The sequence below is a fragment of the Anolis carolinensis genome, chromosome 3 (genome assembly GCF_035594765.1).
Source record: "Anolis carolinensis isolate JA03-04 chromosome 3, rAnoCar3.1.pri, whole genome shotgun sequence".
Classification (NCBI taxonomy): domain Eukaryota; kingdom Metazoa; phylum Chordata; class Lepidosauria; order Squamata; family Dactyloidae; genus Anolis; species Anolis carolinensis.
The window spans coordinates 128,013,317-128,301,674 of NC_085843.1; the positions used below are offsets into that span (position 1 = coordinate 128,013,317).

Here is a 288,358-nt window from a genome sequence, read left to right on the forward strand (position 1 = left end):
TTTCATGGCAGGAGCAAGGATTTAAACTTTTGTCTCCAGAGTCAAAGTCCAACACTCAGTCATGCGGATTCATACCTTAACTTTAATTATCACAATGAAAGTAGTGCTCAATACATTGTTATTGTCACAGTGGTCAGGGAAAACCCCACAACTCACTTACTTGAAACTGAAGTTGGAGATTTAAGAAATGTTATCTCCCCTTTACATTTTTTTTTCAAAAAACTTGGCATTTTAGTAGCTGTTTTTATTGAATACTTATTCATGGTGCTACAGCAATTTGAATGTTGGTTGCATGATGCAGAACTTAATTAGATACTAAGTAAGCGGTTCATTAAATAAATCTTATCCTAATTGTTCTGGGAAATGCCAGGCGTAAACATTGTGTTTCCAAATGCAGGGCTCTAGTTGTGGTGGAAAGAGAAAGAGTGCTTCAGTTCAATTTGGATCCATGCAATTAGGAATAAAGATGTCTGATTTTGTGGGTGTCATTCCTGCAAGGCAAAATTTTATTACTTGGATTTCCATTTGGAAAATCATTATATCTAGATCTGCTGAATTATGACCCTACCATGAAATAATATTGTGGAAACACTAAGTTAAATTTGGGAGGGAGTCCAAGTGTTTTCAGCCATAATTGTATTCATCTGCTACAATAGCTGGAGTTGGATAACATCACATCATTGGGCAATAGCTCCTCAAAAAGATATAAGCTGGGAGCCACAGCAGAATCAACAACCCCCCAAAAATGTACATTGTGAATATATAATGATGGTTCTATTCACTAACAAGCAGCTTTTTAATTATACATGGGCTTCCACAAACACGTTAGTTCAGAGAGCCTTCAATTCACCAAGGCCTCTTTTCCTCCACTCAGGGCTCCCGGTTCGAAGCAGTTTTGATGCTATCGAAACAGCTGTGCAATTTCATATGTGGCCGTGGATAGTTTTAATGGTTGCATAAAATGAAGAAAAGAAGTGAAGGATTATTGCCCTGCCAGTTTCACATGGTGCAACAAGCCAAGCTCAGCTTCTGTGAGCACACCAGATAGAGTCCACTACAACTGGCACCTGCCAGTTACCAAAAATTTCTGGCAGTTGTTTCACTGACAGGAAACAACTGAGTGATGGTATTAAAGGACAGAACAGGAACCATTCAGAAGCCCAATGTGTGGAGAAAAGAGATGACTGCTTCTTGCTTGATCCAAGAGCAGAACTAAATCAAAGAACATAAATGACAAGGGAACAGGTTGCGAGGATCAAGAAGCTTGGTAAGAGTAGAAGTTGTTCGATAGTTGCATAGGGAGTAATGGCATCTCCTTCCCTGGAGATGTTCCAACAGAGATGGTATTGTCATCTACAGGGATGCTTTTATTCATCCTTCATAGCAGAGTAGGCACTGAAGTGGGGCTTGGGTAGGTAAAACCCAAAGGTCTCTTCCAATTCTAGGAAGAAAAAGGATATGTGCTAAGAGAAAAACATGTGTTGGGTCCCATGCCAAGAGAAAGGCAGGATATGAATTAAAATAAATGAACACATAAAATGAGTGGGTCAAAAGAGAAAAAAGACCTGAGCAGGAGTGTCCAAACTCTGTTCTTTCTGGTTCAGTAGGCTCTCTCTTGGCTGAAGGAATCCTCACACAATTACTTGGGATCCATAATGTATTGATGGAGTATACATACCCAGGTTGTGATGCAAAAAAATCTAAGAAAGAAATAAAGTAAAATGTGAAAAATCCTCCATAATGATTTCCTCTCCTTTATATAGCAACTGGCCAACCTACCTCAGAACTTGGGGGAGGGGATGCTTTTTGGGCCAAGTTTATAGCATTTTTATTATTTATTTGTTTGCCTTATTTTTACCCCGCCTTTCTCTACCTTGAAGGGGACTAAAGGTGGCTTACATATGGCAAACATTAGATGCCTTAAAATACATACAAACAGAGACTTAAAATCAATTAAATTTAAAATTAATACATATTAAATATATACTACATACACTAGCCAGTGTATGACCATAGTCCATACTAGCCTGGAGATTCTTGGAGTTGTGAACCAAAAAAACTGATTTTTCAAGACGTGTTATTTTTCATGAATTAAGACTAAAATAAACAAGGACTGAATAACTGGCTTCAGAACCAGAAGCTGAAAATGAATCAGCAGTGTAATGCGGCAGTGTAAAAAGCCAACATGACTCTAAATCGAGAGACATAATAGTACCACTCTTCTGCTTTGGTTAGATTTCTGGACACAATTCAAGAAGGATATTGTCAATATATACAGGAAGGGTGATTAAAATAGTACAAGACTTAGAAACCATGCTCTATCAGGAGTAGCTTATGCAGTGGCATATGATTTGCCTTTTTTGAGGCTAAGAGATAACATGATAGACATGTTTAAATATCTGAAAGTCTGCCATATTGAAGATGTAGCCAGTTTGTTTTCTGTTGCTCCAAAGGCTAGAACACAGAGCAATATAGCCAAACAATAGGAAGAGAGATTTCATCTAAACACTAGGAAGAACTTCCTGAATGTAAGAGTCATTCAACAGTGGAATATACTGTCTCAGAGTGTGATAGCATCTCCTTCTCAGGACATTTTTAAGCAGAGGCAGGATTGCTGTATGTTGAGAGTACTTTGGTTGTGCATTCCTGCATGACAGAGGATTAGACTGGATAGCCCTTGTGGTCAATTTTATTTTTAAGTTGACATGTTGTATATATTGGCATTTTAGTTATGTTGTAATCATTCTAATTTATAAGTTGTTCTAAGACCCCACTTGGGGGATATGTGGGGTATAAATACAGAAAATAATAATCATAATAATCACAATCATCATAATAAGGAGAAGATTTACAATACTCATATTATAGAATTTAAAGATCAATAATCATGGAACAAGATTATTTTTCTTCAGGAGCACTTTCACATTCTCCATATACAATGAAAATGGGAATTTCTAGACAGATGAATCCAAAAACCTCTTAAGCACTGCAAAATTCTGCTTTTTCCTCCACAGCAGACAGACCTCCCGATCCCCATTCCCCCACCAATGAATAGCAGGTATTGTAGGCTATACTTCAGAGGAAAGTACTGGCAAAAACCAGCTCTCAATACTCCTTGCCTTTAAAAAACCTGATGAAATTCATGGGAATGCCATAAGTCGACCGGAAACTTGAAGACACATACATGCCCACAAGAAAAAGTTTGGAAACAGTGGGAAAACATGGCTTATAAAAATGCCACCTATACTTCAAACAAAATGCTATGAATGAGTCAGTGCAATCTCACCATAAAGGCATAATCTGGAAGTACACTTTATACTTAAACAAGCACCAAAATGCACATTAGAAGGCACAAAATTAGACTTCTTAATATCAATTTATCCAATAACAAATAAGAGTAAAAGGAGTCAGGAGAAGGACTATTTGGATGACAAAATGTAAGTGGTGTTTGCCTTTTCTCTTGATTTCTTCCATACCAAAAAGTGTAAATGTTTCATCCGGGTAAAATAAACCTTTGCTCTTCCCAAGGTTTTTGATCATATAGAGACATCATCTCACCTCAGGGAAAAAATGGTTGTAGAAGGTCAACCACAAGTAAGCACAGACTTAAGGTCTTTATAGGAATGCTGAGATATTAAACCAGAAATTGGGAAGAAGAGGCACTGGTGAAAATAAGGAGAGGAGAATTTCTAAAAGGAAGTCTATAGTGGCTCTTTTTAATATCTTTCCTTGGCCCGGTTTCCTCTGCACAACCCTACCAAGCAAGCTTTCGACATGCCCATCACTACAGTCTCCTGTGTGCATTGTTTCAGTAGCACTCCAAGAGAGCTGCTTTTAAATGTTTATATTTTATTCAGAAAGCTTAATTGGGAGGTTTTTACAGCTCCTGATTAAACAGCATATAACAAAAGGAAAAGTTAAAAACTGCTGGCAAATTGCTGCTGGCAAAAGAGCAATTCAAGCAGCCAGCCCCAAACAAAAAGAAAACACATAACCAAGAGGAGGGGGAGACTAATAAACTTTTGACATTCACTGCACTTTGGATACATATGTCTTTTTCCTTTGTTTAATTTTATTGACTTACATATCTACTAAAGGTCTGCTTTTTTATAGACTGGCATTCAAAGCAGTTCCTCTCTATCCCAGCAGAAGGGGGGGGGGGGAAACTTTAATATAAAACCAGTTTCAATAAAATAGGTAAATAATTGCTGACTGCAGACAAAGGTTTATTGTGGAATCACAGTGGATCATTCATTAAAATGTTATAGGCTGGTAGTCGTCTGTGTGATATTGTCATCCATTTGTAATCTCCCCTTGTTACCTTACTATTGCTTCTGCCTTCATTTCCTTTTTACTGGGGAGTGTCCAAGTGTTCTGAGATGGACAAAGGCCCTTTCACTTGACACTATTTGACCATTGTGGTGCCACTTTAACTGCTTATTTCATTTTGTTTATAATTTGATTAATCTCTAGAGGAGCTGTCCAGCAGAGAATTCTAGACCCTTCCTTCAACTCCAAATCTCAGAAATCCATTTGATGTTGGCAAGACAGTTAAAGTGGAATCATAACAGTATATGTCATGTGAAATGCCCCAAAGGTTCACAAAATCTCATGTATAGATGCTGTTAGCACTATGCTTCCATCTTGTTTTAAAGACGTGTGGTATTGACATAGGCAGTAACATATTTGAAATAGCTCAACATGCACTTCATTTAAACCATGTGGTCAGTCTCATTTTTATCACACATTTGGTTTTTAATCACCCTTTAAAATAGTACAAGGGTGCTTTGCTTTCCACACTTTTACCAGTTGGGAAGATAATAGTAATAATAATAATAATCATCATCATCATCATCATCATCATCATCTTTATTTATATCCCATCACCATCTCCCCAAAGGGACTCAGAACGGCTTACAAGGCACTCCAAGGTGCAGATATGACATAAAATAGGTAAAAATGGTAGAAAACTATAAAACAAGTCACATAAAATTATAACAACCCCCGTCGACACATATAGCATAAAATCAGAATAATACAATTTTAAAACAACTGCTGTCAATTCACAAAATGCCAAGTGTCAGCTTCATATGGGCTCATTCAGCCTACTCAAGGTCAAAGGCCTGTCTGAACATCCATGTTTTTAGGTTGGAATGAAAGGATTAAAGGGTGGGGGCTAATCTAACCTCTTTTGGGAGGGTACTCCAGAGGCAGGGGGCCATGACAGAGAATGCCCTCCCTGTGGTCTTTCAATCCCATTTCTTTTTGCTATTAAGCAGCCTGAGAAGGAATGGTGTGAAATGGTGTCTACCAACTTCTGCAGGTCCACAGCCTTCTTAGCTTATATTACTATAATACAGTGGGCCCTCAGTATCCACTGGGGTTTAGTTCCAAGATTCCCCATGGGCACAACATCTCTGATTGCATAAGATCATGGCATAGTAAAATGGTGTTTGTTGGATGTTGCAGATGTAAATAAATAGAAACTTTACCACAGCTTCTGAACCAAAGTTTACCCTGCAGTGTAATAATGTGCCACTCAGGTCTGTGAAATAAGTAACAGTAACTTTACTTTAGTTCAATAGGTCAAACAGAGCAACAATATATAAAGTAGTCTTTCTGGCTTCTTACAGAGAATAGAGAGGATAAACAGTCCTTTTAAAACACTCTTTAAATATGCCTCATTGCCTTATAAATGATCAGGCTTCAGAGAGTCAGCAGCCATTAATTCCATAGCTGTTACCTTTTTGCTCTCTGAGATAAAAATGCCAGCTCAAACCATTTCTCTCAGCAGCAAGCCAGAGACAGTAGTCAATCAGAATGTTGGCTCCTGGCACAGTTAGCCAATCAGCTGCTGACACATGTCTTTCCAGTCAACCCATTACATCGTGTTGCCTTTTACAAATCCCCACAGTGTTCCTTGTATAACATGGTGAACAATGTTATTGTTTTAATATTTTCTCAATTTACATAGCACCTCAAGCTGAACCTCCTAATGGAAATCTTAAGGTGCATGCTACCAGGCTCAGAACTATCCTTGTATTGAGAACAGACAATAAAAACAGCTACTACTTGCACTGCCAATTGCTAACCAAGGCAAAGTGCCATGCTTATGAATTGTGGTTAAATATGGGATACCTCAGAATGTAGAGTTACAAAATGTCTATATCTCTAAGACAATTATGCCAAAACAGAATCACAAGTTGAAGAAGAAGTACTGGTGGGAAATATCAAGAAGTGCTAAAATTATAGAATTTTAAACCCTAAGACAAATACTGTCAACATATATAGGGCAATATATACTAAAGGCAGTGAACAGTCAAACAAGAAACATTGCCTACTTAGTGTGGTTGTGAGTCTGAAGAATGGCTGAACAATGCACTTAACATAAATTGGGGTGCATAGATACAGTAAATATGAGTGATGAATCTGCTTAGATATAGGAATTCCACATATACAATTATCTTGCCTTGTGTAGGGGAGGAGATATCAGAGCCATCTATTTGGGATAATATAGCAAAGATGAATGCAAGTGAAAGGAAAAGGAGAGAATTGCTGCAAAAAAGAAGCAGTCTCTATGTGTGAGAGAGAAATGGCCAATGATGGGATTGCCATCAGGAACATATCAACGGTGAAGCACCATTTTAATAGAGCAAGGTCTTATTAAGATGAAGTGTTGGTGGATGAAGGACATATTTGTATGTCAGGCTTACTTCAAAGGACCAGTCTGAACGCAGATCAAAGACAGCTGCTCTCAAACACAATCTTTATTGAAGAATACATGACTTTGGAAAAGTCGAGAATGACCTAATGTTTACATACATCTAATTTTATCACTTCTGATGCAACGTAATATCACACGCAAATATCATCATCAAACCCCACCTTCTGGATCACATTTCCACCAAGGTTTCTATCCCCCCCACACTACAGCAATTATAATTGTTTATACTTTCACCCCTGAGTTCCCAGGCTCATTTTATCTTCTCCCGCCAGGTGCTCGCATGTTTATGTTATGAAGTCAGATTCAGGGCTTGGAAATTCAGCCCTGGGATCTGGCTGCATGACATGGCGCCCCCGTTTTCTTCGTCCTCCTCTTCGGTTCTTCTTTCACCATAGTCCTGAAACAAATCAAACAATAACTCTATGGGTCCATTTTGTCTAAAGTCCCCATATATTTTTTCAGCAAGCTGCGATGGAAGACTGGGTGTATTTTCCCTAAACTTCTTGGCAATGCCAATTGGAAAGTCACTTCATTGATAACACCCTGTATTCTGAATGGTCCAATATATTTGGGGCCCAGTTTTCTTGAAGGTAACCCCAATTTGATGTTTTGGGTACTTAACCACACTAGATCTCCTTTATCTAATTTATCGCCTTCCACCCTCTTTCTGTCTGCGAACGTTTTATACTTTTTGTGTGCTTCTTTTAACGATGCAGTCACTTGATTCCAACATTCCATCATTTGCGTTTTCCATTTCCCTGCCTCTGTTCCTTCATTTTCTGTCCACCTCGGCAATTGGGGTAAAGGTTGTATTTCATACCCGTAAACTACTTCAAAGGGGGTTTTGTTTGTTGCTGAATGTATAGTTGAATTAAAGGCTAGTTCCGCAAACGCCAACCACCTAGACCAGTCATTTTGTCTCATGTTAGAGTACATTCGAAGGAACTGCCCAAGCGTTTGCTGAGTACGTTCTACCGCCCCGTTTGTCATGGGGTGAAAAGCAGAACTTAAACTCCTTTCTGCTCCTAGCATTTCCAAGAATTTTTCCCAAAATTTTGCTGTGAATTGTACTCCTCTGTCACTGACTACTCTACTTGGACATCCATGTAATTTGTAAATATGGTTTATGTACAATTCAGCTAGTTTCTCAGCCGATGGTAGCTTCGTCAGTGCTATAAAGTGGGCCTGTTTAGAAAACAGGTCTAATACTGTCCAAATATAACGATGTCCTTTGCTGACTGGCAGTTCTCCCACAAAGTCCATAGCTACACATTCCCAAGGCCTGGTAGGTTCCGCTACTGTCTGTAACAATCCCATAGGCTTCCCTCCTCCCGATTTATTTCTGGCACAATCATCACATTGGACAACATGATTCTTTATGTCCTTCCTCATTCCTGGCCACCAACAATGTTTTGCTATTGCCTTTGTTGTTTTGGTAATTCCTGTATGACCAGCGCTCTGGTTGTTGTGAAAACGATGCAGAATCTTAATCCTTAATATTGCTGGGATATACAGTTTCTTGTTTACAAACCAAAATCCCCCCTTCTGGTCCCCCTTTTCTGCGTTGGACGCGATCCATTGATCTCCTTTATAAGACTGTTTTAGTTCATTTCCCCAGTTATCTTCCCCGCCGAGTTCGACAAAAGCCGTGTCCTCCTTTTGGGTTTGTGCTCTTGTCCTGACAGCTAAGCCCCATTGTTTGTCAGAGAATATTGTCCCCTCCTTTGCTGTGGTTAGGCCTTCGTGTTGAGGCATGCGTGAAAGAGCATCTGCCAAGACATTCTGTTTCCCTTGAAAAAACTTTAATTGGAAATCGAATCTGCTGAAGTATTGCGCCCATCTGATTTGTTTGGGGGACAATTTTCTAGGAGACTTTAAATACTGGAGATTCTTATGGTCAGACCAAATCTCGAATGGGATTCCGCTTCCTTCGAGGAAGTGTCGCCAGCATTCTAAGGCTTTTAATATGGCTAATGCCTCTTTTTCCCATATTGGCCAACTTTTTTCAGTTTCGCTGAACTTCCGTGACAAATATCCACAGGGTTTTAAGTTCCCATTTTGATCCTTTTGCAATAGCACTGCCCCGTACGCACAGTCTGAGGCATCGCAATGGATTATGAAAGGGCTCCTGATATCAGGGTGTTTTAAGATGGGTCCTTCAGTGAAGCATTCTTTTAAGGTCTCGAATGCCTTTTGGCATTCTGGCGTCCAACTCAGTTTGGCGCCGGGAGCTTTCACTTTTGCTGTCTCCCCTTTCCCTTTTGTTTTTAAAAGTTCTGTAAGGGGTGCGGTTATTTGTGCAAAGCCTTTTATGAAGGGTCTGTAAAAATTTGCAAACCCCAGAAATGATTGTAATTGCCTCCTTGTTTGGGGCACTCCCCATTCTTTCACATCTGCTACTTTAGCTGGATCCATAGCTAACCCTTCTGGAGACATCCGATATCCCAGAAAGTCAATTTGAGTTTTATTAAATTCACATTTGGACAGTTTTGCGTACAGCTTTGCTTCTCTTAGTCTCTGCAAAACTTCCCGGACCAATTTTACGTGCTTTTCCTTATCTTCAGAAATGATCAAGATATCATCAAGGAATATGAACACCCCTCTGTACAATAACGGGTGTAGTATTTCATTTATAAGCTGCATAAAGCAGCCGCTTCCATTTTTTAACCCGAAAGGCAAAATTTCGTATTCAAAATGGCCGAATGCGCAGGAAAATGCGGTTTTCCAAGTATCCTCCGGTTTGATCCTTAATTTATGATACGCTTCAATTAAATCCAGTTTAGTAAATATGCTCCCTTTCTTCAATACGGTAATTAAATCCTTGACTAAGGGCATAGGGTATTTATTGTCCTTGGTAATTGCGTTTAAATTTCGATAATCAATGCACAATCTTAGGGAATTGTCTTTCTTTCTCCTAAATAACACTGGAGCCCCGAGAGGAGAATTAGATGGCTTAATGAAGCCTCGAGCCAGGTTTTTATCAATGTATTTTCTCAATTCCTCCTTCTCTTGCACAGACATGGGATACACTTTTGGTTTTGGTAAGTCTGCTCCTGGGGTTATTTCAATCCCTACTTCTATATTTCTTTTGGGAGGCAATTTACTGGCCACTTTCTGATTGAAAACATCCGCAAAGTCTCTGTATTCAGGTGGCAATAGCTGTGGGTCTATTTCCCCTGCTTCGTCTTCCTCGTCCTCCTCTTCTGCAATTTTGCTTATCTCCCATTGCATCTGCTGTTCTTTAAATGCTAAGCTTTTTCCTCTCCAATCTACTTCAGGATTTGCTTGTTCGAGCCATGGTATCCCCAATATTACATGGTATGTGGCAATAGGGGCTATCACAAAGGATATTCTTCCTCCCCATTTGCCTATTTTGCATGGAACTCCCCGTAATTCCTTTGTAGATACTTCCCCAGCAGCGACTGATCCATCTAGCTGCGAAAATGCAATTGGGGAGTCAAGTGCCATCTGCTGGCATTTCAGCGCTCCTGCTAATTCTGGGGTTATAATGTTCCTAGAACACCCGCAGTCTACAAACGCCTTGCAGGTGGCCCGATTTTCTAGCCCCGAGAGGCAAATTGGTACTACTATCATGCGTTTGTCCCGACTCACCAATCTTTCCGAAGATTCTGGGGCCTGCACCTCCTCCTCCGCACGCCTCCCGGTTGCTGGCTTGGGTTTTGGGGCTTTTGGCGGCTCCCCCTTCCGGGCCCAGCATTCCGCTGCTCGGTGGCCCGTCTTCCCACATACAAAGCATCCCGGTTTAGGTTTGTTGTCGTCTCCTCTGGAGGGAATCCCCGGCCTCCCTCCGGGTCTTTCTTGCTTCCTCGTTTCTCCTCGACCTCTCGCCACCGGTCTTTGCTGGCCGCTGCTGCTCCTGAAGCGCTTTACTTGGGCCAGGGTAGATTCGACGCGCCCCGCTAGTTGAATCCATCCCTGGAGCGTCTCGGGGTCGTCTCTGTGCGCTGCCCAGCTGAAAATCTCGGGGCGTAGTCCCTCTTTAAATAGTTCCACTTTGGTTACTTCAGACCACTCCGGTACCCTTTCCGCGAGGTGGAGGAATTCCTCTGCGTACTCGGGCACCGTTTTGTCCCTCTGTTTTATTCCTTTCAGCTGGTCTCGAGCCCTCAATTGCTCTAGCCGGTCTCTGAACCGGTTTTCCAGTGCGGCGAGGAAGCGGGGCACTGACCTCAGGCATGGGTCGCGTCTGGCATGCAATGCACATACCAGCTGGCCGCTCCTCGCTTTAGTGTGTTGCCGATGGCTCGAACCCTGCTTGCTTCGGAGGGAAATGTGTGTGCGTTGTCTTCCATGTATCCTCTAATGCTAATTAGAAAAAAGTTCAGTTCATCTGATTCCCCTCCGTATTCCAGCTTGAGATCTTCCCTTCTAGGCATCCATTCTGCAGCCCTTTGATGTTGTCTGGGCGGCATGGGGAAGGGTTGCATCAGGTTTCCTCGGGCGGCTCCTTGGAACACGCCGCGCCCCACTCCGGTGGTCATTCTGCGTGGCTCCTGGAAGTCTGCCGCCGCTGTCGGCCCTTCCGCCCATCCGCATACTGGCCTAGCTGTAGCCCCCTCATCTCGCCTTTCCTCGTCGTACGGCACATCCTCCTCCTCTTCCTGGACCCCCCGCTCCTCTCCGCCTTCGTCTGCGAATCCACTGGACCCGATCCCTGGCCCCAGTGGCCTTTCCACCCCGACGCCCATTCGGGGGGTTGGGAGCTCTGTTGGAGACGGCGGCCTCAGGGTCCCCAGGGCTCGCTGACGCTCCACTTCTCGCGCCATGCTGTCCCGGAACTGCAGCTCCTGCCAGTATTCCTCATCTCCCTCGTCCCTTGCCGCCACGGGACTCTGCGTTGACGCCCGCTGGCCCCTCTGGCTCCAATCTCCTTCTTTGCTTGGTTCTCTCTCGGCGCCATATCGGCTGGCCTCCTTCTGGAGATTCTCTTCCAATAATGGCACCAATCTCCCCACGGTTTCCGACAGCCTGGATAAATTAGTTTCCAGGATGGATAACCGCAGGGCCACGGTCTCCGGCATACTTCCTCCAGATCCCCAACTGGTTTCTGCAGCCGCAGAGACGCCTCTTCCGAGCCTGGGAATTCTCTGGGTCACGCCGTTCGGCTTGGGGTACCCCGTAGAGGAAGCTATGGCTTGCAGCGTCTCTTCTCTCTTCGGCCGGGCCCCTTGCAAAGGCCTCTCTGCCTCATTTGGGCTTTGATCTTCTCCCTCGCTCATTATCACTTCACTGCGAATTCCGCAGGAGGGTGAGAAATGGGATTCTCGACTTTAATGTCAGGCTTACTTCAAAGGACCAGTCTGAACGCAGATCAAAGACAGCTGCTCTCAAACACAATCTTTATTGAAGAATACATGACTTTGGAAAAGTCGAGAATGACCTAATGTTTACATACATCTAATTTTATCACTTCTGATGCAACGTAATATCACACGCAAATATCATCATCAAACCCCACCTTCTGGATCACATTTCCACCAAGGTTTCTATCCCCCCCACACTACAGCAATTATAATTGTTTATACTTTCACCCCTGAGTTCCCAGGCTCATTTTATCTTCTCCCGCCAGGTGCTCGCATGTTTATGTTATGAAGTCAGATTCAGGGCTTGGAAATTCAGCCCTGGGATCTGGCTGCATGACATTTGTAGATGTTTTCATGAAGCTGTTTCTCAGAGATCATAAAGAAGACGTATGAGAAATGACTCATGTGGACATGTCATCGAAAAGAGATGTTGGAAGTAGAAACGTGTACAATATGCTTGCCTAAGTAATTGTGTGCCTGCAGAAGACAACTGAGTATTCTTTCTTTGCCTTGTCTGTTCTGTTGCTTCACCACCAATAGATTGATATTCTTGAGGACTGGTTTCGTTTGTCACATCCTCCTCTTAGTCATGTATCCTATGGGAGCAAGTCACATCTTACTCTTTATCTCTAAACACAGTTAACAAGTAAACTTTTTTTCCACCAGAGATATCTTTTTCAGATGTCTGATGATTTTAAATCAAAGAGGCTTTAATACAGAATCGAGTGCTACGGATTCCATATGAAACTGAATTTGATAATTCACTTGAACTGCAAACCTGTACTTTTTGCCCAAGAATGAGCCTCACTCAGCCCAGTAGATATTACTCTTGATTAGCTATGTAGGGAATTGCAACATTGCCTTAGATAAAAATGTGTTTGAATTCAATAGAGAGATTAATTTGCATTTTCCTACCATTTATAGTAGCCACTGCAGATAGTTGGATAAGAGGCTTTAAAATGAAGGTTTATGAACCACCAAAGAGCTCTAAAAACACTGGAGTTTCATCTCCCCAAAATCATCAAATAATAATTAGATAATGCCACTAATGAATTCTGTTTACTATACCTGAAATTGCCCCCCTAAGGAAAAAAAAATAGGAACATAACTGAGAAATTATTTCCAGTTACACAGAATTCATTCTAATAAGATATAGGTTTTAGGTTGTCCCTTCAGTTCAAGTATTACATGTACTTGTCAAGATGGATGCCAATATATTCCTTCTAGCATAAGACAGAGCATGCTGGAGAAGGTAGATCTTTAGTCTAATCTAGCATGGCCCTCCAGATGTGCTGCGTTTGTGAGAGATACAGCTAGTGTCTGTGTGTGTGTGCGCGCGCGTGTGTATGTGTGTGTGTATGTGTATATATATATATATATATTTGCCACAATTTCTACAGGGTATCCCAGAAGTCATCATACATAGGAAAAATGGGAAATTGTTGCTAAATGTACTTTTATTAATAAAATACATGTTAATAAATAAAATATAATATAAAATATAATGTGAATTTGTTTTTTCCCTATATAGAAAGACTTTTGGGAGACCCTATATAATACAGGTAGATCTCAAAAACAGAATAGCCGGCATTCATCTCTTGAGACCACCATAGCACCATAAGGTAAAACTTCTCCAAACATCTCTCCTCCTTCCTGGCAGTAAAAAATAACAAAAATAACAAGCAATTTCCTGCCTTTTCCTGATAGTCAAAATCTGCTTGTCTGAGCTGACTGCCTTACAGTACCTAATTGGCCAACTTGAGCACCCCATGTTGAATCAAAGTAAAGTTCATTGGACCCAACATATTGCCTTCCACGTCAGTACAACAGGTCCTCCTATTGACAGAATTATTGCTGTTGCTCCACTAAGTCCCATGGTAACAGGAGCACTCATACACCAAGGTCTCTCCACTTTCAGTGGAGCTGCCACAATGCTCTCAGTAGTAGCCACAGTCAGGAGAAGAGATGACTGAGAGGTGATACGATAGTTATCTCAGACTGTCGTACTTTGGTCTGATCATGAGCCGACTCACTGGAAAAAAAACCCAGTGCTTGGTAAAGCAGAGGGCAGTGGGGAAAGAGTAAGACTACATTCCAGATGGATAGACTCAGCAGAGAAAGCCATGGTGCTGAGTCTGCAATATCTGAGCAATACTGTTGAGGACAAGATGATTTGTAGGTCTCTCATTTATAGAATTACTGTGAGTCAAAGTTGACATGAAAGTTGCTAACTACAACAAATAATATGAGTTAGAGCAAACCTGATCCCTAATTTATTCAAATTACAAGGAAAGGGATAGATTACCAGGGGTTGGGTTGGATGCTTTTGGAATCCTTTCAATATGAGTGGGGAGCTTCCACAATTACATCTGCCTTTTCAAATAAAAGGGAAAATGCAGTTACAGCTGCGTCCTTTAGTTGTTTCCCAAAACTTTAACTAAATTCAATGTGCCTTGAGTTTGCACACATGCTATAGTGAAATATGGATGGCCTTAAACTAATTGCTAAGCATTTATACCTTCTCAAAAGTTCAGGAGTGCATTAGAGAGCAACCTTCCCTTTGTACTAAACTGCTGAAGTACATGCTTACTGGAAGTAATTGTTTCTTGAGATGATAAAGTGAAGTATTTTTGGAGGAAGCTTAAAATAAAACTCTTTAATTAGTAACCATTATCTCTCAAATAAAAGATTCATTGGTACTAAGTCTTTAAGTCAAACTAAAGAATGCATTTGCTCCCTACTGGGCCTCCAAATGTAAAGTTTAAAATGGAAATTAATGTAGTTTGTTCATTCATGAGAAGTCACACTCCTGTTGCTAGTTTAGATGGTGTTCTTTTTTATATAAATACAACATCCTTATTTTTAGGTACTATCCATGTCTTATGTGCTTCTCCTGAACAATTTATGTCTAGCTATTTTTAATATGGGAAATCCACATGATGCATGTATGCTTCATGTTCACATATATAGGCCATTGGCAGAGACAGTTTCCATGGGAGAATCTCCTGAATTACAATGACTTAGTTCCTCAGGTAAATTAACATAAGGGCATCCATAGAAAGGCAGGTTCCATGTTGTCTTTTCTCACTACAGCTCTCTATGTCCTACCTCAAGTACCTCCAGTGAATTGAAAGGCTCTCCTGAAAATGTGGGATGGAAGAGTTGATGGGAAGCGGGGAAATAATTCAAATCAGACTAGAATTTAACTTGCATGGGTCTTCTGTCCCCTCTTGCACTTGCATCCCACTCCTTGTGGTTCAGAGCATTTCCTCAATTCTCCAAAGAAACATTTTCAAGGGTGCAGATAGCTCTGGGAGTAATAATAATAATAACAATAACTACTACTACTACTACTACTACTACTACTACTACTTATTCTTCTATCCCTCCTCCATTTCCCCGAAGGAACTCGGGGCAGCTAACAGAGGGCAAAGCCTGAGAACAATAAACAAAATAAATAGATAAAACAGCATATTCAAATAAGGAAACACAATAAAATCAGTCAGTCATTGATACAGTACATATACAATAACTGTAAAAACCAATTAAAACATAAAATGATTAGATAAAAGTTTTCCTTCTGTGAAAATTTTATATTTATTTTAGGACCATTATCAGAGATACTTTTCCCATTCCAGTTTTTCCCATAGCCACAAGAATTCATCTAGATCAAGTGCAGTAAACAGGAATAACACTGTACAGAGGTAAAGACACACACATGCAATCATGTTATCTATGCATGGCATCATAACGTCTTTGCTTTAGGGCTAACCTACCATTAAGCAGAATACAACAACCACCTCAAGCAACAGAAATGAATCATAAGGGCCAAACATATCATAAGACAATTCTAGAGATTGCACGTATACCTCAAAGAATACACAACCAACTGAAACTTCATTTTGGCAATAGTGTAATATCTTCACAGGATCCTGACTGATAATTAGAAAGCATAAGGAATTTGTACAATTTTTGAGACAGTACATTAGTTTCATGGGACCAGGACAGGTTTCTATTCTTACCACAAGAACCTGCCATCTCAAATAGGTTGCATGTGTAGACTTTGCATGCTTTTTGCGAGTTGCTCCATATCACAAGGAACTCAGTATCTACCTTTTGCATTATAATTGTTTCCATTTTTCATAGGTGGGGCAGCCGAGGTCAAGAGTGTGGACATTCCAGTATAGAGAAGGTAAATGATGGGGTTGAATTTGAGCCTATAAGTCAATAGTCCAAGTTCAGCACTCTGTGGACCATTAATAGCTTTAGGCAAAGAAAGCAGTAACACATGGAAAGTTATTGTACCTAAAGCACCTACATTAACTAGGTGTGCTGGATATAAATCAGATAACTGCCATGCCGCATAGGGATTACAATAGAAAAGAGCAGATACACACAAGAAAGGCAATGAAATGGAAAACAGAGGATCAGAGAAGAACCAGAGCTAAGTCTCATATACACCTTATTGGGAATAGACCAATCTTCCTTCATTTGAGTTCTTAGTGATGTGTAGATGAGCAGGAAGTATGTAAACCTTTTCAAATGTTGTTTTTGTGGCAAGAACAAATATTTTTTCTTTCTCTGTTGTGAGAATGTCCGAGAAATCTACACAGTTTGAGGATTATTTGCAGTTTAGAGTTTATTCTGTGAAAAATGAATGTGTGGGTTTTGTGTGTGCAGAAAACAGTCTTTTCTACACAGAAATGTGGTTTTCTGCATAGGGAAATACTTTATGTGCAACCCAATACTTTAGAACACATCCACATTTTCAGACAGAATAAATCCCAAACTACAAAAATACTCAACAATCACAGTTTTCCCATTGGGAATACAAATATTCTTTCTTCCTCAAACATGGTCTAGGAGCCAGTGACTCAGGCCAAATCGTTCTATACCTAGTCTGTCCAATGTTCTCCTTTGGGTCATTTTCCTTTGACAAAGAATGTGCTCTTTGGTTATCACTTGTGGAGAGATACTATGATGCTTTCAATAGATAAAATCTAGAAAGGGATAGATTTAAAAAGAACAGTGTTAGGAAGGACAAAGGGATCATTATTTATACAAGTATGAATTTGGTCTTGATCAATTTAAATAATCAACAATAGAAGATTCGAAGCCTTCAGTTTACATATATATTCTGAGAATCCTTGTTTAAAAAATCCAGCAACACTGGTCTATTTGGACTATAATTTTAAAGAAAAATATGGCAAACATAAACACACTTAACATTAATGTTCCGTGTAAGAATAATAGCAGATTAATTACTTTTGGACAGCAAAAGGGCAGATGAAATCTCAGTTCACCTTCCTGATATAGTTTTGACATTTGCCCTTGAATAAAGAGATTTTTTCCCCTAAAGCGATATATGGTGTGAGAGAATACATTTCATTTTACTAATTTTTGCCTATTTTTTAAGGCTTTTTCTAATGCCGTTGAGGGTTTTAAGTTACAGAAGGATAGATTTCAATTTAACGTTAGAAAAGACTTCTCACCAATGAGAGTGGTTTGGCAATGGAACCAATTGCCTAGAAAGGTGAAGGGGGTCTCCTTTTCTCCTTCAAAAAGTCTGGATAACTACCTGCTGAAGATGCTCTCACTGATGTTCCTGCACTGATCTGGATGTTGGAGTTGGTGGTCCACAAGGCCCCTTCCAACTCTAGGATTTTATTTATTTTATTAATTTTGATGCATTGTTTCACTTTTTTCAGTGATTTACTATAACCACAAATACGCAATGGACAGTTTAAAAATACTCTTCATTTTTTTTACAAGGAACAATGTATGCACACCACCAGTCTGGACAGGAACCAACACATATGGAGTCAGGTGGGTTTTTAAACCTTTTACCCAAGCTGCTTCTTATTTCAAAATTCACTCTTTCCATTTGGGAGATAAAAAGAGAAACTCATCTGAGCCTCCTTTTCAGCTGCCATGTCTTAGGGATGCAGACTTGGAATAAGATTTGCAGGGAATTGAGAAACTAATTGAGAAGCTGCAAGTTGCTTCTGATGTGAGACAATTGGCCATCTGCAAGGACGTTGTTTAAGGGACGCCTGGATGTTTGATGTTTTACCATCTTGTGGGAGGCTTCTCCCATGTCCCCGCATAGGGAGCTAGAGCTGACAGACGGGAGCCTGCTTGTATATAATGCATCCCGTGTAATTTTTTTTTTCTCAGATGTGAATGTGAGTACTGTTGGAGTTTAACCCCACATTGCTCAAGTAGTTAGAAGTAGTTAGTTAGCTCTAAAATAGGCTGAGGGAAATTCCTTCCCCCATCTCGTGAATGACAGTTTGAATGTATCTATTTCTTCTCTTCTCTGTTTCTGCTCTCATTCTGATTAGTTGTGTATAATGGATACTTTTCTATTGCAAGCTTTTACTTCTGACTTCTACTTTTCATTTGAGTGAATTCTGTATGCATTGAGATATCTCTCTGCTTGTGTGTGTCAGAGAGCTGTAGTGTCTTGGAGTTTTTTCCCTCTCTTTGAAACCCTAGAAGAGATGGAGTTATAAAGTAGCTAGGAACTAGTTATTTACTATTAAGAATTGCAGTTATTTTTATTGTAAATAAACCTTTTGTAGTCTTAAAGATAGAACTCTGAGTGTTTGCCTCCTAAGCTCTAAATTCTTTACAGTTGGTTCTCAACCTGTGGGTCCCCAGGTGTTTTGGTCTACAACTCCCAGAAATCCCAGCCAGTTTACCAGCTGTTATGATTTCTGGAAAGGCCAAAACATCTGGGGACCCACAGATTGAGAACCACTGCTTTACAGCCACTTGGCACTTCACACTCTGCTTGCTGTGAGCTGAATGCTCAACCATAAGTATCTTGATTGCTTATTTTTGGATGCTCTGCTGTATATTTTGGGTAGTTTTCCCTGACAAGACAGAAATCCTAACAAGTAAAACTCATCTTTCAGCAGGACCAGAAGTACATGAGACTTATTCCAATGTTGTCTAAGAATAGCAGAATTCTTAATTTGGTAGATGTAATAACAAACAATCCACGAAGGATCTAACTTGAAACTTTGTCTATGTCACTATGTTGGTCTCAGACAAATCAAGGACATTTCAACATATGTGGCTGAAATCTCACTGCAGAAAGAATGGGCTACCAAGACCTATAAGGTTGTTTTTGGGGTTTTTTTTGTTTTTTTTTTGTTTGTTTTTTACAAAAAATCATTAAAATGTGGTTCTAGCTAATGCTGAAAATTGAAAGCCAATTATAAGTGAATGACTAATTGCAATTTTTAAAAATGCTTGCTTTTCCTTGTACTGCTTTCCATCCCTCCTCCCAAAATATCACACAGAGGGTTTCATATTTCCCTGAAAAAGAAAACTGCCAAATAGCTGATGGTTGCCAGTCTTTTAAAAATACGACTTATGCTTCCCAAAGCTTTGATTACTAAAATGCAAAGCAATAATTAGATAGAGGTAATCTACATCAATACTATAAAATTGCAAAGAACAATATCCCAGGTAATTGGTCTTGACCAATGTAAATAATGTCCGTCCCTTTTATTTACCTTTAGTTTCCTCCCATAAAGAGCCTACTGGGCTGGAGGAAGTAAGAGCCTAGCAAAAAACTGAATCCCCATCTATCAGTATTAATCTCACACTTTACTGAGGCGCCATCCATTTATCTTGCCGACACAAATTAGAAATTCAAGAGTTTTAACAAATGAGCCTGCAAATGTAAACTTATTAGGCCATATATTTTTACTACACACTGTGCAGTGCCCTCCACAAAGCTGTCCCTTCAGAGAGTGTTTTTCTATTTTGTGTTATTGATGGCAGCTAACTAATCACATTTTTAATGTTGTCTTTGGGGAGGGCTGTTTGAGTGCATGGGCAAACTAAACTACCCAGAATAAATCTACCTTATTAAATGGTTGAAATTATGTGTCTTTTACGATAAAGAAACTCTCGAGCATTGTTACATTTGCTAACCTGCTTCTTCTCCCCCCAGAAATCAAAGAGACTTGGATTAATTAAAATAATACATCAAAACTGGGGATTGTACCAAATGTGTCTGGGTATGAGGGAACAGACAAGAAAAATTGGTTAATTGGTCTCTTTATCCCTATTCACATGCCATCTCCATTGAAACAGGATAGCCTTTAAAGAAAGTCTTAAAGCTAAGCAAACTGAATCCAAAAAGGAGCCAAAGCACAGAGGTTTTGGATCCTACAATAGATTGACCTATTTTTGTGTTAACTAATGCCTGATTATTTCTCTTAATTACTGTAACCAAGGACTAAATCAAGGGTTAGAACTGTGTGAGCCGAACTCCTAGCCTGCTTCATCATGCAGTATTATGGTGATGGCTGCTGGGAGCTGAAATCCCAACAATATCTTCAGGGTTTCCCAATTACCATACCTGGCAAAAATCAAACTTCTAGGCCCATATAGAGCTGACCCACTGAATGGACCCACCATCGAATTATCCAGATGGATGTAACTAAATTAGATTGAGCCTTAAAGATTAGACAAAAAATGCCAGTTTAACCTTAAAACCACATGTTGGAGCACTTGTTCAAATGTATAGTTAGATCACAGCTTTGAAATTGATTTAATAGGTTTATTTATTTCTCCAAGATATTTTCCAGTTACACCAAACTATAATCCTCATTATTCTCAACCATGGGCATACTACCTGGGGATGATAGGGTTGCAGTCTATCATATTTGAAAAATGCCAATTGGAGAAGGCTTGGGTCAATCATAACCCTTCAGCATCCCTTGATTTAAATCAATTTTCCCATGATCTATTCATTTCTCTACTCCTTCTTTCACCTCTTACTTTCCTTTGATCAACCATACGTGGAGGAAGAAATCAGCTTTTATGACACTGCTGAAGGCATGGCACCAGGTTGGCAAAAACAATGGGAAAGGGGACCATCTATTTAATACATACATATTCTTTTCAGTTTGGGCGCTCAAGAACCAAGGTAGCATATTACCCTATTGAATTTTAAGTTATTTTCTTGTCATTTTGTTATAAATATACTATGTACAATATGTACTAGTGATCTGCTAATGATTTGCATTTCTGAATGAGTTCTAGAGGAACCATCCGGCTGTCTAAGCAGCCTGACCAATGACATCTGTTTTGTATGATCTCATTATTCTTAACGTTGAACAAATGCTGTAATTATTCTAGGAGCTTTTATGACTTTGTGGAAGAGCTTGTTAAATCATTTTAACCAATGATCTGTAGAAACGCTAATTACCATTTTATGACTCCCTTCCCAGCAGCAAATACAAACATGAACAAAATTGAAATTTTCATCATTATAGATCAATGTGATGTTTTTTCAAAAACATTGGTCAAGAAAAACAGGACTAAGGTAGTCAAATGTAAGCACTTGAGCTTAAAGTGGTTTATCTCAAATTCTTAACAGGGAGATCCGAAGGGGGAATTTCACAAAAGGTACCTTAATGGATTACTCTTCTCAGAATTCCCAGTGGCCAAAACGTTGAAGCTCTGGCATTCCACCAGGCTACTATCACCCAGAAATCCCACCCCACAAAAATGTATTTATTTTGTGTCAAAAGCATTGCATAAATAAGTATAAACCTGATAAAATAGAGGGAGCACAAGCAACTCAATAATTTTAGAACAAAACGGGCAACAGTAACTGCATTTGTCCATAGCTTTAAACAATTCTTCCTCTGTGCAGGAGGCAGGATATTGTGGACAAGCATACAGATGCGGAATTGTTTGTTCTGCTCCACAGTCACACATGGTGGAGGATTCTTCTAGGTAGTGCCATTTTGCCAGGTTGTCTTTTGATCTGCCCACTCCACCTTTGAGTCTGTTCAGGGACTTCCAAGTAGCCCATAACTGGTTTGCCCCTGGGGGCAGATTCTCGTGGGGGGGGGGGGCAACCACTTAAGATTTTCTGGTTTTGCTGCCCAGAGGAATACTCTTGCTGTTGCTGGAGGAACATTTAGAGGAGTGGTGGTTCTCATGAAGCTATTCCTTGATTTGAATCTACTGGGAGGAGGCTGATAGCCATGCAGTGGATGGCTTTCAGTGTTCAACCTTATTTCTGTCCCAGTTAGCAGCAACTTCCCATTGCACATCAGGAAAAGCAATGCCAGCTAGCGTATAGTTATCAACAGGTGTAGGTCTGAGACATCCTGTGATTATTCTGAATGTTGCATTCCGTGCTATATTCACCTGCTTTACATGGACAGACTTGTGCCAAACAGGGCAGACATACTCAGCAGTTGAGTAAGACAAGGCCAGTTATTATACTCCCAACTCAAGAACAGGAAATATAATGTTGGTGGACAGGAAAAGAGATTTAAAGATGGGCTCAAAGCCAACCTTAAAAACTGTGACATAGACACTGACAACTGGGAAGCCCTGGCCCTTGAGCACTCTCATTGGAGGTCAGCTGTTACCAACAGTGCTGCGTAAGAGGCACGAATGGAGGGCTTAAAGGAGAAATGTGCCAAGAAGAAGGCATGCCAAGCCAACCTCGACAGAGACCTCCTTCCATCTGGAAACCGGTGTCTTCAGTGCGGAAGAACATGCGGGTCAAGAATAGGTCTCCACAGCCAGCTACGTACCCACCGACAAGCCACTACACTTGGAGGACCATCATCCTCGAGCTACAAGGATGATCCTCGAGCTACAAGAACCATCATCCTCGAGCTTTTTGTTAGCCCCAAAGAAGGACTGTCTCTATTGACCCTACCCAACTCTCCAAAGGGAGAACCCACCCATGTGCAAAGTGGGGACCTTGTGTTTTAAACTACTTCAGAGTCCCAAACCACTTTAATTCAGCCTTGTACACACAGTCTCATGTATTCTGTCTCTCACTAGCTATCTCAAACCCAAAGCCCTTCCTCCTCTAATGGAGGCCAGAAGTGTGTATATTTTGGCTTTATGATCCTAGGGCAATTGGTAATTTCAGCTACATTTGCTTTTTCACATGTTGGAGTGGTGGACAGAAGCAACTTCTCTACAGCTGTTCTTTAAGTGGTGATAGGATAAGCTCATGGGGTCATGAATAATTTTCCTGGGAGATGGGGTCTTCATTTCTCATTGACCCATGCTGCCATGGATGATAGTACATTTTGCTTCAGGCACCCAACCATCTTGGGCTGGCCCTACAATGATCTAAAGTCAAAAAGAAAAAAATCTTATTGTTTCTCATTCACATCTGATCTCTTGGGATAAGCTTCTACAAAAAGTGTTACAGTAAGAAATTATAACTAGGGGTTGTGTAAGGAAGAGGGTAAGGATGCCCTGCCCCTAAATTCCCCAAGTTAGCAGAAATCCAACTTCTTGCGGGGGAATAGATTTCCAACAAGAGATGCATGTCTGTCACAAATCAAAGCACACAGGAGTAGATGCTTGCTAGTTTCAATAGACAGAGAGAGAGCAAGCACTGGGGAAAGAGGTTATTTGCCCAGGTAGGCAAGGGAAAATGAGAAAAATCCCTGCACAATACACAGAGGTACTAATGGAAGCAGTAGAGAGGACTGCTGTTAATCAAATGTCAATAGATGTCTAATAGGAGGATAAGAAGAAGCTGTACATTTGAGACCATGGGGAACTGCACAAAACAGTTTCCCACTAATATTTGTTCAAAAATTAAATGGATCGTTAGACTTTGCACATATTTTATGTCAGCTTTGTCCAAACATTCCATGAAGCAATTTCCAAACCTGGGCAAGAAAAAAAGAATACTAGAGAATTCTCTATAAGTGCATTCAGATCATGATTATTTACAATCTCAGGAAGCATTAAAATGAAGTGAAAAACTAATGTAAACTGTCTAAATTATCTTATTATTGTACTTGTGAGGCAATATACTTAAGTGTTAAAATTTCAGATCAGTCATTAACTTAGTACCGCTGGAGTGTTATTTGATTTCTACAATTAATTGTACTGTTAACAATAGTGAAAATTACAATATTCTCACATCAAAATCAAACTAAGTCCTGAAAAAAATAAATAGGAGATATCAAACAAGGTCTGCCCAAATAGAAGCTGTTCAATATCATAGAGTACAGTACGCTTTGGTAGGGTTTGGTTCCAGGACACTTTCACAAACATACAGACACATGTTGATACCAAAATTTGTGGCTGCTCAAGTCCCATTATATACAATGGTGTAGTAAAACAGTGTCACTTTAAAAAATGGTTTGATTTTTGGGAGAAATATATATATATATATTTGCAAGTTGTGGATGGTGGAATCCATGAAAGTAGAATCCATGGATACAGAGGGCTGTTTGTATAAAGAAAAACAGTTGATGCCTATCCACATACAATTCCTTATAACCTGCTCTTTTAACAAAAATCACATACAGAAACATTGGATTTCTCTTCCTTTCCACATTATGAAATCACATGGATTAGTTATATATGTTTTTAGTTTAAATTTGCATGAAGTTTCATTGAAAGAGTTTAATCATTGTGGATTCTGAAACAATCGACCACAGACCAATACTATTTTAAACAGTACTAAACTGAATGTATTGTATGTCATCCAAAGATCCTCAGATATAAGGATATAAATATTTAAATACAGTAAACATAAATTTTAAAGAAATATATTTTTCAGTATGAATTTTAAGTCAACTGTTAAAATAACGACACATTCGAAATCAGGTGAGGTATTCACACACCTAGATCACACTTCTATAGCTGCTTTTGATAAGTTGCTGTTAGGTTTTTGCCAACTTTTATATATTTATAAAACATTAGATCAGTTCAAAGTACTGCAAGAGCTTTTATTCACAATAGAACCCTCTAATTAAGGGGAGATCCATTTACATGGGATACATGTAATATTAGAAAGCCACAAACAGGAACAATTCATGTAACCTGGGGCCTCACATACAGATGCCTATATTATGCATTTGTTACTTCTAGCACTGTAGAGGGATGCAAAATGGAACAGGTAGGGCTAGTTTAAACATGAAATTTTCTTTAAGATTCAGGTGTCTGTACATGTGGCCACATCCTAACATCATCATCTAAGAAGCGATAGTGTGGTTGTGTTCTGAAGAACCAGTTGAAAAAGTTCTTCACCTCCTATTTTTAATGCACTCATAAATAGCATTCCTGGAACCTTCTGAGGAACACAGTCTCAGATGGACGGAGGATCCTCCATCTTTCTTTGAGTCAAGAAAAAGGTTGCACAACTATTTCTTGTCATATGTGATACACCGACTGGTGAAATCCTCAGAAATTTAAGGTATTTTGAAGGGAGTTTGCTTACTGGTTTGCAATGGAGAATTAGAATGAAGAACTGGTGGAATAGAGAAAGCAGTCTTTGGCTAATTCCCTCATGTCACCCCAACCACTCAAATGTGGCTGGATGGGTCTTTGTCTTTTTCCAAGGTTTTTTAAAATTCGATTTTAATCACCTGCATGGGATAGGAATACAGTAAAACTGATAAAGCCAGTAAGACAAATAAGCAAAAGGTTAGAAATTAATTCCCTCACCTAAAATGCTATTAAAAAAAAGAACAAGATATTTTTGAGACAACCAGAAATATTAAAATGTTTTATATCTATATGGAAATAAAATTTCTCAGAATATTAATCTATAATTCCAGGCTGTTTGTTTAAATATGCACTGAATGTAATTAGTAACTTTAGTGATACATTCTGGCACTTTCATCAAGGGCACATAGAATGAGAGGGAGGAAATAGCAATCACACCCAGCTCACAAATGGAAAAAAATCAATTTAGGGGGAAGTGACTGCAGTTGTCTTACCAGGTTTTTAATTATGTGTTTGTTTGCCAAGGCGGCCTAATTTAGTCAAGTAGATGAGGCAACATTAAAAGCTGGTAGGAGAGGTAAGTAATCCCCAGGGTGGGCAGCTTGTGCAGACAGTTTAAAAAGGTACCCGTACAGTCACATGAAGCCGTGGAGAATTTGAGAAGGGGGTCTGCATGATAAACAGCGAAAAGGCAGCAAATCAAATTTTTCACAATTAGTTGAACAACAACTGTGACAGGTTCAGCGCTTAACGTTTTCATTTGTGTGCTCAAATTTGGTTATCTGTCCTCTTTTATGCAAATGTGATGTGACAGGAGAAGCTGAGAGCACTCAAGCAGGCCGATCACTCACAACAGGAGCCGGAGCCACACAGCTGAGAGGCCTGGATTAAATGGACTGAGAGCTGATAGAGAAGTGACAAGGAGGAGCGGAGCAAATCTCAAGAAATGATTTAAAACTTCCCCGGGATGAGGCGAGGAACCCACGGTTATAACCTTTAACGCCACTCCCCGATATCCCTAAGCAGAAAGACACAACTCAAATGTATACCAATTCTTTGTATACTTCATTAATCCTGATGCGTTTGTCCTCAATTAGGAAGTGCAAAACATGCATGATGAAAATTCTAATAATTGGGTTATGCATCCCCTTAAGTTTCACTTTTGTTTTACTCTGTTATTGTATAGGCATTTTATTGGATACTGTCGTGTGCCGTTTTTGTATTTAATGTTGTTTTACTGTAATTGTTTGGGTTTGGCCCCATGATAGACACCCCGAGTCCCTTCGGGGAAATGGAGACGGGATACAAAAATAAAGTTATTATTATTTTGTGGAAGAATGCTTGGGGAGAGAAAGAGGAAATAGTGTGAACAAAGAAAAAAGGTGCTATCTCAAGTGTTATTACACTACATGTATAAAGCAATTCACATTATACTTAATATATTTTTCCATGTATACTTTCAGTAATAGAAATGGTTCAAGCAATAAAAACAATTGGTCAATAAATGTTATGACACATCAGAGAAAGCAATGATTATTGTGCCTGATTAAAGTGGAAAGTGCAACCCGATTCTAAAACTCTGTTCCAAAACTGTGCATTGGATTTTGTTAAATACTGTAATGAAAGAAAAGTTCTCAAAAAAAAATAAGGTGTAGATAGCATGACAGAAGATTAAGTGGATAAACTTTTTATAGTGGATTTCATCCATCTGTTGGCAACAAATACCTATTTGTAAATGTAAATCAAAGGGGAAGTTGTAGCTGGGTCATCTCCATCTTGATCAGATAGTGAATATAGTCATGCCACATTAGATAGGTAAGAGGTTGCCTACACAGATGCCAAAAAAATGTACTCTCTTCTTCCAGTGCTGTAGAAATGCATGATGTACAACCAATTTCACAGTGGAAATGCTTCTTTTGGGTGTTAATGGCATTTTTGGGAAACCCACTTTTTGTCTTAAGTTTTAGGAAAAACTATTTTTTACACCTGTCAGGGTCTGGGTGGAATTGGACAGATTGGTGAATCCAGCAAGTTTGTTGTGTATCACCATTTGTGTGTGTGTGTGTGTGTGTTCCATTCAGTGCAGATTAACAAAGGCTAGCAGGGGTTCTGAAATGGAGGCAGCCCTTTCAAAAACAACAGATATAGTATATATATATGGATGAGAGGTGATCAATGATCATGGCAGGAAGAGTCCCAAAGTGGTTTAAGTTGTGTCAGCATTTCTCTACTTCAATGTGACTGTGTGAGCAGGTGAATGTGACTGTTATCAAATGCATAACTGAGCTAATAAATTCACATACCCACTTTCTACCTCCCATATTTATTCACCTTCCCATTTAAATTAGAAGAATGGTTGATGGCTGATGAGGGGGATGCGGATGCATATACCACCTCTGTCTTTCCCATCCAATCACCTTCCCACCCAAATGAGCAGCTGAGTGTGGGATGTGCCCTCAGTCCATCTTTCTCTGCCTGATCTCACCTCCTCCCCAATCAGGAGGGTGTGCACATTTTCTGGCCCTCTCACTCTCTCAGGTGGAGATCTGCATACATATATTACTGATGTTTTCAAAAAATGTTGACACAAGGTAAACTCCTTTCCCGCCATGAATGTTGGCCATCTGCTATTTCCTAAGGTCGGAGCAATATTTTGGGTCAATTTACGTCCGTGCATAAGTGACCCAGAATTTTGAGGTCAATTTTGTGGCACATTATTTTCGATTTATAGAAAAGTATATATAGTAGATACTTCAACATATTTTCCTAGGATTTACATGCCACCTTTGGAGGCTCCCACTTCTCTAGGAATAAATCCCATTGAACTCAAGGAAACCTATGAGTAGGTACGTAGAAATCTGTACTGTTATTTCAACTGCTCCACCATCTGTGAGAAGATCTTCACTACTTCACTACTACTACAGTTTGGGAAAACGTGGTTCTAAAAGTTACATTCAGAGATTAGACATAATAGAGCACCAAGTCTGAATAGATTACAAAAGGGACAAATAAACCCTTGAAAATCATTAATCTACTGCCAGAAAAAACCAAGCCTAAAGACGGCCTATCTAGTCCTTATCCAAGTACATACATACTCTCAAAGATGATTATCTTCAGGTCTTCATAAGATCAAGTTCGAATGAACATTAAAATTTAGAAAAAATTTAGCTGCTGGGGAGAAAAAATAAACTGCTAATACATAAATCATTTTATACGAATTGAGAAAAGTATTCCACAAAACAATTCTACAGATCATGAATGAATAATCTTGGTTCCAGTAGTTTTTGGAAACTCAATGCTACCAGCTAAGAAGAATCTGAAGATGGAAGGAAAAACCTACTTGGTTTTTAGAGAAGACTGCACAAAACCTGAACAGAGTGAACAACCCTGAGAAAATTCTGACATAACAAAAAGTTACAGACAGCACCAAAGTAAGTAATTAAATATATTTATTATAAAAATAAGAAATCAATTTTAAGCATTTTGTATAAAAACCAAAATTACACATTCCATTTTTAAGACAGAATTAGGTAAGGATCATCTCAATATAAGCATTACATAAGTAGGGTCATCAATGCATTCACAATGCATTGTGAAATAATCTCTAATTGCCCTTTTGAGCACACAAGGAATTTGGAAAAAAAGGACTTTCAAAATTAAAAACTTTTTGTATTTGGAGACTTAAAGCAAGGAACAATTTCATAACTAGTGGAGAAGAAACATCTCGTATTTTGTAAGAAGCAATTTATTGGATTCTAGTATTACAATTAAGTCTGTGTAGGAAGACAGAAGGAATTATCAATCAGAGATAGTAATAGTCACAGTTAAGCATAAAGTGCTGTTTCCCTGGCACATTAAGCCCTCCTTCTTTCATATATTTGCTTTGGATAAGGAAGTCTTATAATGGCAACCTAAATAGGGAATAGCCTCTCTAAGGTACTTGAGGTAGAATGCCATGAAACCATGGCTCCATCATACCAAGTTATCTCATTCAACTGCATTCCTCAAATATTAGCTAGCATGACCTCCGGAATCCACAGGCACAAGAAAAGGTGAAACCCTATCTCCCCTTAAAATGGGATATGATGGAAAGGACTATAAAAGCACAGACTGAACCTAATGGTGTGATTCAAAATGAGGAGAACCAAGAAAAAATGTCTCAGCAAAAAATCAGAACTAATCTGATACCAGTGTGTAAGGCAGCAGCACTGAGCTCATCTGTAAATTATAGTCTCGCTCAATAACCTTTGCCTCCTCTATGACATGTTTACATAGAAAGAGTGTACATGTTATTTTATACAAAAATTTAGATTTGAACAAAATTCAAAATTTTATCAACAAAAGATCGAAGTAGGAAGCCTTATTATAAGAAGGGGAAATTATACATATTTATTTTCCTTTCAGCCAAAACATGACAAAGAATGCTAGCTCAAAGGGATCCAGTGTACTACGTGGACATACATAAATGAATAACAGCATATGAGCTATTGCACAGAAAACATGTAACTGTGGCAAAATTCCTTCCCTTCCCTCTTCAGTCCTTCATGCCACCTAAAAACCAGTGTCAAATGATTTCCCAAACATGCAGGGACAGTCTTACGGATACCCAAGGGGCGACAGCAGTTGTCTGTCCTCTTGATAAAACTGAATTCCCTTGTTGTCAGTGAAAACGCATCACTGAAAATTGCCTTTTGCAACTGCTTGCTTGCACCTCTCCCCTGAACTCCACTCATAATATCAAGACATTTAATATCAGTAATTCTTCAAGTCAGAGCCAGAGTGGGTGCTCACTTCCGTATCAGCTGGGAGTCATCCTTCATGTTCAGAAGAACAGAATCAATCTTGATATGTAGAAGGTTTGAGTTTCAAAAATAGTGCTATTAGCTGTGCAACTGTATGACAGCAACACCTAGAGATGGAAAACCAGCAATACAGATTTAATAGATCCGATTAGGAAAAGATGTTTATGTAATCCAACACAAAAGAGAAACGGATATTAAAGGAATGCATCTTAAACCAGGCAAATAATCCCAACACATAAGCATAAGAATCAGCAGCATAAACCTACCAATTCACTGATATTTCCCAATATGTAAACTCTTTACAAACTGACCAATCACAATTCTATTGAATAAAGATAGGGGGGGGGGGGAATCAGTACAAGAGCAGATGCCCCGGCCCTGATGAGATCAAAACCCTTAAATTTGCCCTACAATTTTTCAAATGTTTATAGGGTATCTTTTTCTAGGCAAATAATCTTGTTCTATTTAAAGTAATGCCCTCTTCTAGCATTTGGAAAAAATAGTATTATGTACAGTCACTATTGTTCTATTTATTAATTCAATATTAATCATTTTATTAATGTATTTTAAAATAAAATAAATAATAGACATATTATAATATAAATTAATGTATAATTGTTATCAAAACTTCAGGAAAATGTACAGAACTCATTATAACAATTAAAATTAGTATATTAAAAACACAGTAAACTGGCCATATTAAAATCATCAACTCAAATTTGAATTTGTAACAAAACACGTATCAAGTTTTACGCCTGTCATAGTGGACAGGAAAGGATATTCCAAAGATGAGGCACCCCAACAGAGCAGTCCACTTGTCATCTGATAAAGCTAAGAAATCAGTACTTGCATTTTGCTAATAATTTTGCATATTGTTTTTTGGAAAATATATGGCTACTTAGACTGTTTTGATTGAAGCATGGAGAAGTCTGAACAAGTCCCACTGGGAAGATCTATTATTTTAAGTTACAGTGCATCCTCCACCCTTTATACATGTTGTTGCTGAAGGACACAATAGTGACACCAAGGAGAGGGACAAATTAGTTAAGTTTGATTGAGACTGGATTGAACTCTCAAATTTTCCTCTTCTTCAGGGAACTGCAATTTCTTCTCTTTTCTTAATTTGAGAATGTCTTACAAACCAGGAGTTTGAACTGTAGCTTTAGATAAAGCAGGGAAGAAATTACAACACAAATATAAGTTGGGACATCAAAAGGCCTAGTCTCATTCACTGTATCCAAATAGCTGAACCCAATAATTTGACTTCTGTTTGAACAAAGAAGAGAACTGGACATGCTCCTTCAGTATCCAGTCCAACTGCACTCTGTTAACATTTGGAAAATAAAAGCCATGTATATTAAAATCGATTACAGAGAAATCACTTATACAATATGCAAATAAGACTAACTTGTTTTTTGTGAACCAAACATTTATGAAACAATATTAGGTTTAATCTGCTTTATAGCCATTGCCTAAAGAGAAATGAAATATTGGAGCCCTATCTAGCCACCCTTTCTGTCCCTCAGCTTCAGAGGCTTAAAAAGTTGGTGATTATTAATTTTATCATCAATAGATGAGACGCAAAATGTAGACATAAATTAATGAACCAATACAAATTATACGAGGCATTATTTTAAGATATTTAATTACACCTTTGTTTGTTATAATAAAAATATACCTAAATATATTTAATGTGCACTAGCAGTGACACAGAAAAAGAGGTCAATTAAATCAAATTCAGTGCAAATGTTAAGTTAAAAGCAATGAGGGTTATATAATGTGTCAAAGATATAACAAGATAATGCAAACAATACATGAATCTATTAGGATATGTTAAGGGAAACATAAGAAGAGAAAACAAGATTACTCCTGTGATCTGTGGGATGTCTATTATTAGTGCAAACAAGAATACTTCATCTACCACCTGTTGGGTTATAGAAGAGGAAAATTTGGAACATGATGGTTATAAGTAAAACCATTACTTATAACTATCAGTGGGAAGTAAAGGAGTAATTCAACAGGCACAAAAAGAATTGGCTCATTTATCCAATATTGATATTGATACATATAGCAGGAGAGCTGGCAACAACTTTGATGTGTTAAAATTACTATGCTTTGTAAAATTAAATTGTTTTGTTGTTTTTTCTAGTCAGTATGATTTCAGCCAACGTTAATGACATCCTATCTTGGAAAAACACAAATAGCTGCCACCAACAGAAGGATAAATTTAAACTGGAGATACAGATAGATTAAAAAATGAATGATGTAAGAACTATGACAAGCTGAATAAATGAGGAGAAAAAAATAAAGAGAAGGAAAAGGATGGGATGAGAATTATGAAGAACCAATTGCCTAAACTTTCTAAAGCATTATTATTCCCAAGTATGATTCCTGGAACAATTAAAGACGTTTTCCAGTATTTTAACACACTGAAAAATGTTTTCGTATGTGGTGTTGAAGAGGAAAGTTTTATGTATAGTATTAAAAGAAAATACTAATTCAAAAACTCTTTAAAACGGCCAAGTGTCAAATACTAAAGTACATGGCATACATTTTAATGCATCCTTTAGATTTCTAGGAAGAATGGCCATGTTTACCTGTTGGAGAAGAAAAAATACCACATATTACCACATATCAGCAACTCAACAATTTATTACAGTATAAACTATTGTGGACTGGAGCACATTTCACCGGATGTGTGGAATATTGTTTAATTTGCATCCTTTTTTATAAGTTGAAAGGTAACATTTTAAAATTTATTTTAGACCATCTGCATAACCCTCCAATATATTTGCAGAGGGGGTTGTTTCAGAATTTGAGGTGATTGCAAAATAAGCTTTATACGGACATCAAGAATGTATTAAAGCTTTTAGTATGACTTACACTGTAAGAAATGGAGAAATAATCCAGATATATGGAGTGACTGGCTAGTTATGAAAATAAGACTCGTGATTATTGGCAGCTTATAGGAAGAAATGGCAAAATTCCACCTAGAAAAACAGAATAGAAAACTGCACAGCTCTACTCTCTCTCTGTCTGTAGCTATTCCCCTTTCCAACCATGTTGTATCTGTGTGATGGGCTATCTTCAGTCACTAAATGTATGAAGGACAAATGATGCAGTATAGGTGTAGATAATAGACCTTCCTATTGGGAATTAATAAAGAGTGCCCTCTGTGCCTTCCAGATCATGACACCATAACCAACTATAGATTTTCCAGAGAGCAAAACAGCAATTGGCAATGTTACGAATTTCTGTTAGCAAAATGCATTACAATCAATTTGTTTCAATTCTTTCAAAGCTAAGCAGAACGAAACTTTAAACTTTACATGGAAAGTTTTTACATGCAGGTTTTGTAACGATGTAGATAGTATTTTTCACAGAGATATATAAGCAGTCATTCATTAGATTAGGCCAACAAGAAAAGGAATTAATTGAAGATGAGTTGGTAAATGAAAAGGAAATGAATTTTGTTCCATTCATGTAGACAGAGCGCCACCTAGCCCTCAACTGAAAAAGTGTACATATAGTTAACTTTAAAGTATTTCATTTTTCAGATTTGCATGAACAGTATTGGTTTTGTTAAAAGGAGAAAGACCTACATAGGAAGGATAGGAAGGAAAAGCATTACTTTGAAACATTTTACTATCAAAATACACCTGCAAATCAAACACAATAACAAAACAGTGCCATTCAAAATTATCACCACTAGATTAATCTCTCATCTCTATGAATCATGAACAAATTGGGTTTGAAATGTTTTGATTTTTAAAGTTTATAACTGTTCACTCCACACTATGTTATGCCTCTGATGGAACAGCTCTGTCATTATTTAAATCTAAACTTGCACTGTTTCTGGTCACTCTATAAATGGTTGTCATTTTCAATAAAACCAGTTTGAATCTTCTCACATTTACTGTGATCAACTCAAGAGTAACAAAAATATATAGAAAAAGGGGTGTTTGGCTGCTGTGCACCCTCAAGCCATTTCAGACTTTGACAACTAAGCAAGCTTTACTTGGCAAGATTGGTCTGATTTGCCATTGCCTTCTTCTGAGGCTTAAAAAGTTTGATTTGCACAAGGTCACCCACTGATTTGCCATGACTGAGCAGGGATTCAACCCTTCTGTCTCTCAAAGGCCTACTTAAATTGGTTCTTTGAAAATTGATTCTTATCTTTTTTGTTCCAATGATTGCTAAGTTTGGCTTAAGTAGCCTTCTGTCCATTATAGGGAAGCGTACCAGGAAGACAGAGCCAGATACTCTCTAAATATTGAAGTAAAGCAAACCAAGGAGCTCACTACATGGTAATTATACTTTCTTCCTTTCAGTGTGAGCAGTTTTTTACTATACTGAGTAATATGCAATTCTAAAGACTTTATCAGACAGTCTTTGAGCTCCATTTCCATGTGCAGAGTCCCACAGAGGCCATTATAGGACGTTAGGGCACTTCTGGTGGGACTACGTGGTGCATGGAAACAGTGCCCAAAAACCATCTTCAGGAGTTGGGTGTTACCTGACTTCAAACTGGAGAAAGCGGGGAGAAAATGGGAAAAGGTACAGAAAAGACATGGGATGGCTAGTCACCCCAGAAAACAGGGGAACATTACGGAATGAAGTATCACAGTTCCCTCTGCTTTTCCCCTACCTGTTTGATGAAGATCTTAGGTATGCCGTGCTTCAGAGAACTAACAAGAACTGACCCATGGGTATTGCAATTGCCTTAAAACTGCTTTATCTCCCTCCCATCCCCATCAGTTTTGTGAAAATTGATATGGCAGATTCCTTCTTCAATTGATTATCTGAACATTTTGGAGGGAAATAAAACATACCGTGAGAGAAAGTTAAAACAGAAAGTTAACAAAGAACTGCCTGAAATAAAATGTGACGTTGCAAAAAAAAAAAAAAAACCTTAAAAAATGCCAAAAGGAACTCAGACAATACTTTTTAACCACTTTCGGCTGGTTTGCCAACCATAACATTATCTAGACAAACTGGACCTGTCTTGGTTCATTGTGTCCTAGGAACTACTAAATTAGACCATGGCAGATAACTTTACTGGCTGCCTATTGTAATAAAAACTGAACTTTTATTTATGACTTCATTTATTTATTGTATTACTTCCTGTTATTTTATTACAAGAAATATAAATGGTGTTTTTTTTTAACCTTTAAGGAGTTCTATTGTTTCAGGATATCTAAAAAAAACTGCTTTCTCAGCTGATTATTGCTAACATTGTATTTTTCTGTAAGTAAATGAACTGAGGTGAAAAGTGGCTTATAGCATGAGGAAAAATGAGAATTAAGAAAGAACCGGAAATGAACGTATGCCACAGCACAGACTTGAATAGGGTACATAACCTCATGAAATATAATGAGAAAAGCAGGAAGTGTAAAATTAAAATATTTCTGAACCCCAGGAAGGCTTTTTCTCAGAATCACAAGACACCCTTGTGGCTGCTTATTTCTTTTTAAAATAGAACAATCATCTTATTTTGACTAAATATTTAATCCAGGATCCAATTGAATGAACCTTTGTTACAATATTTTAAAAGTTTGAATGTAGAGAAATACTTATTTTTTTGGATAAAAGCTATGTCTTATGGCTTGAGATTATTCAAAGGGTAAATAAATCCAAATTCACATGAAATTCAATCACAGTTGAAAACTTCACTGTATCCTGACAGAACCTGTAGGGAAGTCACATAGCCACATTTGTTCCCAATCAACTAATCTGTAGCCAATAACCAATTACAGTCGCTTTCCTACATTCATTGGTTTCCTTTTCTTGTGTTTGGTTATTTTCAAGTTTGTAGTTGCAGCTTAGCTTGACCATCTTGCAACACCCACTCCTGCTGTCTCTCTATTGCTGCTCTGCCAACAGCATCAACACCTCACCCCATCCTCCACTTCCCACCTCAAAGTCTAATAATTATTATTATTACTTTATACCCTGCTTTTTCTCTTCAAAAAAGAGACTCAAAGCGGCTTACAAAAAAACTGATACAATAAAATTTAAAAGCCCCAAAAACATACGAACATTAAAATAGAATTAAATATTAATGGTACAGTAGAGTCTCACTTATCCAAGCTTCTGGATAACCCAAGCCATTTTTGTAGTCAATGTTTTCAATATATCATGGTATTTTGGTGCTAAATTCGTAAATACAGTAATTACAACATAACAATACTGCGTATCGAACTACTTTTTCTGTCAAATTTGTTGTATAACATGAAGCTTTGGTGCTTAATTTGTAAAATCATAACCTAATTTGATGTTGAATAGGCTTTTCCTTAAGCCCTCCTTATTATCCAAGATATTTGCTTATCCAAGCTTCTGCCGGCCCGTTTAGCTTGGATAAGTGAGACTCTACTGTATTAAAATAACCAACATTTGTGCTTTGTAATACGGTGTTTTATTAGGTTAAATCCTTTTGGCCTTACTATTTCCTGTTAATTATTTTCTGACAATATTTAAGCATAATTTTGGTATTTTTAATATTTACATAGAGTTGTCAGCATTTTACATCTGTAATGCTGGAGCTCTGACATATCCAAGTTAACTGATTGGCAAAGAGATCGGCAAAAAGAAGCTGCTTCACAAACTGCTCAATCGATACTATGATATTTGCTGCTGCATAGTTATTACTAGGGTTGCAAGTTTACGCTGATTTAAACAGGAATTTGATATTTAACTTTTATATTTAATCACTGGATAGCAAGCAAAATATAATGATCCCTTGCCAAGTGACTTTCAAATCAAGTAAATGCAGATATTAAACTATTTCAAACTGGAACCTTTGAACTGGAACCTAAATTTCAAACTCCATCTAGTATGGAAGAAATGTGAATTACATTAGAGTCTTGCTTATCCAACCTTCGCTCATTCAATGTTCTGTATTATCCATCACAGTCTGCCTCCCACCCGAATTCACAGCTGTTTCTCTATGCAGCAACGCGCAGTGGGCTTCTCTGAGCGCCCGCCGGGAGAGGCGGGATGCGGCCAGCGCAGACTTTTCCTGTTGGGCACAGCGTCCAGCCTGCAAGGAGGGATTAAGGAAAATAGGCTTTTCCTCGATCCCTCATTATCCATCATTTTGGTTATCTGACGTTCTGCTGGCCCGTTTATGTTGGATAAGCGAGACTCTACTGTAAAAAGAACTCCTGAAGTTATCCCTACCTCCCACTTAATGAAGCAATGTTCTCAACATTAGTAAAGAAAGTGTTTGGAATAAGATTTTGTGCTAACTTTGTTATTACTTAAGAGGTCACAGATAAAATGAGATGATTCCATTCTTTTTAAAAACTTAAATGTTTAACTTAGCATTACATTGCAGACTTGAGAGAACGCTATTCTCAGAATAGAAACGTCAGAAATTTGGAGCATTTGATAAAGGCAAGTAGGGGAGACATACTTCTTTTGTGACCTTCCTTAAATTAATCTATAAGATTCCAAGCCACCGTGGCGATGCCAATGTATAAAAGAGGCAAGTTAGCTATGTCTCTGTCTCGTTATACATTTACCAAAGTGACACTGTACTAGACATGTTCCTTGCCCTACATATGATCATGGATTATCCTTCCAATATTACTTTACATTTAGTTATTTGAGCAACTTTTTGGAAAAGTTACATGCTTAGTAAACCAACATGTCTAATTAATATTGAAGGGTGCCTTCATATATAATTTTCTAGAGGCAAAGCACAGAAATATAAATTACATTCTTGCAGCACAACATGGTTTTCCAATCCCCAGATGATGTGGACAGAGTAAATACGGTAGGCTGAAGTGATGACCAAGTCACATTTCCAGGAGAGTCTCAAAATACTAGATAATCTTTGCAGCTGAATACACCAGTCTTTGGGGGGGCTACCTGGAAAAAAAAGAGAAACATTTCAAAACTATTTTGCATTCCTTTACAGCTGTTGGCAACATAATGCAACAAGTGTCTTGCAAAAACAACTAGAATTCTGTCAGAAACCAAAACACAGGGCAAATTCTAACTATTTGTCATTATGTAATATTTTACCATCCATCCTGTTTTTTTTACATCTAATGAGGCACAGAATTGTGATAAAGATGTCCTGTTTTTTTGGCAGGACTCATAACTGGCTTTCCCCATGACTCCATACAAATTAGTCTATATGAAACAGGTGTAATCATGGACACATGCAATAAAATTAGTAAACATAAGATCTGTAAGAGCACAAGTTTATGCTTCAGATTTCTAGCACTAATAATCTAGCATGCACTTTAGTCTTTTTTGACAATTACTGAAAGCTGAACAATTAAAGCTTATTAATTTACTTAACAGCTTTTTCAGAACCATGTGATCAATATGAACTTGGGCTTATTTGATAGAAACTAAAATCTAAAAATTTAACAAAGCATCTTCTTTCTAACCATCTACTACACCAATTATTACAATTAAAAGAATCTTATTACACTTACTGCCAAACTTTCTTAAAACAAAAGAACATATAGTATTTCAAAGGAAGTCTTCCTAAGGCATGATGGGGACCATTTCTGTTTAATTTTCATTCTTTAACAGGTGAAGATCAAGCATTATACAAAGAGTTTGAAATGAGGGGGAAAGCATCAATTCTGAATTTAATTATTCTAAATTAAATTGAATCATAATTTAAAAGAAAACATAGCGTAAATGGACCATTCTAAGAAAAGGCTTTGGAACACACTCTAAGCTCTGGAATTTCAGTGTGCTGAGAGTTCATAGTAGGAATTTATTAAGGTTAAGCTCAATTGTAGAGTTTCTTGTATTCTCTGAACCTGTTGTGAATTTCAGCACATCTTCCCCAACCCCAAGGGGTAACTTCCTTACAATGAGGAAATTACCCCGGATTCCTGATACCTTCCCCAAAGAAACCAAGCAGAAAAGCTATTTTGGCTCAAATTTACATTGGCTGGGAAAAAGCACCCAAAGCAAAATGTATTACTTTTGTACTGCTGCTTATGTTTAAAAAGCTATACATGACAAGCAGACAAGTGCCAGAATTCACTAAGGCAGTTATAAATGCATTTATGTAGAGCAGTGGTTCTCAACCTGTGGATCCCCAGGTTTTTGGCCTACAACTCCCGGAAATCCCTGCCAGTTTACCAGCTGTTAGGATTTCTGGGAGTTGAAGGCCAAAACATCTGGGAACACACAAAGTCATGTATTCATGATTGGCTCCTATTCACAATCTCTATGTGTTCACTAGTTTGGTGAAACCTAGAGATCCCTAAGTTCCCCCAATATCCTTTTACCAGACAGCAGTCACTGTGAGCAATAACTGTGCATTCCCCTTTTGATCAAGGAACAGCCGACTGATATTCCCAATACATGAGTGTGCTCCACATAAGGAGGAATTACAACAGGAACTCTGCATCTGACTGTCATACCAAAGGTCACTCACAGGAGGGAGATCAGAATGTCAATAAGCTGCATCTGAATTAAGGGGGAAATACTCTTGTTTGTACTCTCCTATGATGGACAGCTTTATTTACCTCTTTGTATAATGTGTATAACCTTTAAGTGGTTAATAATATATTAAATCAAATATACGTATACCTACCAGTCATCTTACTTCACTTTATTTCTTAAACGTGAACCTTCACCACACAATGAGCAAGTCCTCTTCAGTTCCCAAAATATGAGATACTATCTCATCATTGAAAGCCAGAACTCTCTCTGAAAGTCACATTCTGGCATGGAGCAGAATTTGAAATTTTCTAGTATGCTTTCAAATATTTTGAGCACATAATATATACTAAGCCAATTGCTTTAATTATTTCTTTTTGATGAAGTGTTTTAGCTCATGAAGAAAGAAAAATAACCATAGTGATTCAGCTCTTTTTTTGAGTATGGGGGGGGTGGGGATCACCACTTGGAATGGTCTCTCAATTCTTTTTTTTTTCTTTTTTAGTTGTTTTTTTTTCTCTGTCATGGGCCATAATATTCATTATTGCTTTTTTCTTTTTTTTTTCCAAGACCATTCCATTACTTTATTTTTTAAACATCTTAAGGTGATAAGGAGATATATGCAAAGCAGTTGTACACTGTATCATTAAAACTTATACGTAAAATACGTACACAAATCCAACAAAAGGCTAGTACATAGTAAAGCCTAAGCATACTACTATGCAATATTATGAATACATAACTTTAGAGACTTCCGTTTAGTACTGTAATCTATCATTTCTGAAAACATTCACAAAGATCTTAAATGCAAATTTCCATTCTGTATTTGGAATAAAACAAAAATTAACCTTATAACCACTCGTGGTCATTTTGTTGTGTGATCAACCCCTTAATTTACAAAGAACCCAAAGAATTTGGTACTGCTTCTGTATAATAAAAACATTGCATATGTTCCTATTGTGATGTTGTAAGCAATCATTTACTGAAATGTAAATGCAACTTCAACATCAATCACACAAATATAGGATCAATCAGCTCCATGTGTCTTATCTGAAACCCATCGCTTTTACTGAAATGCTTTGTAGTACAAATATGCAAAAGTACATTAGGAAATGCTAATGCAACATAGATACAGTCCTAGCACTGTTAATAGTCAGTTGAATCATCTTCTCCAAGAGCGAGATTCATTGTCGTCGTCATCTTCATCATCATCTTGAAGCAAGGAGTCATCCACCAATGATTCTTCCTGAAACTACAAAGGAAATACTATCAAGACACTGGAGGAGGAACACACTCTCCTTAGAAAAAGAAGTGGAGGCAGTTAGGTTATTGTGCATAAACTGCTAGCTACTGGCAAAATACAAGATTTATGAATATCAAAATGTTTTATATATCAGTCATCAACAATATTTATTTCGTTCTCTGTAAAGGTACCAAAAGGAGATATATACCTTATGTTGAAATTCAATTTATTTCAATAGCTTTTGATGCGGCAAACTATATAATTCAAATGTGAAAAGTCACCTTAATAGCTTGGATTTATTATTCAATTGGCCGAATCATAGTTGCTTTTCTAGATAAAAAACAAAGACCAATGTCTAAAATCATGACAATGGCCTGGATGTATTCCTAAATTAGAAAGTGGGCATGTTATGAACAGGAGCTCCTTTGAATCAAACCAATTTTGAATCTGCATTTTCTTCATCATGTAGCCAAACCATTGTAGATTTCTGGCTTATTCGTAACTACAAATCAGGAAATGTGGCTTGAAACAAACTCTAACAAGTCAGTGAGACAAACAATCCATGTGTTTTGTTATTGGCATGACTGAACAGAGTTTGTTGTAATCCACAATCCTGTATCTGTATGCAACAATAAACCAAGTACAGTAGAGTCTCCTTTATCCAACATAAAAGGGCCGGCAGAACGTTGGATAAGCGAATATGTTGGATAATAAGGAGAGATTAAGAAAAAGCCTATTAAACATCAAAATAGATTATGATTTTACAAATTAAGCACCAAAACATCATGTTATACAACAAATTTGACAAAAGTAGTTCATTACACATTAATGTTATGTAGTAATTACTGTATTTACGAATTTAGCACCAAAATATCACAATGCATTGAAAATATTGACTATAAAAATGTGTTGGATAATCCAGAACATTGGATAAGTGAGTGTGGGATAAGTGAGACTCTACTGTACTAGGAAAAGTGAAATTTTAAACTCAGGAAGAATTCTCTTCCTCCCTCCACTGAAATAAGAAAGAGAAATTGTATGAGCCCAACACTTTCCCAAGCTTGACAAGGAATCCTGGGTTCGTATTACATGCAAATACGCCCAGTGCCTATATTTAACCACTTTTTTAAAGCATTGGATCAAGCTAAAGCATTGTGTCCTTTCTCTCATTTTGGCTCAAATAAAAGGAAGAAATGAACAACGTTGGCTTTCATTTTCAATCAGCTACAGCTTACTGCTATGTGTGTGTCTGAACAAACTGTGGTTCATCTCTAAACCAGAGGTAGGAATTGTGTGATACATAGGCTAGGTATGTCCCTTCCAGGGTTTTACAAAATTTTACAAAAAAACCACCTTTAACTTTACTTTACTTTAAATCCCAGTCCCACTCCGAAATCTACAGCCAAATCCCAGTCACAACATTTTTGGTCTTTCATGGGGCTGAACTCAGTTCCTGCATATTCTGTATAACCCTGTATAGGGTTGAAACAACCCTACTTCAAATTGTTGTTAATGTTTGCACAAACTGCAGTAAAAATTAAGTATAATTCTAGGTTAGTACATACAGAACACATTTGAAGTGGAAGCAAATTTTTACAAGTTGGAATATCAAATGAAGGGAAGGGAATGCCATGGTATCCTCTGTGAGTACCAAAATCTGTGGATCCTCAAGTTCCATTAAATACAATGGTGTAACCCTTATATAAAAGGGGGGGGGGGGGAGTCAAGCTGTGCCTTTTTGGATTTCTTTTAAAAATTTCACTGTGGATATGAAGGGATGACTGTACAGGAAATGTATAACTATGGATTAGAACTATGTCTTACTGAGCTATTATGTAATTCTTGACAGACTATACAAAGCACATCAAAGTCTTGAACTCAGTTAATATACAGAAACATATTAATGCTTTTGATTTTTGAAAAGATCTTTTAGAGTTCTTCAAAGACAGGGGGCCTAGTTATTAACCCTGAAGCTGGATGCACTATGCTCATGTAAGTATAACAGCAGAAAGAGGAAAAAGGCTTTCCCTTCTATCAGAAAACAACAACTTTATCTGCTTTCCTTTGACACCACTCTGGGACTCTGGGAAAGTGCAACTGCTGGCATCATACATTGTTATGAGGCTGGAGCAGCGCAGCAACATAATACCCTAAATTTCTTGAAAAGGACAGAATAGAGCCTAAATAAAAATGTCAACACATGACCTTGCTTTCTAAAACAGGCATAATGATAAAAATCATATTCAGGGGAGAATTTAAATAAATGTATATAAATGCTATTTTAAAAAAAAATTAAAATATACTTATACTCCAAGACTAGAGCCAATCAACTCTGGGTGAGAAGTTCTTAAAGTAATTTTCATAAATGAAATATGTATCTTCTAAAAGGTGCTTACACAAAGGTCAGAACTAAAGAACATAAATAACAGAGTAATGCCTTGACAGTGGAACAGCAACTATGACAAGATTTATGGCAAAAGCAATGTAGGTTCTCACTTATAATTTACTCTACAAGCTGATACATCTAGGACCTGGTGATTACAAATATTCAATATCAATATTCCTAGGTATTGGTGTGAGAAGCAGTAGTGGATTTTTATCTCAGGAAAAGCTGACATTTAAGAAATGCAAAAGGCTTGAGGGAAATCTGATTGGAAATCCATTATGTATGGGAATTTATTGAAGAAAAGAGAGCTGGTTCAGTAATAAAGGAAGAGAACGTAAATATAATCTGGTTAAGTAAACCAGAAAAAGGCCAATATCTGTAAGGACCAGAAACATGTCTTTAGGTTAAAAAGACTGTAAGGATATGAGTTGCTAAAAGAAAGAATCTGGATTAAAACTACAAAAAACTGTAAATTTGAAAAGAAGAGATCAAAGAAGACCAGGAGAAAGAATGTGGTTTCAACGTCATGAAAATATGACAGCTGTAAGGTAAGTTCTGTGTTTCAATCCCTCTCAATGGATGCAAAAGTAACGGTGTGCGCATGCTGCTTTTCGGGAGTACCACGTTAAGAAGATTCAATTCGAAATCTCTGCTTAGTCACATAAAGTAATCTGGACAGCTCTACTCTGGCAGATCTACTCTTACAGAGTTTTTGGGAGGATAAAAAATGAGATGAGCCTGAACTACTTAAAACAGTAGAAAGGAAAGAAATGTGTGATTTAAATGCCATCACAGTTTACAGTATCTGATAAATCAATGAAATATAGGAATAAAAGAATTACTCTTAAAAATTCTTTAAGTATTCCTGTATTCACTGTTAGCATCTAAACAGAAAAATACTTTTTTTGAAAAGACAATACAAGCTTTCCAAAATCATTGGCTAAAACAGAAGTCTAGTATGATGATTCTGATAACATGACTGAGAAGTACTGGGAGTCAATATGGTGGAAGGGAGACTTTCATAGAATCATAGAATAGTAGAGTTGGAAGAGACCTCATGGACCATCCAGTCCAACCCCCTGCTAAGAAGCAGGAAATCGCATTCAAAGCACCCCCGACAGATGGCCATCCAGCCTCTGTTTAAAAGCCTCCAAAGAAGGAGCCTCTACCACGGCCCGGGGGAGAGAGTTCCACTGTCGAACAGCCCTCACAGTGAGGAAGTTCTTCCTGATGTTCAGGTGGAATCTCCTTTCCTGTAGTTTGAAGCCATTGTTCCGTGTCCTAGGTCTTTTCCAAAGGTCTTTTGCATGCTTCATTATACTACTTATTTTTATTATCAATTAATTAATATTTTATTTGAACATTTTCCTAAACAGTTCAGTTAGAAAAAAATGGAACTGTCTGGTGAGCTGGATAGAAATATTTATATAGATTCCCTGTTATCAACCATGAATTATATTCTATTACTGACTTCATCTGGTGAATGTTTCAAGTCCCTCCTCTTCTAATTTCTGTCAGCCAACTTCATCAACCAAGAAAGGAAAAGGGTGTGGATAACTGATTATATTACTATTACAAAGCCACCAACTGATACGAGACTACAAGACCAAAAATAAAATTTAAAAAGTCTTTTATGACTTTTTGTCCTTGTATGGAATAATTTTAAAATCACACACTCACTTCTTCTTCATCTGGCTCTGGCTCTTCTGTTTCTACAGTGGACATGTTAATGATAGGCTTGTTCCAGGCTAACTTCAAGTCCTGTCCTTTGAATCGAGCTCCATGGATAGCAGCCTAAAAGGAACAACACTGACTATGAACACTCTGTTAGGAAGAAATGTTTTCTATAATAATATTCCAAAGAAAACAGATGTCAGGCTACAGGGTAAATGCAAGAGCACCTCTTCATGCCAAGCTGAGATTTAAGGAACCATCCCAGCTCTTTTTGATGGGGAGGCCACATTCTGGACATATGATTTTAAGAACTGAAATTCACCAAGCCACTTTAGCAGTTTAAGCATCTTATCAAAAGCAATTTGTAATGCAGCATAAATGTTTCCTTCTTAAAGAAAAGAAAAATGTTTTTTAAAATGCCACTGCCAATGCCAAAGTCCATGGGAACACCTTTATGGAGTTTTCAATATAGGCATAAGAAAGCTCTCTGCTGTGGTTATGGCAGACTAGAATGCAGTGCAGGCTTACTAGTATACAACAGACTACAGTTTATTTATACAAAGCAATGCTTCTGAATAACAAGAGTACACAATGCAGTATAGAGAATTGCTTTTGTAAGTCTTGAATTATGTGGAAATGAAGGTAACGTGATACAGAACAACTAAGTGACACTGAATAACTTCTCCATTGGTATTTTGTTTCTGAAATACTGATAATTTTTAATCTTCCTGTGTTACTGAAGCCAGGGACTTCCTCAAACAAAATGAGCCAATGTAAAATAAAAATAAGACTAATAATAATGAATGTAACATATTTTGCTGAAAATGATTCCATTTTTTAGCAAAGCTCTAGTAATTGAAATGTTAAGAAAAAGAGTTAACCTATGGGATATTCATATCTTCTTAAGTACCACAAGCATTAAGTGGCTGCTTTGGAAATAGTATGTTCAAATTAAAGTAACATGAACTAGCATAAATCAGCGTTAGCAACATTCCGAAATAACTGCCACAGTCACAAAAGATTTATGGTACAATCTGAAAGTACAGCATAATGTGAAATGTGGAAACAATTACATGTTCAATGACATCTGAACATGAATTGTGTGATATTAAAGTCCCCAGGTATAAATTTTAAATCTATACATATAAATTTATGATAAATTTTAAAAGATTCCATGCCTATTAAAATGCAGCTCAGGAGAGGTTTTTTTGGCCCATGGTCTCATCACAATGTCACAAACTGGCATTTTTAAGAATATGTGACATTTGAGTTCAGAAATAACTTGTAATCTTTGAAAGAAATTACTGCAACATAAAAATGCAACACTTTATGACAAGGGAATCCTCTCCCAAGCACAAATGTATATGACCATAAAACTTAAACCTTTTTCATTCAAGGCAGTAATATATTAGCTAGCTACCATTCTTTCGAAGAAAGTGTTTATGAAGCTGTAGCTTCTTTGGGTGATTAATATTTACTGCCAATTACTATTTATAATATTTTTGATTTACTAACAAGTAGAAACTAAATGTGCAGATTGATGCTTGGGAACCTTCTTTTGATGTTTTCAAATCTATCAGTCTGCTATGATTTTATTTGAAAAAAATGCTCTTGTCTACTATACCAAACTTGTACCTCTTCAGAATTCTGTGAAAAGTGAACAGAAGCTTATTATGTGATATCAGCTAATGCAATCATTTTCAAACTCTACTTGAGAGTTAATTTTTTAATATCTGAGCTGAATACATTCATAGATATAAATTGTTTCACTATTAAGCAGTTACATACAGTAGAGTCTCACTTATCCAACATAAACGGGCCAGCAGAACGTTGGATAAGTGAATATGTTGGATAATAAGGAGGGATTAAGGAAAAGCCTATTACACATCAAATTAGGTTATGATTTTACAAACTAAGCACCAAAACATCATGTTTAACAACAAATTTGACAGAAAAAGTAATTCAATACGCAGTAATGCTATGTAGTAATTACTGTATTTACGAATTTAGCACCAAAATAGCATGATGTATTGAAAAAATTGACTACAAAAATGAATTGGATAATCCAGAACGTTGGATAAGTGAGACTCTACTGTGCTATTAAATAATTATTAAATGCAACAACTCATCATATTCGCAAACAGGACAACAATGTCACAAGCAATCCAAATCTTTTTGGATACTTTCATGATCCACACTTTTTTCAAATTAAAATTTGAGGTAGAAAACTAAGAAAAGTCTAATATTCTAAAAACTAGTAAGAACTAGAGAGATACCAATATTTCCCACAAACTACTAAATAAATGCTGCAAATTAAGACACTCTTCAATATAGATATTCCCACCACTTCCCCGTCACAAGCTGCAGAAGCAGTGATACAAAGATGTGAGGAACACTTATTCCCAATTTTAGTACTTTGCTTTCAGAATGAATTTAAATAATCTAAGCTAAAGTAAAACCTTTATGTCAATAGAGGACGGAAATCTTTTTAGCTATCTTTTTGCTACTATAAAATGACATTGCATTCCTACAGAGTTGCTAAATTTTATCTTGGTTTTCTTACACAAAAGCATGCTTCCTTTTTTTAAAAAGTAAGACAGACTTACTGCTTCAGCCTCTGCTCTTGTTTTGAAAGTGATTACTGCATGGAGAGATGAGTCATCTATCTGACAGTCTTCGATTTCACCATATTGCTTTTTAAGAGGAAGAAAACAATGAAGTAGTTGAAATATTTCTTCTCCATGCAAATGTTCAATTTATAGCATCCAAAGACCGTTACCAGATCTAGATTGCTAATGTTTTTTAACAATCCCAAACCTACTGTGACAGTTGTGGAACCCAAACAATCCAGCAAAGTTTATAAAATGAGCATAAGACAAACAGAAATCTTCCACAAAACTTATACAAATTGTAAATACCGTGTTTCCCCGAAAATAAGACCTTCCCAAAGAATAAGACCTAGCAGGGGTTTGGGGGGATTGCCAAATATAAGGCCTCCCCTGAAAGTAAGACCTAGCAACTAAGGCTGCAGCAGAGTTCCATTGGGAAGCATGGCTGCAGGGCAGAAGCAGCACTCATTCATACACCGGAGGGAGGGAGGGAAAGTGCTTGCTTTCTGTGCCTCCCTCCCTCCCTGCCTTGCCTTGCCTGTCTCCCAGCCGAGGCTTGAAGAACCTTCCGTGGCTGCTGCTGCGCTGACGTTTCTTCCTTCCTTCCGTCTCCCTCCTGGCCATGCTGCCTTGCTTCCCAGAGGCTTCTGATTGGCTCCTGGAGCCAGGGCAAGGGAGGGTGGGAGGGAGGGAAGGAAAAGGGCTTTCGTCCTGCTGCTTTTGCTCCTTAAAGGTACAGGACGCATTGGGATTCTCCTCTCATCTTCCTATCCTATGCCATGAAACTGATTATTTTATACTATTATTCTATTGCCATATTATTATCATCATATTCTGTTACTATTATTATATCCCATTATTATATTATCCTATTAATATATTTTAAATCATTATATTATATTTTTCTATTATTATTATATCATTCTATTATTATTCTATTATATTTTCATATTATTATATTATTATTCTGTTATTATTAAATTCCATTTTATATTACCCTATTAATATATTTTATATCATTATATTCTATACTATTATTCTATTATATTAGCATATTCTGTTATTATTATTATATTCCATTTTATATTATCCTATTAATATATTTTATATCATTCTATTCCATTCTATTATTCTATTATATTATCCTATTATTATTATATTATTATGCTATTCTGTTATTATATCCCATTATTATATTATCCTATTAATACCATATTATTATCATTTTCTGTTATTATATCCTGTATTATATTATCTCATTAATATATTGTATATCATTATATTATTATTATATTATCATATTATTATTATTATATTATATTATATTATTATAGTATATTATATCATTCATGACTACATTGAAACTAGAATAGAGAAATCAGCGTGGAAACCTTGTGAAACCTAAATTGCAAGAGGTACCATAGATTGTTGTACATGTAAATAATGGTAGTAACAAGAAATTCTTGATAGGATTCATAGTTTGTCTGGTTATGCTGGTTTGTGATAACAACTACTTTACAGTATATAATAAATGTTCATTTTGTTGTTCAACAATAAATGTGAGCTCTTCTTCATGGAAAAATAAGACATCCCCTGAAAATAAGACCTAGTGCATCTTTGGGAGCAAAAATTAATATAAGACCCTGTCTTATTTTCAGGGAAACAGGGTAGCTGAGGAAAACAAATATTCAATTTTTGAAAAAGCCACTGAAAACAATTATTACACTATGTAACAAAATTTGAAAAAAAAATCTGTTCCTTGTTTGAAAGTGTTATTCCTATTTAAATGTGCGGTACTTACTTTGAAAGGAGTTGTTATACCCCAGAAACTTCATTTTTGTGCTGCTACAAACTATGTTGAATTGGTTGAGACTCTACGAGATATTCATTGAAAAACTATAGCAAAATGTGCTGTAGGATGTCCCATAAAAACAAAGTTTTTGCAGTTTAATAAACTTTTTCCATGTTTTTATGATAGAATCAATTAGTAAAGGTAAAGGTTTCCCCTTGATGTTAAAACTATTTGTGCTCATCTCCATTTCTAAGCCAAAGAGCCGGCATTGTCTGGAGACGCCTCCAAGGTCTCCAGTAAGACTCCATGGAGCACCGTTACCTTCCTCCTGGAGCGGTACCTATTGATCTACTTACAGTTGCAGGTTTTTAATGTGTTAAGCTTGGCAGAAGCAGGGGCTAACAGAGGGAACTCACCTCGCTCCCCGGATTTGAACCGCCAAGTTCAGTAGCCCAACAGTTTAACCCGCTGTGCCACTGGAGGCTCCAGAATCAATTAGGAAATGACATTTATAATGCAGAAATAAAAACTGTGTTACACAGTGTAATTAGTTTCCTTGGCTTAAATTTTTTTTTATGGTGGAACATGATATTATTGTCAAAGAAAACAATTGTGCCAAACAAGTCGTTGTATGTGTTGTGAGAATTATTTGTAAAGAAAAACATATCTAATAGGTCAATCCTTACAAAATTTGGAACAACAACCCAAGAATGTCGTTGTTAGCCATACCTGAAGTTTGTCTTGGAATTTTTTTTGAAAAGACAATTCTTAGAATACGCCATGTGAAACTGGCTTTAGTGAGAACTATGTGACAATAAAAACTGTGTAAGGAAACCTAGCTAACAAACATTTTAACGAAGTACAATGGCCTCCTAGTTTATTCTTCTGCAATGGACAAACATTCATAATAGCAAGACACTGGACTAAGCTCAATTATGTGAGAAGTGGCTATTAGTTGTATCTCTCTGAAAAATGATTACTGTTTAATAATACTGTTTAAAAACAGACAAGTTATGAAAGTCATCAAAACTAACCTTGTCGTCAAGACGACAGCCATCTTTCCCTGCTTTTTTAAATACAGTAGTCTCACTTATCCAACGTTCTGGATTATCCAACACATTTTTCTAGTCAATGTTTTCAATGCACTGTGATATTTTGGTACTAAATTTGTAAATACAGTAATTACTGCATAACATTAATGTGTAATGAGCTACTTTTTCTGTCAAATTTGTTGTATAACATGATGTTTGGGTGCTTAATTTGTAAAATCATAACCTATTTTGATGTTTAATAGGATTTTTCTTAATCTCTCCTTATTATCCAACATATTCGCTTATCCAACTTTCTGCCGGCCCGTTTATGTTGGATAAGTGAGACTCTACTGTAGATTTTTTTTATAATCTAGGCAAAAATATGGTTTAGCATTTGCCTGAACATTCTTACAGAAGCTCAAACTATAAATCTGATTTCACAACATTTTGCTGAAGTATCTTTTAACTGGCCAATTCCAAACAGTGGACCTCATGGAAAAAAATGGAAGAAATAAGTGGGAACAATAACCCCTCAACCACTGCAACCCTGTAAAGAGCTTCAAAACAAGCTTTGAAAGGTTGGGAACTCAGTGAGAGTGAGTTTTTAAGTAGTGTAGTGAAAGGAAAAAGAAAGCATAACAAAATTAATTAGATCAACAATCAACACCAATAAAAGAACACTAAATCTGGTACATACCGCAAAGTGAGGAAGGAGATCTTCACGGTCATTCTCGGTAAAGGCAGAGATTTCAAGTGCTCTGGGACGGTGATCCACAACAGCATGAACAGGAACCCCTCTTCCTCGACCCCGGCCCCTTCCTCCCCGGCCTCTCCCACGGGACACTCCTCGGCCACGTGCATGAGCTCCTCTCCCACGACCCGATGAGAGGATTCCTCGTTTTGCAGCCTAGCAATTAACAAACAACAATGCTTGATATTCATGTAGACCAAATAAATAATTAGACTAATAATGACTATTATCAGAAACCTTACAATTATGTAAGATTTGTTTGTGTTTCTACTGCCTAACTTACAGGGGATCTCAAACAAAAGGAAATAAACATTTCACTGTGCCCCTGCTCAGAAGATGGAACCCCATTTTCTCTCCCTGTGATAACTGGATTTGAAAAAAATGGCTTGTCAGGGAAACAAGGACGGATGAGAAAGCTTCAGTTGAGACACCATTTCTCCATGGTAACTCTTTCTGGAGTGAATTTCCTTTCTGAGGGCTAGATTTCTCTCACTTCCTGTTGTTTCATCCATGTTCTTAACTAAGAGTAATTCATATGTCGGATATTTGTCATTCGGGGACTGCATATATACTTACTTTGTTCCTTTAAAGCAGTGATTCTTTGTACAAAAAAGGACACAGAATTATTATCCAAACACCAGCAGTGCCATCTATGGGTTCATTCTAAAAGTGCATACAATTCACAAATGTTCTACAAGGATGCATTCCTTTTGTAAATAAGATTGCAGACTCTCATTCATGATTATTAACAACAATAATGATTAAAAGTAATTAAGTCCGCAAAGATCTCACTCGTAGAGACCTATGCTTTATTTTGAAACGAATATACCCAATTAACAATGATTAAGTTTACACAATGAACAATTTGCAATCTTGAAATAAACGTACTTCCAGTTGCAGTTCTGTGTACTTTCTTCTCAGTTCAGTAACTTCTTCCCCAGCTTGCATCTTCTTATACAAATCCAATTCAGTATCCAATAGCTCTTTTTGCATCTAAGGAATTATTGAAATGATTCAGAATATATTCCTTAATTTGTGTGGAAAAAACATGGAATTCAATAACCCATCCTCACATATAACACTAAAAAAGCAAGTCTTAAACAAAGACATTTATGAAGAGGAAGAGAAAGAGAATGGGGGCATATAAAGATAATAACACATAAATACCTGTGCTTTTGTCTTAATGTTTTTCAATGGAGCATTTGTTGGGGAAGAGACTCCTTTCAACTCATCCTTTAACTTGGTGATGCTATTGGTCAATGTTTCTAGAGTTTTCATGATTTCAGCTTTATCCTCAGACTTCATCGTTTTATTTTTTTCCAGCTTTGAAATCAGCATCTATCAAAATTAAATGTGTTAATAACAATAATAATCTATAGAGAAGTGTGTCTATGTGACGCATGGGCAAACTATGGCCCGGAGGCCAGATGCGGCCCCCTAGGCGCTTACCTCAGGCCCTCCTCATTTTCCCTGTCCTCTTGACATAAGGATACGATGGTCTGCTGCATCCTTATGCTGAAAAGATGAGGGAGGGAGGCACGCAGCAGCTGAGAACCCTCTGGAGCACCCTCGGCCACCGTGTGTCTCGCCCTCCTCTTCTTTCTGGCACAAGGACGGCGCAAGTGGCCCCATCCTTATGCCAGGAGGACAGTTAGAGGAAGGCACACAGTGGCTGAGAACCACCACCACCACCCCCCCCCCCCCGATCACTTTCAGCAGCTGGCTGTCTTGCCCTCCTCCTGACATAATGCTAAGAGTTACGGGGGAGGAGGATGAGGAAGAAATTGGGGGACTGGGGCAGCTGCTGCGTGTCCCGCCTTCCTCCAAGCTTAAGGATGGGCCGAGTCAACCTGAGGATGACCTGAGCCCGGCCCTGACCCCTCCTGACCCTCTCCCAGGCCCTCACTACCCAGCATATGTCTGGCCCCCGCTCCCTCCTGGCCTGACCCTCCAGGCTGGGCCCGCAATGCAGCCCCAAGGCAAAAAGGTTTGCCCATACCTGTCTATGCAGCTCATGGGGTGCAGACCCACAAGTAATAAGAACATCAGCCCTGGCCTTGTCTTTCTCAACTGCTGAGTACGCCTGTCCTGTCTGGCAAAAGTCTGCCCATGCGAAGCAAGTGGACATACAGTAGAATCTCACTTATCCAAGCTAAACGGGACGGCAGAAGCTTGGATAAGCGAATATCTTGGATTATAAGGACTGATCAAGGAAAAGCCTATTAAACATCAAATTAGGTTATGATTTTACAAATTAAGCACCAAAACTTCATGTTATACAACAAATTTGACAGAAAAAGTAGTTCAACATGCAGTAATGTTATGTTGTAATTACTGTATTTACGAATTTAGCACCAAAATATCACGATATATTGGAAACATTGACTACAAAATGGCTTGGATTATCCAGAGGCTTGGATAAGTGAGACTCTACTGTAGCACTAAACGAAACATGCAGAATAATCACAGGATGCCTTAAACCTACACCTGTTGATAAACTCTACAAGTTATCTGGCATTGCCCCTCCTGACGTGCGACGGGAAGTTGCTGCTAACTGTGAGAGAAATAAGGTTGAACATTGTGAAAGCCACCCATTGCATGGCTATCACCCTCCTCCCAGTAGACTCAAATCAAGGAAGGGCTTCATGAGAACCACCACTCCTCTTGATGTTCCTCCAGCAGTAGCAAGGGTGTCCCTCTGGGCAGCTAAACCTGGCAATTCTAACTGGATGCCCCCCCCCCCCATGAAGGTCTTCCTCCAGGGGCAAACCAAGAATGGGCAACTTGGAAGTCCCTGAACAGACTCAGAAGTGGAGTGGGCAGATCTAAAGACAACTTGGCAAGGTGGCACTACCTGGAGGAATCCTCCACCTTGTGTGACTGTGGAGCAGAACAAACAACTCTGCATATGTATGCTTGCCCACAATGTCCTGCCTCATGCACGGAGGAGGAGTTGTTTAAAGCTACGGACAATGCGGTTGCTGTTGCCTGTTTCTGGTCTAAAACTATTTAGTTGTTTGTGATTTCCTCTATTTTTTTTTCTTCATCATTTTTAAATGTATTTGTTATGCAATGCTTTTGACGCGAAATAAAAAATAAGCCTGTCTATGCATACAAAAATGCCTTAATTCCAGTTTATGTTAAATTCAATTTACTAACCCTCAAGTTGCCATATATTCTTCCCCAAAGACCTCCACTAAGGAAAGTTGCTAAATATCTGAATTGTGTAAGAACAACACAATCCAGTAAAACTAATGAAATAGGGTAAGAGGTGGTCTGATTTGAATAAATCAACTATGTTCTGATAGAGACTGTAAAAATAATTTGAAACTGATAGTAATTATAAATAATTTAAAATAACTAAAATTAAGAATAATTGGGAAATAATTGGGATGTAATTATGAATTAGGAAATAATTAAATATAATTAAGTAATCAGGAAATAATTAGGAAATAATTAAAAGTAGGTAAATATAATTAACTGTAAATAGGAAATAATTAAAAGTAACAAAAGTAAAATTAGCGAGAAAATGAAATAATTTAATGTAGTTGAAAAAAATGGGAAATTGGAAAATAAAAAGTAGTTAAGAAATAATGAGAAATTAATTAAAATAATTTAAAAGTAACTACACTAAATGTAATTAGAAAACAGGATTTAATTAAAGCAATTAGGAAATAGCTAAACAGAATTAAGAAGTAACTGGAAAAATAACTAAAAGTAATTAGAAATAATTATTAGAAAATAATTAGCAAGTAATTATCAAATAATTAAAAGTACCTACAGCTCTTTGCTTAGTAAGATGGCTGATAAATTCCAGGACATATAGTGAAAACTAATTTTTCAAAACTCAGAGTAGGGAACTGTCAAACTGACAATTTGTAAGCCACTCTGAGATACTGTAGCTGAAGAGCAGAACATAAATACTCTGCTCTTCAGAGTATTAATTAATTAATTAATATTTCATAGCTCTCCTAAGGGAGATCTTCTAACTTGTTTATACTTCTTTAAACAATACAATTAAAGGAGTACTAGCCCTCCTCTCGCTTCCACCTCCATCACAAGCGCGGTTGGTGGGGACAAGGGAGAGGGCCTTCTCCGTGGCAGCCCCCCGGCTCTGGAACGCGCTCCCCAGGGAAATTAGGCAAGCTGCCACCTTGGAAGTGTTCAGGAAGAGCCTGAAAACCTGGCTCTTCACACAGGCCTTTGAGTAAGTACCGCCCACTATACGCTAAACCCTTGTACTAACAGTTACTTCTGACCAGTTGTACCTGTTGGTTAATCTCCTCGACATAGCCACAGGGTTCACCCCAGTTTAAGATTCTCCCCATGATCTCATAGCACCTTAACGTCCTTCATGTTTACAAGTTTCACTCAGTGCACTTTGCCCAGTCCATTGTATGATTTTATTGCTGCGTTTATCATGTGTTTTATAATGACTGTGATTTTATTTTATGCCTTTTAATCTTATTTGTGTGTTTTTGGTATTTGATACTCTGTATGCTGGTTTTATATTTGTGAGCCGCCCCGAGTCCCTCTGGGGAGATGGTGGCAGGGTATAAAAATAAAATTATTATTATTATTATTATTATTATTATTATTATTATTATTGGAAAAAAGTCTAGCCAAGTGATTTATTAAGTGGATATCTGGAATCATTTTTATAGGGCTGCATTCAAATAGTGTATTTCTGTTCATAACAGGGTTATTTACACTAAAAACTGAGTGTACCCTATTTTGTGACCAGAATTTCACTGAATTCAGCCTAATTTTCAAACGTAATTTAAAATGTTCAGTTCTCTGAGATAAAAAGACACAGCACACAGAGGCAGAGCCAACATATTACCATTTTCTCCTTTATTTGCTTAGTCTACCCTATCAACAAAATTGTTCAAAATATTCAAGAGAGAAGCAAAAAGAGAGGAGTCCTTCACCCCAAGATTTAAAAACTTGGCTTGAATACTTGTGCAAGAACTGAAAATATAAGAAAATATTGCTTGTGTCTTTCTTGAAACTCCACTCCATTGTTTTCAGAACACAGAATTATACTGTAATATTACTAGTCCTCAACTGCAGATTTCATGGCAAATTAATATTCTTCAGCAACAATCCAATCACAGTACAAAAATGTTACCTTTTGTGTTTCAATGTGCTTTTCTAAAATCTCTTGCTTTTTCTTCCTCACATCTTGCTGAAGTCTTAGTGCCTCCTGGAAGGATTAAAGCAAAGAATATCTCCACATTCTATAAAAGTACTGCTTCCAATTATACTGCTTATTAAAAAGGTGATCAAATACAAAAAAAAGTTAGAGCATCCATGTTTATGTATGAATAAGCCAATTCAGCTGGCAGTCCCAACTAGGCCAGATCCACCGAGTCAAGAGAACTAAATGCTGGAGTTAGGTCAATCAATATATTTGCTAATATGACAAACAAGACAATGTGTGTAGCATAGAGAATTACATATTTAATTCATATTTTGGAATCAGATATTTGTGCCATATGTGGGTGTTGTGAAGAATAAAAAAGGTAAAGGTTTCCCTTGACGTTAAGTCCAGTCATGTCTGACTCTGGGGGTTGGTGCTCATCTCCATTTCTAAGCCGAAGAGCTGGCGTTGTCCATAGACACCTCCAAGGTCATGTGGCCGGCATGACTGCATGGAGCGCCGTTACCTTCCTGCCAGAGCGGTACCTATTGATCTACTCACATTGGCATGTTTTCAAACTGCTAGGTTGGCAGAAGATTGTGAAGAATGCATTATTAACATATTAATCTGAAAGAACTCTGAATTCATCAAAAAGGAAGGGGCACCTGTTTGCCAACAGAAAACACTACAAAGTATGTTTCAGAGTTAAGATTTTTTTTTTGAAAAAAAAGAATGAACAGACCATGAAACTCTGGCAGAAGTTTCCATAGTGTAAGGTTCAATATTATATTTTAGCACTGTTGTAAGAAAGCATTATACTGATTTACGGGACCTTAAATTCTGTTCAAATTATTTTATGCCAGCAATCTTTGTGGTACTGATTTAAGTAAGAATGGTAAAGGTACACTTGTATATCACTAGACAGTAATTTTATGTGACAAAGATGACCAAACCAGAAAGTTCAAGAGCTGTTCTAGAAGTAGCTTACGGTAAAACATTGGGCCTGCCTAATCTATGGGTTCATGATTTTCAGACTGAACCCACAGTGAAATCTAAGATACACAATACAGCACTTTTGAAAGCACGATAGCGAGCACAACCATCCACTTCTACCTTCGAGGCAACAAGGTTCCTTCACAAAGAAGAAGTGGCATTTCTATTTCCAACATAAAACTCTCCCCTGTCCCCAGATAATTGCCTACATTGTTTCATAATGCTTACGTATCATGGCATACTAACCTGTATTTGTTTCACTAACCATGCAGAATTTAAACATAATTTCCTAGTCATGGTTACAAACTACCATGTAAATCCAGTTAGCAAACATGCAAGTGCTACAAAACATTTCCCTAAAGAGGGAAAAGATATGGGAAAGAACACACAAGGACTCCTGATCTCCCAATCCTGGTTAGAAGGTTACAATCATTGTATTGCCTTGGGGAAAGCACATTTCACCTATGATTTACAATTCTATATTCACAACAGAAGAACACATTATCAAAGCAATAGCCAATTAGCCTCCAAGCCCAGGCCACATAAAGGTAAAACCCAGAAAACTCCTTAAATGTTAAATGACCCAAAATGCTCTACAGTGTTTCCTCGCTACTTCGCGGTTCGCTTTTCGCTCCCTCGTGGTTTGGCGGGTTTTCAATTAATATTAATGTACACATTTATCATGGTATTTTCACTGTTTCACGGTTTTTTGCAGCGTCCAAAGAGCTTTGGAATGGGGGGGGGGGGGGGGGAAGGGAGAAATAAAGGGGGAGTAGGGAAGGGTTGCTTCCATTCCTCTTCTCTGCTGATGTACTGTATATTGTAACTGCTAAATTGTAACTGTGATTTCCTGCTTCTTGGCAGGGGGTTGGACTGGATGGCCCGTGAGGTCTTTTCCAACTCTACTATTCTATGAGTCTATAAAATAAAGTACAGACTGCATTGTAGTAAGTGGTCTGTGGTTTGCTCTCCCTCCACATATAGAATAAATATAGTGTCCCTACTTTGCGGATTTTCACTGAAAAGTAACCCCTGCGATAAGTGAGGGAACACTGTATTCCTCAAAAATGTTATTCAGGAAAATAGTTTCAGCTTAATCCTATAGTGCAAATGTACATCAATACATCTCAAACTGCAGGTGGGGAGATAGTTTTCTAAACTACATGCAGGGTCTACCAAACAGAAGATAACTTTCTATAGGAAATGAACAAAATATTTATTGTAATGTCGTGGTTTTCTACATAGACTATTGTTGTTTTATAAAAGAAATATAGTTTAATTTACCTGTTTTTTCTTCTGTGCTTCACTAGAATCTAGCACGGAAGGGTTAACAACAGGCAACGTTTTCTGAGCTGCCTTCAAAGCAGCTGGGTTATACACAGTTTTTGTCAAGCCAGTAGAAGTAGACAATACCTACAGAAAGAAACCCTTTTAATTTTGCTGATAAATTATGAATAAATGACAAGTAACTGATTCAAAGCATTACTATAAAACAGATGTGTTGCTGTGATTGTGAAGACTGGAAGAATATAAAAATGTGAAATAAAGGGCTAAAAATATTTGTATAGATTCTACATATCCAGAACCTTGTATACATGTTATGGGAAAATATAGCTACAGAACTTGGAATCTGAGCCCTGCATGCAGGTTGAGTCTCTCCTGCCACTGAAAAATACTTGCCATGGAGTTCCCATTACCTTACTTGTATTAATTGAACAATTAGCTGGAGAAATGCTTACAATTCATGTAGTTTACAAAACCACAGAGCTCTTCAGCTGGCATGTATTAACTACTTCTATCAAGCGTCCAACTGTCAGTTATAATCTTAAGGCAATGCTTCTTCTTCCATCTGATGTGTTAAAGAGTTTTTCCCCTCAGTAAGCCAGGGACAGGAACCAGTTTTTTTTTCTTTCTACCTGGGAAACTTGGCAGACAATTGCCCAGAGATCAATACCAGTCCAGGGACCACCACCTAAGGTAACAGAAAGTCCCAATAATCCTCAAGAGCCTCTGCACATATCTATTATTGAATTATGCTGGCTTCTTTAAAAAAAGCAATCACTTAGCTGGAAGGAACAAGCCAAACTGCATAACATAGGAAAGAAACAGTCCCACACAGTTGGTAAAATTGACTCTGGGAGTTTTCCTAGCCTGCAACCTGCTGATCAATTAAATCAGTGGTGTGCAACCTGTGGCTTCACTGACCCATTGGCAGCATAGACTCTGAAACGGATAAGATACTCGTGCAACACAAGGAAAAACAATATTCCAAGATGGCTGTTTTTCTGTCACTAACAGCAGTAGAGAAACAGCTATCTTAGCAGCAACTGCTTTTCTTCCCTACTGCCAGCAACTCTCACTCTGATAAAGGATGGGAAGTTTAAACCTCCTCATCCTTGCATGCTGAGATGATGCAGAGCAGGAAGATTGATAGTGTATACGTATGGGCACGCACACAGATTGAAGGCTCCTAGTCACCACTTAACTACATTCATTTAGCTAGGAAAGGTATCTTCTTATTTAACTAAGTATGTCCATAGGAATAACATCTTTCATGAATAAACACAACCTTAGCAGATATTCATGTTCTTCTAAGTATTTATTTTGAGAGAACTTTAAAGTTTCTATTTAATAATGTATAAGTCTAGAAATCTTAATAAAAAAACAACCCAAAATGTTGTTCACCTCACCCATAAGCCAACTTGAGAAAAGTCTCATTTCTAATCATGAATGCCTAGGTGATAAAATGGCAGCTGCTGCCAAGGAAAACATTAATGCTTTTCTCTCTGCAAAGAATGACCCTCGACTTATCAATGAGTCATATCAAAATTCACAATTTTGACTCCAAAACCTTCCCTCAAATTATACATGAGGTCAACTAAAATAAATATACAGAATGAACCCCTACTCCACTAACTATAACATCTAACCCCTCTAATACCCAAACTGCTCTAAAAAAATTATGTTTCAGCAAAAGATGAAGCAGAGAACTGCCATTAAAAAAAGAGTCCAAAGCTACCTTAAGTGTCCATAGAGAAAATCATGCAGTTCTTTGAACCTGGTTCACTTTTTGCAAGCATGTACAAAACTCCAGCATTAAGGAGGTAGCTGATTTAGTATCTAATGCAAAGGTTGGCAAAACCATCAGAAACATTTTCCTGATGTTTTTCCTTGGTTACATGTTCATCGGAAGCTAGTCAAGCTTAGCACTTCTATACATCTTTAGTTCTGTGACAAAGTATGCATGGGGGCAAGGAGGGTGCATTTCAGTAAGCAGCAGGGTAGGCTAAGATTGGGTAGATTGATCTCTGTGTTAATTTCTAAAGGACTGAAGTTTGTTCTGACCTATTTGGATCACTAGATAGATAGATAGATAGATAGATAGATAGACAGATAGATAGAATGTATATGTTTAAATCATGAAATTCTTCAGCATACAATAAAACAAGTTCATTAAGTGATCCAAAGGTTGTCTTGCAATCCTTTCTTTTGAAACACTTTTCATTGCATCTTGGACCTGTTAAAGAACACGAGATTCCATGTACCTTAAAAGGAGGTCACAAATGCTTCTGGGAAAGATGGCCCTCACAAGAACAAAGTACTGTATGAGAAAACAGATGGCTGACCCATGGGTACATGTTAAAAAATCTTCTTCTTAACAGCAATATAAAAAATCTATTTCAAAACCCACAGCATCACAATCTATTCAAAATGGACAGCCAAGAAAAGAAAACAGATAACTTTTGTCTCATTCAACTGAAAAGATTTGTGATTCAAATTTAGCTGTATCTGGTATTTTGTTTCATCACATATAGGAGGAGTTTGAATGAAGTTAACCAAATGGTTTTACATATGCACTGTGTTTTGGAGGGCAGAAATGTTTTTGTGGCTTGTTAAGCAATTTTACAAAGTATTCTATAACAACCACAAGAAATACATTCTGAGCCACCAAAACCTATTTTGAATATTCACAAAACCTGTCAGTTTCTAATTATCCCTATATTCACTTTTTTGCTATAGTGATTCTCCCTACACCTAATCCTGTAGTTCTGGCACTAAAATGTGGAAGCAATTGACTCTGAAGCACTTATATTGATTCATCAAGACGAAGAACACAAGCTCTCCATCAAAAGGAAGCAAGAAAGTCAGTTTAAATCATCAATCAACAGTCTATCACACAGTTTCATAGAGCAGAACAAGAAACCCAAACGTAAGGGTCACATATCCAACAAAACAGCAATGGGCCAACATCAGAAACAAAATACTGTGAAGTCTACAGCCTGCTAATAAGCTTTGTGTTTTTATGGAATTGGTCAGTTCCTTTCAGCCAGTCTGGCTTTGGTTTTTTTGGATGGGTTTAATGGCAAGGACTCAGCCTTCATGTTTTTCTTGGCCGCCACAGAACAGTGGCTGTTGAAAACCGGCTGCCTTTGGTTACAAGTGGAGTGCAGAGAAGAAGGCAGCCGCTAGAAGGAAAAGCGCAAGGGGGAAAAAGGCACTACTCCAGGGCCTGCAAATCAAGAGAAAAGAGAGGTCTTTTTAAAGGAAGCCCAGGGTAGGATTGCTCTTCCTTCCCTGGGAAGTGGGGAAGCCTCCTTAAAATAATGGAAAGCTGCATGATGCAGGGAGACAAGGCCTGCAGCGCCTGTCTCCTCTAGAGTAGATATAGCTTTAACTAAGCATTAAACCCTGTCTCCTCTACAGACATAAAGAATTGCAGTAAGAGTGGTATTTTAACTCTGATGCTTTTAAACCAGGTCATAGTGAAGGATATAAGGACAGACAATGCCTAAAATGGTGGGAAGGGGCCCATTATGCTCCCCCCCCCCCCCCCCGCATTATGGCCCAGATAAAATGAATCTTTTGGCTTTCCGGATCAAAAATGGATTTCTGTCCTTCCAAATCCAGGAAGCTCCCGAAAAACAGGACCCCAAAACAAGTCGTAGTTTAACTAACTACAATCCCGCTAGTTAAACAATAGATGTAGCAGTTCACTCAGCATAATTGCCTTACCTTTTCAGTAGTTGGGTTAGGTGGTTTAGGCACAAACCCAAGCCTGTCCTTCACAGAGAGTTTTGTTACATTCTAGGAAAAATAGAAATAATTATTTACAAGTTTGCCATCAAGGTAGTATTGGAAGCACATGAGACCAAGTAGTTAGTTTCACTACTAGGATGATAAATACCTATTCTGGCAGCATTATTATTATAGAGAATAGATATTTCCATCAAAGGTCAACCATGTTAGCTTCTGGTAGCAAATAATAATAATCATAGTAGTAGTAGTAGTAGTAGTAATTGTGACACCTTAAAGACTAACAAGTTCAACACTTAACTATGTTAATTTGGTTTGATTTATTGAAGGCCAAGTAGCTGTGCAAAGACTTGGGATTAGACAGACATAGAGGCTGAGGAGGCCATGCAGTAATATAATTGTGAGCATCTAAACAAGAAGTCCAAGTGTTAAGAGAAAAAACTGATCGGTGTGTAAGATGAACAGGAATCCAACAAAGAATAATGATACCCTGACTCCAACAGACTTGTACGTGTTTAACCAAAAGGGGAAGCACCACCATTTTCTCTCATGGGACCCCAATTGGGGTCAGGACCCATAGTTTAAGAAGCAGTGCTCTATAGTCCCTTGAGTTGGTCAATGGTATGTCCCAATTCTCCAGAGTCATGAGGACAACTGCGATCGAAAATGGAGATTGCTATTCTCCTGATTTCACTGGATTCTACTTCTCCACCTGATCTGTCCAGTACTGGATAATCTCCCTAGTAACTCACATGCGACACTCAGATTATTGAAATTTTCCTCCCACAATTAAAGCATTGTGTAATGTACATATTTTGCTCATGAAATAGCATGTATTTTGCAATACTGATATAACATGCACTTATACTATAAATATTTCACATTATTCAATTAGTATGGGAAAAAGAAATTCCTCATATTTAACAACACTGTTACCAAGTCATTGAAAAGTCTGGTTTTCCTCAGACATCAGTTTTATCAAGTTCTATCTCAAGTTGTCCACTAGTGTGAAAGCTATTTACTCACACACAACTTGGCTCCACAATTGTAAGCAATCCTTACTACTAAAATATGAGTGATCAATTCAAAGGTTTCCTTCCCTGATTTTTTTTAAATTTAAAAGTACCTTAATAAATAAAGATCACCCACTTATACGGAGGGATTCCGAGTTTAAATAGCATATTGAAGTTCACTTTAAAAATCACGTATTTTGTAGCATAAATGTTATAACTACCTGTACAGTTTCTGCACTGGCACTCTGAGCTTCGGCAGGTTCCATGTTACTGACAGGCACTGGACCCAAACGCTCCTTGACAGACTGTTTTATAACAGGTAAAATGGGCTGCTGGGCTAAAGGCTGTATAACCTTAAAAGGAAACCAGGTCATCAGAATAGGACATGGAAGACAGAATTAAACATTTAAGTAGTGATATTCCTATTCTTACCATACTCTCTAAACTCAGAATCCATATAAGGTATTTCAGAGAAGTAGCAAATACTTTAACATCAGTAAAACAATTTATAAAATTACATTACCAGAAGCCAAATCTAAAAAAAGTCAAACTTTCCCATTGAAAAAGACAGCTCCAACACTTTATTCCTAGTTTGTTTTTACTAATGACAGACCACATCAAAGTTCTCAGAGTTCTGATGTCAGAATGAAACACTGATTAAAGCAAAATTCTTTTCAGTCTCATGTTACAAGGAAACTTGTGTCTGAGGTTCAAGAGAGACTTGGTTCTGTGACATAAAGTGATGTCATGACTGGACTATTATACATTTATGGTAAATTAGTTACTAAGGGAACTCTCTCACAGTGTTTATTAAATCTTCATGAAAAATATCAAATATGTATCTCCTACTGCTCTATTTTTTGGCACCAATACTTATAAAATATTTAATTGACAGATTCTTAAGGGAAGTCAAAATATATACTATTTATAATGAATTTATTGTCCTAGCCAGCTCAAGTAGATATTTCAATGATAGAAGGTGCCAGGCATAGTTTGAATACTGGGTGTTTTTTTTTTTAAGAAAGTATACAAATTCTTTAAAGATATTTTCTGCTCTCACCAAATATTTTCTTTCTTCCTTTGCAATTCAATTTTCTTGCAAACTCTTCACTGACATCAGTATGAAACATTTCCTGGGATGCACGTTCCCTACAACTCTCTCGAAGCTATGGGGAACATTTTTTGGTATAAAGAAAAAAGTTTCCAGAGCTATTCTCTTTTTCCTTTCACTCACTATATTGGCTGACATATAGTGATGCATTTGTATTCATAAAGAATGTAAAGCCTCCTGCTAACCAGTAGTATTGGTCACTTATTTCAATAAAACTTGTCTTTAAATACATCATTATTAAGGATTACAGCCTTGGCCTTGAACAAAAATAATTGTTTTTTCCTTTATTTTGAGTATTTCTCACAGAGGCAACTTTGGGGTGAGGCGGAGATGACATGGCACCAAGTCAGGAAAGAAAGATAGAGGCTGGGCTTATTGGCAAGAAAGGAATCAGTAACAGTATCTGGGGATGGGGGCTTTAGAGCAGTTTTTCCACTTTTGTGGGGATCTTGTATCCCTAAACCCTGCAAGAGTTGAGGGCCAAGTGTATTCCAAAATGTGAAATAATGAATTTAACTTCCATATTTAAAACAACAGGATAAAATGTAAATATTTGAACTTTTTAATAATTCCTTTAATAGTGTGTATTATGAGACTCCAGTAATACAGATTTAACACGTCTAAATGGTGTATCTGAAATCCAAAACAACCCAGAAGACTTTTAAAGTCTAAACAGGCTATCAAAATGCACTATATCCCATTCCCTGGCATTACCTTCTGTACTGAAGGTGGCATGGGTGGAGCACTGCCTTCTCTGTGCCAGTACACCTTAATGAAACGATTATTCAATACAGCTTCTGTGCTTGAAATAGCTTTCTTTGCCTCTTCATGAGTAGCAAACTGGATGAGAGCACCTTCTGGATCTCCCTGGTAGGCAACCTATGATTATAACAAATAAAAATAATGATACTGTTCTGTGTTGATCAATTATGCAGTACTGATAAGGGCACATATCAGCATTACTGTGCTTGGCAGAAATAATAAAGAGAAGACAAATTGATGATTTAGGGAAACTTCCTGATAAGGAACTGGCAAAACCACTCCTGAGAATTCCTTGCCTAAGAAAACTCTGTGACATTCATGCGGTTGCTGTAAGTCAACAGCTGATTTAAAGAAGCACAGAAAATTCTGGAAACTGCACTTAGGAAAAGCAACACAAAACAATCTGAAAAACCATAGTGTGACTGCTCTTTGTGATAACTGCATACAGAATTATTCAGTCACTCTATTCATATGTATCTCCACCACTATAATGCCGTTTACTCAAAGAGATGGCAATATAGAGGCCTGAGGTAAAGTGACCCACAAAAGGAAGAAACTAAGTCAAGAGGGCTAAGGGAAGAAGAAAGGAGTTAATTTGGTTCTCTGGTGCTTTATAAAGCAAGAATGAATACAGAAATGATATAAATTTTACGTCTGATTTTACAATAAGACTGAAGTGGAAATCACAGAATTTCCAAAACTTCCTCATAATGAAGTCATCCTCATAATCCAAGTTCTAACTGGTAAGCACTTTTAACATTACAATAAAATAGTCAAGTTACCACCTTACCTGCAAATTCACCAAATTTCCAAATTTGCTGAAGTGTTCGTTTAGTTTGCTGATATTGTTCAGCTCTGGAGGAACTTTCCTCAGTTCAAGTTTGGTATTTTCATTTCCAAACTGCACCTTCTTCTGAAAAGCCGGGCTGTTTGTTCTATTAAAGTTTTGCCTGAAAAAGACAAGGTTAAAGATTGCTTTGGCACACATAGTTCGAATGGCTACTTAACTGGATCAACATACTAAAACATATATCAACAGCTAGCACAGACCAACATAATACATTCACATAAACTGCCAGGGGGACAGGAGTTTTATACATTTCTACAAGATCTCTACATGCAACTCAACACCCCTTTCCTAAAGATGTTCTTTCAACCACAGTCTCTACCAAACTTTTAAGACTGCAGTTTTAAAAGAAAGTTTGAAGAATGTCTCTTTAAAAACAAGATGAACAAAAACTAACTACTGTACCATCAAGTATGTTTTAGAGTGTGTGATCTTCTTCAAACAGCTATTATGTCACTTACCAGGTTTAGGTGAGAAAGTAAGCGATTTCTAGAATGGGAGTAGGAAACCTGCTGTTTGCAGATGTTTGATGAACTGCCACCCTCTTGCCCCTTAAATCACTATTTTGTCTACTTCAGATATTAAGATATTTTTTAAAGTATGAATTTCCTGAAATAGTAGGCAGCTAAGTACACAACTCTGAAAGATCACATCTCCCTTTACAAAGTTGCCAGTCTTAAAGATCACCAGGGTAGGCTTTCTAGGTGAGTACCTGGGAGATGAGTTTTCAGTCACCTTGAGACCCCATTATCAATCACCTTGAGACTTGAGGTTTCTGGATGAATGGATTTTAATCTTGGACATTCTTAAAATTTTATATAATGCGATTTTATTTTGTAATGGTATCTGTTTTATATGAACTGTTGTTTGTAGATTGTTTTATATGAATTGTTGTTTTTACATTGTTTTTAGGCACTGAATTTTTGCCATTTACTGTAAGCCGCTTTGAGTCTCCTCGGAGAGAAAGGCGAGGTAAAAGTGATGTAAATAAATAAATAAATAAATTATCGAAAGAAAGGTAGGATATAAAATCATCATTGTTTGGCTTCGATCCAGGACTGCCTTCTCTGGTATAATCCACCCCTTAGGACACGTAGGTCCTCTGGGAGGAGGGTTCGCTCCAACCAGCCAGAATCCGGCAACCCTCAGCCAGAGAACATTGTAATTATCTGCCCTGAGACTGTGGAATGATCTGTCAGAAGAGCTCCAACAGCTAAATGAGCTGTGAAAATTTAAGACACAAGTAAAGGCCTACTCTTCTGACAGGTCTACCCAGTCAAATTTGAACTGTGAATTTTAAATTTGCATTCTAAATGTATCATGTCTTAAACTTTAATCATTGTATTATGTAGTTTGGTATATGTGTTTTGACTGTGTTGTACACAGCTTTGAGCTGTGCAGATAGGCAAGTAACAAGTAACATTAATTATAATTATTTCATTATCATCATCACCATCATACCACCTGCTGAAATTGCCTTCTATAGGAGGCTAAGCTTGCCCCTTCTGTTTTACTTTGCCTGCTAAGTCAAGACCTTTCAACATGCAGTTACTTACATGGAGGATTCTGAGGAGAGAGAGAAAGCTTGATTTTATATTGTTTTAATCTAATGCTTTGTTGTAATTTTAATTGTGTTTAATTTTTTATTGTTTTGGGGTGATTTTTTGTCATCTTGGGTTCCCCTCTGGAAGAAAGAGGCTATGTAAATGAAAGAAATACATAAAATAAATTTACAGTTTTGGCTTCCTGCTGTAGCAGCATCCATACTGATGCCAAGTAACTATACCAGAGGGGTGCTCCACTCTTAACAGGATATTGGTCTTCTTTGTGGCACTAACGCCATTCCCCCATTTGGAATGGCTTTTCATGGGAAATTACTGTGGTGGTGCAAATGCTGCCTTGCCTTTGCTCCAAGTTAAATGTTTGCAAAAGCATTTAAACCAGTGGTTTTCAACCTGTGGATTCCCACATGTTTTGGCCTTCAACTCCCAGAAATCCTAACAGCTGGTAAAATGGCTGGGATTTCTGGAAATTGTAGGCCCAAACACCTGGGGACCCACAGGTTGAGAACCACTGATTTAAACTATTACAACCTTTGTAGGTTTTTAAGTTTAACTGTGTGTTTTCAGACATAGATTAAAGGTTTTATGCTTCCCAATATTACTATTTTATGTTTAATTTTAATTCATTTAATTATTTGGAAAATTTAGATTTTGTGTCCATGGCTCAGAAATTTCCTTTGGGATTTGTATATGAATGTTAAACAGTGACTGCTGCTGTGTTCCTATATACATAGGTCAAGATACCATACCTTTCTCTTTCAGTACAGAGGGCAATGTAGAAAAAAGATTCCTGCCATTTGGATATGTCTAACATTAGTCACAGGTCATACCTTTATTTATGATAAAATTACATTAAATATTATTAAAAATGGAAAATTATATAATAAAAATTGAAAGTTCCAAAGGCTGCACAACACAGGCCTTTGTGTGCACACACTTATTGGCTTTGGCTATGCCGGCAAAAGTAAGGGCAGAAGAAGCAGAACACGCCTGTGCGAGGAGAGGAACTCGGAAGCAGCTCGGGAGTAAATAGTATGAATTTATTTTAAAGGAGGAATTGTCTGCACCTTCCTCTGCAGTCTCGTAATTGTGACTTAAGGCCATGGTTGTGTGGCTCACCCAAGGCAACAATTTATTAAGGATTTATTTTAAAAAGAGGATGGGCAAGCCTCCTTGAGATTGCGTGTAACTTGCTCAAGGCAACCCAGCAGACCCTAAGGCTGAGTGAGGAGATAAACTCAGCTTAGTGTGGCCACCCCAACCCCGAAGTCATTATTCCCTGCTGGGAAATTCATGCCAAAATTGCCATAGGCAGAAACAACCCAAATTGTAAGATAAATTCCTGAGAGGCAAAGGCATAGTAATTACAACCTTATTATCCAATGGGTCATGGAACAAGTGGGAGCAAGCAGGAAAAGGCCTAGAAAAAGCAACCTGTCTTTCACCTCCTGCAGTTCAACAGCCCACCTTCATCCTTGTGCCAATCCTGCAACCAGTCAAAAAGGTTGAATGCATATCATGACAAGGGATCCTATGGAGCAATGCAGCACTCCTGCTGATCCAGCCTCAGAAAGAGCAGAAAGAGAGCCAGAGGAAGGCAGGCAGGGCTTATAAAACCTCTGGCCCTGCTCTTCCTGGTGTCCTGCCTCAGCAGGCACATACACCAGGCGGTTAACCCTGGTCTCTACCCAGGAAAGCCACCAAAGATGTTCCCTCACCCACAGCAGTCATGGCTGCAAGGTCTTGGGTACAAATTATTTTGCTTTAATGGCTGTTCTAATCCTGCATCTTAGATTTGGAACATGCCCAACTTTTGTATAGTAACAACAACAACAATGCTTTATTTATAACCTGCCCTAACTCCCCACAGGGACTCAGGGTGGTTTCCAGCAAAATAAAACAAAGTAGCAAACTCCTGACGTCTTTTCTGTGTTCTGTAATTTCCTCAATATTTATCTAAAATCCAGTTTCTGCAAGGATTGTTAAAGGCACCATATTTAAGTCAGTATTTGGTCAGCATTTAGGTGGGAGACCAAGGGCCAAACAAAATGGTTTCAGGGCCGCCATGCAGTCCCCAAGTCGCACATTCCCCAACCCTGTTTTAAACCAAAATTGTATACCATACAAGATCAAAAGAGAGAAGCAAATTTGAAATACAATGCATATTCCAGGCATTAATATATGGCTAACAGATCGAACAACTACTCACTTGTCAAACCAGTTCTTCTTTACTGAAACTCCATCACCTGAACCAATAGTTCTTTTCCGGGACTCAGAATCCACTACTATCCTCATGCTGCTTTTATTAGGAGGTTTTTCTGTGTGGAAGAAAAGAGTACACTGATTAATTTTTAAAGGATGTTTGTCTGTGCATTTTATAGTAGGAATTTCTCTCCTTATTACTATCAGCTGACTTATTGCATTTTTGGAACGTACTATGTGCTGTATGTCTTCAAAACCAAGGTCCCTTTGGTTCAGCACTAGTCTCCAACAGATACCAAAACCAGATGCTTCAAAAGGAAGTATAAGAAACCCCACAGGGCAACTACAGAATACATTGCCCAGAAAGCAACATTTCTTTTCAACTCTAGATATTTAGCAGATGGCTTACGACTTGAAGCCTGAAAGGGATTCCTTTGATATTTTCCAATATTTTTTCAAAGAAGGGAGGGGACAGAGAGGCAGTTGTAACATGGATAGAAAGAAGATCACTGGTGTATTGCAAGTCTATACATGCTACTATCTTCCACATGGATCTCCCTAACCTTTTTCAAACCCTATTTATCACACAATCCTCTGATATCCAGGGTTTAGGTTCCCTAAATCACAAGCAAACATCAAATAAGCTTCCTCTAGGCAAACTGCTCTGTTCTTAGCTCTGTAAGGAACAAGATCTTCTAGTTCCTACTAGACTAGCCCTTATTCTCTAGGAAAGTACATCAATACCCTCCTTTAGAATGTCCAAGGAAATTAAAATGGGAATTCCACTTCTGTAACATGAACAACAAGCCAAATGTGATTACAGTCTGTTACATTCTACAGGAATGTACTGTTAGGAGATAAGGACCATCATCTGCACCATACATTTAAGGCAAACATTTTACAAGAGCTTGTGTTGTGTAGTTTTCTGGAATGATTCTGGAATGAGTGAAGTGTGTTACTTGAATTGAGGAGTTCCCACAACAATAGTAACTGTTTAAATGGGTTTAAATGCTTACTTATGTTTTATTTTATAGATGATTTTATTTGCTATATGTATATGGGTACCATTTAGGGACAAAAGCAGGAGATAAATAAAGTATTGTTGTTGTTGTAGCATAAATCTAACTGGAGTAGACCCACTGAAGTTAAAAGGACCTAGGATAGTTGTGGCTAACAAGTCAAACTCACTGCAATGAGATGTTGCAGCAAACATGGTGAATATTTATGCAACAAAAATATGTGCAATTATGCTTTTGTTTATTTGGTATTGTGCTGCAGAAGAAATAATATTGTCATCTTAAAACTTTGAGTATTTATGTAGATCAAGTAGTTACAATAACAAATTAAGCTATTTCAAATTTACTTCAAAACACAACAAAATATGGAAAGGTTGTTTGTGTGTGTGTGTGTGTGTGTGTGTGTGTGTATGTGTGGAGGGTGTATGTGTTTGTGAATCCTTCTACAAGATTGTATACTGAATACCCCTGCAGATCGGCCTAATTCCTGTAAGAAAGCAGGAAGACATTTGTTAGCAAAAATTCAACTGAACCTAAGAATCTTCCACAAAGTGCAAAAGTTGGGACTAAATATTGGACTGCTACGATACTCATTTTCTGTAAGATGCATTGCTCTCATTTCCCATTTTTTCAAATTAATTTTAATTCACATTTTCCTATTACAAAGATTGCTCAACTTACAGTTGCAACTTTCAATCCCCTCTTCCCTCTCCTTCCATCCCCACATTAGTTAATAAGCCAAATATGTATAACTAGGTATCTGCTACGCAAATTAAAAATACATTTTTCCAAAAGAAACCCCTCTTACTATTCATCCCAGCTTTTGAGAAGCCTGCACCTTCTCAGATGTTACTGCATGGCACCTTTCATCAGCCCCAGACAGCAGCACCAATGGTGAGAGATTATTGTCTGCATGGTACCAGGCTCTCCATCCCAATTTTAATCTTCATTTGGTTCATTACTGATCCTGGCCTACAACTCCCAGAAATCCCAGCCTGTTTACCAGCTGTTAGGATTTCTGGGAGTTGAAGGACAAAAACATCTGGGGACCCCAGGTTGAGAACTACTGTTGTAGTAGGCATTGATGTCTATTTGTTCTCATTATAAAGCATGTACCAAGGAAGTAAACTAATGACATCTCTTCAGGGCCAACCTAAGATTACACTGATATTGAAGACAGAACACAGAGAATGCTCACTCTTCAGTCTACCTCCCTATAATAATCCTGCTCCTCCCAGTCAACCTGCAACTTAGATGGGGAGAGAAAAGGGCACAGAGTTATGAGCTCTCACTTTAATTGCTAAGAGCCACACGCATCTGTTCATCTGTACTTTAAGCCAATAAGAGTCATAACACCAGAGCTCAAGAAATATTTCACAATACCTCTTGGTGGCAGATCCATATCTCCTGATGTAAGTCCTATCAGATTTGGTCTTTGGGCATGCACCCTGTGTCTATACATGGGTCTTGAAGTGCTGGTTATACTTGGTGCTTCAGGATTGTAGCCATCTGTATCATATGTTTCTATTAAATAAAAAAATCTAGTTATAATAAAATGTACAAGGGCCATGGAAGCCCACATTTTCAAACTAGGGATAAGTACCACATACAACAGATTCTCTGCTGCCATAAAACCAACACAGTGTTTTAGAAATTCAAGAAGTTCAAATGTACTTCTTAAAATGTATCTTGGGCTCCGCTATTCAAGGAAGAGAGATCAGACGCCCATTCGAGTCTGCATGAATCAAAGCAGCTCTTTAGATCCTGCTGAAAGTTTTCAATGCGAGAGTATTTTGATGTGTTCAATATGCGACCGAAGGAAAGAAATATATTAAATGGATCATCAGGCTCCCAGAAATAGGTCATCACATCCCATTTTCTCATGACCTTGGCTATGAAACTACAGCATTTTATTCAAAAGGGCAGATTACTATCCAACATTACATGTTTACTCTTGTGCCAATAACAATATTCCTTTGTGGGGCAATTAGATGTTAGCCAATTAGACCTTCCTGATGACATGTTTTTTATCAATAGAACCAGGGGAGTGATTGCTCCCTCTACATGCCCTTGAAATTTGCTGCATATAGATCAGAATCCTCTAAAGAGCAAATGTAAAGTCAAAGGAGAACTGCAGAAGGAAAACAAAATCCTACTGCATTTGTGTGACACTAGATTTCATCTTACAATATCTGAACAGCCACAAAATCTCTGTAATTATAATAAGAATATTATATATTATCAAAAGCAAAACAATTTTAGTATCACACCTGTAAAAAGGGAGGGTGGAGCAGGAGGTGATTGGTGATGAATACCCGTTGTTACAACTGTAGGAACGGAACTGGTTGCAGAATTTGGAGGTGCATCCATACCAGAGGGCTGCAAAGGAGGAAGAGGAGGTGGTGGTCCTGCCAAAGAACAATGCAACAAAGCATGAAAAATGAAGAAAAAGCAACCACCAAAACATAATCCAGTTCTATGTAGACCATGACTGCAGTCTTGGAGACTGCACCCTTTCCACCATACCCACCACTGCAAAAAAAGAAAAAAAAGAAAAAAAGAAAACCATTTAAAAATACAAAATAAACCCTCTAAATACCTCCAACCCCATTCTAGAGAGTGTGGTGGAGGCATTTTTGCCACATTTAGAGGCATGCCTTGGCCTCAAAAGGACTGGGGAGATCTTTTTCTCCTAAGGTTTTTTTTTACCACGGATGGCCTGGAGGCCTGCAAGTACCCTGCAATCCACACTTTGTCTATTTCTAATCTAGGCTTTCAGAAGTAAACAGCTAATGTATAACTCAATGGTACAAATATGCACTTTTTTCCAAATGTCAAAGAATTTTAAGACCATTTTAAGCATATAATATGTTTTAACTAATGCTGTTTATGCGCAGCTAACAGTCTTGATATGATCTCAAACTTATGCCAAATAAAGTCTGCTAGTCTTTAAAGATGTCAAAATATGTGTTGTTTTTGGTGCAACACATGAATACTGGTTACTCCTCTAGAAATAGTTCAAGTCTATAGCCACCAGGGAAGTAAACATCCATTCCATGATGATTCACTAATAACTATTATCAGAGAGTTCTCTTTAGCTTCAGGTGAGGACTGCTGGTGAGAGGGAATAAGTACTTATTAGTGATTCCAGATTACTGCCTGAACTTCAATAAATCCATGCTTCAGCCATCAGAATTTAAACTGAAACAGGCAAAAGAATCTATAATAATGCACATCTGACAGATATGCACTGACTTTTCAATTTTTTTCAAGATCCATTTCAAATGTGGGAGTTTTGCCTTCAGTGTTAACATACTCTAGACCCCATAAAGATAAAGGTGCACCTCTGTGTACATCTCTTTTTCTCACACAATAAGAAGTTTTAACCTATTTTAATCTATTTTGAGATGTAGCAGGTTGCTACAAAATGTAGTCTTGTAATGATGGAAAACCCAGATGTTAACTCTGTCTTCTTTCTCATGTCATTTTAAAAGGCAGATGAAAAACCATTTTATTTCAGCAACCGTTTATCTTAATGGCATTTTAATCTCAAGCACTTGTAGCAGCATTTCAGTCTTGTCTTGTGCTGCTATAAAATGTTTTAAATTATTTGTCTGATTATTGTTTACTCTATTATTTATTATGCCTTCAATTGATTTGAAGCTAAGTTATAAACCATTCAAAGAATTACTATGTAGCAATATATAAACTTAATATACACAAATATTCATTTCTCATGCTGCTGTTACTTGCTCCGAAGAGTTTAAAGCATTCTGCAGCCCTGATGAAATAAACAAAATTCAAGCATGACTAATTTATTCTACATCCAGAGTAAATAATTGCTGCAACATAGGCTAAGAAATCAATTCCATGAAACATTACATACCATCTATACTTGTGTATAAGTTGGCCTCATGTGTAAATTGAAGGCAAGTTTTGAGGTTAAAATTGCAATTGTGATATGACTGAGGATAAGTTGAGTCATTCTGCAGAGGGGAAAGATCCAAACCACCCCTAACTGACAATTTACTGTCCTTTCTCCACTCTATCCAGAGAAGGGGATGGTTACTTTTTCTATATATAAGTTAAAGTACAGTATTAACCTTTAAAAAAGGAACCATATCCTCTGAGCAAAGTGGAAAAAGTCAAAAGCTGTCCTGAGAGAACATGTAAAGAAAGGAGAGAAAAGGGATGGGGAAAAGAAGTTGGAGAAGTGAGAGAAGCAAGAGGAAAAGATTAGTGGCAGGGCGTGTTTCTGCTGGGATGCGCTAGAGAGAACACAGCTGACGTGAAGAAACACGGAAGAGGAATAGGAGTAGGGAATCAATTAAGGTAAGGAAGCAAAGAGCCTTTGAAAAAGAAAGTGAACTGAAGCAAGCACAGGGGAAGAAGAGGAAAAGGGTAGTGGGTTCTACAGTTGCTAGTTGTGATGACTCATGGGCCATGTAGTCCCGTTCCTAGTGCTGTTGTGACGGATGAAGAGGAAAACTTGGGTTTTCCACCATTTCAGCCAGAAAGGGAACTTTCCCAGCCAGAATTGGAGCCCTTGCACCTGCAGGAGGTTTGTCCTCCAGAAATCTGCCAAACAAGCCCTGAGTCAAAATCTCCCCCATTTTCTCGCCGTAATTATTATCAGCAACAAAAAGGAGTTCAGCAGGCTAATCGCAGAAGCCTGAGAATCGCAGCAAAGCATTCAGATGATTAAGCCTGCTTCCATGAGAAATTTTAGGGAGTCATACATCTGGGCACAGAGATTGACTTTCGTTTCTGATTCCCCAGAGAAGTGTTCTTTGGTGGGAAAACGAGAACCTATTTAGGTTCCTTGCCCTTTAGGAATCTTGCGGAGTCAATTCGTCAGCTACTGGAGTAGTGTGTGTGGACAGCGCTACTCCCGCTTCCAAGCCTCGTTCCTGTTTCCAAGCCTCGTTCCTGTTTCCAAGCCTCCGCTCCCAGCCTTGTTTACTCCCCGGATCTTGCCTTGCTTCCCGGACCTTGCCAAGTAATTACCACGGATCTTGTTCTTGCTCCTCGTTTCTTGTTGCCTTGTTTCAAGCCTTGTGTTCCAAGAATCAAGTTACTTCCTAGCCTTGCTCAAGTTTCATGGACTAAAGGACCTTGTCATCTCCCCTCACTTTGCTTGGCAAAGTGAGTGTTTCGGTTATTGGATTACAACTTTGGACCTTAATATTTCATACTGGACATTGTTACTTTGGACTAATTTTGACCTTCCCTGAAAGGTCTACTTCTGAACTATTTCCTACACTTGCTTTTATTAACTTTATATATTCCCTTAATAAAGATATTAGATAGATTCTGGCCTCTGTGTATGGTTATTGGTGCTCTGCAGCCTGGGTCGTGACACTAGTAGCTCTCTCAGCACTGAGTGTGCAGGGTGTGGGGTGGAGAAGAGACAGGAGGGGCAATGGCCAGCAGGCAGATCTCAATCTCCCAAGAGTAAGGTAAGGGAGAATGGCTTTTCCTGCTGATTAGATTCCCTACAGTCAACAAGCTTCCTCTCCCCTCCGCCCACACCATTAACACACAGCCATTGGGGGGACGACAATATTTTGGCACAGCCACTGTGAGCCATCAAGCCCAACCCAGGAGAAGCCCCAACAACACGATGCTGTCAAACAGGATCCAGGTAGCATGCTGTCCTGCACCCACCTCATCCCAAAAGGTGGTCACATGAACTCTCCCTCTCCAACCACCTGCCCATCCTTAGTTCTGCCAGCAGTGGTCAGTGTGTAAAATGATGGGAGAAACCCAAGACTCTCCGTTTTGGAAATCAGCTAACCTTTTCTCCTCTCATCCATCTTTGATTGGAAGAAGGGGATGCACTATGCTAGGCACCAGACCCATATCTCTGTCATGATTTACTGTGGGTGACACCAACTCTAATGACACCACTGACCAATGGATAAATCAACTTATTTTCTGACTTACAATTTCTCAATTTAAACAAGTATATACAGCAAACTCCATCATTAAGAATACCTAAGAAGTGAGTTATATAAAACAAAAGTTACTTAGAATTTTTAAAAGGCGCATTTTACCTGTAACAGGTGGAAGGCTAGGTGGTAGAGGGCCTGGAGGTGGAACAGGAGGCCTAAGATTTACAGGAGGAGGAGTAAGAATAGGTGGTGGGGGAGGAAGTCCTGGAGGAGGTGGTCCTTCAACAACTGGGGGCTGTGCAGGAAAAGGCAATATGCCCGGCAGGTTCACATCTTCTACAACTACCGGGTCACTTCCATGATCAAAAGGACACATATCTCCTCTCATACAGAAACCCTTTTCTGAAATGATAAAACAAAGGATTACTAAGAAAGCTTGAAATATTATGTGAAACAAATTTGTAGTCTCCCGCTAAGCTTAAGTTTCTTTTCTAGACATTGCACTTTGATAAGCCTATTTTATCTTTGTTCTACTTTATTTAACTTTTAACAAAATAACATATAAAATACTGATTACTTGAAAACACTGAATATTATTTTTTTCATACATAGTAAACTTATTCTCATAATTATCTTGAAGTAATGCAAGAACGCCCATTTTATTAGCAGTAAATACAATCAGTGAATGATTTTAAGATTAAAAAACAGTTGTCTCTCCACATCTGCTATTGAACTGTTGTGGACTTGATTATTTGCTGATATGCCAATTCTAACAGAGTCTTTGATACTTTTATCCATCTCAAGATCTGTTCTATTAAGTCAAGTTTGCTCAGGATCAACTCTTTGGTTGAATGTAGGAAACCAAACTGGTGCATTGGCTGCAAGTGAATTCCCCTGCTTGTTCAGGCAGGCGGAAGGAAACGGGAATGAACAGGAGCATGCAAAGACCAAGGGTGCACCTGTGTTTCTCACTTGTGCACTCACTTCGAAAGGGGACATGACAGAATGCAAATAGGGAGGTTGGGTGGTATGCTGATTTCTACAGTGGACAGAGAGAGCAAGATGGGGAAGGGCAGAAGAGGCAGGAACTGGGACAAGTTGATGAGGGAAGGGAAATGGCAACAAGAAGTGGGTGCAGCAGCTGCTCTTACAGCAGTGGTACTACCTCTGTCCTTCCTGGAAACCAACACACCACCTACCACCTGTCTTCCCTCCTCCTTCACCCGCCTGCCCAAGAAGGGAATGATATCTGTGCAAATGAGTTCAAGCCAGGATCACCCATACTGCCAGCGAAGATACTTTGTGTGTGTTAAATACAGTTTGGAAGCCCAAAAGATATCCATGGTTTTCCCATTTTCATGGGGACTCTTTACCAGAATTCCAGTGAAAGAATAGGCCACCTATACAGCAATCACAAAAATGCTCACAATATAAATATGTGGGTTAACCTTTCTAAATTTACCATCATAGTCTCTGCACCGTTTCTTTGGTAGTGGCGGTCTACCATAGGAACTATGGTCCAACTGTTCTTCATGAAATTCCGACCAACTTTCAGTAGTATTATTTCCATGGTGAGCAGGAGCAATAACTGTTATAGTGCTACTTAGTGTAGGTACAGGATAGTGACCAGATGAAATGTTTGTAACAGAAGAAACAGGAGTATAATTGTTTTCTAATGGTTCTGTTCTGTCCAAGTCATATTTTGGCTTCCCAAGATCCCGCTCTGCAAGAAAATGTTTGGAAAGATTTTAACATTTTAAGATGAATCTTAAGTACATAACATGTCTAATAATGTGCTGGCTGACCAATTTAACTAAAATCAACAAATACCAGATGCTACATGCTATGTTTCAGAGTAAGAATAATTAAAATGGTCAACTAATCTCGTTTTGCCCAAGCCATTTGAAATTATCGTAAATAATCTTATGAGATTCTTATTACACCAACTGGGATTTAAATCAAGATAACTTGCAATAATTTCAAATTGTTTGGAGAAAATGTGATTAGTTAATCATTTTAATTATTCTTCCTCTGAAACACAGCATACAGTGTTCAATATTTGACTGTTAATGCATACATTAAAACTTTTTTCCAGAATCTTTAGCTTTTAGTAGTTTGTAGGCCAAACCTAGGAAGTTGTCCTGGTATCATTTTCTTTCATTTTAACCCAGGGGATGAACAGGTCCCATTTATCCTACCACAAAGAAAATATTTAGAAATATTCTTATTCAGAAATATAATCCATTTGCCTAAAAGAAATGCTAAAATAAAAAGTAGTATTAAAAGGATAGAAAATAATTTAAAATGAACACTAAAAATGAAAGCTTGCTACTAAAAAAAATAAAAGACCCCAGAATAAATTGCCACTTTAAAAGAGAAAGATCAGATCCAATTTTTAAAACACAAACTGTTTGAAAAGTTTAGAGAAAGGTATTTGCCTTGGCAGAAAACCCCCCCAAAAAGGAGGTTCTTGACCATTACCAAAAAGATCCTCTCTAACAGTTATCTCACTCACTTCAATTGGATTATTTGACAGGTCAAGGAAAATAAACATTATTTTCATAGCAAAGGTTCTGTCCAAAATCAGAAGAGAGGTTTGACTGAGGTTGTTGATGTGTAATTTTGAATCTGTTTCTGATTTATGACAACCCTATCACAGAATTTTCTTGGCAAGATTTGGTCAGAATGGGTTTGCTTCAGTTCTTCTCTGAGTCTGAGAGTATGACTCGCATTAGGTTTCCACAACTAAACAGTGATTCGAACCCTGGTCTTGCTCAAACCACTACACCACACTGAGACTGTTGACTGAGGAAGATAAGATCAACTTCATCAAAGGTGTCTATTGTTAGACAGGCATTCTTTCCTTAAACATGCCCAGGAAAGAAACCTAAGCCAATGGTCTACAATTGCTGAGATCTTACAGATACACTCTTACTGCACTCTTTCAACTACATTATATCAGGATGGTCAGATTATACCTTCTATTAATTAAATCCCGTACTCTCTAAATGAAGCTTTGCTGGATTTCTCCTCCCTACTAAATTTAACTGAGAGAAGAGAGGTATTTTAAATAAAGTTAACATACCATTTTCACTTCTACCTATAGGGTACAAAATTTTTAAAAAGTTTTAAGAGGTCAAAAGGTGTCTCAAAAGATTCCACAATTATGGCATGAGGGAAACCTTACTGAAGAGGTTCTACTTGTGGAAGAATAAACATAGTATGACACTATACCTTAAAATATGCATAAAATAATAATAAAACATCATTGTCATACAAAAGAGAATGCCATGTCTTCTTAAAAGTGTATATACTTTGAATAAATTAAAGGAAAGCTGTATATTATTGTACTTATCTCCCACTCTTCCTTCAAAGAACCCAAGGCAACACACTACATTCTTTTCAACTGTAATCTCAGAGGTATGGAATTTCTGGCATAGAAAAAAATAAGTCATAGCAATGTATGTACAATGTCCAACCACTGCATGCTAATGAGTGAAAGTGTTCAAATCCAGAAAATCAGAGTTTTCCAATGTCGTTGTTACAAACTGGTGCAGAGATTTCAAACTTGTGGCCTTTCAGATGTTTCAGACTCCAATTCCCAGAAGTCCTAGCCAGGAATTCTGGGAACTAAAGTCCAAAACACCTGGCGGGCCACAAGCTTGAAACCTCTGCATTAGTGTGTTGGCTGCAGGGTGTCAGCATTTTAAAGAATAATATCAAACCATGCTTATTCACTCACAAGTGGACCCTCTTCGGTACAATTTACGCTCATACAGACAAATAGCCAGAATTGTGGAATCTGTTGAGACACTGTTTGCCTTCTTATAACTTTTAAAAACATAACAAAAAAGAACAAAAAGCTTGGAAATGTTATCTTAACAAATTATCTACAGTAGAGTCTCGCTATCCAACCTTTGCTTATCCTAAAGTCTGTATTAACCGTCATCATCTTGTGGTCGATTGGAAACATTGCACCCTTTGATATGTGCTCCTTCGTTCAATCCAAGGCGAGAGTGGGTGGCTCTCTTTCCCATGCGGAAAAAACTGGGAGGAAGAGGAAAGCACATCTCCAAAGGGAAGGGGAGGGGTGAATCGTCCTGTTGGGGGGCCATTTGTATGCAAGGGAGGGAGGGAGGGAGGGAGAAAAGGAAACGCGATGGCTCTCCTCTTTCTCTGCTCTTGGCACACACAGAGCCTCGCTCTCCTACTTTGGAAACATCTCTCCAACTCAGCCTTGTTTCCAAATCAAGGGGGAAAGGGGGCTCATTAATGGAAGAAAGAAATTTGGGGGGGGGGGAGAGAAGAGAAGCCAAGGCAGCGGGCTCAGGCTTGGGAAAGGGCGAAGAAGAAGAAGAAGAAGTAGTAGTACTTTATTTGTATCCTGCCTCCATCTCCCCCAAAGGGGACTCGGGGCGGCTCACAGAAATATCAAATACAAAACAGTAACAAAATAAAATACATCAATAAACAAAGACAAGCACCAATTATATTATTTAAACATAAATTTAAATGGAGGGCATGGTGAGTCCGAGCCGCGGCTAGCGAGCAGGGCGGAGGGGCTGGCTGCCTTCTGTCGTCTCCTTACCTGGCCGGGTGGGTGGAGGACCCCCCCCTTTCTTTCTGCACACACAAACACACACTTTGCTCCAGATCCTCTCTCTCCCTTTCCCCTTCCTTGTTATCCCCCATGCACTCTCTCTTCTTCCTCCTCCTCCTCTTCCCTCTTTTACCTTCTCAACCCAAGCAAGAATAAGAGGCACAGAATCCTAGAAATGCAAAGACCACCTCCCTTAAGAGGCTATCCAGTCCACCCCCATTCTGCTAGGCTGGAAGGCACAAGCCAAGCCCTCCCAACACAGAGCCACCCAGCTCCAGATGAAATTCTGGAGACAGTTGATCAGTATTAAATGTTTAGCAAACTTTGGTTTTCCAGTGTTGCCATTCCTCTATGCTCAACATGGGATTCTAGAGATGATTAATCTACAGTATATCAGTGTGTTCCCAACTCTGGTGTTCCAGGTGTTTTCGATTTCAAAAATGATGTTTTGGTGCTTAATTTGTAAAACCATAACATAATTTGACATTTAATAGGCTTTCCCTTAATCCCTCCTTATTATCCAACGTTTTCGCTTATCCAACGTTTCTGCTGGCCCATTTATGTTGCATAAGTGAGACTCTACTGTATTTCGAAAAATATAAATGCAAGGTTTTCATGAGATACATTATGTCTCCATACATTTCATTATTACAAATGTATGTATGTGTCTATATCCCTTATAAGGGGTTTAATCTCCAGTTTGCTAGTAAAAGCAAGGCAACATGAAGGCGAATAATTACCTCTGCTCCTTGTTCTGCTTCTTGTTCGACTTCTGCTCCTGTCCCTGTCTCGATCCCGCAACCTTTCCTTGCTCCAACTTCTACTGCGGCTTCGACTGTAGCTCCGGCTTCGCCCCCTTCTTCTGTTGTAACGGTCCCTATAGGACTCTCTCCGTGGAGGATTCCGATCATACTCTCTCTTGCGAGAACGCTCGTCCTTCTTTCTTTCATCCCTGCTTCTAAATATTTCAAATTGTTATACAGAAACACACTCTATGTTCTAATTAAATTTGGAATTTACAATTTACATTAAAGACAAAAAACCCATCTGTATAAAAAGTGATGGATACAGTCATCAAAACCTTTCCATTGATGGAAATGGTATTCTAAATTTCATTACAGGGGGAAAGAAACAGATACTGGAATAGAAGCATTTTAAATTAATTTAAGGTTAGGGCTCTGTGATGTTTAGGACTTGTTAGATGTTATTTCATTTATCAGATAAAGTTGTTATATAAGCATTGTGTTGTGGTTCAGCCAGATGAAGATGAGGGGATTGGGGTTTCAGAGTCTGGGACTGTGGTAGATGGTTCTTTAGTTGATGAAAAGGAGGGGATTTCAGAGTAAGATCCTGCCTGTGAGATGGAGTTTGAAAATGGAACTGTTTTGGGAGTCCAGCAGACAGGGAGAGGACCTTTCACCCACAAGGAACTTAGTAACCCCTGATAAAGACCTGACAGACCAAGATAGCTAGTCCAAACATTAGGCACAGAAAATCCAAAAGAATCCGTGAGAAAGAAGCACAGAGAAAAGAATCTCAATGTCAAAGAAATGCTTTCATGTTTTGCAGCCCTTAAATCAGAGAGCATCTCATTGAGATTTTAGATCAGGTAATGCTGCTGAATAGTAAGGATGTCCAGTTGATGTTTTCTTTCTTTGGAGTTTTGATTCATGTTTTAAGAAGTTCTTATAACCTTGGTTTTTCTGGATTCATGTTCATGTTTGGATTCTTGTTTTCCTTGGATTATGCTCATGTTATGATTTTTGTTTTCCTATACCATTTGGATTATTGCCTTTGAAGTGTTTCACCCCTCACCAGCTTGCTTGGGGTTTTACATATTGACTACCTTTTCTGATTTTTTTTTTTGTGTCAGAAGCGACCTGAGTCGCTTCTAGTGTGAGAGAATTGGCCGTCTGCAAGGACGTTGCCCAAGGGATGCCCGGGTGTTTTGATGTTTTTACCATCCTTGTGGGAGGCTTCTTTCATGTCCCCGTATGGAGCTGGAGCTGAAAGAGGGAGCTCATCCGCGCTCTCAGCGGATGGGATTCGAACCTGGCAGCCTTCAGGTCAGCAACCCAACCTTTAAGTTACAAGGCTTTAATCCTCTGCAACACCGGAGGCTCCAACCTTTTCTGATTACCTTTTTTTTTTTTTTTTTGGGGGGGGGGGGGGACACCACCAAAAGGAATAAGGAAGACAAAATCCAATAGGTAACCTTTTCTGATTACCTCTTGGATTTTGTATTCCTTATTCCTTTTGGTGTTCCCTTTTATATGTACGTTTTTCAATAAACTGTTTTACTATTACGTTTGGATTCCTGTGCTAAAGGCACAGTGAACTCTGTCTGGGGTGCAACACACTGTGTAGTAGATATTATAAGGTAAAGATCTGCTGTGAGACTAAGAATGGGAAGCTGAGAGCAAGTGGAAATAAATGGACTGTCTGAGCCGATTTCAAAAAGGCTGCTGTTTGACATTTGGTGGGAAATGGGAGGAGAGGGAGATTTAGGTATTCGTTCCTTGGACTGAATAATTAGAGTGAGGGATATCCATTCAAAAATCTGAAGCAATTATTAACTTCACACGAGAATTACCTGGGTTCTCGGTACCGTGAACTTGATTGAGGGGGACTATGATTTAACCTTCTAGAAAACTTCTTCTCTCGTTCTTCTTCTTTAATTATCTTGACAAAAAAGATGAAAAGCAAGCGTGAAACAAAATTGCCATTCCAGAAATTAAACTGCCATTTTTAAATCCAGCTTGTAGAAAAGCATGATCTTGAGCTCTTTACAACTAAAATCTATGCCAATACATTATATGCTATACATTTCTCTTATACTGAAAATGCCATGGCCTGAAAGTTATAGAAGGTTGTAGTTGTGAAGAGCTCTGGCATAATTTTCTAAGACTCTGCTATAAATTTCTCTGAGACATTTTTATGTTAATACACCCTTGCTAAGAATTCTTAAGCACACAATTCTAATAATCTTAATAAAGTCATATGATTTATACCTCTAAACTTCATATCCCTATGATATACATTCTTAAGATTTTTAATGAGCCCCTCAGATCACTATCACAATTTTCGATGCACTACAAACAGCACATCAAATATACAAACCAAAATACAAGATACAAATTGAACACAGAAATAAGCACAAATAATTACTACCTCTTCTTTTTTTGTATCTTTTTCTTGGTGTTGAAAGAAGTCTGACTTTAGGTTTCCAGATGATGGCTGCTCTGGTGGAGGTAGATAGCTTTTTGTATTCACAGCATCAAAAAGTTTTTCCACAAATATTTGAGTCTCTAAATTGTAGCAAGAAAGATACACAAATTATCACTTCAATACAGTAAGATAATGGCTAATACTACTAAGAACCTAATTCTTTTATGTCAATAGACAAAATGTCCAGTCTGCAGTATATAAAAAGGGTATGTAAGAGATCGAATTCTATTTATCAATTTAAAAAAAAACTTTATATCCTGCCCCATCTCTCCATCTCACAGACATAAAAGGCAAGTATTCAATACTTTGTACTGTATAAGCAGTATAATTTAAATAAAATACAATTTAAATAGTATCGAACAAATAGTAATAAAAGCAATAATAACCATCCTATAAAGCACATTATGTTTTATGAGGGGATTTTATCTTGAGGCAAACAACTGTAATGATAACTGATAACATTTGTTACATTTCAACCTTGCCTTTGTCCAGGGAGTTCCCTACTGTTATCCTTACAACATCAGATAGGTGAGAATCAAATGTGACTGGGCCACACTGTGAACTTCATGCTCAAGCAAAGCCTCAATCTACCCATAATAATTCAATAATTATAATACAGTAATTGAATTATAGTAACTTTCAATACTAGTAAAAGCCAAACAAAACTCATCCCTCTGCACTGTGCTACCTGCTCTATCAGATTGTTGGTACAACACTATCCAAAACTTTTAGGCTTGAAAAGACAGCACTGATAGCATCATAATACACTGCATTCTCCAATCAGAGAACTGTCCCCTGAAGGTCCAAGAGAGAAAACCTGGAAGAAAATATTACTCAAATGCCAGGAATTACCAGGAATTATTTCAGATGAGCAAATATTTAAAGTGATGGAACAGGCTTTAAAATCACAACATAGGAAAATATTAATCTTTCAAGGCAATTCAGCACATAGTTGAAAGTGGGTAGTATGCAATAATTTGTCTAATTACAAGCAGCTACTAGATCATTAAGAGCTTCCAAAAGTGATGCTTGTTGTATAGCAAAACCATAATTACTGTATCTCATTGTGTACTGTCCTCACTAAATGTCTATGGAACAATATGGCTTTTGGCTTTTATATGACCTATGTAGTGTTTGCCCATGCCAATATGTAATTCAAAGATCTAATTCAGTGAATCCTCAGTACAATAGGAAATCAGAACCCATCAAAACATTGTGTTGACAAGAACTTACCCTTTTGAAGAAACACATCTAGCTGGTCAACACACAGTGCCTTCAGTTCTTTCTCACTTTTGTCTTTTTTGACCAAGGCAAGAACATATTTTGCTAGGGCTGATGGATCTGCATCACATCTGTGAGTGGAAATGAATACTATCAGTAATAAAGATACATTTAAATCTTACCTCAAGCTGGCACACTATATTCCATACCTTCACTCTTTTATTGTTTATTTAGCTTGAATGTATACTGAAAAGGCAATTTCTTAATTTCATCTCTCACACTGCGCTACATTTTGAACCAACACTGTGATCACAACTAAATTTTCAGACATAATTTATGTGTAAATATTTCCCCAGGCATCAAAATTACTCACAAGTCTAGCTTTTTGCAACATACTAAGCTTCCTCTGATTCAACTTTTAAAATGAAATTTGAAAAACTATTAACTATGGCTTCCATTATGCTTATTCAAAAATTACTTTTGATTTTTCCGTTCTTGTTTTTATTTTACCTATACTCTATTGGCCTCATCACACTAGAGAAAAAATCTTCTTAAAATCTGGTTTCTGCCTTCTACAGAATTCTGGGGTTTGTAATTTAGGGAGGAGCCTTTAACAACCTCACTAAACTACAAACCCCAGAATTCTGCAGGAGGCAGAAACCGGATTTTAAGTGAATTTTTTCTCTAGTGTGATGAAGTTATAATAATTATATTTCTAGTTCTTAGTGACCATCTCTACAGATAAGTATTTAGCTCTTTATATTTCACAAACAACAAGAGGAAAATAAAGAATACTGAAGACATAATTAACAGACAAAATATATAGTCTCTTTGGAAATATTAAGCTAAAGCCAGCTAAGAGCTGATAGAGCTGATAAGAGTTTTTATCCAAATAATGGGATTGTGACCCACATCAAATTCTGACAAATCCTGCTATAATAAAAAGCAAAATAATGTTATCTTAAAAATATAATAAATTTTATCAGTACGATGATCTATGGCAAAGAAGATACAAGACTATAGAACAGGCGTGGGCAAACTTTTTTGCCTTGGGGCTGCACTGAGGATCTGACTGTGAGGACCGGTCGGGAGGAGAGGCGGCTGGGCACATGCTGATTGAGATGGGTCTGGGAGAGAGAGGGCCTGTGAGAGGGTGGGGCTGGGAGGGAGTGGGGCAGGGCAGGGCCCAGGTCATCCTAAAGTTTTCCTCCAGGCATAAGGATGGGACTGCTTGCCCCATCACTATGCCGAGAGGAAAATGAGACAATGCGGCAACTGTCCCAATCCTCTTCCCAAATCCTCCTCTCCTGATCTTTGGACTGTCTTCTTGGCATTATACCAGAAGCAGGGCGAAACAGGCGATGGCCAAGAGTGCTCTCAGCCGCTGCATGCCTTCCTTGGGCCATCCTCTCGGCATAAGTATGGGGCCATTCACACCATCATGCTGGGAGGAGGGCGAGACATGTGGTGGCTGAGAGTACTCCAGAGGGCTCTCAGCTGCTGTGTGCCTTCCTCCGGCCATCCTTTCTGCATAAGGATGCAGCGGGCCACATGTCCTTATGCTGAGAGGACAGAGAAAATGAGGAGGGCCTGAGGTAAGCACCCAAGGGGCCGCATCCAGCCCCCGGGCCTTAGTTTGCCCATGTCTGCTACAGAAGAAAGGTTGTTAATACGCATAAACAAGAAAACTTGCATTGCATGGTCTGTCGTGTATTTTTCATTCCACACAAGTAATTCCAAAGTACTGTGGGATATTAAAATGCCCTGTCACGAAAGGACTATATTTAATTGTATTTATTTGCAACGTTTCTCCCAGAGAAGAACCCAAGATGCTCACAAAAGAAATCAGATATACCATGACAATAACATTTTAAAAACAATTAAAATCATCACATTTAAAGCAGTATATTCATTCAAAAGCACACAAAAGTTTAAAAAATAGACACTTCAACAAGAAGTCTCCTTGTGAGTGATTATACATGAAAAGCTCCCTTTACAAAAATAAATACAGTAGAGTTTCACTTATCCAACATAAACGGGCTGGCAGAATATTGGATAAGTGAAAATAAGGAGGGATTAAAGAAAAGCCTATTAAACATCAAATTACGTTATGATTTTACAAATTAAGCACCAAAACATCACGTTTTACAACAAATTGACAGAAAAAGCAGTCCAAAAGACAGTAGCGTTATGTAGTAATTACTGTATTTATGAATTAATATATTGAAATCATTGTTTAAAAAACATTGGCTACTATCAAATTGACTACAAATAAAGATAGAATTGCATAAAATGAACTGAAAGTAAGAATATGGTTGGAAATTAAATCCATAAAAAATTCAATCTTTGCTGCCTAGAGAAAACAGCTGTGGATCGGGGCACACTGCGTTGGATAATCCAGAATGTTGGATAAGCGGATGTTGGATAAGTGAAACTTTACTAGCGAGGTAATACACAGCAGGGCTAGCCTCCCACAGAAGGGAATTCCATAAACTGAGTGCACTCATGGAGAAAGCTCTCTCTCTCATGACCTCACCAAGCGGTGCTCAGAAAGAAAGCACTCCTCTGTAGAACTTAAGATTCTGGCAGATTCATATAGGGAGAGTGTTTCCAATAGTCTGGACCAAAGCCATGTCGGGGTGATGACCTGCACTTTGAATTGTGCCCAGAAACCAATCAGTAGCCAGTGAAGCAACTTTAACAAGTGAGATCCATGCCCCATCAGCATTCTAAATCCACAGACGTTTCTGAACAATTTTCAAAGGCAGTTTTCATGAAGTGTTTAATAGTAGTCCAGACAGGATATAGACAAGCCATGTGTCACCATAACCAGATCCGACATATCAAGGAAGAGGTGAAGTTGGTGCAATAGTTTTCAATGTGCAAATGTACTACTGGCTACTGCCAAAATCTGGGAATACAGGTTTGGAACTGAGTTCAAGAGAACTAAAAAGCTATGATTTAGATAATTCAATGAGAATGTAACTCCATGCAGCAGAGGCAGGGTCCCTATTCTGTAATCTGCTTATTGACTAACCAGGAGAACCCCTGTCTTTTCTGGATTAAGGTTCATTTTTTTGTCCCCATCTAGTCCATTACTGACAACAGACATTGTTTCAGAATTGCTACAGATTTCTTGGAATCCAATAGCAAGCTCCTCAGAGGTATTCTGTACTGCATTTTCCTGAGAATATCATTTCCCTTATATCCTGAATCCCTCATATTCTCAGTTTTTCTCCAGATTCAGGTCTCACACACAATACAGCTAGCAAATGAGCAAGACATGAAGCTGGTGAAGGGGGTGAGGAGCTATGGAATTATGAGAGGTGTACATATCCAATATCTCATGTATTTAACAATATTCAAAAATACAAAAAATACAAAATCTAAAACACTTCTGGTCCTAAACATTTTGGATAAAAGATAGTCAACCTGTAATTTTCAATTTCAAACTTCCAAATGATCAATTTCAGCAGTTTCATTGAGATATTAAACAGCATAGGGGACAAAGCAGAATCCTCTGAGAACTCAAAGACAAGGACAACTAAACATTATTACAACACTGAAATCTAGTTTGTACAAGAGAATTGTCCATTCTGCAATCTAAACTTCTCTGCTTTTCATAGTATTAATATCTGTAGCTTTTCTCATCTAACTAGAGGTGTGATGATAACAGCAATATCCCGACTGCACAACGCACCTGAAACTTCACTGACTTTCCTCCTGGCCTATTTGCTTTAGTAGCAGACAGATCTGGAGGACTGAAATATCCATTTAGATCACATAAAGTTCAAGGAAATTAAGAATGCCTGAAAGTAACAGAAATCTTGAAAAGACTGAGTGTTCTTTTAAATGAAAAATTAACTTTCTGCTATTATATTTCATCAATCACATCAAAGAAGAAATAGGCAGGTACTTCCCGGGAGATCAGCACAAGATTTAATAGACACATTTTGTAATTCTTAAAAAGGAAAATTTACAATGTCATGATTTTTAATATTGTTAATTAATCACCAGCAAAGACCTAATGTTTATGGCTAGTGATAAAACCACAGGGTTTTTAAAGGTGCTTCTAGATATTATATTTACTGTGAATTTCCACTGATTTGAATTGGGGAGTGGGACTGGGAGGAGAAAACACTGTGGTTTTCCATTTGGAATAACCTGTACTTTTTCATTCTTCTTTTCCCCTTGCTTCTCTTTAGAGCAGTGATTCTCAACCTGTGGGTCCCCAACTGTTTTGGCCTACAACCCACAGAAATCTCAGCCAGTTTACCAGCTGTTAGGATTTCTGGGAGTTGAAGGCCAAAACATCTGGGAACCCACAGATTGAAAACCACTGCTTTAGAGAAGATTTACTAATGGGAAAATGATAACGCAGATGAACAATTACTGTATTTTCTGGCATATTAGACTACTTTTTAATCCAAGAAAATCTTCTCAAAAGTCCGGTGTCGTCTTATATGCTGGGTGTCATCTAATAAGGTGGGTGCTGAAACTTCCGAGCCGGACTGGAGAATCTGTGGTCATTGCATGTAGTGGGGGGAGCGCAAAAACGGCCACTTCCCTGCCGTATGTGGCAACCGTATGAAAGCAGCAAGGGCAGTGCTGTACAAGTACGGTAGAAGAAAATCCACTTGCCAAGATTAGTGGAAAGAAATGACTTAATGCAGTCCTGATGACGAGGTGAGGGAGCGCCTCACTGGGAACGTATTAAGCAAGCTGCAGGCATTCTGGATGCCCGGGGTATGGAAAAACGAGATAGAGCAGCACTGTGCCCAGAAAAACATGTGTCTAGCCCGCTCTTGTGTCCTATTACTGTACCTCCTTCTCTGCCTTTCAGACCTCGCTCCGAGGTCTGCAGTGAAGCAGAGCAGGTGCACATGTGCAAGATCTGAGAGGCAGAGGAGATACGGTAATAGGATACAACGGCGGGCCAGAAAGGTGAAAGAGGCGTGTTTGCGGTACCGCTCTGATGTCTTTTTATTTGGTGTGCATTGGAAGAGGGGTAATCTTATACGGCGAGTATATCCCAAACTCTTTATTTTAACTGAAGAAGTTGGGGTCGTCTTATATACCAGAAAATACGGTAGTTTTAAATGGATGTCCCAGAAGATTATCAGTGAAATGTTTTATATTGAAATCAGAATGATCTGCTGGAATATTCTTATTTTTTTCAATTAATTGGGAGGCTGGTATGATGTTCTGCTTTGAACACTGAATTCTGGAAACCATCGTTCAAATCTCCCCTGAACCATGGAAATCCACTGGGTAACACTGGATAAGCCACACTCACTCAACTTCAGAGGAAAACAAAAGCAACACACATACAGGAACAAAACTTGCCAATAAAGCCCTTTAACTGGATACAACCTCAGGCATACAACAATCAGCCACTGTACCAAGTTGTTTTTTTAAAAAAATTGGTGTTACTCCACCTATTTAATTTATAACCCACTTTTTCCCCATGATTTTTTTCATGTCAGGAGCAACTTGAGAAACTACAAGTTGCTTCTGGTGTGAGAGAATTGGCAATAGACAACTTTCCACCCATGAATGACAATAAATAGACTTCTAATTTAAAAATGAAATGATAAAACTTTAAAATGAACATACCATTTAAAAACACAAAAGTAGAAACAATATTAACACTATTGGTATTTTTTTTAAAAAAATCCTTTTTATCAAGCAAGTCAGTTGCCAAAGACTGTACATAGCCAGTTTGTATGTATGTAATGAATTGGTCTGTAACAAACAAAGGTTATAAATACTATAGTTACTGGTACATCTTTTAAGTTTGAAAAACTAACACAATTACGTTACAAATGTTAAAGTACATTTAAATAGACAGTGGTTTGTTTAAAAAAGAAGTCCAGTTCTTTTCCAAATACATTTTTTTCTAACATAAGGATGGGAGATGTGAAGGGAGTAAGGATCTTGAGCAGCAACCCTTGTCTTCTGGGATCAGGGCTATGAACAGCAAATTTTCATGCTTTTTCTCCTCATGAAGGTGAGGCCAAAGGGACTTGTACTTTCATTTTTGGAGGAAGGAGGATTCAGCAACACAAAATCATTCACAAGAAAATCAAATATTAGTAGGGTTAGGGCTGACAATATATTACTTTTCATGAGCAGAATTTTATGATTCAGTTTTATGATTATTTATTGAAAAATGTTATTTACATAAAACCCATAACAGAAATATTTTAACACCAAAAGTCACAAAGAAATGCATTGACCATTACTTTAATTACTATTTTGTGGTCTTGATTTTTTATGTGCATCTCAGTTTAAAGCCCCTTCCTTTTTTTAAGCCAGGAAAGTTTCCACACATATGCTTCAACTGCCACAGAGTATGAGAAACAAAAGTAACCATGGCACTTGAGCTATATTTAAACCATCTCCTGACTTTGTCCCTGTGTAAAAAAAATTATAGCAACAAAATCCCAGGGTATTTTATTTAATAAGCTTAAGGAATACTTTCAATTTTAATGAGCCTATGGTTCCATAAAGTGCATATATAATCAAAATTTCACATACAGGTGTGTAAAAGGGATAGTTTCAGAGGAAAAGTACTACAGACGATAGTCCTAAAAATACCATGAAAGTCAAACCAAAGCAACAAGTTAAGACTAAATATGATGAAAAACCACAGGGAACACTGGAGCAAATGAATATTAGTAATAACAATGAAATTGTTTGCCTAGACTGCAGGGACAGCAACTCAAGGGAGTTTTCCAACCCATTAACAAGAAAAACAGGACAATTACTTATTCACAATAATATAATAAAACCTATTTTCATTCTAGCTATTCCATACTCACTGATTTTACATTAAAAATCTTATATAAAAGATTAGTGGTCTCATTATTTCATGTTTCTTAGATAGGAAGAGGTATAGCATACACATCTGCATTTTGAAATTACTGTTAATCCACCTTCCTGCCGTGTCTGGTGACTTGGGCTATGTTGCAGCAATGGAGATGTCATACCACAATTTAAAATATTTCCCTATATTATATATTTAAAATTTGGTTGCCATCTGGAGTAATCAAATATACTTCAAGTCCAACATTCATCAACTGAGTTACTCTGCAATCCTATGTACAGTTGACATACAGCAAGACTTATTTCCAACTAGCTATAAATAGGAACAGGCTGTTGTCATATTGTTTCAGTATATTTTAACAGGAAGTTATACTTATATACATTTGTGACACTTTCAGACATCTAGACCAGTGATGGCGAACCTACTGACATGCCTAGACATTATTGCTGACACGCAGCCGCATGCCAAGAAGGACATTTCATCCTTGGCTGCTGCATGGCCAGGTGCAGTGGACGAGGATGAAACATTTGCTGTAGTGTGGCAGCCGCCGCTAGTGGGCAAAAAGGGCTCCACAGGCCGGGCCACTGCCTCAGTTCTGGGGGAGTGGCCAAAGCCCCGGATGAGGGAGAAGAAAAGGAGGGGGAGCGTCGTCCAGGCTGAGCGAGGGAAGTTAAGGGGAGCTTAACTTTTCCGCTCCCTCATCCAGGGCATTGGTCACTCACCCCAAACTGAGGCAGCCTGTGGAGCCCCTTTGCCGCACTAGTGGTGGCCACCATATTCCCTGATGCAACAGGAGGGAGCAGCTTTGAGCAATACGGTACATTAAAAGTGGGAAGGAGGGAGAGAGAGAGAGAGGAGGGATGCTATATTTATTAAAATAAATATAGCGTCCCTATTTCAACGGATTTCCACTTATCACAGATGGGCCTGGAACATAAGCCCCGCAATAAGTGAGAAAGCACTGTATTAAATATAGTTACAATTATCCATTTTTGTTATTAAACTATAAATATAGCAATATTATTGGGTTCTTCTCGAAGGGACACACCACCCGAGTTATGACACACAAAGCTCAAAAGGTTGCCCATCACTGATCTAGACAAAAGTGCAGCATTGTAATTTGCTACTGATCTATGACCTGAAGTAACTGCCCTCTCCCCCAAAAATCACAAAAAAGGATCTCCAGATAACCCTATTTTCATGAATATAGCCTTCCATATCAGTAATATAGTTGCATCATTTACATCTGAGAACACTGGCACACCTAAAAGGTCACAAATGCACACAATATTTTTAATATTGAGCTACCATTTAAAACTATCCTTTTAAAACCAGACAATTCCTTTCACAATTCCTATGTTAAGAATTCCTTCCATTTATAGTTTCTGCTGCCTTTGGACAAACAATTACTTCTAGAAAATTTTTGTTACAACTTTATCATCAAAGATCCCTATACTTCCTTGCCTCTGAAACAAAAATCACAAGGATGAACTGCACTTTTTTCTCATTCCATGATTCAGAAATAGAAAACTAGGATGTTTCCCAGCTATGGGTTATATTTTATGGTAAAAGAGCAATTAAACAAAACATCACTTATTTGAACATCTTATTAAATTCTCATTTCCATACCTGAATTTTTAAGGTTTTTCCCCCTTGCTGGCTGTGCACTTATTTTTTATAACATTAAAAGTGTGCATCCACAATTGAAAACAGAGTAGTAGTAGTAGTAGTAGCAGTAGTACGTTTTATTGATTAGCCCATAGGCCGTTATCGAAACACTTGACAAACATATTTAACACATACAGCATAAAACCCACAATACAACGAAAGTTAAAATAAACAAGCTGCTAACAAGGGATCAAGACCCCGATCCAGATCAAATATCTTCATCTCCCCTACAGTTTACCCCAATCGACTCCAAATATGCAATTCTCAGCTGAGTTACTACAGAAAAAGGGCCGTTAACAGGAATAGATGTGTTCAATCTATGGATATGGGAAAAAATGGTAAACCAAACTTAAAATTTAAAAAACACACACAGGTAAAGATCAAATTACACACTCCTATGTGCAACAGATTCAGCTCAAGATTAATACCTCCCAGCAAGACTTTTCTTCCACAATCTAGAGCTCTTCTTGTATTGAACTACAACTCCTAACACCAACTACATTTTTAAACCCAGCATGTCCAGGTCCCAGATCTGGAAAAGTGGCAGGCTATAAATTAAAAACAAAACCCTAGAGTGTTTGGATTAGTACAGTCAAGTTCTCACTGAGGTACTAAACTGTATTTGAATGGCATTGCTATAGATTGCAAATGAGGACTTGCATCACTGAATGCCTGTACAAAGATTCCCCCTCAACATAGTGAAAAAGCTGTCAGGAAGAAGGAAGTCACAATTACAAGTCAGGCTGCCATCCCATCTCCTTGTTACACGTATGAGCTGGATAAAAGCAGGAGGGATTAATATTTTCAACATCAGAAGTGGAGTTCACACATAGACTCTTATTTTTACAGTTTGAGTATCACTCATGCAAAATGCTTAGAACCAGATACGTTTTGGACATTTTCTTCTAGATTTAGGGTTACCTGCACATCATATACACACATTGACTGCTTTTAATGTTGTGCATTTCTGGACTAAATGATAACACTATTTAAGCCCTGTTTTTAATGTTTTAAAATTTTACACTCCTGGTCTGTGATCATAATAAATAAATACATTTATTCAAACGTAATTGGAAATCATGGAGATGGGAGCCAAATTTTAACTCATAGGTATTTCATGTATACCTTATACCAGAGCTTACCAAACATTTCACATCGGTAACACATTTTTAGTCATGCATCATTTCACGACACAGTAATTTGGTTTGGCTAGCAAACCAGAGATTAAACAAGCTTCTTACAATGATAATAATAATGTTTTATTTTTGCCTGCCTCTCCTCACGGCTTGAGGCAGGTTACAGCATTACTAAAACATAAACAAATATATAATCATTTAAAAACACTCCATAATGCACATATTAAAACATACCTCCATAAAATATATATCAAAATACACAAAACAAAAACAAGGCATACAGTGGAGTTTAGAATTCACCATTAAAACTGTCTGGCTAGGCCTGCTGGAAGACATAAATTATAATAGATATGGACACATATAATTATTGCTTATTTCAGATTGACTCAGGGCCATTACACAGTCATATAATCCAGAATATCAAGGCAGAAAATCCCACAATAACTGCTTTAAACTGAGTTATCTGAGGGCTCTTCCAGACAAGCTCTATATCCCAGGATCTGATCCCAAGTTTTCTGTTTATCTCAGATTATTTGACAATGCAGGCTGATATAATCCAGTTTAAAGCAGAAAACCTGGGGTCAGATCCTGGGATACAAGGTCTGTCTGGAAGGGCCCTGAGTCCATCCTGCCAGTTCAAAACAGATAGTGTGGGATGTCACAACACAGTTTGGAAAGCTGTGGTCTATGGTGACAATACTAGGATAGATGGACTAATGGTCCAATTTACTCACACATCTGCTTCCTATGTTCTGTGCCACATTTTCAGAGTTCACCAAATACTGGCAACGATATAAAACTACAAACTCCTATTTGCATAATAGGTCTCTGCATTGAGATGCAAAAGCATCATTCCTTAAAAACACCAACAATTTTTGTGCCAGATGCAACTGAATTAATTAAAGTGTTGGGACTATTTCCATGTTGCGTGTTCATGATTCCATGTCGCGACAATCTTTGGAAAGTGCTTTACTTCTTAGACACTTTTCCTCGAGGTAATTCTATACAGCATTTTAAACCATTTTGAAGACGAAAGGTTGTGGACACTGAAGCATGAGAAAGTCTGGGTGTCACAATTGTGGAGGCCCCCTTCCACCCAGCTGAATAAACTCCCACATTATCTGTTTTGAACTGGGATATATGGCAATGTGGACTCAGATAACCCTGGCCCCTTCCACACAGCTAAAAAAATCTGTGCCTAATCCATGCTTCCCAAGATCTTTATGGGCCAAAGTGAGGCCCCTTGCACAAAGCTGCATAAAATACACATTGAAGTGGATTATACAGCAGTGTGGACTCAGGGCCCTTCCACACAGCCCCATACCCCAGAATATCAATGCAGAAAATCTCACAATATCTGCTTTGAAATGGGATATCTGAGTCTATACTGCCATATATATTCCAGTTCAAAGCAAAAAATGTGGGATTTTATTCAGCTATGTGGATGGGGTCCCAGCTCAAAGCAGCTATTGTGGATTATCTGCCTTGATATTCTGTGTGGAAGGGCCCTGGGAGCCCAGGCTCGGCCCCCTGAACCATGTCCCCATCAACGCGCCCCTCCCTGAGCCTCAGCCTCGACTCACATGGGCTCTAAGGTTTTGCTGAGCCAGGACTTGAGCGCCTCGAAGTTTTCTATGATCATTTTCGCCACCATCCAGCAATGGCAGCGAGGAGGGCCCGGGGCCCGAGCCAAAAAAGGGGCGGGACCCCCAACAGCCGCAAACACCACACTCCTCCGGAAAGAGAGCGAGCGGGCAGGCGAAGAGCCGGGGAGGCGAGCGGGGAGGGGGAGAGAAAGGGGCCCCTTCCCTGCAAGGAATGCTGCGGGGGAACGCCTCCCGCAAAGCCCTCCCGCTCTCGCTTCTTCACGCAGCTGCCGCCGCCGCCGCCGCCGCACCAGAACAACTAAGATGGCGACCAGGAACTCTCGCGAGGCTTGGAGGAACCCCGCGGGAAGGAAACTGGGTAGGCGAGGAGGAGAGATGCGGTGGATGTTCTCGAAGGGATGTGATTGTGTTGGAATGCCTTCGTCCTTCTCCGGGAGGGACCCATACTACACTATGATGTCACTTTAAAATCCCATGGAACCCTGGGGTTTGCAGTTTCAGAAGAGGGCTCTCTAGAAGGGCCAGCGGAAAAGCCCTTGGCCCGTACTCAACTACAAACCCCAGAATGCTAAAGGGCGTTGCCATGGCAGTTAAAGGAGAACACGCACAGCGGTTCCCAAGCTTCCGTCCATTGGGGTTTTTTTTGGACTTTATCTCCCAGAATTCCTGGCCCTTGACCAAAGTGTCTGGGCCTTCTGGGAGTTGAAGTCCAAATATACCAGAGGCCCATATTTATTTATCGTGTCAGAAGCGAGTTGAGAATATAGTTATTGTATTACAGTAGAGTCTCACTTATCCAACATAAACGGGCCGGCAGAACGTTGGATAAGTGAATATGTTGGATAATAAGGAGGGATTAAGGAAAAGCCTATTAAACATCAAATTAGGTTATGATTTTACAAATTAAGCACCAAAACATCATGTTATACAACAAATTTGACAAAAGGTAGTTCAATACGCAGTAATGCTATGTAGTAATTACTGTATTTACGAATTTAGCACCAAAATATCACAATGTTTTGAAAACATTGACTACAAAAAAGCGTTGGATAATCCAGAAAGTTGGATAAGTGAGACTCTACTGTATATTGTATTGTAACTGTATTTTCATACATAATGTGTAGCAACAGAGTAGGGCCAACTGATCACTTCCCAACAAATGATTCCCCCAGGCAGGAAGCAGCCAAGCTTTCATAGAATCATAGAATAATAGAGTTGAAAAAGACCTCATGGGCCATTCAGTCCAACCCCCTGCCAAGAAGCAGGGAATCGCATTCAAAGCACCCTGACAGATGGCCATCCAGCCTCTGCTTAAAAGCCTCCAAAGAAGGAGCCTCAACCACACTCCGGGGCAGAGAGTTTCACTTCCGAACAGAAGCTATTCAATGCTAAACAAGGGGATCAATTGCAACATTCACACCTGCCTCCAACAGACAAGAGTTCTTTCTCCCACTCTGGACCTTCCAGAGATATACAAACCCCAATTGCCTAGTTTCCAACACACCTCACAACCTCTGAGGATGCCTGCCATAGATGTGGGTGAAACATCAGGAGAGAATGCTTCTGGAACATGGCTATACAGTCCGAAAAATGCAACTGCCTCACTTATTACCCATTTCTGCCATTCATCCCCATGATCCATCTGTGTAGTTTCTGAGCAGTCAGCGATTCCAGGTTTTAACTAGTCTGTAAATGTTCAGTTCTACATGCTTTACCCATCCCACTCATGACTTTTTTATTGCAGCATTTTAATTCCTTTTCTCTGTTCAGCTGTTAAAACGCTCATCCATATTTTAGTTTCACAGAAACCCAGTGATTCCAGCCATGAAAGCCTTCGACAACACAGGTATAATGTATTTTAAAAACCACAAATAAAGTTAACAACTTGGCATTATGCTAAATTTCCTTTGACCAGAAGCTGGCCACTTGGAGTGCCTCTACTGTTGCTGTAAGAAGGCCCTCCATTGTGCATGGGCCGGGCTTAGACTGCATTGTAGTGAATGGTCTGTGGTTTGCTCTCCTCCACACTCACATGTAGTGGACTCCACTTTGCAGCCCTATTTCCTAAGATTGGCTCTGAACCTTGTGTCACCAGAGCGCAGTCTGTCGCCCAGTCTTCTGTGTGTTCAGGAGGGAGTTTCTCATCTGTCTCAGCCACTGATTGAGGTTCCAGGTTTTAGCTTGCCACTTCTGGACTCTCGCTTGCTGAGGTGTTCTTGTGAGTATCTCTGTAGATCTTAGGAAGCAGTTTCTTGATTTAAGGCATTGGCATGCTGGCTGATAGCGGAACAGAAGGCAGTTCAGAGATGTGAATGCCTTGGACCTTTCTTTGAAGACTGCTACTTCCCGGCGGATGTCAGGTGATGTAATACCGGCTAAACAGTATAATTTCTCCAATGGTGTAGGGCATAGATGTCCTGTGATAATGAGGTATGTCTCATTAAGAGCTACATCCACTGTTTTAACCTGGTGAGATGTATTCCACACTGGGCATGCGTATTCAGCAGCAGAGTAGCAAAGCACAAAAGCAGATGCCTTCACTGTGTCTGGTTGTGATCCCCAGGTTGTGCCAGTCAGCTTTCGTATTATATTATTTCTAGCACCCACCCTTTCCTTGATATTCAAGCAGTGTTTCTTGTAGGTCAGAGCACAGTCCAGAGTGACTCCCCCAAGTATTTTGGTGTGCTGCAATGCTCCAGTGGGATTCCTTCCCAGGTAATCCTCAGAGTTTGAGATGCTTGTCTGTTCTTAATACGAAAAGCTCACATCTATGTTTTAGATGGATTTGGAATCAGCTGGTTTTTCCTGTAATAGGCAGTAAGAGCACCTAAAGCTTCAAAGAGCTTCTGTTCAACCATTTCAAAACTCCCTGCTTGAGAGATGATGGCACGGTCAGCATAGATGAAAACCTCTGTCCCTTCTGGCAGTAGCTGATCATTTGTGTAAATGTTAAACATTGATGGAACAAGCACGCTCTCCTGAGGGAGGCCCATACTGAGGTAGAGGGGTAATAATAATAATAATAATAATAATAATAATAATAATAATAATAATAATAATTATTATTATTATTATTATGTTTGTTTATATCCCGCTTTCTCTCTCCATATGGAGTCTCAAAGCTGCTCACAATTTAAAGTGTAACAATACAACTTAAAATATGCAATATACAAATATTTAAACAGTATTAAACATCATTAATATTAACAACAATTCAAGTTAAAACTATAAAAGCATATAAAACTACAGCACCCACTGATAAGGAGGATAAGGAGTGTTTCGCAGATGAAAAGTGTGAAACGTGGCCAGGTGACATCAAAGCCTCACTTACACTGCAATATAATGCAGCTTGAAACTGCATTACATTGTCCGTGTAGACTCATATACTGCAGTTCAACACACACACCAGTTTAGATGAGACCCAAGATGGGAAATAGTATTTGGGAGGAAAATTTGGGAGAAGTTGCAGCAGTTTGCATTTCTCTGAAAAAGCCTACTGAGAAAAGGGGGAAATGTGACAAAAGGCCCTTGTTTTTCATTGTTTCCTTGATTTATTTTGTAATGGATATTATTATTTATTGTATTGCCTATTGTGTTGTGATGTGTTGTTCTTTTATATGCTGTTTATATTGTATTGTTTTGGGCATGGCCCCATGTAAGCCGCCCCGAGTCCCCGTTGGGGAGATGGTGGCAGGGTATAAATAAAGTTTTATTATTATTATTATTAATATTATTATTATTATTATTATTATTATTATTATTAGGATGAATTGGGACTGTCCCTGTTAGATCAGAGCAGTTGAAGGACCTGGAAAGGAATCCTGGGGAGCTGAAAGAACTGTGCAACATCAGCCCCTTCCACACAGCTGAATAAAATTCCACATTTTGTGCTTTGAACTGGAATATATGGCAGTGTGGACTCATTTCAAAGCAGATATTGTGGGATTTTCTGCCTTGATATTCTGGGTTATAAGGCTGTGTGGAAGGGCTCCTAGATCTGCTGGCCTTCAAGACAGCTGTGCTGGGGTTTTTTTTTTTCTTAAAGGCAAAATTGGTACAAGTTGCCTTCTGAGATCTAGGTTTTTTCTCCTGTTCTAAAATGGTTTCTTATATCTACACTTCACTGTATTTTCACACACTGGAGGATTGGCCTAAAACAACTGTTAATGAGGTAATAGAATTAAATGCAATATATTTGTCTTAATGTTTTTATATATTTCTCTGTTTTATAAATTCAAAACAAGTTTTTTAACTCTTTTGAAATAAAACAGCAAAACAGACACACTTGTGGAATTTTGTCTCATATCTTCTTATGAGGCATACAACTTCTGTCACTGGGAATCAATCCTGCTAAAAGAAGCAAAGCTGCTTCCAAAGTGCACTGGAAATGGCTGTTGGGTTTGGAAAGATGTTCAGACACGTATTTATGACCCAAACAATTCACCTTGGGAGTCAGCCTGATATCCCCACTCATCCCATAGTGTAGTTTTACTGATACTCCTGAGCATCTCATGAGTTTATAGCCTGATCATACCCATTGTACTACAGCAATTGGTTTCGCTATTGATTGAGTTTACGCTGCTGTTTTATATTATTGTGTTTTATTGAATTGTGCTTTTATCTGGATTATTATATTTAATATTGTTTTATTTTAATTATGTTTTTGCTTTGATGGATTGTTTTGTATTTGTGTCTAGGGGCATTTTGTCCCATATGTAAGCCGCCCCGAGTCCCTTTTGGGAGATGATGGTGGTGTGTAAGAATAAAGTTATTATTATTATTGCTTAATGCAGGGTTAAGCCAGTTCAACCCAATTAAGAACTGGAAGTCTCAAATTGCTGTCTTGACATCCAGGTTCGACTTCTGATCCACTGATTTTTAGTTTAAATGTGAAGTGAGCTATCCAAGGTGCTGAACTCCATCCCCCAACATAGCACAACTCTCATCCCATCAGGACCAGGACCTGTGGTTTCACCTACCCATATCTGATCTCTTTCAGAATTTTCTGGACCTTCCAGGCAATTCAGTGGTGTCCCAATCTGTAGGTCACAGCCTACCAGTGGGCTGTAAGACCTAAAATAAGGTCCTTTGGTAATAATGTTGAAGAGTGTTCCCTGGTCAAGTGGTCTCTGGTCAAAAAAGGTCAGGAGCCACTGAGGTAATTATATGATACAATTCTGCTGGAAGTCACAAAGAATTGTGGTGGAAAGTTCCTAGAGAAGTCATTCATTTTTATAGGGTTCCCTATTATCAATGGTTTCTTTTTTTCACAGTAAGTTCAGGAACGTATCCCCGTGGATATGGGTGTTGTGCTATAGATTCAGTACCTTGGATAATTCTTGAATTATTTAGACTATAATCTGGGGTGGCATTATCACTCTATTAACGTGGAAGCATGACTGTTGCACTGGCTGTGCTAAGTGACTATCTGTCTCTGCTTTTCCTCAACGGTGCCCTCGTTGCAGCTATTCTATTAAGTTACAACAAAGGAGAGAGGGTAAGCAAACATGAGCACTGACATTTGAGACTTGCTTCTTTTGGATTCTCTTCTCCTACAGGTCACCTTGTAGTAGCCATTTTATCAGGCTACTTTATGTTTCCATCCCAAGTGGTCATTAGAATAACTAAATATTAGGTAATGATGCTTGACTCTTCCCCCCCCCCCCCCCCGCCCCCAAGCCTTCTCTCACCCAATGTTTTTCCCCTTTGTAGCTTGTCTAGGCCTATTCTTTTCCATTATTGACCTGTGAGATGCTCTGATCATATTTCCCCATTGGAGCCAGGGATAAAAAATATCTAACTGACTTTAATTGGTCATGAACATGCTAACTTGGAATTATATCCTATATACATTACAAAATAATACAAGGATCAGTCCTAAATTCCTGATGTAATTGGCTAGGAGAGAGTAGGGAAAACACTTGTATTATACATTACTCATCTGTCATGAGATAATACGCACTTGCCTAAATTAGTATGAATGCTAATTTGGATACAGTATTATACAACCATAGCTACTTGCCTGTGTTCATATGCCCACCTCTTTTCCCATTTTGAGTAATGCATCTTTTCCCCCGAGATATATAACATGTGCTCTTTCTGATGACTCATTAAACCTTTGTATACTGAAAGGCAAATCACACAGTATGTGCAAATATGTATAGCAGAGATGATGGCGGTTTCTCTTTTTAAATTAAAAGATACCCAACGGATTAAATAATCTTAATTTTGAGAAGAGAAGGGCTGAAGATGTTTCATCCTTTCTCATTTGCCTGTGGGTTGTTATTTTTTCCTTGAAGGGTCTGCAGATTCTTTAACCACACAATCTCATTGACTTCTACTTGTATCCATTAGAAGTTTTGTAAGCATTATTGGGATAACACTGTCTACCAAAAGAAATCTCAGTGTATTGGTTTTTAGGCCTGTTCCTGAAATCATTTGGGGTACTGATTCAGAAAATTGCATTGGATAGACCATATCACCTCTAATTTCTTTAAAATTCTTATCATGGTTTTCTATGAGCAAGTGAATGGCATATATTCTGTATCTCAAAAACATAAGCTGACAAGGGAAAACTGGTGACATTTTTTGGAATTAACAAGTCAAATATACCAGAAACAGGGCTAATATTTGAAGCACCAAAATATGTGTTGGCCAGTTTAATCTGTATTATTAGTAGCTTTGTCCAGTGAAGAAAACATAGCTCTATAATATATGTGTCTTATGATGAAATGTGTGGCCATTAATATTGCATAATACAAAATCCCTAAAAGCTTGAAGACAAAGATCCTTGGTGTCAGGACTCAGGCTGCAGAGCACCAATAACCATGCGCAGAGACCAGAGTCTAACTAATATCTTTATTAAGGAAATATATAAAGTTAATAAAAACAAGTGTAGAATATAGTTCAGAAGTAGACCTTTCAGGAAAGGTCAAATATAGTCCAGGAAAACAATGTCCAATATGAAATATTAAGGTCCAAAGTTGTAATCCAATAACCGAAACACACACTTTGCCAAGCAAAGTGAGGGGAAATGACAAGGTCCTTTAGTCCATGGAGCTTAATGCAAGGCTAGGAAGCAAACTAGATTCTTGGCAAACAAGGCTTGATTCAAGGCAACAAGAAGCGAGGAGCAAGAACAGGGTCCGTGGCGAAATCCGTGGCGAGGTCCGGGGAACAAGGCAGGGCTGGAACGAGAGCAAGGTCCTGGAAACTGGAGTAGCGTAGTCCACACACAATCTACTCCCGAAGCTGACGAATTGACTCCGCAAGGATTCCTTTGTGTCCAAACACCTATATAGGATCTTGTTTTCCCGCCAAAGAACACCTTCTCTGGGGAACAAGAAACGAAACCTATGCTGTGTCCAGATGCATGACTCCTTAAACTTTCCCAAGGGAAACAGACTTAATCATCTAATTGTCTGGCAGCTATCCTAGCGCTCCGGCGAGTCGCCTCCTGAGCGCTTCTATCTTGATTATAATAAAGACGGCGAGAAAATGGGGGAGATTTCTGCTCAAGGCTTGTTTGTCTGACTTCTTGTGGGCAAACATCCTGCAGCTGCAAGGGCTCCAAATCTGGCAGAAACGGTGGGAAACCCAAGTTTTCCTCTTCATCTGACACAACAGTACTAGGAACAGGACTACATGGCCCATGAGTCATCACACTTGGGCTGAGATTCTTGGTATTTTTGGAATGTATTGATATCCCTGGCAACCCAAAACTGTTCAGCAATTGTTTGTAGAATGCAATGACAGTCCATGGAACCTGGTTACATCAGGATGGAGCTGAGGAGCCTACGTCATGCTTGGTCTGTGAAGAAGGAAGTTTGACATTCCCTGAGCCAGACTTTTTGCATGTGATTTCCCATGAAGTATGGAAGCAGGCATGAGAGGGTTATCACCATCTGATATTAGATCCGGGCAGGATGGATTACAGGTAATACATCTTTCCAATGTCTAATATGCATAGTTAATATATTTAAACACTTTAGATTCGTGTGTGGGGCTCCTTTTGAAAAATGTTGAGAAACTACAGGTGGAGCACAGAACAGCAGCCAAATGGTTAACTGAGCTGGCTATAAGAAACATATAACTATCTCTGGGCATAATTCAAAATGCTAGTGATGACTTATAAAGCTTTTATCAGCTTTGGTCCATGCTATTTGGAGGATCGTTTCACCTTACATGACCTCATCCAATTTCTAATATCTTTGGGAGATAACCTTAACTCAGTCCTACCCATTTCCAGATATGTTTGGTTGAAACAAGACAGAGGACCTTATTAGTGGTGCTTTTCTCCTGGTTTCCCAAAGCCAAGGAGGGGAATGGCCTTTGTCTGCATTGAGATGCTCCCAGAGCAATTGAATGACAACAGAAACAACAACTGATACAAAATATATGCCTGTAGCTCTATTATCATCATTTTTCCTCTCCTGTATGATTTTTAAACATCTTTTGCCTGAGGAAGAAGCAAATGCAGCTTTGAAAGTTTGCATAATTGTTTTCTGCATTTTAGTTGGCCAATAACAGTTATCACTCTTTTGTAGATTGTTGTATGTTGCTGCATAGAAAACACAGCCATCCTTTAATATGAACTGGTCATAGTAACACATACTTTAGTTATATCCCATTTTGATTATTATAATATGCTTTTCATGGGTCTGTCTTTAAAAATGCATGAGAACTTTAATGGAACAGAAGAGCTGTAGCCGGATTGTTGATGAGCTGTTGCAACTTCCTTGTTACAGCAGCTCCATTGGCTGCCAATCCATTTCCAGTCACAATTGAAAGTGCTGCTGATGTCTTTAAAGCCCTAAATGGCTTGTGTTCATGTTCTCTGAAGGATCTCCATATAGCCATGTGTAGTTTTCATTGCTTTTTTTCTTAGTGTTTTCTCTTGAATTTTATCTCTACAGAATATTTTATAGTGATATTACAAAAGTTTATAATAGCAATTTCTTTTTTTCCTGGAGAGTTTCAAATGTGCTAATAGATTTATATCATCTTAAGCAATATTTAAGACAGTCACACTACCTTATATCCTTAGATCCTTCTGGTAACCTATAACCTAATGACCATGACTTGCATTATCCTCTACAAAAGTGTCTAAATCTTCTCTAAAGCAATATAAATTGGAGATGGTTCTCTTAAGGAAGTAAATGATCATTATATATTGTATACAAAAACAGTTTATTTTGTCTCTCCATTTAGTTTCAGTGGCTCCTTATTCTAGTATTGTGAGTGAAGGGTAGAAACCTAAAGCTTATTTATCCACAAGATAAACATGGTTTTTTAAACCCTCACCTTTGTTGTTGATGTTGACTGTTGTTAAACTGACTTTGACTGATGGCAATAAGAGACCCCCATGTCACCCTCTCATCAAAAGTCCTGCTCATGCTATCCAGACTCTCCCTCCTTTCCTGCTGACTTCTACGTTACCAAGAAGCATTATCATCTTTTCTAGTGAGCCACTTCTTCTCATTAATATGGGCAAAGTGCAATAATCTCAGTTTAGGAATCATGACTTCTAGGGAGAGTTCAGGCTTGGTTTGCTACCAATGTAAAAGTAGCAACCTTTTCTCATATGGAACTTGCTCAAGACTTTTGATTGTTTTTCCCGTCCTTTATCTGCACCAATGATGCCAAGCGTAAATAAAATAAAGTACATGAAAAATAATTTTCTGCAGATGCTCTATACTTTATATAGAGATTTCTACATAATCCTATTTCTGGTCAGTTGCTACTTAGATCCCTTTACTGTGTTTTATCATTTATTACATGCCTTATACTCGCCTATCATTAGCTATTTGTTTTCAAGAGTTGAGCCTTCTGTGGGAATTTTTTGAACAACCACATGGGTTGCTTCATGGCTCCTATAGTTCCACCAGAGGGAGCTCAAACATTGAATTGTTTATTGCTTAATAATGGCTTCCCCATGAACGCTCTTTGAACATCTGAACATGTTCCCCACTGTAACACACCATTCTGGCATGAGCAAAATGTTTGGTATAAAATATGGCATATTATGAACACAGAGGTATAACCTCATCATAGTTATTATTGTTCAATTCTAGGCATGGCAAACAAATGGGCTCTAGGGTAAGGTCACACACTACAAGGTACTTCAATCACAATCATAGTACCTGCGACAGATGGCCATCCAGCCTCTGTTTAAAAGCATCCTAAGAAGGAGCCTCCACTACATTCCAAGGCACAAAGTTCCACTCTTATGGACATTAAGTTCTTCCTAATGTTCAGGTGAAATCTCCTTTCCTGTCATTTCAACCCAGTGCTCAGAGTCTAGATGGGGCTTAGGGAGTGTTGTAGGATGCTGCCCATCCCACAACATCGCTAGATGTCTGGTGGAGGCCTTGCCCACAACTGGAGTAGAAGCGTTGTATGACACTTCACTCCCAACACGTGAGCCTGCCACTTGGGCGATGCTTCTCGCATGTGATGGGGAAAGTGTTGCACGACGGAGCAGCACATATTTGCCTGTTTGTTTGGTGGCAAAGCGGGACACTTCACCTGGGTCATGTGATAAGGTCGCTGGTCTTCAGGGCATCTGAAAACAAGCCTGCTCCCTCTTCCTTATGGCATCCTTTCAGATATTTATACATGACAATCATGTCTTATCTCAACCTTCTCTTTTGCAGGCTAAACATACTCAGCTCTTTAAGCCGCTCCTCATAGGGCATGGTCTCCAGACCTTTGATCATTTTAGTCACCTCCCTCTGAGCATGTGCCAGCTTCTCAATGTATTTCAAGAATTGTAGTGCACAGAACTGAATTCCAGTGAGGCCTGATCAAAGCAGAGTAGAAGGGGTACCATTATTTTCCTTGTTCTACATAAAATACTCCTTGTGATGCAGCCCAAAAGCCCATGGTTTTTTTAGCTGCTACATAACATTGTTGGCTCATGTTCCGCTTGTTGGCTAGTAAGGCCTCTTCCACATTGCCCCTATATCCCAGGATTTAATCCCAGATTATCTTCTTATCCCAGATTATTTGGCAGTGGAGCCTCATATAGTCCAGTTTAAAGCAGATAATCTGGGATCAGGTCTTGGGATATAGGGCAGTATAGAAGGGACCTTAGACTTCTTGCTGCATTTAGTGCAGTGCAGATTACTTTTGCATTTTGATCCACATTACCTGCTTTGAACTATATTATATGAGTCTACACTGCCATATAATCAATTTCAAAGCAGATAATCTGGATTTTATATGGCAGTGTAAAAGGGGCCTGAGAAAGCATTAACTGGGCACTTGGAGAATATGTTAACTCTAACTAGTTAACAATTAAAGGAGGAAGGAAGGATAGAAATATAGATACTATACAGAGTATTATCAATTTTTATCTGAAGAATGTCACATATTGGGCTTCTGATTTTTTTCTGGAATCTTCAAGTAGTATATACAAATTCTGAAATCTTAGTAGGCTTTGTTTTTAAATGGGAAGGCAGGCAAAGGGAAGGAGTAAGCACAGGTACATCAACCATAGAAATGAAAGAAAGACTTGTTGATTCACAGAGGTGGAGTCAAGTTAAATAATATTCTGGTGAATACATTGACTGATGATGATTTAAAGAGATGAGTAAGACTTTTTAAAAAAGAGAGAGATTATATTGCAGAAGGAAAGCACTATCTCTATCAGACTATGGTTCTTTCTTGGATATTGCAGCCATCACATTTTTATTGTAGCACTAGCTGCAAAGAAACTGAGAGCAACAACACATCTTAATGTAATTTTAGCATAACTCAAATCTTTGTCTTGGAATTTTTAATGTCTCCTTTCCTTTCTTTCTATGTATCTATAAAAAGGTAGCATGGTTTTACATTTACTCTAGGGCAGGGGTCCCCAAACTAAGGCCCAGGGGCCGGATGCGGCCCTCCGAGGTCATTTACCTGGCCCCCGCCCTCAGTTTTATAATATAATATATACATATAATATTGATAATAATATTATAATGTAATTCAATATAACACTAATAATAATACCATATAATAATATTAATTATATATTCTATATTACATATATTACTAATAATATTACAGTATAGTGGTATAGTTCAAGATAGTAATATATAATGCTAATATTGTGCTATGCTAATAATATAATATATTGTATGTACATATAATTTGTAAGCCACTCTGAGTCCCCTTTGGGGTGAGAAGGATGTGATACAAATGTAGTAAATAAATGCAGTAAATAAATAAATAAACAAATACATTTTAGACTTGGGCTCACCCAAAGTCTGAAATGACTTGAAGGCACACAACAACAACAACAACAACAACCCTAATTAACTTGACTATCTCATTGGCCAGAAGCAGGACCACACTTCCCATTGAAATCCTGATAAATGTATGTTGGTTAAAATTGTTTTTATTTTTAAATATTGTATTGTTCTTTTATTGTTCTTGTTGTTGTTGTTGTTGTTCTACAAATAAGACATATGCAGTGTGCATCGGAATTTGTTTGTATTTTTTTTAAATAATAATCCAGCCCCTCAACAGTCTGAAGGATTGTGGACCGGCCCTCAGCTTAAAAAGTTTGAGGACCCCTGCTCTAGGGTGATCAAGTTTCAAGTGCCCTATATTTTCACAAGCTTTGTTCACATCTTAGCTGTTGACCATTATCAAATGAGAAATGCCATCTCCATATTTTTGAACATCAGCTTAAAAAACCAAATATGATGTGTTCAAGCCATTCTCTGCAAACCTGGGTTTGCTTGTCTATGGATTTTGTGTTTTAGGGCAATGTATTTTCTTCCTTTTATTTTATTGTATTTTAAGCAACACGTCAGATGTCCCTACAGTGTCCAGAATAAAGTATTTGAATATTGTAAATTCAAATTTAAAGCAGCACAGTGTGGCAGGGCCATCTTAACAGCATTATAGGCCCCGGGGCAAAGTGCACTGGGCTCTGCCCGAATAATCACTCACAGCTTGTTTCCTTATCTGTACGCCACTTCAAACATTGTGTTTCATTTCTGCATAAAGTGTTATTTTATGAATTTCACTAACCCATAGTAAATTTACAGTTTCTTTTTCCTCGCTTCCTTTTCTTACACATCTTCTAACCCAGTGCTTCTCAAAATGGACAACATTGTTACCTAGGGGACACTGGAAAGATTCCGGGGGTGGTACTAGCCTTTGGGTGCAATTGGAGGACACTGAATAAAAATAAGGAGGTGATGGAAACAGAAAAAAAGACAAGAGAATTTTGAAAAAAAGTTCATAAACGTTTCATCTATTGTGTAATTAAAGTTGTGGTGGTTACTTTATTTCCAAATAAAGACACAAAATGCATGTTATAACTGATCAGTGGTCAAGTTCACTGAGAAGTGTCAACAAGCAAATGTTCACAGGCAAGCATGTCATGTATTATTGGGAAGTCCAGCATGCATCAGCAGGAATATGTGGGTGTAATTATATTTCTTGATAAATATAGTTTTATATTTGACAATTTAATATCAATAATAATAATAATAATAATTTTATTCTTATATCCCGCCCCATCTCCCCGGAGGGACTCGGGGCGGCTTACATGGGGCCATGCCCAGACACGACAGCACAAATCAGATAAAACATTAAACCGAGCAATAAAACTTCAACATGATTAAAAACAGTCATAAAAGTCAATATACACAATAATATTAAAATCCCGATTTGGGTCAAAAGATCCAGGCCAAGGTGCAAAGCAATATCAAGTTATCAGGGAGGGATAATTATACAGCAGGTGTAATACTTAAAGTGCGGAATGAATCCTAAAAACAATTCAGAGGGTCTACTGCTTAATAGGTAAATAACATGATCCCACAAGGATCAGTCAACAAAGGCCTTCTGGAATAGCCAAGTTTTCAGGCTCTTCCTGAAAGAAAGTAGGGTAGAGGCCTGCCCAGTCTCTCTGGGGAGCGAGTTCCACAGCCAGGGGGCCATGGCGGAGAAGGCCCTCTCCCTCGTCCCCACCAACCGCAACTGCGAAGTTGGTGGAAGCGAGAGGAGGGCCTCTCCCGACGAGCGAAGAGGTCGTGCGGGTTCATAGGGGGAAATGCGGTCTCGAAGGTCAAATGGATATATATACGGTAATGTAGAACAAAAAAGAAAACCCAGTTTATTAGTTTCATTGGTATTTTACTTTGTCCATTGCTGTCTTTCACAAAAACCACTGTATACCTGATGTTGTCGGTGCTATTCTAATAACACAACTATTGAAAAAAATTACAACAACATCTTTATTTACTATACTGTAAGGTATTGGTAGAAAATAGATCAATGAAAGAATGCACATTTGTCACTGCAACTTTCTTTTAGTTTGCTTAAAGAAAGTAGATTTCTTTCTAGGTGTGCTCTGGGTAATTTTTGTTTGGGGAAAGGGGGTGGTGGGCCCAATACTTTTGGGAACCTTTGCTCTAACCCTTCACCACACAAATAGAATTCTTAGAACACAAACAGTGAATGCTCTGCTTTCAGTAATGGAAATTCAGATTGCCAGCAATTGTTGTCTTCAGCTGTTAATTACCTCCCACGTATCTGTTACAGTACTCTGCTTCCATAACACAGCAAGCAATAAAAACAGTAAAATTTCTCCTTTGAATGCAAACACACCAACCTGCTGCTATAAGTCATTTTTCCCCCTTCTACCAAGTTAGTGGGGAATTTGTATGCCGAGGCAGATATTTGGAAAATTGTTGTTAGATTCTGGATAGATTAGCACGGGGCCCCTATGCTCATGGGCCCCCCAAACAACTGCATTGAGACAGCTTTGCAGTGCAGAATACCATTCTGATTTCACAAGTGGACCCTTGTAAGATGTCACAAGTGGACCCTTGTAAGACATTTTGTTCTGGGTTCTTCTAGCCATTTCATTGCTTTCCCTAACTCTACAAAGTTATCTTTTGCCTTACTTCCACTATCAGTGTTATGTGCCCACTGAGAATCACAAATTCTTACTGACTTCTCAGAGGGTTTCTTTTTTGTGTCATATCTTCTCTTTGTGTATATGTGTGTGTGCTTGAAAGGGAGAAATGGGTACCCCTCTCCGTTAACCTAGCTACATTAAAATCGGATTTCTCTGTTAATCTCTGAGGCAGCTCACAGTTCTGTCCCTAGAGACATGTAAAAATAGCTTTTCAATGTTACCTGGCAGTAACTTATCAACTAATGCGGTAGTACTTTGTACCCTATGTGTTTTTCTTGATCTCTATTTTTTCCTGCTGCCTGTTTATACATTTATAATGAACTTGTTTCTATAATTTATATTCAGGCATTCTCTCAACATGTTAAGAGAAAAAAAGTTTAAAAACCTGATAACAGAAGAGTTAAAGCAAAATTAAACAGGCTATTATATTTGAAAAATACTTTAGAAAATGGAGCCCCTGGTGATGCAGTGGGTTAAACCACTGAATGGCCGAACTTGCTGACGAAAAGATCAGTGCTTCGAATCTGGGGAGCGAGGTGAGCTCCCGCTGTTAGCCCCAGTTTCTGTCAACCTAACAGTTCGAAAACATGCAAATGTGAGTAGATCAATAGGTTGCTTCAGCAGGAAGGTATTGGCACTCCATGCAGTCATGCCGGCCACTTGACCTTAGAAATGGAGATGAGTACCAACCCCCAGAGTTGGACACGACTAGACTTAATGTTGGGGAAAACCTTTACCCTTACGTTAGAAAATATAAAATTATTTTAAAGATTACAATTAGGGTAAAAATATATCCTCATAAAAAGACCCCTCCACACAACCAATAAATCATTACTTATTTATTTTTTAAAAGTTTCACCTTCTGGCAGAAGGAGAACAGAGGGGAGACAGCCTAGGCTCCTGTGGAAGGAAATTCCCTAATATGGGGGTTGTTTCCAAGAAGACCTTGTCTTATGTACTCACCAATAGACTTGTAAAACATTGGATTAAAACCTCATACACAAGGATTTTAAATCTCTGGCATATAGGACAAGGGTGTCAAACTCATTTTTACTCAGGGCCACGTCAGCCTTATGGTTACCATCAAAAGACCATTGAATTCATGGATGGATAATCCCTGAATACATAGCGTCAACTATATATTCTTTACATAGTGGTTTTGGGTCCCCAGATTTTATTGAACGACAACATGTATCACTTTTGATTTTCTGCCATGTGGACTGGGATAATGGAAATTTCAACCCAGCAGCACTTGTGGCTATGAGGTTAGGGAATGATTAAAGATACTTTAATGTCAGAAATCATATCCACAAATCCAAACCCCAGTCTCATGACAGAACAAAGTGCACCCTCTTACTAGATGTTACTGTATCACAACTCCCATCAGCTTTAGTCATGATGTCTAATGATGAGAAATTCAGGATTTGTAGTCCAGCATCTGGAGGGGACACATAAAATGACATGCTGGGCCAGATTTGGCCTGCAGGCCTTGAGTTTGACACATGTGACATAGAGAAATACAGCCTGGATTTTAGCCCCAAAGGGCTTGATAAGACATAAGCATTATTTTAAATTCTGCCTCAGAATGAACATTCCTTACACTCCCTTCCCATTTATCAGGATTCTCTCCTATCTAACCATCAACATTCTGTGTAATTCACATTTTGAAACCTTTAGATTTCCTTTGTTCTAAAGATCTTTTGAGTATCTGTAAGCATAAAAATTGACCCTAGCCTATTGATGGTTTTGGTAGATGCAGTATAAGCATAGTGACAAATGATGACTCCAATTTCAGCAGATCCATGAATCCATTCCAATTTTTAGGTCCCATTTACACTGTCATATAATGCAGTTTAAAGCTGCATTATACAAGTCTAAACATTAAAGGAAGTGTTTATGGTACTGAACCCTGTCCTCTTACGCACTCACTTACCCACTCCCATCCCCCCCCAACACACACACACACACACACACACGTCAAGAGATTTACAATGTTGGATATGTCCTTTAAAATTCAGATTAAATCCAGTAGCAGGTCCATACCCTGAAGGTATGGAAGATATTGGCTGACATTGTACGAGTGCAGGTGAACTTGAATTGATAGAAGCAATAGTTGATCAGGGCAGCAACAGGCGGTTAATAGGGGAGAAATGCTGTATTTGCTATAATCTAGAAGTGGAAATCCTGAACTATAAATATAAATATAGAAATTATCATATGAGTGAAGGATATCTGTGAGGAGATGTTATTAACTATAAACACACCCAAGATGCATGCATATTAGACTAAGCTTGCAGAAGAGACACACAGTCAAAGAACACCACTATGATTACACGGCAATCAGATTTGACAAGAATATCACAACAAAGTAACAAGGCATATCAATTTAATCTGAGCTACCTTTTTATATTTAATTGTATGTGTGTGGAGTGTGCCGTCCGCCGGACAATAAAAAACTATAAAACTGAAACGTGCTGTCCTTTATCCGGGCGAACTGCAAATCCCTATAAGCTGTCCTATAGACATTGAACGACTGAGTCTGGATAACTTCAAAAAAGGATGTTTATTCATACAAGGTTGTAAACCTGGCACAGATCTTAAAGTTGCAGAAAATGAAACAAATTTCCATAGGTTTTAGTTGCAGAATTATCCCTGGTTCCAGAAGGCAAAGGTGATTATAAAACCACTATACCCTAATCACGCTGTCTATATTAGAAGGAGAAACTCTTTCCTTCCCTATCTTTACAGCAAAGATTAGTTCTAGAAGCGATGAAATAACCCTGCTACTCTAACTAGATTTCCTATTCCAGATCAGTATAATTCAATACTTATCTAATTTGGATAGGCTTAGATTGGCCTGGTTTTGAGGATGATTTGTCCCAGTTAGCTTTGCACAGCTCCAGCACGTTGGAAGACTATAGCCAGAATGAAGCTCCAAAATGGAGACTAGACCCTGGTAAAAAGGGCGGTCCTAAGATGTTGCATTCTTTGACCAATCACTGCAAAGAAAACTGCAGCCAGCTCTTGCAGATTCCAAGCCATTTTTCCTAGGCTTTGCAGCCAGAGGCTCAAACAAAATGTAAAGGAGGGGAAATAAACAGACGACCAATAGGTAAGGCAAACCATCGTCCTGGGGGACGGAACACTCCCCGCTAAATTCCCAGGATGTGGGAATTTACCAATCAAAAACATACAAACACCTTTGTATACACAACAATACAACAGTATAAAACTTTAAACATCTCCAATAAGCAACACGAGGTCACTAATTGGTCTGTCCAGGACAGACATTTTGTCCTTACTATGAGTCTTTACTTGAACTTTTCTAACCTTACCGTCAGGGCAAGGAAAGGTCTTTAGTGTAATGCCCATAGGCCAGGCATAGCGGGGCAAGTCTTTGTCCTTTAGCAACACAAGGTTTCCCACCTTGAAATTGTCCTCTGGGGTTTGCCAGAGTCTTCTGGTTGAAAGCTGGCTTAAGTATTCGGCCTTCCACCTCTTCCAGAAGTGGTTGGCTAAGGTCTGCACATGCAAAATTGGTGCCACAGTCCGATCGAATTGACTTAATTGGCCCTCTGAGGGCTATGAACCTTTTCAATGCATTTAAAAATGATGAAGTGTCCATTCCCTCTACATCCTCAATATAGACAGTTCCTTTTGACAAACAAGTAAACAAAACCGCCCATCTTTTATTATTTACAACACCACTCCTGGTTTTTCTGGTAACAATTTCCCAAGGACCAAACACATTAATTCCTACGTGGGAAAAGGGTGGGTCTGTCAAAGTCCTATCCTGAGGTAGTTCTGCTATTAACCGATTTTGACAGTTTCGCCTAAGGCACCTGCATTTAACACATTTGAAAATACAACTGTTGACCAACCTTTTGGCATTAACTACCCACAGACCTTCGTTTCTAAGGGCTGCCTCAGTTAGAGTTCTACCCTGATGATGGATTCTTTTCTTTAGGGACCAGAGTCTTTTCCCTGCCATGTGTCTATTGTTTGGCGAAGTGGGCTTATCTGACTTAAAGGGCAAAGGAGCTACCCAATTTCCCTCTGTACTTCGTGAGACTTGAGCATTCATACTGTCCAAGAACCTTTGCTCATCTTTCAAGAGCGCTATGGCTTCGTCTCTCTCAGAGACTTTGAAGGTGGAGGAATACTCTGGAGTTATTCCTTGGCAGTAGACTGAGATGTGACTTAGGCAACTGCGCACAAGTGTAGGACGTCCACCTTTAAGCACCTGTGCTTGATTGGAGTCCAACGACGATGGTGGGTGCATCTTGTTTATGCACACTGGGCCTATGACTGTCCAGCCTAATGGCAATTGTTGTGCGATAGGTGCACCTGGAGGTCCTTTAACTTGGTCGTTCACACAGAACAAGCTCGGGCAGTCCGAGCCAAGCAAAAGGGCAATGTCCACATCTGGCCGAAAGGCTGGTATAGCATTCTTTAACCGTCGCAAATGTGGATGAGCCTCCACAACTTCTCTAGTGACAATCTGCCTTTTGTTCCGGGGAATAGAGGAACACTCAATCAGGTCTGGCAACTTGAACTGTCTCTTCTGGTCGCAAGAGGAGACAACGAAGCCAGATGCTATGCGACCCTGCAACTTCTTTTTTCCTGCACACGTAGTCATAGTGTAGTCGACCATCTTGGTTTTAAGGTCAAACATGCGGAAGAACTCTGGAGTAGCCAGGGAGGCGTCGCTCTGTGAATCCAGGGCCACATAGAGTCTCTTTCTAAGCCAAGGGCTCTTGGCTGGATATACATCCGCTAGGCAGATAGGATGACAAACTCTGTACTGGTGCGAGTCAGAACACAGCTCTGTACAGGCGACTGCTGAAACTTCCACCTGCATCTCTGGTGCGGCTGGCTTGTCGGTGTCTTCGACTGCTGACTTTTCTTTTGGTGAAGCGTTCTCTTTGGGGTGGGAGATGATATTGGAGTTGTGCATTGCGGTGCAATGCTTGAGGCTGTTGCATTTCTCACACTTGATGTTTTCTTTGCAGTTGGATGCAAAGTGTGGAGTTGCTCCACAGCATCTAAAGCAGATTCCCTGCTTTTGAACTAGCTGTTGCCTTTCTTTGTATGTCTTTCTACTAAACTCCCTGCAGTTGGCCAAGCTGTGAGGCTTTTGGTGAATAGGGCAAAGCAACTCTTTTACCTCCGACCTGGGTTCGTCAGTCTTGAGTTGAGTTTCGACTGCCTTTACGCTGACAGGTCTATTGGCCTCTCTAGGTGGTTTCTTGTCCACTTCAGGTGCCTTCTCTGGCTGGGTCCCTTGGTATAAGGTGGGGAGGCCCGTCTGTGGATCATTCCTTTCTCTGGCTGCCCTGGTGATGAACTGGACCAAATGAGAAAATGGAGGGTATGCCTGGGAGTGGGCCTCCTTGTAGTTGAAGACCTCCTGTCCCCAGCGTTCTTGCAAAGTGAAGGGCAGCTTGGTCAAGATCTGCCTCTGGGACAGGTGCTGATCGAGGCACTTCAAACCGGGCAGTTCTGGATTCTCCTTGGCCGACTCTAATTCCGCAAGGAGATCGCTGAGGTCCCACAAGAGTTTGAAGTCTTTGAGTTTTAAAGCTGGGAACCTTTGGAGCTTGTCCATAAGAGATGCTTCAATCTCTGTGCTGGCCCCATACCTCTGCTGCAACCTGGCCCAGGCCTTTTCCAGGGCTTTGTCGGGATCGGCTACGTGGGCTGCGTAGATCTTCTTAACTTGTGAGGATGAGGCTGGGCCCAACCATGCAGCCAGAAGAGTCAGTTCTTCCTCAGGCAATAACTTTAAGTCTCTGATTGCTCTCTGGAAGGTGGCCTTCCAGAGAAGAAATTCCTCAGGCTTGTCCGAAAACTTTTCGACACCCTTGTCCTTAAGATCTCTTCTGGGGCTTCTGATGATGGAGACAAGCTGGGACTCTGGCGTCGAAGGGAACAATTGAGGAGTTTGCTGTTGTGGAGTGGACTCCCACCGTGCACCTTGCGTCAACCTTTGGCCTCTTGGAGGGATGACATCGACCACTGACGAATCGGTGGCTCCCTGTGCAGCTGTCTGTAAGGGCCAGCTAGCACTTGGCCTTGAGGCCCTGATTGACTGACCTAGGGATTTAGCAGGAGGCACAGGTAGCTCGAGCAAGGGTGAGCTCCCCGCTATGACGCTCTGCTCTGCAGAAAACTCAAAAGTGACTTTGGGGCCCTGCTCTGGGTAAGGAGAGAAGTCTTCCTGTTCCTCATCCGAAAACTGGCTGTTTAAGCTATTAAGATGCACAAGCACCTTGGAAGAAGGGTCCTGCTTCGGCAACTGACTTACATTTTCTTCTGTGAGTGGCTCAATTAGGGCCTTGGCCAAAGTCTCAGCCCTTACCTTTTTGGCAGTAGCATCCATCCTTATTCTAAGCATTTCTATTTCACCTTGCCTTTGGGCCTGTTCCATTTGCATTTCGCTTTGTCTACGGGCCTGTTCTATTTGCAGTCGTTGCTCCTCCTCTTTAAGGTGGAAAGTGTGGTCAGCTGCTTTTGCATCAGCTTCCGCCTCCGCAACCTTGCTCTGTAGCTCCAGACGTGCAGCCTCCTTAATGTGCAAGGCAGCTAGGGAAGAGATGGCACTCCCAGCAGCAGAAGACTTGCTAGAGTGGCTGTGTTTAGACGATGCACGCTCCCTTAGTTTAGATACCTGGCTAGACCGGTTGGACTTAAGACTAAGTGCCACAGCAGGTGATTTTAAAAGATTGGTCTCATGGCTGCTTAAGGAAGACTGATTTCCTTTTGGCTCAGACCTTAGATTAACAGATGGAGAACTAAATTCCAAGGCATCTAGAATTGCCCTCACCTTATTTTCTTTCTCATTAGTGTCAGCTAAGACACTCACTATTTCTAACTCTGAATCCTTGGCGTTAATGCGCTCGAGGACCTGGACTATCTTAGACACCAAACCCCTCCAGAGACCGAAGGTCTCTTCAAGGTCGGTCTGTAATATGGATGGCACCCTTGTAATACCCAAGCTCTCAATTCTGTCCATTAATGTTACAATTCGCTCCCATGCCGAACCTAACCTCACATGGAGGAGCTCCCTTTCATCTATTAGATGGGCTAGCATCTTGGCTGAAGGGTGCTTTATCCTTTGGGGCCTTTCATTCCTACGTTCAGCCTCAGAAGGAGGTATACCATCTGTATCATCTTGAAATTGCATAGACATTATGTATTCTTAATAGCAAGTAAATTTACAACAAAGGCAAATGCAATATACCTGCAAGTAAATTTACAATAAAGGCAAATTCAATATATAATACAATGCACAACACTTAACCATAGCAATATATATCACTAAGTAACTATACTTTACAAAGATTGTGACCTTTGGCGCCAGATTTTGGTGGGCAAGCTGCAAAATGCCAACTGACAGCAACTTGCCACTTGATACCTCCCTTGCCCGAGTGACGTAAACTGCCAAAATGGCGACTTCGCCAAATTTTCAAGCACCTCGTGCTCTGCGGCTCGAGGCCTGCCGCCGAAGGAGCACCGAGGCTGGCTTTGGAAAGGAGGAGAGAAGAGACGCCTCCTCCCCGCTGTGAAGGGAGGTCACCACCGCAGGACGATGAAACAGGTCACCACCGCAGGACGATGAAGCAGGTCACCACCGCAGGACGATGAGGCAGGTCACCACCGCAGGACGATGAGGCAGGTCACCGCCGCAGGTCGATGAAGCAGGTCACCACCGCAGGACGATGAGGCAGGTCACCACCGCAGGACGATGAGGCAGGTCACCGCCGCAGGTCGATGAGGCAGGTCACCACCGCCGGACCATGAGGCAGGTCACCACCGCAGGACGATGAGGCAGGTCACCACCGCCGGACCATGAGGCAGGTCGAAGCCGGCCGAGTGCTCCGGCCGAACTCGCAGCAGCGTTGCCAGGCCTGTCCAGGTTCTAGCCTGGTTCTGGTGGGCTTCACGCCTCAGAGCCAGCCAAAGAACTGTCGCTGGTGCTCCGCGGCTCGAGGTCTACCGCCGAGGGAGCCCTGGACGTTGCTGGGAACTGCACAGCCTGTGCAAACCCAGAAAGCCACTGGGCCACGTGCGCACACGCGAGCCAAATAGCAAGGAAATAGAGCCCCACTATTTGACTCTTTCAGGTCTGAGAGCGGGCTCCACTGCCTCAGACGCTGGTAGAGTCTTTAGGTATGCAGACTGAGCTCAGGCGGAAAAGCCGCGGCCTATACTAAACTTCCTAAACTATAAAAAACTATAGGCTGTGCAAGCTAGCTCAAGCGGAAAAACCGCTGATCTACCTCAAAACTGTGCCGTCCGCCGGACAATAAAAAACTATAAAACTGAAACGTGCTGTCCTTTATCCGGGCGAACTGCAAATCCCTATAAGCTGTCCTATAGACATTGAACGACTGAGTCTGGATAACTTCAAAAAAGGATGTTTATTCATACAAGGTTGTAAACCTGGCACAGATCTTAAAGTTGCAGAAAATGAAACAAATTTCCATAGGTTTTAGTTGCAGAATTATCCCTGGTTCCAGAAGGCAAAGGTGATTATAAAACCACTATACCCTAATCACGCTGTCTATATTAGAAGGAGAAACTCTTTCCTTCCCTATCTTTACAGCAAAGATTAGTTCTAGAAGCGATGAAATAACCCTGCTACTCTAACTAGATTTCCTATTCCAGATCAGTATAATTCAATACTTATCTAATTTGGATAGGCTTAGATTGGCCTGGTTTTGAGGATGATTTGTCCCAGTTAGCTTTGCACAGCTCCAGCACGTTGGAAGACTATAGCCAGAATGAAGCTCCAAAATGGAGACTAGACCCTGGTAAAAAGGGCGGTCCTAAGATGTTGCATTCTTTGACCAATCACTGCAAAGAAAACTGCAGCCAGCTCTTGCAGATTCCAAGCCATTTTTCCTAGGCTTTGCAGCCAGAGGCTCAAACAAAATGTAAAGGAGGGAAAATAAACAGACGACCAATAGGTAAGGCAAACCATCGTCCTGGGGGACGGAACATGGAGCAATCTTGCACACAAATAAAACCACACACATATATTACAAACTCTCATATAATATTTTACTACATTGTACATGAATACATGGCCATCTTAATCATTATTGACACATTTACAGAGGGGCAATCTTTTGTAATAATTTTTGCTACAATTTTTTAGTTATTTAGCTAAGGCCATCATCCTGTACCTATGGGTTAGATATATTTAAGATTACTTTTGGTTGGACATCTCTATACTTCACTACTGTTATCTTGTTGGTGTTTTTTAATGCAAGCATTTACTGTATGGCTTTTGGAAACACCCACTTCTGTGTATCTGTGCATGTTAGTCCACTTACATTTCTAGATATGTATAAATAGGTGTCTTAGCTAAAGGATGTGTCTTCAAGAGATTACTTGCTTGTTCCTGAATTCAACAGTGTTTCTTGCAACAACTGTAAAGGAGTGAATATGTGATGATTTCATGATACTATGACTGCTAAACATAATCAGCATTTTGTAACCGTGCATAGATTTAATGAAATTTCATCATGTTATCTGTTGTTTCTGCTCATCTGTTGAATAAGTACTAACTGTACTTAAAATGTGGATTTGATTCTGTTCTTAGAAGACGTGTTGTGCTTTTTGACAACCTTGTTGTATTTTGCTTTCCAAAGCAGTAGCCTTAGGCAGAATGATGCCTCAGCTGGAGACACATAATACTTTTTTCTTTTGAACTTTTTTTTGAATATTTAATTCACAACAGGGTGCAAAGTTAGTATGTGTGCACTTGAAACACAGATGGATTACCATAATTCACTTCCTCTTTCTAGTCCAAAGACATGTGCAAACTATTCCCAAAAATCTTCTTGGCTGAACAGGAGAATTATTAAAGATCAAAAGGCAAAAGCTGAACCAGGCTGTGATTGAAAGTCTAATTGAATTGATTATCATAGAAGTGTATTTATTTTGCAAACAAGTTTCATAAAAATATGTGATGCAGGTAAAATAAGATAAGCTTAATGTCTTAGTTGGGTGGCAGTTGAATCAAGGTCTTACCAGGAAGCCACACTAAGGGTGCATGTAGACTGTAGAATTAAAGCAGTTTGACTCCATTTTAGCTGTCATGTGTCAATGCTATGGGAGATGTAATTTTACAACGTCTTTAGACCCTCTGCCAAAAGTGATGGTGCCTTATCAGACTACAGCTCCCATGATTTCATAGCCTTGGATGATGGCGGTGAAACTGGTGTCAAACTGAATTAATTCTATGTACTATAAGCAGTTGTCCAAGTCACAGTTTTGTAGAAGTCATTTTTTGTCACAGATGGGAAAAGAGGGTTCCTTTTGCAGGGTAAAATGCATGCACATGTTACTGGTTGCTCCTGATTTCATTATTGAAAAACTCTGTTAAGTGTTCTAGCCCTTTTGCTTCTTCTGATCTGAGTGTAAAGAAGATGGGAGGCGGATTCTTCCAGATCTCAATTTGGTTCACCAGCGGGCTTTGAGAACAGAAGGGGGGGGGGGGGAGAGGGAGATCTAGCTCATTGATATAGTTAAAATTATTTTTAACAAATGTGTACATTGTTTTATGTGTCACTTTTAAGATTTGTTCGTTGCGTGGCTCTACAACATAGAAGACACTAAAAACTCACAATACCATACTCAGAGGTGGCCCTAGGTAATTTCGCCTTGTAGGCAAACCTAGTGGCCGTGCCCCCTCCCCCCCCCCCCCGAAATTGTGCCCCGCACAAGGCCCCGCACATACCTTCGGCGGCGGCAGGGACCATCGGCTCCCTCCTCACCGAACATGAAAGGCCTCAACTGAGGCCTTCAGCGTTCGGCGAGGAGGGAGCCGATGGTCCCCGCCACCGCTGCCGGGGCGCCTCAACAGAGCCCCCAGAGACAATGTGCCACAAGCGGGCGCTTACATTGGCCTCTATGTTGGGCCAGCTCTGACCATACTCTCCAACTGTCCTAATTTAGTAGGGACAATCTCAATCCACTGTTAGCCCACTTTTCCAGATACTTTTTAATGCCCTAGTCTCTTTATCTTCCATTTACCCCCCTTGTCTCACCCTACTTCTGGCTTTTCTATCTTTCTCATTGATAACTTTTGCCATCTGGACCACATTCTGATGTCCTGGTTTTCATCCTACACATGATGGAGAATATGCAATATTACACTTTTAATGTGGCCCATATAATCCCTCTGTTCAAAAATAAATCCTGTTAAGCATTATTGGGCTTGCTCCCATATCAGTATTCTAGAGTGGCATGCTATTACAGGATTGAAATAAGCATTGCAAGATTGCAGACTTCCTCTGATTAATGTATATTTTGTGCATCCTATATGTTAACTTCCACCTATAGACGCTGAGAGATCACAGACATGATTCAAACCTCAATGTCCCCTTTTTCTCAGAAAGTATCCTCGCATGGTGGTCAACATTTTGGTTTCATTCTCCTCTCACTAGAAATCCTCCATAATCGAAGTAACATACGAAGTGTCTATGTGACCTGCTAAGTGCAGGTTTCTAGGAGTTTTTTCTTTCTTAAGTGGAAGAAGGCAAACCTTCTGAACAGAAGAAGCATGATTGCAGCAAGAATAGGTGCTATTTCCTTTTCCTGTTAATTTTGTGGTAGGTGAAACAGGTGGCAAGTGTGTAATCTTTTCTGTCTGTAAAGCTGGGGTTACTGCTGATAATTCAGATAATAAATGGGTTTCCATGCAAAATGCTGCTTTCCCCATTTTTCCTACCACAATATCCCTTGAACCTCACTATGCTTTGTTTTCAATACAGAGGTGAGGTAGGCTACAAAGAGCTGTGAATATCCAGCAACAACCTACGGTTTCTTAGATTGCTCACTCTTAATTTACAAGTCATTTGGGTTTGTTACCCTGGATTTTTCCCCAGATCTTGGTTTAAAGGTGTGAAGAATTAGTCTAATTGATTTATTGCACATTTATTTAGAAACTGTTTTTCAGCAAAAACTAATTAGAGCACCTTAGAATGAAAAATCATCATTACAGTAGTAAACCATGAAATGTCAATAGAGCAGGTCATGGCAGAATATTATAACATTTGGAAGGGTGCATTTTGCTCACTCTTAACCTATGGGAAAGGATATGTGGATAATAAATCCTGTATTTATGTAATCTAGAATGAAGGAAGAAGATGATTGTCAGCAATTATAAAAAAGGAATTGTTGATTTCAAAGGAATTGTAGATTTAAAATGGATTATCAAACTAGCTAGAACAGGGGTCCCCAAAGTACGGCCCGCGGGCCACATCCGGCCCATCGGAGCCATTTATCCGGCCCCCGCGGTGGTGGCTCCTTCCTCCTCCGCCAAGAAAGGTGCATGTAGTGTGGAGAAGGAGGAAAAGGCACATGCCTTTCTTATCTCCATCGCCCCACAGGCACTTTTCCCACTGCCGCTGCTGAGGAAGGGCCGCACGGGGCGAGGAAAAGGTGTGCGGCTTTCCTCCCTCACCCCAGGGGCAGCTTTCCCACCATCGAGGAAGGGCTGCACGGGGGGAGGAAAAGGCATTCCTCCCCCGCTGCGTGGGGCGCTTTCCCGCTGCCGCGGCTGAGGGAGGCCGCGGGAAAGGTGAGCGCAGGGTGAGGGAGGAAAGGTGCATGGCTTTTCCTCGCCCTGCACTCACCTTTCCCGCTGCTGCCGCCGCCGAGGAAGAGCTGCACGAGGCGAGGAAAAGGCATGTGACTTTCCTCCCTCACCTCGCGGGCAGCTTTCCCGCTGCCGCCGTCGAGGAAGGCAGTGGGAAAGGTGCGCGTGGGGTGAGAGAAGTGAGAAAGGCGCACGCCATTTCCTCGTCACGCACGCACCTTTCCCGCTGTCGAGGAAGGGCCTCACGGGGCGAGGAAAAGGCGTGGGCCTTTCCTCCTTTCCTCCTCGCTACCGCTGAGGAAGGCCTGCACAGAACGAGAGAGGAGGGAAAGATGCGTGCCTTTCCTGCCTCCTCGCTCACCTCGCACACTCCTTCTCCTCCTCCTCCCTCACCTGGTATGCGCCTTCCTGCAATGGAGGAGGCGAAACAACAATAGGGGCACCTGTGGTAAAAGGTAGAGGGCTCCCGTTTTATCTTGCCACACAGACTCCCTCCTTTGCAGCCCTGTCGTGGATTCATTTTTCTTGAAGGCTAGCAATTTCTTCCAACCCTGATTTTTAGTGCATTATTATTGTTGTTGTTGTTGTTGTTGGTCAGGGGTGCTTTATGTTTTGGTTCACAAAGGGAGAAAGGGGTTGGACTCTATGGCCCAAGGGGTCTCTTCCAACCATGTTTATTATGGTGTTGTTGTTGTTGTTGTTGTTATTGGGTGGCTATCTGTCAGGGGTGCTTTGATTATGATGTGATGCACAAAAGCAAAAGGGGGAGGGAGTAGATGTCCCAAGGGGTCTCTTCCAACCCTCTTTATTATTTTGATGATGATGATGATGATGATGATGATTATTATTATTATTAACATTGAGACTGTATTTGTTCCTTTTTTGTTTTTGTTTTTACTTCAAAATAAGATATGTGCAGTACGCATAGGAATTTGTTCATAGCTTTTTTAAAAAAAAACTATAATCCGGCCCTCCAATGGTCTGAGGGACCGTGAACTGGCCCCCTGCTTAAAAAGTTTGGGGACCCCTGAGCTAGAAGGTATGACATGTTTAAATGTGCTGGCCTCCTTTATTTATATAGGGTGTTGTATCTCTGTCTTGACTAGTATAGCTATGACCTTATTACAAATATGTTTAATATATATTCTTGCAGATCTGGCATGATCTAATGGTTTGAATGTTGGACTAGGCCTCCAGGGGACCAGGGTTCAAATCCCACTCAGCCATAGAAACCCACTGGATTGCCCTAGGCAAATCACAGTCTCCAAGGAGGGGGATGAATTCTTCCAGTCCTGGACAGTAGATGCTGGTGTGTCTAGGCTGTCACAGTCATCTGATAATGCCATTGAGAAGCAGCTGGATCATAGAGAAAGTTACATGGGGAAATCCATATCATTTTAGATACTTCCAATCCTAGTTCAGTCACCCGATGTTTGGAATAGGCACCCAGAATCACATAGTATACAAATTTGTGTAAGGTTAGGATTTGGAAAGCTTTTTACAAGGTCTTTAGCCTTTTTGCCATAGAGTGCTGGTACCTCATCGAAATACAATTCCTTGATTCCATAGCATTGAGTCATTGCAGTTAAAATGGCGTCAAACTACATTAATAGTACAGAGTAGATGCATCCCCAAAGGTGGGAATTTTTTTAGCAAGTACCATACTACTTGCTATCTGGTTTTGTGGTAAGCAACACCTACTGAAATTCTCTCTTCTGTGGGGACAAAAGGCATACCCAGTGTTCAATCTGGAAACCTTATGTGATGAATGTCTGTCGAACAGTGGTTCTCAACCTGTGGGTCCCCAGATATTTTGGCCTACAACTCCCATAAATCCTAACAGCTGGTAAACTGGCTGGGATTTATGGGAGTTGTAGGCCAAAACACCTGGGGACACACAGGCTGAGAACTATTGCTGTAAAAGGTCCTTGAGATGCTTGAAAGCTTCTGTATACAATGCAATAATGTTACCACTGAACTTATCCTTTCCCTGTGTATATTCCCATTTTCTCAAGCATTCTTGCACCCAAGGTGAGAACTGTGTCATTAGATAAACAAAGAGGGCATAGTAAGAGAGATTGCTTTAGTTGATTTTAAGTGACGTCAAAGGACATTCTGATACCAGCTGATTTTGTATTCATTCTTATGTAATCGGAGTGCAAATCTATTTTCTACCTGGAAATAACAATTTGCAGTATAATACCAGTAAAAAACAACTGTATTGCTCCCAAACAAAATACATTTGGGGTTCAATCCAATTGTGTGGTGTAGTGGATTGAGAGTTTGACTAAGGGGCACATCTACACAGACCGCTGAGGACAATTTGAAATTGATATTAAAGAATGCAATTTCATGGTGTGGATGATTAGATTGTTAGCCCTGGAACCATTTCAAGGCCTGAATAATGATTGTGCATACACAGAGAGCAGGGCCGGCCGGAGATAATTTAAAATATTAAGCGGGGGTGGGGAAAAGCGCCCCCCCTGCCGGCGCCGCGGGAGGCGTGGCCATGTGCCGCGGGAGGCGCATGGCCACGCCTCCCGCGGTGCTGGCGGGCCCCGCCTCCCGCGACCTGGCCCCGCCTCCCGCGCTGCTCGCCCTGACCCCGCCTCTCACGCAGCGTGGGAGGCGGGGTCAGGGCGAGTAGCGTGGGAGATGGGACCAGGGTTGGCCCCACCTCCCGCGCTACTCACCCTCTCCCGTCTGGCCTTTTCCAGCTGGTCAGACTGCAGCAGCGGTCCCTCCAGACTGCGATCGCGGCCTGGAGGGACCTCCGCTGCAGTCTGGCCAGCTGGAAAAGGCCAGACGGGCGAGGGTGAGTAGCGCGGGAGGCTGGACCAACCCTGGCCCCGCCTCCCGTGCTACTCGCCCTGACCCCGCCTCCCACACTGCGTGGGAGGCGGGGCCAGGGCACGCTGGGCGGGAGGCGGGGCACCGCCCTGATGGTGCCCCGCCTCTTGCCCAGTGCGCCCTGGCCTGGCTGGCCTTGCCCAGCCGGCAGCGGCCATGTGGAGCTCGCTCGTCGCCAAACAGGCCTTCCTGTTCACCAGCGAGCGAGCTCATGGTCCCTGCTGGGGCGGGGGAAGCCTGACGGCGCCCCCCAGGGACCTGCGCCCGAGGCGGCCACCTCACGTGGCCTCTATGGTGGGGCCGGCCCTGACAGAGAGTGAACTTGAACTGATTGCAGGATCCACATGATTGGTAGCTTGAAAGCTACAGAGAATGCAGGATTTGTCCCCCCCCCCCCCAAACTCCCCTCTCTGGAATGTGCATGTTTGCATCAGTGGAGTACGTTGGGTGTCCACACAGCAATTTGCATTATGCAGAGTTGATTTCATTGTGTGATGTGGTTTATATTACAATGTACTGATGCATATTAATGGCTTCCTTTTGGACATTCCCCTGACTTTGGTTGTGTCAGTTGCTGAGCTTAAAACGCATGGCATGCTTTAGCTACTGCCTTTTGAAGATAGCTTGAAGCCGTACTAAATGGTCAGTGTAGATATACCCTGAGACTCTAGAGACCAGGGTTCAAATTGCCTCTCAACCATTGAAACTAATTTAGGGTAAATTTCGCTCTTTCAACCTCAGAGAAAGTCAAGAGAAAATAGCCTCTGCAGAAATCTTGTCAAGAAAACCCTATGGTCCTAAGAGATCACCACAAGCCAGAAATAATTTGAAGGCATGTAATAACAACAGTTCCAATTCGAGTAGATTCACTTAATACCTTGTTGAATGGTAATCTAACAGGAGAAAATGCTGCTAGAACACGGCTATACAGCCCAGAAACCACACAGCACCTCAATGATTCAACAATGCACAGCAATCTAAAGGTAAGGTAAAGGTTTTCCCCTGACGTTAAGTCCAGTCATGACCGACTCTGGGGTTGGTGCTCATCTCCATTTCTAAGCCGAAGAGCCGGCGTTGTCCGTAGACACCTCCAAGGTCATGTGGCTGGCATGACTGCATGGAGCGCCGTTACCTTCCCGCCGGAGCGGTACCTGTTTATCTACTCACATTTGCATGTTTTTGAACTGCTAGGTTGGCAGGAGCTGGGGCTAACAGCGGGCGCTCATTCCGCTCCCGAGATTTGAACCTGGGACCTTTGATTTGCAAGTTCAGCAGCTCAGTGCTTTAACACACTGAGCCACCACCAGGGGCCCACACAGCAATCTAACACTTCTGCAAAACTCCATGAAAATCTACAGCAAAGTTTTAACTGTTTCTCTATGTAACTCATCCCTCTACTGTTCTCCAAAGAGGTTTCATTTCAACTTCATTATTGCTTCCCCTTTGATGTTGCATATCCCGACACATTTTGAATCCTGACATTTTGATCTCATCTCTTCCACGCCTCCAAACAAATGTGGTGGTGTATAACAAGGGACACCTAGTTGCCTGTGTGGCGAGCTGGCACGATTTGTTTTAAAACCAAAACGAAACCCTGCTCCCATCATCATAGCACAAGGACTTACATATGTTTTGTAAACAAAGTGCGAGGTACAAAGGCCATGGAACATTCTGCATGGGGCTAACCTGGAACAGTGCATTAAGGTACAAAACCTGAAGGACTGCATGCAACCATCAGTGTAGAGAAGATAACCTTAATGTAAACAATCTTCAGTTGATCTCCTTCATCTGTTTGTATGAAAACAGCCTGTGTGTGGGCTTCAAGGACTGATTTGACGGGTAATCAGATGCCTACCCAGCTGTCTGCTGTCAACCAAAGAGCTGTGCTTGATCGGAGGGTGTTCAGTTTGCCCTTTCATGTAATCCTAGCATTGGTATACTTCGGAGTGGATATTCCTTCCTCAAGTAACATTTGGCTCAAGTTGTGATATCAGGCTTTCTTCATCAAAAGCAAATTGTGTGTAGCTTTTAATTTTAAAATTCTGTATAGTGATTCCACTTTGGTTTTAAAATATGTTTTAACAAACATGCAGCTTGCAGAAGCCATGTAAACATACGGTGATGTTTTAACTACCTTCTTCAGGTTCTTGTTTAGATTTCTGTAATAAAACTTGTTTCTTAATGTAATATGCCCCATGGACAGTCCTCATGGTGATTACTGGCATGGCAGCTTTGATGTCAGCAGGTAAACATTTCTGTAATTAAGCAAATCCCTGGAACCTACTAGATGTGGTTGGACTGCAGTTTCGATTGACAATGATAGCTGGGGATGATGGGAGTTAAAGTCAAACAACACTTGCAGGATCACAAATTACCCACCAATGTGTTAAAGAGAGAAGGTGATCGTTTGAGCACTTACTGAGCACACTAGTTCAATTTCATTATCAAACAAATGCAAATGGACGTACAAAGTAAAACACATCTCATGCCTTTATTTTTGTTTTTTGGCAGGCATCACTTACATACCATGACCTATGTCTTTAAATGCAAGTTTTCCACACACTCGACTAAAGCAGAAGGAGGGCATGCAATATACAGGTAGATGTCAAACCATGGCAGCATTTCCCACTGTAGTCTTAAATACACATAATGTTTGTCAGTAAAACCAGCCCATAGTTCAAGCAGGTGTCATTTTGCCACTTTGGGATGAAGCAAATGTGCTCTCTCACACACCTCGTTTACTATTAGGTGTTGAGAAAGGCTGGAGTAAGGTTGAAAAGCTGAGAGAAGTTGAGTAAACCATTGTAGCAGCAAGAGAAATGGATGGAGAAATTCAACATCTCGGATTATTCCTTTTGCTCCAGTGTACTCCAGATGCTTTTGCATATGACTAGGGCAGTCATGTGTGATAAGAGATAGAAGTGGTATTTTATTCTGTGTGTGAAATAAGGGACAATGCTTCTTTTTAAAACAAACTCTCTACTGTCTGTTGGATTTTGTATTGCTTTTTTCTCCCCAATGTTAAAAATATATTTTGAAATGAAAGGTCACTTGTTTATAGTCTTCCAAAGCTACATCTGGCTTATCCATTATCTCGAGAGAAGAGTTGCCGGAAGCCAATTTGGAGACGTCTTTACCTATCTGATTACATACTGTGGCGCCTCTCATATTATATTTCAGGATACAGTTTTGCTCATTAGATACCGCCAGCTTGTCTGTCCAAGAAGTCTAACAATTGCATGACCAGACTGATGTGATAATTCACCTGAAACAAAATGTATCACACTGAGAAAAACAAAGTGGATGAAAACTAAAGTGGTAGCCCCTTGTTGAGTTGACTTTATTCTCTGGCTGACATGTTTATGCACACTTATTTCTGGCTTCTCTTGTGGTCACAATGCAGACTGAGGGCGTATCTACACTGTAGGCATATTATAGCCTTTGCCACCAAAGCATGCTAGTGCCTCACCAAATTGCAGGTTCCGTGATTCCACAGCATAGAGCTATGGCAGCTGAAGTGCTATCAAACTGTATTAATTCTACAGTGTAGTTGCACACTGAAAAAGTGCCAGACAGAAAGTCCTAGACCAGTGGTTCTCAACCTGTGGGTCCCCAGATGTTTTGGCCTTCAACTCCCAGAAATCCTAACAGCTGGTAAACTGGCTGAAATTTCTGGGAATTGTAGGCCAAAACACCTGGGGACCCATAGATTGAGAACCACTGTCCTAGACTAAGGCAGATGGTAGCACCTATATCTATCCATTGTCATTCTGGTGAGCCTGATATCCAGTTGGGATGATGTTTGCTTGTAGCTGAAATGAACTAATTGGCAGACTTGCCTAGCTGCTTCCTAAAGAGCAGAACTATTCAGAACACAAGGAACCCAGAAGTGGCTGAATTGACTAGTCTTCACCTAATCCAATGCATTAGCAGAGATATGAATAGGAGTGGTGGCTTAATGGCATGCTACGCCTATTAATACAAGAGTCCTGCACATAGAACAAATGGAAACACCTCAGAGAATTTGAAACTAGGAAAAATGACTTTTGGTAAGCAGCATTTTATAAACTGAGGTGACGGGACATGATCTGCTTTCTTTTAGCACTTTGGTTAGACCTCACCTGGAACATTGTGTCCAGTTCTGGGCATCATAATTTAGGAAATATATTGACCATCTAGAATGTGTCCAGAGGAAGGTGATCAAAATGGAAAAGGTCAAGATATCCTATTTGGAAGCATGTCCTATTCAGAGAGCTTCCATGTTACTCCCACTAATGCAATTTCAGTTCTAGATCTGGTATTTGCCTGGACCTTTCAGTCCATGATGTCAGTCCTAATTATGAATTTGCTGAATATTAAGAGTTTGTTTTAGCTGCTGCTTCTGCAGTTTTATTTTTACAATGCGAATGATCTGTCTTCTGATTTGATTATTGTATTACACTCTGCCATCCTGTGTGTTTTCCTTCTGAATGCAAGTATTTCCCAAATAACTGAATAAAAATATTTTTAGAGAACCCCCTCCATTAGGCGGCCTTCATGATTCAGTCCATCTTGGATAAATTTACATTGCATTCATTAATTCATTTATTGAATATTCATAAACTACATACCTTTAAAGATTTCAACAATAAAATATCATATGAAAGAATAACATTCATTTGTAATATCTATATTAGCCATAACAAATTAATATAGGCTCAGCTATATCAGGAAGGCTTCAAAAAAAAAAGAATTACAATACGGTATTCTTTGATGAGTATCAAAAATAGGATAGCTACTAATGTGGTTTTGGGAATTGCAGTCCAATACATCTGGATGGCACCAAGCTGACTCTGGAAGCTTCATGCAAAACAGCTTGTTGGTTTTTGTTGTAGCATAAGTTCTAAAGTGGACTAGATGAATTGGTAAATTATGGTGATAGGGAAATGTGGAGTTGTTGCCTTTTAAAGGATTCCTGCTTCTTTGTCTTTAACATATGAAAATGTTGGTAATGAACTCTCCCACACATCACATTTCTGTCTTTGCTTTCCTATCTGCATGCCATGCGGCTGATAAAGATTCAAGAGAGGGGCCCAGGATTTCAAGAAAAACATTACCCTCTGAGTTAAATAGATCTGCCCTTGGAACTTAAGTTTTTCATCAGAAGCTGCCAAGAGTCAGACGATTGGTGCAACTCTAGTGTTACCATATATGGAAAAGCGTAAAAAGAGGACACACATTTATCCATTGATTATGTCAAACTTCCAAGTGCTCTGATGACTGTTACTCCTACAGGTTGAGTATCCCTTACCCAAAATATTTGGCATCAGGAATGTTTGGGTTTTCAGAGGGTTTTTAAAGATTTTGGAATACCTGTATTTGCATATATACACATAATGCAACCAAGTAGAAACATGGAATTCATTTATCTTTCACATATACCCAGGGCTGTAGCCAGAAAAAATTTTTGGGAGGGGTTTTGAAAATTTTGGGGGAGGGGGGGTTTGAACCCTAGCACCCCCCCCCCCCCCCACTACAAACCTGTCAATATCTGCTTGAGATAGTGCCTGGAGGGACTCTTAATGTTTTGCCTCTCATAGACTTAGCATGGGGATTTGGTTAACGAGTTAAAATTCATGAGTAAACCAGGTTTTTTTTATAACCTGAAAAATTTGGGGGAAAAATTTTGGAAAATTTGAACCCCTAAACCCCCCCCCCCCCTCGCTACAGGCCTGCGTATACCTTATAAACATAGCCCAATGGTAATTGTATACATTATGAATAATGTTGTATATGAAACAAAGTTTGTGTGCATTGAACCATCAGAAAGCAAAGGTCTTACTATCTCGTCACTTAAGTACTTCAGGTTATTTCAGATTTCCGCATACGAGGTGCTCAACCCATCTATAAGCTGGGATGATTGCCATTAGAAATATTCCTAGTCTTCACTGTACAGGGTATTTAAATAACAATTTTACTTCACCAGCACCGTCTCTTCAGACAGTTGTTTCATGTGTTTCTTTAAGCTACCGTTTCATTGTGCTTATGTGGCTGGAGTCTCTCTCAGCTTCCATACACATCTACTCAGTACTCTTGATCTGTTGTCTCTCTTCTCCCCATCCCAAGTTGCCTTCTCAATCTCTCTCTGTGCTGTATTAAACCTCCATCCCTTCTCCTAGTAGACTTCTCAATGGAGACCATAATGAAGTGTTATAAGATGGAAAGAGAAGCAGCAGCTGACATTTTAAAAACCCCAGTCCTTTTAAAAGTCCATCATGACAGAAATGTTAGATCTGAAAAAGGACATGTCCAGGAAAAGGAAGGCATGTGGTAACCCTATACATCTAACTTAGTACAGATTGCAGTTTAATAGAACCCCAGGCTGCTTTTGTAAAACATCCATACTACTTCCACAAAACCTAATCATCCCCAGACTAAAACAAATGGTAGGAAAAGTGGAATTTCTACTTTTGGAAATTTTGGAGAGTGGTGATTCTCTTTTCAAAGAAATTTAAGCTCCGCTCTTTTTCTCCATACATTTTAATGGTTGGATAAAAATAAAAATGGGCTTCTAGCCACTTTCAGTTTCATGGTAGGGGTTGAAACTATTTTAGGGCAGTTTGGTCCCCAGGGACAGCAAACTTGGTCATAGTGTGTCAAAGATTGCCTTCACCTAATCTACATGTGATCAGTTAACAGGACTCTTGAGTTTTTCCCAGGTGTATATGGAGATATTGGAAAATGAGAGCTTCTCTATCCGGACTGAGTATCCTTTTTCTGGAATGCTTTGGACCTGATTTTGGATTTCCCCCCAGATTTTGGAATACCTGCATTTGAATATAAGTATATAATGAGATATCTTGGAGATGGGACCCAAATCTAAACCCTCATATATAAACCTTATATAATTAGCGTGAAGTTAATTTATATAAAATTTTAATAATTTTGTTTAGGAGCCCCTGGTGGCATAGGGGATTAAAGCCTCGTGACTTGAAAGTTGGGTTGCTGACCTGAAGGCTGCCAGGTTCGAATCCCACCCGGGGAGAGCACAGATGAGCTCCCTCTATCAGCTCCAGCTCCATGCAGGGACATGAGAGAAGCCTCCCACAAGGATGGTAAAACATCAAAACGTCTGGACGTCCCCTGGGCAACGTCCTTGCAGATGGCCAATTCTCTCACACCAGAAGCTACTCAGGTTGCTCCTGACATGAAAATAATAATAATAATAATAATAATAATAATAATAATAATAATAATAATTTTGTTCATGAAACATTTTGTATGCATTGAACCATCAGAAAGCAAAAGTGTCACTTATCAACCACCCATGTGGTCAATGTTGAATTTTGAAATATTTTGGGTTTCAGAATTCCCAATAAGGAATGCTTAATTTGTACAAAGCATGTGCTTATCACAGAGTCACAGCACTTGCCACAAAGAGTGTTTCATCTGATGTGACACACTTGGGCACTGGGTCTGTTGGTTTATTTCTTTGAACCTGGTACACAGCTAAAATATCTGCCTGGATTTCTAGAAAAACTGGAGGCCTTGTTGTATAATAGCCTCTTTATCGTTATCTGAAAACCCAGACCCCAAAATTTGAGTCTCTGAAAACAGGGTTTGGATATAGATGATCTCCCAATGCCCCATCTAACATCAGAAAAAGAAACCCCTGCTGGAAAGCCTTGCCTGGCTTTCTCCCTCTCACTAACACCACAATGTGCACAAGTTACCAGCAGGACATAAGAACTTCCTCCACCCAAGCTGTGCATAATAGATTGGAATGCCAGCTAGCAGCTGATCATTCAGGGTCACAATATATTTATTTATTTATTTATTTATTTTTCAAACTTATATGCCGCCACTCCCCTAGGGCTCGGAGCGGCTTACAAGAACCGGCTAAAATCAACAATTTAAAAACATCTTAAAAACATCTTTAAAAAACATCTTAAAAAATATCTTTAAAAACATCCTAAAAGCACCTTTTAAAACATCAACAACAGAACTCAAAAGCCTGTCGAAACAGGTGTGTCTTACATGCCCTACGGAAGGCCAACAAGTCCCGCAAGGCACGAACTTCAGGTGGCAAGGTGTTCCAAAGAGATGGCGCCACTACTGAAAAGGCTCTGTGTCTGGTTGTTGTTAGACGCAAGGTCTTAAAACTGGGGACTTCCAACAGGTCTTGGTCCTCAGAACGGAGGGATCTCTGGGGTTTGTAGGGAGTGAGGTGGTCCCTCAGGTACATCGGCCCTAGACCATGTAAGGCCTTGAAGGTAAGCACCATCACTTTGAAAGTGATCCGGTGCTCAATTGGTAACCAGTGCAGCTGCCGTAAGATTGGTGTTATGTGGCATCTTATCGGGACTCCCGCAAGGAGCCGGGCAGCTGCATTTTGCACCAATTTGAGCTTCCGGATCACCGACACAGGAAGGCCAATGTAGAGGGTGTTACAGTAATCCAGTCTCGAGATGACTGTGGCCTGGATCACCGTAGCCAGGTTGTCCCTAGACAGATAGGGGGCTAGCCGTCTAGCCTGCCGAAGATGAAAAAAGGCAGTTTTGGTAACGGCGGAGACCTGGGCCTCCATCGTCAATGAAGGGTCCAAGAGGACTCCCAGACTCTTTACCAGTAAAGACGGGCGTAGCACTTCGCCATCCAGGGTTGGCAACTGGATATCCCCACTGCCCGGTCGGCCCAGCCATAGGATCTCCGTCTTTGCTGGATTCACCCTCAACCTACTGGAACGCAACCATCCAATAATGGCCTCGAGGCACTGATGAAAACTGTCGGGTACAGACTCCGGTCGGCCCTCCATCTTTAACACAAGCTGAGTGTCGTCAGCGTATTGATAACACTCGAGCCCGAAATCTCGGACCAGCTGAGCAAGTGGTCGCATATAGATGTTAAACAACAGAGGGGAGAGAATGGCCCCCTGAGGAACCCCACAATGTAGAGGGGACCTCTCAGAGACCAGGCCTCCCCTCTCCACTCGCTGTCCACGGTTGTGAAGAAAGGAGGCCAGCCAATTTAAAGCTGTCCCCCTAACTCCAGCAACGGCAAGGCGGTGGATCAGAAGATTGTGATCGACTGTGTCAAATGCTGCTGTGAGATCCAATAACACAAGCAGCACCGACCCGCCCTGGTCAAGCTGGCATCGGAGATGATCTGTGATGGAAACCAATACAGTCTCTGTCCCATGCCCCACACGGAAGCCAGACTGGAAAGGATCCAGTCCGGCTGTGTCATCTAGAAACTGCTGCAGCTGCACCGCTACTGCCCTCTCAATCACCTTGCCCAGAAATGAAAGATTTGAAACTGGGCGGTAGCTGGAGGGAAGCGAACGATCTAAATCTGTTTTTTTCAGCAGAGGAGAGACCACCGCCTCTTTTAATCCCTCTGGAAAGACTCCTTGCTCAAGGGAGCTGTTTATTATCTTCAGCAGCGGGTCATGTAATCCCTCCAGGCAGGATTTCACCAACCATGAGGGACACGGATCGAGGGAGCAAGTGGTCGGTCTAACTACAGCTATGAGCCTATCAAGAGCCTCTGCATCCAGCAGGATGAACCGGTCGAGGGTGGGCCCAGCGAGTGGCCACGGCGTCCCAAGTTCTCTCACTGTGTCGATTGTGGCAGGGAGGTCCCGGCGTAGTAGCGAGATCTTGTCGGTAAAATAGCTCTGAAAAGCCTCGGCTGAAAGGGCCTGATCATCACTTTTTGGGACGATAGGGACCGTTGTTAAAGATCGAATAATTTTAAACAATTTTGCTGGGCGTGAGCTGGCAGACGCTATCAGAGAGGCGTAATATGCTCGCTTTGCTTCGATGATAGCATGTTCATAGGACTCCATGAAAGCCCTATAGGCTGATCTCGATACTCCGTCACGGAGTTCTCGCCACACGCTCTCTAGCCGTCTCTTTTCTCGCTTCATCGGTCGAAGTTCCTCGGTGAACCAAGGAGACCGGTTTCGGTGGGGTTGGAGAGGGCGTCTAGGGGCGATCTCATCGAGTGCATTGGATAGCCTGGTGTTCCATGAGTCCACCTGTGCATCGATCGAGTCGGTGACTGGCTCCAGATCTCTCAGAGCGTTCTGGAACCTACTGGGTTCCATAAGATTCCTTGGGCGAGCCCAGATCAGCTCGGCGCCCTTGTTGGGTGGGAAGGCATGCTCATCAGATATCTCATCTGAGGTGATCTGAAAGATCATCACCACAGCCCAGCTCCCCCGTTGTCCTATTTAGGGGGACTACGAAATTCCATCACCTAAGGGCCGTCCTACTCCGATAGTCCATCAGTGACCATTGTCACCATTGCCATAGGCAACTTCTTCACCTAGAAAGTCCCCACCCATGGAAGGGAGATGGATACCAGCAGGCAACAAATTCAGGGTTCCTCCAATAAAGCTTTATTAAACTTCCCACAATACACAACTCACCAATTCCAGTTGTAAAGCATAACAATGAATGTACATCACATCAATGAGAAAACGGATTGTAACTTTGATCTAATCAGAACAAAGTCCATTATGTTTGAAAGACCATAAAATACTGTTAACCACACATGGCAGGCATGTCAGATCTGGGATTCACCCTTTCCCCTGGAATTCTTCCTTGATCAAGTAAGCAATAAAATCGATCATTGATTTTGCCCTCATTTCTGCGTATCTTGACTGGAAACCACAGGAGTTGGCATGCCAGGAATGGACTTGATTGCAGGACAACAGTATTATACAGAAAGAAAAAGAAAGAAAGAGGAAGGAAGGAGTGTTTACCTCCCACTGCTGCTCTAGCACAAACTTTTGGCACAAACCTTTTTGATTAATTGACAAAAGATAACAGTGTTTCTGATCTCCAGACTTTCCCGTGTGTTGCAGTTAGCAGTATAGCACTGACTTTTATCATATTTTGATTGCCATAACTCAAACGCTGCTGGAGCCAGCACCTTACCATGCAGGAAATAACATTGCCTACATTATATAAAGAAACTAAAATGCATGTGTCTGATAGCTGTGTAGAAAGCAAAATGTGTAGGATAACAGCGTGGGTGGCAAGAGAACTTTTCTCTTAGAGGTGTTCTCATTTAATTTTCCATCACCTCCTACCTTGTGCAGTCACTTCTACGTGATTCTAAAAGGGTAGAGGTCTGAATGGGAGACCTTTGTCGCTATGGTAAACTAGGTGCTACTAAAGATAAACAAAAGAACTTCTAAAATTATGTAGGAGTGAAGTCATTTCACTGGCCCCACAATCATGTCAAAGGAATGGATCAGCCCAAAATAGGTTGTTGTCTGAGGCAAATGTCTAGATACTTGCTTGTTCTTTTTCATTCCATACAAAAAAGCAAAGAGGATCATCTGAACCTTTCTTCAACACTGATTGCATGCCCTCCAACATTTCATGGATCAATAAGTGTGGGCAAGCAACAATTGAGCATGGGCAAAGTAGAAAAGGTTATTAAGGAGGAATAACACACAAGCTAGGAGAGGCTACTTAGTTTGCTTTTAAATAAGTCCACAGAAAAAGGCAAGAAACAGCATGATGTTGTGATTTGAGCATTGGTCTGTGACTCTGAAGATCTGGATTTGAATTGCCAGTCAAGCATGGAAGCCCATGGCAAGTACCACTTCCTCAACCTCAGAGGAAGGCAAATATGAGCAAATCTTGCCATGATAACTTCACTTTAAGGTTGTCATAAATGGGAAATGACTTGATGGCACACAGCAACAACCAAACCAGGAAAGAGAAGATCCCATCGCCTCTTCTTCTCTCCCTCCTACTGGGCTAATAGAGTGCAAATTACTTCTGAACTTCTAGCTCGGTTTGTGCCAATGAAAGTAAGCTGAGGAAAAAGAACAAACTGGAAGAAAGAAGAGAAACTAGGACATTTGTACAACATCTGAAAAAGTTAGGAGACAAATGATTAACTGAGACTTTTCCTACCAAATTGGTTCTGTTAGAGAGCATGCTGATCAGAAGTCCTATGGTTTGTTGCCCAAGGCAGTTGCTTCACTCTTTGCATGCTCTCTGACCATGAAATGCTGATTAATTGTTAGTGTATGGAATCAAACAGGAAGATGTTAATTGTCTCACTGGAACTGTGAGCCACAACCCTCATTGCAACATTTGTTCCACTTTTTAGATTCAATATTCCTTTATGTCCTGCATGGAGATGAATGATGCACACTGGAGGAAACAGTGGCGTGATCATCCAGTTTGCTACCCAATAACTTCACTTGTAATTTCTAATAATATCTTATACCCCCTTGCTCTTTGGGAGGGGTGTTATGAGTTAATGGGGTGGTAACTGGGATTGCTAGTTTTGGTTCAACCCAGGCCTTGAGGCTTCTAGACCAAAACTTAGACCAAATACCATTAAGTGCCAACCACAGTTGTTCACAAATTGTCATATATATATATATATACACGCACGAACACACACACATATATGCAGTATATACACACACACACACTTAATGTAAGCTACTTGCTTCTACTAGATGGTGGATGCAGAGCAGTGGGTGAGTTTTTGGTACCACAAGGACTGGGAAGGAAGGCAGAAGCAACTAAGTAAATACATAGCCCTCTGAAAAGTCTTTGCAAAGTGCAGCAACAAAATATTTGTGCTTTGCAAACCATAATATAGTGCTGAGCTACTAAATGAGCTGAAGATTTGCATGGCCAAAGTGGACCTGCCCCATAAAAAAAACAGAATTTATAGTCTTGTCTCCCATCATAAAAACTGGAGACTGACAACAAGTTCCTGAGATAGAAGACTAACTACTCCATTTGCCTAAATTGTATGACAACATAGCTCTTCACAAATTGCACGTGGCAGAGCTTTTAGTGGCTTTATACAGTGAGGCCCCTTCTACACTGCCATATAATCCAGATTTTCATATCAGATAGTCTACATTATCTGCTTTGAGCTGGATTATATGAGTCTACACTGCAATATAATCCAGTTCAAAGAAGATAATCTGGATTTTATTTGGCAGTGTAGAAGAGGCTTGAGATGATTTTCTCACCTGGCCCAACCCTAGCTACAGGCAGCCTTGAGATTAACAGCAGCTTCCTAGCTGCTTATTAGTTTATTAATATTCCAGGGGAATTTATCAAGTATTTTTTGATCTTTGTGGGTCACCCAAATTCCCAGTCATACTCACATAGCAGTTAGATGAATGGGTTGTGCTGCAGTGCTATTTATAGACCAGAATGGATGGGTGCTACTGTGTCATTTATATAATAAAATGGAGTTTTGCTACTGTGTCTATATAACAAAGAAATTTATTCAGCTTTGAGCCTATCCTTCCTCTAGGATTTCTAAAAACAAACTCTTCATAGGAGCATATGCTGATCCTCCATAGCCAGAATTTCTGTACGCATAGATTCAACCATCCACTGTTTGATTTTTTTTTCTTTAAAAAATTCTAAACACAAACCTTGATTTTGCTGTTTTCTATAAGGGACACAATTTTACTACGTCATTTTATATACAGTAATGGAACTTGAGTATCCATGGGTCCAGCAGATACCAAGAGTTCCTTGTCAATTTTTTTTTCTGCCAACTCCAATTCATTTCCCCTTCTTATTTCTGGTTTTGGAGATTTAACAACCGGGTTATTGAAAAATGGGGAAGTCATTAAATCTGCAGATGGGGTGTAATTGGTGTTAGAGTTGTGAGAGTGGGCTAGCATTTCTGTGTTCTCAAATAATATGCTTTGTCTAGGTTGGTTCATCAAGTGTTCTGCTATGGCAACTTCTTTGGTTGAGTTAGTCTGCAGTGCCTTTCATGTTCCTTGATTCATGTTTGGGCAATGCTGTGTTTGGTGGCCCCCATGTAGACTGCACACAGTAAGCACACACACACAGCACACAGTTTGAGAACACAGAAATGCTGGACCACTCTAACAACCACCATGTCCGACTACACAGGGATGCCATTGAAATCCACAAGCATGGGGACAATTTCAACAGAAAGGAGGAAACCATGAAAATGAACACAATCTGGCTACCAGTGTTTAAAAAAGACTTGAATATCAGGGCAGTAAATAAAGAACAACACTCTGAAAACGGGAATTCCAGACATGAAACAATCAGGGCCAGCTAACACCTCCCAACAAAGGATTCCATCAGGCAGGAAGCAGCCAGGTTTTGAATCTGCAAGGCCATTAAAGGCTAATCAAGGTGATCAATTGCAACATTCACACCTGCCTCAGACAGACAAGAGTTCTTTTTCCCAACCTGTACTTTCCAAGTCATAGGGAGGAAGGAGCAAGCTTGTTTTCTGCTGCCCTTGAGAGGATGCGGAACAACAGCTTTAAATTACAGGAAAGGAGATCTCACCTGAACATTAAGAAGAACTTCCTAACTGGGTTGTTGTGGGTTTTCTGGGCTGTATGGCCATGTTCCAGAAGCATTTTCTCCTGACGTTTTGCCCACATCTATGGCAGGCATCCTCAGAGGTTGTGAGGGATATTGGAAAAACTAAGCAAGGAAGGCTTATATATCTGTGGAAGGTCCAGGGTGGAAGAAAGGACTTTTGTCTGTTGGAGGCCAGTGTGAATGTTGTCATTAATCGCCTTGATTAGCATTAATGGCCTGGCCAGCTTCATGTCCTGGCACCTTCCTGCCTGAGGAAGTCCTTTAAACATCAGGAGAAAATGCTTCTGGAACATGGCCATATAGCCCGGAAAACCCACAACAACCCTGTGATTCCGGCCATGAAAGCCTTCGACAACACAACCTCTTAACTGTGAGAGCTGTTCGGCAGTGGAACTCACTACCTCGGAGTGTGGTTGAGGCTCTTTCTTTGGAGGCTTTTAAGCAGAGGCTGGATGGCCATCTGTTGGGTGTGCTTTAGCAGGGGGTTGGACTGGATGGCCCATGAGGTCTCTTCCAACTCTAGGATTCTGTATAAACCCCATTTTCCAACAGACCTCACAACCTCTGAGGATGCCTTCCATAGACGTGGGTGAAACGTCAGGAGAGAATGCTCCCGAAACATGGCCCTACAGCCCGGAAAACTCACAACAACCCAATCAAAATTGGGTTAAGATGATGGTTGCGGTTCTGGAGAGACTCTCATTTTTGTTCCTCGTATACTTGGTATATACATCGTATCTCCTGTTAACCTAGCAGTTCGAAAACATGCAAATTTGAGTAGATCAATAGGTACACCTCCGGCGGGAAAGTAACGGCGCTCTATGCAGTCATGCCGGCCGCATGACCTTGGAGGTGTCTACGGACAACGCCGGCTCTTCGGCTTAGAAATGGAGATGAGCACCAACCCCCAGAGTCAGACATGACTGGACTTAACGTCAGGGGAAACCTTTACCTTTATAATTGGTAGGGGGGTTTGCTTAAGCAGTTAAAATTCATGAGTAAACCAGGTTTTTTTGTTTGTTTGTTTTGACCTGAAAAATTTCGGGGTGGCTGGCTTGAACCCCTAAACTGCCAGCTTGAAGTGGGGTCAGGCTGCACTCAATTCCACAGGGAGGGTTTGAACGGAGAGGGCGTTGTGGCTTTCCTCTCGGAGGGCGTGGCCAAAGCGAGCAGTGGGCGGAGACTGTTGCTCTGCCTCGGAGTCAGGCCCCGCCTCAGCCTCTCTTCCGTCACGTCTCCTCGCGCCCGCCCCTCTGGCGGCTGGAGGAGGAGGAGCTACTGGTGCCGAGGCTTCCTGGGAGGAAGGAAGGCAGGAAGGCAGCAAAGGGAGGCACTGAGGTGGACTAGCGTTGCGAGGGGACCCGGAGACAAGGGAGGCCAAGCTGCCAGGCCGGAGTGGGCCTCCACCGCCGAAATGGAGCACCTCCAGCAGCAGCAGCAGCCTCAGCAGCCGGCCAGTCGGTACCAAGTGGTGAGTGAGTGAGTGAGTGAGTGGCCGCCGGAGGGAGAAGAGGGAGGCCTCCCGCAGCCTAGGCCTGGCCTCCTTGGAAGCCCCCCTTCGCCTCCACGGTGGCAGTTACTCCTTCCAAGCCTCGAGCAAACAAGGAAGGCCCTGCTTTGTTCGAGGAGCCCCCTGATCCCACCAGAATTGCCCACACTGTAGAAGTGATGCCGTTTGACCCCCACTTACACTGCCATGGCTCCAGGCTGTGGAAACCCCTCAACCTCTGAGGATGCCTGGGCGAAACGTCAGGAGAGACTGCTTCTGGAACATCGCCAATACAGCCCAGAAAACTCACAGCAACCCAGTGATTCCGGCCATGAAAGCCTTTTGACAACACATCTTGGGATTTGTCTTCCCAGCCTTTTGACAGGAAAGGCTGGTCAAACTACAACTCCCAAACAACACTGAGCTGTGGCCGTTGGGAATGCTGTCAAGCTATTAGTTCTTCGGTGATGCACCCTGGCAGAGTGGCACCTTTGCGTTCAGTGTGCCTTATTTGTATACAATTTACACTCCGGCTGTAAACCTGGCTTGGAGGCACCCATACAGGGAATGTTGAATGCACAAGGTTAGGAACAAGTTCAGTTCTGTGGGTTTGTTCTTAAGTTGTATTTGTATGCAAGTCTGAACAGGTGCTTTCTAAAAGTATAACTTTTATTATGTACAGTAGAGTCTCACTTATCCAAGCTAAACGGGCCAGCAGAAGCTTGGATAAGCGAATATCTTGGATAATAAGGAGGGATTAAGGAAAAGCCTATTAAACATCAAATTAGGTTATGATTTTACAAATTAAGCACCAAAACATCATGTTATACAACAAATTTGACAGAAAAAGTAGTTCAATACGCAGTAATGTTATGTTGTAATTACTGTATTTACGAATTTAGCACCAAAATATCACGATATATTGAAAACATTGACTACAAAAATGGCTTGGATAATCCAGAGGCTTGGATAAGCGAGGCTTGGATAAATGAAACTCTATTGTATTTATTTCCTCCTTTATCTCTCCATAACGAGACTCAAAGCAGCTCACAATCAAAAACATGACAACTTAAAATATATAAATATACAATAATAAAACAGCATATCATTATTATCAGTATATATAAGTATTACTGGTGGCACAGTGTGTTAAAGCGCTGAGCTGCTGAACATGTAAATGTGAGTAGATCAATAGGTACCGTGGGAAGGTAACGGCGTTCCATGCAGTCATGCCAGCCACATGACCTTGGAGATGTCAATGGACAACACCAGCTCTTCGGCTTAGAAATGGAGATGAGCACCAACCCCCAGAGTCGGTCACGACTGGACTTAACGTCAGGGGAAACCTTTACCTTTATTACGATATTACAATATTATTATTATATATTTTATTGTAGTATACTGTATTATGCTGTAATGTTATTATCAATATTATATGTATATACAATATATTATATGTAGCATAGCACAATATTAGTATTATGTATTACTATATTGTACTACACCACTATCCTGCAATATTATTTGTAATATTACATGTAATATACAATTATTATATTATTATATTGTACTATATTGTTATACCACAATATATATACACTACCAATATATTATGCTATTAGTATTATATAATATATTGTACTATATCATAATTAGTAGTATATATAATATATTATACTACAACAATATTAATGTTATATATAATATATTAGGATTATTACATTCCAATTTTATTATTTCTATATATTATTATAAGGAGCCCCGGTGGCAAAGTGCATTAAAGCACTGAGCTGGAGACCAAAAGGTCCCAGGTTCAAACCCCGGGAGCGGTATGAGCGGCTGCTGTTAGCTCCAGCTCCTACCAACCTAGCAGTTCGATAAACATGCCAATGTGAGTAGACCAATAGGTACTGCTCCGGCGGGAAGGTAATGGCGCTCCATGCAGTCATGCTGGCCACATGACCTTGGAGGTGTCTACGGACAACGCCGGCTCTTCGGCTTAGAAATGGAGATGAGCACCAACCCCCAGAGTCAGACATGACTGGACTTAACGTCAGGGAAAAACCTTTACCTTTACCTTTTATATATTACTAGCTGTGCCCGGCCACGCGTTGCTGTGGCGAAGTCTGGTGTTATGGGAAATAAAGTATTGAGGAATTGGTGGTAGTTAAGATAAAGGGTAAAGGTTTTCCCCAGACATTAAGTCCAGTCGTGTCTTACTCTGGGGGTTGGTGCTCATCTCCATTTCTAAGCCGAAGAGCCGGCGTTGTCCGTAGACTCCTCCAAGGTCATGTGGGATGACTACATGGAGCGGCGTTACCTTCCCGCCGGAGCAGTACCTATTGATGCACTCACATTTGCATGTTTTTGAACTTCTGGGTTGGCAGAAGCTGGGGCTAACAGTAAAGGCTCACTCTGGTCCCCCAATTCAAACCTGCGGCCTTTCAGTCCAGAAGTTCAGCAGCTCAGCGCTTTAACACGCTGTGCCATCAGGGGATATTATTTCCTAAAGGTTGTGAATATATAATATTTCTGATTGGTTTTTTTTGTTTGTTGGAGGCAAGTATGAATGCTGCAATTAGGAAAAATGATTAGGATGTAATGGCCTTGCAGCTTTAAAGCCTGGCTGTTTCCTCCCTGAGTGAATTTTTTGTTGGGAGGTGTTAGCTGGCCCTGATTGTTTCCTGTCTGGAATTCCCTTGTTTTCAGAGTGGTGTTGTTTGCGATATTTTATGTGCTTCTACTGTCTGTGGCCCTGAGAAAACAGAGGATTTGCCAGACTTTGATGATGGGAATACTTTGTTGGGATGTGTTAGCTGGCCCTGATTGTTTCCTGTCTGGAATTCCCCTGTTTATTTACTGTCCTGGTTTTAGAGATTATATTGTTCTGCATTATTCTATCCCAGTAATTATTTCATATTAAAGAAGAATCTCACTTATCCAACATTCGCTTATACAATGTTCTGGATTATCCAACGCAGTCTGCCTTTTCATAATCAATGTTTTTGTAGTCAGTGTTTTAAATTCATTGTGATATTTTAGTGGTAAATTTGTAAATACAATACAGTAGAGTCTCACTTATCCAACATAAACGGGCTGGCAGAATGTTGGATAAGCGAATATGATGGATAATAAGGAGGGATTAAGGATAAGCCTATTAAACATCAAATTAAGTTATGATTTCACAAATTAAGGACCAAAACATCATGTTAGACAACAAATTTGGAAGAAAAAGTAGTTCAATACACAGTAATTCTATGTAGAAATTACTGGATTTATGAATTTAGCACCAAAATATCACGATATATTGAAAGCATTGACTACAAAAATGCGTTGGATAATCCAGAACGTTGGATAAGCGAGTGTTGGATAAGTGAGACTCTACTGTAAATACTACATAGCATTACTGCGCATGGAACTACTTTTTCTGTCAAATTTGTTGTATAATATGATGTTTTGGTGCTTAATTTGTATAACGATTACCTAATTTGATGTTTAATTGGCTTTTCCTGAATCCCTTCTTATTATCCAACATATTCACTTATCCTGCCGGCCTGTTTACGTTGGATAAGTGAGACTCTACTGTATATTTCTAATCTTATATTATCTGCTTAGAACTGGATGATCTGAGGCCCCTTCTTCACAGTTGTATAAAATGCACACTGAAGTGGATTATATGGTAGTGCGGAGTCAAGATAATCCAGTGCAAAGCAGATAATATAAGATTATAAATGGGTTATATAGCTGTGTGGAAGGGCCTTGAGTCTACACTGCCATATAATCCAGTTAAAATCAGATAATCTGTGGAAGAAGTCTAAGTGAGGCCTAAATCTGCCTGTCCCCTAACTGAACCCTGGCTGTCCCTTGGCTGGTTGCTAGGCAACCAAGTGGGCAGAGATTAGCCCTCTAAACTGGCAGCAATTGGATAAAAACAATTATTGCTCTCCCTCTAATTAGGACTTTATTTTTTTCTTTTTGTTGTATCAACCTTGAGGCGTGGATGATGGGTTGTGTTGTCAAATTTTGAGGTTGGTGGGCCTGTAGTTTTGTTGTTTTGTGAATTGCCGTGATGCCGTCACTCCTTTATATATATAGATTATATTTTGTAGTATATATAATATATACTCTAGCCAGTATATATTAGCTTTGAAAAGCATAGGAAAGGGTTAACACCCCTGTGGGGTTTGTTTTGCTGTCTGTGCCCTTGTTCAAAAGATGTCACTTCACTTTCTGTCCCTATAACAATTAGATTTTGAAAAAAAAATGTTTGTTGTGAAAAGGAGTATTGGTTCTAAATCTTCAGTGGAGACCCCTTCCCAGGACTAGATTTCTGTCACTTCTTGTTGTCTCACCCCCGTTCTTCACTATGAGTTATTTATAAGTCAAATGTTTGTAATTCAGGGACTGCCTGTATACATTTCTGTGTTTGTATGTGTCACTTCGTCACCTCTTGTCACCTCTTGAGAGCCTCCCCTTGAGTTTCTGAGGAAGAAGATGGTTTTATCAGTTTCCCTTCCTCCAATTACAAACTCTGTCAGCCTTGGTTAGTAGTTGGATGGGAGACTTCCAGTGAACCAAATTGACCCTGTTTAGCTTCCAAGATCAGAAGGGATCTGGTGCCTAGAAGATGTTTAGGCACCAATTTCTTCTCTTTCTATCCCATGCTTCAAAACAGAACTCATAAATCACCCTTCTCTTTCTAATGAGAAGACAAATATATTGAATAGGTTCACTGCATCTCTCTTTTTCTTTTTGGATTCCAATTCCAGTTCCTTTGGATTGTCTTTCTTTGTGCCCTTCACATCTCCCTTCCCTTTGCTCTTCATGTACTAGTGTTAGATATAGTTAGGTAACTGGGCCTGTGGTTGTATGTACATTTGCCTGGGAGTAAACACCACTGAATCCAACTAGATATTTCTGAGTAAGCAAGTCTGTAGGACTGCGACCTTATCCATGTTTTTCGAGTCACTTGCAGTGAGCATAATAGATTCATGTGTAAGGGTCAGGCTTGTTGGGTTGCCAGTTGATTAAACATTTCTTGTTATGAAACTTATAATTGATATTTGCATAATTAGCAATAAGTGCAATTCATAGCTATATGGTAAAACTCAATATGGGTGGCTTCTTGAACTTTGATCAGGGAAACTTATGATTCAATAAACAGGTGACTGTTCTTTGTTAACACAGATCAGCTTGATTGCTTTTATTTCCTGCTGTGGTACAGTATAAAAATAGCCTTGAATATAAGCCTTCTAAATAAAATGGCCAGCTGTAATTAATAAGTATAACATGGTTTACCCTGATAGTGAATTAAAGCCTGGACCTTGTAAACAACCCTTAATTTTTAAGAGCATTCCTTATTTTTAACGTCTGTTATCATATTTCAGAGGATTTTCAGATTAGTAGTGCTGAAAATGCCATACTACTGTGTCTTTGTATTTTTTCTACTTCTGAAAAACAAAAAAAGTCAGTGATAGTTGGGATTTCTATTTTTGAAAGCATATTTTGTAATAGATGTAGGTAGTAGGAAGTAAATAACAAATCAATATCTACCTTTCTTGTGATGAATGGCCAGAAAGGGGGGGGGGGAGGTATTTGCTACATTTATATCTTTCTGGGGAAAACAAACCCTGTAGGTTGAAGCAAATAGATTCCTATCTTGGTAACAGGAAGTCCATGTTTTGCCCTCTGCCTGAACACCCTGATATGTCTTATTAGCACTAATCTTTGGACCCTTTCTTCATCTGGATAAGAGAACCATTAAGTTCTTTTGAATAATATTTCTAAGCTGACAGATTCAATATATATTCTCAAGCTCTACAGCCATGTAAAGGTTTATGCTTTGAAATAAGGAGCATATTTCTATATAGCAGGCAAGCATATAATTTGCAAGAGTATAATGTTTCATTTCACCCCCAACAAACTTCTTCTGTGGGCAGATAATCCCATTTGTTTATGCTTGGAAACTGTGGGTGGTGATTTTCTGAATCAGCTAAGCAAACTTGCCATTACATCACAGGTGCCTTTGAGGACTGGCTACTTAGAGAGCTTAAGGAAATGACCAGTGCACTTAACTTGTTCCTTTCTCGCCCTATCAAGTGACAAGCCTTTGGGTGTTGAATAACACTTAAAGTGAACACCTCCTCCCATATTGCTTCTGCTTGTTTGCCTTTGCCTGGTGGGTAGAACAGAAGGGAGCTGATGTAGCAAACTTTTCCCTAAAGGAACATTGCCAGTTTTTTAATTGGACATGAGTTGGCCTTTAAACAAACTAACCAGGAGGGAACAAAAACTTGGCTCATAGTTCAAACTTTTGGGGGCAGTGAAGAGAGAATGTAAGAATTTCCCCCATGCCTCTGATTTTACATGTCATGATTCCATTGCACAAGCTTATCTTGGGAAAATAGTGTTGAATGCTGAAATTGTTGGTGATAGTTTGGATGTACAGTAGAGTCTCACTTATCCAAGCCTCACTTATCCAAGTTTCTGGATTATCCCAAGCCATTTTTTGTAGTCAGTGTTTCCAATATATCGTGATATTTTGGTGCTAAATTCGTAAATAACAGTAATTACAACATAACATTACTGTGTATTGAACTGCTTTTTCTGTCAAATTTGTTGTAAAACATGATGTTTTGGTGCTTAATTTGTAAAATCATAACCTAATTTGATATTTAATAGGCTTTTCCTTAATCCCTCCTTATTATCCAAGATATTCACTTATCCAAGCTTCTTCCGGCCCGTTTAGCTTGGATAAGTGGGACTTTACTGTATTTTAAAACTGTTTTGATTCATGTATCGTATGTAGAGAAAATAACTTCAGGCTTGGAGAAGAAATTAAGTTGAATCCCAGAACAGTCTGAGTTCTGCTATTGCTATGATCTGTATTCCAGCCTCTTTTTGTAGCCAGATTTAAAATGTTCCCCAGAAAATCAAGTTTAAGAATAACACATTCTGCAGACAAGAGCCAGCCCAATCCTCAAGCCATTTTCTCATTCTCTTACCAAGGTCTAGCAGTGTTAAAAATAAAATGGGCCTAACCAGACAAACTACTAATCAGGTAAATAGGGCAGCTAACTGACCCTTTAAGAAAGTTGTCCAAAACATATGTGATGTATGAATGTGAAAATTAGGCTGTAATCCAAAGTTCTCTCTCTGTTTGTGTTTTTATGTATAGAGGTCAAGGAAAACCAAGTGCTCATTAGAAGTAAAATAAGCTTACATATCTATATGTGTCATCAAGTTGAAAGGTTTTTGAGTGGGTGGTATATGTATGGAAATAGGCAGGGCTTTTGGTTTGTTAAGAATATCATGTCTTCTGTTGGACTGTTTTGATATTATATATGTAGTCGATCAGTAGGATAAGATTACCAAGTAACTTAGCCTTGCTGCCATTTTGAGGATCTCCCTAGCTCCTTGATTCCAAGACCTCAGTGTTGTTTATGAAAGATAGATTATGCAAGGTCTTGGACTAATGTGACAGAGCACACGTCGCTGTATTTCATTAACATGTATCACAGGAATGCCTTCAACTTGGAAACTTCTGGAATATGCATGTGACTTCCTCTCTTCAGTTTCCTGTTTTTTATATTTTTCTCTTCTTGTTATGAAACTGTGTCTTGAATCTGGGTTTTTATATTAAACTAAGTCTGTCTAGTTAGTTCTTATGTTCCCCTCCCTGATGTCAATGCAGTCAGAAGCTGACTTACATGTTACATAGTATTTTTTGTAAAAGTTAGAGGGTTTATTGAAATTTTGTATAAACAATGTCCCATATGGGGCTACAAGGGCTTAAAGGTTTTCTCAGTCCCTTTGTACCAGTCCTTGTGCTGTGTTCTGAGAACAGAAGGCCTTAGAACAGTCATCGATTGTAAAGAACCACACATGCAAACTTCAGTGGTTCATTATTTTACCATGTTCACTATGAAATTAGCCATACCAGAGCAATATGACTACAGCAATTTTTCCTGCTTTTCTTGAAATGTTTCCTGTATATTGCTGTATGGGTAATTTCTCCCAAGTGTTTTCATTCCAAATAACATAACAACTGACCTACTTTGTACAACTTCCTTATGACACATTTTCCCAGAAATATATTGGGACTATGAGGCAACTACTACTGTGGTAATCCCTCTTTTCTTTGAACAGAAATTGGGCAATCAGCTGTTTAGAAAACAGAAGAAAGATCCAGATTACTAAAACTCTTCCAACCTCCAGTATGTAATGTGTGTGTGTATGAGAGAGAGAGGGAGTTGTGAGGGGCAATTGCTATGTAAAAAATCATCAAAACTTTGGAATTATGGGAGATAGCTGAGTCAGTGCTGTGGCTCCTGGCCAGTAAGCTCTCTTGATTGTTTGTTTGAACATAGAAAAGGTAAAGGTAAAGGTTTCCCCTGACGTTAAGTCCAATCATGTCTGACTCTGGGGGTTGGTGCTCATCTCCATTTCTAAGCCGAAGAGCCGGCGTTGTCCGTAGACACCTCCAAGGTCATGTGGCCGGCATGACTGCATGGAGTGCTGTTACTTTCCTGCCTATTGATCTACTCACATTGGCATGTTTTCGAACTGCTAGGTTGGCAGGAGCTGGGGCTAACAGCGGCCGCTCACACTGCTCCTGGGGTTTGAACCTGGGACCTTATGGTCTCCAGCTCAGTGCTTTAACGCACTGGGGCTCCTAAACATGTTTGAACATGGGAGTCCTAAATTGATAGGGATTACTTTTCCTGCACAGAGGGTTAGTTCTTGCTCTTTTTAACAAAGTCAAGTTTATTGATGCATATAATGCTGCAGTGGAAGTTGTGTCCCTCCTTCTCAACTAAATGACAATATTGGGAGATGTTTTGGGCTTCTGAGTGTCATATCTAGCATATTGCCAAAACAAACCTTGTTCCAGATTGTAGAAAAGATAAATTGCATTTCCAAAGCAAATATAGCATGTAGGGCACTTCCAGACATATATTAAATCCTCTTCGGAGCGGGTTTAAGTCCCCACACCCTGGGAAAACAAATGGGTTTTCCCATGGGCTGTCCTCATTGCAGCATGTTAACTACCGTGCTGGAATGGACACAGCCCAACCCCCCCCCCCCTAAAAGCTTTTAAAAAAAAACTTGTATGGCTGCCATTAGGGCTCTCTTGAGGCTTCCTGGCACATACCACTGCTGTGACGGGGGAGGAGCAATTTGCTTCCTCACCTCCTCACGCAATATTAGTATGCACCAGGAGGCCTCCAGAGAGGCCTAATGACAGCCTGGTAAGTTTAATTTTATTTTAAAGCTTTTAGGGGGGATTTGGAGAGGGGTGGGTTCCCTCTTCACTTCTTCGGGCCCAAAGGCCCCCAAAGAAGCAAATTGGGCTATGGGGACAGACTACTGGGTAGTCCAAGACCGGGTAGTCTATCCCCACAGGGCCCATACTCCATTAGACTCGGGCCTTTCAGGATGCCCCGGGTCTAATGGAGTATCTAAATAATTCATGACAAAGCAGGGTTTTCCTGCTTTGTCATGAGTTATTCCTCTTTTACCGGAGGCGTCATTTGGTAAAAACAACACCTCCAGTAAAAGTGTGAGGGCTTGCACATTTTGGGCCCGTAGTTGAGGGCAAATTTCTTGGGCTGTGTTTGTATTAGATGTGTTACACTTTTTAAAGTTTACCAGTGTAAAACAGAGATTAGCTTGAAGCCCTAATGTCAAATACCTAGTGAAATTCTTGAATGTAGGCTTTTCAGGTGAAAGAATCTACACTGGATGTCTGCTGAGGTTGTAGATACCAAAACAAGTGGATTCTCAAGTTCCGTTATGTAAGTGGTGTAAAATTGTGTCCATTATACAAAATGACCAAATCAAGGTTTGCTTTTTGGAATGTTTTTAAAGATGTGTTTTCAAGCCATGGATGATTGAATCCATGGATACAAAATCCAAAACTACAGAGGACTATAATAAACGTGTTTCTCTCTAGGGCAAACACCAGGTATATCTGCCGTTTCTTACCTCTGTGAACCTCTCAGATTCAGTTAGGTGGTTAAGGGTGAGATTTCCAGAGTAAAAGAACTGTAGAAACAAGTGGGACTGGGTTCAGCTTTCAAGTTCCATGGGAAAAGCTCTCGTGAATGTGGTTAGGATCAGGAGCAGTTTCAAAAACAGACTCCTTATTATGCATATTTGAGCTCTTCTTGGAATGGCTGGGCACAGTTTAAACCCATGGATGAATACAAATAAAATACAAAAACAGCAGAAAGCAGTGCCAAAATCCCATTATCAGCCTTGCAAATAACAGTCAGATCCCATGCATTATTATTCAGCTCCTACAATTAACACAGAGAATGCTGATTGTACCAAAAAAAACCAACAACAGGCTATTGCTATTAGGAATGTAGGAGCACATCAGCAAAGGTGGGTGGATGTTGTTGTTGTTGAGTATACTGTCAGACCTACACAGAACAGCACAAATGCTGAGAGAATCTAATAGTAGTCTTTTGCATGTTCACCATGAGTATCCTCAAATTCACATTTCTGCTTATAAGAATATGTGAGAAGAACCTCTCAGTACACAATCTGTCTTATGCATGTCTATTTAGAAGTAAAGATACATCTACACTGTAGAATTAATGCAATTTGACACCACTTTAATTGCCATGGCAAAATTCTGTGCAGTCATGGCAGATGGAGTTTTGCAAGGTCTTTAGTCTTCTCTGCCAAAGTGCCTCACCGAACTGCAATTCCCAGGAATCCATAGCATTGCATCATGGCAGTTAAAGTGGTGCCAAATTACATTAATTCTACAGTTTAGATGCACCCTCTGAGGGACTAGGACAAGCCATGGACAAGACAATTGGTCCAGAGACATTACACCTTTGTATGTAATAATAAGGACTATAATTCCACAAACTGGTTCAGAAGCATTCACGTGAGCTTACTTTTCTTTTATTCCCTCAACATCTAGACTTTTGCAGTAGAAAAAAAACCAAATCAAGAAATTGGGAAGGGGGTGATTTTAAGCAAAAATCTAGTAATTCAACACTCATCCATTGTCCACATAGACGGCCAATGACTCCAGGGGAAAATCCACAAATCTCACACACACATTGCTACAGTATTCACACACATGTATGTACACTTAGCTCCTCTAGTCTTAACACCTTTGTCAAGGTTGACTATGAACAGGCTTTGGCTGCCCATTTCACAAAATAAAATTCTGAGAGAGTCTATACAGCCTTTTCTACCTGTCCTTTGGCTTTTGGAATTGGCTGGAAAGCTGGAGAAATCTTCAGCACATAAGCATGCTTAGTATAGGCACCCTGTCAGATAATGTTTTGAGCATGCTCAGCACCAGACATGTTCAAGAGTCCTTGACCAGTAGTGAAGAACTCGGGAGATTCAGGAAGTGAGTGTAGAAGAAGAGAAAGTCCCTTCAGTACTGAGCTACTAAAAAAATGAGAGACCTGGATCAATTGAGCCATTATAATCTGGTCTTGAGACTGGAGCATTGTTTCCAAGCCTCTTTGGCTGTGCAGTTGTCTGTGGTATATTTTAAACAGAAACATTGTTAAAAGCTTGATGTACATGATACATTTACTATGTTTTCCACTGACTTTGTTTCAAACTGGCTGGAAAAAGATGGTACACCCACACAGTGACCATTTTTTTCCCTTGATGTTTTCAGTGATAGATGGGAATATACAAATAGTAGCAGACAAAGAATTCTATTGTTGGTAGTGCTTCAGGGACTGGACCACTGTCAGAGTGATTTAGATGTAATGGCTTTTGTTGTAGTAGCAAAGCACAGGATCCAGGTGCAGGATTTTGAGTGCCTGTGAAAGTTTGCTCTGATGCATGTGGTGTGTCTTCTCACCTCTGCTGAAACAGCAGCAGTCACTGATGGTACCATTTTATAATAACTCTTGGATGTTTCATAAGTGCTATGCAAAAAAAAAAGTGTGTGTGAAATGACGAGGGCTGAAAAATGTGGTGTTACCATTGGTCCCTAATAGTGCATGCTAGGCGCTGTAGGAAAAAAAAAACCCTAGCACCTTCCTGTGTGACAGTGCTCTTACAATGCACTGGATAGTTTTTTCCATGACAAATAAAATAGACATTTAGAGCTCTGAAAAGACCCAGAAGCCATGTCAGGGAACAGGAATAGGCTTTCTATTAGAAAAGGAATATTTTAATAGTAATTTGGGGATCCAGATGGGTTCTCACTAAATAAAATGTATTTGTATTATATAGGGCAATACGATATTTGGGCCAGGTTGACACCTATATGCAATGAAGGTTTGTCATCTCACAGTTTAGCTAGATACTGCTGTGCTGACTAGTCAAATAATGAGGAACAGATTTGGTAATTTTACATGGTCTAATATTTATTTTTATTTTATTTGCTTCATTTCTGCCCTGCCTTTCACACACTGGAGGGGACTCAAGGCGGTTTACAAAATCCAACAAAAATTCAATCCTACACAGACAAAAAAAAAAAAAATCCATCAAAGTTTAAACAGTCTAAACCAGGGGTCCTCAAACTTTTTAATCTGAGGGCCAGTCCACAATCCTTCAGACTGTTGAAGGGCCGGATTATCATTTGAAAAAAAAAAATACAAACACATTCCGATGCACACTGCACATGTCTTATTTATAGTGCAAAAACAAGAACAATGAAAGAACAATACAATATTTAAAAATAAAAACAATTTTAACCCAACATACATTTATCAGGATTTCAATGGGAAGTGTGCTCCTGCTTCTGGCCAATGAGATAGTCAAGTTAATTAGGGTTGTTGTTGTTGTTGTTGTTGTTGTTGTTGTTGTTGTGTGCCTTCGAGTCATTTCAGACTTTGGGCGAGCCTAAGTCTAAAATGTATTTATTTATTTATTATTTATTTACTGCATTTATGTACTACGTTTGTATCACACCCTTCTCACTCCAAAGGCGACTCAGAGTGGCTTACAAATTATATGTACATGCAATATATTATATTATTAGCATAGCACAATATTAGCATTATATATTACTATATTGAACTATTCCACTATACTGTAATATTATTAGTAATATTATATGTAATATAGAATATATAATTACTATTATTATGGTATTATTATTAGTGTTATATTGTATTACATTATAATATTATTATCAATATTATATGTATATACAATATATTATATTATAAAACTGAGGGCGGGGGCCAGGTAAATGACCTCGGAGGGCCGCATCCGGCCCCTGGGCCTTAGTTTGGGGACCCCTGGTCTAAACATATAAGCAATTAAAACACACAACAATAAAACAGGTTAAAAACCATATAAAATTCCAAGTCATGATCTCATACTTATCCATCATAGTTTTCTAAAATCCATAGTCCATTATTCAAGCTGTTTCTTAGTCTCATTCTGTAGTTCCCTATTCACCAAATTCCTGTGTAAAACACCAGGTCTTAAGTTTTTTTTCTAAAAACCAGGAGGGATGGGGCCTGCCTGATGTCACTAGGGAGGGAGTTCCACGACCGAGGGGCCACCACTGAGAAGGTCCTGTCTCTCGTGTCCCACCCCCCCTCCCAATCGCGCTTGCGAAAAGGTTGGGATTGAGAGCAGGGCCTTCCCAGCTGATCTCAAAGCTCTTGTAGGCTCATAGAGGGAGATGCATTCGGACAAGTAAGTTGGACCGCAACCGTTTAGGGCTTTATACTACATTCCAGAGGCCTGATACCTACTGACTTTCACAGAAGCTAATTTTCTTCCTACCAGTCCCATTTTGTGCCTGAGGTCTACTCCTACCGTATAGTGTTCATCACAGTGACATTTATTGTGCTTGAACCCAGGTGTGGACTATATGAGTCCTAGTTCAATCCTGCAGTTTTCTGGTAGAAAGAAACAAATGTTTAATATCATACTTCACTGTACATGTTTCTACTTGTTCCTATTTTAAAAGAAACAGTTGAGTCCAGAACAGAGCCATTTGTTAACCTTTTTTCTTGTTGTCTTGCTGTTTCAATTCCCTGGAGCAAAGTAAAGTATTTATCTTACTGATTTCAGTTACATTAAAATCTGCCAATAAATATGGAAAACAAAAGAATGGCCCACAGATTGGTAATGCTCAACATGGATTCCAACCCCCAAGAACAGGGCCAACAGCGATTGCAGTAACCATAGTAACCATTGCATTAATTTCCCATGCAATCAGAATAGTGTTCAGAAATCTATAGCAAATACCTTTATCAGGGCCGGCCGGAGATATTTTTTAATGTGAAGCGGGGGTGCTGAAAAGCGCCCCCGCCACCGGCCCCGCCTCCCGCGCCCTGGCCCCGCCCAGCGTGCCCTGGCCCCGCCTCCCACGCTGCGTGGGAGGCGGGGCCAGGGCGAATAGTGAGGGGGGTGGGGCCAGAGTTGGCCCCGCCCCCCGCCCAGCATGCCCTGGCCCCGCCTCCCACGCAGCGTGGGAGGCGGGGCCAGGGCACGCTGGGCGGGGGGGCGGCGCCAGAGTTGGCCCCGCCTCCCACGCTACTCCCGCTTGCCCGTCTGGCCTTCTCTAGCAGGCCAGACTGCAGCGGAGGTCCCTCCAGGCCGCAATCGCCTCTGCTGAAACAGCAGCAGCAATGGAAAGGAAGAGACACTAAGAGCCACGTTACAAATTTGATGTAATACTAAGTGTACCAAAGAATTGCAGAACAAAAACAGCTTGTGCTGTATAGATTAAAGATAAAAGTATAGATTATAAAGTCTTTGGTTGTGTTGATCATGAAAAACTATGGGCTGTTCTTAAATAAATTGATGTGATTGTCCTATACTCGGGACAAGAGGCTACGGTCAGGACAGAATATCAAAATGGTTTCTGTTGGCAAGTATGTATTTAATCACCTATTTAATTTGTATGCTGAATATATCTCTAAAGCAGTATTAAACTCAGTAGAAGGAGGCATGACAATTGAAGGAAGGAACATGAACAATTTTAAGTTATACAGATGACTGCATACTACTAGCAGAAAATAGCAAAGATTTGGAGCTATTACTGGAGAAAGTCAATGAAGAAATGTGATGCTAGATAAGAGTTCTACAGATACTGTGGGCTGCTAGAAAGAGAAATACAGTAGAGTCTCACTTATCCAACACTTGCTTATCCAACGTTCTGGATTATCCAACACATTTTTGTAGTCAATGTTTTCAATATATATTGATATTTTGGTACTAAATTCATAAATACAGTAATTACTACATAGCATTACTGCATATTGAACTACTTTTTTCTGCCAAATTTGTTGTCTAACATGTTTTGGTGCTTCTTTTGTAAAATCATAACCTAATTTGATGTTTAATAGGCTTTTCCTTAATGCCTCCTTATTATCCAACATATTCGCTTATCCAACATTCTGCCGGCCTGTTTATGTTGGATAGGTGAGACTCTACTGTAAATGGTTCGGAGAGCAAATCAAGCCTGATCTCTCCTTAAAAGCCAAGATTTCTAAGTTGAGACTGTGTGAGAACCTGGAAGGTTTTGGAAAGGCTTCTGAGATTGTATACAAATATTCAACGCAGGAACAAGAGGGCATTCTGTTGGGGAAGATTTGGAGCTATGGTTTAGAGCTACTTCTTTCTTACCACAAACTCTGTGGATTTTTTTTCTTTTCTTTCTTTAGTTCTGAATCAGAACATTTTCTACTTGAATTAATGGAGTTCCAGATAATAGAACATATATTTGACTTCTCTTCAGCTTTGTTTGCTAAAAGCATGTCAGATTAAGTTTATATGTTGGTTAAGTAGCTGAAAGGTTTTTTCATTTAGTAATTTTATTTCTTTTTGGAATTTACATTACATTTTTGGAAATGCAGAAAAATAACACTTTTTTCCTGAGAGATTTTTTTTTTACAAAAAAATGTAATGTTGCTCAAAGCAATTAATATTTCTGCATGAGGAAAGCAGAACTGCTGTTTCTGCACCAACATTTCAAAATTCTTTTCTTAGATGGTTGAACAGAAATAAAGGAGTAACTCAAATGTCTACAGCTGAGAGGATCCATTCTTCCATGTACTTTATTCATACAGCTCACTATTTTGGTTCTTATTATGAAGGCAAATATATCACAGGACTTTCTTGGCAAGGTTTGTTCAAAGATGCATTTTTTTTTTGGGTTGGGACCGTTGTCCATCTTCTGAGGTTGAGATGCGGGTGCGAAACTTGCCCAAGGTCACAGAGTAGGCAAAGCAGAAATTTGAACCCTCGTTCTCCAGTGTCCTAGTCCAACATTAAAACAACTACATTGTTGGCTCACTACATAAATAAATACTTTAAATTAATCAGGTGTTTTCTCCATAAAAGGGATTTCATTTTAAAAGTGTGGGTTATGTGATTAGAGTGGTCAAGAATCTAACAGCACCTTTGAGAGTAATTGTTTTATTTTAGCATGTGGTTGCATACATTCCAATGCACTTCTTCAAACTCACTATGCTAATATGTAGTGTTAAAATACTGGTATTTAACAGGTGCTCAAGGCTATCTTTTAGGGATAGGAACTGGCAAAACTAATGAAATTTATGGGGTCACCATACGTCAACAGAGGACTTGAACGTCAACAGAGGCCTTTTAGAATAATTCCATAGTAAAGTGGATAGTATTGGAGTGTAATGGGATACACAAAGATGGAAATTTGTGTAAATAAACCTTCAGATTACTGTGTAAGATGAAAACAGATCTGTCAAGCAATTTAACAGTATGGAAGTCTTTTATCTATAGTATGTGAAAGCAATACATTAAACCCACGAACAGTCATTTCTCTATGTTTGAGAAAATGAGTGGAGAAAGAATTTGGTAGTTATATGTGTAATCTGTGATCAAAACACATACATTAATGAAAAAAGCATGTCAAGAAACAATTTGTGAAAATGTCACAATTCATTTGTTCTCTTTCTGATCTTTTCTTCATTATTATTTTTTGTTTGTTTATTTTGGTTGATGCAGGAAGGTTCAAAGCAGCAATCTGAAAAAGCCATTGATTGTATGTTCAGGAAGATTAACATATTATCCCCTGCTTTTGAGGGGTATTGCAGTTTCTAATGTCAAGTTTGTCTCCATCTATATCCATGGTTTCACTTACCCATGCTCTAAAGAATATTCTTCCCCAAGTGGGCTTTTCAAGGTCGCCCAGTGCAATTATGCTTCAACTCTAAATTTAGTCAAAATATAGGGTTCGCTATTCACCATTTCAGGTACCCATGAGATGATGGTGGTGATGGTGTCTTAGAAAAAAAATCCCTTATTAAAAATCCCTTATAAAATGCCTTATAGATATGGAGGTTGAACTTACAATGGAAAGGGCCATTGCTAAGGGATGGCATGTATCACATTGAAAAAATGACACGGTCATTTTAAAATAAAAATTCCATAATATCCTGATCCCAGTCCACAACTGTATAATCATTCTTACCTGCCTGCACCTTAATATTGTACTCCATTAGTATTTCTAAATAATACATTGAAATCAACTGCTAAAATTCCCCAGTTCATCTCAAAACTGATAATTGAATCTTAATTTGTACATAGCTATACAGTAGAGTCTCACTTACCCAACATTCGCTTATCCAACGTTCTGGATTATCCAACACATTTTTGTAGTCAATGTTTTCAATACATCATGATATTTTGGTGCTAAATTCATAAATACAGTAATTACTACGTAGCATTACTGCCTATTGAACTACCTTTTCTGTCAATTTTGTTGTATAACATGAAGTTTTGGTGTTTTAATTTGTAAAATCATGACCTCATTTGATGTTTAATAGGCTCCTCCTTAATCTCTCCTTATTATCCAACATATTCACTTATCCAACGTTCTTCCGGCCTGTTTATGTTGGATAAGTGAGACTCTACTGTATGTTCTGTAGCCCAGTACTTGGAATTCTAGAATACAATGATTTCACTCAGTTATAACAGTCAAGATTACTAGTAAAGACTGACTAACTTAAATATGAGTCTTAATTCTGAACAAACTACACACAATCCACTTCTGTCTCCTGACAGTGAGCAGGTAAGTGAGCCAGAAATGGTTTAGTTAGTGTTACATCTGAAAATTGGCACTTAGTTTCCTGCTCCTAAACAAGCCAGGATTTATAATTGAACAAGAACAAGCCTTTATCTTTCTATAAACCAGGGATTCCTGGAACCAATATACACAACTTAGTCTTTGGTTCATTCACAGTAAGCCAGGATTCACCAACAATTCTAGTTTTTTATGTGTGAATGAGATTAGCATATTCATGGTAACAAGGAATGCACTTCTTAGTGTTCCTATTAATTTGAGCAGTCATCCCATAAACATTGTTAACTTGAACATATTAAAACATATTTTAGTTACAAAAGAAATTAATAAACCATAGAACTTTTATTTTTTAGAATGGGAGCCTTTTCAGTGAGAAGTATCTGAGAAGATGAGAACTGGACAGTCTTACAGTGTACTCATTGCCGCATAGAGGTTTTGGATGCTACTATGGAAGCTTGGCTGTATGTTTACAGATGGAAGATGGAGACTTGTTCAATTTGTTTTCATGCAGATGATCAATTATGAAATGCCAACCCTTTGCTGATGTGAGATTATTCATGTTTCAGAGCTGTACAGCATGAGTGAGAAGTACTATATATACCCGAGTATAAACCGGGTTTTTCAGCCTTTTTTTAAAGGCTGAAAAAGAGCCCCTCAGCTTATATTCAGGTGAGGGTCCTGGCAGGAAGGTGTGGGGCATAAAGACCAGGACCCTCTGCTCGAGAGAGGAGGAGAGGAAGGCCTCTTCTCTCCTCTCTGAACAATAGTCGGGCGCTGCCCTTCTCCTCCTCGCTCGCGCACCACCCTTCTCTTTCTTTCTCGCTCGCAAAGTCACAAGTCTCTTCACCTTCACCTTTCTCCTCTTTTCCTTCTCCTTCTAATCCTCTCCTGGTTGTGTCTGCCATTCTGGGTGTGAGTCAAGAGGGGAGGGGGTGCGAGGGAGCGAAGGCATGTCCACGGAGGCTGCATTTGCTCCTCCTCCTCCTCCTCCCCCTTTTCCCTTCCCTTTCCCTCCATTCCCCATTCTGCTGCCTGGCTGCAAAAGAGAAATCTGAGGCAAGTCTTGCCTTCTTTTTCTCTGCCTTCTTTTTCTCCTTTCTCCTTCCTTTTCATCTTCACTTCCTCTTCTTCCTTTTCAATTCTTCCTCTTTCCTCTTTTAATTTTTCTTTTCTTTTTCTTCTCCCTCTTTCTCTTTCTCTCCTGTGTTGTCCTTGCCATACTGGGTATTAGGCAGGAGGAGAGGGAGGGAGAAGAGAGAGAAGGCATACATTGTTGTGAGTCTTCTGGGCTGTCTGGCCATATTCCAGAAGCATTCTCTCCTGACATTTTGCCCACATCTATGGCAGGCATCCTCAGAGGTTAAGGGGTCTGTTGGAAACTTAAGTAAGTGAGGTTATATATCTGTGGAATGTCCTGGTGGGGGAAAGAACTCTTGTCTGAGGTACATGTGACTGTTGCAATTGGCCACCTAGCATTGAATGCGCTTGCAGCTCCAAAGCCTGGCTGGTAGCTGCCTGAGGGAATCCTTTGTTGGGAGGTGTTCTGTAACACCTCCCAAAAAAGGATTCCCCCAGGTAGCTACCAGCCAGGCCTTGAAACTGCGGGCCATAAAATACTAATCAAGGTGGCAAACTACAACATTCACAGTATCTCAAGCAGACAAAAGTTCTTTTCCCCACCCAGGACATTCCACAGATATATAACCTCGCTTACTGATTGATTCTTGTCTGGAATTTCCATTTTTTGAGTCATGCTCTTTATTTACTGTTCTAATTTTAGAGTTTTTCAAATACTGGCCACCTGATTTTGTTCATTTTCATGGTTTCCTTCCTTCTGTTGAAATTGTCCACATGCTTCTTGTGGACTTCAAGAGAAATCAAGAGAAGGCATGCTCCACAGAGGTAATAGAGTAGGAAGAGACCCAAAAAGGTCATGTAGTCGAACCCCCTGCTTTTCAATGCAGGAAAAGCACAATAAAAGCCCCAGTAAGTGGCAACCCAGCCTCTAATGATGATGATGATGATAATGTAGGAAGAGATCCCCAAATATGATGATGATGATAGCCTTAAAGGCAATGTAGTCCAACCTCCTCCTGCTTTCATGCAGGAGCACCACAGTAAAAGCCCCCAAAAGTGGCATCCCAGCCTCTAATAATGCACTTCATTTTTTCTGCCTAAGTGGAGTATCTTGCATTTGTCCTTGTTGAACTTCCTTTTGTTGGATTTGGCCCATGTCTCTAATATGTTAAGATCATTTTGAATTCTGCTCCTGTCTTCTGGAGTATTAGCTATCTCTCCCAATTTGGTGTCACCTGCAAACTTGATGATCATGCCTTCTAACCCTTCATCTAAGTCATTAATAAAGATCTTGTAGAGAACTGGGCTCAGGACGGATAAAGAGAAGGCAAAGCAAGCATGCAGGAAGTGAGGAAAGAAAGAGGCAGAGACCATTTTTATTTTTGAAATGTACCAGTAGTTGCTGCATTTCCCACCCTTGGCTTATACTCGAGTCAATAGGTTTTCTCAGTTTTTTGTGGTAAAATTAGGTGCCTTGGCTTATATTTGGGTTGGCTTATCCTCGAGTATATACGGTAAATACTAATAATGAACAATTTTTAGTAAATGGATTGTAAAAACTTTTTTAGTGGCAAATGTAATTGGAGGTGAGTTCATGACCATAATCCTAATACTTAAAATACAGTAGAGTCTCACTTATCCAATGTAAACGGGCCAGCAGAACGTTGGATAAGCGAAAATGTTGGATAATAAGGAGGGATTAAGGAAAAGCCTATTAAATGTCAAATTACGTTAAAATTTTTACAAATTAAGCACCAAAAACATCATGTTTTACAACAAATCTACAGAAAAAGCAGTCCAAAACACAGTAACGTTATGTAGTAATTACTGTATTTATGAATATAGGGTCAAAACATTGCAATATATTGAAAACATTGACTACTAAAACATTGGCTACTAACAAATTGACTCCAAATAAAGATAGAATTGCATAAAATGAACTTACAGTAGTAACGTTTTCAGAAATTAAATTCATAAAAAGTTCAGTCCTTACTACCTAGAGAAACAGCTGTGGATCAGGGCGGGAGGCAAACTGCGTTGGATAATCCAGAATGTTGGATAAGCGAATGTTGGATAAGTGAGACCCTACTGTAGTTGTAAATATTCTATGATTAGTTACTGCAATGGCAACTACAGTCCTTGGATTAGTTACATTTTAAGAGGATTGGAAAGGAGCAGATTGAAAACATTCTAGATTTAACCCATCAAATAACATATTCAAGTGTAAGTACCTATGCAGATATTCCCTAAGAATAGCTGCTGAAAAAGGGTTAGTTTTGAAAGTTGAAGGCATAATATTATATCTGTTTATTAGGTTTCTAATACTTTTCATGAAACAGTACATTTTAGGAAAATTATAATTTCAGAATATTATCTGTGCAACATTTTCAACTCTACTACAAAGTCTGGTTGTCTGAAGGCCTCTGATAAGCCTTTATGTGGAAGAGACTGTTCACAAAATTCCAGTACAGCATAAGCGATACACAATATAGTTCAGACATGACTTGGCTCATATCCCTCTCTTGCAGAGGTAGGGTTGTGGCAGGTCCAGGAACTATTTTTCTCCACTTGTGATATCTGGGGGCCAAGCAGAATGACAATAGAGGGCAAACAAAAGCCAGAAGTGTCATAAGTCCTCATATGGGGAAAAAGTTTTTAAAACCATAAATAGTGATTTCCATCCCCAGAGGCTTCCAAAAGAGACAGCTCCTCCCTTTTTGGCAAGAGTATTTTGGGGAGTCTGGAGAGATTGCTGGTTTGGAGAGCCACATGCAGATCTTTGCCCAGCTTTGCTTTCTTCAAAGTGGTACCCTCTCTAAACAAGTAATCAGACAAGAGTTCCAATTGGAATCCAGCTGCCATGTATAAGCCTTGCTGATAATGCCGATGTGCATTTGTATGCACAAAATATTTTGGCTGTAAATTAGTGGTTCTCAACCTGTGGGTCCCCAGATGTCTTGGCCTTCAACTCCCAGAAATCCTAACAGCTGTTAAACTGACTGGGATTTCTGGGAGTTGTAGGCTAAAACACTTGAGGGCCCACAGGTTGAGAATCACTGTTGTAGATGAAATAAAACTGATAATTTTGTTATCCATCTTTGAAGATTAATCATTCAAAACTCAGGAATTAATGAATATCCTCAAATTAATATGGTAAATGATAGTTTGGTTAGTCCAAATGGCTCTTACCCTTTTGTTGAACATCTAATTTTCTGAAAAATATAAGGCAGTTTTTAGAAAATGTTTGTGTTTGATTTAAATACGAAGTTTTGAAATAAATGACAACAGGATTATAAGCTTGTTCTGAATTCATATTTTGATTGCTGCAGTCATAACGTCTATAGCAATCATTCCCAACCTTTGGTCCTCCAGGTGTTTTGTACTTCAGCTCCCATAATGTCTAACAGCTGGTAAATGGGCTGGGATTTCTGGGAGTTGAAGTCCAAAACAACTGGAGGATTTAGTGTTAGGAACCACTGGTCTATAAAATGCTGAGTGTCTTTGTCAAGGACAGAACGCCACAAGGTTCAAAATAACAGAGTTTATTTAATTACAGAACTCAAAAATGCCCGTAAAAACACAAGGGCCAGGCAATTTTAGCCTTTAGGAGCAAAAAAGGGACAAGGGAAAAACGTACAAAAGATAAACCGGATTAAACCGAAGTTTAATCCGGGTAAAAACAAACTGCTTGCTTCAGCCTGAGGGTAAACAAAACAAAAGCCAAGGAACAAAAGAATGCAACTAATTGGCAGCAGATTCCTCTCTGCTGCCAACACGGTGCTTAGAGGAACTTGCGTCGCTCCCACACACACAGCAGACAGGATTTCCAACACGAACAGATCAGCCAAGGATTGTAGCAGAAGAGTAGACCCAGTTCCTTTCCGTGGTTCAAAGCCAGAAGTAGACGTTGTAGTTTCCAAGTCCAGAAGGGGGAAGACAAGCCGTGGTCAGTTCAATCCGAGTTTTCAAAGCAGGAGATGGCGTCCGTCAAGAAGACGACGGAAGGTCAAGCTAATAAGAGTAAGCACAGGTTTGCACAAACAAATGCCCACACAATTCCTCCCGCCGTCTGACCCTGAATTCCAAAAACAACTTACGTCTCAGCACAGGAAAACACACCAGTCTTCAGGAAAGCGTCCCACACAGATCCCAAGCGTTTGTCCAGATTACCTTGCCCAACGCAATTTGCAATTGCTCCCAAGCCCCATTTTATGCCAGTTACAAATCCTCATCACTGTCAGCTGTCCTCCTTAACCCGGGCGTTTCCTCATCACTTTCCTCATCAGAGCTGGAACACCTCTGACTACGCCCCACAGCATCTCCAGCTGTGGATCCCGTCCCATCCCTCCAGCTAAGCCATGGGTCTAATCCTGAAAGTCCCCATTCATCTTCTATCCCATCATGACCAGTGGCACCCAATTCCTCCCTTACCCGAGTCCAATCCATCTCATCCTCCTCCGAGCTAACCAGCCCCTCCTCCATTCTCTCCGTAAACCCCTCAAAAGACTCTTCGTCAGATGGTGCTGCAAAAATGTCTCGCAGTCTTTTTCTTTCTCGCTCCTCGAGAGTATCTGACTCTCGAGGAGTCTTACGCCCACGTCTGTCAGTAACAGAGCCATGAGGCTCAATCATAACAGTCTTGGCTGTGAAATGTAATGAGATGGAAGTACACCAGAAGACATTAGATTAGTATCCATCCCTTTCCTTTTGTAATTTTTCATATATGGCCTCCTCTGCATTTTGAGAGGATATGCATTTCCCAGAGGACTACACTTGTATGCTTTCTCTGAAAATATGTTTAGTTTGGTCCTTAGATGCTAAACAGAAGACAAACCTCAGTTTCAGAAAAACTATCCAACACCTCTCAAATATAAAAGGTCTCCAGGCTTTCTCAGGTCATTATTCTCTTTTGGGGCTTTTTTTTTTGGTCTTGGAATCTGGCTAGAAAATAATCAGGGAAGACGGAGTATGTGATAAACAAAGGATATAAATGTGCTGTTCTTCAGTATTTCTATGTTTGGGAGATGATATCAATTTTTCACTAAAATACCATGATGCATGAATGTGCAGGTTTGTCCAAGGCTGAGCTTATATTCAGACTTACACATTTTCAGGCAAATGTTTTAACAAGATAATAAACCAGACTGCAACAGAGCTTTAGTGAATTAGGTTTTGCTTCCGCTTTTCAGCATATATCATGAAAAGTATACTTGACAGTTGATCAGTTTAAACAAAGTTATGTGACATTTTTAAATGGCACATTAGCATCTACAACAGCTTTGCAGATAAACCCACAAGGATAAGTCGTCTGCTAGCTTCTGGCCCCTATTTGCATACTAGCTGCAGAAGGGGTAAAATCTCTTTTTCGGCAGATATCATGCAAATGCAGTAATAGCCTCTTAAGAGACTAGTTTAGAAAAGGTCTTCCATAAAGCTGGTGGTGGAAGGAGGAAATAATCTTTCATTTACTTTTTGGTTTAATTGTCAAGTTGAACATGAACGGAAGAAACTATATTTCTTCTGCACCTGACATAAAAGTTTTCCCCTGACATTAAGTCTAGTCATGTCTGACTCTGGGGGTTGATGCTCACCTCCATTATTAAGCTGAAGAGCTGGCTTTGTCCATAGACACCTCCAAGATCATGTGGCTGGCATGACTGCATGGGTCTTCCTGTTGGAGCGGTACCTATTGGTCTAATCACATTTGCATGTTTTCACACTGCTAGGTTGGCAGGAGCTGGGCTAACAGCAGGATTTTATCCCGCTCCCTGGATTTGAACTGCCGACCTTTCGGTCAGCAAGTTCAGCAGCTAAGTACAAAAACTGAAATCTCCATGCCTCCTCCTTTGGATTGGTCATTTGCCCACATAAAATTTCTAATTGAATCAGGGAACATGAACATTCGTTGTGCTTTCTCTTTTCCATTTCCATTCCTTAAGAGATGTGATGATCTTAATACCATTCTAGGAAAAATTCAAATAAAAAATCCAGTGTGGTTGATGTATTTGTGTGTGGTGAAACTACTCAATGTAGTATGAATCATTTCCATGTGGCAAGAACGGAGGATTTCCTCCTGTGATCTTAATAGAGTCTTCAGGTTCCCCCAAAAAACCATAATTATAATCCTGTTCCTGTGATACCATCATTTTTTATTTTCCTGGTTTCGTTTGATCCCAACGCTTATTTACTGCCAACAAGAGTTTTAAACTAAAGGTAGACCTACTTGATCACACCCTTGTCTTTTTGTCCCTGGCCAGCACTAGAATGCAAACCTCCCATTGTCTCTGAAATTGAATTTGGCACATTGTAGAAAAGAGGCTCTTTAGACAGAGTTAATACAAGCTGTCCTTTTCAGTTACCAGGAGAGAAGACAGTATTGTGGTAATGTAGTGGCTTCCAAGGGAGAAAATATTCTCTTTGTGTAGTGAATCTGAAAAGTGACATTTTCATATGCATGAATGAATACTGACCTTTAATATGAAATACTTGGAAGAAGAGAGGCAGATCTTGATTATAGAATAGTTTAGAGATGTTCTGTATATCCTTTGATTGTAAAACATCCAGACATGCAAACTTTGCACTTTCTTTTTCAAAGAAGGAAAATAATTAAAATGTGGAGTTGTTTTGGTAAAGGTATAATTCTAACATTTGATCTCTGTGATGTTCATATGTGTTGAGAAAGAGAAGGAAAAGGACCCCTTTGTTTTAACATGTTAACAGAAATGTAGAAGTTTGGCTAGTCTGATGATTCCCTACTCCCCACTTTATGCGTGTTGGAATCTATATATATACAAATGTAATGTGCATAATTCCCATGGAGTAAAGAACAAAACTACTGGACCGAACCACACCAAATTTGGCCACAAAAGACATAATCATCCAATCTATGTGTTTCGATAAAAAAACCCTATAAAATTAGGTCCAAAAATTACTAACCACGCATGCACAGTGGTCCCCCGGGAAACTTGGTGACGTTAGCCAGGTGGGCGGGGCTTCAACGGCCACCGTGCGCCATCAGCAAGGCATAGATTGGGTTTCTGAGAGCCATCAAAATGAACAAAACCTGGCAGCCAGCATTAAAAAAAACTCTACAATCTGGACAGTAAATAAAGAACAACACTCTGAAAATAAGGGTATTCCAGACAGGAAACAACCAGAACCAGCTAACACCCCCCAACAAAGGATTCCCCCAGGGACGAAACAACCATTCTTTAAAGGTGCAAGTCCATTCAGTGCTAATCAAGGTGACTAATTACAACATGCATACTTGCCTCCACAAACAAAAAACGACTTAGGATGATGCCACAACAACACGTGGCTGGGCACAGCTAGTATGTTATATAAAAGTGTTTTGATGGAGATTTAATATGCATAATATAAAACTGGAGCAGAGGTATTTCTGTTAATACTTTTAATAGTTTAATTATAGTTTAATTACTTCTCTGGAAACAAATGAATTGAGTTACAGTAGGCAATCAAATATACTGTATTTCTTCCTTTAAAGCTTCATAATGAAGATGATCCCTCAGAATCATCAGTGGTTGAACAACCATCCACCTCTACGGACAATGTACCAGCTTCTCAAACTGAGACATCTTTACCTGAAGCAGATACTTCACCTCCACCTTATTGTAGCATTGCTGCAGAAGCAGCTGCAGCTTCAGGTATTTCCTTTCAGTATATCTCATTTTTAAACCACTACTGACTGAAATATTCTAGGAAAACCATGATTTTGTACATATTTTGTAGTTTGGCATGTTTAATCTAATGTAGCTTCTTTAACAGTACTATAGATTCTGGTGCTGGCTGGTGATTTAAACTCCAAATCATGCCTTCCTGTGTTTGGTTTTTTCTTTTCCAGAAATTGAATCACCTAATGAGTTTTACCCTGTGCCACCTCCATACAGTGTAGCTACCTCTCTTCCTACTTACGATGAAGCAGAGAAGGCCAAAGCTGCAGCAATGGCAGCTGTTGCCGCAGAAGCAGCAGCCCAAAGAGTAAGTGAGCACTTGGTGCAATAGTGAAATAGGCAGTTTTGAAAAAGGCAGCTACAATTGGCTTCCGTGTTTATTATTTGTTATGTTTGTGTGATTTGCTGAGCTTTGTTGATTATTGAAATAAGTTTGGATTTCAGGGTTGTTGTATGTCTTTCGGGCTGTGTGGCCATGTTCCAGAAGCATTCTCTCCTGACGTTTCGCCCACATCTATGGCAGGCATCCTCAGAGGTTGTGAGGTATGGATAAACTAAGTCAGGAAAGGAAAGAATATATATCTGTGTAGAGTCCAAGGTGTGGCAAGAGTTCTTTGTCACTGGGAGCCAGCATTAATGTTTCCTATGCGGGAAGCTGATGAAGAAGCACAACCTACAAACTATCTACAGACCCACGAAGAAAATCCAACAAATGCTACGGTCAGCGAAGGACAAGAGGGATCCTCTCTCTTCTGCAGGAGTCTACCGGATACCATGCAGCTGTGGACAAGTCTACATAGGGACCACCAAACGCAGCGCCCAAACAAGAGTCAAAGAACATGAAAGGCACTGCAGACTAATTCAACCAGAGAAATCAGCCATAGCAGAGCATTTGATGAACCAGCCTGGACACAGAATACTATTTGAGAACACAAAAATGCTGGACCATTCTAACAACTATCATGTCAGACTACACAGAGAAGCCATTGAAATCCACAAGCATGTGGACAACTTCAACAGAAAGGAAGAAACCATGAAAATGAACAAAATCTGGCTACCAGTATTACAAAACTCCAAAATCAAAACAGTAGATGGGAACCAACACAATGAGGACTTGACTGAACAAAGGATGCCCCCAGGCAAGGGACAAAACATTTCCAGTGCCAATTAGGGTGATTAACTGAAACATTAATGCTGGCTCCCAGTGACAAAGAACTCTTGCCACACCTTGGACTCTACACAGATATATATTCTTTCCTTTCCTGACTTAGTTTATCCATACCTCACAACCTCTGAGGATGCCTGCCATAGATGTGGGCGAAACGTCAGGAGAGAATGCTTCTGGAACATGGCCACACAGCCCGAAAGACATACAACAACCCTGTGATTCTGGCCATGAAAGCCTTCGACAACACAAGTTTGGATTTCTTTTTTGGTTGTCGTACAAATTTAAACTTTGAAATGTCTGCACCTTAGCCCTTAACCATTAAAGGACCATTATTACTTCATTCTTTCCATTATCATTACCCCTCACATTCCAGAACCCATGACTGAACAAGGCTTGTGGACATTAGGCATTTGCAAAAAAATCGGAAAGTGTAAGTCGGATCAGTTTAGTATGATTCATACTTACGACATAATTCATATATATACACGCATGGTCTGCACCAAAAATTAAGATATCCAATCTTAAGATGCCTTTGTTTCTTAAGTTTCAATTTCTTTTTAAGGCCCCTGTGATGCAGTTAAAATTTATAGGTCAACCAAGCCCTGCTGAGAGGCGAAGCCAGATCTGTTGGCATGCCTCTCAGCCAATCAGGGCTGATGGAGGAAGGAGGGAGAGACGGAGTTGCTGCCATATTGCCTTTAAATTCCAGAGCGCACTGGAGCAGGCTCCATTCGTGCCCTGGAAGGGATTGAGGGAAGAGGGCAGTGAGAGCTCAGGTAGGCAAAGTAGAGTAGATAGAAGACACATCAAAGAAGAAAAGGAGAAGGAAGGGAGAAAGAAGGGGAGTCAAGTGAGAACGCTTGGATGTAGAAAGAAAGGAGAGTGGCTGGGCTCAGGGTCGGCACATTCTGAAGCTTGAATTCTGCTGACTGTTGGCTGGCTGACAGCTCTCGTGCAAAGGGGCTACCAGCACCTTGAAATTATTTTGAATTAAATTTTTAATAATAGCAAGCTTCCCTGTCTGCCTCACAATCTGGGTGTTGGGGAAGTGCTTTTGCTTCTGCCAGGCAGCTGCATTTTTGCCATTATAAATTGAAATTATATTGTATTTTTGTCGAGTTATATATTATTTTATTTATATTTTTATAAAGCAAGAAGTTATAAAGCAAGCAAGCGAGTGTATTATTAATAATATTGCAGAGCTGACCTCTTTCTGTCTCACTGTCTCAGCCTTAATATTTGAGTTAAGCAAGAAGTTATAAAGCAAGCAAGCAAGCAAGCTTTTGGAGTCTATTATTATTAATATTGTAGAGCTGACCTCTTTTATCCCACTGTCTCAGCCTTAATATTTGAGTTTAGCAAGAAGTTATAAAGCAAGCGCTTGTTGGTGCTTCTGCAGACAAGTGTCAGGTGGCCTTTGAGCACAGCCTTCACACCACCATACTGGTCCATATACATCCATAAGCAAAGCCCCAGTTAAGACCACTGAATGTCATCATAAGGCAAAATTCATAGAGCTTTTCCACACTTTGGAAAAGAGAAATTAGTTTTATCCTTATATTTTGTGGATTTTTCCCTATGATAACCTCTGTACCAATGATGCGGGACTACCAAACCAACCTTGTGGAGGGCCACTGTATTTTCTCTGGCTATTGATCTACACCAACGGGACTCCAGTATCTTTCACCCAAGTCAGAAGGGCAACTTTGTTATCCTGATTTAATGGTTCATTCCACATTTCAGAAGCCTCTTACTTCTTCTTTCACCACGGCCACGCAGTGGCCGTGACACCCTGTTCCCGCCAACAGCATGTGCCTCTCCTTCGCAGCCATACCTTTTTGCCCCGGGAGGCATAGTAATAATTATTTACATAATTTTAGAGGCTGGATTGCCATCTGTCAGGAGAGTTTTAATTGTTCCCTTCTGCCTGAAAGAACTAGATGGCCCTTGATGGTCCCCTCCAACTCTAGGATTCTTTGAAAATGTAGAATTAGTTAACATTGGTTTCTTCTTTTGGTTAATATGAGAGACATCAATCTTGTGGCTTTAAAAAAAAGTATTTTTGTCAACACTTTTTAAAAATTCTCTAAAATTAGTAAATGTATGAACATTTCTGACAGTTGGGGGGAATGATCCCTTGTTACCTTGTATAATTGTACTGAAAATTCAAGGAGATAGCTCTTGTACGCTTGTGGATTACATGATTAATTGTGAAGATATTGTTTTAAATTGTATTACTGTGCTGCATTTTATAATTCTATTTTAAATATTCATTTTGATTGTACATTGTTTTAAGGCATCAAATAGTTGCCTATGTGTAAAGCTGTCTTGAGTCTCCTCCGAGGTTGAGAAAGGCGGGGTAGAAATACCATAAATTTTAAATGTTTAACTGCATGCCTATATCTCAAACAGTGGAACTGTCACTGTCAAGGACAGAACGCCACAAGATAAGATATAACAAAGTTTATTGGAGTTACAGAACCAAAAATGCCCGTAAAAGACAAGGGCTAGGCAAACATTGGCCTTAAAAGTAAAAAGACACAAGGAAAACGTTCAAAAGATAAACCGGATTAAACCGGAGTTTAATCCGGGTTAAACCAAAAAAGCTTACTTCAGCCTGGGACTAAAACAAACAAAAGCTGGTGAACAAAAGGTTCAAAGGAATACAAAAAACTGGCAGCAGATGCTTCTCTGCTGCCAAAAGCTATGTTTGAGTAACTAAGAGGTTACTCCTCCACACAGCAAGCAATTTCCAGATACAAACGCAGCATTCAAGGGTAGAAGCGGTCAGCAAAGTTCCAATCCGGTCCGAAGGTCGTAAGGCAGGTACAGACGTTTGTAGTTCACCAGGTCCAACGATAATCACAGGAAGGAGAGTCCGAGGCCGTAGTCAGTCAGTCAGTCAGTCAGTCCAGAATAAACAGATGGCGTCCGTCAAGAAGACGACGGAGGTCCAAGGTAGTCAGCAAACGAATCACACCCGTCTTCAGGAATTTCCCACACAGAGCCCAAGCGTTCGTCCAGATTACCTTGCCCAACGCAATTAGCCATTGCTTCCAAACCCCATTTTATGCCAGTTTACAGCTCCTCATCACTATCAGCTGTTACTCTAATTCCAGGCGTTTCCTCATCACTTTCCTCATCAGAACTGAAACACCTTTGACTATGCCCCACAGCATCCCCAGCTGTGGATCCCGTCCCATCCCTCCAGCTTGTCCACGGGTCTAATCCTGAAGGTCCTCAATCGCCTTCCATACTATCATTGCCAGTGGCACCCAAATCCTCCCTCACACGAGTCCATTCCATGTCATCCTCCTCTGAGCTAACCATCTCATCCTCCATTCTCTCAGTAAAACCCTCAAAGGAATCCTCGTCAGATGGTTCTGCAAATAAGTCCCGCAGCCGCTTCCTTTCTCGCTCCTCGAGAGTATCTGACTCCCGAGGAGTCTTACGACCACGTCTCCCAGTATCGGAGCCATAAGGCTCAACCATAACAGTCACAGGTGTAATGTTTCTTCTCTGGTTGCAAATCAATAATGTTGAAGCTTTATTTCATATAAGTAAACAAAATAAATAAACAAAAACAGATATTGATAGGTTAACTTGTTAGTTGAAATGGGTGAAATTCTGCCAACCAAAAACATTACCAATCAGATTTGTTTACACCAATTGGCAGGAGCCCCCCAGGATTTCAGACAGACATAGTAATTGTCAGACTAAAGATGCCATGAATTTAACCAGAAATTGAACATATCATTGTCAAGCATGTCCTCTGTCACTGGACTCTGCCAACCCATTGAAAGAGAGTGCAGCTATGAACACTTGCATTCAAAAATGGTCAAGTCATTAGCTTCTAACTTAATTTTCCTGTCTGTATAATATTGTTACTTATTGCCTAGTAATATTTTTTTTGCATATGAATATTTGGAGTAATACTTTCATTTTTACCAAGACATTGAATAAGAGCAGCTGAAAATGTATTTTAATCATTTTATGTATTAAATGATACATAATAATAATAATAATAATAATAATAATAATAATAATAATAATAATCTCTGTATTGAAGCGAGTAAGTATCTGTAGATTTCAACATTAAATATGACAAGGATCATTATTTTTAATATTAACAGGATAGTGGGTCAACTGTAAGCATTTGGGATTTTAGTAGACCAAAATAATTGACTTAAATGTTGACACTTTAGAAAACACCCCTGTTTAGGCTTGAACTAATTCAGAGCCAGTTTGTATCTAATAGGGCCTCAAATGAAAAACATTTGAAACTAACCTTTCATGCCTTCCATCAACATTTTGTGAAAATTCGTTATAGTCTTGTGCTTTTTTTAGAATTAGAAGAATGTGATTATAATTTTAAAAATGGGTCTGCCTATTCTTGATAAAAATTGAAAGGGAATCTACTGGCATTGTTGTCCCTTTTGAGGCCACAACTACTGGGTTGCAGGTATTTAGGTGTAGGGATTTTTGTTTAAGAGTAACTTTTCCAGCACATCCTCATAGGTTATTGTGGAACATTGTTATGAAAATGACAAAGTTGACCCTCAGTAAGAAATTTGGAAACCGTAAGAATAGTACATGCAACAGTTCTTCTAGAAATGATCTCACATTTTTGGATACGAGAACATGATAAATATCTTTTTTCCTCCTCCCGAGGGAAGGCAATTTTTAGGACTCAATTTATATGGAAAGCATGTATTCTAGATGTCTCCTCATACAGGAAAGTAGCAGTATTTCAGAATAATTTCTGGAGTTATGAAGCATGAACAGCAATGTTACTTTATTTTTAATAGTGAAGCATGGTGTCACTGTAGGAATGGCCATCACATGGTCCCATCTTGCGTCACTTCATCTCAGCAGTCCTTCTCTGTCGGTACAGTTGCACAAGGAAATAATTACTACAAGTATTGCTACTTGTTTGGCTGCTATCTCTCTCCGATGAAAAATGTAATGTAAAATACACTGGTTTTTTTTCCAAATTCCACATAAAGCCTTGGCTTTGGTTCTGGTAATTTGAGCCAGAATTCTGCTTTATTGTGAGAAGCTCCAGAGCTTGTTCAGCTTTCATCCCCATCTGATGCACATCCTTACTCAGATGCATGCTTGTGTGTCCCATTTTTCTAAGGTTTTGTTGTTTCTCATTTAGGGATACATTCCTGCTATACACTGTGACTAATAAGACAACTTTTTTCAAGCTATTTTCACTTCCTTTTAAAACTTAATAAATTTAGTTTAGTAGGAGCAGTGCTTCAATGTTTTAAAATCTGTACTGAATGCCTTAACACTCCTTTAGTTCTTCTATCTTATTTTCTTTACATGCTTAGCACGGCCAATTTAGGGAGTCTAGGAGTCTGTTTGATGAAATATTCCTGAGTCCACCCGAGGTATGGTACAGTTCTGTGAAGTTCAGATGTTGCAGTGTGTGTTAAAAGCAAAAACATTTTCTTCCACTTTTTGATGAAATTGTTTCTATTCAAATCTCAGGATGATACGTTAACTTTCTCATTTCTTTCTTAAAAGATATTAAGTTACAGGGCAGTCTTTTTCACTTTCAAGTAAGGCTCATTGAGTTCAATCACCTTACTCCCAGGAAAGTGAATATACTGCAGCCTCAGACTTTATTCCTATTCAAACATGCGCAAGAGCAAAAGCTGTGGAAGAAAATGGAGTTTATTTCACAATATATATATGCATAGTCTTTTGCTGATTGAAAAATAAATGTTTAGTCCTTATAATAGTAGAACTAAATGGCAAAGTACGAGAGTGTATTATTTGAAAGACCAAGAATTACCAATCCAGTAAAGTAGGCCATCCTTCTAGCAGAGGAGGCTGGACAATGTGAGGCTACAGTTGTTCCTCCACATTTGCAATTTGACATTTGCAGATTTGATTTTTCATGGATTTGATTAAAATGTTCTATCTGTGAATCTTGAAGTTATTCAGTGTGATTCATCCAGTTTCCTCTAGTTGTGGTGCATGACCTAGAGATTTCTAGAGAAAACACCTCTCTTGTGCCCCATTTACACTGACCATTTGTTGCAGCTTACAACTGGTATTGAAGAAAGTAGTTTCACCATGCAGGTGATTACATAGGAAATCCTGGAACCAGTTTGAGGCCCAGATAGTTATATTACATAACCAGAGAGCACTGATTTGCGTGAAGGGCTTTCTTTCACTTGTTTTTGTGGGAGTTGATTGTCTGGCTACCGCAGTTTGAAGTGAGCTTCAAAATGCATTCAATGGTCAGTGCAGGTATTTCTAAGTCCTCTAGTGTGTTTTCTGTGGTCAGCCTACACTGGAAGTCAAACATAAAGTCATACTGGGAGTCCTAGAAATCCCTACAGAGATGTTCTCTGTTAAAATAAATAGCAGTTTCCTCATTCACAGTTTTTCACTTTTAATGAGGGTTCTGTGCCCCTGATTCCAGTGAATGTTGGAGGGCTGACTGTGTATGGCTATTGTGCAGAGTCCAGCTCCCATCAGCCTTAGTCGACATGCACTGTAATGGGGAATAATGGAGAACCTCATGTTGCCAACTCTTTCTGTTGAATATCTGTTATAGTTCTGTGCATTATGACTTACCTGCGTATACCCATGTCAGTTGAGATGCCTTGGGATCCTGAGCTGAGCAAGACTTTTGTCTTTGGATTAGACAATTGATGCCATTTTAATGTACCATATCTCTTGAAACTAAAATTTGGCAGAAACGCCAAAAAGAAATTTCTATGGAGGAACTGAACTTACTTGTTCTACTAAATAACTGAAGTTTTATAAGTAGCATTATATCATACATTAATGTGGATAATATTAGTTGCCGTATTCTTTTTAGTGTTACAGCTACGGTTTCCAGCAATTTAAAAGTAAATATATTTACGATAATTTGTGTCACACATTTGTTAATGCTGCGAACCCCAAACGCTTCTTTAGATATATATATAATATATAGTATAGTATATATATTATAGTATATATATTATAGTATATAATATAGTGAAACAATAACATCGCGTTTTTGCACATTGTAATTCAACTGAATTCAATTGGCAATAAACACCTGTGAATAAAAGAATATGTATCCCATTAATGTGGAAAATATAGGGCTGGATCAAGTCTTAGTAATACTCTGAGAAAACCCGTTGGAATCCCTTGGCTCTTTCAAACATGACTAAGTCTACATCCATCCCATTCAGCATACTAGACTGATTTTAAACAACAACTGAATCCCTCAACAAGGAGGAGAGGGCAAGATATAAAACAAAGTAAATAAATACATAATATATAGAACCTTCCTGAGTACAGGTCATTTTTCTCTACATTTGACATAACATGAAGGAAAGTTCAACATGTTATGCCAAATGTAGAAAAATGACCAGTGCATCTTTCAGGTTGGAGTTGGTTGTTGAACTTCACGGTCACCTTTGACATTCCTACCCTTTTTTCTAGTTATGTATGAACAGCATACTGTTATGGTTGAGTTACATGTTGGACTGAAGTTATGCAAAAATTGTATAAGAGCACAGAATGTGGTGTTGAAAAACTATTTATTTATATCCCACTAATCATGCTCTCAAAAATTGGAGCTTAAAGTGACTCACAATTTAAACAGACCATAAAATTTAAAACAGAAAAATTAATATTAAAATAGAATTGCACTATTTGAAACATTAAAACAGTTCACATTTGAGTTAAAAGAATAAAATTAAAAGTAAACAGTATAGTTAAAACAATACAGCTTCTTATTTTTTTCAAAAATACTTTTGTCTTTAAAATCTTGTTTGAATAGAAGGCTTTTAGCCTGCCACCAGAAAGAGGAGGTCATTCTAGCCTTTCTGGGAAGTAAGTTGAGGGGCAGCCAAACGGAATCTATCTCTTGATGGGGAGTTTACAACTAACAGTCTAAATCCATTGATCTGCCTTGGTCTTAATGAAGTTTCAATTTGTTTGTCCTCATACAGTTTTACCTTTCATTTTAGAGATAGATAGGTATATTTTTAATCTTTAGGACTTTAGAATTGTGATTAAAAATATGCAGTCAATGTCTGCTGAAAGTAAAAACTCAGATACCAGCGAGGGACCTGCATAAAAACTTTAGCAGTTAGAGGTTGGGGCTAGTCTAGTGTCTTTACCTTATTTGTTGGTGTCACCTATCAAAACCAAAACCATGTAAAACGAAAGACAAATGGGACAAACTACTAAATCTTCCCATTTAAGATTTAAGAAGAGAATTGACATTTCTTTATAGAGATTTTTGGATTACATAGGCACATTATTTGTTTTATTTTAATATAGCCCTTCTTTTACACTGCTAAAGTTCAAAATTGTCAGATAAATGTTAGAATTATGCCAGTGTTACAGTTGAGTAATATGTTCCTGATCAGAATTTATGTTGCTTTTTATGACAAATAGCTTTAATTGTGTTCCCAGTTGTTTGTTGATAGGTATAAAAGGAGGGAACAATTTTATTCATGCTAGCCAGTTTTAGAGTGCAAGTGAAAATAATGTTTCATGGATTAAGGTATCTAGGTATCAGTGTCTGAAAATTAGAGGGAACTGGATCTACCCAGTGTAGATGCAGTGGATTATACATTTCCACCACCATTGAGTAGTTTGATAAGAGTGCTGTAAACAATGGCTACATGAATTGTAAGACCACAATTGTACTAAATAAAATAAATAAAAGTGAATATCAATTCCACTTAAAAACAAAAGTGGCATGCCCATCTTCTAGACTTACTCCTGATGAAAAAGAAGAGAATCTAACATATCTACATGTTTCTTGAGGTGAAGGTGACATACTTTTTAAATTACCATTTAATTTAATTACCATTTCCTGAACTTCTGTCCTCCCTAAAGCCTTTATTAATATACATGCATTTAAAGGGAAAACATGCCTAAGATACATTGTTTTGAAATCATGACTTCAATATCATTCTGTGCATGTTTGTCTTTCTAAATTATTTTCATCTGTATATCAAAAATGTGAAGTAACTTTATCCTAGTAAAATTACTAGGAAAATAGCACCCTCTGGTGTCTAAAGATGAGCAAAGCATTCCGTTTGTAAAGGTGGTTTGTCTTCCGGGATTAAATATTCCCTTCAATTGCCAATGCAATTGTATAGTTATTAGAATATGTCAAGTTTTATTTGTGTGCCATGGCTGTGGCTTCACTGTCACAGATGAATCAGGAAGACCCAAAAACTATTTTGGGAGCAGTGGAACCTCTGCCAAAATAGACAAAACACTGTTTACTTGGGTCATCAAAGATATTTTGTGTGGGACAGCAAGATATTTAAACCTGCTTAATGCATCTTGAAAAAGCAAATCTATTTAATGTAGCTTGGTTTGTGCTTTAGAATAATAGTATTGATGGGTAATATAAATTATTGAACTGTATTGTGAACAACAAGTGTTTGTCTGTAGTAGACTTGTATTCTTGCCTGAATATCTCCTCCTGCTTAAAAATATAGTTTGCAAGATAATTATTCTAACTCTAGATAAAGTGTATTGCTTTAAAATATAACTGTCATAAACTTAAAGGAAGAAGAGTATCCCCCAAGGGATGATTTCAGCGATGCAGATCAACTCCGTGTTGGTAATGATGGCATCTTCATGTTGGCCTTTTTCAGTAAGTATCACATAACATTACACCTGCAATTTCTGTAAGCTGATTTGGTAAAAAGATGGAGAACATGTAGTCTTCCAAATGTTACTGGACTATAACTTTAATTGGCCCTCACCAATGTAGCCAAGGAGTCATGGGCCAAAACTTGGAGGGCCATTTGTTGCCCATCCCTAGCTTGTGGTTAGCATGGCAAGATGCTTGAACTGGTTAATGATGCTGTCTTCCCAGTCACACAGATACAGCACTCCCAACTATGGGAGAGAACATAAGCATACTAGCCTTCTTTATAATTTTGCAGTTTCACTGTACTGTTTATACATCATGTGGAACTATTTATCAGACCTAGAGTATATACACATGTACAACAATTGCAAAGAAATTAATATTTGGACAACTTGTATTATATCATTTAAATTAATATTGTTTATCAAATAAATCAGAAACAATCAGAAATATCTGACAGTATAGATATCAAAAGTTATAACAATTTTCCATTGAGTGCTTTAGATGTAAATGTTTTGTTTTCATTCACCAGTGTCAAAACACATTTCAGAAAAATCCTCTTGCTCAAAAGAGCATCTTTTTTTGTAGAGAGGTGTTATAGTTCAAGGTCTAGAAATCTGTCTTTGTGTTATAAACATTGAACATTGGCAAAGATCTATCATTGATTATTTTGGAAATTTGTTCTGGTACTTTGTATTTTTCTGTCCTTGAAGAGCTTGTAATCCACTTGTGATTAATGACTGCCATCTTGTGATAATCTTCTGCATTACAGTTTTTGGTGTCCAGTATTTAAACTGGCAAGATGCTGATAGAATTTACATATTACTTGAAAAACATTTGGTTTTTGAAATCTACATATATGTATATTTATTTTTTATTTGTGTAGTTGGCCCTCCACATTTGTGGTTTTCACTTTCACAGATTTGATTACCTAATGTTTAACTAGCTTCATTTCTTCACTTCTATATTTCTACTGTCCTCACTCTCCACCTCTGTCCTTTCAACAGCATCAGCCCCTCATTCCTTTCCCTACCTTCCCATCTAAGTCTCATCAAGATTTTAAATACCTCCCTCCTTTTCTCCCCTCTTTGTAGAGTATATTTGGCGGGGGAGGGGAGGGGGGGAGGAGTTGCTAGAGATGTTCACATTTTCTTTTCATTGGGGTCTACCAAAAATGACACTTGAAACAATTGACAGCCCAAATAAAACAAATATTATTAAAATACCAAAACAAAATACAGACTGGTAAGACACCAGTAAAAAGAAACAGGAATTTGAGCCACTTTCAACAAAAGCCTGACCCAAATATCAAAGGCCTTCAAGAAAAGACCCAAAAGGTCTTTGCTTTTATTGGATACTACTTGTAAGACAAAAAATACATTGGAGACTGAAATAAGATAATGGGCAGTACCTCCCCTTAGCATCATGTAAACTAGGACAGCATGACTTGTGACCCAGAAATCCCAACATAGCAGACCAGCTACATTTTTTTTAGTGTCAAATGCTTTATAATTTCCCCTTTTCCATGCCCCAAGCAGGCAGTAAAACCAAGTTTACTGAGCTGCTGGGAGACACTGTGCATGGCATTTAGGGTGTAGCCTGTTTGGCAGATTACAAGTTGTATAATCCAGTTGTATAATCCAAAAGGAGTAAATTGGCACCATCTATATATATATAAATGTTCTGACCATTTTTCCCTTAACTTAAACAAAACTACTGGAGCAAATAACACCAAATTTGGCAACAAAAGACAAAGTCATCCAGTCTGTGTTTTTACATCAAAAAACCCTAGAAAAATAGTCCAAATTGCAGAGAATGAGAAAGAGCCTTTTTCCCGTTAACTGCCAGTTAGAAAGGCAGGCTCTGCTGCCTTTGCCCCCCCCCCCCCGCGCGCGCGCTGCCTTTAGGCCCCGCCCCCTTCGTATCCTAGCAACTCCCTCAGCCAAAATGGCGCTCAGGGGATAGGCACTTAGGCCTGATCCACACTGCCTATAAAATACAGATTATCTGATTTGAACTGGATTATATGGCAGTGTAGACTCAAGGCCACTGAAATCCAGTTCAGTGTGGATTTTAAACAGCTGTGTAGAAGGGGCCTCATATAATCCAGTTCTAAGCAGATAATATAAGATTATAAATATAAGGTGTAATAATTACTGTGATATAATAATACAGAACAATATAATCTCTAAAACCAGGACAGTAAATAAAGACCAACACTCTGAAAGCAGGGAAATTGGGAATTCCAGAAAGGAAACAATCAGGGCCAGCTAACACCTCCTAAGAAAGGATTCTTCCAGAAAGGAAACTGAGAATGGAAAGAAGCAGTGTGTATTACCGAAGTCATTATTATTACTATCATTATTAATATTATTATTATGTTGTTGTGAACCGTGAAAATGAACACAATCTGCCTACAAGTATTCAAGAACACTAAAATCAGAATATATAAAAATTACTGTGGTATAATAAAACAGAACAATACAATCTCTAAAATCAGAACTCTGAAAACACTCTGAAAACAGGGAAATTCCAGACAAGAAACAGTCAGAGCCAGCTAACACCTCCTAACAAAGTATTCCCATCACCAAACTCTGGCAAATCCTCTGTTTTCTGTGGGCCACCGTCTTTTTTTCTTTTCTTTTCTTTTTTTGAGTGTGTGCACTCAAGCACTGCATATGGGTACTACTTCATCTACACAGTAGACACACATAAAATATCGCAAAGAACAACACTCTGAAAACAAGGGAATTACATACAGGAAACAATCAGGGCCAGCTAACACCTCCCAACAAAAAATTCCCCCAGGGAGGAAGCAGCCAGGCTTTAAAGCTGAAAGGCCATTACATGCTAATCATTTTGGCTAATTACAACATTCATACTTGCCACCAACATACAAAAAAAAAGGAACAATCAGAAATATTGTATATTAACAAGCTTTAGGAAATAATATCCTCTGGTAGCGCAGCATGTTAAAGTGCTGAGCTGCTGAACTTGCGGACCGAAAGGTCGCATGTTTGAATTGGGGGAGCAGAGTGAGCCCCTACTGTTAGCCCCAGCTTCTGCCAACCCAGAAGTTCGAAAACATGCAAATGTGAGTAGATCAATAGGTACTGCTCCGGCGGGAAAGTAATGGTGCTCCATGCAGTCATGCCAGCGGCCACATGACTTTGGAGGTGTCTACGGACAACACCGGCTCTTTGGCTTAGAAATTGAGATAACCACCAACCCCTAGAGTCAGACACGACTGGACGTAATGTCAGGGGAAAACCTTTACCCTTTACCTTAACTACCACCAATTCCTTAATACTTTATTTCCCATACCACCATACTTCGTCATAGCAACGCGTGGCCGGGCACAGCTAGTTGATTTATATGTCTCATAATGCCAATTGATTGGATCAGATTTTAGAAAAATAGAACTTGCTTCAGATAAATGAAAGGGAACTTTTTGCAAGTTTCATACTGTGCATAAAATGATGATGCTCTCAAACATTAGCACATTGCTATGTTCCTTGATCAGTTGTTAGTGATAGGATGCATGTCCCTTTTCTCTGCTACTTCGCTATTTCCAGAAACAGTGGAATAATTACCTTTTTAATATTTGATGGGCAGGGAGGATTATGTCAGTTTATTTTAAACATTTAATTCCCTGGTGTTGATTGTAGAGTGACATGTAGTATAAAAATAGTTTTAAAAATTTAAAAATGCATGTATAACATAGCAGTATACTACAGTATAACATTTCAGCAGTAAAGCTGGCTAAAACCAGTGTGTGTGTGTGTGTGTGTGTGTGTGTGTGTGTGTGTATTTATTTATTTATTAATTATTCAAACTTATATGCCGCCACTCCCCTAGGGCTCGGGGCGGCTTACAAGAACAGGCTAAAATCAACAATTTTAAAACATCTTAAAAACATCTTAAAAACATCCTAAAAGCACCTTTTAAAACATCACTAACAGAACTCAAAAGCCTGCCGAAACTGGTGTGTCTTACATGCCCTGCGGAAGGCCGACAAGTCCCACAAGGCACGAACTTCAGGTGGCAAGGTGTTCCAGAGAGATGGCGCCACTGCTGAAAAGGCTCTGCATCTAGTTGTTGTTAGCCGCAAGGTCTTAAAACTGGGGACTTCCAATAGGTCTTGGTCCTCTTAAAATAAATTCCATCCTTTGCCAAAAGGTTCTGCACTAGATAGATGGGAAGAGTTCCAAAGCTAGGAAGGCCCTTTTTCCAATCACCATCTGCCTAAGCAGTAAGGGCTTAGAGAAGGGGCTCTTAAGACCAAGAGAGTCGTTGAGGTACCTTGTCGTCAGCAATTTAAGATGTAGGAAATCCATAATTGCATTTTGGATTGATCATGAAGACAACTGCTTTAATGCAATATTTTCTATTCATTTTGTCTTAGTGAGTGTTCTAGTTGCACCATGTTTTGAACTATACTTTTTAAACACGTTTCAGATTCAGATACACAGACAATGCATTATAATAATCAAAAGCATGAAAAATATAATTTGAACTAAGGGCTGTAGTTGATAGAGAAGAGTTTTAGTGTACAGAAAGAAAGTGAAGTCCACAGTTTTGGCAGAAGCAGTTGGGTTCAGTGGAGGACATCATTTGATCTTGTGTTTTGTTTTATTATATCTGAGTTGTTGAAGTAACCATACCCACAACAGGTTTTGACTGCCTTTTACTGTATCAAGAGACTCCATTATTGGCTACATTGTAAACTTCACCACTTTTCATATGGATCAAGAGTAATGTTAAGGTGTCAGAGTTCTTCTTATGTCACCCCAATTCTGTCAATATTTTCCAAGCAAAGTGAAGTACTCCACCTTATTAACTCCCTCTACTAAATTGTTTTGTTGAGTACTAATGAAATACCAGTTTTACTTCTGGTTTACTTCTTGTTCTTTGTGTAAAGTCTGAAATTTGGAAAATTGTTAAATACTCTTTAATAAGTATATTGATAAAGTCAGATTTAATAAATATGAAAACTGAGCTTAATTGGAAAACTAGACTTAATAAGGAATATGTGTTTTATTTTAGTGGCATTCATTTTCAACTGGATTGGATTTTGCTTATCATTCTGTATAACTAACACCATAGCAGGAAGATATGGTGCCATCTGTGGATTTGGACTGTCCTTGATCAAGTGGATACTTATTGTTCGGGTGAGTATTGTTGTTCTTAATTATAGGGTTTTTAATCTTCAGGGTAAGGGCAGTCTTAATTCCCTAGAATCATATTTTGTTTCAGATTCCACATAGAAATTAAAACTTAAAATAAGCATTAAAATAACCCCATGGTGGAATGTTAAGTTCTACCAGTGTACTTAAGCTGGAGATCTGAAGGGGACAACTGCTCCATCTTCCCTGTTTAGGTAGCATAGTATATAATATAGGAAGGAAATCTGGCCTGCAGAAAGTTCTATTTATGGTGCATGAGAGAAAGTTCACCTAGATGTCTGAAAAGCTAGGGGAGGAGGGCCGGTGAGGGGCAAACATTCAGGGAGGGAAATGATTTTTTGTGTAAAATTATATATAAAATATACAAAATATTTTTTGTTTTACTAAAATTGGTAATTTTTTGTTTTTAATTGGGGATTTTACCATTCAGTCTGGCAAAAATCTAAGTTCAGAATATTTTTTGTTTAGAATTTAATTGTTCTTGAAAGTTTAAAACCTTCTAGCGCCACTTGTAACAAAGCACAAAATTAATTACCCAAAAAGTAATCATTTCCTTCGCGGGCAAAGCTAAAGACGCACTGACCACCTCTGCTCTCTTTTGGCCTTTTAAAAATGTCTCAGCAGGAAAATGGTGGTGATGGCTCTTTAGAACTTCCCCCAAAAGAAGCTCCAAAAAAGAAGAGTGGGTTAGTCCTTTTAGGCTCTCCAGGGACAGAGTCATTTCTTCCCTTTCGTCATTCTACTTGGAGAAGGAGATTGTTTCTTTTCTGATAAGGGTTAATTTTCCACCTTACCTTTTATCCAAAGGAGGAGGGGGGAGAGAGAGAGAGAGGGAGAGAGAGAGAGAGAGAGAGAGAGGGAAAAGACATTCCCTTTCTGAGTAGAGAGGTGAAAGGTCTTTTTTCTTCATGTACTCTGTGAATGCACACTAGTGGAGATAACTGCGTGCGCAAGCTCCAGCGGAAACTCTTTCAAATTTTGGCAGTAACCCTGTCCCCCTCCCCACAGGGCATAAAAGGCAGCCCTGGGCGTTTGCTCCCTAGTTCCTTTTTTTCCGCCGCAAAGCTGATGTCGACCACACGTTTCAAGAGATGCACTGAGTGTGCAGCTAAAATCTCGGATTCAGATCGCCATGCCAAATGCCTTCTGTGTCTGGGTGAAGGCCACGTAGTTGGCTCTTGCCGCCATTGCTTGGCCTTCACTGCCCAAACCAGGAAAAACAGAGCGGCCTGGCTTAAGGCGCTCCTCTACCAAAGGTCTCTCGTGCCTGAACCCTAGACTTCTACCTTGGCTCTACAAAAGGCCAGCTTGATGTCCTCAAGAGCTTCGAAGACTTTGAAAACTTCCAAAGCCTCGAAGCCTCCCTGCATGGTGATCACTAATACGGTATCGACCCGCTCAGACAGGGTTGGGCCTTCCTCGACTTTGAACTTGGTGGCATTGGTCCACTCCCATGTGGCGTCACCTCCTTCGACGTCGGCAATGAAGACGTTGGCCCATGAAGAAACATGCCAGGCCCAGTTGGATTCCGCAACTTCCTGCCCAATCCCTCCGACACTGGGAAATCCATGCGGGCACCCTCGAAGCAACCCCCAGCCAAAAACGCCTGGTTCAACGGTCCTCTTCTTCGGCCTTCTCGAAGAAGGATGTCCCTTCCTCCTCAGCCACCTCATCCAGTAGGTCTTCACCGATCTAACCGGCGCAACTGCAAAGATCCTCTTTTCAATCCCCGACCCGGCACTTGTCCAAAGGTGAAATCCAGGATTCACCCCACCACTCCACACAGACTGTGGTCCAGGTGTCAGTTCCAGAGGCTCGGCTCCAACAACCTCAGGCCTGCCAGGAACGTTCCTGCCGGTGATAACTCCAGAAAGGGGTAGGCAAACAACTTGTCTGGCTAGAGCTGCACAAGCCTCAGCTTCCAAAGACTCCAGGCCTACCTCCTCTTCCCTTCTGCTGGCCCTACCTCCTTCAAAGACTGTGCCACCCTCTCCTCTTCAGTCTCCCCAAGGGACTGAGGATGATGAGCAGGAGAACGACTGTCTGGAATCCATACATTCCTACTTGGTCTTGTCCTTAGACCTCGACCTCTCAACAGCTCCGAAGGCCTACAAGGTTGATCCACCTTCTCCTACGGACAGTGTTCGTGCTTTTGCCGACTAGATGGTCCAAATGGCTGACGCTCTGGGCCTAGAGATAAAGCAAACTTCAAAAGCCGTTACTGACCCCGTCTTTAAAAGGGTCCAGGCAGAGGCCCCTCCAGCCATGCTGCTACCTTTTCTTTCATACTTGCTGGATGTGATCCAGGCATCCTGGAAGACACCGTCACCGATACCACAGACTTCGAAGAGGATCGAAGCTTGGTAGCGAACTGATGCTTCCCTCGAGTGGCTAAAGCATCACCCGGACCCAAACTCAGTAGTGGTCAAGGCGGTCCAATCCTCGGGTCGACAGTCCAACATGCTGAGTGACCGAGAGAGCAAACGATTTGACGCTGTCGGTCGAAAAAGTTCCGGATGGTCACCATCTCTTCAATTCTCCCACTGCTGCATCGCGGAGACTACTTCGTATTCATCGACCTACGGGATGCGTACTTTCACGTGTCGATACAGAGATCCCATAGGTGTTTCCTCTCCTTCAAAATCCTCAAACATACCAATTCATCATACTCGCATTCGGCTTGGTGTCGGCACAGAGGGTCTTTACCAAGGTCATAGCAGTGGTCACAGCCCACCTCAGAAAGCAAGGGATCGTAGTTTTTCCCTATCTTGATGACTGGCTTCTTGTTGCGCCCAATCCCACTGTGTTGGAGCGCCATGTCGCCCATACACTCCAGTTACTGGACTCACTAGGCCTGGAATTGAATGCAGAAAAGTCAAATCTTGCCCTGTCGAGAAAGATACAATTCATAGGCACCCTCTTCGACTCTGTGTCTCAAACGGCTTCCCTACCACCAGATAGGTTTCTGGCCTTGTATAACAGACACCCCTCACTCTACACACTTCCCACTCGCAAGCACCCTTATGTGAGAGGCGAGGGATGTCAGTTTGATTTTAGATTTTCTTTTAAAATGGTAACTGCCACCAACCTAAAATGTTTTTAGGATTTTTGTAGTTAAATGTACTTGAGATAAGTTTATCCCATTCCCTGCCCACACTGTTTCCACCCCCTTGTTCCCAAACGGATGTTTATTATGAGGCTTTTCTGTGGTATTTAATTGCTGTATTGCTGGAGCTATTATAAAGGCTTCTTAATAGAAAGATATACTGTTGAGGCTTTTGAAAGTTGAAAATAGAATAAAAATTTATTTTCTTAAAACAGGCAAATAATTACTTCAGAGAGGTACATAAGCGTAAATGGTTACAGAAGGTTAGGAGATGACTTCCTCCTTGATTGCTTGGCAGAACGCCTCTACATCTTCCCTCCAATCCCCTTGATACCAAAGGTACTGGAGAGACTGCAACTCTCCTCGACGTTGGCGAACCTCATAGCCCCAGCCTGACCTCGCCAGCCATGGTACCCGGCTCTTCTCCAAATCTCCTCAGGCAACCATTGACCCCTGCCACTCCTACCTCACCTCCTCACCACACAGGAGGGCCAACATCTCCATCCCGATGTTCGCTGTCTTCACCTCTCAGCATGGAACATCTTGACATAACCTCTTTTCACCCTAACTTACAAAAAACCCTCCACAACAAGGGCTTATTCCTACAAAATTGCTCAGTTCCGTACCTTCCTTCGGTCCTGAGGTGTCTTGACCTTCCCGCCATCTGTACCGACAGTCCTCGACTTCTTATTTACATTAGCAGACCAAGAACTGTCCTCCATTAAGTCTTACCTGGCGGCGTTATCAAGGGCTTTCCAGCAGCACGACCAACCCTCCCTCTTCTCCCACCACCTAATTAAGACATTCCTAAAAGGATACACCAACCTTTGCCTGCCCGTCCAACCCCCGATGCCGAGATGGAGCCTCGAGCTCATTCTTACTCAGCTCTCTGCCCCTCCATTTGAACCGCTGGTGTCAGTTGACCTTCACCTCCTTTCCTGGAAAGTAGCCTTCCTTGTTGCCATCACTTCAGCCCGAAGGCCATCAGAATTGGCAGCTCTCAGGGTTGACAAACCTTACATCTGTTTTCATCACAACGGGGTGGTTCTCAGGACGGACATCACCTTCCTGACTAAGGTGGTCTCCGCCTTCCATGTAAAGCAGGACATCGTCCTCCCTGCCTTTTTTCAAAACCCATCATCTCCTTTGGAAAAGAGACTGCACCTCCTTGATGTTAGGAGAACCCTTCTATTTTACAAGGACAGGACTCGGGGCACCAGAAAGACTCCCAGACCCTTTGTTTCCTATGCCCCAGATAAGATGGGAAACCCAATCTCATCCCAGAGACTTTCCCACTGGATTGCAGCAGCAATAGAGCTCGCATACCAGCTGGCTCGCCGCCCTACTCCCCCCCTCGGTCTGACCAAGGTCTACAAGGGCCTTGGCAGGATCTACAGCATTCCTCGGTGGGATCCCTTTGGACTCTATCTGCCAGGCAGCTATATGGTCAGCGCCTCTGACCTTTGTTTCCCATTACAGGATTGACTCGAGGGCCCACAGAGACTCTGCCTTTGGCAGATCGGTCCTCTCCTCCTGCCTTGCTTGATGACTGTTTATCCCTTTCTCTCCTTCAAAGAAAAAGACCAAAGACTCAAAGTTCAATCTTTTCTAATATGTGTATTGTTCAAAGAAAAAAAAGAGAAGGGAAAGAAAAACTTTGTTCCCCTTTAAGGGTTGTGACATCATACTGATCCATCAACGTTACAGTCTGCATTCATGGAAGGCCTATTTTTGCTTCTCCCACCTGTTGTGGTTCTCACCTATCACTACTGAGACTGTTGTATGTGTACTGGGTGGCCACGGTACGCCTGAGCCTACCTTTGATTGCATACATACATTGCACTTGGCCACTGGCGTGGGCCTCTCTACTTGTACTGTTATTACCATGATTTGTGCCTTAATAAATTATATGTTTGGACATTCAACTCACTGTTGGGTTTGCTGTGTCCCACCAGCCTGTACTTTAGCTTGCTAGTCTCCATTAGTGTGCATTCACAGAGTACACTAAGAAAATGGACAGGCTGCTTACCTGTAAACATGTTTTTTCTTCGTGTACTCTGTGAATGCACACTAATGGAGAGGCTGCGCCTGCGCAGGTCCCAACGGAAACTCTTCCCAAGCTGAAGTTTAAATTTTGGCGGTAGCCACGCCCCTCCGTCCCCGGAGGGCATATAAGGCAGCCCTCGGCGTCTCCTCCCCAGTTCCTTTTTTTCCGCCGCAAGGTTCACTTCGGATTCTCATGTCTACGACTCGCTTCAAGCGCTGCACTCAGTGTGCCGCTAAAATTCCTGATTCCGACGGCCACGCCAAGTGCCTCTACTGCCTCGGAGAGGCACATGTCGTCGGTACCTGCCGTTTCTGCCTGGCCCTAACGGCTCAGGCTAGAAAGAATAGAGCCGCGAGGCTTAGAGCGGCGCTCTACGAAAAATCGCTTGCCCCTGAACCCGCTCCGTCGACTTCGGGCACGAAGCCGCCGCTTAATCCGGGTTCGATGTTGGCTTCAACAGCTAAAGCCCCTTCGATCTCGTCTAAGGCGTCCAGAGCCTCCAGATCGTCTAAGGCCGCTAAACCACCGTGCACACTCACCACGGCTACGGTGTCGACACGTTCTGGTCGGGTCGGCCCTTCCTCGACATCGAGCTCGGTGGCTTCCGTATCTTCGGCCCGATCCCATCTTGGGGCTCCTCCGTCGACCTCTGCGATGAAGATCGCCCTTAAAAGGGCTCACGAGGAAGCTCGTCGGTCCCAATCCGACTCAGCGATGGTCCCTCCCACGCCGGGAAAATCCCTGAGGGTTCCATCAAAACAACCACTCGCTAAGAAGAGGGCTACCCAACGTTCTTCCTCTTCTGCTTCCTCCAAGATGGACGTCCTTTCTTCGGCGACTTCTTCTAGAAGGTCCTCTCCGATCGCTCCTGCTCAGCGACCTCGCCAAACTTCTCCTCAACAACTTTCTGATGGCGAGTTGCAGGACTCACCCCACCACTCCACTCAGACAGTGGTCAGGGTGCCTTCTCCTCGACCTGCTGTCTCTCATCGTCCGTCTCGCCAGCAGCTTTTTCCCCCGACCTCGACACCGGAAAGGGGTAGACAGACCACTCGCCTGGCTCGAGCGGCCCAGGCTTCGGCCTCCAAAGATACTCGCCCACAGATGGCTTCTGCTCCTGAGGCTTTGCCGCCACCAGAGACTGTGTTGTCATCTCCCCCCCAGTCCCCTCAAGGGGCTGGGGACGATGAGATCGATATAGATCGCCCTGATTCCGCTCTCTCGGCCTCGGTGGTATCCTTAGGCCTTGATCTCTCTCCTCCTCATGACGCCTATGAGGTGGACCCTCCTTCGCCTACCGACAACATTCGGGCTTTCTCCGAACAAATGATTAGAATGGCCGACGCCCTGGGTCTAGAAATCAAACAGACTTCCAAGGCAGTTACTGACCCAGTCTTCAAACGGGTCCAAGCCCAGGCCCCTCCAGCCACGCTGTTGCCATTTTTGCCTTATCTCCTAGATGTCATCCAATCTTCGTGGAAGACTCCTTCCTCGATCCCTCCTACCTCGAAGAGAATCGAGTCTTGGTATCGTACAGATGACGACACTTTAGAATGGCTTAAACACCATCCCGACCCGAACTCCATGGTCGTTAAAGCTTCTCAGTCTTCCGGCCGTGAATCCACTACCCCTGCAGACAGAGAGGGCAAGAGGTTCGATGCGGTCGGTCGAAAGCTCTATTCCGGAGCTCTCCTACTCTGTAGAATGGCGAACTATGGGGCTTGTATGGGGGCATACCAGCAGATCCTTTGGGAGAAAGCTCAGCCCTTCTTCTCTAAATTGTCGGATGAAGACCGGTCCGTCATGTCCACCCTCCAACAAGAGGCCGATTCGTTAGCGCATCATCAAATCCAGATGGCTAAGCATACGGGCGACACGGCCGGCAAGATGATTGCCCACGCCATTGCTATTCGTCGCCACGCCTGGCTGAGATCTTCCGGTCTGTCTTCCTCCTCAAGGCAGGTCATCGAAGACCTCCCCTTCAACGCCATGGGCCTCTTTAACTCTGGCACCGACGACAAACTAAAAACCAACCACGACTTTAAAGTTCTGGCCACTAAATGCGGCGATCAACCCCAGGTTCACCGCACCAAGTGGTTTCCTCAACGCTTTCGACGCTTCCCGCCTCCTTCTTACCGCCATCAATCCTTCCGGCGTCCCTCGGTATCAAACAACCAAAGTCGCCAGCAACCCCGTCGGGCCGCTCAGCCACAAAGACAACGCGGCCGAGCCACCCCCACTGCTGCTCAACCTCTCCGGCGTTCCTGACGCCATCTCTCTTTCCAAAGACTCTTTCTTCGGTACCGATGCAGCTCTCATGCCTCCACACCCCTCCCCTTCACCAAATCAGCCTCATGGTCTCTTTCTAGACCGCCTGGCTCCCTTCTTTCACCGGTGGAAATCTATTACTTCAGATGCCTGGGTTCTCAAAATTGTCCAAGAAGGCTATGCCTTGGAATTCGAAGAACTCCCGCCCACGGGTCAAGTCCTTCTCTCCAACCCCTCTCAAGAAATTCTCGCAGAGGTCGACGCCCTTCTCGCCAAGGGGGCTATTCGGCCTTCTCCATCGGTACAGGACCCTCAAGGCTTCTTCTCCAGATACTTTACGGTCCCGAAGAGGGGTGGGGGCCTCCGCCCAATTCTGGACTTACGCATGCTCAATGTCTTTATACGTCCAACCAAGTTCAGGATGGTCTCCATCGCCTCCATCCTCCCGATGCTTCAACGCGGAGACTACTTCGTGTCTATAGACCTTCGAGACGCCTATTTCCACGTGGCGATTCGAGAAAACCACAGACGCTTCCTCTCTTTCAAAGTTCTCGACCAGACCTACCAGTTCACCGTTTTACCCTTTGGCCTCGCTACGGCCCCAAGGGTCTTTACCAAAGTCGTCGCTGTCGTGGCTGCCCACCTCCGGCTCCAAGGGATCACAGTCTTTCCATATCTAGACGACTGGCTTCTGGTCGAATCCGACCCTGCCCTTCTCCGACGTCACGTCGACTACACCCTCTGTCTTCTAGAATCTCTCGGTCTTCAATTAAACCACGACAAATCTCACCTCACCCCGTCGAACAAGATCTGCTTCATCGGTGCCCTGTTCGACTCAATTGCTCAAACTGTCTCCCTTCCGTTCGACAGGTTTCTAGCTCTTCGCCAACAAATCATTTTCTGCGAGACCCACCGGAGGGTTCGGGCTCGATCCATCCAGGTTCTGCTCAGCCACATGGCCTCCACAGTCTTCACGACCCCGTTCGCCAGGCTTCATCTCCGGCCTCTTCAAAGGTGGTTCATAGACGCTTTCAAGCCATTCCGCCACCCCAACTCGAGGTTTCTCTCGGTCCCGCCTCACGCTCGTCGGTCGCTTCTCTGGTGGAAGTCCCTCTCCAACGTTTGCAGGGGTCTGCCGTTCCACCCGACCCCTCCCTCCACTACCATAACCACGGACTCATCCAACTTCGGCTGGGGAGCCCACATGAAGGGTCTCACTGTTCGGGGCCTTTGGTCTCCCTCCGAGAAGGCAAATCACATAAACTTTCTCGAACTCCTTGCTATCTTCAAGGCTCTGAGAGCCTTCTCACGCCTGATCTCCCAGACATCTGTACTCATTCAGTCAGACAACACGGTAGCAGTCTTTTACATCAACAAACAGGGTGGCACGGGTTCAAGGAAGCTGATGCTCCTCTCCTCCCAGCTGTGGCATTGGTGCATAGCCCGCAACATCCAAATCTCGGCGATTCACCTTCCCGGGATCCAGAACAACTTGGCAGACGCCCTCAGCAGGATGACGACTTCCTCCCACGAGTGGATGCTCGACCCCGAGACTCTTCTTTCTCTTTTTCTCAAATGGGGCTTCCCCACTCTAGACCTTTTCGCGTCTCCCGAGAACGCTCAGCTGCCCCGATACGGGGCAAGACTCCCCCCGTCCTCCTCTCCAGGCTGCCTGGGAGACGCCTTTCTTCTGGACTGGTCGGCGGAACCGATCTATCTCTTTCCGCCCTTTCCTCTGATACCGAAGGTCCTGCAGAAACTCCGGTCGGTACCTACGTCGGCGATCCTGATAGCTCCAGCCTGGCCTCGTCAATCTTGGTTCCCGGCTCTTCTTCATCTCTCCAAGGCGACCTTCTTCACTCTACCTCTTCTACCACACCTCTTATCCAGGGAGAACGGCCAGATCCTCCACCCGGATCTCCCCTCTCTACATCTCACTGCTTGGAGGATTCTCGCCTGACCTCCCTCCCGCAAAACCTACAGGAGGTCCTCCGCGCAGCTCACAAACCGGCTACAACCAGGGCCTACACTTATAAAGTCTCTCGCTTTCGCTCCTTTCTTCGCTCCCGAGGAATTACTGTTTTCCCAACCTCGGTACCGATTGTGCTGGACTTCCTTATGTCTCTGGCAGACCAAAAACTTTCTCTTGCCTCTATGAAATCTTACCTGGCCGCTCTATCCTGGTGTTTTCAACAACATGGTAGACCATCTCTATTCTCCGACCACCTTGTCAAGACCTTCTTGAAAGGATACAACAACATCTGCCCACCGACTCAACCTCCTACTCCAGGGTGGAACCTCGAGCTTGTACTTTCCCAGCTTACTGCCTCTCCCTTTGAACCGCTGGCTTCGACCGACCTACGTCTCCTTTCTTGGAAAGTTGCCTTCTTGGTGGCCATAACCTCAGCGCGCAGACCCTCGGAGCTGGCGGCCCTTCGGGTCGATGAACCCTACCTCCGCTTTCATCACGACCGCGCCGTTCTCCGTCCGGACATCACCTTCCTTCCCAAGGTGGTCTCTGCTTTTCACCTTAACCAGGACATTGTCCTTCCCGCTTTCTTCCCAGACCCCTCGTCTCCCCTTGAGCGGAGACTGCACCTCCTTGATGTGCGTAGAGCACTTCTGTTCTACCGGGACCGTACTAAGGACATTCGAAAGACCCCAAAACTTTTTGTGGCCCATGCCCCAGATAAACTGGGCAATCCTATTTCTTCTCAAAGACTCTCACACTGGATTGCTCAGGCCATTGAACTGGCCTATGAACTAGCCAAAAGACCTCCTCCCCCGTCGGTTCGCCTGCGTTCGACGAGAGGTCTCTCCACGTCGACTGCCTTCCTAAGGGGCATTTCCCTGGACTCCATCTGCAAGGCAGCGATCTGGTCTAACCCCCTTACATTTGTGTCTCACTACAGGTTAGACCAAAAAACTTTGAAGGATGCCGCCTTTGCTAGGGCGGTTTTATCCTCATGCTTGTCCTAACCTTCTGCATTTATGTCTTCTATGTGGGTGCTTTTTTCTCATGCGACCCTCTTCTTGTTTTTTCCTGTTTGGTACATGTTTGCACTACTCTCCTGATGATCTGTGCCTTATTGCTACTGCCTTTCCCCTCAGGGGAATGATGTTCTCCTGTTTTTTTCACATGTGCTCTTAAAGGGTTATATCATGCCTGACCGAACTGCTTTCGGTGTTTGGCGTGTGTTTGATGCAATACCTTAATGGGTCCTTGGACCAGGGTTTCTTTGATGTTTTCATGTTTAATAAACATATGTTTGGACAGTTTTCTCGTTGTCAGGGTTTGCTTAGCCCGCCTCCGAGACCTAAGCTTGCTAGTCTCCATTAGTGTGCATTCACAGAGTACACGAAGAAAAAGGACAGGTTGCTTACCTGTAACCATGTTTCTTCGAGTGTACTCTGTGAATTCACACAAGCCCGCCCTTCCTTCCCCTCTGGCAAACCCTCTTCCTTTCTCGTTGCCTTTGCGGCGTAGGAACTGGGGAGGAGACGCCGAGGGCTGCCTTATATGCCCTCCGGGGACGGAGGGGCGTGGCTACCGCCAAAATTTAAACTTCAGCTTGGGAAGAGTTTCCGTTGGGACCTGCGCAGGCGCAGCCTCTCCATTAGTGTGAATTCACAGAGTACACTCGAAGAAACATGGTTACAGGTAAGCAACCTGTCCTTCTTCAAGTGGTACTCTTGAATTCACACAAATCCACCCTTCCTCCCCTCTAGCAAACCTCTCCCTTTCTCGTCGCCTTTGCAACCCAGGGCTTCTTTTTATGCCCTGCGGGAAGGGGGCAGGGTTACCACCAAAATTTGAAAGATTCAGCTTGGAAGAGGTTCTGTTGGAGCCTGTGCAGGCGTAGTTATCTCCACTAGTGTGAATTCACAGAGTACCACTCAAAGAAACATGGCTACAAGTAAGCAACCTGTTAATGGTGGTAACCAAGGCCATCTAGCCCCTGAGGTGGTGCTGGTGCTTTCCCCTTTCTGCAGAATAACTTATTTATGGGTCATAGCAAAATATTGGTCCCAAAACCTGTCCTGAGATTGAGTTACCAATGAGTATATATGGTAATCTCTGACTTTCTCTCTCTTGTTTGCTTTCTCACTTGGTTCTTCCCCCTCAACCCTGCATGGAGGATTGGAACTTTCTCTCATCTACTTACCACCTATAACCCATTATTTCTTGTCATCTTTGCCAAAACAGGGGAATGGGTGGTTGTTGCTGGGTTTGGGTGTGTGAATAACTGGGATATAGAAGAAACAAGATGAAGAATAACCTGTTCATTAGAGAGCTGGCAAGTGCAAGGGTCCCGGAAAAGGCTAAAGGTCACTTTAGATCACTTGCTTTGAGCAATAGGAACTAAAACCAGAGCTGGATCTCTGAAAGAAATAACAACTTAGAAAAATGAAACCCATGGGTTTTTGTGAGACTAAGAAGCCATAATGATGATATGACTTCCTCTCTGTAAGTACTAAGTGGAGCATTTTCATTATTTTAACATTACCCTAAATGCATTTGCAAGTTGCAGCTAAAGTATGCCCATTAAATCAACAGGATTTACAAAAGTATTATTTCCCCATTCACCAGATGATCCAGGACTTTCTACTTGTAATGCAGTTCAGGTCATTTTTAAAAAATCACATTACTGTGGTCTATAATGTATGTTGAGTATTGAGGGAAACTTATTTGTATTTCAGTATTTAGTCATTTTTTTGTAAAGATATAAAGTAAAAAAAATGAAAACAATCTTTAAATAATTGGCACCTCTTGGAATGTTTTAAATTATAACCTGTGCAAACTAATATGTATTCCAAGCTACCTAATGGTTTAAATTAGAAGTATTTGCCCATTTGTTGTCTCCTTATTCATTTTTGTAAATGCTATAAAATAAAACAATGAAAAGAGATGTTTAGATAATTAAAATTTCCTATGAAATATTTTGAATTATAAACCTGTGTAAACTAATGTGCATTTCAAGTTACCTCATGCTTTAAATTTAAGAACATTGGCCCCTGTGTTGTCTCTTTAAAGTTGATTTACCCAAATATCCTGGCTGACCTGTTATTTTTTGACAGGAAATATCATTGACAAACTGAAACCAGTTGTAGTGACAATAGAAAAGGAAATGGTGAATCTACTTTTGCTTAAATGCCTTTGCTTTCCCTTTAAACGTCGCAGTGAAGGCTCTGTAGTAGTTGAACTTTGAGCCTGTGCCTCTGGTGAGTTCCCGGAGACACTTGCTTCAGCTCTTTTTATCAGCGAAGCATGTCGTCTGGAGTCTGTTCAGGGCCAGATACCTGTCTCCAAAACCCTCACTCCCTGCCCTCCAGCTGCCTGTTCAGATTCCCACATCACACAGAGGACAAAACTGCCTACCATGCTCACTAACAGGAACGGTTGAATTGGCCCTTCAAGGTTCATTTAGTTGCGTTCAGCTCACTGCTGGGAACTGAATGCAGGAGCATCTAGTTTGAAAATGAAAAGAGTTTAATGAATCGGAGGTCTTTATGGGACTGGTATTCTTGCCAGCGATTATCAGTAGGGGGTGTACAGGAGGTCAAAAGCTCTCCTTTTGTGGGGTCAGCCAAACATCCCCATCTGATAAGATTAAACTAATGTGACTTTTGGTGTTAATATCAAAAGCAGCAGGCTGTTATAATGTATTTGGGATGGCAGACACTGGAAGAAAAAAAAGGCCAAGAGAACTATTTCTAATGGTAAATCTTAGCTTCTAGTGAGCAATGTTTAATATGCTTTATCATAGATTGGTTTTCAAACTACATAAAGGAAAATACCTCAGTCTTTCTTTTCTGTTCTAGCACTTCATAGAATGTTTGTTTTTCAACATGCATTGACCACACTTTCCTTCTATTATTTCTGTAGGTACTAAACTACATTTGTTTTGGCTGGTATCCTTCATATGTAAAATATCTTGCCTGTTTGTTTCAGTTTTCAGATTACTTCACTGGGTATTTCAATGGACAGTACTGGCTTTGGTGGATATTTCTTGTACTTGGTAAGTGACAAACTTTGGATTTTGTAACTAGAATTTGATATACCTATTATTTTTGGATAAATAGGAAAATCCAAACTTGGTTTAAGAAAAATTTGGCATGTTTTTGAATTAGTACGTGTATGTTTCATCAGAATCAAGAGTTGATTGGTAAGACTAACACAACTATCTCAAAGCATATGTCACAGGAAGAATTTTTATGTTGCTACATATGAACACATATACACTCTTCAGATGAAATAGTTTGTTAAAAGAAACAATAATGAGTAAACAGCAAGGTACATATAACCAGTCTCCAAGCATTTTAAAACATTTAAAAAAAATAAACACATTTATGTAAAATATATTGTTCCATGTATTGTATTTTGGAAATTTGTAGTTTAATTTTTGCAGTCTGGATTCAGATCTCTGTTATGAACCATACTGCAAATACATTTTCCTCAATGTTATTAAATCTCTGCTATTTTTAAATTGCTCTCATTGTGGCTGCAATGTACCATCAATCTAAATATAAACATTCTCAATGTTAAACCATATACTTTTCCTATTTAAGGAGCCTAGTTATCATAAGCAATTTTGTACCATGACTGCTTAGATTGTATAAATTATTTTGAATGCTAGTGTGTCTGTCATTTTGTATTTGATTCATGGAGGCATCCGTTTTTGCCTTAGAAATGTCCCATGCATTAATCATTATTCACTCAGGCAAGGGAAGGGCTTTATGCTTGCTGAACACAGTGCTTCTGTTCCCGTAGTTGTCTTTTGAAAAGCTGTCTGCTAAGCTTGAGGCTTTGGGGGAAGGGGAAGAAGGCGTCTAATTTGAGCATCCGCTGTGTCTCCATAGCTTGGCTCGCTTGCCTGAGTCAGATTATGAACTTGACTTGTGGGGAGACCGTTAACCAGCCTTATGTATCTAAAATTGTTCCTAAGCCACAAATCTTATAGCTTATCTTGACTATAACTGTGTTTTTAAAATTCTGTGTTGCCACTCCAAAACAAAGACACCCGAGGCTTATTTGTAAACTCAGTGAAAAAATAATATGTACAGAGATTTAAACAAGAGCAGGTCATACAAAAGTAGCCAATGCATCTCAGAGAGATAGAAGCAAACATGCGAATGCAGCCAATAACATAAAACTAAAACTCAGGCAAAAGTTCTACGTTAAAAGACAATTTTTAAAAAGTAAGGCTGTCAACTAACCCACTTCCCCCAGTTTTGATTCATGCTCATTAAAGTATCATTCCTCTAGAAAACATCAAAAGGTCAATGGAACCACAGTTACATATTTCTCAAAATATGCAGGTGTCAAAGCTTGTTTGAATTGTATCTGGGAAATGTTATCTTTCACATGGGTTGTCATGCATCTTTAGCTTCGGCCTATCTGCTTGGAAATCATTCATTCTTTACGGTTTGTAATATACGTTGATAAAGCTGTGGCTACATGCCAGGTCTTCCACAGACATATAATGTTCATTCCTTTTTAATTCTTCATTGATACCCATATTGTTCTGTTGCCATAAAAGTGCATCCCTTTACATTCCATGTTATATTTCTGGTTTTAGGTCTCCTCCTGTTTTTCCGAGGTTTTGTTAATTACCTGAAAGTCAGAAATATGTCCGAAAGTATGGCAGCTGCTCATAGAACAAGGTTTTTCTTCTTGTACTAGAGGTAAGCAGTGTTGTTTCCCTTGAAGGTAAGAACTTTAACTTTTCCTGAAGGACAGGTTAATATTTAAATAATACAAATATCCCATTGAGTATTTAGAGACAGAGAGAACCGTGTTATCATTTTGACTTCCCAACCTTACAAAACACATGGGTTTATGCTCCCAGCTTTATAGAAGTCATGGGTTTATACACTATTTTTTTATCCTCATGTAGTCGATGGGTAGGTACCTACAGCATGGCCAAGGTCACAAAGATAGACATATGAGAACTTCTTAATAGAAATATAGTAGAGTCTTGCTTATCCAACCTTTGCTTATGCAACATTCTGTATTATCCAAGGCAGCCTGCCTTTTAGTAGTCAGTGTTTTTGTAGTCAATCTTTTGAATACATTGCAATATTTTGGTGCTAAATTCGTAAATACAGTAATTACTACATAATGTTACCATGTATTGAACTGCTTTTTCTTTCGATTTCTTGTAAAACATGTTGTTTTGGTGCTTAATTTGTAAAATCATAACATAATTTGACATTTAATAGGCTTTTCCTTAATCCCTCCTTATTATCCAGCATTTTTGCTTATCCACCGTTCTGCCGGTCCGTTTATGTTGGATAAGTGAGACTCTATTGTACCAGCAAATATATGCAGTGTTACCAAGGTGTCGGCCACTGCCCCCTTCTTTCATTCCTCCTTTCTTCTTCCATTCCCTCCCCTCATATCTTTTTTATACCCCCTCCCTCCCTTCTGCTTTCCTATCTCCTTTTTTATCTTTCTCTCCTGTCTCCCTCCTCTTTCTCCCTTCTCCAGCTTTGAGAAAGTCTGCCTCACAATGTCTCCATAGCAATATGACTCTCTTTGTGCTTTTTCCTTCCTTTCCTTCCTCTCTTCCCCTCCTATACATGCCACCTTTGACTCTTAGTGACATTACAGCGGGCCACTTCACTTAGCAACACTCTTTCTGGTACAAATAGACAGACATTACTTTGACTTCATAGATAGATAGATAGATAGATAGATAGATAGATAGATAGAGGGAGGGAGAGAGAGGGGGGGAGGGAGGGAGGGAGGGAGGGGGAATGACCGTGTGATGACAATATTTTAATAGAACACTATTAGAATTGACATCAATATAATATACATGATCTGGTCATGTAAGTGTGATTTATTGTTATAATTGTATTATTTTACTTTGTTTAATAATGTGTATTATGTTGTTATGTAATGTTTGTGTTGCTTTTATGACTGTAAACCGCCCTGAGTCCCATCCGGGAGATAGGGCGGTATATAAATAAAGTATTATTATTATTATTATTATTATTATTATTATTATTATTATTATTATATGAAGGATTTAGAAATGTTTGGATAATGTATGTGTTTGTATATAAATGTCAACTTAAAAAATATTGCATTGTAAACTAAGTAAACAAAAAACAAACAAAAATTCTAAGGTCTAATTTAACAGAGGGGGTTTTATGGCCTTCTGAAAGGCTCTTCCAAACAGATCATGTGAGAGGAAAAAGAGTTTCATAATCATGGGGCCACCACTAGAAAACTCTTTATCACCAGCAAGGATTCGTTAGTTACACTTCTGGAGCAACATTTCCGTAAGGGCCCATAACTTTCCCTAACCCTTAGGAGAGAAGTTGCTTGCTTGAATATTTTACTTAAAAACCATAGAGGACTTCAAAACACCTTACTTTTAGTCCATACAGCTATCCAGCTGAGTCTTTGTCATTGTTGTGGGCCTTCAATTCTGTTCTGACTTTGGGTGCTCCTATCATGAGGTTTTCTTGGCAGGATTTATTCAGTGCCTTCCTAAAAATATAGCACCTGATGTTCCTTGGCAGTCTTCCTTTCACAGACTGACACTGTTTCTGTTCTCGAACTGTTTTTCTTGTCTGAATTTCCCAGACTAAGTTTAAGAGAGTGTGTTTATTTTTATTTTTACAGTTTGCATGGTTAAAGATGCTACTTGATTATCTAATTACCTTGGTAAATGCATGCTTATATAAGTAAATCATCACTCTTTCTTTCTCCCCAGACTGCAGTGGCCAGACATTCCTTTCTCGTACCAATGTGAACTTCCAGCCAATCTGTAACCTTCCAAGTGCATAGGGGAAGACGACTACTAAAAAAAGAAGACAAATTCAAAGCAGGATCTATTTGCCGCTTAGTGTGAATGACAGGGTGGTGTGTGCTAAAGTGCCATTTCTGTCCATTCTAGTAAATATTTATATTAAGCAATGCCTTTTGTCGTGCACATAAACTATGTGCTAATCAATTAACAAGAACTTTTAAAAAGAATAAAGTTTGTGCATATAGTCTGCTAAACCGTTGAATACAGACAGACTCGGCTATCTAATCTGTGTTTGAATCTGGGAGATTTTAAAGTGGGAGCTTGTTCTCACAGTGTTAATGTACGATATCCACTTCCTGGGCTTATGCTTTTTGTTGGGTACAAACAGCTTGTACCAAATGACTCATAGTAAACCACTTGGACTCTGTTCGTATGTAAATTGCACTCATCCAATTATGCACATAGAACATATTTTATCACATAGTTTGTAGTTCTAGAAATGCATGTTTTTTTTTAAAAAAAAGCATTTTATCAAAAGCTGATCAAGGTTGTCCATGCATACCTCTCACAGTGGTCTCCTTACTGTGAATTTGTTTATTCCCTTATATAAACATATGCAATATCAGCCTTAATTGCTGCCATTCTAAAGCCTGTACCAGGAAGTTGCTTCCCTGCAACTCCTTTTTAACACTGCTCCGGTTATATACCAAACCAGAAAATATAAATTGGAGGCATGGGATCACATGACAGAGTGGCTTCCATTATCCAGTTGGCAGGGAGTGGAATTGTTGGGGCTCTCCCACATTTCTTTCTTGACAGAAAAAAGATGTGATTGAGCCCCTCTGATGTGGTAGCCATGCCACTTTCAGAACAATAAAATCCACTTTTATATTTGTGAATCGATGTGTGCAAACTACCACTCTTTCCCTGTTATGATTGAGCCTCATGGCTCTGTTACTGACAGACGTGGGCGTAAGACTCCTCGAGAGTCAGATACTCTCGAGGAGCGAGAGAGAAAAAGACTGCGAGACATATTTGCAGCACCATCTGACGAGGAGTCTTTCGAAGGGTTTACGGAGAGAATGGAGGAGGGGCTGGTTAGCTCAGAGGAGGATGAGATGGATTGGACTCGGGTAAGGGAGGAAGTGGGTGCCACTGGCCATGATGGGACAGAAGATGAATGGGGACCTTCAGGATTAGACCCATGGTTTAGCTGGAGGGATGGGACGGGATCCACAGCTGGAGATGCTGTTGGGCGTAGTCAGAGGTGTTCCAGCTCTGACGAGGAAAGTGATGAGGAAACGCCCGGGTTAAGGAGGACAGCTGACAGTGATGAAGATTTGTAACTGGCATAAAATGGGGCTTGGGAGCAATTGCAAATTGCGTTGGGCAAGGTAATCTGGGCAAACGCTTGGGATCCGTGTGTGTGTGGGACGCTTCCCTGAAGACTTGTGTGCTTTCCTGTGCTGTGACGTAAGTTGATTGGAATCCAGGGTCAGACGGCGGGAGGGATTGTGTGGGCATTTGTTTGTGCAAACCTGTGCTTACTCTTATTAGCTTGACCCTCCGTCGTCTTCTTGACGGACGCCATCTCCTGCTTTGAGAACTCGGACTGAACTGACCACGGCTTGTCTTCCCCCCTTCTTGGACTTGGAAAAACTACAAACGTCTGCTTCTGGCTTTGATCTACGGAACGGAACTGGTCTACTCAACTGCTACAATCCTTGGCTGATTTACTCGTGTTGGAGATCCTGTCTGCTGTGTGTGTGGGGGAGCGACGCAAGTTACTCTAAGCACAGTGTTGGCAGCAGAGAGGAATCTGCTGCCAATTAGTTGCATTCTTTGTATCTTTTGTTCCTTGGCTCTCGTTTCGTTTATACCCAGGCTGAAGCAAGCAGTTTGTTTTTACCCGGATTAAACTCCGGTTTAATCCGGTTTATCTTTTGAACATTTACTTTTGCCCCTTTTTGCTCCTAAAGGCAAAAACTGCCTGGCCCTTGTGTTTTACGGGCATTTTTGAGTTCTGTAATCTAATAAACTCTGTTACTTTGAATCTTGTGGCGTTCTGTCCTTGACAGATTGCCCAACGCCATAAAAAGTTTATTGCAGCAATAAACCCGTCAGGAAGACGATGGATGAGTTAAGGGCCAAAGTAGACCAATTGCAAACGGCTTTTACCGTTATCCAAACAGCTCAGGCTGTGAAAGGACATGTTTTGACTCCTGAACGCTTTGACGGAACCAGGTGCAAGTTGCCAACCTTTTTGGCACAAGTGGAGCTTTATTTTTCTCAGCTCAGTGCTCATGCTTTTCCTACAGACACTAGCAAGGTGGCCTTTATTTTGAGTTTGTTGACCGGTCCCGCAGGACAATGGGCCACTAATTTAATTTTGGGAAATGACCCAGTCAAGGACAATTTGAATAATTTCAAAAAGTTGTTAACTGATACTTTTGGGGATCCTCTCCGCACGGAGAACGCTGGGTGGGCTCTGTATCGGTTGAAACAGGGAAAGGGGACTGTTTTGGATTACTTAAATAAGTTTAACCTGTATCGCCACCAGCTGGATTGGGGGGAAAATGCATTCATGCTTTTATTTACTGCCGGGTTAAGTGATATGCTCCAGGATGAATTAGCACGCTTGGAGCCGGCTGAAAGCTGGGACGCCTTAGTAGCTAAGGTGCTGCGTTTAGACGCAAGGTTCGAGGCTCGTAAACACTCAAAAGCAATGTGTGCGCCACCCATGCATGTAACCAGGGCACCTGTGGTGATGGGGGAAGAGCCCATGGAGCTTGGGGTCTTTAAAAAGCTGTCTACAGAGGAAAAGAGCCGTAGGAGGCAGCTGGGCTTGTGTTTGTACTGTGGGAATGCTGGGCATTTTGCCAAAAATTGTAATGTGAAACCTTCCCAGCTTTCGGGAAAAGGCCAGCCCTAGTGCGACGTGAGTCCAACGCACTAGGGCTCCTCAAGCAGTCAACTGAGGGGAGGAAGCATGTTTTCATACCCATTACATTATCTGTTGGGGGAAGGGAACTTGTTTCTACTTTGGCACTGCTGGACTCAGGGGCTACGGTCTCCTATGTAGATATTGAGTTTGCTAAGAAGCATGGCATTCCTAGAGTGCGCAAGGCATGCGACGTGTGGGTGGAAGGAGCAGATGGGAGACTGCTGGAGACTGGGGTGGTTAACCATGAAACCTCAGCAGTAACGTGGGAGGTGCAGGGAGTAACGGGAACGTTTGTGTGGGATATTACGAGCTTGCCTAGATATGATGTGATCCTGGGGATGGATTGGCTAGCTGTAGTAAACCCACATGTAGATTGGGCAACACGTAAAGTGATCTTAAAGAGGCAGGATTGTTGCACTCTAAATGTTACTCATTCTGATATGGAGGGAGTGCCTGCTGAGTATGGGGAGTTCTCTGATGTATTTTGTAAAAGAGAAGCGGACAAATTACCACCGCACAGGCCATATGATTGCGCCATCAAGTTGGCAGAAGGTGCGAAACTGCCAGCAGGGAGGCTGTATGCCTTGACTGTACCGGAAAGGCAAGCTTTGCGGGAGTTTCTAGATGAAAATTTAGCCAAGGGGTTTATTCGCCCATCTAGTTCTCCAACTGCGGCACCGGTATTCTTTGTAGCCAAAAAGACTGGGGAACTTAGGTTGGTCTGCGATTATCGGATCCTAAACAAATACACCATTCGGGATAGGTACCCGCTGCCTTTAATCTCGGAACTGTTATCAAGGGTGCAAGGGGCTAAGGTCTTTACCAAGCTTGACCTGCGGGGGGCCTATAACTTAATCCGTATACGGGAAGGGGATGAATGGAAGACGGCATTTAACACGTGTTTCGGATGCCACGAGTTCCGAGTCATGCCTTTTGGGCTTTGTAATGCTCCTGCGGTATTCCAGAGGTTCATGAACGATGTGTTCAGGGACCTAATTGACCAATTTTTAGTGATTTATTTGGATGATATCTTGATTTTTTCTAAGGACGAGAAAGAACATCGTCAACATGTCAAGCAGGTTCTGCACCGACTGCGGGCTAATGGGCTTTTCGCCAAGGCTTCCAAGTGCGTCTTTCATGTGCCTGAAGTGGAGTTCCTAGGTCATGTAGTGTCAGGTAGGGAACTTAAAATGGACCCACATAAGGTTGACGCCGTCAACTCATGGCAGGAGCTGAAGACTAAGAAGGATGTACAAAGGTTCTTGGGTTTCGCTAATTACTACCGGGAGTTTATTCCGAATTTTGCAAAGCTCACGGTACCTTTGACGCAGCTTCTGCGCAAGAAACAGCCATTTGTGTGGGGGCGGGAAGCTCACGAGGCGTTTCTACAACTAAAGTCTAGTTTTCAATCGGACAACATACTAACCCATCCTGATGTTGACAGACCGTTCGTGGTAGAAGCGGACGCTTCTAGCTACGCGTTGGGGGCTGTATTGTCTCAGAAGGATTCCTCAGGGACCTTGCGTCCCTGTGGATTTTACTCGCGGCAACTAACACCCTTCGAGCAGAACTATACCATATGGGAGAAGGAGTTGTTGGCGATTAAGGTGGCGTTTGAGGTGTGGCGGCACTGGCTTGAAGGGGCACGGCACCAGATCGTGGTCAGATCTGATCACAAGAACTTAGAGCACTTGCAAACAGCAAAGAAGTTAAACCAGCGTCAAATCCGCTGGGCTTTGTTTTTCTCCAGGTTTAACTTCAAGGTGCAGTTCGTGGAGGGGAAGGCAAACTTGCGGGCCGATGCTTTATCCCGCAAGCCGGAATTTAAGACCAATGAGCAGGTAGTATGTCAGACCATCTTGCCTACTGCCTCTCTGTGTGTTGTAGATAATGAGCTTGGGTTACATGACCAGATCCTTGAGGCTCAGAAGGATGATGTGTGGACTCAGGAGCAACTGATGCTGCTCTCTGCAGGTAACCGTACCATACTGCCGCATCTCCAGGATCAAGACGGGGTATTGGTGCGTAGGGGGCAGGTTTACGTACCAGTAGGGACCCTCAGGTTGGAGGTGATTAGAGCCCACCATGACGAACCCATGGCTGGGCACTTTGGCAGATTCAAGACCGTACAGCTTATCACCAGGAGCTATTGGTGGCCAAAGATGCGGCAAGACATTCTGCGCTTTTGTGACAGCTGCGCCGTTTGTCAGCAGAGTAAGACGCCTGTTGGGCGCCCTAGAGGGTTGTTATCGTCTTTACCTGTTCCGGAGAGGCCATGGCAAATCATTTCCATGGATTTTATTTCAGATTTGCCTAAGTCTGGGGGTTATACTTGTATTTGGGTGGTGGTGGATTTATTTAGTAAACTGGCTCATTTTATTCCTTGTTCAACCATTCCGGCGGCCCCTACGTTGGCCTTACTATTTACAAAGCACATCTATCGTTTGCACGGAGCACCCGAGGTGATTATTTCAGATAGGGCTCCGCAATTTGTGTCACGCTTTTGGAAACACTTCCATGAGTGTTTGGGGACTAAGTTAAACGTGTCTTCAGCTTTCCATCCGCAAACGGATGGACAGTCGGAACGGGTTAATGGGCTCTTAGAGCAGTATCTGCGTTGTTTTTGTTTAGATCAACCCACGGCTTGGGTAAAGTGGTTACCGGTGGCGGAATTTGCTTACAACAATGCGGTGCACACGTCTAGTCAGCATACGCCATTTGAGCTAACTTATGGTTTTCACCCACGGGGAGGTGTGGCGCCGTCGACCAATGTGGTCTCTTCGGACCCTGTGTACCGCTCTTCGGAAATGGCTGCATTGCATGATGTTGCCCGTCGCTTACTGTTGGAAGCTAAGGCAACGCAGAAGACTCAGGCTGACCGCCACAGGCAGGCAGGGGAGGAGTTGGAAGAAGGGGATTTGGTGTGGTTATCTTCCAAACATATTAAACAGGCTGGGGGAAAGTTTGCGCCTCGGTATTTGGGTCCCTTTCCTATCGTTAAAAAGATTTCTTCTGTTGCGTTTCGTTTGCGTTTACCGTCTAGTTTAAAGGTCCATCCAGTCTTTCATCGTTCGCTGTTGAAACTTGATACCTCTAGTCGTCGTGGTGCTATAGCGGAGGGTATCACTGCCACTTCTCCGCCATCGGGGGAGGAGGCCTTTGTGAGAGGGGATAGTGTTATGATTGAGCCTCATGGCTCTGTTACTGACAGACGTGGGCGTAAGACTCCTCGAGAGTCAGATACTCTCGAGGAGCGAGAGAGAAAAAGACTGCGAGACATATTTGCAGCACCATCTGACGAGGAGTCTTTCGAAGGGTTTACGGAGAGAATGGAGGAGGGGCTGGTTAGCTCAGAGGAGGATGAGATGGATTGGACTCGGGTAAGGGAGGAAGTGGGTGCCACTGGCCATGATGGGACAGAAGATGAATGGGGACCTTCAGGATTAGACCCATGGTTTAGCTGGAGGGATGGGACGGGATCCACAGCTGGAGATGCTGTTGGGCGTAGTCAGAGGTGTTCCAGCTCTGACGAGGAAAGTGATGAGGAAACGCCCGGGTTAAGGAGGACAGCTGACAGTGATGAAGATTTGTAACTGGCATAAAATGGGGCTTGGGAGCAATTGCAAATTGCGTTGGGCAAGGTAATCTGGGCAAACGCTTGGGATCCGTGTGTGTGTGGGACGCTTCCCTGAAGACTTGTGTGCTTTCCTGTGCTGTGACGTAAGTTGATTGGAATCCAGGGTCAGACGGCGGGAGGGATTGTGTGGGCATTTGTTTGTGCAAACCTGTGCTTACTCTTATTAGCTTGACCCTCCGTCGTCTTCTTGACGGACGCCATCTCCTGCTTTGAGAACTCGGACTGAACTGACCACGGCTTGTCTTCCCCCCTTCTTGGACTTGGAAAAACTACAAACGTCTGCTTCTGGCTTTGATCTACGGAACGGAACTGGTCTACTCAACTGCTACAATCCTTGGCTGATTTACTCGTGTTGGAGATCCTGTCTGCTGTGTGTGTGGGGGAGCGACGCAAGTTACTCTAAGCACAGTGTTGGCAGCAGAGAGGAATCTGCTGCCAATTAGTTGCATTCTTTGTATCTTTTGTTCCTTGGCTCTCGTTTCGTTTATACCCAGGCTGAAGCAAGCAGTTTGTTTTTACCCGGATTAAACTCCGGTTTAATCCGGTTTATCTTTTGAACATTTACTTTTGCCCCTTTTTGCTCCTAAAGGCAAAAACTGCCTGGCCCTTGTGTTTTACGGGCATTTTTGAGTTCTGTAATCTAATAAACTCTGTTACTTTGAATCTTGTGGCGTTCTGTCCTTGACATTCCCAGTTGCACACAGCCACAGTTGTTCTGATACATTTTGCCAATTGGATCTGCTTACTGTTTTGCAGCTAGATAGTTTGATTTAGTATGAGTCTTGCAAAAAAGTGTTAGGCACAAATCTGTAAGGAGCCAAAAGGATTAAGTTGTGCATCTGAACAAAAATGTCTTCTGATTTTCTGGTCTAATTTTAAGCCCTAGTCTGGTGGAAGAACCTTATTCCCGTGCTCATCATCTCATTAGAGGGCCTAGCATCCACACTTGCTAGCCCAATCCTGCACTTTTCTTAGCTAGGTGTAGGTGCTTGACTCTTTCTCCTTTCCCACTCAATTCTACTGTCATCAGGTGTAACTGAAGATAGAAGTGTGTGATCTCCAAGTACTCCAGCTGCATAGCCACCTTGCCGCTGGATGTTTTTAAGGAAGTCTTGTTCAGTTCTAATTGAAAGGAATGGAAATGGTATGGCAGCATTGGCAGAAGGTTAGGAAGGGATGAACAACTTAGAATTTCAGCTTGGAGCATCAGTTTTCAATGACATTACGTTATGTGAAGATATTTATATATCCATTTATTATTTAAGGAGTAGCTCAAGTGGCTTTAAGAAGTTATTCATTATGCTTTTCCAGTGGGAATGAAGCTGAATTTAGGTAAATTGCTAAAAGCACATTTTCATTTTTCCCTCCCTGATAGCAATGCACATAATAGTACTGATGTTCTTTTTCAGCTGAGAAATACATCTAGGGCTTTCTTGGGAGGCAATGTGAATAAGCACCTGTGTAGCTTCTTCCAAACATCTCTGGGACTTTGCACTGTGGGACGGAGGGAGATGATATCTCTAAAATATCTGCAACAACTCTCATCTCAGTTTGCTGCCAATCACTTATCACCTCACCTCTTGGGAGTGCGAAATGCACATGCATTCTTCTGTTTATTTAAATTGATCTCTTGCGTTTTTAATACTAACATGTAGAAGAAGTATATGTTGTCTTATTTAGTGCTGTATCCAATTTTGTATCTATTGTATGCACAAGGATAACAGTTTATATTCTTTAATATTTCAGGATTACTTTTAAAAAACATGTAAGATTTTAAGTGCAAATACCCATCCATGCTTTTCATGAAAACTAATGAGTTCTTAAGTTACTTTTTGAATTTGTCTGTATTTTTCTATTCTTTTCCCTCCCTCCCCCCTCCCTCTCTCCCTCTCTCTCTCCCTTTGTTTTCCTCTCCTCTTCATTGTTTGTTCTCATGAGAGACAAGTGAATAAATTGTTTTGTTTTGGAATAAAGGCTCCCAGTTTCTACATTTCACATTTAGGATGCTCCTTCATAATGTGAACACTTCCCCCTCCATTCTGTTTAAAAAATGATCAAACTAATGGTGATACAGGCAAACTGTAAACATATGAATATATATGTACTCCATGTGTTTAGACCAAAGCACCTTTTGAAACTAAAGTACCATAGAACACTTTCCTAACCCTTTTCCTCCATACGAGTTTCCTTATTTCAGTCACACATTTTTAAAGCTGCTCTTTGCCTCACAAGAAAAAATTTGTTATGTGTGAGGTAGGAGTAAAGCAATTACTGGTATAAAATTATACCTTAGAGCTGACTGCATTATAACAATTCCATTGGACAGTGAAATTGGAAAGATCTAGTTTTGTATGGTTTTTCATTCCAAAAAACTGAAGCACACTTTTTTTTCCTGTAAAGTAAGTTTTTTGTAATATGCTAGTGCATCTCAAAGTGAATTGGAAACTTAAATATTGTCTTTTGCTGTTTTCTTTTCAGTCTTTATTCCAGGGTAAATTGCTCACTATCCCAAGGAAAAGTTTAATGAGAAAGTCAATTTTATTAATGTGGCTAAAACTTTCCTAAACTTTGTGGGAAGTGGTTCATATACACCTTGATTGCCAACAAGCGCCTTGGAGTAGAAATAAAAGCTGAGCCTCTTCTGAATGTTGACTGTAGTGAGCTGGGGCAGATAGATTTTAGACTCTATTCGCATTACGTAGTTATATCAGCTATGGTTTCATCCTAAGGAAAATGAGATTGGTGGTTTGGTTAAATAAATAAATTTTTTGCTTACCATGCTAGCTTATCTGCTATACTATAATTCCCAAGGTACTAGAGAAGAGATGGACTGAGACTTAAATAAGTTTATCTCTATAGTGTAGACAGGCATTCAGGGTAGTATACTGGAGACCATTATTAGAAGTGAATTCTAAGCACCTCACCAAGTTACAAACATATGAGCATTTGTATGCATGTGGGATATGATGTGGATATGATCAGTATCTTTTTATGCTGGTGGACATGATACGATCAAGATGAGAATATAGCCATTTGGATTAAAACTTGTATTAATCTGGGATGAAAGTAATATTGTAGTGTACAGCAAGTACTTAGCAACAAAAGCCGATTACTGGCTGCCTGAAAGAAGTGGAATCCAATTAGGAATAATTTCAGAGATCAGAATTGGCTTCAGGAAATGGTGGCTTGGAAACATGAAGCTGACGAAAGGGTAAAGGGAAGTTTGGTCTACATTTCATCCAAGACTAGGGTTGCTACAACCTCTGTTACTTCCATAATGGCAGAACTTCTTGCTTTGAACATCATTGTTCTCATTTGCCTTCAAGTCATTTCCAAATTATGATGTCCCTAAGGCAAAACTATCATGGCGATTTCTAATGCTGAGAGCGTATGGCTTTCCCAAGGCCACCAAGTAGGTTTCAGTAAACAAGCAGGCAATCAACCCCTGGTTTCCAGTGTTGTTGTCCAATGTTCATGTCACTATACCATGCCGGCTCACTTGAACATACAACTGGCCAAAACCTAACCAGTAAAGTTTTACTACGAAAGGTATGAAGTCCACCAGGTACTGCCTCTTCTCTCCCTTTAAGGCCAGGGCAGTGGCAATTGGGATGGAGGGAGGAAATTTCATTTTCAGTTCAACAAGATTAGCGAAACCACAAGATAGCTACTAATGCTATATGGGCTGTCTATCAACAGGAGCTGTCTATCAACAGGAAAACAAGATAGGTTCTATAGGTTTGTTCTTAAGTTCAATTTGTAATAGCTTTAGATAGCATATGGAAGAGTTAACACCTCTAAGGTGTTTGCTTTGATGTCTGTGCCCCTGTTCGGAAGATTTCACTCATTATCATTCCTCATGAATATTGGATTTTGAAAAAAAATGAGCTTGTTATGGAAACAAGGATTGGTTTCCAAAAGGGGAGACCCCTTTTCCCCATAACTCTTTTAGGAGTTAATTTCCCTTCCTAGGGGTAGATTTCTCTCATTACCTATTGTCTCACCCCCGTTCTTAACTAGGAGTCATTTGTAAGTCAGATGTGTGTAACTCGCGGACTGTATTGAAGAACCCTCTCAAGGGCAACCCAGGTTCCTAACCTTATCTTATATGTTGTTTTCCAGGCATACTGTTGTTCCCCTACATCTACCATAGCTTCCCCTAACCTGGAGTCTTCCAGAGGTCATTGACTCTGCTGGTTTGGGATGATGGGAACACTAGTCTACTATATCTCTAGAGTACTGGGTTATGAAAGGCTGCTCTAGAATTATAGAATCATAGAATCAGAATAGTAGAGTTGGAAGAGACCTCATGGGCCATCTAGTCCAACCCCCCGCTAAGAAGCAGGAAATCGCATTCAATTTAATTTATTATTTAATTTACTATTACTTGAAAACAGTGCTCACAGAATTGAGAGGAGTTTGTGTTTGACATTCTGTTTTCTGTTTGAGACGGATCAATTTTATTTTTTATCTGTTGGAAACGAGGCCAAATGACTTTCATGTCTAATAAGAAACATTCTTTTTTTAGTTTGAGTACAGAGGAACTTAAAAAAACCTCAGCATCCATAGATACTTCAGATAAATAATAGCCAGATCCTTACTGTGTATCCAGATGAGGAACTGATGGGTAATGAGTTTATTGAGCTTTGCTTTCTGCTTGACCGTTCTGCCCACCCAGAAGGCTCAATAAACCACTTCCCTCTCTTCCGTTGTTCTGTGGAGAAGTGGCCTTCCTGAATTCAACTATATAAGCATTTAATGAGTGACCTATTTGTAAAACAGCCCTCCTAATTGGCAATTGCAAATGGGAGTGGATATAGAATGTCGAAAGCTTTTCCCTTTTATAACCTCATCTTCCTCTATTTCCTTTCTGAATGGAATGTTACCAAGGCAGAAATGGCATAAAGTTTGTTCTACTCCAGTGAGTGAAATGCAGTGTTGACAACACCTGTCCACAGCTTTTCTCACCTAGCTGTCGTCAGGCAAACGGGGACGGGGGCAGGGAGAGAAAGAAATGAAACATGCAATCCATGGGGGAAGCTTTCAGATTTCACTTTTAAAATAATCTGGTCTAGATTTAACATCTTTATATAAATCATGGGGCATATGAATGCAAATGTAATTTATTTCAAGACACAGCCATCTTTTCGTAATCTCGCAGCTGTGGATGAAACAGGCAGGAGGGAGAATCTATAGGAACTTAGTTTCCCTGAATTCTGAGCTTTTAACACAAAGAGTGTTGATAAGAAGCTGCAGAAAGACAGGTTTATCTGCCATATTTTTACTTTTTCCCCAGCCTGGAGTTTGCTGTTGTGTGTTTTCAAGTCCTTTCTGACTTATAGCGATTCTAAGGAGAACCTATCATAGGATTTTGTAAGGCGGAGAGTGTGCAATTTCCCAAACTCACCTAATAGGTTTTCATGACCAAGAGAGAATTCAAACCCAGGTCTCCAAAGATTGTGGTCCAACACTCAAAACTATCACACTATATTGGCTCAATGATCTTTGGTATACAGTCAGTATACTCAAGCAAAGGTTTCTGATGTGAATGGATGCTGATGTTGAAAAATGTATATTGGTGTAGGTTTTTTTTTTTTTAAAGGGTTGGGACCGAGAAAATAAAGATTTCTTTCGCATGACTCTAGCTGTTGCTTTCGTTCTAAGTGGCATGTGGTTGAATGCAAGCCATGTCATGGACAATCAATGAATGATTAAAAGTGAATGATGAAATCTTCCATTCTGCTTTCTTCCCATGCCATCTCTGTGCATTTTTAACAGACATTTTGGCCTACATTCTGGGGAACATTGAGCTCTCTTAAAAACTTATCAAAGGTTCTTCAAGTGAGCTCAGTTACATATTAATCTTAAACATGCAATTGGCTTTAATGTATGAGAGAGGTGGCTTGTTTTTGTTCTTAAAATAGCATTTGTGGGGGGGGGGGGCAGAGAAGGGGTCTTTGACCTGTTCCTCACACAATGTTGGTTTTAAAAGCAGAGCTTGTATGTTAGAAATAATAATTGTAATTTATTACTGTTTAGTTTTTTATAAGACATAATAGTGCTATAATATATTTCTAATGGACTATAATGCTCTGCAACTCTCAAGACTCAAATACAAGGCAAATCCAGATAGAGGACCCAGAAGGAAGCCAGTAAAATGAATCTTTTTGGAAACAGAAACTTAACTGATTTCTTCTTGACTGTTTCCAAAAAGATCCATTTTACTGGCTTCCTTCTGTGTGCTCTATCTGGGTTTAACTTATATTTGTGTAGATCCAGCCAAAGACTTTATTTTCTAGAACAGATTGAAGCTCAGAAGCTTAACTGATTTCTTCTTGTCTGAGCTTCAATCTGTTCCAGCAGAACAAGTCTTTGACTGGATCTACACCACCATATAAAATTCAGATTATCTGCTTTGAACTGGATTATATGACAGTGTAGATTCATATAATCAAGTTCAATGCAGATAATGTGGAACATGCATTTTGATAATATGGATTATATGGCAGTGTAGATCGAGCCTTTGTTAGTCAGACCCTGGGAGGAGTTAGGGTTCTGATTTTTTAGCATACCGTTAATTAGTTTCCTGTGTTAACTGTTACACCTTTTTGAGTTTCCTACTTTGTTCTGGCTGAGTCCAGGGCATACACACATACATATATACAGGCAGTTTCCAAGTTATGAACAAGATAGGTTCTGGTGTCTGTCTCCCTGTTCAGAAGATTTGCAGTTTAGGATCTTGTAGAGATCCTTTGTTCCCACCCCAGCAAAAAGGGAAGGCTGACTATCATATCATCTGGTTCAAACAAGTGCCAGATCAAGCTGAGCCTTGTATGTTACAATGCTTTTCGTTGTGTAGGCAAAGTTGGTAAGTGATACAGTGTAACTCACAGGAATAATTCCCAGGTTTTCTGGATAAATTATAACATTTTCCTCCACCACCATCTCTTCACTCCCACATTTCTTCTCAGCCATATGTATTTTGGGAACTCTGAAAATGTTGCTCTAGAGCAGAGGTGGGCAAAATATGGCCTGTGGTTTGCACGTGGACACCAGAGTTGCTTTTGTCAACCTCAGGCCCACACAAAGGTCAACAAACCCAGATCAAACCAGTCACTTCCTGCTTTGAAAAAAAGACCTCTCTTGGACCCAAAATGACTAGGGGTATTAAAATATGGTGATGATGCCTGCCATCTTTCCTAGAGAGTGGATTGGGGAAACATTTGGGGGAAAATATTATTGGTTGCTTTGCAAGGGGAGGGGAGAATGTGCAGTCGATGGCCCCTCAAGGTCTCCAAGGGGGATAATGCTGAATTTAATTCTTTCCCACATTTCCATACCTTTTTTTGCTTTTGTGAAATGTCTTGCTTGTAAACTTGAGAGCTGGGAATTGTCTTGTTTTCCTTTTATTTGAAAAGTGCCATGTACAGTGATGGCGTAAGAAGGATGATGTGGCCCCATAGCCTCCCATTGTATAGTGCCATGTACATTGATGGCATAAGAAGGATGATGATGCTATGGCCCCATAGCCTCCCACTGTTGCCCACCTCTGATATGAATGTGGCAATAGTGAGGGCCTGCACGGCCTGCATTTCAAAATGTACCACTACCCCATTAATAATAAAGCAATCTAGAAAAGGTTGGAGAGAGGATAGTGCAGTTGAATGACCTCAGTCACAGAGAGAGAGAGAGAGAGAGAGAGAAGAAGGAATGAGGCTTATGGAGATGGACGGTAAGCTTTCCTTGTACACATATTTCCAATTTAAGATATAGGGAAGCAGGGAGAGAGTATTTTTTTGTTAATTGAATAGCCTAAATGGCTCCAAAACTGGGCCATACGGGGACTGGGTTGGGTATGAATCTACCCGATTATGATAGTACTCTACTTTTTTTATATATTAACCTTTTCCTGGGGCAACTATAGTAAAGGTAAAGGTAAAGGTTTTCCCCTGACATTAAGTCTAGTCGTGTCTGACTCTGGGGGTTGGTGCTCATTTCCATTTCTAAGCCAAAGAGCTGGCGTTGTCTGTAGACACCTCCAAGGTCATGTGGATACCACCGTTACCTTCCCGCCAAAGCAGTATCTATGGATCTATGCACATTTGCATGTTTTCAAACTGTTAGGTTGGCAGAAACTGGGGCTAATAGCAGAAGCTCACCTCGCTCCCTGGATTCAAACCACCAACCTTTCGGGCAGCAAGTTCAGCAGCTCAGCGGTTTAATCTGCTGCGCCACCAGTGGCAATTATAGTTCACATTTATTGAGTAAATCCAGATATGTGAGAGGATTGTGAATGTATCCTATATTATTAAAGGTAAAGGTAAAGGTTTTCCCCTGACGTTAAGTCCAGTCATGTCTGACTCTGGGGGTTGGTGCTCATCTCCATTTCTAAGCCGAAGAGCCGGCGTTGTCCGTAGACACCTCCAAGGTCATGTGGCCGGCATGACTGCATGGAGCGCCGTTACCTTCCCGCCGGAGCGCTACCTATTGATCTACTCACATTGGCATGTTTTCAAACTGCTAGGTTGGCAGGAGCTGGAGCTAACAGCTCCCGGGGATTGAACCTGGGACCTTTCGGTCTCCAGCTCAGTGAGCATTATTATATTTAAAGATATCCATTGATATACTAATAGGTATACTGAAGAAAAGGCATAAATAAAGTTTAAAAAAAAATCTTAACATTAGACAAGGGCCCCATCTATATTACCATATCATCCAGTTTCTGATCAAATCACGGATCATATGTGGAGGTGTAGATCCAGCCAAAAAGAGCATTCTGAAGTATTTGGCAACAAATTGTGCCACTAGGGGGCACCAAAGCCAACTAAAACATGGGGCATTATGTCCCATCAATTCCATGGTTTAAATAAAAACCATGAATAATGTAAAGTGTTGCGAAAATGTTGGAATACAATTAGCAACAATGAATTACCTGTCTGGGGCACTCAGTTTAATAATGGAATGAATTACATCTTAAAAGTAACATTCCAAACTTCACCTAAAAATCACACACACCAGCAGCTGTTCTCCCAAAAAGTGAAGCTAGCCTAATATTGTTGCCCAAAGCAAGGGGGGATTTGTCACTTGGGTCACAGTGAAAAGTGCTACATTGTCCTTTCTCATATTTCATTTGTTTGTTTGTTTGTTTGTTTAAAACATTTATATTCCACCCTTCTCACCCCGAAGGGGACTCAGGGCAGAGCACAACATATATACGGCAAGCACTCCATGCCGGGACATGAAATAATTATAAATATACACAAACATCAAAATCAGTTATGTCTACTTTAAAATCCCACAAGCAGTAAACTAGCTCCCATTGACCATACCTCTGTGGTTTTTAAATCCTGTTGCAGTGGCCAATTTGTATAAATACAAACTTTAAACAAGTTTTTGATATGTTAAACAGCTCACTATGTTTCTAGGCTAAATGATCTTTTATATTCAAAAGGACTTAAAATTGACTTTATTTTATACTAATTTTTTGTGCCAGGAGCAACTTGATAAACTGCAAGTCGCTTCTGGTGTGAGAGAATTGGCTGTCTGCAAGGATATTGCCTAGGGGACGCCCAGATGTTTGATTTTTTAAAAAACCATCCTTGTGGGAGGCTTCTCTCATGTCTCAATACTATTATGAGATCTTTGGATACAAATATTTTTACAACCATCTTGATGCAGTGAGCTGAGAGTAGGACTAGGATTTTGGGAGACTAGGGTGCACTTATATTGTAGAATTAATGCAGTTTAACATCACTTTAACTGTCATAGTTCAGTACTATGGTATTGTGGGAACTGAGGTTTTATAAGGTATTTAGGCTTCTTTGCTGATGTGGGTTTCTAAGGGTCCAACTGCCAATTTTTTTGGATGAATACGTTTGCAGATGAAGTCTGAAAATTAGTTGGGGTAGTCTAAGGGTCCTGGGAACCTCATTGGAAGTTTGGACAGAACCACATTGCCCATCTGCCATGCAATTTCCATCCCTCTTTTTAGGTTTCATCATTGTTTTGTTGCCCATTGTGCACACATGGGCATCAAAATAATGGTGTAGGCTCAGGACTTCAAACACTACAACCCCTGTATCCATGGGTCTTATGTGTGCATTTATTCGTTCAGTTGCTTCCGACTCTTCATGACCTCATGGATCAGCCCATGCCAGAGCTTCATGATCCCCAACATCTTCAAGATCGAGTCAGTCTCTTCATGGATATCATCCATCCACCTTGCCCTTGGTCGACCCCTCCTCCTTTTTCCTTCCATTTTCCCCAGCATCATCATTTATTTATTTATTTACCCTATTTATACCCCGCCTTTCTCACCCCAAAGGAGACTCAAGGCGGCATTACATGTGGCAACAATTCAATGCCTTAAAACGCATAATAAAAGCTTAAAATATTTGAGGATTAAATTTTTAAAACATATAGACATTTGAAACATTACATTCAGTTAAAATCATGCCAGCCAAAAATCTTAGTGTAAAGCTGTTCCATGGTCATTATCCATATTAAACATCTATTATTGGACTGCTCAAATATCCAAAAGCTTGATCCTAGAGCCAGGTTTTTACTTTCCTTCTGAAGGTCGGAAGGGAGGGGGCTGATCCTATATTGCTAGGGAAGGAGTTCCACAGTCGAGGGGCCACCACTGAGAAGGCCTTGTCTCTCGTCCCTGCCAGTTGTGCTTGCGAAGCAGTCGGGACCGAGAGCAGGGCCTCCCCAGAAGATCTTAATCTTCTCTAAGCTTTCCTGTCTTCTCATTAGGTACTTCAACTTTGCCTTTAATATCCTTCCCTCCAGTGAGCAGCTGGGCTTTATTTCTTGGAGTATGGACTGGTCTATAGCCATGGTTTAATGTAACTTCTGTTCATACAACAGCTTCGGGTGGAAGAGAGGTAGAAGGAAATATTGTCTGCACTGCCACTGCCTTCTCTTCAGCAACAAAGCAGCACAAAGGCTCCAACTTTAGGAAAAAGGGGAATCCGTAAGAGCTTATTCGTTAAACACTTATGTGCATAGCCAGGTCTTTAGCTGCTGGATGTCACTGGGGAGGGAGTTCCACAGCCAAGGAGCCACCACTGAGAAGGCCCTATCTCTACTCCCCACCAACTGTGCTTGCAGGGCAGATGGGACTGAGAGCAGGGCCTCCCCAGACAATCTTAAAGTTCTAGTAGGTTCATAGGAGGAGATACGTTCAGGCAGGTAAGTTGAACCAGAACCATTTAGGGCTTTATAGGTCAAGACAAGCACTTTGAATTGGGCTCAGTAGCATATTGGTAGCCAGTGGAGCTGACGCAACAGAGAAGTAGTATGCTCTAGTTATAAGTCTGGCTGCCACTTGTTGTATTAGCTAGAGCTTCTGGGCTGTCTTCAATGGCAACCCCACGTAGAGCATGTTGCAGAATTCTATGTAGGATGTAACAAGAGTGTGGATCACTGTGGCCAAGTCTTAACTTCCCAGGAGAACACCCAATCTGTGAACCTGTGTTCGCGAGATTGGCCATGGAGTCCCCCTGGAAGACCTAGAAATGCCTAAGGTAAAGGTAAAGGTTTTCCCCTGATGTTAAATCCAGTCATGTCTGACTCCGGGGATTGGTGCTCATCTCCATTTTAAGCCGAAGAGCCGGCATTGTCCATAGACACCTCCAAGGTCATGTGGCTGGCATGACTGCATGGAGCGCCGTTACCTTCCCGCCGGAGCGGTACCTATTGATCTACTCACATTGGCATGTTTTCGAACTGCTAGGTTGGCAGAAGCTGGAGCAGCTCAGAAGTTCAGCAGCTCAGTACTTTAACACGCTTCACCACCGGGGTTCCAGAAATGCCTAGAGAGCACATCTTAATCAAATCTACTAATACTGAAATCTACAAAGGCAAACCCTCAGATGTGGAGAGCTGACTGCATTGATGCCTATTATTAATTCATGGAGAGCCAGTATTGGGTGTTGGTTTATAAATCCAAGCTCTGCTACTCCATAGAAACCCACAAGGCCCACAGTGACGATTTAATGCAGTTTGAAACTAGCCTCAAACTGCAGCAGTCAGACAACGGACTCCCATAAAAGATTACAAAAGAAAGTCCTTAATGTGCATCAGCATTCTGCAGTTTGTGTAATCATCATTTGGGCCTCAAACTGATTCCAAGCTTTCCTATGGAATCATCTGCATAGCAAAACCACTTTCTTCAATACCTATTTGAAACTGCATTAAATTGTCAGTGTAGACGTGACCTTGGACAAATTCCATTTTTTCAACTTCAAAGGTAAAAAAGGCAACCCCCCTCTGAATGAATCTTGCAAAAATAATCCCAATATAGGTTGGCTTAAGGATTGCCATAAGTTGGACATGACTTGAAGGTACAGAGCAAGAACTCATGCCTGGGCGATTACTTATGTAGCTAATTTAGAAAGAAGAAAACCATTAAAACAAGGACTCCTTTCTTTTCCTCAGATGTCCCTTCTCAAATGTCCCCTCTCTGAATTTAATTTTTACAGAGAGTGGGCTCTCTTCTCCAGCAATGGAACACACTGTCTGCATTTAAAACAAACAATTCTTTAAAGCAAAGTCTTGTCAGTTCAATTTTCTCACTTTCTTTTGCAAGGAAGTGCATTGACAAAGCTGCACAGAAAAACAGTCTCCTATAGCCTCGCTTCTCTCCTGTTTGGACTGGATAAAATGCTGTGGGGGACTTGCACAAAGATCAGGCAAAGGACAGAGATGCTGTTATGGCATGTTTTCTGGATTGTGCAGATAAGGAGAAACACGAAATCTTCATCACTCTCTAGGAGAAAAAAACAACCTAGAGGGAAACCACTGTATAATTTATCTTTTTCAGTTATGTCAGAAAGAGATAAGTTTAATTTTACTCTTCTTCTGTTTTGCTTCTCTCATAATAAAATGAGCAAATTTAAAAAAACCCTTTGAAAGGCTGTGGGGAAGGGAAGAGCACTGAACACCAAATGTAAATCTTGATAATATGCTGGGACTGAAATAAATAGTCTATAATACCTTAAGACACATTTAGCCAACTTGAAATCAGAGACTGGCCTTGGACCAGTCTCTTCCTCTCCCTCTCCCTCCCCCCCCCCCTCTCTCATATTTTTGTTTTTAAAAGATATATGCAAGACAATCCTATGCAGAGCTAAGTGATGGCAGCAAAACCTGGATGCACATAGCCACTGACTTCACGACCAACTACTTCCAGCAATAGTCCCCTGAAGATAGAAGATGAGTTGGGCTACAAAGGAAAGAAACCTCTTGTAGAGATAGAACAACCCAAATTGGAATCATAGGAGGTTGCTCTCTTTTCAAAGCTAAATACAGGTTCAGTTTCCTTTCCCCAGAAACCTGAAATTTGAAAGGCTCCAAAAATTGAAACATTTTTCTGCTTCCTCAATTTGCACCTTTAAGTAAATGATCAAGGAATGTTGCAAAGCTCTGGCTGCCTATTCAATCCTTGTTTTGTTTTCATTCTGCCCTGGCAATGACAGAACAAGGCAAGTACCCTAGAAATGGGGTGCAAGGATGGTATGAACCTGCAACTGTTAGATGCATTTGGACTTTTCCTTTCCCCGATGTCTACTTTTTACAGAGGATTTCTTTAAATCTGGCAGAATCCATGGTCCTTCCCTTTCCTTTTATCTGTCTGTATGGAGTGACAACTTCTTAAAAAAAAACATCCAAAATATCCAACCTGAAAAAATCTTCATCCCCAAGCATTTTAGATAAGGGAGACTCGATATGTACAAGGTCAGAAATCAAGGGAGCAAGTTTTTACCCTTCCCAGTTGGCCCAAAGAAAAGAAAACTGCTGCAGCCTCTCATTTTCTGATTTAGGTGTCCTTTGTTCGTGGTGGAAACAGCCTACACAAAGTTCTCTTTGAAGACGTCTGCAAGCCCCAAACTCTATAGTAAATTATTAGGGTTAAATGTAGATGTTTCTCAAATCTTGCCATTGACCAGGTTGTGCTGTGCTTAAAAGATTGAACTGAGAGTTAGTTTTGATAGAGCCTGTTGTATCCAAACCTCAAGCGAGACATCATTTTGGGATTACCTCTATAGTGTGTTTGTGTGTGTGTTCTCAAAAAACGGATCTGTAATCTTCTAGTTTTTTGCTTGAAAAACATGGGGATGATGCATTTCTCCAAATTATTTCTCAGAGCTTGGATGTGACAAGTTACAAACATGTAATTAATTCCTCTTCCCAATAATCAATGTATATATAACATGATTGTATATAGATATGAATCCAAAAAGAAACAATGTTACTCTTTTTTTAGTACAATTGCAACTTTTTTGTAAAGTGTACAGTTACGAAGGAAGAAGAATTCAAGTGATAACTTGAGCTGATGTCTCATGGTCTGTTCAAGGTATGGAAGTGATGCTGAAGTGGATGGGAAGGTAATATGTTTTGTAGCACAGTCCAGCCACTTGTGGTATTTAGATTTTCTGAGGATGCCTGACATAGATGTGGGCGAAATGTCAGAAGAGAATCCTTCTAGAATATGGCCATGCAGCCCGGAAAACACACAATAACCCTGTGATTCCGGCCATGAAAGCCTTCGACAACATATTTAGATTTTGTTAAACAATAACTAAATAAACTAGTCAGTTGCTTCTGAAAAATCAGAAAGTGAGTATATTTTGATACCTTATATCTAGTTATGTTGCAAAGATTAAAATTGTGAATTCAGATCATTTACAAAATCAACCTAGAAATATGCAGGTGACAGTTTCTTTCAGCCTGGATGTGAAAGCTGGCACCACCTCAAAGCCTGAACATTTACAAAAGATATCACATGAATAAAATCAGCAAATCACTGATTTACACTGCCATATAATGCAGTTTGAACAACAGCATAATGATCAGTGTAGACTCATATAATGCAGATTGAACTGCATTGAACAGGATTATATGAGTTTTTGTTGCTATATAATCCAGTTCAATACAGTCAATCTGCATCTTTAAGCAGATGACACTCAACTCTACTACACTTTCCCACCTAATTCCAGGGAAGCTCCCCAGATCCTAAACCAGTGACTGGCAGCTGTGACTGACTGGATGAGGGCCAACAAGCTGAGACTTAATCCAGACAAGACAGAGGTCCTCTTGGTCAATCGCGAGGCTGACTGGGTTATAGGGTGGCAAACTGTACTCAATGGGGTCACACCCCCCCCCCCCCGAGGACACAGGTCCGCAGTCTGGGGGTCCTTGCTGACACTTGAATCTCAGGTGTCAGTGGAGGCCAGGAGGACCTTCGCACAATTAAAACTTGTGCGCCAGTTGCAACCGCACCTTGAAAGGCCTGACTTGGCCATGTTGGTCCACACCTTAGTTACATCCAGAATGGGCTACTGTAATGCACTCTACATGGGGCTGCCTTTGAAGATGTCTCAGAAATTGCAGTTAGTGTAAAGGTCAGCAGCCAGATTACTTACTGGGGCAAGCTTTAGAGAGCGTACCATGCCCCTCCTAAAGCAGCTCCATTGGCTCCTGACAAGTTTCCGGATCCATTTCAAAGTACAGGTGATTACCTATAAAGTCCTATCCACTTCGGGTCCAACCTATCTTTGAGACCACATCTCCTTCTATGAACTACTGCAGGCATTGAGATCTGCTGGGGAGGCCCTTCTCTCGGTCCCACCACCGTCTCAGATACGGTTGGTGGGGAAGAGGGAGAGGGCCTTTTTGGTGGTGGCACCCCGGCTATGGAATGCTCTCCCTAGAGAGATCAGGCTTCAAGTCTTCTGCTTCAGCTTAAAAATATGGCTTTTAAAGCAAGCATTTGATCATATATAGGTTTTTAAGGATTAGTCAGAGGGCTTACTGTGGGCATCACGTTGACACTGGACTATGTCAATTCAAACAACTTGTTTTTATCTGCAGCTATGACAGCATTTTGTGAATTTTAATGTTTTACATTGCAATTATGTATGTGTGTGGATGTAATTCTGTGGTTTTTATCATTTTAGATTTATTTATTATCTATATGCAGCACTTCACTGTATTTTGTTGACTGCCCCAAGACCCTTCGGGGAGATGGTGGTGGATATATATATATATATATGAAACTCGATTACATTGTAGATGGGGCCTTAGAAAGATCTTCTCTGGCCTGAGATGAAATGCTAACCCAAATAAGAACAGGCTTCATCACCTTATTCCAGTCTTCCGAAAACCTTGTGCATTAATTGCATTTAATGCCATTCCTGCATGATATAGATATACGATTTTTCATCATCAACATATAAAATGATAAATTTGGACAACAGAATTTGTAAATCTGCATTTTCTAAAGCCATATGAAATGTTTATTCTGTTTCAGTTGCTTATGCTTAGTTGACAGTTATGCAAATACAGACTTATAAAGTCGAAAACAAAGTACAATTAGATGCCTTCCTGAGCATTGCTTCCTTAATAGAAATGCTGGTATCAGAGATCAGGGATGGGTTCCTGTGCCAGAAAAATAAGCAGTTCAACATGTTTCAGCAAACTTTTTATTCAAATCTAATGATATATAGTACATGTGAAATGAAACAACCAGTTCAGGTAAGCCTCGTAGGAGCAAACAAAAACATTTTGAATCCTCATTTAAAATGCATACTGGGATGTCTCTTGAAAATCTCACCAGCCTCCACTTTTCTGATGATTCTAATTTCAGTGACCAAACTTATAAATGTATTCTCCTTTACAAGCTGGGGGTATCTGTTGAGGCAGGCTTATCTGCGCTCACCATTTCTTGTGTTTTGCTGTTCACAGATGCTCAGTAATTGGTTCTGGGGGCACCTGCTGTTTTTCTTGCCTATTATAGGCAGGCGCACACAACTATAGTCAGCCCTTCACATTTGGGAGTTTGATTTTTGCAGATTTGATTTAAAAATATCTCCAGGAATCTCTAGGTCCTTTAGTGTGATTCTATAGTCAACTTCCTCCTGAAGTCATGGTGGAGAATCCAGAGATGCTTAGAAAAAATAATGTAATATTGAAGGACCTATAGATTCCTATAAAGAAGAACTCTTTAAGAATCTCTAGGTACAATTTTATAGTCGTCATTCAGTAGACTTTGATGACAGAATTGTGCTAGAGCAGGGTTGTCACGACCCAGACTGCAGAGCACCAATAACCATACACTGAGGCCAGAATCTATCTAATATCTTTATTAAGGAAATATATAAAGTTAATAAAAACAAGTATAGGAAATAGTCCAGAAGTAGACCTTTCAGGAAAGGTCAAAATTAGTCCAAAAAAGCAATGTCCAATATGAAATATTAAGGTCCAAAGTTGTAATCCAAACCGAAACACTCACTTGCCAAGCAAGTGAGGGGAGATGACAAGGTCCTTTAGTCCATGAACTTGAGCAAGGCTAGGAAATAACTTGATTCTTGGCACACAAAGCTTGATTCAAGGCAACAAGGAAACGAGGAGCAAGAACAAGATCCGTGGTAATTACTTGGCGAGGTCCGGGAAACAAGGCAAGATCCGGGGAGAAAACAAGGCTGAGAACGAAGGCTTGGAACAGGAACAAAGGCTTGAAAGCAGGAGTAGCTGTCCACACACGCTGCTCCAGTAGCTGACGAATTGATTCCGCAAGATTCCTTCGGGAGCAAGGAACCTAAATAGGCCTTGTTTTCCCACCAGAGAACACTTCTCTGGGGAATCAGAAACGAAAGTCAATCTCTGTGTCCAGATGTATGACTCCCTAAAATTTCTCATGGCAGCAGGCTTAATCATCTGAATGCTTTGCTGCAATTCTCAAGCTCCTGCGATTAGCTTGTTGCACTCCTTTTTGCTGGAGATAATAATTACGGCGAGAAAAAGGGGGAGATTTCGACTCAGGGCTTGTTTGGCAGATTTCTGGAAGACAAACCTCCTGCAGGTGCAAAGGCTCCATTTCTGGCTGGGATAGTTCCTTTTCTGGCTGAAATGGTGGAAAACCCAAGTTTTCCTCTTCATCTGTCACAACAGCACTAGGAACAGGACTACATGGCCCATGAATCATCACAAGGGTTCCTTAAATTTTTCCATTTGGGACCCCTTTTGACCCAAGAAATTTTATGTCGGTATATAAAATAGTTATGCAAATCAAATGTTTACTGATAACAAATAAGCATTTGCTGAACAGGTCGTTTTTCCTTTTTATGAAGTACAGCTGAAGCATCTTCTCCAGAGTCTACTGTAAATACTGCACAACAAATTTGTGTAAATGTCTCTAAAAGCCACTAGGTGCTGTTAAGAAACCTTTTATTGTTTCCTAATTTTTCAGAACCCCAACATTGAACTAAGGGAACCCCATTTGGGGCTGGGGCACACAATTTAAGAAGCTGTCTGCTAGAAGACTTAGAGTTTCCTACAGATGTGTTTTTTCAGATAAAAAAAATGAAATAGTGTATTTTTAAATATATTGTCAAAAGCTTTCATGGTTGGAATCACTGGAGTGTTGCGTGGTTTACGTGTTGGATCCTCTGAAGATGCCAGCCAAAGATGCAAGTGAAACGTTAAGAGAAAATGCTGCTAGAACATGGCCATGCAGCCTGGAAACCACACAATATCCCAGTGTTTTTTTAATTCATGTTTTTTCCATTTTTGTGGGGGTCCTGTGCCTCTAACCATAGTGCATGTGGAGGGCTGACTGTGTAGACGCCTAGAAGATTATTCCATTCTTTACTTAATTCAAGCTTCACTGTATTGGTTACTACAGAGACTGCTGAAAACTAACAATGAAAGTCTATATGAAGGCCAGTGCTTCTCAAAAATGCTCAACTGGACAGAAGATGAGGAGACAAAAGGATGATTCATTGGATATAAAAAGGAGTTTTTAAAAACAAGGAACTATGCTAGCAGAAGTTCTGGTAAATGATATGTGAATATACTAATCTAAACCAGATACTCTATCAGCATACCACCACTAGTCCCACTGGGTGAATATGTGCCTTGCCAAACCCCAAAACTTCTGCATCTCAAAATCTGACCCTGATTAAAGAAATTAGTTTCACTTAATCACATCTTTAGTATGGTGACAGTGATGTAGACCTATGGTGCATGTTATAGGAAGAACCCCAGAACATGAGAAAAGCACCCCTTCTCCTAAAAAGAGAAGGGAAGAAATATCTTTTTTGCTAGTTGTAATTGCTTATGCCCCAAACAGTCAATGTTTTTTATAGATGTGGATAATAAAGCAGCATGTGTTTCAATAACCTTCTTACAGCCCTATGCTTATATTGTAAGGGGACTCTGACAGGTAACTTGCAAACTCTGAAGTAAAAACCATACCAGAATGTTCTTCCCTCAAATACCAATGTGTTGGGCCTTGCCAAAGTTTGCATCGCCTGGAGCTTTTGCTTCAAACTGGTTGGAGCGGATGTCCTGAAGAGTTTGATCATTTATTTGTGTGCATCACAAAACCACTGCATAACTTGGCAGCGGATAGGAATGGGAAAGATTTTCCAGGTCAAGAATGAGGTCAGTTGGCAGGACTTGGAAGGAGGTGCACAAGGTTTCTGGCCGTAGTTCTTCCGAAGTTTAGTTTCTTACATGGTTGACCCTGGGGGCCAAACCCGATGTGATGTTAAATGCTCCACAGAGGTTTCTGTGCACCCCTCTCTTCTTGGCAAATTAAGAGGAGCATTAATTTGATTTAGATCTAAGAAAGAATTTGGAACCAGACAATTACGAAACAACACCCATGAAGCTGGAGTCCTTTGTAAACCCTTTTGAATTTGCTTTCAAATCCCATTGTTACATTAGCCATTTTTCTTTGTAGAAATTCTGAACATCCCTTCCCCCCTCCCCCTTCCCCCCCTCCGCTTTTCACTAAATGTCTGGTTTCTGTTTTCAATACATCTACAAAACAGCTAGAGCCAGTAGTGAATCATTGCTGTTATCAAGTTCTCTGACAGCTTGGTTTCAACAAGTCAAGCCTCTCTTTAACCTGCTATTTTAAGCTGGCTGAATGGAAACCTCTACCTGCCAGAACAAAACCCCTTTGCATGTATTAGGAACAATCTCTTATTGTCTTCAAGGATAACACGGTGTCAATAAAAACCAAGAACTCAAAGCCAGTGTGATGATTCAGAACTTGTAGTAGCTATATTGCTCTTGTGTGCTGCTGTTTCAGTATAAACCTGTAGACAAGATTAAATACTTGCACAATAGACTGATCTTTCCATCAATGAGGGGGGGGGGGAGAGAGAGAGAGACCACTCAACCCAAAATGGAAGTAAGAGTAGAATAAGTAAGTGAGAATGGAAAATGTATCAGTGCAAACCATTTATATTATACTACTAGCTTGGGGACCCGGCGGTGCCCGGGTATTTTGAGAAACTTGTGTGCCAAGTTTGGTCAGGATCTGAAGTTGGCTGGGTTCAGTGCTGTCTGTATAAGGGTGAACTACAACTCCCAGAGGCTAAGGTCAATCATCCCGAAACTCTGAGTGTATGCACAGTTGGGCATGATGAGACAGTGTGTCAAGTTTAGTCCAGATCCGACGTCGGCTGGGTTCAGGGCTATCTGTATAAGGGTGAACTACAACTCCCAGAGGCTAAGGTCAATCATCCCGAAACCCTGACTGTATGCACAGTTGGGCAGGATGAGGCAGTGTGCCAAGTTTAGTCTAGATCCGACGTCGGCTGGGTTCAGGGCTGTCTGTATAAGGGTGAACTACAACTCCCAGAGGTTAAGGTCAATCACCCTGAAACCCTGCCTGGATGCACAGTTGGGCATGATGAGGCAGTGTGCCAAGTTTGGTCCAGATCCGAAGTCGGCTGGGTTCAGTGTTGTCTGGATAAGGGTGAACTATAACTCCCAGAGGCAAAGGTCAATCACCCCGAAACTGCATTAGTATGTACAGTTGGGCATGATGAAGTAGTGTGTCAAGTTTGGTCCAGATCCGAAGTCAGCTGGGTTTAGCGCTGTCTGTATAAGGGTGAACTAAAACTCCTAGAAGAAGAAGTGAGTGAAGCTACTTGGTCCAGCCTCCCCCAATCTGGCCCTAACAGATAGGGGTTCATGAGGGTTCTGTGTGGCAAGTTTGGTCTAGTTCCATGACCCGTGGGCTTCTCAGTGGCCTGTGGGAGTTGTAGCGATTGAAAGTACTACAAATCCCATCACGCATGGTCCATGGTCCCGCAAACTGCACCAGGGCGTAAAGTGCATCATGGGGATGAAGTGTGCCAAGTTTGGTCCAGATCCGTCATTCCTGTTGGTCTCAGTGGCCTGGGATAGTGGCGGCCAATCAAAACGCGAGCACATATTCCGCCAGGCCAATCAAAACGCTGATACATACTCGCATACAAACATTCACTTTTATTATATATATAGATTACTAGAGATTGGGGATGGTACAAAATCTTGGTTTGAAATATGAAATCACCTGTCCATCTAGGGCAGGCATTGACAAACTTGGGCCCTCTGGGTGTTTTGGACTTAAACTCCCACAATTCCTAACAGCCAGTAGGAGTTGTGGGATCTGAAGTCCAAAACAACCGGAGGGGCCAAGTTTGCCCATGTCTGCCCTAGGGTAGGATAAAGGTAAAGGTTTCCCCTGACGTTAAGTCCAGTCGTGACCGACTCTGGGGGTTGGTGCTCATCTCCATTTCTAAGCCAAAGAGCCAGCGTTGTCCATAGACATCTCCAAGGTCATGTGGCCGGCATGACTGCATGGAGTGCCGTTACCTTCCTGCCGGAGTGGTACCTATTGATCTACTCACATTGGCATGTTTTCGAACTGCTAGGCTAGCAGGAGCTGGGGCTAACAGCGGGCGCTCATTCCGCTCCCGGGATTTGAACCTGGGACCTTTTGGTCCGCAAGTTCAGCAGCTCAGTGCTTTGACACACTGTACCACCAGGGCCCCCCTGCCCTAGGGTAAGGGTGGCCAAATCATGCCCATTTTTTTCAGTTCTCACAAGCCCCTACTTCTGTGTTCCCTGTGAATTTTTTTGTAGCAGTCACAAAAAGCCGATCCTTTTCACTAAGCAAAGTGTGTGCTATGAATACCTTCTTCACTAGTATATTCATGCTCTCCAAATTGCCACTGTACTTGTAAACAAAGCACAAGGTGACAAAGTGAAAGGGCATACATTTTTTTCTGAAGTGTTTTTCTTTCCCAGTGCTGTAACATTGGATTTGGTGGCGCAAAGTATATATGCAGCCCCTAGCAGGTTTGGTGATATCAAGGCATCTCCTGGATCTTCAGAGTATCCAGTTTGGTGAGATTACTGAGATTAAACTGAATGTAGATTTCTAATGATACATGCAATGGGTCAAAAGCTAGACTTATTTCCTCAACTTCATAATTAGCCTTTTAAAGAGTGTTCGTAATTCCTACAGATGCCCTGCTGCTTATTGAGCTACTACATGGAAGCCTACTTATTATACTTTGTTTATATCCCACTTTTCTCCCATGTGGTATTCAAAGCATTTTAATGCACAAAATGAACATAGAAGTTAAACACTATGAAGTATAAAAGTGAGGGAGAAAAAAGACTAAATACAGGTAGAATATCCTTTGCCCGAAATGCTTGGGACCAGAAGTTTTGTGGATTTCTGGTTGTTGTTTTTTTGGCTTTTGGAATAACTGTCTTTGCATTTACTTAGTAAACGTGAGATGGAGGAAAGGGGTTTGCCACATATCTAATACCCACTGAATTTTTCTTCAAGAGGAAGAAGAGAAGAGGAGTCCATTTACACAGCCCCTGCAAAACGCACATGTTGCAGACATTTCATTGGTTGTCAGCACACTTTACGCCCTCTAAACAAGGTAGCCAGGATCAATGGGGAAAATCCCCCTTTCCAGTGTTTTTTATTCTCTCTTGCCTTCATTCAGGTGGCAGTCAATGGAGTTGCTTCATGTCTACCCCTTTCCAGACCACCCATCCCACCGCATGCCGCCATCAGTAAGCACAGGATGTGTGACAAGCCCCTTTCCCCCGCTAAAACTTGAGGGCTAAAACATTGGGGGCTTGGAATATGTCAGATTTTCAGTTACACCTCACTCTAACATTTTTAAACAAGAAAGCCCTTGCCTCTCACATGGGAGGTGAAACCTGCAAAGGCTCCAAATGTCTAGGAGCAGCCACCAAGAAGGCTTTCTGCTTCGATCATATCAATGAGCCCCAGAAGTTGGTGTGATGGAGAGAAAGCCCTCCTCCAAAGACATTGGGACTCGGGCAGGCTTGTGTGGGGAAATATGGGTTTTCAGATAGTCCGGACCTAGACCATTAGAAGTTTGATAAGTCAAAACCAGCATTTTGCATTCTGCCCAGAAACAGTTAAGTCAATTGGTTAAATAGAACACACATGCAGCCCACTTTATCTTGCAGAGATTTTGTGTGCAGTTTACAATGCAGGCAAAGTGCAGTGTGGAGGAAACATGAAGGACACCCTTCTCCTGGGCTGTAGCTGTTCCCGCTTTTCACTCCAAGTGCCTCTATTTTTTGTTTTTGACTGTGCTACTTGTGGTACCAGTCTATGTGAGAGGCAGCCTACTACCCAACATATAGAAAGGAGCATAAAATCCGGGTGCTGGAAACCCTTTGACACATAAAAGTGCCTGCTGTGTGCTACATTAACAGCATTTGCAATATAAGTGCTTGGCCCAAAATGCAAGAAACTTTCACTTGTTTCTCTCTCTCTCTCTCTTTCTGCCTCCCTCCCCTTCTCTTTTGCTCAGGTAGGCTTGTCCCACATGAACAATGGCTCCTTTGTGCTCCAGAACACATTCCACCACACCTAACATCCGCTTTCACACATAAAATCTTTTTCTCTCACCCATAGCATTACCTGTGTCCCTTGGGCTTTATGAACATTCTTTTGCTTTGGATTGGTTATGTTTTGTTTCTTTTTGTTTTTCCTCTTCACTTTTTGAATGGGCAGAAAGAAGAAGGGCTTCATCTGAAGGAAATTGTCAACAGAAGGGCTAAACAAGTTGTCATCTTGAATGATAACAATGCTGCTGCTGATCCCTAAGGAAATTAAAGTTCTCCCCATGTGAAAATCATAATAATAATAATACACTAAATGATCAAGAGGTGACCAGAATATCTTTTTTTCATTTTCCTTTTAAATGTCTGCTATTGTTTTACTTCTTACCTGCTACAATGGTACCTAAGCCTTGAAAAACTGAATACTGTTTCTTCTAGTATTATTCCAGCTCAAAAGCTTCTGTATCCCTGTCTGTCAGTGTGGTTATCTATCATAAGAAATATTCTGCCCTTCTTTCCTCAGATATAACGTGTCTTGTTGTTGTGTGAATACAAGTTGTTTTGTCTTATGGCGACCCTAAGGTGCTCCTATCGTAATTTTTTTGGGCAAGATTTATTCAGAGAGGAGTTTGACTTTGCATTCTTTTAAGCCTGAGAGATTGTATTGTGCCCATAATCAAGCAGTAGGTTTCTTTGACCGAGTGAGGATTCGAATCTAGTCTCCAATGCCATATGATTTGTTTTTATTGCTGAGTTTTGTATTACTTGTTGCCTGGGCTTGGCCCCATGAAAGCCACCCCAGGGAGATGGGGTGGGGTATAAAAATAAAATTATTATTATTATTATTATTATTATTATTATTATTATTATTATTATTATTATTGTCCAATGCTTAAACTACTACACTGTGGAAACAAAAAATGTAAAAATGTAAGACTCCTTGAAAATCACCAGCAGGGTTACATTTTCCTTCTCTATTTTGACTTCATTCTTTCTCACCCCATTTCCCTCCTTTTGCAGAAGACTACAATAGCCATGATTCATGGTGGGACTTGTAGTACAACACATTTGTGAACCACTAGGGGTTTTTTTGTATGTAGTGAGAATACTTTGCTAGGCAGAGATTGCCTACCACTTCTCCAAAGCAGCTTCTTTCTCATTTGCTTTTCCTTAATCTGATTTCCTGTTGTTTTCTTCGGCTACGGTGCCTCCCTCTTCTCCAGCTGTTATTTTTCTCCAATACTTTACTATTGAACACAGAGCTGCTTTTGTGTTCCTGACATCCACAGCAGATGTCTGTCTGACTCAAATACTCCTGAGCACCTGTTGATTTGCCCCCTTCCTTCCCAAGCTCTTACTTTAAAGAGCCCTGAAGAATAAACACACATCTGGAACCCTGCTGAGGGGAACAAGTCGGGTGGGGAGAGTGGTTTTGAACTGAGTGCATTTCACTTTGACTCTCCCCTTCCTCCTGTCAAAAAATCACATCCTTAACTGGTTGATTTTTAAGGACTTTGTTGCACTCATTTGCATGCAAATCAGTCTGTGGCTTGCAAATGCAGTCAGCAATGAAGCAACTACATTAAGATTATTATCTGCAACAAAATGGTGCAACCCAAAACTATTCCTTTAAGTATTTCAGTCAATCAGCTGCACTAGTCTTCTGGCTTAAATCCATCTTGTTCGTCCCATCCAGTTTTCAGTTTCTTTCCACTCATACTATTTATTATTTTGTGGTTAGTCTACTGACTATAATCAGCACTCCATATCCATAGATTCAATCATCCACAGCTTGATAATGCTAAAAATAAAAGAAAATCAAAAAGAAAATCTTTATTTTGCCACTATATATAAAGGGCACCAACCAATGTATTATACCATAGTATATAATGGGACTTGAGCATTCATGTATTTCAGTATCTACGGGAGATCCTGGCACCAAATCCTATCAGATACCAAGGCCCCCCATATGACTTGGTGGTCTTTTTTTTGGAGGGGGGGGTAGTGGTGGTGAAAGGGATTCTATTTCCTACAGGTGTTTTCCTAAAAAAAAATGTTGTCTTTCAATAAACACTGGGATTTTATTTGACCCTATTAACATCCTCTTTTTGTGTTCTGGATGCTTTCTTTTTCACTACATAAACAATGGCGATCTCCATAAGCATTATGTTTGATAGAACTTCTTATGTAACTTCTGCCCTTCAAGAGAGTGTCTTCCCTGCTGATCTAGCATATTACAGCTGAAAGGTTTATTAAAATGATCAAAGAGCCATACAACAATGCATCATTAAAACATGTGTAAGAAGGAGGAGGATAGAGGAGTGATATTAAGAGAAATCTCAGTGTGTATGTGCCTTCAAGTCACCTGTCAACTTATGGCAATCCCATGAATTTCAAAGGGTTTTCAAGGAATGCACAAAGGTAGTTTTGCCAGTTCCTTCCTCTGAAATATAGCCTGAAGCACCTGGTATTCATTAACAGCTTCCCATCCAAGTACTAAACAGGTCTGACCCAACTTAACTTCCGAGATCAGATAGATGTGATGCCTCTGTGGTATTTAGGTAACTATACAGAGCCCCAATTTGTCCATTTGCCAGGACTGGTGATACAGCCTATAGATCTATGATTCCACTGTATCTCTGTAGGGGGTGATGCTGGTCAGTTGTTCCCATGTCTACTAATCTGCTTTGGCTGAAACTAGGAATTGAATTTAGCCAAAAGGATACAAAAAAATTCTATGGCTTTGGGCTGAAAGTAGGATGGGTCACTTCAACAATAGCATCAATAGCATGACTGGAGGAGGGAAGGATGAAACTGAATATCAAGAAAGTTCCTAGCTACATTGATGGCCATTTATTTATTTATTTACAGTATTTATATTCCGCCTTTCTCACCCCGAAGGGGACTCAGGGCAGATCACATTATATACATATAGAGCAAACATTCAATGCCCATATACACATAGAACCGAGACAGAGACAGACGCAGAGGCAATTTAACCTTCTCCTGAGGGGATGTTCGATTCTGGCCACAGGGGAGCAGCTGACTGAGCATTATATATGGAAGATAGCTTACTGTTGTGTGTTTTAAACCTAAGGTGAACCTATCATATGGTTTTCCTAGCAGGATTTGTTCAGAGTAGACTTACCATCAACTTCCTCTGAGACAGAAGGGAATGTGAATTGCTCAAGGTCTTTAATCAGTTTTTCTGGCTTAATCAGGATTTGAACCTGGGTCTACTAGAGTCTTGGTCCAACACTTAAATCACTACACCATGCTGGCTCTGAGAGGTTTACAAAACAAAAACACAGGGCTGCCCAAATGGTGATTAAATCTACTGATCAGGTTGGGTGGAGAGAGTTCCTTCAGTGTCTGCTCCCTTTAATTTCACCAGAAGAACAGTGATGGTCGATGACAGTTTTAGCCTGAAATTTAAAGGAGCTATCCAAAGTGCTGAATCTTATTCCCCACAGCACTGTCTAATTTTTTAAAAGTTTAGACTAAAGCCTCGCTAAGTCCTTTAAAGTTCAGTCGCAATCTGGAACTGATTCACCACTTTGCTGGTATAGGAGCCACGAGCTGCCAATGGAGTAAGCTGCTTTGCATCCCATATGAGAGATAAGTGGGATAGCTAGAAACAAGCTGGATGTTGTTGTTTTTTTTAAAGAACTAGAAAGGACAAACTACACATCTGTACACTAAAAAAGCCCTTCATGTCTAAGCTTCATTTTTTTATCAGATAGTGGAACGTGCTTTTTCATGGTCTTTTAATCCAACTGTTTAATGCTTGCAAGTGATACTCAAGATGACAGCATCAGCAAGGACACCAGTACACTTTGGCCAACAACCTTTTGAGTCAAAGCCCTCATGCAATAGACTTGACTTTTTCACCTTTGACATTTATTTCCTTGTATAGTGAAGCACCCAGAACATTCGTGAACAGTGGTTGATCAGGAGTCCCAGAGTGCCAACCCACAAGCAGTAGTGATCCTGCACTACCACATTTTCCACCGGACAGGATCTTGGCCATGAAAAAGTTACCCCCAAATGAACCTTTTTTAATCCTCTTCTCCATAACACTTTTTTTTCCAAATGGCATTGCTCAAAACATTTTTATAAATGCATCTGGAGCGGCTCCTTCTACTTGGCTTGTCTACCCGCAGTGTCAACTTTATCTGATCTTGTCCTCAAAAATCTTGTCTCTGCCTGAGCCTCCTTCTTCCTGGGTTCCAGCTGACAGTTCAGGAGCTCTTCTTCTTGCAGCCTGCTTCCTCTCTCTGTTTATGTATCTGCCAGTCAGTGTCATGAGGTACTTCCTGTTCCATCCCTTACTTGACAAGGTTAAGCCAGACTGATGGTCTGCAGTTGTGCTTTGCTTCATTCCATCACCACTAGGCCCACCCCAATCAGACATTCTTTCGGAGCAAATGTGAAATCTGTGGCATGTGCTAGGAACTGAAGGCTGGCCAAGTGTTACGTGTTAGCCTCTGTATTTCCACATTCACTAATTCTCCAAGGAGGGGGGAATGGAATGACATTTATGAGGGCAGAGGAGAAGGAAGGATCAAAAAGACTCAGCACCCCCTTCTTCCTCTCTCCCCTCCTACCTCACAGGAATAAACCTTAAAACCAAATCTGTCCATCTTACACACTGGGCAACCCTAGGCTTATAAATGGAGGGATTGCTCCAAATCATAGAAACACATTGCTATGCATTTTGCTAGCCTGATCACTGTGAAAAGACCCACCACTAGATAAGGAATGAAAATCAAGAACTTAAAGAAAAGTACATGTTTCCTGATGGCTGGAAAAAAAAATATCCCCTTTGCCTTTGAGAAGGAATGGATTTGAATTCTGGAAGAAACATGGATTCTGAACTTGGACACAGAGAGCTGAAAGTTAAGCTAGATACAGCCTTGGAAACTGGGACTTTCAGATTATTTTTTCATATCCTCCTTTTATTCCTAGTTCAAGATCTGAAACAGTTTACCACACAAATTAAATGAGAGTGTTGCTGAAATCAATCATCATAGCTGATTTCCAAACAATTAAATAAGCTATCAAGTTAAAACAAAAACTACATTAAAACAGTTTAAACATATTTAGAAATCAAAGGCAATGGCAAAGACAATAGGTACAACAGTTCCATTGGGCTTAGGCAGTAGAACTAAATAGCAAAATCTGATTTTATTATCAAGATTGAACAAGCAAAAACGAAAAGTGAAAAGTAGCAAACAGAAAACTGGATGTATTTAAATAGTAGTTGTCAACCCAGTAAAGGACATAGCTGTCAAAATCAGATAGTGGATTACAAGCTCAAAGTGTATTTCTAACCAAGGGTGCATGTACCTTGTGGAAATAATGCATTTTGACACCACTTTAACTGTCGTGGTTTAATGCTATTGGATCACGAGAGCTGTCGTTTGGTTCAGTACCAGCATTCTTTGGCAGAGAATGCTAAAGACTTTGTAAAACTACAACATCCATGATTCCACTGCACTGAGCCATGGCAATCAAAGTGGTGTCAAATTGCATTAATTCTGCAGTGTATAGAACACTTTTTGCCACACTCATGGAAACCCCATCCACCTTCCACCTTAAGTAAGTTTGAGAATGCAGATTCACCTATCCATATATGTAAAGCCAGAACAATGTGCTTAAGATCAACAGGACTTCAATTTAGTACTTTGAGTTCCAGTCCCTTTTGGGTTACATAATAGAGCCAGTAGAGAAGGTTGCAGAGGCAATCTACATGTCATAGGCTCGGAAACATCTTCTTAGATGTATGCAAGACAAATGAAGAGAGAACACTACTGCCATGTGAAGATAGTTACTGCTGAAATGACTGTCAGAATTGGGTAACAGATTATTTCTTTTATAACACACACTTAAGAGACAACCCTGCAGACCTGACACTCTTTTCATCTGAAACATTTTTGTTATTTAATATAGTCTGCAGTTATCCAAGTCATAAGAGGAGTACTTACAGTTTTCCACATACTCTGTAATTATATAAATAAAGGGAATCCTATTAATCTTTCCAAGGCCAACATTATGCCGGCTGTTTAAAAGGGTTCTGAAACAGTACAGACTTGCTCACTTGTTGTCTTTCCAAACTCTCTATTTGATAATTAGTAGGAGAAAACCAGGCTTTAGCTAAGAAGTTCCACAGTCTTTACTTAGAATCTGTAATGACTTTGGTTTAGTCAGTCTATTTAATTATTTGGAAGTCTGTACATTCCTAGATCTTCCATGATCATCTGCTTTCAAAAACTGTATTAAAACACAACCTGAGTTATTAGAAATCTTTCTAAACTGCCACAAATCATTATTGTATCAAGCCAATCTGGAGTAATGAAAAGGGTCTTCAAGAACTATATTATAATTTCTTCCTCAGTATGTTTGAGGAATATTTGGAGAATGGAGTTTAAAAATAGTATAATGTCACTCTCTAATGCTGTTAGGGAATATTTGACCTTGTCTGTTGGAAATGTCAGTAAAAATGAAAAAGAAAGTTATGCATCCTCAAATATTTTATATAAGGCCACGTGGGATCTCTTTGCAGGTGGACTTGGATCCAACCATTAAGATATTGGAACAATATATCATAAATCATATCAAATATCATAAATAGTTGGAAAGGATTGCCTAGAAGAACTGGATTGCCCTTTGTTGGAGCCAAACAATCATTCTGGATAGAACTGGCAATTATAGTGTAATAGAGGCACTCTCCTCTGGATGTTCATGCTTCCTGTCTTCTCTGGTTCAGGGATCCTAAACAGTGCAAAAACCCATGGATAGCAACAATGGTTGGATAGACTGAACAGAGAGGTATCTCCAGATTTCTGGGGTGGAATTTATTATATTGTAAGAGAAAGCCACAGGAGTTGAAATAATCAAAAGGGAATATTTGAGTGGTGGTGGGGAGTGCTTTATATTCCCTGCTACCCTTTGGTATCTGTTCCAAAGTACACACCAGGCATAATGAAGCCCTAGTGTCATTCTATATATAATCAGCTGGAAAAAAGTTTTGAAAAATCCTTGCTAAACGTATAATTCAAGCACTAGTATTCTGTTTTTACCTCTCCCTCTGTGCCCTCTCTTTGTTTGCAACATCATTCTAGTCCAGAACCTTTTCAAAATGGATTGCCAAGGCCAGATGAACAGCCTGAGCATTTCTTTTGGTTCTTTGGATGCTCTGTTTGCTTTTATGACAAAACTCGTCCTACTTCGCTCTCCATTTGGGTCATCACAAGACATCCCATTAATCTTTAACAGGCAATTTCAGAAACGTAAGATCCACTTATAACCTGGTGATGAATTATTTCACTGTTTGGCAAATATTAAATAACATCTCTCTGTTGTGTGTGTTGCTGTGGTAGTGTCTGTGATCCACATGCCACAGCTGGCTCCAGAATGGGCTGCTGTTCAGTCTCAACTTGCCTGCCTCTTCCTCTCACTTGTGTCCTCCTGTTGAAACACAGCTGGTTTACATCCGGATGAAGGGACATCTTAAAGTGGTAATTGCTGAGAAGATCCGGAGTGGGTGGGTTTGGGAGCTGCCAATCTTGAGAACAATTCTTGGCTCCGACAAAAGCTTGCATGTCTGAGATGAAACCATTTATCTCACTTTACATAACTAGAGAAATTGACTTGTCCTTTCAGCCTGTGTCTTTTCCTTATCAAGAATTTCAGGGATGACTCAAGAACACAGAAAATACAGAATAGATTGTGTCACTTTGGAATGAGATTCAGATGCTTTAGCTGTGAATCCGGTACCTTTATCCAGGATCAAGTCCAATTGAACCTAGTAGGATTTACTTTTGAGTAGACATCCATGTTCTATGAACGTGATGCTGGATCCCAAAGTAAACAATAACAATCTTAATCATGTCAAGAAAAAGTTTAGGTTAAACACACTGCTGTTTTATATTATGGATTTCCATGAGTTTGAAACATTTAAACAAGACTGCCTTAGTGCCAACATTTTTTGTTATTTGTTATATCATCATGAGTGTTGTAGCACATATCATTTTGCTATTGTGGCTACAGTTATTTTTTAAAAAAATAGATGAACAAAACACATAGCAAAGACCAGAATACAGGATTTGATAATGATGCCACTAATATGATTGCCCACACAAGGGATTTCTCATTGACAAAGGAACAGATCCGTCCTCCCAATCCCAGCAGCTGCATAAGTATGGTCTATATAGCCCCTAAACTATGCATAAGTATAGGTTATGTAATCACAATGGCATGGCAGGATTCCAGCTCATGGTGTTCTACCTGTAGGAAATTTGAGAATCAGGACTTGCCGTTTTCAGACAGGAAATGGAAGTCATATTTTATGGATTATTTTTTAAGAAGGCAGTTCTGTACCTAAATCAGTTCAAAGTGCTTCCAAAACGTGGTAAAATCTGGGATAAACAACATTACAACAACAACAACAACAAACAATAATTTGGCTAAACCCAATAGAAGTGCATAGCATGCCCTCCAACACTTCAGAGATTGAAAAGTGGGACACATGTAGACAAGTCACATCAGAGTGTGATAGAAAAGATGAGGCAGGGTGACATGAGATTTGTCATTAATGATGAAGAACACACAAAACTATTGTTTTGAACAGAAAACCCTGGGACTTATGTACTTTTAGGAAGGGCAAGACTTTACCCCTTCTTCCCTTCTCAATCCTACTGATTTGAGAGTAAAGTATTATTCAATTTGCAGCAACTGAAGTAAGACAAGGAAAAATGGAAAATGGGAGGAGAGAGAAACCAAAACATTTTGAAGGTAGCCGAGAATGTGGGATGATAGGGGTCTGTCCTGCCAAAATGGGATAGCTGAAAGTTATAATAGAGCTCTCCAAGGGCTAAGGTGGTAAATGTGAACTCCCAATCCAAATGATTGCTCATTCCTGTCTATAGGCAGGAGGTCTTCTCCAGCAGAATAGTAGAGAAAAATACTCTCTTCACTTTCCTAACTTGCTTGCAAACCAGTCACAGGTCTTCCCTCTTTTGTGATTAATAGAAAGCCAACAAGTCCAACTAGAAACAAACACGGAATAAACTATTTTACTATTTTATCATTTGCCAATTAGCATAATTTTAGATGATTAGCCATCTGCCTGTCAACAGATTATTAATCAATAAAGTTGAAATAAATACATGTCTCAATATTGATGCCTCCCTGAAACACTGAAGGAAGTTTGTGAGAACTTACAATTTAATGAACACATTGAAGCAGATAGACTGTCTTCAGCATTTTCTTTTTCATTATCTTTTATGGTAACAATCAAAACATAATCAAAAATATAAACAACCCACAGCCTGGAAGTGACTTGGCATAAATAACAAGCTACCAGGAATTAATTCCTGTACCATATAAAAAAGGCACAATTAACATGACAATTACAGCTTACCAAGTAAGGACTTTTTCCATATGGAATATTAATGTAATTTTGAGCTAATTTTGAATGATGGGGGAGTGGTCTCACCAAATAAGAGAAGACATATGTCACATTGTCATTAACTACTATTGTGTCTCTTCACATGGTGCTGATTCAGGTTAACGTGGCCTTGCATAGTTTTAATCAAAGTCTCTGGTAGATCTGAATCCAGAGCAAATCATGACTTCAGGCCTACGTAAGCAGTTAGGCCTGTTCTGAGATACAACTGTTTACACACATCCTATATTCTTCAGGTTTGAGTGGCTCAGGGATATAGGATGGCACTTACCACCTCCCCACATTCTTGTCATTGTGGTCACCAGCTAGTGTGACATGACTAGTTCCTGGAGTGACATTGGCTGGAGCCAGGAGGCAATCAGAGAATGGAGAAGGAAAAGGAGTTGGAGACGATTCTTGCTAATATCACTCTAGGTGATGAGTGACTGCTACTAGTCATGTCATGCCTACTGGCCACCAAGATGATAAGCATGCAGCCACGGTGAAATCCCTCCCGCATCACCCTGCTTTCCATCTAAAAGCTTATATTGAAACATCACATTAACTCTATTCTTCATATTTTTATTACTTTATTTTATTGAACTATATAAAATAAAAGGCAGAGGTGCACAACCTCTAATAAGCTCTTGAGCAATCTTACCCATTCCAGATACCCTTTTCCACACCCTGTGTTGGAAGTGGGGACTAGACATAATCTGCTGAACAAAGACTTTTCCAGTGCCTGCCAGTGGGAGGCCATCCGCTTGCAACCCTGAACTTCCCCTTGGGGCATCTCAGCTATTCATTAGACAAAGGCTTAGGAAGAAACTCTGATTGCTCTCTCATTGGTAATAGACATTTTTGGGACCTTGTCTTTGCCTTCCCAGTATAGGAAGATGTCTGAAAATCCAGCAATCATTGTCTTCTACATAATCCCATCATTCATCTTCTCAGACCCTCATTGTCTTCAGCAATCCATTGACAAAAACCCAGGGTGGACACAACCCCCTGGAGAACTCTCCGTCCCTGAGACCACCTCCATTGGATCATTGGGAACCTCAGGGATTTTCCACCCAGCTGGGAGAGAATTCCCGGCTGCATCATTGCTGCCTCCATCAATCAGGGCACGCACTGGCTAAGACCTGCCTTCTGACCAATCAGAAGCCTGGGAAATGCTGGTTGGCTTTCTGGCACTGGCCAATCAGGGAGATGGGAGGGAATTTCAAACTTCAGCAATGTTAATGCATGAAAACATTATGTATAAAGATGCCTGCTTTTTCCTTGTGCTTTGCGCTTGTACATTTTGAGGACCCGCTGCTATACAAGTGTCCCTTCTGCGCAGATTGAATAAAAGCTTCTGTTGTTTGCCTTCAACCTGGTGAGATTCCTGATTCCTGACTTGAAACATTTGTGGTTAGCGAAGCTTGCCAGGCATCCCTCGGTACCTGCAAATCCTTGAATAACCTCAAATTTCCAGCATCACCTGTTACAGGTTTTCAGTGATAGCAGTGTTGAGAACCAGGGCTCTGGGTCTAGGGAAGGATCTTTCTTGTCAGTCCTAATTTGGATTCACAAGCTGGGGAAGTTGTTCAGAAGATACCTTAGAGTGTATGAACTCTGGGGAATGGCAAGCTTGCATTCCTTCAGCTTCCATTCACATCTTGTTTGGATCGTCACAGAGTCGGGCAGGGAAAGGCAAAAGGGAAGGTTTCATCTCCACCCTGCCTACATTCCTTTATCTTTTGGCCTGCCTCTTAAACCAGTACATTTCCTTGTTGTTTTCTTGCTTTTCTTGGCCTGATGACAGGTCAGGAATCACAGTTGACACTGCTGATGCAGTGATAAATGCTGTCTATTACAAAAAGTGAGACTATTTGTCCAACTGAAGTATAAATAGCTCTTAAGGTTCATTTGCCAGGAGAAAACATGCCCAGCCATGAAAGCAGAAGCTGTGTGAGCTGTTCAGTCCTTTGGAGAGAGTCCCTTGTGCATTCCTCCCATTCTCAGTCTCTGGAGTTAAGATAAGTTTTATTTCCCTTCCCCAGTATCCCCTCCCATTCAAGAATGTGCTTCAAACTTCACCAAATGAGATGACACTCCATACCAATAAAGGTGCATCTATGTTATAGAATGAATGCAGTTTGACACCACTTTAAGTACCATGGCTTAATGCTGTGGAATTTTGTTGCAGTTTGATGGGACACCGGCACTCGTTGGAGGGAAGGCTAAATGTACTGTAAAATTAAAATTACTGTGATCCCATAAATTTGAGCCATGGGAGTTACAGTAGTGTCAAAGTGCATTAATTCTACAGTGTAGGTGCACCCAAATTGGATTGTAGTCCACCAAGGCTTATCTCAGAAAAAAAACAAACCCCTGTTAATCTTGAAGATTCTTGGGGGTGAGCGAGAGAGAGAGAGAGAGACTATCATGATTAGCCCTCTCAAAATGAGCCCCTAAGGAAAATGTGCTCATTAAAACAATTCCTTAGTCTACTTAAAATTTATTTGGCTTATCCCTCTAAAAAAGAGCGTTAATAATACTAATGTAAAAGGAGAGGTTGAAGAAGACATGAAAGAAGGGAAGGAAAACAAGCAGCATAAATAATTTTACCATCAGAAAAGCAACTCAAAGATTTCTTGTAGATGAGCAAGTTTCAAATATATGGGGACATTGGGTTGTTGTGTGTTTTCCAAGCTGTATGGCCATGTTCCAGAAGCATTTTCTCCTGACGTTTCACCCACATGTATGGCAGACATCCTCAGAGGTTGTGAGGTGTGGCCTGTGATTCCGGCCATGAAAGCCTTCGACAACACATATGGGGACATTCTTTCTCAAGATAATAATCTCTACAAATGAAGTTCAATTTCACTAACTCAAGTTCTCTGGGACTATTAATATTTTTGATATCGGTAAATTTATGGTGTTTTCTGTTTACTACCAAAAGGATTTACAGGTATGTTATTGTCAAGGAGAGCTACTGTCTAGTAGGAACATGGCAAACTTTAACAGAGGGTTTATTTCTTTCCCACATCTATTTATTGATAGTAACCGATCAATCAATACCACTAAGGGGATACAAGAATCATAGATCCATGGAGTTGGAAGGGACAACAATGACCATTTCATCCAACCTCCTGCCATGCAGGAATATAGAGCCATAGTACTCCTGACAGATGTCCTTCCAGCCTCTGCTTAAAAAACTTCAGAGAAGGAGGCCCATAGTTCTGGTCAGGCTTTTGCCCTCAGATGTGCCATTGTTTTAGAGCTGTCCCTGCCACATGACCTTGGAGGTGTCTGCAGACAATGCTGACTCTTCAGCTTAGAAATGGGCATGAGCACCACACCCCAGAGTTGGCACGACTGGACTTGATGTTAGGGGGAAACCTTTAACTTTAGCTATGAGAACTCGCTTGGCTACTTACAGTGGTACCAGAAACACTTCATATTACAGTCAGATGCTATAGAAGAGGGTGTTTCTATGTATGCACAGGCATAAAACTCTTCCATGTAAATAAGAACCAAGGCCTAAATCATGTCCCTATGCATTTAGATCAGCCTGTGGGGTGATTCCTTTGTGATGATGTCTGGAAACACAGATTTAGTTATGTGTTACTTCCATGTGGATTGGTGTCAAAGGCCATATCTACACTGCCATATAATTCAGTTTCTGAATTAATATTATCTTCTTTAAACTGGATTATATGGCAGCATAGACTCATATAATCAGTACTATCCCTGTCAGATTGGGAGAGTTGGAAGGTATGTTGTGGCTCCATATGCATATTCCTTTACAAAGCTTGGCTAAGGGGTTCTGAAAATGATAGAAAAAAGTAACTTTTATGTGCTCCTTTCCTTCTGCCTATAGCCCTGCATAGATTGCTCTTTAGATTAAGGAGAGTCTGCTCAACCCTAATACTCCTTAGAGTTTGCACAGTTGTAAAACTGCCTCTGAAGCTGATTTTTGTTACAGAATTGTTGTGAGGACAAAGAGTCTGCCACCCTTGAGTCACTGTGGGGAAAAGTGGAGCTCAAATGCAGAGGTTTTGGGGAGGCAGTGACTTAATGCAAAGGGTTTGGCAAGAAGATGAAGTTTCAGTTTTGTACACAGAAATCCGTATATAAAACTTCAGCATTAATCAGCTCTAAAGCAATAATACATTACTTGAGAAATGGTAACTATTGCATATCTCTGGCCTCCACTTACCAAATGTAACAAGAAACCCATGCACATTAAGACATTTAGGATCCAAAAAAACCAAAGGGCCACATTAATAGACAGAATGCAGATGTCTTAAATTTTTATGAGGCCTTGGTTTTAATAGCAGCTGTCTTTTCCACATGGTATTAGTTGTGACCATCTGTAGATTAAGATGAACTGCCAGTTTCTCTCCAAAGTTGGCGAGCCCAAACAAGACTGCCACATGCTTTGGGGTGCTCTTTTCAGGCCCGGCTCCTCTTTACTTAACATTCAACCTCTTTGATGAATGGAATCAATTTTCAGTGAGGGCTCCCCCAAGTACAAAACAGCACAAGTTGTGTGGATTACACATTTAATAGACAGCACTAGAGTTGCTTCGTGGGAAATAACACAGTTTATATGTTTTAGGAGGGCAGAGCCATTTGGCAGGACACAGTATAGCATCGGTACATGATTCAAATCAATTGCAGATGACTTAGCTGCACAGAGGGGAAGAAAACACTGCTGTTATCAATATATCAGGGGTGGAAGTACATAGAACATTATTTTCTATAAGATCAGGGGGTGATTTCAGTAGATCATCAAGGATTTCTGATTCTCAATGATTTAATGCTAACAGCAACAATAATAGTTCTCATCCGTCTCCTCTGAAAAAGACAAGTCATGTTAATAAAGTTAGAAGGAAGGGTGGAATCTAGAGACTTGATTTTTTGTGTAAGTGCTGAAACAAAATTCTTGAGCTGTAATGCAATTGGATATACCTCATGCTTCAAATCTAGGCACATAACACTTTCAAGATACTCTATACCGTTATGCCACATTGTTCTATGCGAAATATATTCAATATAGACTCGTGAAGGTATCTGATTGCTGATGCTCTCTATTGCTCCTTTGTTGAAGTCACTCTTTAACAGAGCTATTCATATGAGCTTTTTGTCTCTACAAGCTCCTGTATTCTACCTTTTGCTTCATGATTAGATTGTAATTTTTTTTTAAAAAAAATGTAGTCATAATAGTTCAGTAAAACTATGACAAAATCATGACAATGCAACTGTAAAATGACATTACAAAGATCTCTGTGACTGCTGAGAACTTTCATTGGAAGATCTCAAAACCTAATACCTGAAGGGGTGATTAAGAGGGATTTAAATATACAATAAAATAATATTTCAAAGCTGTCTAAAAGATTAGGGAGCAGGCTTGTTTTCTACAGCCCCAGAAACTAGAACTTGGAGTAATGGGATCAAATCACAAGAAAGTAGATTCCATCTGAACATTAGGAAGAACTTTCTGATCATACAAGCTGTTCACCAGTGGAACTCTCTGCCTCGGGGTGTGGTGGATGCTCCTTCTTTGGAGGCTTTTAGGCAGAAGCTGGATGGCCATCTGTTGGGGGTTCTTTGATTGCATTTTTCCTGCATGGCAGGGGGTTGGACTAGATGGACCTTGTGTCCTCTTCTAATTATATGATTCTATGATTCTAGGTTGGTCAAGAACAGTAATTGGTGCCCTTAGTCTACGGCCATAACCGATACCACTACAAAGCAGGGTGCTAGAAAGAAGCAATCATAGCCTGTGGTTGGATTAACATTTGATTGCCTTCCCAGCACATTTTTGAAACCATGAGAAAAACTGACTAGCAAACAGAATAAAAATTATTTATTGAGAAAGACTATTTTTAAAAAAAAAAAAAAAAAAACCCACAATGTCTGCCATCCTTTCATGCATAAAGATTGTGGGATAAGAGAAATGAGAGTGGGAAGCTTATGAGGAGTTTAGTTAGCTAAATAGATATGCATTTTTCTCTACTATAGGATTCAAATGTTTCCCAAGGTGTGAATGCCAACCCTTCTCTCTAAGGTAATTTTCTGACTCTTAGCATTGTCTTGGGAAAGTGAGGGACAGTGGAGGGAACCGTCTTACTCTGTCCCCTCCTATCCAGGTCCATCTGCTGCCATTCCACATCCTTTCCATCTTCAGGGCTGTCTTTCCCTAGCCTTTATCTTCTTTGTGTCATTACTTACTTACTTACTTAGGCGATCCCTCGTAGTTCGAAGATGATGGTCTTCCAGTCGTGCGTTCTTGATTGTGAATTCTTAGGTGGCTGAAGAGACCTATTCTTGATCTGCATGTTCTCCTGCAGTGACGACATCGGTTTCCAGGGGGAAGGCGGTCTCAGTCAGGGTTGGCTTGACGGGCCTTTCTCTTGGCACTTTTCTCCCTTAAGCCCCCCATTCATGCCTCTTCGAACTCCGCAGCACTGCTGGTCACAGCTGACCTCCAATTAGAGCACCCAAGGGCCAGGGCCTCCCAGTTCTCAGTGTCTATGCCACAGTTTTTAAGGTTGGCTTTAAGCCCATCTTTAAATCTCTTTTCCTGTCCACCAACATTACGTTTCCTGTTCTTGAGTTCGGAGTAGAGCAACTGCTTTGGGTGACGGTGATCGGGCATTCAGACGACATGGCCAGTCCAGCGGAGTTGATGGCGTAGGAGCATTACTTCAATGCTGGTGGTCTTTGCTTCTTCCAGCACACTGACATTTGTCCGCCTGTCTTCCCAAGAGATTTGCAGGATTTTTCTGAGGCAACGCTGATGGAAACGCTCCGGGAGTTGAGTGTGATGTCTGTAGACCGTCCACGTTTTGCAGGCGTAGAGCAGGGTTGGGAGGACAATGGCTTTATAAAAAAGCACCTTGGTATCTCTATGGATGTCCCGGTCATCAAACACTCTCTGCTTCATACGGAAAAATGCTGCACTCGCAGAACTCAGGCGGTGTTGTATTTCAGTGTTGATATTGACTTTTGTGGAGAGGTGGGTGCCAAGGTAGCGGAAATGGTCAACATTTTCTAATGTTACACCATTAAGTTGTATTCCTGGCATTGCAGGCTTCATTTCTCCACACTACTGAAATGGAGCCCCACTGAGTCCCACCTGAAATTGCCCCAAATCATATGATGAGCTCCCTGGAATTCCACTTCGGCAGTGTGGAGAAATGGGGAGAAAGTGCAGAGAAGGCTGCATCTGATATGGTCCTTGTTCCTTCCCCAAAACACTCTATTGAGTTCTTCCTCCCAACTCTACATATAAAGGGTTGGCTTGAGTAAACTGATAGACATTGGCTGGTTCAATAGAACCACAATCAGAAGCTTTAGTATCCATTTCAATGATTTTGACTGAACTATTGTGCTCAGCAAGTTTAGTTTTAGATGTCAACTATCAGAATCCTCTAACTTACATGATACTGGTTATGCTAAATGTGTAGCAATGCAGTGCTCTCCTGATCATGAAGCATATTGATACAAGCAAATGTAGGAGGAGCCCAGAGTGTTTCTTCAGCTGCCCATCTCAATACAATCCACAGCCATATTACAGACATGATTTCCCAGTGTCCTGATGTGCAACACCTCAGAAACTCTTTGGTTGGGTTGCTGCATGACAGACAAGGCAGGTTTTTTGGTGTTCGCAATGCCAAAAGTAGCCATGATTCCATAGCTCCATTATCAAAGCTACATTTGACAAGGCAAGATTTCAGCTATGTTTGTAAAATCTCTGTCATCAAGGATAAGTAGTTTTATCTATGTACCTCTGAGCTGTTGTGTGTTTGTCTTTTTTCATCACCTTCTTTTACTCCCCCCCCCCCAGAGTATCATATTGTCAAAAGTTGCCACAAAATAATCCTAGAACTGCCGTTGCTGTTGAGAACAGTTTGCTACTTTATTTTTGTTACTTAAAGAGAGAGAGAGTTTATATAACAATTGACCACAAATATCTGTGCACTCATATATTTCTATTGCTACCCATTGCAATACCCTCCCCAAGCGGAATATATAATTCCAGAAAGTTCCTTGGGTCCAAACCACAGCATGTGTTCTAATTTATCCAACAACTGGAAACCATCATCAGGCAAATTGGCGCTCACACTTTTCCCTCCCTGTTTTGTCATGAGTTAGTGAGAGGTGGAAAGCCAAGCCAACAAAACAGCTTTGGCTTAATGCTCTGTGGTATTTCATTGAATCGAAGGACAATATTTTGCTTTAGAAAAATGGAAATGTGGTCTTGGGATTTGCATACAGAAACTGAAGTGGGGCTCAAATTACCATGCTATTCACAGAGAACCAAACTCTGTACTCCCCCATCTCTTTCCTAGGCATATCTGATTTATACTGCAACATGAACAAAGTGGGAGAGGATGTGAGAAGCAAGTGATAGTCTAGATGGACATGTGCACTGTTGTCTATTTTATGATTCATCCTAAAACATGTAGAATATTGCTTTTCTCTCCAAGGGTGTATTGTTGTTTCTTCTTCTGTGGAAAAACAATTTAGCATAAATTGTATGGGTTTCCCAAAGTTGGGACCCTATAAATTTTCACTGATCATGGTTGGAGAAGTTTCATTCTCATACAGGAGAATGAGCAGTCGCCTCACATGGTAGAAGCTACTTTCTATTCAGTCATGTTAGTGCTCTGCAAAACCATTGCAAAGCAGCAGAGAAACCATACAGACTGAAAAGAAAATTGATTTGTTAATTTGGCAGCTTGCAAACAAATGTATCTACAGCACCATGGTTCATTAATTTGGAACTATTAATATGTACTTCCTTCAATCAAAATACTGTGACAGGTGTCCCTGCGAATATGTATAGAAGTTGTGCCCAGTTTTATTTCATTTATATTCATATTTTACAGATAACATAGTTTAGTTGGCTTTGATTCTTGTATTTTTAGATGGTTGTATTGGGCTCCTACATCCACAGAATCTCAGCTCTTTTTTGGGGAGGAAGCATATTTACCACAAAAATCAAAGCTCTATTCACTATAGTGTCCACTGGTAATATCATATAAAATTTATACACACACACACACACACACACACACACACACACACACACACACACAAGCAAAGGGAAAGATACTTAAACTAACATTCACTGACTTTTGGTCCAAAGAAAGTCAGTGAATGACTTTCTTTGGACTAAAAGGAAGGGGCTGTAGATTCATTATCCAATTCTTTATGTACTCTACATTTATATATTTACAGTATGTCCTACCCTTTGTCATCTGTTGCCACTTCCCTGGCATATATGCACAGGGTGACAATTTCAACTATTTCACGCAAGCACAGGACACCAGTTGTTGTCCTCCCAGACTTACTGTATACAGGCTTCCAAAGGTATAGATCAGAATTTTGGGAGTATCAGGAGGAAGATGGTCAAATGCATTGAATAGCTAACAAAAATAAATGAATGCACGGTCTCCCATATTGCTCACATCTGGTTTTTAAACCTACCAGCCTGATTTGATTCTCCCAGATTATAATGTTAATCAAATTTTATAACAGTTCTCAGCTAAAAACAGGGACAAGCATATGTATGAGAGTAAGCATTTAGGAGGAAAATGTGTACTGAATTGCCTGTCTGGGTATAAAGACATAAAATTTGCATATTAGAAACCTTTTCAAAAACATGTATTTCACTTTAGGACACATTCTAAAATGCACATTAGACTTGAGGTGGAACCGTGGAACTACACAGTCATATAATGGAGTTTGGAACTGGATTATATGGTCAGTGTAAACTCATATAATGCAGTTCAATGCAGTTCAAACTGCATTATATGGGTCTACGCTGATCATATGACAGTGTAGATCCAGCCTAAGTTACTAAATACAAAACAATTTGGTTCAATATAAGGCAGCTTCCTATGACCTCCATCAGGGGTGTCAAACTCATTTTCATTTAGGGCCACATCAGCCTTATGGTTGTTTTCAAAGGGCTGTTGAACCAATGGATGGAGAATCTGTGGATACAGAGGGTCAACTATATTTTTTTTTACATAGTGATTGGTGGTCTTTAGTTTTCACCCAATTTGGGTGCCTAGATGTTATTGAATGACAACTCCCATCACTTTTGATTATATGCCATGCGGAATTGGAATAATGGGAATTGCAACCTGCCTGCACTTGTGGCTCTGAGATTGGGAAAACGCTGAAGGACAATTCAAAGTCAGACATTGTATTCATCAGCCTTGTATCTAAATTCGATACCCACTTTCCTGACCAAATGGGAAAGGTTGCAGCCTTCTAAATGTATCCCAACTCCCATCAGCTCTAGTCACTATGTCTAATGATAAGGAATACAGGAGTTGTTGTCTAGCATCTGGATGGCTACATAAAATGATATGGAGAGCTATATTCAGCTTATAGGCCTTGCATTTGACACATGTGGCCTCTATCCATAGCTAGTCCCACCAGTGCCTGCTGGAGCATTTCAGTACATTCAAATGTTGGCTAAAACTTAGATGAATTGGTGAATTGGCAATATATCAGCAAAAAATTTTAAGATTTTAGGAATTGGGTTATAGAGATCAAAATGTATGAGTTCCACATAGCTACACAGTTAATAAAGTGGTGGAGAGTTAAGGAGGAAGATTTCAAATCACCCTCACTGCTGGCAGTATTTGGAAATTACTGTGGCAGCCTAATCATATGTATAATTGTATATTTGTCCAGAGGCAAGTAACACATTGTCCAGTTCCTCATACTGGAGACATGTGTATATCCTTCATAGAAGACTTTGTCAGCTTTTAGAACATTTGCAATATATGCATTCCAGGGTAGAAATGATTGCTAAGGAAGAAAATATGGTTTCATTCACAAACATTCAAGCAGAAATATATTTATAATCAGTCTGTATTTTGAATTACATTTTTGAAGAAAGTCTACCAAAGCCTCAGACATCCAAGAGAGCTTCAGGTATCTGAATTACCAAGCACCGAATGAACTGTTGCCCAACACCAAATATTTTTCCATTGTGACAGATGCATTCCAGATATCCGTTACTGGCATTTTTTCATCTACCTCATCGGATACTTTGCTTCCTGCTCTGAATCCAGAATTAAGCACATGTGGTATCCCCTCTTTTATCAAAAATGACAATCGGCCAATGTTCAGGCATCTAGCTGTTCTTGGGTTTTCTCCCAAGAACTTTTTGGTCTTTCAGATATAAAGACGATCATGTCTTCTTGGCCAGAAACCAATCGCAGGGTTAGGATACTTTATGCAAAATGATTTAAACTCAGGATTATAAACTGAATTCTATTAAAAGCTCTCTGTAAATGCCTTTTGAGATACTGCAGGCCTGCACCTTATCCTGGAAAAAAGAAAACATCTGGAGGATATAATGTTTTCAACAGGAAAGATGAATTTTATGGCTATGTGGAACATCTTTCAGTTAGGAATCACTGACACAATTTAAGTGCTATTTCTTATTATCTAAGAAATCTAAGAAATTTTTAAGTGCTCAGTATGTGATTGAAAGGGACATTGGTCTCCTGAATTCAGTTAATTACAACAGGAAAGGGCAATTGTGGCCTCTGTAATTACAGTTGTAGGATTGCTTTTTAAAATGTGGGTTGACATTATGTGAATTGAGCTCAAATTCCATTGAAAGCAGTGGGGCTAAAGTACAAAAATGTCAAATTCTTTCCCCATTATATGAACTCAAACTTTGCACTTTGCTTTGCACCCATATGTACCTGTGAATCACATGAATGTTAAGCTGTCCGTTGCCTGTCCTCAGATGCTTAAAGTGGTCTTTATTCTACATCTATTGCATTTCCACACGTATACAATACATATGTATTTTGTTTTATTGTATTATTTTATTGCGACATATATGTATCTGTTTTCAGCTGGTTTACCACATTCAGCTTTGTAAAGCCCCAGAACAGATCTCCATCCTTGCAAACAACATGCAGAAAAGCAGCAACCCCAAAACAGTTTTTAAAGTGTGTGGGTTTGAGACAGGCAATCTCATCAGATGGGCCACCAGAACTACTATGCATTGTGATGCCCATTGGGGGGCATGGGGAACCCATTGCCGCACGTCCCCATCTCCTGACTCACCCATTGGCCCATCCCACAGCAGAAGCATTGGCTGCCCAGCTTCCCCTATTGATTTCAATCGAACACAGGAAGCCTACATTGTTGCTGCCAATCGGTTTTCCTTCCCTTTTACCACAGAGCCCTGCCAGAAGTAGCTGTGCATTATGGAATGGGAACCAGCAGGCTCTCCGGCAAGATGCATATTTTGCAAGTCACCAAATTTACCCCTCTCTGATGAGGTCATGGCAGACTCATCATAGATTTGCATACTTATGTGTACAAAACAGTAAAAACATAGAATACAGTGAATAATAATACCACCAGCCAAAGCAGTTCACAATGTGACTATCATGAAGGCAACAACAAAGTACTCCATGAATATATATAATATCAAGGACAGAGGCATATATAAGGCCCTGACTAGGTTTAATGGTTCTAAACTATGGGATGGTAGATTTCAGTTGAATATTAGAAAGAACTTCCTGAGAGCAAGAGTAGGTTAGCACAGTATCAATTACTCAAAGAGGTGGTAGGGTCTCCTTCTCTGGACATCTTCCAAAAAAGGTTGACCAGCTACCCACTGGTAATGGTAATCCTGTGAGGGAATGAGTGGGCTAAGCTTACCCAACAAATTTAGTGGCTGAAATTGTGCTTTCTTAAACATGGACTTTCTCAGCTCTTGCCCAACATAATAACTACTTGGCCACTTTGGGGTACCCTAGAGTAGCTGTTTGAAAGACTGTTTGAAAACTTATTCTTTTTAATCTACATGGTAGTCCTATGAATGAATGAATAGGATGCTGTGTGGTATGTTTTGATTCAATTCCACTGAGAAGCAAATTTCCCTGTTTACAAATGGTGTCTTTCAAAACATTTCAAGAATTACTCACCTGTCAGATTCATTTTTAAATTCAAAAACTGGCCTCTCCAGAGACTGGAGGCAGGGTAGGATTAGCTTATTATACAAACCCATGCCAGTAGGGAAGGCTTACTATGACAGAAACAGAATAGAGAAGGAAAACTAGTTCCTGTGATGACCCTGGTCTCTGCTGATCTATCGCTCATAGCTGGACCTCCTTGGACTAATTCCCATAATACCCATGAATATCCGACATACTGTCATTTTGGAAACACAGAGACACAGTTTTTTGATGTGAAGGACCCAGGACGAGTATCAGTGCTGGTGGGATTAGCTAAGGCCATTGACCATCAGTTTCCCAATGCTGATGTCATACTTTAAAGTACAGGCTGCCCTAACAAAATTATCAAATCATTGAGGGTGATACAACCTCTTTTCATGGTTTTATCGTGTGATCCCAACAATATAATTTCAAGGATCCATGCATGTTCACCAAAGGAGAATAAAAGAATAATTGTGTTTTTTTAAAGAAAAGAATTCAGTATTGATGAGTACACTTTCAGCTTAGTTGGGAGCAAGGCAGGGAAGAGAAAGAGGAAAACCAGCCTGGAATTCAAGCTGAACATATGTGTCTGGATTCCTTTATGGTCTCTAAACACATAGTTAATTGTAAAGCCCTCCACTGACAATGAAATTAGTGTCATGGGTTTTTCTTTTTTTAAAAAGAAAAGAAATAACAGCTTCGGCCTCTGGGTGCACCTGTTTATGGTTTCTTGGCAGACTTGGTCAGGAGGTTATGCGTATGTATGAATGACTCGGTCTGCCTCTGCAGCTGTTCAGCAGCCATTAAAATACTACATTTATTTAGCTTTTCCAAACTCCACAGTTTAGGGTAATAAAAAAGGAGAGGGGTTCTAATACTATGTCTGGACTGTGACAATAGTTCAGGCTACTGATGCAGCATGTGGAATCTTAATGTCAGTGTTAAGGCTTATAGGAAGGGCCTCTTATCAAGCCTACAATTCAGAGAGTTGCCAAGGGAGAGAGGGAGATCATTTACTTGGATTTTCTAAAAGTTTCAGAATTTATGTGGTGGGGGGAAAGAGGAATTCCTATTTTGGGTGGCAGCTCCTAGAATTCCCAGCCAGCATAGCCATGCTGGTTGGGTGATTCTGGGAGTTGTGGTCCAAAAGGGGTAGCCTTCCTTGGATGTGTTTTAAGCTAATTCCTTTCCATGAGCAATTTCAGTACACATAGGAGAAAACCATAAGGACAATTAACAGTCTTACTATGTTTGCTATGGTTCCGTAGGAGGGAACCATGGATGACGATACCATTACATCATCTAGTAGGTTTTGAATAAGTAAAATGTATAACACAATAGTGTTTCCAAGTTGTAAGGTGGGTAGGGCTTGCCTCTCCTGACTGACTGGCCTCATTGCATTTGAATGGAGTCTTGCCAGACATTGGAACGTTTGGGTTCTGGGATGTTTAAACAAGTAACTCTTGTGTTTATTATTTTTAAAGACAAGTATGTTGTTGAAGATATTTAACTCTGCTTTAGAATCCTTTCCTCAGCTGTACATAGGCCAATAATAATGTCCATAACGAAAAAGATAATTTCTAAAATATCTTAACTTGGTAATGTTTTCACTCTCCCAGATTTTGATTTCCTGTTTCATGAAGGATTTTATAGGGAATGGGAAAATTGCCCTTGATAAAATATCAACTTTAAAAGAAATAGAGTCTTATCTACAGAATCTTTTTAAAAAATGCACCCAGTGAGTAACGTCATTGAAAAAAAAGAGTTTGCTCTCAGTTTTAGATTGCTGGCTTAGCCAAAAAGATCTACTTGTATTGAAATGCTTTGAATGTAAGCTGCTTTGAGTCTCCATGTGGAGAGAAAAAGTAGGATCTATATAGGTAAGGTAAAGGTTTTCCCCTGACATCAAGTCCAGTTGTGTCCGACTCTGGGGGTTGGTGCTAATCTCCATTTCTAAGCAGAAGAGCTAGCATTGTCCGTAGACACCTCCAAGCTCGTGTGGCCAACATGACTACATGGAGCGCCATTATCTTCCTGCCGGAGCGGTACCTATTTGCATGTTTTCAATAGCAGGAGCTCACCCCACTCTCCTTTTGGTCAGCAAGTTCAGCAGCTCAGCGGTCTAACCCGCTGTACTCCGAGGGCTCCGGGTTGTGTGTGTGTGTGTGTATGTGTATACACACGCACACACACACACACACACACACACACACACACACACCCTGGAGCCCTCGGAGTGCAGCGGGGGATATATATATATATAGATTCTGTTCTGTTTTCATGCTGTTTTTAGCCCCACTTAACGGAAACAGAACTCAGGTTTCCAAATCTGAGCAACCTCCCTCTTAATCTGGGCTCGGGCTGTGGCGCAGGCTGGAGAGCAGCTGCTATGAATCACTGCAATGAATCACTGCAATGAATCACTCTGACCAGGAGGTCATGAGTTCGAGGCCTGCTCGGAGCCTATGTTTGTTTGTCTTTGTTCTATGTTAAAAGGCATTGAATGTTTGCCTATATGTGTAATGTGATCCGCCCTGAGTCCCCTTTGGGGTGAGAAGGGCGGAATATAAATGCTGCAAATAAATAAATAAATAAATAAATAAATAATCTCCCAGAATCTTCCCAAAAATAGAATTGGGATGGGGGCAGGGGAACACAACCTGAAAGTCAAAACAAAGACAGAACGAAAACAGAACAGATCCGCACACCTCTACAATTACTCAGTTCTGTTACTTATCACTGGCATGACTTGTTAGCAAAGCTAGCAACTTCTTAAACTTGGTGCTTTTCCAGATCTGCAATATGAGTTTTATTATTGTGGTAGCATTCAATTGTTTTGAAGAAATCTGATAATATTGATACTTTTAAATGTTCTAAATGTTCTCATGAAAAATAAATAAAAACATAACCCTTTCTTCTTTTGATGTCAAATGTGACTGTCCTGGTTTCTCTTTGCATCTGTTCAATTAGTTTTACATTGGGATATACAAGGATACTTAGAACAGGCCTCTTTGAATGAATTTTTTTTATTCCTAAGATTTCATTTATATCAGTTGGTCTATTTTAAGTATGGCTATGTGTTCCTAACTGGGAAAAATGTCTGAGGCTAGCTGAATTTGTGCCAAATCATAACCTAGCCCAGCTAAGAGTGTAGGAAATTACAGAGGACTGCCGTGATTTCGACCTAAATTTGTATTGACATTGTGGCTGTGTCTTTGATCTGAAGGAGCTCAGATCACATTCACTCTACCCCTTTCTTATCTATTTTTGGTGTGTCTGCTAGTGAATTTTGGCCAAATTGTTTTAAAATAGCAAATTCTTACTGAATTGTCCACCAGCAGATTTCTGAAACAGTCAATTGAAGAGGGGTCTGCTGGTGAAAGAGGCTTGTATCTAATTTTTACAACATCATGAGTTAGATTTGCACTGGAAATTTGGATCCCACCTACTGGATGTGCATCACTAAACAACATCCAACTGTTTGTCACAACTACTGGAAATTTATTGAATCAATGGGAAACTAGTAAATTAACATTATGTAAATTCCATTAAATGATAGGATTTGCTCTAGTTGGGATAAACAACTGGATTTACCTCATTGTTTCCAGCTGGGAATGAAATTGAAATTTAGTTTTCTAAATTCTGTTTTCAAAATGTTGTTTTCTTCATCCATGACAGAATGGGGGGAGACTTCATGTAAAGAGACGGGTATCACTGTAATTCATTTTAGCTCTTTGCCATTGGAAAATTATAAATCTATTTTCATTTGGGTGGGGGTGATGTGTTCGACAACAGGAAGACTCCTAGAAATAAAGACTTTGAACCATAATAGATACAGTGCATAGATACAGAGAATAAAATGGATTAATGATGTATATGATGATTATGTCCTATCTATGTGCATAGCATTTTAATGCTGGTTCTTTTAGTGTATTCTTATTTTTAAGCTATTGTCTGTAGAAAAAATATCATTCATTTAATTGTGATTAAAGGTTTGTGTTTTTTTAGTGAAAAATCTAATCTTTAACAACTGACAGTATTCCCCAAAAGTGAATGCATGGAAACTTTATGGAATATCAGACAGTTTGGCTCTTAAAGCAGACAGTGGACAGCAAGGGGAATGGTGATATAATACATATACTAGTCTAATAAATAGCTCTTGTACATTTTCCATCCAAACAAATCCTTCTTTACAACTTCCCTTTTTCGCAATGCATTTGTATCAGACTCATGAAGAATATGATGAGGAATACAATAGAAGGGCAGATTCTACTGTGAAAGACAGATCTGCTTAAATACTTCTGCTAAGAAAACAAGCATATAAGAAACAGACAGTGATGGATAAATAATGATAGATTCCTAGGTCTGTCCAATTAAGGTAGAAATGCAGGGAAACATGCCTGTACTCAACTTCCCAGGGACAAAAGGATAAGATGTCGCCTCTCCTAAAGGAGAGGTTGAGAGGAGAAGAAAAGGAAAGTGATGTCAGAAATATTAGTGTTAGAAATATTCTTAGGTCTTCTGAGTTCAGTGTAGAAAAGAAACCGTGAAAAAGTACACCCACTGGAAAAGGATACATAGAATTTTAGAGCACTTCCTTGAACCATTGGCAGAAAATCCAAAAGACCTCACAAAATCACAGGTTTTCATCAGGTGGAAGCAAACAGTTCTCAAAGTATCAAAGTACTGTAATTGTGTCGGGCATATACACATTAAGAAACCCAAAAATGCATGCATCTTTCGTACAAACATAGTTGAAGTGCTGCCGTTGTTGATGTTGTCTTATATTAATTTTTGCTCCAAATGATGCTTTAGAGCTTGTTGTCAGGGGCAGTCTTATTTTTCCAAATTGACTTTTAAATGAACTATATCTAGGGCTTATTTTTTGAGATAGGGCTTATATTTCGAGCATCCTCAGAAATGCTGAAAAATCATGATAGGTCTTATTTTTGGGAAAACAGGGTAGGTTCTTCTGCTTGATGACCTCAGCAGACAGTCTGTGTTAACTTCCACAGTAAGCATGCCATAGAATTTCCTGGAGGACCTAGCAAATTCCTAGGCAGACCATTTCACTGTGAATGTGGGTTCTGTGGTTGAGGGTGTGTGTCTAGTGTCTACTTGTACTACTACCACTACTATTGCAGTTGCTGCTGTTATCACAGCTGTGTCCCAATCTGGAATAGAAATCTGAATAGATCTGGCTAGAAAAATGTCAATGGACCAAAGTTTAAAATATAATCAAACTATTAGTAAAAAAATAAATAGAAGCAGTTCTAAACAGACATTCAAAGGAACAATATAAACAACACAATACATAATAGTTCTTTTAACAATGAGCAGTCAGTCTTCAAAGTCCTGCTGAAACACAAAGATTTATGTTTGTCTACGAAAGGATAGTGAAGTGGGTGTCAGTTTACCCTTTCTGGGAAGGGAGTTTCCAGATCCTTGGAGCACCCACATAGAAGTCTCTCTCACACAGTTCCACCAGATGTGTCTCTGAGAGCAATACGATGGAGGGAAAGGCCCCTGGCAGATATTATAGGGGGGGGGGCTGGTATTTGTGTGAGATACAACCTGATCATATAACCTGGTCCTGTGCATTATAGAGCTTTACAGATCACAACAAAAGCTTTGAATTGTGCCTGGAAACAGACTAACAATCAGCCTTCCAACTAAAGTAGTGTGCCCTCCTTGGGGCCAGTCTGTTAAACCATTTGGCTGCAGCTCTTTAGGCCAACTGCAATGCAACAACCGTATAACAGTTGTGTAACAACTATTTGGTTATATTCATATTGAAGCTCTGTACAGGTGAATAATAAAAGGCTGTTTAGTCCAGCATCCTGTCCCCCCAAAATGGTCCATGGGGAAAACAATCAGGGGTTGGCTCTACGATCAGACATCCCATTAAGCTACCAGTTGCTGTGGAGCCGCAATGAGACCCTGTTCCCTCAGCGATTCCTTCTGAGCTCCCTGGCCCCTTTCTTCTCTTGGAAGAAACTGCTGTGTATGTTACACAGACTGTCCTGTCTGATCTAAACCAGACTCCTTTCCCTAGGTGTGCTGGAGCATCCTATCCCACAGCCGGAGGTGAACTAAGATCCTACTGTCAGTCCTGTTGGCTTCTGCACATTCAGTGGAGGGGAACCATCATGCTCTTTGTTTCAAGCAGAAAAAATTTGGGGCTGGCCCTAACTTCTTAGCTCTATATATACTGCCATACACTCCCACGTAGACTTTTTTCATGTCAGGAGCGACTTGAGAAGCTGCAAGTTGCTTCTGGCGTGAGAGAATTGGCCATCTGCAAGGACGTTGCCAGGAGGACGCCCGGATGTTTTGATGTTTTTACCATCCTTGTGGGAGGCTTCTCTCATGCCCACACATTGAGCTGGAGCTGATAGAGGGAGGTAGACTCATATAATGCTGTTCAATGCAGTTAAACTGCACTATGTGAGTCTGCACTGACCATATAATCTAGTTGCAAACTGCATTGGATGGCAGTCTAGATGGGGCCTTCGTAAGGTGAAAAAGTAAAAGCTACCATTATCCCACCCACCTGAAATATTTTTTCCTTCCAGTCATCCTCAAACTTAAGGGCTAAGACGTCCCCTCCCATGGGTAAGAGAGTACCTTTGGTGTAGAATTGTGACCATGTCAATGGCATAAAAGGCAGAATAGCCTCCATTTTTTTTACTTCCACTTCAGGGCTGCTTTTTAGTTAAAAACAACAATACCCAAACTGATGGAGAGACTATTCTAACATTCCTTGTGTAATACATAGCTGGACATACAGTTGCATGGGAAAATGAGTTTTTATTAATGAACACAACATACCTTCTTTGATTGGAATGCATTTGGAGTGCTGAAAAGATTCAAAACGCATTGCTTCCTGCACCAGCAGTAAGCCTTTATGCTTCTCAGTAGTTCACCTCTACCCAGCTGCTATATCTCATTAACAAGTATTTGGCTATCCCAGTAAGCTTGGGAGTGTTGACACTTGAAAGGCAGGCGTTGGCAGGCCCTCAAGTGTAGCAGCATGGAGGTGGACACTGTGGATGGAAGAATGTGTGTTGCAAGAAACTCTTGAATATATCTTATCTCCACTGTACCCCATATTATATCCTGCTTCATTTGTCCCATAGAATTCAGGGAAAAAGATTATGAAAATTAGTCTGCCACACCCACAGAATCCCATCGTTTTGCAGATGCTCTCCTTGTTTTCTCTTTGGTAGCAAAATGGAAATCTATCTGCATGTCTGTCTGTCTCTGTCTGTCTATCTGTCTATCATCTATCTATCTATCTCTATCTATCTATCTATCTATCTATCTATCTATCTATCTATCTATCTATCTATCTATCATCTATCTATCATCATCTATTTATCTCCGTCCATCCTATTCTGGAATCGCATGGTCTTTCACATTGAGGACATAGGGCTTGCTTGATGCATTTCTTCCTTTTGCCTTGTATTCGTGTCTCTTCAAAGTCCATAACACCTATGGTAACAGCTGACTTCCAGTTAAGAATGTTTGAATGCCTGGGTTTCCCACTTCTTGATGTTTACACCAGATTAACATCTATTCATCCATCTATTTAGTTATATTCAGGTTGATGCTCTGTACAGGTGAATAATTAATTATCTTTCCACTGCACATTCCTCATCATTTTCATTGCACATTCTAAAGTCGCATGGAGGACCTTATGGAGAAGTGAGTCTCCATGGAGGCTCTCAATATGATTTAAAACATTGGTAATATCAGTGATCGAAACTGTAGTGAGAGTTTCCAAGTACAGAGAATATGCCACTCTTTAGATAGTTATTCTCCACATTAGACAGTTATGGAGGAGTGGGAGTTAGCACTTCCACCCATGTACATGTTTATTATTCACACTTACAGGATGCCTGAAAAGGGAAGGTGTTTGTCTGACAACTTATCTGTTTCAGGGATGGGGAATGCATCGATTTCGGGATACTATTGAACTGAAATTCTCATGCTCCCTCACATTGGCTATACAGGATACAGATGATGCAACAAACATGATTTCAGTTGTCTCAGTGGGTTAGAGGTGTTTGTAGATAGGACGTTGGGGATTTTAGTTTCATAAGATCAATAGCATTGTTCTGAACTACAACACTAGCAATCTCTAGCAGGGAATTCTAAGTACCTAACCAAACTACAAGTACTTACAATGGCACCAGTGTAGTACAACTATGCAGTATGAAGGCATCAGTGGTTCTCAACCTGTGGGTCCCAGATGTTTTGGCCTTCAACTCCCAGAAATCCTAACAGCTGGTAAACTGGCTGGGATTTCTGGGAGTTGTAGGCCAAAACATATGGGGACCCACTAGTTGAGAACCACTGAGATAGATACATGTTTGCCACATTTGCACTTTTCATTTTTATATATTCATTTAAAACATGTATCTGAACAAATATGTTCATCTGCAGGTAATTTATATTTTAAAAACATACATTAACATTTTATGAGGCCTGAACTTTGATGCAGGAACTTTCTACTTTCCCAGATGGTGGCATTTAGAATGTACATTTTTAGAATTCATCATTTTCCTTCCTCAGAGTTTTCTTGACATAATACTTCAGTGTGAAAATCAGCGGATATTTCTATATTTCTAGTCTTTACCTTACACCTACAGGTGTAAGTTGTACTACTGTTATAATTCACTAATGATGGAAAATACATGAACATCTAACACAGGCAGTTTTGACTAAGTCCCTTGTGTACCCTTTGTGCTTCCTGTCAAGTAGAACCACAAAACAGAAATACCCCACCATCTGAAGTTTCCTTTCCTCAGAACTAAGCTCAGTCGGATTACGCATGATTTTGGCCACAGCAGTTACATCTGCTTCTAACTTTTTCTTACATGTGGTTCATGTAAGCTAAAAATTTAGGAGATGGCATTCTTTACTTTGTCAATATTGAACTCAGTGCCCCAACTTCCTTTATAGTTTCCATCACACAACTCCTTCAGCTCACCAATGTCTTCTCTCTCATCTCCAAACCTCAAAGGCTTATTTCAGAAGCTATTAAACTTTATTTGGACTAAGTAAGCAATGGTGGGTTCTTCTGGGGCCAGCTGTGATTTAAGAGTTTAGTTGTCCATGACTATGGTCTAGTGTAAGGGAAGCACCAAAGAGGAATTTAATACAAAAACAGCCCATAAAATTATGCATATTTCTGTCTGTATTAATTCACATATTTTAAGACACATGGCTTTCAACCAATACACCAAGCTTGAAAGGAAAACTGTTGTTGTTATCTGCCATCTCATGGTGACCCTATGAGAGACCTTCAAGCAACCAATTATCAGCAGTTCTGCTCACATCTTGCAACTGTGGCCTCCTTGACTGAATATATCTATCTCTAATTTCTTCTTTTCCTACTACTACCTGTCTTTTCAAACATCATTGTCTTTTCTAGTGAATCATTTCTTCTTATGATATGATCAAGATATAACAGTCTCAGCACAGTCATCTTGGCTTCTAGATGTTTTTTTAACAGACAATTGCATCTGTGGCACTCTCCTCCAATATCATATTTCAAATTAATTGACTCTCTCCATCTGTTTATATCTGTTTGTGAACATTTATATCACAATTTTTCTGCCTCAGGTCTGGCCCGAAATGTAGGTAATCACTACTGTACCTCTGGGCTATTCAGGAAATTAGGTTGGTCTGTTTCAGACCATAGCTAATGCCTGGCATGCTAAGGACTACATGTCCCAAAAGAGACATGCTCTTTTTGTTTCATCTCTTGACAAAAGTTCTTGTTCTTGATCCTTCACAAGTGGCTCTCAAACTGCAGGGAAGCAACAGGTCTTCATTCTCATACATTTTCAGAGGAAAGAATTGACCCAAAAATTAATTGCAAATAGGATCATGATAATAATATAGATCAGTGTTTTTCAAACTGTGCTCCGCAGAGCCTTTAGGGTTCCACAAAGCACAGTGAGAGGTTCCACAGGGGAATGTGGGTCCACCCCCACCCCCTGTCTTGGAAACATGCGCCCTGTGGAGTCCCACTGTGGCTTACACAGCCTGCTGGGCCTCTCTGCCACTGCTGCCATGGCCTACAAGGCTTCCTCACCACCGCAACAGCCTGCAAGCCTTCCCCACCATCACTACCATGGCCTACAAGGCCTCCCCACTGCCACTTTGAATGTGCTTTTACTGAAGGCAGATGCAGGTTGGACTGGAGGGCCTCTGTGATCTTCCTCTGAAATACTGTTATGTTTATGTTGGTTAAAATTGTTCTTCATTTTAAATATTGTATTGTTCTTTCTTTTTATCTTTTGGCACAATTAACAAGAGATGTGCAGTGTGCATAGGAATTTGTTCATTTTTTCTCCATCCATCTGCCACTGGCCCAGCTCATTTGTAAAATTTTAAAATAAAATGTGACCCCTGTGTCCAAAAATTTATTGGGGCTCCATGACAAACTTTTCCTTCAAAAAGGGCTCCACAGCTTTAAAAGTATGAGAACCCCTTATGTAAATGCCCCATGGCAGCCAAGGCTGTCTGTGCTGTGTTGCATTAAGGCTTGCTTCCTGCCTTTTTGGAGGCCTACAGTTTCCCCTCAGTTCGCCTTTCATTCTGCTGCTTCTTCTTTTTATTCCAGGGGTGGTCATGCCATCAGCAGGGCCGGCCCCACTATAGAGGCACCTGACGCCGCCACCTCGGGCGCAGGCCCGGGGGGGCGCCGTCAGGCTGGGCGGGAGGCGGGGCACCGCCCTGACGGTGCCCCGCCTCCCGCCCAGTGCGCCCTGGCCCGTCTGGCCTTTTCTAGCTGGCCAGACTGCAGCGGAGGTCCCTCCAGGCCGCAATCGCGGCCTGCAGGGACCTCCGCTGCAGTCTGGCCAGCTAGAAAAGGCCAGACGGGCGAGCGGGAGTAGTGTGGGAGGCGGGGCCAACTCTGGCGCTGCCCCCCCGCCCAGCGTGCCCTGGCCCCGCCTCCCATGCTGCGTGGGAGGCGGGGCCAGGGCACGCTGGGTGGGGGGCGGGGCCAACTCTGGCCCCGCCTCCCTCACTATTCGCCCTGGCCCCGCCTCCCACGCAGCGTGGGAGGCGGGGCCAGGGCACGCTGGGCGGGGCCAGGGCGCGGGAGGCAGGGCCGGTGGCAGGGGCACTTTTCAGCACCCCCGCTTCACATTCAAAAATATCTCCGGCCGGCCCTGGCCATCAGGCAACTACTACTCCAAGCCCATTTGGGGAGACCAGGTGGAAAAGGAAGGGGATTATGATAAATGCATCACCAGTGATCTGCTCAAGGATACACTCCTAACTGGGATGCTGAGTGGAAGTGAAGGGGGAACTAGAAGTGGAAGTAGAAGTAGAATTGGGAGCAGTGAGGAAAGTGGAGATGAAGTGAAGGAGAAAATGTATCAACAGTAGTTGTTGAACCAGAGCTAGTAAAAGGAGGTCCCCTGCCCTCTGTCAAGGAGGTTATGAAAGGAAACATTAAAGTGGTGACTGAATGCAGAAAAGAGGAAGATGGCTGCAAAGTGAAGATCATCCCAGCCTTTCGTATTGAGACCCGAAAGGCCTGTTTCAAGGAGAAAGAAGTCAAAGAAATTTGGCAACTTAGAGTTTGATGCTCCTGGACTAAATGTGGCCACAACCAATGTGAGCGATTATGTCTTCATGACTTTTATCAACAGCAAGGAGGACTTGAACTGCCAAGATGAGGAGGACCACATGAACATTCCAAAGGGCAGAAGATAGAGTCCTACTACATCTGCAAAAGTGATCACTGGACCACTCACTGCCCTTACAAGGACACCCTGGGTCCCATGCAGAAGGAGCTGGTTGAGCAGTTGGGTCTCTTCACAGGTGAGAAGGAGAAACTGCCATGAGAACCAGAACCTGTTCAAGCCTGGCAGAACAGAAATGGGAAGTATGTGCCACCGAGCCTGAGGGATGGAGCTAGCCATGAAGGAGCGTTCATGTAGCTGAAACACAGAAAATGGCACCATCTGTGTCACAAACCTGTCTAAGGACACACAATAGACTGAACTGAAGGAGCTCTTCTCTCCTTTTGGGTCCATATCACCTACAAAGCCCTAAATGGTTTGGGACCCACCTACCTTAGAGACCGCATCTCCCTCTATGAACCCACACGTTCTCTTTGCACCTCGGGGGAGGCCCTTCTCTCACTCCCACCACCCTCACAGTCATGGTTGGTGGGGACGAGAGAGAGGGCCTTCTCTGTCGTGGCCCCCCGGCTTTGGAACTCTCTACCTAGAGAGATCAGGCAGGCCCCTACCCTCCTCTCCTTCCGGAAGAGCTTAAAAACCTGGCTCTTCCAAAAGGCCTTCAATGTTTAATTGTTGCTGGATTGATCTATCTGTCCATTCCATAATAGTCCCATTGTTGTCTTGTCATTTTATACCGCACTTTATTGTCCATTCAACTATGAAATTTCCTTTCCCCATTTCGTAATACTCTGCACTTTGCCTGGGATCTACGACTTAGTCTCCTGTTTTTAATACTGTATCCTGCTTGTTGATTTTAATGATTGTTTTTATTGATGTTGATGTTTTTTACTGGGATAATTGTTTTATTGCTTTGTTACTGTTATTTGTTTGTTTTATCGGGCCAGGCCCCATGTAAGCCGCCCCGAGTCCCTTCGGAGAGATGGGGCGGGGTGTAAAAATAAAGTTATTATTATTATTATTATTATTATTATTATTATTATTATTATTATTATTTTGAAGGTAATATGTTGCATTTACTTGGCAAATGACAAACCCACCGGCCAATCCAAGGATTTTGCCTTCATCACTTTTCACCACCAGGAAGATGCTGTCAGGGCCATTGTAGGTGTGTCTGACTTTGGCTATGGTCAATTGATCCTGAATGTTGAATGAGCCAAAACTTCCATCAGCTGAGGCTGGCTGTCGCATCTCAGCGCTGGTTCACCTTGCTACAACACACACACTCCACCACAGCAGGCTTGAGTTTTTCAGTTTATTGAAGAAAGATAGCAAAACTTAACAAAGCAGTAAAGAAAATAAAATCCAATTGCAAGTACAATCCCTAAACACAGTTCAATGATTTCATAGTTATTAGTCCAAAGTCCCAAAAATAGTACAGTACATCCAAGATAACATGAATACATGTTATTGGCTGGGGGCCCCTCGGCTCTGGAACTCCCTCCCTAGGGAGATTAGGTTGGCGCCCTTCCTACTGTCCTTTAAGAAACAATTGAAAACCTGGATGTTTGGGCTGGCCTTTGGAGAGACAGCTATTGGATGACCAGCCTCATTATAATTCTATTCTGAATGTTATTAGGTTCCTTTCATTGGGGTATTTTAATCTAATGATTTTATCTTATATTGCTGCTATAGTCGCCCCCCCCCCCCCAACCTTTGAAGCTGACTGAATTGCATTGGTGGTTGTTTGATATTATTACTGTTGTAAAAACCTTTGTTTTATCATCTTCTTGTGTTTTAAACTGTGTATGTTGTTAATGTATTTGCGCTGTTACTTTTTTAACATTGTGAGCCGCCCCGAGTCCCCACGGGGAGATAGTGGCGGGGTATAAATAAAGTTATTATTATTATTATTATTATTATTATTATTATTATTATTATTATTATTACATGAGCTTCAAAAGTAATCCAAACACAGATTTTAGGCATGAGATGAGGCTTGAACCGAAAACAAGGCAAGAGAGGATTCTCCAAAAGCGAGGTTGCTCTGACTGGAATCTTTCCCAAATTACATCACTTTTAAACCTCCTTGCAAGACATAAACCCATTCCTGTGCACTCATGTTTCCCCGTGTCTGCCTGCAATTCTCATAGAGCGATAGAGACCTGATCTCAACTTTAACCTGGAATCCCTGTCTAACAAGCATTCATCCTCCTCACTACCATCTGAAATCTGTTGACAATTCTCAGACTCCTGTAGAAGGTCATCCTTATCTTTGCTCAACTGAGAACTTTCCACATTCCCCTGTTCCGTCTGTTTTCCCAAGCCATCTACAGCTCCTGAATCCACCTACCTTTCTGAGTCAACAACATTCTGTGGGACAAACTGCTGTTTCACATTTCCTGGAACAAACTGCTGAAACCCAAATCCCCTTTCATCATTATCAGACTGAACCACAACACTGGCAACTCTACATTTGTCTTTGGACATTTTCCAGTTCTATTCTTAACTGGGTAATCATCTGAGGGCTCATCCAGACAGGTCCAAAACACAGGTCCTGTCCTAGGTTTACTTGAGAAGTCCAAATGACACTTCATGTAAGCCTAAATTAACCTGGAATAAAATGGGATTTCCCAGTTTACTCCAGATTAATAAAACACCTGGAAAGATCCAGACCTTAATGTAAGGTCTGGATCTTTCAAGATGTGGGCCCTGTGGAGATTGACTCCTGGAACAGGATGAAGATCCCTCCTCCCGCTCCCAACCTCCCTACACATCATTTTGATATGCTAGGAGCTTTTCAAGGAGGGTTCTGAGCATGCAGCCAGGCCCCTCACGTAAATTTTGAGGGGAAATGGAGGGCATGGAGCTACTCCCCCCCCCCCGGGAAAGCCTGGTGTTTGGGGTGGGTGTCAAGACTAAATCCCGGGAGGAACTGGCAGATAATATCCCAGTTTCTCCCGGGATTTAATCATGTTTGGAAGGGCCCTGAGATGACTAGTTTCTTAGAAGATCATGGTGAACACATTTCTGCCCTTCTGTTGGCCTTATTTCTAAACTCTTCATATTGAGGCAAAGATGACAATATGGTTTCTACACACACACACTTTTCTAATTGCATAGACTTTGGGCTACAGTAATCTCACTATGTTTATGTAGACATCCAGTTTCCACCTTTGGCTCAGTGTGAAAAAGTTGCAGGTGGGGCCAGTGGAAGATCAGGAGTGGGCCAGTTATAAAACAAGCCACGTGCCACTGAATAAGGTACAAAATCCTGTGAAACAGTAGAAGCACCTGTCTACAGAAATACCACAAGAAAACCATCATCAGCCCAAATTTAGAATAGAAAGGGAGAAATGAAGAGCTTTTTGCATGCCCCTGTGAACAACCGTTTACTACATTTCATCTGATCTTTTTTTGCAGGACAAATCTCAAAAACAACACAATAGGAAGAGAGAGATGTAGACAAGGCTTTTCTTAGCAGAAAGAATTCTTCTGAAGGAGAAACTCTACATTTCAAAAGCGATTGCACTGTTTGGAAAGAGACAAGAGGAAGCTGGTGCAGACAGTCTCTTCCCTCCTTCAAACAAAGACACACAGACTTAACCTGCCGCTGAACCTTTGCCCTTGAGTGACCAGTGCTATTAGGACAGCGGTCAAAAGGTTGCAGGGTGACAGAGGATGGTGGGTTATTGAATGAAAATGAAAATACAACCTCCACACCCACTTTCATGAGTCTGTGTGGCTTATAAATGGGCCATAGCAAAATGATAATAGAAATCTTAAATCTATTTCACTCAGTTCCAATAGGTCATTTGAAGTCATTGATAGTTTCCATTGAAATGAGCATGAGAACAGAACTGAGCATTCATTTTTTGCCTCCTGATATGCTCCCTGTTCATTTTGTTTGGCTTTTCTGTGTGTTTATGTTAAAATGTACTTAGTACATTCAGTCCCACTTGATGTGACAAGAGAAAAAAAGTTGTAGATACAACTGTAGAGTTGTATCTGTGATTACTTCACCCATGGCACTCATCACTTCATCATAGAGGGTGCATCTGTACTCCAGAATTAATGCAGTTTGACATCACTTTGATTGCCATGGCTCAATGGTATGGAATCTTGGGATTTGTAGTTTGGTGAGGCACTAGCACTCTTTGGCAAGAAGGCACACAGTGTGTGATGAATGTAAGATTACATTTTATGTAATCTTGGGATTTGTGGTCCATTGGGGTCTTTTCTCAAAATTGTTTGGAAGGAAAGAAAAAATAGGTCAGCTGGATATTTTGCAACCACAGGCTTTTCTTATTGATTTTCCTACACTACAAAACACATTCCACTTGGGGTCGTTAGAAAAGGATTTTCCTGACATCCTTAATTATTTTGAATGAGCATTCCCCCCTCTGTGTTCCTCATAGACGCCAAGTTTTGAGAAGGAAGTGCTTTGTCTCTCAATTAAAAATATCCAAACAACCCCACCGAGTCATGATGAGAGAAACCAAAACAAGTCCTCAACTGGAGATAAATGGAGACTGGCTGATCCTGATTCGCCAGGAGGCAGAGGACGGCCCCAGCTCTGACCCCCTGACCTCTGGCATCCCAGGTGGTGAGCGAGCACAAAGGAGACTTGGCTGTAGATGCTGCTTGGGGGTGCTTTACATAGGGCAGATTGTAAACTTGTCCATTTCTGAGCACCCCACGGGGTTTCCGCCAAGTCAGCAGACACAACTGAGGCCGAAGGGAAGTAAGCCTATTCATAAAAGCACCTCTGATTGCCGCTATTAATAAAATTGAGGCTGTAAACACATTTATAACCATGTTGTTTTCTACACAGGGTGGGGCTGGGCCATAAAGTTAGAGCAATCAAAGGACAGGCAGGAGGGTGATGGGAAGCAAGGGATAAAGCCAAAGGAAGAGAATGTGGGGAGAAGAAATCTGGGCATGAGCTTCAAATTGATCCACTGGGGAAAAAAGTTTACCTATCACCATTATCATCATTATGATCTTTAAATGCGTTCTTCATTTTGCAGCCTGCTGCATAATGAAAACAACAGTGGCAGCAGCAGTGGTGGTTATTTTCTGAGTGCTTTCTTCTTCAATAAGGAGGAAAAAATATTTGAGGTATTTAACAGATCCTAATCTGATTGCTATTGGTTAGTCTCAACTAGAGTGGATTCATTGAATCCTTTTCTCAACGGCAAATCTGCCTGTATGGAAATCCCATTGATTCTAGTTGGAACACTAATATTCTAGTTGGACTACTAATACAATTTGGATCAAAATACATATACATAAAAACAATAATTAAAACAATAAAAAGCAAGACAGCGGGTCTTCGGTGGATACCAAAAGCTGTGAATGTTCAGATCCCATTATATACATTGATGTCCCTTATGTAAAATGACAATATCAAGGTTGTATTTTGGTGTTAAAAAATATTTTCAAGCCATGGATGGCTTCATTTGTGCATCTGTAGGTATGGAGGGCTGACTGTATAGACAATTCATAGGGATGATCAATTGATCTGAGGTTGATGATGATGATGGAAATAACAAAGACAAGACTTTATTTACTGTACTTTTCTTTCTTTCTTTCTTTCTTTCACTTTTTTCTGCATAAAGATGAAACAGATGCACCTTCAAGACTGCCAAATTCAGAGAGAAAGTTGTTGTATAGTTTGGTTGTGTGCACATCTGGAAGACAACCAAAAAAGGGAGTGTTGGTCCTTTGCTCAATTCAATTATTTTATTTATGTATATATTTTAATCGCATACGTCCTTAAACATGTTCTTCTCCTATGACAAGTAACAGAAGCAGGGCCATAGCCACATAAAAGGGGGGTATTTGAAACTTTTTAAAGCAAATCATGAAGAATAGTTCCATAATGCAAAATAATATAAAAACCAGGCCCCACTGATAAACTTCAGTGGGCACTCATGGGGATTTGATTAACCAGTTAAAATTCATGAGTAAACCAGTTTTTTTAAACCTGAAATTGGGGGGGGGGGGGGTTGAACCCCAACCCCCCCCCCCCCCCCCTTGGCTACAGCCCTGAACAGAAGCAAAACAAGAAAGGTAAAATAAACATGATCAGTTGAAGTTGCAGATCCAGATTTGATGAAACTATTTAAAATATAAAAAATGTTACTAGTGCAATCTCATAAGTTTTAAAGTTATTTTAAAGGAATATTTCTGAGTATTTTATGAAGCATTGGACCAGAGTTTTATGTCTACGTTTTATATCATTTTCTCTTAATCCTCAGTGATTGAAGGGTGAGTGAATGGCATGCATTGGGATGAAGGGTTGGAAAGAAAAGTGGCAATAATTAATTGCACAGTTGGATTGCTGTTAGTGCTCTGGGCTGTATGGCCATGGTCCAGAAGCATTCTCTCTTGACATTTCACCCACTTCTATGTCAGGCATCTTCAGATGTCATGTGATTTGTTTGAAACTAAACATAGATGTGGGCAAAATGTCAGGAGAGAATGCTTCTGGAACATGGTCATACAGCTCGGAAAACTTACAACAACCGAGTGATTCTGGCCATGAAAGCCTTCAACAACAAATTGCACAGTTTATTAGATGCCATGGTTCAAGACCATCCTCCGCAACTTGCAACTTTATTTTCTAGATGTGCTGGAGAACTCCTTCCATTATCCCTAGTCAGCAATCAGATAGTAGGTTTTGTTCATAGATTGGGAAAGCCAATTAAACTCTCCAAAGAGTGGTTTTAAAGCAGCCAGCAATAAAATTATATGACTTCTTTGCATTGGTATCAGCCAATGAATCCAAGGCCATTTTCCCTGTCAATCTTGTGATTTCCACTGTTGATGTTCATGATGATAATAATAGTAATGTGTTAACAGCTTGCCTAGCTCAAAGTTAAATGAAGTGGATTTGATTGCGGAGGGCAATTCACAGAGCGAAGCAATTTTTGTCGACTCCATGCCCCCCATGGGCCACATCAGCATGTTCCTGGTGACCCAGAAATGACCTCACATCACTTCCAGTTTGGGTTTTTGCTCAGTGTTGACCATTTTGAGGATGGATTTGGGGAATTATGAATCAAAACAAACTGACATATTTTAAGGACATTTTACAGCAATTTAGGCTATGTAGTGTCTTACCCACCCCAAAACATTTAAATTGGGGGGGGGGGGTTCTATGTGCTTTGGGTGTCCTGGGGTGCTGAGGGAGGGGGAAAAGGAGGTTACGGTGCTTGCAGCATATGGACTACAAATTCCCCATACCTGGATTAGATGTCTAAATTCACTAATAGTAAATAAAACTGTTAGGTCTTTTCTACTAACATACCTTTCTCTGCTTTTAATTACATATATGAAGAGTCCTAGATCTGGAAATGCTAGATCATGGCAACGTCTCTTCAACATTTTCAGGCAGTAGTCATTTATACACTTCTGGGAAATGCCAAGGACTTGACCATCTATGATCATAGCAGGCATGTATCCACATAGGCTGGATCTACACCGCCATGTAATCCAGTTTCAATATGCAGATTAACTGCATTGAACTGGACTATATGAGTTTACATTGCCATATAATACAGTTCAATGCAGTTAATCTGCATTCTGAATCTGGATTATATAGCAGTGTAGATCCACCTTTAGTGAACTATCTTTCCTCAAAATACTCTTTGAAAACAAATTACTATTGCCACAGAAAGTCATTAATGTGATACTTGGTACACAGGAATGATCTCAATGCATCATTCTATTTTCCTGAATCTTCTTCGTTATTTTCAAACTAGATTTAACCTACTGAACCCACTATTGAATGGTTAATGAATATGTAGGTAAATCCAATGGATCCAATGGGTCTCAAGTTCAAGCCATGAGTTCAAGCCAGAATTTCAACCTTGCAAATGTGCCCTTTAGGGAGGGATTTTTTTAAAACATATTTATTTATTCTGCCAAGTACTACTCTGCCATCTCATCATGACACAGATGTAGACCTTGGCTCTTAATAACCAGCAGAATACAAGTCTTTTGGTTTTTGCCAAGCTGGAAAGGTTTAGAGCACAACCTTAATGACAAATTGAGATGTAGCAGATATGAAATGAGATTTCAGCTGTACACTACTTCAATTGTTGTTTTTGTTCAGTAGATCAAGTTGCACCAATTCATATGGAACATTCCAAATTACAACTCCCTCTCTCTTTCTCTACACTGTCAAATCTGTTTTTGAGTTGCAACTGTCCCTATTTTGAAACAGGAGGAGGGGACTAAAAAGCCTTATCACATAATGAAGTCCTCTGGATTGAATTGCCGGCCTCCATGGCAAATTGAGCGGTAGCAGGGCAATTGCGGTGTCCTGTAGTATGCCTCCCCCGTAGCTGACACTTCCCCATCGCTTGTGGAGAAGCGTTGCTATGCAGCTTCCCCCCAGGTTGCCCCGTTGTTCCAAATGGAACTCAGGGAGGTTCCTGTGTTGGTGGAACAGTATCCTAGGATGCTTTTGCCCCAATTGAGCCCCTGAGCCTCACCAAAAGTGAGGCTACATCGTGTGATGGACAGAGTGGGGCTCCATGGCTCAACTGAGGCAGAAGTGTCCTAGGATGCTGAAATGTCCACATGTGATGAGGTTGTAAGAAACCACATCAAATAATATCCTCTTTCTACGCTATCTTTTGATGCAAAGACACATAATTCTATTACAACTGCACATATCTTTTTACAACACTAATAGCGTCCTGCTTGATGAAGCCATTGATTCCACCATAACTGATATATTTGGCAATATATTTCATGTGCTGATATATTTGGGAAAGGAATAATGGTTTGGATTTTGTGCCTCTCTTCTCCTTTTAAAACTTTGAAGTGAATTGAACAGGTATTTCAAGTTTGGCTCCAAGGGTGGTAGTGAAGGTGGTATATGTCTCAGGGCAAAACATTGTTCTTCAGACCTGCCAAACTGTCCTATCCTAGTTTATTATGTTAGGAAATTCTTGTGCCAAAGTTAAGCAACCTTTAAATCCCATTTCTTTCAAAAGCAGAGCTAAAATGGTAAAGAATTCATTTATGCTAAAAACAATGGGATTTAACTGTGACATCCAATGTTTGCACCCTATTGCTCTACACTAGAGAACGCTACTTGTAGTTTACACTGAAATCCATGAGACAGATGAGCTCTGTCCATTAACATAAGTTCTATTACTTTCAAGGTGGTTGAAATCTTACAGGCAGTGCAGTCCTATGATTATCTTCAATGCTGTGACTCAGAGCCTCTGAAATATCTAAATAATGGCTTGACTCAGCCTAACAAGGTGGAACCAGAGGAGTTGTACATTTCTGCTCTTGCTTTTCTTTCTCATCCTCCTTTTCTGCTAATCCATCCCATTGAAAATAATGGGCGACACTGATCTATGATCATTCCAGACCTGGTATAGATTTGTGGGTGAATTGGACGCATGGCTGGGAACCTAAAGAAGAGTTATGCATCCTTTGGACTAGTTGTCTTGCTTGGCACACTGGCATTATTAGTGATCTCTTTAATCCTAAGAGGAGAGTTCAGGTGGGTATGGTGTTGGCGGCATCTGAACATCCCTGTTTTATATGTTTGTGGGAGGAGACTCTGCTTGCAAGACTCTACTTAAGGCTTTTAGAATTTGCACTCTTCCTGGAAAATAAAGAAATGATCAAGTGGAAGAGAATATTACAGAACCCAGTGGAAACAGATCATTTCCTCCCACTGCAGATCCATTCTGTGCTCCGTAAACTAAACTGGAGGGTTTAGAAACCCTACGGATCTGGTTTTTGGGTTACACTGAAGGCTACAGTGAAATAGGAAGAGGGTAACAACGTTTTGCTGTGACTCCTGATGGAATGTTGGATTTAGCTCAAATTGTAATGTGATGCATAAACATAAAGCACACATAACTATGGCAAAACCACCCAGATGTTAGATGAACACTGGTTGAAAACAACAAAAAGTTTATTTGCTTCCATTACTTGCATGTGTTATCTTGTATTTTTGTTCTTGTTCAAGAAAACCAAGTGAGCATAGAAGGATATGGGCCCATTATTCATTGTCATTAACATCTGCATTCTGGAGTCACTAATCTGAACCATGTGGCAAGTAAATAAACTATTTATTTTAGATATATTAAATTCCTTCTTCTGATGATAAAGAACATTATTGGATTTAAATAAGGGAATGATAAATCAGAACAGATTGCTCATAGCTTTTGGATGTCATAACAAAGTGCCACTCCAGTTGGTAATTTCTGTTCAGTTCATTAGTGCTTAATTAATGCTCCAGTAACGTAAAGAGTAAACAACAGTTGCTCTGCTTTGTGGCTTAATTAAGCAGAACAAAACTTTCCAAAATGTGGAAGCTCAGAAGCGGAAGGTATTGTACTGGTGCGCAAGAGGCTGCCAACAATAATATGAAAAAATTGTCTTGGCCTTGCCAAGACTGCTTCCCTGTGAAGCTGAAGCTTCTGCAAGTTCTATGAAGAGTTTTCCACACACACAGGGGTTCTTCTTTTCCTGCCTCACAGCTTGATACAAGATATTTTTCAATGTCAGACCTCTTCTCTTCAGCCTGCAGGCTGCCCAGTCATCTTGATAAACATAACTACAGTTGCCATCCTAAATACAACTGCTAAAGAGGAAGCATTACTTGGGCATTTCACTTAGAAAAGCAAACAAACTACAATTTCCAGAATTCCTCCACCTGTATGATATACTCCCAACATTTCACAGATGAAAACTGGAACTCCTGTGTCCAGGGTCATTGGCCATAATGTCTCATGGACCCTAGAAGTTCTAGCCCAAAATGTGACTTTTTCCCAACTGCCAAAGATTACAGACAAACTGTTCCAGCCTTTTCAGATACACAGCATAAAACATTGGGTTGGCTATCAGCATATCCTCCATGATATTCCAGCAAACTTGGTCTGGATCAGGGAATGTATCTTTTGCAAACATTACAACAACTTAAGAGTCAAATGGAGCTAGAAATTCTCCTTTCAGACCTTTCCAACATGACAACTTCAAGGACAAACAGGCTGGAGATTGTCTCCACAGTCTCACCACCCAAAGAAAGCTAATTTGTGGTACACATCCTTGAACCAGTGGGAATTTTTCGCTGGTTGAACCTCCATAAGATCATACTCTTAAGGACTTTATCCATTTCATTCATTTATTTTATTGTATTTTAATCCTGCCTTTATCCCAATATAGGCACTCAAGACATGGGGTGTGTGAGAGTTGTTGTGATGTGAGATCACAGAGCAGAGCTATGAGAATTGTCATCCAAACAGAATTATCTGACCCTGCTCCTCTGCTTCATCCCTGTGGTTATTGCCTGTGGATCTGACCTCTTCAGGTGACTAAGCATCCATCTATACTGCCATATAGTGCAGTTTGAAAGTGCATTACCATATATGGTTTGTATAGCTTCTCTGAATGCAGTTTAATTGCATTGAACTTCGCTATATAAGTCTGTACTGACTGTAAAATGAAGTTCCAAATTAATAATAATAATAATAACTTTATTTTTATACCCCACCCCATCTCCCCAAAGGGACTCGGAGTGGCTTACATGGGGCCATGCCCGACACAACAATACAATAACAGTAATAAGACAATAAAACAAAATCGCATCAATAAAACATCAACATCAGTAAAACAGTCATAAAAGCCAGCATACAACATAAAATGTTAAAAACGGGAGGCTAAAACATGGATCTGGGCCAAAATGCAGAAAACTTCACATGAGAGAGGTAGTTTCAGAGCTAAAATATTCAATAAAGTGCAAAGTAATAAGTAATAGTGGCCAGGCATCCTATTGTTGAGTGGGCAGATAGATCAAACCTACAATGATTAATCCTCGAAGGCCATTTGGAAGAGCCAGGTTTTTAGGCTCTTCCGGAAGGAGAGGAGGGTAGGGGCCTGCCTGATCTCCCTGGGGAGCGAGTTCCAAAGCTGGGGGGCTACGACGGAGAAGGCCCTCTCTCTCATCCCCACCAACCGAGACTGCGAAGGTGGTGGAAGCGAGAGGAGGGCCTCCCCCGACAAGCGAAGAGAACGTGCAGGTTCATAGGGGGGAGATGCGGTCTCTAAGGTAGGTGGGTCCCAAACCGTTTAGGGCTTTGTAGGTGATAACCTGCACCTTGAATTGGGCCTGGAAAATAAATGGCAGCCAGTGGAGCTCCTTAAACAGAGGCGTTGAACGCGCCCTGTAATTTGCTCCAGTTAGAAGCCTGGCTGCCGAGCGTTGTACTAATTGTAATTTCCGGGTCATCTTCAAAGGCGGCCCCACGTAGAGTGCATTGCAATAATCCAGTCTAGAGGTAACTAAGGCATGGATCACCATGGTCAGATCAGACTTCTCGAGGTGTGGTCGCAGCTGGCACACAAGTTTTAATTGTGCAAAGGCCCTCCCGGCCACGGCTGACACCTGAGCCTCAAGAGTCAGCCCCGAATCCAGGAGGACCCCCAAGCTGCGGACCTGCGCCTTCAGGGGGAGTGAGACCCCGTCAAGCACAGGTTGCCACCCAATACCCCGATCAGACGTACAACTGACCTGGAGGACCTGCAAAGGGAACTGCAAAGGAGGCCCCCCGGTTGGGCGCAGCCTTCAGAAGCAGGGGGGCAGTGAGGAGGCCGCGCAATTCGGCGCAGCCCTCAATGCAGGAGAGGTAACACAGGAGGCTGCCTGGTTCGGCGTGGCCTCCAATGGCAGGAGAGGCAACAATGAGGAAAGAAAGGCTGCATTGTATGGCAGCATAGATAGAGCCTGTGATTGGATCTAAGCTGCCATATAATGTAATTTGAACTGCATTATGTGGTCAGTATAGACTCGTATAATGCAGTTCAGTGCAGTTCTTACTACACATTATGAGGCTCCACTGCCATATAATCCAGTTCAAAACAAATACAGTAGAGTCTCACTTATCCAACACTCGCTTATCCAAGGTTCTGGATTATCCCACGCATTTTTGTAGTCAATGTTTTCAATACATCATGATATTTTGGTGCTAAATTCGTAAATACAGTAATTACTACATAGCATTACTATGTATTGAACTACTTTTTCTGTCAAATTTGTTGTATAACATGATGGTTTGGTGCTTAATTTGTAAAATCATAACCTAATTTGATGTTTAATAGGCTTTTCCTTAATCTCTCCTTATTACCCAACATATTTGCTTATCCAATGTTCTGCCGGCCCGTTTACGTTGGATAAGCGAGACTCTACTGTAATCTGGATTTTATATGGCAGTGTAGAAGGGACTGTAGTCTCCCTCTTTTTCTACTGCCTTCCACTTTACCAAGTATCAACATCTTGTGACAGCAGGATTAAGAATGAAATCTTTGTGATTCTTTTTCATACTTCAATAAGTTTTTATTGAGCATTTTCAGAATTTTTTTCACATAAAAAGAAAAGAAAAGAAAGGGGATGATGGTACTGGAGTTCTTGTTAGTAGATTAAATCTATACAAATGTCTACTATGTCACTGAGGAAAAGGAAGCCTTGTATTTATTATAATTATTACATCTATATCTTAATCTCAATTACTATTATACACACTTAAAGGTCCAGCTTTGTGATTTGCCAGCTGTTATGGCTAATCTGAGTGGCATCAGGGCAGCAGTGGGGAAATCCCAGTGCTCTGGCCGTCAGCTGAAGCTTTGCTGTGTGGATTGAGTCTGTCGACACCCCATTGTTCCTTACAGAACACAGCAGGTTATTGTGTTGGTGGCCATAGCGTCTCACCATGCTGCCACCCCAGTTCACCCATGGAGGCCCACCAGAAGTCACTCTACGTTGTCTGATGGGTGGCATGGGGCTCCACGGGTGAACTGGAGCAGAAGTGTCCTAGGACTTTTTTTGTCCCATGTGATAAGACAGTTAAACTTTCATTAAAAGTTCATCTCAATTATTCTTAACAGTTTAGCTATTTAATGTCTGTTATCTAATTTTAACTATTGCCACATAAATCTACAAGTTTAATTTCATTTGTTAGTAAATGAATATTGTATAGGTGAGAGTTTATGTTAGATTGTCATCTTTTCTTCTTCTTTTGAACACTACACAGATTTTGTGTGTGTGTGTGTAACATCTAAATAACAAAGCTTGCCAACATTTCTATTCTAATTAAAATGTACTAACCCATCAATTATCCAAAGTCTCTTGAATGAAAAGTACATAAATAATACAAAATATATCTATATACAATGAATATTGATTTTAATCAACAAATCTTGCTGTGGTCATCTTCCTCTAGTTCTTTATAAATTCCATAAAGGGTTTCCATTCTTCTTGACGTTTTTGTGTATTTGTTTGTGGTAAAGCTAATTTGCCCATTTTGGCCATTTCAAAAAGTTTTGTAATCAAATCTTCTGATGTTAGTGTGTTTTGTTGTTTCCATAGTTTTGCATATTCAATTCTTACTGCTATTGTCATATAAAGAAAGATTCTTTCTTCATGTTTCAATATCTGTTTGTCTAAAAATCCCAATAGAAAGTGTTCTGGTTTCAATGGAATTTTATACTAAGTTTCCATGTTTCTGTGAATTTTTACCCAGAATTTTTTAATTTTTGAGCAAGTCCACCACAAATGGTAAAAGGTTCCAGTCATTTGTTTGCATTTCCAAAATATATCAGATTTTTTTAGTATGTTTTGAAAGGTTTTCTGGAGTGATATACTACCTATATATCATTTTGTAAAATAATTCTTAGACAGTGTAACTTTTTGTGAATTTTAGTAGTTTTATTCCAAAGCTTTCCCCATTCTTCTAGGTTTATTGCTTGACCTATATTTTTTGGCCCCTTGAATCATGGGTTCTTCTTTTATTTGTTCATCAATTGTAAAATCTTTTTAAAAAATTGATACAATTTCCCAATTTCCTTGGTTTTGATCTGTAGTAGTTTATTCTATTGATTCTCTGATTCTTGTAATATCCTTTTTGTCTAGTCAAAGTCTCTATTGAAGTTGATTATAATGAAACCATGTCATTGTTGAGTCTTCTTTTTGTAACTCTTGTAGTGTTTTTAATTTCTGCAGAGTTCCTTTTTCTAATAGTTGTTTATAAGGTAGATATTTTCTTCTAGGTGTTCTTAGTTGTGGTTTTGTCCATGCCAATATTTTATTGTAATTTTTTAAATATTATTTATTATTTATTTATTTCATACATTTGTATTCTGTCCTTCTCACCCAGGGGTGGGGTGGGGGGAACGGGGACAGATGACTTAGGGCAGCTTCACAACAGGCAATAATTAGATGCCAAACAACAATTATAGAAACAAATTACAATTAAAACAGATAATTAAAACATCAATTATAAAACATCATTTAAAAATTACACAAGTCTAGGTCATAGGGTTTGACCATTATCAGACATATAAATCTTATTATTATTGCTGCTTTTGCTGCTCAAATGCCTGGTCCCACAGCCATGTTTTGAGTTTTTTTCTGAAAGGACAGAAAGGAGGGTGCCAATCTGATTTTAATAGGGAGGGAGTTCAGACAAGGGGCCACCACTGAGAAGGCCCTGTCTCTCATCCACACTAATCGCACTTGCGAAGGTGGTGGGATTGAGAGGAGGACCTCCCCAATGACATTAACCTCTGAGGTGGATCATAGAGGGAGATACAGTCTGACAAGTAGAATATTTATTCCTTATTCTCATAAATGAATTTCTTGTCTAATGTTTCTTAAAGTTGGAGTCCAATTTCATTTTATCATAAATTAGATATGCATGCCTTCCATATTTTAAATTGCTTCTTTCAATTGTAAACAGTCTTTCTTTTCTTTTCTTTTCTTTTTAACTATTATTTTATCCATCTCCAAGTTGCTACATTGCAGTATAGTCTCATATTTGGTAGTGCCATTTCTCCTCTATATTTTGCATCTTGTAAATTTTTCATTTTTATTCTAGGATTATTTTTCCAAATGATTTTTGTCAGTTCTTTATTCCAAACTTTTAAAAATGCTTCTTTTAACAAAATTGGTATTTTTTAAAATAAGTATAACATTTTTGGAATTACATTTGATATTCTTCCCAATAGATACATCTTTGCAATTCTTTATAAATCCCATGGTCTGTTCTAGAAACAAAAAAGTTCAAGTAACAAATACATCAAAATAATTGTATTGAATTATCTCAATTAGTGGTGTTAATAGCGATCAGATTCTAACATGTAACATTCTTGAATTAATTGTGAAAACTAACATTTTCTACAATGTTTGAATTGTAAGTTATGTGAAGGATCCGATTGCATGATATCCAACCCTCTTAGAGAAGCCAAACTGAAAGCAAGACCAGGAGGGTATATCCTGCATAGATGAAATAGAAAGGATTTTCCGTGGCTGGCTTAGTATGTGCTTGTGTCAGGAATGTTAAACATTTAACTGCTCACCACACATTAGCGATTGCCCTGCAGCACACTTTTGCACTCCATGCCACAGTTTGAGAATCAAACTGCTATAATCCGCGAGCCGCCATTGTCTATCAAATCATTATAAATTGCATGGCTGTGTGTTGTTCAACTGGTGAACCATCCACTCTGAGAGAGCATGAGTTCCATGGCCTTTTCTCAGCAGGTTAGCTGTGTTTGTGAATAGTTTCCATGGGGATTCCAATGAGTCGAGCTTCCTCAAATTTGAAAAATGAACAGATCATGACAACAGGACAAATTACTGTGGTGTTGTGCCATCCATTTTTTGTGTTGCTTTGTCTTTTTCAAGAACCACAGCTAGATGTCATGTTGGCATGAAGAAATGCTGACAACAATGGGGTTTATTACAAACCTACCTCCAAATAATACAGTCCCATGGTCGTCAAATCAGATGCTGTGTTAAATGTATAATTTAATATGGTTACTAACTTTTATAAGATAAAGTAGATGGTAAGTGAATTTGAATTGATTGGGACTAGGGTCATTCCATGAAAGCAAAGGTTTTTGTAACAATTTCTGCCTGTTCAATTTTCCTAATGTGGCCTAAATTCAGTTGTTAGTCCCAATTAGAATAGAGCCACTGACTCTAAGAAATCATGTTAAATCAACATACAAATGGAAATCTCATTAGTTTCATTTATCTACTCTAGTTGGAAACTAGCATGTGAGACTTAGGCCTATGATTTACTCTATGAATATAGTTATTTTGGGTACATATAGCAGCTTTCCTGGGTAACAGAATTTGAGGGACAAACAATCCCACTTAAGAAAAAAAAATCCTCAAATCAGATTGTAAAAATAAAACAATCACAAATTAAACATTGAACCATTTTAATAGGGACAAACCTGGAAAGAAACCATCTCACAACAGGAGAGCACATGTTTTGCATCTAGTTTGTTATCCTTGAGTCTGATCCTTGGTGTCTCCAGTTCTTTATATAATCAAGTAGTGGATGATCTCTTGAGGTGCTTCCAGACAGAAGTAAAACATGTGCAGAAGCAAGTTTTAGTCTTCACTGCACCCCAAAAATCCCTTCTCACCCCCATCTACTGGCATATTATTTCCTCATGCCAGGAGAGTGTGAGGAGGCACATAATGGTGGCCAGGTAAGTTTTCTTTTATTTTAAGGGGTAATTTTGGGGTTTGGGGGTTGGGAGTAAGTGCCTCTTAGTATTTTGGGCTCCTGGAGCCTGAAAAACTGAGAAGGCTGTGTGGACTGGTCCCAGGGATCGTGTGATGTGATCCTGTTTACCAGCTTCTTAAAATTAGTAGTTCTATATCTTTCTAATGCTTGAAAATTTCTAAACTCTGTGCTGGAAGAAAAAACTGAAATGAATTACTTGTGATGGAGAGAAGAATTCAGACTATATCTTTCACTTTGACGAAGACCTTAGTCTGTTGCCCAAATATTTTGGTTTAGCTGTTCTGCATGCCATGTGTGTGCTGGCATTTGCTATGCAGATGTACAGAAGCTGACTATCTATCCAGACTAACAGTGATTCAAAAATGCATATGTTAAAAAGGCTGGTAGGAAAAGGGATAAATAAATGAAAAAATTATATCCACAATGGTTTCAATTTGAGGGGTCTGGCAGTGCAGAGTTATTTTTATCTGAGGATGCTTTTTATTTGATTTTTTTTTTAAAAAAATACTTTACCATATGTTTATCCAGAGGTTCAAAAGGATTGGTAACAAACATTTCATCTTTTCTTTTTTTTAAAAAAAAAAGAAAAACCCAAGAGTTGGCATTCAGCCCTTGTGAAGAAGCATATGAAGTCAAATAGTTTGTCTCCACCAAGCTGTTTCCCTTAATGTGTTCCTAATTATGATCCCATATATTGCTCATTGTGACTGGTTGAACAATATGGCAGTAATTTCTTAACAGGCCGTGCTGTTCTTTGAACTGCAAGTACAGAGGGCCAGAACGGAACCAGATCAGTGGGACGGAGTGCTGGGAAGTGAAGCCAGATGTAGCCTCTGGAGATGCATTTCCAGATGTTCTCCAGAAAGGGACCTGAGCTCACAGCTATGAATGCTTTTCCCTCCTTTCTTAGGAAATACTACAATGATGATGATGATGAAGGTGATAATGAATGTTATTCCTAGGGCAGATGTTCCCTTATTGAGATTTGCAGCTCTTTGAGGAACCTATCCGAATGTTAAAATGTAACGTTTGTGGAAAGTGACAATATGCAAAGTATCCCAACTTCATATATTTTGGGTCCTGAAACAATCAGGTTGAAATTATTCCCTACTTCTCTGAAACAGTTTTCCAACAGTTTATATTTCCATAATATAAACACTGTGGGATTAGACCACAGGTTCACCTAGGACCTCTTCACACTGTCCTTTTGGGTCATGCCTGTTGCTGGCAGTCGCCAGTGAAAGGGAAAGCATGTGGGGTGGCTCGTGCTGCCTCGCACACCTTCCCTCCTTCCACATCATACTGTGGGGACAGGAAAGGGTGAGCTGGCACTCTGTCCCTGTCCCCATCAGATGGGAGAAAAAGCAGCAACATGCATTGCCCTACCACCCTTTTCCCCATCTTACAGGGTAAGGGGGATGAAAGTGTGGAGCTACCCAAAACACACTTTCTTCCCTATAGTGGTGGAGGAAGCATCTTTTTGTGCTTCCCCTCTACTTTGGGAGAAATGGCGGGGTCTGTTGTGCATCGTGTGATGGCGCATGGCAGGCCCCATCTAAACTGCAAATAAAAGCGGAGTTAAAATGTCCCATGTGAAGAGGACCTTAGTCTCCTTCTCACAGTAGCTGACCAGTGGCCTATGGGAGGTTCACAGACTGAATGAGAAGGAAAGAGCACCTTCCTTTTTGTATGTATGCTGAAGCAATTGTTCAGATGAAGGCCAGCTCTGACACTTCAGACAGTGTGCACTGTGCAGCTAATACAAATGATAGCCATTGATAACCTTATCCTTGTGAAATATACCTCTTAAGCTACAAAATGGAAGGCAAGAAAATTGGAACTCTTTTTGAGTTTGTTGCCCAGAAATACTGTTCTATCTTCAATATAGTCCAGTCCATGCAAAAATTGCCAATTAAATACATTGTTTCTCCACACCTCAGACTGTGTCTTACTAAACCAGCCTTAACATGGGTCAAGATTGTCTTGCTTCAAAACACCTGCATAGAGAGACAACAAGAAAAAAATTAACTGGTATTGACTTCACTGTACTTAAAGAAATTATTTGAATTGTCTCAGCACTCCTAGTAAATTACCCCTTGTCATTTTATATTGATGGCAATGATTGTGATGATTATAGTGATGGTGATGGTGATGATGATGGGCACGACTCTACTATTTTACTATGCAAGTTTAACTAAAGTCAGGTTTTTGTCCTGAGATGATATAACTTGAGCTTGGAAACATGCAACTCCTGGTTGTACTCTATACATATGTATGTAAAAACAATCACTTGTGAATTTTATACACAATAATTCCCATATTGCAAATAGCCTTCAAAAACTACACTACATGGCCTTACAGAAAAAAGAAAACTGTTGCAATTATTTTTTCCTGACTTGAAGAAAAACTTACTGGAGATTATATTTCTAATGAAGAAGGATTTGAGCTAAATTTAGACAGATATGAGGGAAGGAATGGTGTAGTGGATTAAAATCAAGCAAAGAAAAGAACAAAAGCAAAGGATAAATAAAAATGCATCTGAGCAAAGGGTTCTCAAAAATATTTGTGCCTGAGACCAAGGATAACACGGTTTCTATTTGGAATGCAGTCATGCACTAGTAATTGGGAACTAGAATGACTACGAGAACATCCCTAGTATGTCCAGCATCCCAGTAAACTCTACCATCACTGAATACCATCCTGGCCAAATCTCTGAAGTAAGTTTTTGTTCAACTGAATAACACTCAACAATGGATTAGTAGTCTCCACCCCACTCAATTCACCACAGCAGTTTACCCCTCTCTCCAAACAATGAATTGTGTGTACATCTATGCTTACTAGTAGGGGAGGAAAAAGCCAGATAATTACTACTGCTTTGTCCATCAGATTCACGTGAGGAGGTTGCTTCGGTCTGTCTAATGGTAGGGCTTGATCTGATGCCCACTATTTACAGATGATAAATGAGGGTGGAGAAGTACCTCCTTCACTGTCTCATAACATTTATTTCTGGCCTAGAATATTCTACAGTGCTATCTCTGGTCCCTCTCTCAAATACAGACAAAGTAGTCATAGCTACACATTTTAAAGGACTATACATCACCTGGAACAATGTAATGTGAGAAATAGGAGAGGCCTTTGATAAATACTAGACTGCTTTGGCTGCATCTCCTTCATAGAAGCATTAAATATTTCCAACATGGTACAAGCTATTGAAATAACTAACACGGAAGGAAATGATTAGATAAAAAGAATATTGTAAACTATATAAGATTTGAGAAGAAAAAAGAAGTGAGTGGACAGAGAAAACATAAGGGTAGAAAGTTGATTTTCCTAAGAATG

General features: G+C 40.3%; 3 protein-coding genes, 2 long non-coding RNA genes and 1 pseudogene across 13 annotated transcripts; 3 read left to right on the forward strand and 3 right to left on the reverse strand.

Moving 5' to 3' along the window:
* Positions 1–6,743: 6,743 nt before the first annotated feature.
* Positions 6,744–12,393, reverse strand: LOC134297578 (uncharacterized). Its single transcript, XM_062975500.1, has 2 exons — positions 10,337–12,393; positions 6,744–7,121 (listed from the first exon to the last, which is right to left on the reverse strand). The coding sequence occupies exon 1, from the start codon at positions 11,962–11,964 to the stop codon at positions 10,915–10,917; it is 1,050 nt and encodes a 349-aa protein (XP_062831570.1). The 5' UTR covers positions 11,965–12,393; the 3' UTR covers positions 6,744–7,121; positions 10,337–10,914.
* A 3,033-nt stretch (positions 12,394–15,426) lies between these two features.
* On the forward strand, positions 15,427–26,828 carry LOC134297579 (uncharacterized). The gene is made up of 3 exons (XR_010004376.1): positions 15,427–16,240; positions 17,821–17,874; positions 26,117–26,828. It is a non-coding gene; the product is annotated as an uncharacterized LOC134297579 (long non-coding RNA).
* A 1,906-nt stretch (positions 26,829–28,734) lies between these two features.
* On the reverse strand, positions 28,735–96,983 carry rbm26 (RNA binding motif protein 26). 5 transcript variants are annotated; one of them, XM_062975496.1, is made up of 24 exons: positions 96,850–96,983; positions 85,646–85,764; positions 84,356–84,492; positions 83,778–83,866; positions 81,925–82,142; positions 78,047–78,307; positions 76,747–76,986; positions 72,961–73,098; positions 72,074–72,214; positions 69,682–69,790; positions 65,854–66,013; positions 65,016–65,180; positions 63,412–63,543; positions 62,157–62,228; positions 58,428–58,556; positions 56,139–56,213; positions 52,175–52,345; positions 51,896–52,000; positions 50,954–51,163; positions 47,431–47,517; positions 44,831–44,944; positions 39,672–40,773; positions 37,824–37,972; positions 28,735–34,906 (listed from the first exon to the last, which is right to left on the reverse strand). In XM_062975496.1, exons 1-22 carry the CDS (start codon positions 96,918–96,920, stop codon positions 40,684–40,686), a joined length of 3,033 nt encoding a protein of 1,010 aa, XP_062831566.1. In that variant the 5' UTR covers positions 96,921–96,983; the 3' UTR covers positions 28,735–34,906; positions 37,824–37,972; positions 39,672–40,683. The 5 variants fall into 5 exon arrangements, with proteins under 5 accessions (XP_062831566.1, XP_062831569.1, XP_062831567.1 ...); XM_062975499.1 differs by having other exon boundaries at positions 28,735–30,211; positions 34,753–34,906; positions 37,824–40,773; XM_062975497.1 differs by having other exon boundaries at positions 28,735–30,211; positions 32,656–34,906; positions 37,824–40,773.
* Positions 96,984–97,084: 101 nt separating this feature from the next.
* Positions 97,085–203,337, forward strand: ndfip2 (Nedd4 family interacting protein 2). 5 transcript variants are annotated; one of them, XM_062975501.1, is made up of 9 exons: positions 97,085–97,231; positions 169,706–169,865; positions 170,063–170,199; positions 176,400–176,459; positions 180,613–180,700; positions 185,747–185,871; positions 199,261–199,327; positions 200,888–200,993; positions 203,036–203,337. In XM_062975501.1, the coding sequence occupies exons 1-8, from the start codon at positions 97,085–97,087 to the stop codon at positions 200,989–200,991; spliced, it is 888 nt and encodes a 295-aa protein (XP_062831571.1). In that variant the 3' UTR covers positions 200,992–200,993; positions 203,036–203,337. The 5 variants fall into 5 exon arrangements, with proteins under 5 accessions (XP_062831571.1, XP_062831572.1, XP_062831574.1 ...); XM_062975503.1 differs by lacking the exon at positions 97,085–97,231 and adding an exon at positions 104,664–104,809; XM_008106925.3 differs by lacking the exon at positions 97,085–97,231 and adding an exon at positions 142,856–143,087.
* On the reverse strand, positions 165,728–166,838 carry LOC134297580 (uncharacterized). The gene is made up of 2 exons (XR_010004377.1): positions 166,299–166,838; positions 165,728–166,212 (listed from the first exon to the last, which is right to left on the reverse strand). It is a non-coding gene; the product is annotated as an uncharacterized LOC134297580 (long non-coding RNA).
* A 63,636-nt stretch (positions 203,338–266,973) lies between the features above and the next one.
* On the forward strand, positions 266,974–268,682 carry LOC100564050 (eukaryotic translation initiation factor 3 subunit G-like; annotated as a pseudogene).
* Positions 268,683–288,358: the final 19,676 nt, after the last annotated feature.

Coding starts and splice junctions, on each gene's coding strand:
- ndfip2 (XM_062975501.1), top strand. CDS start 97,085: ATGCTGCGGGGGAACGCCTCCCGCAAAGCCCTCCCGCTCTCGCTTCTT. Junction 97,232..169,705: donor CCCCGCGGGAAGGAAACTGG/GTAGGCGAGGAG, acceptor CTTCCTTTAAAG/CTTCATAATGAAGATGATCC. Junction 169,866..170,062: donor AGAAGCAGCTGCAGCTTCAG/GTATTTCCTTTC, acceptor TTTCTTTTCCAG/AAATTGAATCACCTAATGAG.
- LOC134297578 (XM_062975500.1), bottom strand. CDS start 11,964: ATGAGCGAGGGAGAAGATCAAAGCCCAAATGAGGCAGAGAGGCCTTTG.
- rbm26 (XM_062975496.1), bottom strand. CDS start 96,920: ATGGTGGCGAAAATGATCATAGAAAACTTCGAGGCGCTCAAGTCCTGG. Junction 78,308..81,924: donor AAGCAGAACAAGGAGCAGAG/GTAATTATTCGC, acceptor ATTTTCTTGCAG/AGCGGGATCTTGGGAAGCCA. Junction 52,346..56,138: donor AGCACATTGAAACACAAAAG/GTAACATTTTTG, acceptor TAATTTTGATAG/ATGCTGATTTCAAAGCTGGA.